The 288,358-nt window shown below is 45.0% G+C and overlaps 1 protein-coding gene across 1 annotated transcript; it reads left to right on the plus strand.

Moving 5' to 3' along the window:
- Positions 1-151,163: 151,163 nt before the first annotated feature.
- Positions 151,164-152,498, plus strand: LOC147960722 (uncharacterized). Its single transcript, XM_087533517.1, has one exon. It carries the CDS (start codon positions 151,164-151,166, stop codon positions 152,496-152,498), a length of 1,335 nt encoding a protein of 444 aa, XP_087389643.1.
- The last annotated feature ends 135,860 nt before the right edge of the window (positions 152,499-288,358 follow it).

Consider the following 288,358-nt stretch of genomic DNA (forward strand, 5'->3'; position numbering starts at 1 on the left):
ACATGCCTAAAGGCATAAAAAAAATCCATGCTTGCTACAAAAGACATAGTCAACACCTTAACAGGGTGATTTAATTAAGGACAAGTAAGGTGGAGTTATTAATCTTGGGAAGCTGTTTGGCGTCGTTTGCTTGCAAGATGGTGGCGCTCATAGCAGCCAAAAGATACCCACACAACCAAGAATTACCTTGTATATCTAGTGCCTGCTATAAAAAAATCTCAAGATGGAAGCTCACTGAAGGCACTCAATATTAAAATTTTATGACTTATGATGAAGTGGTCAGTGCAATCATCTATCCTTAATAACAGCGTACGGGGCTCCAACCCTCATCCACAGCCAAAAAAAATGAAGGTCTATCAGTTTCCGCCAACATGCCTAAAGGCATAAATTGTTCCATGCTTGCCACAAAATTAATAGTCAACACCTAAATAGGTAATTTCAGGAGAAGTAAGGAGAAGTTAAATGATCTATTTTGGGAAGATGTTTGGCCCCATTGGCTTGCAGGAGGTGCACTTAGAGCAGTCAAAAGACATATACACAACCAACAGTTACCTTGTATATCTAGCACCTACTATAAAAAATCTCAAGAAGGAATCTCACTAAAGCCACTCTCTATCCTACTCTATCACTGAGTATGAAGCGGCAAATGCATTCTATTTGTCCTTAATAACAATGTACTAGGCTCCACCCCTCCTCCACCAACTTCAAATATGTGTTTACATCTATTTCATAAAATCATTTGCACATAAAACCCTATAATATCAAAGTTGGTATTCATTTGTTTTTCCCAATGTTTTCGGGTATCCAGCAGGCTTTCACTTATATTATTCCGCCATTCCTTTATTAACTACTACATAGTCCCATCTACATCAAGTTCCTGCCTGTCTTAGATGATAGCATCAAACATGTCAATGTCCCTTAGAACTACCATTTTCCTTCCCTTGTAGATGGCTAAACCATCGTAGATGACTCCGAGCAACGAATATATCATCAAGTATACTAGAACTTTGACAAAAGACAAGAAATGCAAACATAGGGTTTAATTACAACAAAAAAGTACACCCATTTTATCATTGCTTCTAGCAAACCCCCTCTAACTTTATTTCAAGAGTGTGAATCACACCAATATGTGGAAATGGTAGGTGATGTCACTTGGGACAGAAATCATCTCTCTCGAGCACCACCCAAGGTTTTTTCAATATCATCACCCTAGGTTGAATTTAAAATAAACGATGAACTCAAAAATATGGAGAACATTTGGATGACAGAACAGGACGCGACCCGTATCATACGAGACAATTTAGATCTACTAAGAAATAATAGGCAAATTTTAGTTTGATGAATCTTCACCATTTTTTAGCATGATTCACTTCATGATTATACAATCAATCTTTTCCACACACTTAGTGTTGCCAATTAACCAACGTTCTCATATTTGTTTCATACATCATGACTATATGAGCTGAATTACTTTTTAATATTTCATGTTTTAAGAAATTTGAACTTTTAACTAACATCTCTAGAGGAATGTGTCTTCACTCTGAAATCCACCATTGGACCCAAAACATGTGTTGAGCTTGTTGGGATTGATAAGGGAAGCATGATTTGACTGGATTTGTTCAAGACACATCCAAAACAAACAAAGGTCTATCGGTTTCCTTAAACACGCCTAAAGGCATAAAAATGTTCCATTTTTGCTACAAAAGACATATTCAATGCCTTAATAGGTGATTTCAGGAGAAGTAAGGCGAAGTTATCTATCTTTGGAAGCTATTTGGCCCCACGTACTTGCAAGAGTGGCGGAGCTTAGAGCAGTCAGAAGACGCTAGAACAACAAAGAATTACCTTGTATATATAGTGTCTACTATCAAAAAATTCTCAAGATGGAAGCTCACTGAAGGCACTCACTATTTCGATCCTCTCATTGGTGATGAAGTGGTCAGTGCAGTCCATCTATCCTTAATAATAGCGTATGAGGCTCCAACCCTCCTCCTCCAACTTCAAATATGTGTTTTACTGCTATTTTCATGAACTCATTGGCACATAAAACTATATAATATCAAAGTTAGTATTCATGTGTTTTTCACATTTTTTTATTATCTCCTAGACTCCGACACATGTCATTCCTTTATTTTTTTTATTCACTACTACATTGCTCCTTCTACATCAAGTTCCTCTTTATCTTAGTTGATAGCATCAAAGCTATAACTTACAAACATGTCAATCTCCCTTGGAACACTAGTTTTTGTCCCCCGTAGAGGGCTAATCCATTGTAGATGACTCCAAGCGATGAATCTATCACCAAAATTTCTAAAGCTTTGACAAGAGACATGAAATGCAAACATAGGGTTTAATTCCCAAAAAAAGACATACACAAATTTTATCATATCTTCTAGCAAGCCCCCCACTAACTTCATTTCAAGAGTTTGAATCACACAAACATGTTAAAATGGTATGTGATGTCCGTTCGCTGAAAATCATGTCTTTCGAGCATCACCCAAGGGTTTTTCGATATCATCACCCTAGGTTGAATTTAAAATAAAGGATGAACTTAGAAATTTGGAGAACATTATGATGAAAGAATAGGACGCGGCCCATATGATACGATGTAACTAAGATCTACTCAAAAATACTAGCCCCACTGTCATTTCCATTCCCACCTTCCAAACTAGAACTAGATCGAAATCCTAGGGTTATTCCACCATCTGTCGCATTACACCCCCTTTATCTTACCCAATCTCGCATCTTGGCACAACAAAACAGTAAGTCATACATGCCGCGTCAGGGACCTGTGTATCTCCAAAAGTCGGTGGATAAGTAGTCAAAGATAGCTAATTGTTTTTGAGAAAATAATGAAATCAACGCGGTTGTATGTGAATATTTATGGAATTTGTCCAGAACATTCTACATGATTGTAGGGAGGAATAAACACTTGTTAAACAATGTTACGTACATTTCATGAAAATATGATAAAAAAATCTATAACAAACATAGGTGAAATACTTGTAATAGTCATGTGAAACCACTTTGGCTTGACAAATCAACATGTCTGTGCGCTGTTCATTATAAGATATACATGAGTTGTTATTTTTTGTAACTACACATGGACTTTATTATCACGTGGCAGCTATGACTTATCAATGCACTAGTATACACTATTCTAACTTGAGTTGCTTACTTGAGTTTATGGTATTTCCTATCATATGACATCTTAATTGTTGCAAAGAATTTGGTCATTGAGATATCAAGCCATATATGTTCCTTGGTGTAACAACACAAGATAAAACAAATTTTAGTTTGATGCCTCTTCACCAATTTATTAACATGCTTCACTAATCATGATTGTACAATCAATCTTTTCCACACACCTAGTGTTTTCAATTAACTAAGGTTCGCATATTTGTTTCATACATCAGGACTATATGAGCTAAATTACTTTTTCATATTTCAAGTTTTAAGGTCTCTGGGCTCTGAACTAACATCTTTAGAGGAATGTGTCATCACTTTGAACTCCACCATTCGACCAAAAAGTTCTGCTGAGGTTGTTGGGATTGGTAAGGTGATGCGGAGCATCCCAAGGTCATCCGCATGGACCTACCATCGTCTCATCAAGTGCCTACCGGACCCATGACTCGATCACGTGCAAGAGCCCTTGAAACCGAGGTGACATCTCTCCTCTCACAATTCCACTTCGATGCACATGAAGCATGGCTACTACCTCATATGGATACTTTGTTCATACTCAGGTACAATGGAGAAGCTAAGGAGCAACGACAAGAAGAAGAGGAAGATTGACGAGAAGACGAAGAAGAAGAAGGGCTGCAGGAAAAGTCCCAGCCACCGGACGACCGGCCGGGACCGGACGTCCGGCGCGTGAAGCGTCAGTCGAGCCCCAGAGAGCGGATGTCCGGTCCAGACCGGACGACCGGTGCCCCTGCACCCGAGGCCAATTAGCGGACGTCTGGCCCTGACCGAACGACCGGCGTGACCGCACCCAAGCCAACATCAGTGGAAGTCCGGAGCCTCCGGACGCCCGGCACCCCCATCACAGAACGGAACCAGCGGACGACCGAAGGACACCGGACATCCGACAGCTCCTAAGACACCGGACGACTGGTCCCCAGCGGACGTCCGGTACCCGTCTGCGCACAGTGTTCGGGCCCGAGGCCCATGTACCCCTTCACTTCGTCCCCTTTGCACTTAGACTATAAATAGACCCCCCATTCATCCTAGCTAGGGTTAGCATTGGTTTAGCTCATTTGAGAGATAGAGCATTGCTCATCCATATCGGATCTAGTCCACGAGAGAGACCGCGGCCCCTCTACGGAGAAGATCCACCTTGGATTCAAGACCCCTTTACGGGAAGATCCCCTTGTGGATTCAAGACCTCCTCACGGAGAAGAACCGGTTACCGTGTATCGTCCCTAGCTGTCCGTGGATTCGTGTATCGTTCTATGTACTCGAGGATCTAGCCCATGTGTGACTTATTCATGTCGGTGTAGTGATTTCCTCTTGTGTTTTCCTTCCGTTCATCCTCGTGTTCTTCGCGGTTTCCCCGGGATCCGCTCCTTTCGTGAAAGATCGGGCGATTAGGGTCTCTACTCTACATCATCTTGGTATCTAGAGCAAGGTTTATCACGATTTCGGAGCCCCCCTCTTTCTTTTCTAGCTTGATTTTGTTGTTTTTCGTCCTAATCCGAAAATCCCCACAAAAATAGCCCCAAAAATTTTTCTTGTGTTTTGTGAGTATTGATGATGTTTTTTGGTTTTGAACCGTGAATTTGTTGTGTTGCAAGTGGATCTAGCCTTCCCCCACCATCTCCACCTTGAAATCCCTCCCATATTCCTCCCAAGACCACCTCCCGGATCTGAAATTTCGCGTTGACCCCGACCACCGGACGACCGTCACTTCACCGGACGTCCGGCGACCCAGGAAGCACCGGACGTCCGACCTTACCGGACGACCGGCGACCGGACATTCGTCCATTTTCGGACGACCGCTCTTTCCACCACATCATCCGCTACACCACCACCGACTTTCCGCAAACTTTGCCAATATCCCAACCCACACCACCACCAAACAGCTACCTACTCCGACGATTTTGCTCGCACTTGGTTTTGAGAATTTGAGTTGCGGTACCGTAACCTTTTGTGTTTCGGCTATCTAGGTACGTTCGACATCGACATCACCGCCGCTCATTTTCGCCACGGACGCGTCATCAACAACGACCACTGTCAGTGTCAAAACCGGCGGATCTCGGGTGGGGGGTCCCGAACTGTGCATCTAGGCCGGATGGTAACAGGAGGTAGGGAACATGATTTTTTACCCAGGTTCGGGCCCTCTTGATGGAGGTAAAACCCTACGTCCTGCTTGATTAATATTGATGATATGGATAGTACAAGAGTAGATCTACCACGAGATCAAGGAGGCTAAACCCTAGAAGCTAGCCTATGGTATGATTGTTGTATATATTGTATATCTATTGACTAGCCTGGCCTCGGTTTATATAATGCATCGGAGGCCTAGGATAACAAGAGTCCTAGCCGAATACGCCGGTGGGGAGAAGTCCTTGTCTTGATCGCCAAGTCTTGTGGAATCTTCCTTGTATGCGGTAGCCGTCCGAACTGGCCCATGAGTATACGGCCACGGGGGTCCTCGGCCCAATCTAATAGATCGGGAGACGATGTGGTGAGTACCCCCTAGTCCAGGACACCGTCAGTAGCCCCCTGAACCGGTCTTCAAGTTAGGGACGCTCCTCGATTCTTCCGAACTGTTCTTCGTCTTCGGTTGTCGGTCTTGAAAACTGGTTCAACAAATCTTCTTTATCTTCGATCTTGAGGATCGCCAAAATGCATTCGACGAGTTTACACTTCAGGTATCCGAGGAGCCCCTTTAAGTTTCCGGCCTTTATCAATGCCTTGTTTATTTTTATGCCACACCTCGGGTTTGAAGTTGTTCCCGGGAGGCAGGGTCCTCTTGCGTCCGAGCTCCAACGCCGGACTGCATTCGAGGTATCTTTTGCAGCCGAGCACCAACGCCGGACCGCTTCCCAGCTCTAGCGCCGGAATGTATCCGAGCTCCAACGCCGAACTGTATATCCGAGCTCCAACGCTGAAATATATCCGAGCTCCAACGCCGGACTGTGTCCAGGCTCCAATGCCGGACTATATCCGAGGTGTCATATCACCTTGGTTCAAAAAATTTGAAGGAGTTTAGCCGAGCTTAATGCCGGAAATGCCCTCTATGGAGCCAGCCACTAGCGCGCCGAGCTTTATGCTGGACTGCTTCTGAGGTGGTGCACCACCCCGACTATGGGCCGATTTTTTGTCAATATTTTTTATTGGTGCAATTTATTCTCCGAGATATATAGCCAGTAGCCCTCAAGGTGTGTATCGGTGTAAAACCCGAGATGCACATGAAGGATGACATAAGACCGCTCATCCCAGTAGCCGCTAAGACTCAGGTTGATTTGCAAAATCGGCCTGAGGATCAAGTCCTAGCTCGGCAGAATACTTCGGGACACAAAAGCGGTGTGCTCAGTCCTCAAGACTCAGGTTGGGTGCGGCCGACCAACTTGAGGATCAAAATCTCCTCGGAAACTATATTGCACATAAAATTTTCTGCATTGGACAAGCAATGCAGTAGCCCCCGAGACACTGGTTGGGTGGCAACACCAGATCAGGAGATCGATGTGCCCCTTTAATATTTGTAAATAATAAGCCCGAAGCCCAGTAGCCCCCGAGCCTTAATGCGGTCACGGGTGGCCGAATTAAGGATCAATATCCATAGTAAAATCACAAATTATGTGTAATGACTCTATGTATCCAAGTACTTTACGTCGTTAATGCTCGGATCCGCATTGTACAAAACTTTGTTGACCGACCATCGGCTTCCACCTCCTTGGCCAGTAGCCGAGGAGTGTTTGTCCTACTTTATAAAGCCTTTATGAGGGCAAAGATTTATGACAAACAAGGCAATCTGGCCACACGATTTTACAAACAAAGGTACGCAGAGAGATATGTTATATTACTGTTTAACAGAAGAAATGTATTCCAAAGAAAATAGTCCCGCTATCAGTTCCTTTCTTTGGGTTGTCATGCTAAGCATGATCATGAAACCTCAGCTCGAATGTAAGAGCAAAATATCGAGGATTTAGTTTGGGAGGCCAGTTAATAGCCCCCGGTAGTGTTCGGCGACAGTCGAGGTCAAGCCGTAAACACTTCAGCCAATGTTATGAATGGCCCGTCATAGTCATCGGATCGCTGACCAGTTTACGCTTATTGTGACAGTCAGTTTTCGGCTTTCTCCACTAAGGTGCTTAACCATGTGAGCTGGAAGCACAATCGCAGTGGTTCTCCCTTTGCACGCCTAGCCGAACAAAACGGAACGTAGGAAGCAAGTGCAGGAGCTGGGCAACCCAACTATTGACCGAAGACACAATTCGAAACCGATGCATATATAGCAATATCTGAGAATGTTTTTGCCGAATCCCTAAAGGTGTCCGGCGTTGCACTGCGAGACTAATGCTGGAAAAGCACAAATAGTTTAAAAGTGCCAAAAAGCTTGGAAAACCAAGAAACGTCAGTAAAAACATGACGTCCGAACAAGATCAAGTGTTCGGTGCCAATCCGAAAATTGTTCTGAGAAAAAAGAAGTGCTTCTGTCGTCCTTTAACATGACACATCCTATCTCAAGACTTCGAGCGGGTCAGCCCACGGCTTCAACCTCCTATCCCGAGGGCGGAGTACTTCTCATTAGGCCAGTTTAGCAAACTAAACTCTAGCGGCTTTGAGAGAGAAATTAGGCTCCCCGGCTAGTGACCACACACTCGCGTCGAAAAAAGGAGTGATAAATAATAATAATAGAACTTTGCAACGACTGAGAAGAAGAACACTTATTATAAAACGGCTCAAATAAACTTAAGAGCCTCCAAGTGACTTGGGTAGAAGAATGATTGCATGTACCGAAGTACTTATATCATATCTATGTTCAACCGAACCTTAAACGCGTCTTAACCGACCGTCGGCTAGGGTGTCAAAACCGGCGGATCTCGGGTAGGGGGTCCCGAACTGTGCGTCTAGGCCGGATGGTAACAGGAGGCAGGGAACACGATGTTTTACCCAGATTCGGGCCCTCTTGATGGAGGTAAAACCCTACGTCCTGCTTGATTAATATTGATGATATGGGTAGTACAAGAATAGATCTACCACGATATCAAGGAGGCTAAACCCTATAAGCTAGCCTATGGTATGATTGTTGTATATATTGTATATCTATCGACTAGCCTGGCCTCAGTTTATATAATGCACCGGAGGCCTAGGATAACAAGAGTCCTAGCCGAATACGCCGGTGGGGAGAAGTCCTTGTCTTGATCGCCAAGTCTTGTGGAATATTCCTTGTATGCGGTAGCCGTCCGAACTGGCCCATGAGTATACGGCCACGAGGGTCCTCGGCCCAATCTAATAGATCGGGAGACGACGTGGTGAGTACCCCCTAGTCCAGGACACCGTCAACCACCTCGACTACGACTTGGTATTCGTGCCACCATTTTGACACCATACTGGAAGCAAGACCGGTAACCTCATATTGGTATTGGACATATCACTCTTGCCATTACATTGATAGCCATCATCGCCTTACTCATTTTGCGTTGCTTACCCATCGAGAGTAGCCATTGAGTATTGCCGGCAACGAGACTTGTGCACATTAGTGATCATACTTCCCATAGCATACATACATACATCATTGTTCCCTATATTGGTATCATCTCTTGTGTCACAAAGTTGTCAAAGCATACTCACTTGCTATCTTGGTGCTTCAAGCATTGCAAGAGAAAAGAGCTCAAACATCAAAGAGCCAACCAAGCTTTTAAGCAAAGAAGAAAGATAAGCAAAGAGCTTTTAAGCAAGAACCATAGCATCATACAACATTAAGATTGTCATACTGGATCATCTTGGATCATATCATAGCAACACCTTGCATAAAACATATTTGGGATAGAAGTCATTGCATTTTTGCTAAGTAGGTTGTGCACAAGTTCTTGTGTCCGCCTATCGTGCAATCGTGCTAGCGTCTCTCTAGTGTTGTGCAACAAGAGCATTTTTGTGGATTCCACATTTTGGCTCACCCTTGGTTGCATAACCCCACTTATCTTTTTGCGTGTGTGTTTCCGTGTACCGTATATGCTTGGTCTACTTGTTACATTGCATCTTGCGATTCTTCTCCAACATTATTGAATCTTGTTTACATTCACATTAAAAATTGTGCCACCATCCTAACCAAGCTCCACCATAAGCTTTTATTTGTGTAGGTGTGAGAAACCGACAAGAATTCGTACCAATTGGGCTATTTCCTTGTCCTACATTGGAGTGATCATCGATTCACTTTCAACTTTGGTCAAGGTACATTTGGTATTCGTTCTTCTCTTTGTACCACTCACATTTGTCTTGGAATGATGGATAGGCCAAGTACTTCTACCAACCCACTCTTCATGGAGCAAGACAACGACATGAACTCCTTTGTCACCAAGAGTCACCTCTTTGGTGCACAACGTGCTTTGCATCAAGAGCAACAAGCTATGAGTGAACGCATCGACAACCTTGCCGCCGACTTGCGACTTTCCGAGCAACGTACAAGGGACTACTTCGACCACAAGCTCGACGATCACAAGCAAGAGAATGACGCAAGGATGGACGAGATTCGCGCTTTTTTGCTCAACCGCTCTTCTTCCACTTCAAGAAGGAGCCGTTCAAGTCGCCATTCCAACTTTACCCTCTCCAGCTCAAGTACACCGACATCGAACACTCTTCGTCGAGCCGTGCGCACCGACCATCAAGCAAACCTCAATCCACTTCAGGACACCGACTCTCAAGAGCGCCGACGATGTCAAGCCGAAGAAGCCTTTGCGCTAGCTCGAGAATGACAACAACAACGCTAACATGAAGAGGAAGAACGCGCGCGTCTACACCAAAATGCACAAGATGCCGAGGCTCAACGTCAAGAACAACAACTCCGTGATGCTCAAGCACTTGAGGCGCAACAAGCTCTATGTGATGCGAGTCGAGCCGTTGCCGACCGAGGCCGACAAGCACGTGAACAAGAGGAAGAACTTCGCGAAGAACTTCATGAACGAAAATTTCAAGCTCGCCTGCATCGTCTAGTTCCCCCTCGAGCTCGACGCGCTCCTCCACAAGCTCGCCAAGACCATCAAGTTCATCAAGAGCATGAAAACAATGGGAATCCTCCGCGACAAGAGCAACACGAGGTTGGCAACCCTCCGCGTCAAGAGCACCACGAGTTGGACAATCATCTACAACATGGGCGTCATCATCCCCGACCCCAACACAATGAAGAGCAACGCTACGACAAGCTCAAGTTCACCATGCCCAAGTTCAACGGAAGCAACGATCCCGAAGAATACCTTTCATGGGCATTGAAAGTTGACAAGATCTTCCGTTTGCACAATTATGAAGAAGAGAAGAAGATCGCGATGGCATCCCTTGAGTTCCAAGACTATGTCCTCATTTGGTGGGAACAAATCATAGAGCGTCGCGAGGCAAGAGGCGAACCACCCATCACTACTTGGGCACAAATGAAGGATGTCATGAGAGCACGCTTCGTGCCTACCTACTACAACCGCGACCTCTTCAAGAAACTCCAACAACTCAAGCAAGGAACCAAGAGCGTTGAAGAATACTACAAGGAGATGGAGATTGCAATGATAAGAGCCAATGTGACGGAAGATGATGAGCAAACTATGGCATGTTTCGTGAATGGACTCAATCATCCTATCAAGAAGATCGTCGACTTCCAACCATACTCAAATCTCATCGAGCTAGTGCACCAAGCTACCAAAGCGGAACGCCAAGTGCAAGATGATTTCAAGTATGCCAAGTTCTCATCCAAGTCCTACGGCTTCTCCAATAACCAAGCTTCAACAACTCCAACACCGATTACAAGACCCTCTACTTCCAACATCGACAAGCTGACTTCCAAGAAAGCTTCGTCAGCTACAAGCCATCCTCCTACGAGCAACTTCAAGCCGAGAGCTTCATCATCATCTACCCCAACCGATGAGACCGTCAAGACGAGTTCATTCAAGTGTTTCACTTGTGGAGGCCGAGGCCACAAGTCCTATGAGTGCACCAACAAGCGCACCATGATCTTCAACAATGATGGCACTTATGATTCCATGAGCGAAGGAGAAATGGAAGCCCTTGAGCAAGTCGCCATGCACCGCCAATTGAACAATGAAGAAGAACAAGTCTTTTGTGATGAAGACTCAAGTCCCGCACTTGTTGTCTCCAAAGTCTTGACTCTCCAACATCACCAAGAAGAAGACCAAAGATGCACCATATTCCACACCAAGGCCGGCATCAATGGACGATCCGTCAAGGTCATCATCGATGGAGGGAGTTGTCACAATATCGCAAGTGAAGAACTTTGCTCCAAGCTCCAATTGCCCAAGACGAAGCATCCACATCCATACAAAGTGCAATGGCTTAGTGACTCCGACACTATCCAAGTCGAGCACCGAGTACAAGTCTCCATCAAAATTGGCGCCTACGAAGACACCTTGGAGTGCGACGTCATCCCAATGACCGTTTGCCATCTTCTCCTTGGACGGCCATGGCAATTCGATAGAGGAGTCGTCCACAATGGGCGTACAAACCACTATAGCTTCAAGATGCAAGGAAAGGAGTTTGTGTTACGACCTATGTCTCCAAGCCAAGTGATCGCCCATAAGCAAGCCACCCATTGTGGGGAGAATGGTGAGAGAGTGAGCCACCAAAAAGAGAGTGAGCGCCACAAGCCCAACTTGAGTGCCTCCACGATGAGCGAAAACAAGAACCTAGTTCTATTTGCCACCAAACGTGAGATGAGAGAAGTGTGTGAGAACCCATCTAGTGTCCTACACTACGTCCTTGTGTGCAAGGACAATACACCACAAACTAAAACTTCTCACACTCTTCCTCTAGTGTTGTATTCTCTTTTGTAGGAATTTCAAGATGTTTTCCCCGATGAGCTACCTCCGGGACTACCTCCACTACGAGGCATTGAGCACCGCATCGACCTCATCCCCGGAGCACCGCTTCTGAACAAAGCTCCATACCGCGTCAACCCCGAAGAAACCAAAGAAATCCAAAGGCAAGTAAAGCATCTCATAGACCATGGACATGTGCGTGAAAGTTTGAGCCCTTGTGCCGTACCGGTCATTCTTGTGCCAAAACGTGATGGTAGTTTTCGCATGTGCTCCGATTGTAGACCTATCAATGCTATCACCGTTCGTTATAGGTATCCCATTCCACGCCTAGATGATATGCTAGATGAGCTTAGTGGTGCCACTATATTTTCCAAAATTGATCTTAAGAGTGGTTACTATCAAATCCGCATACAAGAGGGTGATGAATGGAAAACCGCATTCAAAACCAAGTTTGGTTTGTATGAGTGGTTAGTCATGCCTATGGGTCTCTCGGAAGCACCGGGCACTTTTATGCGCCTTATGAATCATGTCTTTCGCCCTTACATTGGTATATTTGTTGTGGTTTACTTCGATGACATTCTTGTGTTTAGCAAATCTATCAAAGAGCATGTCACCCATGTCCGCACCATTTTGCAAACTCTTAGAAAAGAGCGTGTCTATGCTAATATGCAGAAATGCCTTTTTGGTGTTGATAAGCTCGTTTTCTTGGGTTTTGTTGTTTCTTCTAAGGGTGTTCATGTAGATGATTCCAAGATCAATGCTATTAATACTTGGCCGCAACCAACCAACTTGCATCAAGTGCGTAGTTTTCTTGGTCTTGCGAGTTTTTATTGTCGCTTTGTGAAGGATTTTAGCACCATTGCTTCGCCCTTGCATGCTTTGAGCAAGAAGAATGCGCCTTTCATTTGGGGACCATCCACAGATACTGCATTCAATGAGCTTAAGAATTTTCTTACTCATGCTCCCGTGCTTGCTTTACCCAACTTCGACAAGCCTTTTGAGATTCATGGCGATGCTAGCGGTAATGGCATAGGAGGTGTGTTAATGCAAGAGAAGCGCCCCATAGCTTACTTTAGTGAGAAACTTTCCGGAGCGCAACTCAACTATCCCATCTATGAGAAAGAGCTATATGCTTTAGTCCGCGTTTTACATGAATGGGAACATTACCTTCGTCCCCATGAGTTTATCATTCATACCTATCATGAGACTCTCAAGTATTTCAAGGGTCAAACTAAGTTGAACAAGCGTCATGCTAAATGGAGTGAATTCATTGAGTCTTTTCCCTATGTCATCAAGTACATCAAGGGTAAAGAAAACATCGTAGCGGATGCTCTTTCCCGCATATGCATGCTAGTCACCCAACTTGAGTTAGATGTCATTGGCTTCGAGCATATCAAAGAATTGTATGCGCATGATGAAACTTTTGCCACTCCTTATGCCAAGTGTTTGTCGAATACATCGTGGGAACACTATTACATCAAAGACGGCTATCTTATGAGAGCTAACAAACTTTAGATCCCCAAGTCGTCCCTTCATTTGTTGCTTTTACAGGAATCACATGGAGGAGGCTTAATGGGACATTTCGGACGAGACAAGACGTTCGCCACGCTCTCGAAGAGCTACTTTTGGCCAAAGATGTTTCGGGACGTCAATCGCTTCACCAACCGATGTTTGACATGCCGCAAAGCTAAGTCCAAAGCTCAATCTCATGGTCTCTATATGCCTCTACCGATTCCATACCAACAATGGGAAGACATTAGCATGGACTTTGTACTTGGTTTACCTAGAACTCGCAATGGGAAAGATTCCATATTTGTCGTTGTGGACCGTTTCTCAAACATGGCACATTTTATTCCTTGTCACAAGATAGACGATGGTTCACATGTTGCTAATATCTTTTGTAGGGAAATATTGCGTCTCCATGGTGTGCCAAAGACAATTGTCTCGGACCACGACATCAAGTTCCTTAGCTACTTTTGGAAGATCCTATGCGCCAAGCTCGGAATCAAGCTACTCTTCTCCACGGCGTACCATCCTCAAACCAACGGCCAAATGGAGGTGACAAACCACACACTCTCCGCTCTACTTCGAGTACTCATCAAGAAGAACATCAAGGAGTGGGAGGAGTGCCTACCTATCGCCGAGTTCGCCTACAACCGAGCAAGACACTCAACAACCGGCAAGTCTCCTTTCGAGGTCGTTTACGGATTCAACCCATTGTCACCATTGGACATTCTTCCTCTACCACTCCAAGAGCGCATCAATTTGGACGCAAGTGCACGTGTAACACATCTCAAGAAGATGCATGAAGATACAAGAAACACCATCGAGCGCCAAGTTCAACGCCTTGCGACCAAGCTCAACTTCAACAAGCAACCTATGGTCTTCAACATTGGTGATCGAGTGTGGCTACACCTTCGCAAGGACCGCTTCCCACAACAACGCAAATCCAAGCTTCGACCACGAGCGGATGGACCCTTCAAGGTGCTTGCATGCTACAACGACAACGCTTACAAGATCGACCTCCCGCGTGACAAGTACAACGTGAGCGACATCTTCAATGTCAAAGATCTCTCTCCCTTCCATGGTGATGAAGATTTTGATCCGAGGACAGATCTTCCCCAAGGGAGGGGAGATGATGCAGAGCATCCCAAGGTCATCCCCATGGACCTACCATCGTCTCATCAAGTGCCTACCGGTCCCATGATTCGATCACGTGCAAGAGCCCTTGAAACTGAGGTGACATCTCTCCTCTCACAATTCCACTTCGATGCACATGAAGCATGGCTACTACCTCATATGGATACTTTGTGCATACTCAGGTACAATGGAGAAGCTAAGGAGCAAGGACAAGAAGAAGAGGAAGATGGACAAGAAGACGGAGAAGAAGAAGGGCTGCAGGAAAAGTCCCAGCCACCGGACGACCGGCCGGGACCGGACGTCCGGCGCCTGAAGCGTCAGCCGAGCCCCAGCGAGCGGACGTTCGGTCCAGACCGGACGACCGGTGCCCCTGCACCCGAGGCCAATGAGCGGACGTCTGGCTCCGACTGGACGACCGGCGCGACCGCACTCGAGCCAACATCAGCGGAAGTCCGGAGCCTCCGGACGTCCGGCACCCCCATCACAGAACGGAACCAGCGGACGACCGGAGGATACCGGACGTCCGGCAGCTCCTGAGACACCGGACGACCGGTCCCCAGCGGACGTCCGGTACCCGTCTGCGCACAGTGTTCAGGCCCGAGGCCCATGTACCCCTTCACTTCGTCCCCTTTGCACTTAGACTATAAATAGACCCCCCATTCATCCTAGCTAGGGTTAGCATTGGTTTAGCTCATTTGAGAGATAGAGCATTGCTCATCCATATCGAATCTAGTCCATGAGAGAGACCGCAGCCCCTCTACGGAGAAGATCCACCTTGGATTCAAGACCCCTTTACGGGAAGATCCCCTTGTGGATTCAAGACCTCCTCACGGAGAAGAACCGGTTACCGTGTATCGTCCCTAGTTGTCCGTGGATTCGTGTATCGTTCTCTGTGCTCGAGGATCTAGCCCATGTGTGACTTATTCATGTCGGTTTAGTGATTTCCTCTTGTGTTTTCCTTCTGTTCATCCTCGTGTTCTTCGTGTTTTCCCCGGGATCCGCTCCTTTCGTGAAAGATCGGGTGATTAGGGTCTCTACCCTACATCATAAGGGAAGCATGGTTTAACAAGATTTGTTCAGGACACATCCAAATCAAACAAAGGTCTATCGGTTTCCCCAAACATGCATAAATTCATTAAAATTTTCCACGCTTGCTACAAAAGACATAGTCAACGCGTTAACATGTGATTTCAGGAGAACTAAGGCGAAGTTATCTATTCAGGGAAGCTGTTTGGCCCCGTTTTCCTGGAAGATGTGATGTTCATAGCAGCCAAAAGATGCCCGCACAACCAAGAATTGACTTGTATATCTAGTGCCTGCTATAAAAAATCTCAAGATGGAAGATCATCGAAGGCACTCAATATTTCTATCTATGACTGATGCAGAAGTGGTCAGTGCAATCCATCTATCCATGATAACAGTGTACGAGGCTCCAACCCTCACCCACCAACTTGAAATATGTGTTTTACATCAATTTTCATGACTCACTGGCACATAAAACTCTATAATATCAAAGTTAGTATTCATATGTTTTTTGCATTGTTTTTGAGTATCTCGTAGGCTCCGACTAATGTCATTCCATCATTTCTTTATTCACTACTACATTGTTCCTTCTACATCAAGTTCATCTTTCTCTTAGTTGATAGCATCAATGGTATAACTTACAAACATGTCAATCTCCCTCGGACCAACAATTTTCCTTCCCTGGTAGATGGCTAAACCATTGTCGATGACTCGAAGCGATGAATCTATCACGAAGGTGCAAACCTAGGGTTCAATTCCAACAAAAAGTAGGAACACACATTTTATCATTGATTCTATCACACCCCTCCAACTTCATTTCAAGAGTATGAATCACACAAATATGTGAAAATGGTAGGTGATGTCTCTTGCCCAAAAAACTTGTCTTTTGAGCATCACCCAAGGTTTTGTTTTCGATATCATCACCCTAGGTTAATTTTTTATAGGATGAACTCAGAAATATGGAGAACATTCGGATGAATGAATGGGACACAGCCCATATCATATGACACAACTGAGATCTACTACAAAATACTCGCTCCATTGTCGTTTCCATTTCCACCTTCCAAATTAAAACTAGATCAAAGTCCTATGCTTATTCCACCCACTGCCGCATTCCATCCTTGTCGTATGGCCCAATATTGCATTGGGACAACACAACAATAAGTCATACCAGCCGCATCGGGGATCCGAGCACCTTCCAAAGCCGGTGGATGACCCGACGTAGATAGCTAATTGTTATAGGAAAAAGTAATGAAACCACTTGGTTGTATGCTGATATTTATGGAATTTGCTCTAAACATTCTACATGATTGTAGCAACGAATAGACACTAGTTTAAGACATTACTACATCCCTTTCATGAAAATCGGATAGAAATCTATAATAAACAATAGTGAAATACTTGTAATACTCATGTGAAACCACGTCTTCTTGACAAACCTACATGTCTCTACTTTGTAACTATACATAGACATCTTATAAGGCAACAACAATGAATTATCCATACACTAGCATAACTTGAGTTGCTTACTGATACATCTCCATCGTATCTACTTTTCCAAACTCTTTTGCCCTTCTTTTGGACTCTAATTTGCATGATTTGAATGGAACTAACCCGGACTAATGCTGTTTTAAGCAGAATTGCCTTGGTATTATTTTTGTACAGAAATAAAAGTTCTCGGAATGACCCAAAAATTTATGGAGAATATTTTTGGAATATATAAAAAATATTGGCCAAATAATCAACCAGAGGGGACCCACCAGTAGTCCATAAGGGTGGAGGGTGCGCCCTACCCCCTGGGCTCCCCCTACCTTGTGGGTCCCCTGGACCTCCTCCGACCCTAACTCCAACTCTATATATTGACATCTGCAGAGAAAAAAAATGCAAGAGAAGGATTCATCGCGTTTTACGATATGGAGCTGGCTCCTCCTGTTCTTCATGGGGGCTGATCTGGAGTCCGTTCGGGGCTCCGGAGAGGGGGATCCATCGCCACCATCATCACCAACCTTCCCCCATCACCAATTTCATGATGCTCACCGACGTGCATGAGTAATTCCATCGTAGGCTTGCTGGACGTTGATGGGTTGGATGAGATTTATCATGTAATCGAGTTAGTTTTGTTAGGTTTTGATCCCTAGTATCCACTATGTTCTTAGATTGATGTTGCAATGACTTTGCTATGCTTAATGCTTGTCACTAGGGCCCGAGTGCCATGATTTCAGATATGAACCTATTATTTTTTTCATTAATATATTTGTGTTCTTGATCCGATCTTGCAAGTTGTAGGCACCTATTACGAGTTATGGTCTGCATACCCCAAGGTGACAACAATTGGGATTCTTTCTGGTGATTACCGTAGTTTGAGGAGTTCATGTATTCACTAAGTGGTAATGCTTTGTTTCGGTTATCATTAAAAGGAGGCCTTAATATCCCTTAGATTCAACTAGGACCCCACTGCCACGGGAGGGTAGGACAAAATATGTCATGCAAGTTCTTTTCCATAAGCACGTATGACTATATACGAAATACATGCCTACGTTATATTGATGAATTGGAGCTAGTTCTGTGTCACCCTAGGTTATAACTGTTGCATGATGCATGCCACCCGACATAATTATCCATCATTGATCCATTGCCTATGAGTTCTTTTCATATTGATCTTTGCTTCGTTACTTTTCCATTGCCATTGTCATAATTGCTACAAAACTGCTACTATTACTTTTGCCACCATTACCGTTACTTCCATACTACTTTGCTACTAAATACTTTGCTGCAGATATTAAGTCTTTCAGGTGTGGTTGAATTGAAAACTCAGCTGCTAATACTCGAGAATATTCCTTGGCTCCCCTTGTGTCCAATCAATAAATTTGGGTTGAATACTCTACCCTAGAAAACTGTTGCGATCCCCTATACTTGTGGGTTATCAAGACCTTTTTCTAGCACCGTTGCCGGGGGGCATAGCTCTATTCTCTGAGTCACTTGGGATTTATATCTGTTGATCACTATGAGGAATCTGAGAGACAACAAAACCAAGATCCACCCCTCTACTATGAGGGGAGGTAAGGAACTGCCATCTACCTGTGCACTTGATTCACATTCTGTTTTGAGTAAACTTGAGACAACTACACTTGCTATTGATTCTAATATGTTGATACGTCTCCATCGTATCTACTTCTCCAAACACTTTTGCCCTTGTTTTGGACTCTAACTTGCATGATTTGAATGGAACTAACCCGAACTGACGCTGTTTTCAGCAGAATTGCGATGGTGTTATTTTTGTGCAGAAATAAAAGTTCTCAGAATGACCTGAAAATCAACAGAGAATTATTTTGGAATATATAAAAAATACTAGAAGAAGAATCCACGTCAGGGGGGCCTCCACCTGTCCACGAGGGTGGGGAGCGCGTCCTACCCCCTGGGCGTGCCCCCTGCCTCGTGGGCCCCCTGACGCTCCACCGACCTCAACCTTGACTCAATATATTCACTTTCGGGGAGAAAAAATCAGAGAGAAGGATTCATCGTGTTTTACGATACGGAGCCGCCGCCAAGCCCTAAACTCTCCCGGGAGGGCTGATCTGGAGTCCGTTCGGGGCTACGGAGAGGGGAATCCGTCGCCATCATCATCATCAACCTTCCTCCATCACCAATTTCACGATGCGCATCGCCGTGCGTGAGTAATTCCATCGTAGGCTTGCTGGACGGTGACGGGTTGGATGAGATTTATCATGTAATAAAGTTAGTTTTGTTAGGGTTTGATCCCTAGTATCCACTATGTTCTGAGATTGATGTTGTTATGACTTTGCTATGCTTAATGCTTGTCACTAGGGCCCGAGTGCCATGATTTTAGATCTGAACCTATTATGTTCTCATCAATATATGAGAGTTCTTGATTCTATCTTGCAAGTCTATAGTGACCTACTATGTGTTATGATCAAGGAACCCCGAAGTGACAATAGTCGAGACCACTCCCGGTATTGACCGTAGTTTGAGGAGTTCATGTATTCACTATGTGTTAATGCTTTGGTCCGGCACTCTATTAAAAGGAGACCTTAATATCCCTTAGTTTCCATTAGGACCCCGCTGCCACGGGAGGGTAGGACAAAAGATGTCATGCAAGTTCTTTTCCATAAGCACGTATGACTATATTCGGAATACATGCCTATATTACATTGATGAAGTGGAGCTAGCTCTGTGTCACCCTAGGTTATGACTGTTACATGATCGATCGCATCCGGCATAATTCTCTATCACCGATCCAATGCCTACGAGCTTTTCATATATTGTTCTTCACTTATTTACTTTTCCGTTGCTACCGTTACAATCACTACAAAACCCAAAAAATATTACTTCTGGTACTATTACCTTTTGCTACCGTTACCACTACTGTCATATTACTTTGCTACTAAATACCTTGCTGCAAATATTAAGTTTCCAGGCGTGGTTGAATCGACAACTCAGCTGCTAATATTTGAGAATATTCTTTGGCTCCCCTTGTGTCGAATCAATAAATTTGGGTTGAATACTCTACCCTCGAAAACTGTTGTGATCCCCTATACTTGTGGGTTATCAAGAACATTTTCTAGCGCCATTTCCGGGGAGCATAGCTCTATTCTTTGAGTCACTTGGGATTTATATCTGCTTACCATTATGAAGAACTTGAAAGATCAAAGAACCAAGATCTATCCCTCAACTACGAGGGGAGGTAAGTGTTGGGGAACGTAGTAATTTCAAAAAATTTCCTACGCACACGCAAGATCATGGTGATGCATAGCAACAAGAGGGGGAGAGTGTGATCTACGTACCCTTGTAGATCGACAATGGAAGCGTTAACTTGGTTGATGTAGTCGTACGTCTTCACGGCCCGACCGATCAAGCACCGAAACTACGACACCTCCGAGTTCTAGCACACGTTCAGCTCGATGACGATCCCCGGACTCCGATCCAGCAAAGTTTCGGGGAAGAGTTCCGTCAGCACAACGACGTGGTGACGATCTTGATGTACTACTGTCACAGGGCTTCGCCTAAGCACCGCTACAATATTATCGAGGACTATTGTGGAAGGGGGCACCGCACACGGCTAAGAATATGATCACGTGGATCAACTTGTGTCTCTAGGGGTGCCCCTGCCTCCGTATATAAAGGCTCAAGGGAGGGGGGGCTGGCCGGCCAAGAGGAGGCGCGCCAGGAGGAGTCCTACTCCTTCTGGGAGTAGGACTCCCCCCCTTTCCTAGTTGGAATAGGATTCGCGGAGGGGGGAAAAGAGGAGAGAGAGGAGGAAGGGGGGCCGGCCCCCTCTCCTTGTCCTATTCGGACCAAGGGGGGGGGGGAGGGGCGCGCGACCCATCTATGGCCACCTCTCCTCTCTTCCACTAAGGCCCATTAAGGCCCATATACCTCCCGGGGGGTTCCGATAACCTCCCGGTAATCCGGTAAAATCCCGATTTCACCCGGAACATTTCCGATATCCAAACATAGGCTTCCAATATATCAATCTTTATGTCTTGACCATTTCGAGACTCCTCGTCATGTCCGTGATCACATCTGGGACTCCGAACAACCTTCGGTACATCAAAATGCCTAAACTCATAATATAACTGTCATCGTAACCTTAAGCATGCGAACCCTACGGGTTCGAGAACAATGTAGACATGACCGAGACACATCTCCGGTCAATAACCAATAGCGGAACCTAGATGCTCATATTGGCTCCTACATATTCTACGATGATCTTTTATCGGTCAGACCGCATAACAACATACGTTGTTCCCTTTGTCATCGGTATGTTACTTGCCCGAGATTCGATCGTTGGTATCCTATACCTAGTTCAATCTCGTTACCGGCAAGTCTCTTTACTCGTTCTGTAATTCATTATCCCGCAACTAACTCATTAGTTGCAATGCTTGCATGGCTTAGGTGATGTGCATTACCGAGAGGGCCCAGAGATACCTCTCCGACAATCGGAGTGACAAATCCTAATCTCGAAATACGCCAACCCAACATGTACCTTTGGAGACACCTGTAGAGCTCCTTTATAATCACCCAGTTACGTTGTGATGTTTTGTAGCACACAAAGTGTTCCTCTTGCAAACGGGAGTTGCATAATCTCATAGTCATAGGAACATGTATAAGTCATGAAGAAAGCAATAGCAACATACTAAACGATCGGGTGCTAAGCTAATGGAATGGGTCATGTCAATCAGATCATTCAACTAATGATGTGATCCCGTTAATCAAATAACAACTCTTTGTCCATGGTTAGGAAACATAACCATCTTTGATCAACGAGCTAGTCAAGTAGAGGCATACTAGTGACACTCTGTTTGTCTATGTATTCACACATGTATTATGTTTCCGGTTAATACAATTCTAGCATGAATAATAAACTTTTATCATGATATAAGGAAATAAATAATAACTTTATTATTGCCTCTAGGGCATATTTCCTCCAGTCTCCCACTTGCACTAGAGTCAATAATCTAGATTACACAGTAATGATTCTAACACCCATGGAGCCTTGGTGCTGATCATGTTTTGCTCGTGGAAGAGGCTTAGTCAACGGGTCTGCAACATTCAGATCCGTATGTATCTTGCAAATCTCTATGTCTCCCACCTGGACTAGATCCCGGATGGAATTGAAGCGTCTCTTGATGTGCTTGGTTCTCTTGTGAAATCTGGATTCCTTCGCCAAGGCAATTGCACCAGTATTGTCACAAAAGATTTTCATTGGACCCGATGCACTAGGTATGACACCTAGATCGGATATGAACTCCTTCATCCAGACTCCTTCATTCGCTGCTTCCGAAGCAGCTATGTATTCCGCTTCACACGTAGATCCCGCCACGATGCTCTGTTTAGAACTGCACCAACTGACAGCTCCACCGTTTGATGTAAACACGTATCCGGTTTGCGATTTAGAATCGTCCGGATCAGTGTCAAAGCTTGCATCAACGTAACCGTTTACGATGAGCTCTTTGTCACCTCCATATACGAGAAACATATCCTTAGTCCTTTTTAGGTACTTCAGGATGTTCTTGACCGCTATCCAGTGATCCACTCCTGGATTACTTTAGTACCTCCCTGCTAGACTTATAGCAAGGCACACATCAGGTCTGGTACACAACATTGCATACATGATAGAGCCTATGGCTGAAGCATAGGGAACATCTTTCATTTTCTCTCTATCTTCTGCAGTGGTCGGGCATTGAGTCTGACTCAATTTCAAACCTTGTAACACAGGCAAGAACACTTTCTTTGCTTGATCCATTTTGAACTTCTTCAAAATCTTGTCAAGGTATGTGCTTTGTGAAAGTCCAATTAAACGTCTTGATCTATCTCTATAGATCTTTATGCCTAATATGTAAGCAGCTTCACCAAGGTCTTTCATTGAAAAACTCTTATTCAAGTATCCCATTATGCTATCCAGAAATTCTATATCATTTCCAATCAGTAATATGTCATCCACATATAATATCAGAAATGCTACAGAGCTCCCACTCACTTTCTTGTAAATACAGGCTTCTCCAAAAGTCTGTATAAAACCAAATGCTTTGATCACACTATCAAAGCGTTTATTCCAACTCCGAGAGGCTTGCACCAGTCCATAAATGGATCGCTGGAGCTTGCACACTTTGTTAGCTCCCTTTGGATCGACAAAACCTTCCGGTTGCATCATATACAACTCTTCTTCCAGAAATCCATTCAGGAATGCAGTTTTGACATCCATCTGCCAAATTTCATAATCATAAAATGCGGCAATTGCTAACATGATTTGGACAGACTTAAGCATCGCTACGGGTGAGAAGGTCCCATCGTAGTCAACCCCTTGAACTTGCCGAAACCCTTTTACGACAAGTCGAGCTTTGTAGACAGTAATATTACCGTCGATGTCAGTCTTCTTCTTGAAGATCCATTTATTCTCAATTGCTTGCCGATCATTGGGCAAGTCAACCAAAGTCCACACTTTGTTCTCATACATGGATCCCATCTCAGATTTCATGGCTTCAAGCCATTTTGCGGAATCTGCGCTCACCATCGCTTCTTCATAGTTCGTAGGTTCTTCATAATCTAGTAGCATGACTTCCAGAACTGGATTACCGTACCACTCTGGCGCGAATCTCACTCTGGTTGATCTACGAGGTTCAGTAGTATCTTGTTATGAAGTTTCATGATCATTATCATTAGCTTCCTCACTAATTGGTGTAGGTGTCACGGAAATAGTTTTCTGTGATGCACTACTTTCCAATAAGGGAGCAGGTATAGTTACCTCGTCAAGTTCTACTTTTCTCCCACTCACTTCTTTCGAGAGAAAATCCTTCTCTAGAAAGTTTCTGAACTTAGCAACAAAAGTCTTGCCTTCGGATCTGTGATAGAAGGTGTATCCAATAATCTCCTTTGGATATCCTATGAAGACACATTTCTCCGATTTGGGTTCGAGCTTATCAGGTTGAAGCTATTTCACATAAGCATCGCAGCCCCAAACTTTCAGAAATGACAACTTTGGTTTCTTGCCAAACCATAGTTCATAAGGCGTCGTCTCAACGGATTTTGATGGTGCCCTATTTAACGTGAATGCGGCCGTCTCCAAAGTATAACCCCAAAACGATAGCGGTAAATCAGTAAGAGACATCATAGATCGCACCATATCTAGTAAAGTACGATTACGACGTTCGGACACACCATTACGTTGTGGTGTTCCGGGTGGCGTGAGTGGCGAAACTATTCCGCATTGTTTCAAATGTACACCAAACTCGTAACTCAAATATTCTCCTCCACGATCAGATCGTAGAAACTTTATTTTCTTGTTACGATGATTTTCAACTTCACTCTGAAATTCTTTGAACTTTTCAAATGTTTCAGACTTATGTTTCATTAAGTAGATATACCCATATCTGCTTAAGTCATCTGTGAAGGTGAGAAAATAACGATATCCGCCACGAGCTTCAGTATTCATCGGACCACATACATCTGTATGTATGATTTCCAACAAATCTGTTGCTCTCTCCATAGTACCGGAGAACGGCGTTTTAGTCATCTTGCCCATGAGGCACGGTTCGCAAGTACCAAGTGATTCATAATCAAGTGGTTCCAAAACTCCATCAGTATGGAGTTTCTTCATGCGCTTTACACCGATATGACCTAAACGGCAGTGCCACAAATAAGTTGCACTATCATTATCAACTCTGCATCTTTTGGCTTGAACATTATGAATATGTGTGTTACTACTATCGAGATTCAATAAGAATAGACCACTCTTCAAGGGTGCATGACCATAAAAGATATTACTCATATAAATAGAACAACCATTATTCTCTGATTTAAATGAATAACCGTCTAGCATCAAACAAGATCCAGATATAATGTTCATGCTTAACACTGGCACCAAATAACAATTATTTAGGTCTAATATTAATCCCGAAGGTAGATGTAGAGGTAGCGTGCCGACAGCGATCACATCGACCTTGGAACCGTTTTCCACGCGCATCGTGACCTCATCCTTAGCCAATCTTCGCTTAATTCGTAGTCCCTGTTTCGAGTTGCAAATATTAGCAACAGAACCAGTATCAAATACCCAGGTGCTACTACGAGCATTAGTAAGGTACACATCAATAACATGTATATCACATATACCTTTGTTCACCTTGCCATCCTTCTTATCCGCCAAATACTTGGGGCAGTTCCGCTTCCAGTGACCAGTCTGCTTGCAGTAGAAGCACTCAGTTTCAGGCTTAGGTCCAGACTTGGGTTTCTTCTCTTGAGCAGCAACTTGCTTGCTGTTCTTCTTGAAGTTCCCCTTCTTCTTCCCTTTGCCCTTTTTCTTGAAACTAGTGGTCTTGTTGACCATCAACACTTGATGCTCCTTTTTGATTTCTACCTCCGCAGCTTTCAGCATTGCGAAGAGCTCGGGAATAGTCTTATTCATCCCTTGCATATTATAGTTCATCACGAAGCTCTTGTAGCTTGGTGGCAGTGATTGGAGAATTCTGTCAATGATGCAATCATCTGGAAGATTAACTCCCATATGAATCAAGTGATTATTATACCCAGACATTTTGAGTATATGCTCACTGACAGAACTGTTCTCCTCCATCTTGCAGCTATAGAAATTATTGGAGACTTCATATCTCTCAATCCGGGCATTTGCTTGAAATATTAACTTCAACTCCTGGAACATCTCATATGCTCCATGACGTTCAAAACGTCGTTGAAGTCCCGGTTCTAAGCCGTAAAGCATGGCACACTGAACTATCGAGTAGTCATCAGCTTTGCTCTGCCAGACGTTCATAACATCTAGTGTTGCTCCAGCAGCAGGCCTGGCACCCAGCGGTGCTTCCAGGACGTAATTCTTCTGTGCAGCAATGAGGATAATCCTCAAGTTACAGACCCAGTCCGTGTAATTGCTACCATCATCTTTCAACTTTGCTTTCTCAAGGAACGCATTAAAATTCAACGGAACAACAGCACGGGCCATTTATCTACAATCATACATAAACAAGCAAGGTACTATCAGGTACTAAGTTCATGATAAATTTAGGTTCAATTAATCATATTACTTAAAGAACTCCCACTTAGATAGACATCCCTCTAATTCTCTAAGTGATTACGTGATCCAAATCAACTAAACCATGTTCGATCATCACGTGAGATGGAGTAGTTTCATTGGTGAACATCACTATGTTGATCATGTCTACTATATGATTCATGCTCGACCTTTTGGTCTCCGTGTTCCGAGGCCATATCTGTATATGCTTGGCTCGTCAAGTATAACCTGAGTATTCCGCGTGTGCAACTGTTTTGCACCCGTTGTATTTGAACGTAGAGCCTATCACACCCGATCATCACGTGGTGTCTCAGCACGAAGAACTTTCGCAATGGTGCATACTCAGGGAGAACACTTCTTGATAATTTAGTGAGAGATCATCTTATAATGCTACCGTCAATCAAAGCAAGATAAGATGCATAAAAGATAAACATCACATGCAATCAATATAAGTGATATGATATGGCCATCATCATCTTGTGCTTGTGATCTCCATCTCCGAAGCACCGTCATGATCACCATCATCACCGGCGTGACACCTTGATCTCCATCGTACCATTGTTGTCGTCTCGCCAATTTTATGCTTCCACGACTATCGCTACCGCTTAGTGATAAAGTAAAGCATTACAGCGCGATTGCATTGCATACAATAAAGCGACAACCATATGGCTCCTGCCAGTTGCCGATAACTCGGTTGCAAAACATGATCATCTCATACAATAAAATTTAGCATCATGTCTTGACCATATCACATCACAACATGCCCTGCAAAAACAAGTTAGACGTCCTCTACTTTGTTGTTGCATGTTTTATGTGGCTGCTACGGGCTTAAGCAAGAACCAATCTTACCTACGCATCAAAACCACAATGATAGTTTGTCAAGTTGGTGCTGTTTTAACCTTCACAAGGACCGGGCGTAGCCACACTCGGTTCAACTAAAGTTGGAGAAACTGTCACCCGCAAGCCACCTATGTGCAAAGCACGTCGGGAGAACCGGTCTCGCGTATGCGTACGCGTAATGTCAGTCCGGGCCGCTTCGTCCAACAATACCGCCGAACCAAAGTATGACATGCTGGTAAGCAGTATGACTTATATCGCCCACAACTCACTTGTGTTCTACTCGTGCATATAACATCAACATATAAAACCTAGGCTCGGATGCCACTGTTGGGGAACGTAGTAATTTCAAAAAAATTCCTACGCACACGCAAGATCATGGTGATGCATAGCAACGAGAGGGGGAGAGTGTGATCTACGTACCCTTGTAGATCGACAACGGAAGCGTTAACTTGGTTGATGTAGTCATACGTCTTCACGGCCCGACCGATCAAGAACCGAAACTACGGCACCTCCGAGTTCTAGCACACGTTCAGCTCGATGACGATCCCCGGACTCCGATCCAGCAAAGTGTCGGGGAAGAGTTCCGTCAGCACGACGGCGTGGTGACGATCTTGATGTACTACTGTCGCAGGGCTTCGCCTAAGCACCGCTACAATATTATCGAGGACTATGGTGGAAGGGGGCACCGCACACGGCTAAGAATATGATCACGTGGATCAACTTGTGTCTCTAGGGGTGCCCCTGCCTCCGTATATAAAGGCTCAAGGGAGGGGGGGCTGGCCGGCCAAGAGGAGGCGTGCCAGGAGGAGTCCTACTCCTTCTGGGAGTAGGACTCCCCCCCTTTCCTAGTTGGAATAGGATTCGCGGAGGGGGGAAAAGAGGAGAGAGAGGAGGAAGGGGGGCCGACCCCCTCTCCTTGTCCTATTCGAACCAAGGGGGGAGGGGCGCGCGGCCCATCTATGGCCACCTCTCCTCTCTTCCACTAAGGCCCATTAACGCCCATATACCTCCCGGGGGGTTCCGGTAACCTCCCGGTAATCCGGTAAAATCCCGATTTCACCCGGAACATTTCTGATATCCAAACATAGGCTTCCAATATATCAATCTTTATGTCTCGACCATTTCAAGACTCCTCGTCATGTCCGTGATCACATCCGGGACTCCGAACAACCTTCGGTACATCAAAATGCATAAACTCATAATATAACTGTCATCGTAACCTTAAGCGTGCGGACCCTACGGGTTCGAGAACAATGTAGACATGACCGAGACACGTCTCCAGTCAATAACCAATAGCGGAACCTGGATGCTCATATTGGCTCCTACATATTCTACGAAGATCTTTTATCGGTCAGACCACATAACAACATACGTTGTTCCCTTTGTCATCGGTATGTTACTTGCCCGAGATTCGATCATCGGTATCCTATACCTAGTTCAATCTTGTTACTGGCAAGTATCTTTACTCGTTCTGTAATACATCATCTCGCAACTAACTCATTAGTTGCAATGCTTGCAAGGCTTAAGTGATGTGCATTACCGAGAGGGCCCAGAGATACCTCTCCGATAATCAGAATGACAAATCCTAATCTCGAAATACGCCAACCCAACATGTACCTTTGGAGACACCTGTAGAACTCCTTTATAATCACCCAGTTACGTTGTGACGTTTGGTAGCACACAAAGTGTTCCTCTGGCAAACAGGAGTTGCATAATCTCATAGTCATAGGAACATGTATAAGTCATGAAGAAAGCAATAGCAACATACTAAACGATCGGGTGCTAAGCTAATGGAATGGGTCATGTCAATCAGATCATTCAACTAATGATGTGATCCCGTTAATCAAATAACAACTCTTTGTCCATGGTTAGGAAACATAACCATCTTTGATCAACGAGCTAGTCAAGTAGAGGCATACTAGTGACACTCTGTTTGTCTATGTATTCACACATGTATTATGTTTCCGGTTAATACAATTCTAGCATGAATAATAAACTTTTATCATGATATAAGGAAATAAATAATAACTTTATTATTGCCTCTAGGGCACATTTCCTTCAGTAAGGAACTGCCATCTAGCTCTGCACTTGATTCACCTTCTGTTATGAGTAAACTTGCGACACCTACACATGCCATTAATTCTGATATGTCACATGTTATTGATGATGCCACTTCTGCTATGCATGATACTTATGATGGAACTACTTCTATGCTTCATACTACTGTGCCACTTGGTGAATTTCTCGATGAACAACTTTCTACGGCTAGAGAGAATGAAATTATTGAAACAGATAATATTGATGAAAGTGATGATGAAGATTCTCCCCTAGATATGAATTGCCTATTGTTCCTGAGGGTTATGTTATGGATGAAGAAACTGCTAGAGACTTTCTTGCCTGCAATGATAGAAGTGATCTTAAGAAACTATTAGCTAAGCTGAAACAAAAATCTCTAAATGCTAGAATGAAATATGATCCTGCTTATGCTACTTCACCTATCTTTGTTACTGATAAGGATTATGATTTCTCTGTTGATCCTTAGTTAATTACTTTGGTTGAATCTGATCCTTTCTATGGCTATGAATATGAAACTGTTGTGGCACATCTTACTAAATTAAACGATATAGCTACCCTGTTCACTAATGATGAGAAAACTCGCTACTATTATATCCTTAAATTATTTCCATTCTCATTAAAGGGTGATGCTAAGATATGGTTTAATTCTCTTGATCCTGGTTGTGTGCATAGTCCCAGGATATGATTTACGACTTCTCTGCTAAATATTTCCCCGCTCATAAGAAACAAGCTGCTTTAAGGGAGATATATAATTTTGTGCAAATTGAAGAAGAGAGTCTCCCACAAGCTTGGGGAGGCTTCTCCAATTACTTAATGCTTTGCCTGATCACCCTCTCAAGAAAAATGAAATACTTGATATCTTTTATAATGGACTAATCGATGCTTCTAGAGATTACCTGGATAGTTGTGCTGGTTGTGTTTTCAGGGAAAGAACAATTGATCAAGCTGAAATTCTATTGAATAATATGTTGACCAATGAAAATAATTGGACACTTCCTGAACCAACTCCTAAGCCAACTCCAAAGAAAAGGGGTATTCTATTTCTCAGTCCTGAAGATATGCAAGAGGCAAAGAAATCTATGGAAGAAAAAGGTATTAAAGCTGAAGATGTTAAGAATTTACCTCCTATTGAAGAAATACATGGTCTTAATTTGCCGCCTGTTGAAGAAACACATGGTCTCAATAACCCGACATAGGTAGTAAAGGTAAATTCTCTTTATAGATATGATAAAGCTGAAATCCCTCTTACTAAGTTTGCTAGCCAATGTTTGGATGAATTTGATAACTTTATGGTTAAGCAAGAAGATTTTAATGCTTATGTTGGTAGACAATTGAAACAAAATTCTTACATGATTGAACACTTGATTGATTATATGGCTAATGTTAAAGGTGAACTTAAACTTATTAGTAAACATGCTTCTATGGTTACCACTCATGTAGAACAAGTACTTAAAGCTCAGAATGATTTGCTCAATGAATTGAATAGTAAAAATAATGACTTTGCTGTTAGAGTTGCAACTAGAGGAGGTAAAGAGGACTCATGAACCTTTGTATCCTGAGGGCTATCCTAAGAGAATTGAGCAAGATTCTCAGAGAACTAATATTGATGCACCTAGTCCTTCTAAAAGGAAGAAAAAGAAAAATGATAGGACTTTGCATGCTTCTAGTGAACCTGTTGTAGACACACCTGAGAATCCCAATGGTATTTCTATTTCTGATGCTGAAACACAATCTGGTAATGAACATGAACCTAGTGATAATGTTAATGATGATGTTCATGTTGATGCTCAACCTAGTAATGACAATGATGTAGAGATTGAACTTGCTGTTGATCTTGATAACCCACAATCAAAGAATCAACGTTATGATAAGAGAGACTTTGTTGCTAGGAAGAACCATGGGAACCCATTCCTTTTCCTCCTAAACCATCCAAGAAAAAGGATGATGAGGATTTTGAGCGCTTTGCTGAAATGATTAGACCTATCTTTTTGCGTATGCGTTTGACCGATATGCTTAAAATGAATCCTTATGCTAAATATATGAATGAAATTGTTACTAATAAAAGAAAGATACCGGAAGCTGAAATTTCCACCATGCTTGCTAATTATACTTTTAAGGGTGGAATACCAAAGAAACTTGGAGATCCAGGAGTACCAACTATACCATGCTCCATTAAAAGAAACTATGTTAATACTGCTTTATGTGATCTTGGAGCCGGTGTTAGTGTTATGCCTCTCTCTTTATACCGTAGACTTTATTTGAATAAGTTGACACCTACTGAAATATCTTTCAAAATGGCTGACAAATCAACTGCTATACCTGTCGGTATTTGTGAGGATATGCCTGTTGTAGTTGCAAACGTTACTATTTTAACGGACTTTGTTATTCTTGATATTCCCGAGGATGATAGTATGTCCATTATTCTTGGAAGACCCTTTCTGAATACTGTAGGGGCTGTTATTGATTGCACAAAAGGCAATGTCACTTTTCATGTTAATGGTAATGGGCATACGGTACACTTTCTGAGGAAACAACCTCAAGTCCACAGTATCATTTCTATTGGAAAAATTTCAACAATCACTATTGGAGGTTTTGAATTTCCTCTTCCTACTGTCAAGAAGAAATATGATATTCTTATTGTTGGGGACATGCATATCCCCGTTGAGGTAACCTAGCGTTATTCGAAAATTCTCCGGTTTTATGTTATTCGAAATGAGTTTGTTAACAAGACCTCATCAACCTTGTTAGTGGATTCCTTTTGATGAGCATGGGATGGATGAAGTTAGAAAACACAACTCTCTGTACCCTCTTTTTACTTTCTGTTATTTATATTAAATAAAGCAAAAATAGTAATTTCGGTCTGTTTTCTGAATTAGCAATGCAATAAAAAATACCCCTAAAATAAAAGTTCTCCAAATGCCCTGAAATTTAAATATGATTTTTTCTAGAATATTTGAGAATATCTGGCACTGAGAACACAGCAGGTGGAGCAAGCACCTGGCCACGAGGATGGAGGGCACGCCCCCCTGCCTCGTGGGCCCACGGTGGCTCCCCTCCACTTATTCCAGCTACCACACACTCCTTCTTCCTCCCAAAAACATCACTATCTAGCTCAAACCCGAGTCCAAGCTCATCTTGCTGCCATTTTCGATCTCCTTGCTCAAAGCTCCATTCACAAAACTGCTTTGGGGGATTGTTCTTTGGTATGTGACTCCTCCAATGATACAATTAGTTTTTGTTCTAGTGCTTTATTCATTGCATATTTTTGCTGCTAGGTGACCCTGTTCTTGATCTTGCATGTCAAATTTATGTGGTCAAAAGTAGTTTTGATGCATGATATTGCCTCTAGGCACTTGTAGGAGTAGTTTTTATCAATTTTGTTGAGTTTGGTTCACTTTTATTTTGAAGTTACTAAAAATTTCAGAAATTTTTCAGAGGAATAAATATGTTTAGGAAAATGTACCAAGGTGGTCCTTCGAGGAAGCAAGGACCCAGACTCGCAATACGCGATGCGGACGAGGAACCACCAAGGGATGCTCAAGTGCGGTCCTGTGAATGGTCGTCAGAGGACTTCATGGTTCGAGCGGGAATCAAGGAGGAATTTGAAGCTTATGTGCATAATGCTGATCTTGAGAGCTTCGAGGCAGATAAGTGTCGCCAGTACCTCTACTTAACCGATTCATTTGTGAGATGGTTTAAATTTTCATCATCACACAATTCTCAAACTGTCCTGTTCGATCTTTATGATAGATCTTATACCATGGACTTAGAAGATTTTAACACTACTTGTAAACCTCCACAGTGGGGTGATGTTAGTGAACCTCGCAAGTCTGAATTTAGAGATTTTCTTGCTAGTATAACTGTGGGGGAATCTAGGGATGTGACGCAATCTACCATAGGGTGCATTCATTTTCCTGCTATACATTATTTTGCTCTCTTCATAGGTAGATGCATTAATGGTAAAGATGAAGCATGTCACATGTGTGTGCCTGATCTTAGCATTCTTAGAAGCGCTGTTTTAGGAGATAAACATTATAATTTGGGAGCCATTGTTGCGCGCAGGTTGCATAATAATAGAATTAATGGGGATTTCTTTGGTGGAATTTATGCAACCTGTATAGCTAACTTTCTTGAGATACCCATACGTGGACATGATATTGAGTTGCCTCCTTCTTATTTAGATTATGAGGCTATCGTTCGTCATCAGTTTGTTGAGAGGAACGATCAGTTCCTCCAGTACCGACTAATCTTTGACAGATGACGCACCTATCACGTCGCTCTCCCTGCCCCCACTTTCTTTGACTCTCAGGCAAAGAGGAGATATGTTATAACTAGGGAGGAGGCGACCGAGTACGAGAGGAGGGCGGAGACAGCTCGCCTCCAAGCTGCAACTCATCAAGAAATTGCCGCTGCATCTCAGTACGACCCCAAGTACAACCTTGGATATCCGCCAGGCCAGCCGTGGCCATAGACCAACTTAGGCCAAAAGCCTAAGCTTGGGGGATTACGTATTTCTCACCGACATTACATTCATGTTCACACACTCATGCTAGTTGTCGGTGCTCGTACTTTTTCATTGTAATATCTATGTTAGTTTATTTCCCTTTTTATGCTTTCTTCTTGTGTTTGATAAACCTTAAGAAAAACAAAAAAATAGTTGTAGCTTTTTAGTTAGTTTACTTTCCATGCTTGTAGTAGTAGTAATTAAAAAGAAAACCCAAAAAGATTTTTCATTCTTCTTTTGCTTGTTGGGAGCTTTCCCGTGTAAATAGTTTTGTTTCTCTTCTTGTTCTTTGGGGATCGAGAGGAGAAGACCATAATAAAAATGTTGAGTGGCTCTCGTATGCATTGTTGTTGATCTAACAAAGAGCCAATATTACCTTGTCTTCTCTCTTGAATTGAATTCTTGCAGATTCCAGCTTAGTCCAATGCACGTGCACTATTATTATTATCCACACTATTCGGTCGTGCAAGTGAAAGGCAATAATAATGATTATATGATCAAATTATTGAGATGAGAAAAGCTGGTATGAACTCGACCTCTCTTGTTTTTGTACATATGATTAGTTCATCATTCCTGATTCAGCCTATTATGAATAAACATGTTTGCAATGACAATTAGAGATTGTAGTTGCTTATGCCATGCTTAATTAGCTAGGAGTTTATAATGGTTTACCTTGTGTGCCAACATGCTATTAAAATGGTTGTGATGTGGTATAATAGGGTGGTATCCTCTTTTGAACGATTTGAGTGGCTTGACTTGGCACATGTTCACGCATGTAGTTGAAACAAAATCAACATAGCCTCTAAGATATTTATGTTCATGGTGCATTATATCCTACTCATGCTTGCATTCGGTGTTGATTAATTTTAATGCATGTTCATGACTGTTGCCGCTCTCTAGCTGGTTGCTTCCTAGTCTTTTGCTAGCCTTCACCTGTACTAAGCGGGAATACTGCTTGTGCATCCAATTCCATAAACCCCAAAGTTGTTCCATATGAGTCCACCATACCTACCTATATACAGTATCTACCTGCCGTTCCAAGTAAATTTGAATGTGCCAAACTCTAAACCTTCAAATAAACATTCTGTTTTTTATGCTCGAATAGCTCATGTATCTACTAGGGCTATCTGTACCTTCCATGCTAGGCGGGTTATTCTCAAGAGGAGTGGACTCCGCTCCTCACTCACGAGAAAATGGCTGGTCACCGGGATGCCCAGTCCCATGCTTTATGCAAATCAAATCAAAATAACTGCAAACAAAACTCCGCCGGGACTCTTGTTAGTTGGAGGCATTTGTTGTTTCGAGCAAGCCATGGATTAATGCTTGTTGGTGGAGGGGGAGTATAAACTTTACCATTCTGTTTGGGAACCGCCTATAATGTGTGTAGCATGGAAGATATCGAGATCTCTCGGTTGTTATGTTGACAATGAAAGTATATCATTCAAAATATTATTCATATCTATTTCAAAACCGAGCTCTGGCACCTGTACAAATCCCTGCTTCCCTCTGTGAAGGGCCTATCTATTTACTTCTATGTTGAGTCATCATCCTCTTATTAAAAAGCACTAGTTGGAGAGCACCGCTGTCATTTGCATCCATTACTGTTAGTTTACATTGAGTATGACTTGACTGGATCTCTTTTACCATGAATTACAATGTCTAGTTAGTCCTTGATCTTTAAAGGCGCTCTGCATTTATGTTTTGCGGTCTCAGAAAGGGCTAGCGAGATACCATCTTGTTAGATCATATCATGATTGTTTTGAGAAAGTGTTGTCATCCTAGATTTATTATTATTGCTCGCTAGTTTCTTATGCCATTGACATGAGTAAACATGAGACCTAAATGCTATTGTGAATATGGTTAGTTCATAATCTTTGCTAAAACCTTGAATGCTGGCCTTACATATTTACAACAACAAGAGCAAACAGAGTTTGTAAAAGTTTTTCTTTATCACTTTCAGTTTATCAACTGAATTGCTTGAGGACAAGCAAAGGTTTAAGCTTGGGGGAGTTGATACGTCTCCATCGTATCTACTTTTCCAAACACTTTTGCCCTTGTTTTGGACTCTAACTTGCATGATTTGAATGGAACTAACCCGGACTGACGCTGTTTTTAGCAGAATTGCCATGGTGTTATTTTTGTGCAGAAATAAAAGTTCTCGGAATGACCTGAAAATCAACCGCGGTGCGTGAGTAATTCCATCGTAGGCCTTCTAGACGGTGATGGGTTGGATGAGATTTATCATGTAATCATGTTAGTTTTGTTAGGGTTTGATCCCTAGTATCCACTATGTTATGAGATTGATGTTGCTATGACTTTGCTATGCTTAATGCTTGTCACTAGGGCCCGAGTGCCATGATTTCATATCTGAACCTGTTATGTTTTCATCAATATATGAGAGTTCTTGATCCTATCTTGGAAGTCTATAGTCACCTAGTATGCGTTATGATCCGGCAACTCCGAAGTGACAATAGTCAGGACCACTCCCGGTGATGACCGTAGTTTGAGGAGTTAATGTATTCACTATGTGTTAATGCTTTGGTCCGGTACTCTATTAAAAGGAGGCCTTAATATCCCTTAGTTTCCATTAGGACCCCACTGCCACGGGAGGGTAGGACAAAAGATGTCATGCAAGTTCTTTTCCATAAGCACGTATGACTATATTCGGAATACATGGCTACCTTACATTGATGAACTGGAGCTAGTTCTGTGTCACCCTAGGTTATGACTGTTACATGATCGATCGCATCCGGCATAATTCTCTATCATCGATCCAATGCGTATGAGCTTTTCATATATTGTTCTTCGCTTATTTACTTTTCCGTTGCTACTATTACAATCACTACAAAACCCAAAAATATTACTTTTGCTACTGTTGCCATTTGCTACCATTACCACTACTATCATATTACTTTGCTACTAAATACCTTGCTGCAGATATTAAGTTTCCAGGTGTGGTTGAATTGACAACTCAGCTGCTAATACCTGAGAATATTCTTTGGCTCCCCTTGTGTCGAATCAATAAATTTGGGTTGAATACTCTACCCTCGAAAACTGTTGCGATCCCCTATACTTGTGGGTTATCATATGTCGCATGTTATTGATGATGCCACTTCTGTTATGCATGATGCTTATGATGATACCACTTCTTTGCTTGATAATACTGTGCCACTAGGTGAATTTCTTGATGACACTACAAAAAAAGACACATCCGTGACATTTTGGCCGAACGAATTTTTTTCCTGTCATACTTATGACACTTCTATGACGATAATTCTGACAAAACCCGGTATCATCATAGATGTGGTGGGGTCCTACTTCTATGACAAAAAATCATGACAGAAAATGGGCTTTTCGTCCTGGGCGGGCCGGAGACGCAGCTGCATGACATTCTTTGGGTCGTCCATGACGGAAAAAACCGTGGTAGAAGCGAGGGCGAGGAAAATATCGGGGGAGTTCCCGGTTACGGTGGGTGGTCGGGGCCGAGCGATGCACGTTTCTCTCGTACGTACGCGCATGTGTGCGAGGCGTTGCGCTCTAACTGAACCCGAGCGATTGCACAGCAGGCTACGCATTACTGAACCCGAGCGATCGATCGATGGCTGTTAACTGAACCCGATCGAGCGATTCCTTCGCTATTGCTGCTAACTGAAGCCGATCGATGCTGCCTCTAGATGAACAGTGAGCGTTGTTGGGGGGTTTGGATGAACAGTTCCCGGTGGGGTATGGATGAACAGGAACCCATGGTAGTAGAGGCCGTATCCGCTGGATGAACAGTACCCCGATCGATCGAGCCGGTGGATGAATAGTACCCCAATCGATTGAGCCGGTTGATGAACAGGACCCCATGGAGGGCTGGTTGAATAGTAGCCGGTGGAGGGCTGGATGAACAGTAGTCGGTGGAGGGCTGGATGAACAGTAGCCCGTGAGGGGTGGTTGAACAGGACCCCGTCGAGAGGGCTGGTTGAACAGTAGCCGATGGAGGCTGGATGAACAGGAGCCCGTGGATGAACAGTCGCAGGTGGAGGCTGGAGGAGGTCGACGGTGGATGAACAGTAGCCCGTGGAGGCTGGAGGAGGTCGACGGTGGAGATGAACAGTATCCTGTGGAGTCCCGTTTTGCGGTATGCCACACCCCTCCCGATGAACAGGACCCCATTTCGACTGTAGGAGGTCCAAGGGAAGTCTGTTTCCTCTGATTTGCGGTACGCCAGACCCCTCCCAATGAACAGGATCGCGTTTCCACCGAGGCCGGTCGAACACAAGGCCGTTTCCTCCGTTCTACGGTACGCCAGGCCTTGTTTCCATCGCCTGTTCCGTCCAAGCCGGTTGGCTCCCGATGAACAACACGCGTTCCGTTGCCTCCCGATGAACATGATGCATTCCATTGCCTCCGCATGAACACGAGGACAACGCAGTTATTCCGTTCCGACCCAGCCACAACAATGTACACGAGCCCTGGCCATACGTATGCGTGAGTAGGCGTTCGAGACTGCTACCTCTTTTAGCACTACATTGGTTTTCCCCGAAGAGGAAGGGATGATGCAGCAAAGTAGCGTAAGTATTTCCCTCAGTTTTTTGAGAACCAGGGTATCAATCCAGTAGGAGGCTACGCGTGAGTCCCTCGCACCTGCCCAAAACAAATAAATCCTCACAACCAACGCAAATAGGGGTTGTCAATCCCTATAGGACCACTTACGAGAGTGAGATATGATAGATATGATAAGATAATATTTTTGTATTTTTATGATAAAGATGCAAAGTAAAATAAAGGCAAAGTAAATAGCAAAGTAAATAACTAAGTAGTAGGAGATTGATATGATAAAGATAGACCCGGGGGCCATTGGTTTCATTAGTGGCTTCTCTCGAGAGCATAAGTATTCTACGGTGGGTGAACAAACTACTGTTGAGCAACTGACATAATTGAGCATAGTTATGAGAATATCTAGGTATGATCATGTATATAGGCATCACGTCCGAGACAAGTAGACCGACTCCTGCCTGCATCTAGTACTATTACTCCACTCATCGACCGCTATCCAGCATGCATCTAGAGTATTAAGTTAAAATTAGAGTAACACCTCAAGCAAGATGACATGATGTAGAGGGATAGACTCATGCAATATGAAGAAAACCCATCTTGTTATCCTCGATGGAAACAATACAATACGTGCCGTGCTGCCCTTACTGTCACCGGGAAAGGACACCGCAAGATTGAACCCAAAGCTAAGCACTTCTCCCATTGCAAGAAAGATCAATCTAGTAGACCAAACCAAACTGATAATTCGAAGAGACTTGCAAAGATAACCAATCATACATAAAAGAATTCAGAGAAGATTCAAATGTTATTCATAGATAGACTTGATCATAAACCCACAATTCATCGGTCTCAACAAACACACCGCAAAAAGAAGATTACATCGAATAGATCTCCACAAGAGAGGGGGAGAACATTGTATTGAGATCCAAAAAGAGAGAAGAAGCCATCTAGCTACTAACTATGGACCCGTAGGTCTGAGGTAAACTACTCACACTTCATCGGAAGGGCTATGGTGTTGATGTAGAAGCCCTCCGTGATCGATGCCCCCTCCGGCGGAGCTCCGGAATAGGTCCCAAGATGGGATCTCGTGAATACAGAAAGTTGCGGAGGTGGAATTAGGATTTTGGCTCTGTGTCTGATCATTTGGGGGTACGTGGGTATATATAGGAGGAAGAATTACGTCGGTAGAGCAACAGGGGGCCCACGAGGGTGGAGGGTGCGCCTGGGGGGGGGGGGGTAGGCGCGCCCCCCTACCTCGTGGCCTCCTGTTACATGTCTTGACGTAGGGTCCAAGTCTCCTGAGTTGTATTCGATGAGAAAATCACGTTCCCGAAGGTTTCATTCCATTTGGACTCCGTTTGATATTCCTTTTCTTTGAAACCCTAAAATAGGCAAAAAAACAGCAATTCTGGGCTGGGCCTCCGGTTAATAGGTTAGTCCCAAAAATAATATAAAAGTGGATAATAAAGCCCAATAATGTCCAAAACAGTAGATAATATAGCATGGAGCAATCAAAAATTATAGATACGTTGTAGACGTATCAGAGACCCCGCCCGGATGTACGTACGTGGCCGTATTTACTTTCTTGCACCCTGGCCGCTGTACATACATGTACATGCTACATGCGTGCCTCTACTACCACACATGCGCGCTTCTGCTACCACACGTGCGTGCCTCTACACCGACCAGTATGTACATACACGTTCGCGACCAGAATGACAACGCTACGTACGCTTCGACCGGGTGGGTCCCAACTGTCAGGCACTTCCTTGCGTGCGAAGATGTAGCTGGTGGGTCCCAGTAGATAGGGGGGCGAATCATTTTTTTGCCTGTAATATGGACGCACTTCCTTGCGTGTGAAGATGTAGCTGGTGGGTCCCAGCAGTCAGGGGAAACATTTTTTCGCAAAATATGGTGGCCCGTCCGGTGGGTCCCTGTTGTCAGGTGGAGGAATCATTATTTTGCGCGAAATAAGGAGGCACTTCCTTGCTGCGGCCGTGGACCCAGCTGTCAGCCTCTCCACGTATAGTACTCTTCCGGTGGAAGTCATTCCTTGACCACGTTGACCACATCGTGGCGAGTGAACCAGGATGGTGGACGATAGTGAGGCCTAGGAAGGGGACGAAGCGAAGCCGAGGAAAATGCGGCAGTAGATGCCCACGCGGAGAGGAGTACGAGGGTTCACTAGTTCGGCTGTGGTGTGAGGCTGCCGTCGCTGTAGGGCTTGGCCAGCAGTGGGAGTAGTAAGGGGCGGTGAGGCCTCCGCGGCATCACAGCCGGCCATGGGAAGCAGGAGCACGCGGCACGACCGGCGCTGGTTTGGGCGGCTAGAGCAACAAGACTAGAGGTTCAAGAAGCACTACCACCGTTGGATGGACATTGTACGGTCAGTGGAGCTAGAATCATTCATATTGACTAAGTTGACAAAGCCCTCCATCCCCGTCAACTTAGTAGGCCCACAAGTCAGCCTCCCACTATGGTGGGTCCCAGCTAGCAGGGGTATTCATTTTTTTTGTGTAATAAGGAGGCACTTCCTTGCGTGCGAAGATACACCTAGTGGGTCTGACCTATCAGCGGAGGGAACGTTTTTTTCGTGAAATACATAGGCCCTTCTAATGGGTCCCATCTGTCAGGTGGAGGAATCATTATTTTGCGCGTAATAAGGAGGCATTTCCTTGCGTGCACCCGTGGACCCAACTGTCAGCCTCTCCATGCACTGTCTACTTCCGATGGATGTCGTTCGTTGACCACGTTGACTACTCCGCGCCGAGCGCATCCAAAGTGGTGGACAACAGCGAGGCCCCGGACAGCAACGAGCCAGAGATGGGAAGATGCGGTAGTAGAGTCACAGACGAAGAGGTGTACGAGGGTTAACTGGTTCTGGTGCGGTGTGGTTTGGTAGTCGGTGGAGAAGAACATGAGGTGTCGAGGGGTGGAGGGATTTCCTGGCCAACGGTTTGGTAGCGCTTCATAACGAAGCGTGCTAAGCAGAGCTGCTAGCAGCAGGAGGCAGGAGCAGGTGGTCCCGACAGCACTGGAGGAAGAAGACGAGAGATTGAAGATGGATGCCGGTCGTTGGATATAAATCCAAGGGCTAACGATGTCAGAATCATTTGTTGACTAAGTTGACAACGACTTGCGTTGGCTTCGACCTATTGGCCCACATTTCAGCCTTAAAAAATGTGGCATGTATTCAACCCAAATTTTCAGAATTTACAATCAATTTGATCTCTTCTTTTAGAATTACAGTCCATTTGTTGGGCTGGGTGAACAAATAATGTAGCGTCCATGCGGCCCATTTATTTATCTCCTAAAAAATTACAGTCCATTTGCACTTTCTTGAAATACACGATTTTGCTGGGTTGATTCTAATTATAATGTTGGGTTGGGTGCAACAATTTTATCAATAGATAAATAGGGGCTGAGCATTTTGTTATAAATATATTTAAATAATAAGTGATTTATTATTACATTGGTCCTAAAATCTTACCAAGCTTTTGTACACAATCACCAGGATTTTCGTTGCCAAAAAATTGAGTATTTTATTGTTAAGAAATTATTTTTATAAGTTAATAAGATGTGGGATATTTGTTTCTTACATATGTAAGTATCTGTTAAATATATGATGACAATAACATAATATGTAATAACATATAAAATAATTTAAATATATATAATATAGTTAGAAGGGAAACAAAAGTTGGACCAGGCGTTCCTATTCTTATATAGAAAAATAGAACAGACCTCTGCGTTTTCTTCAAAAAAAATACATAAATTGGGATGTCGATGTTTTAGGAAAAATAAAACCTCGGATGGGGGGTCCATAGTCCGGTCGATACATGACAGCCCTCAAAAAATACAAACCGACATGTCGTGGGCTGTGCATGTTAAAAAAGAAAGCCTAGATGGGGCAGCCCAAAACCCAGCAGATACTTGCTGCCCCAGTGATAATAAATGATACTACCCGTCAGCTCCACAACTTCGTTGTGAATTTATCTCCTACGTTGAAGCACCTAAAAAAATGTAACCATGTTGACAAACCCGTGGGCCCCAACGTCAGTATAGCATTAGGTGGAAGTTTTTTTCGATGAGGCACTTGCTTGCGTACGGCCATAGACCTGGTGGGTCCCGACTGTCCGCCTCTCCACGTACAGTCCTCTCTAGATTCCTCTCGTTTTTTCAGCATGTTCACAATGGCGGACAGCGGCGCTGCGGCGAGCGCACAAAGGCACAGGAGGTGATCGGACCACCCAAGGCAGTGCCTTATTTGTAACGAAAGTCCTGAACTAGCCCAGTGGCCAAGTGACACTACCCGACAGCTGTTCCGCCCGGGTTTGATTCCAGCAGATGTAGGGAAATTTTGAAAATAGCATATCTTTTTGACTGTGCATCATATGAAGATGTGCTATGCATGAATATTGATCATCATGATGTTAACTGGCTAGTAGTTCCATTTTCGACCATGAATAAAACTTCCAACATGATGTTAACCCTGTTTGAAAAAGCCGTGTTAATATAAATGCTCTACCTCTGGAAGTTGCAGTTTCTTATCTGGAACTGAACTTGCAGTGTCTTATCTAAAACTGAAACATGCAGTTTCTTCTTTTGAGAATCACATTGTCTGCACTTTTATACTCCTATGAAACTATATTTTTTAAGTGCTAAAAATAGATCTCTAGAATTCATGAAATACATCATATGCTCAATACTGCAAATCTGAAATTCAAAAGACATTCATATATGAAAGTACTCTCAAAATACACAACACATAACACAATTCACAACCTGCAAATACTGACAACCCTAAGCTCCTCCTGACAATTCACAACCAGCCCGACTATTGGGCTGGGGGCAGTCCCCTCCTATTCCTCGGAGGCAGACAGCCGCCCCGTGAGATGATGTGAACGGCGAGGGAGAGGATGGCGGGGAAGCGTCATCGGGCCAACTGCTTTTCTCCTCTTATAGCTGGGTTCGGTCGACGAAGACTCCACCGGCTCGCTCTGGCATGACACCCTCACAAACGGCACCCTGTAGATGCTCGATCCTTCAATCTTTGATGGATGCTCCATCTGGGATCGATACTCCCACCACCGCTCCCTCACGATCGGATTCGGTGAATCTGTTTGCTCCATGGCCCAGAGAAGCAACTCTATGTACTCCCGCGCGACTCCCTTCGGGAGTATCACTGCCTTTTCGCTCCGTTGCAGATATTTGGCCATGTATGTCGCCGTCGCCGCTAGTTGGTCCTTGTTGTCAAACCAAGACTGTATCTCGCTAGCTTCATAGGGTCGACGTCCGCGATCCTCGCGTATCGGTTGTACTCCTCCGTCGATCTACTTCTCCACAACACCTTCACTCGCCGGCGGTGGTTTTTGAATGGAAGAGGAGAGGAGCAGCGCTACTTTTGGACTAGAACAGGAGAGGAGCGACGCTGCTTTTGGATCGGAACAGGAGAGGAGGGGCGGTGGTTTTGAAATGGAAGAGGAGAGGAGCGCCGCTGGATTTAGATTGGAACAAGAGAGGAGCGGTGGTGTTTTAAGAGGAGAGGAGCGGCACTGGTCTTGGAAGTATTTTTTTGTTTTGCGTATTTTGGGTCAAAGTTTGACCACGTACTGTATTTGACAAGCAAAATGTGAATGCATGTCACCAAAAATTGAACTGTTTGGTTCGTATCTGAATGTACTTTCAAATAATATTATTTTTGCAACGTATAACATATATTTTATTTATGAAAATCATGGTCAATTATGACCCAGAATAAAAGAGAGACTAGTTAATGTGGGGTCGCTTTCTTAATTGAAGGGTAAATTGATTTTGATTTTGATCCCGTCACAGCGCGCCGATCCTCTCATCCAAACCTAAATCGCTGCCGCACGCTCCTCTCCCTCTTCTCCATTGGAAAACCACCTCCTCTCCTCTCCATCATCTCCATTCCAACACCACCGTCTCACCTCTCCCTCTTCTCCATTGCAAAACCACCTCCTCTATCCTCGGACGAGGATCCCCTGACGTAGCCCATCCGGCCATTGAGACACTGACACATGGGTACCACCAAGCGTGGGGCCCACCTATCAGCGACCGAAAGGCAGGGAAACCTCTCCTCTCCATCATCTCCATTCCAAAACCACCGTCTCACCTCTCCCTCTTCTCCATTTCAAAACCACCCCCTCTCCTCTCCATCATCTCCATTCCAAAACCACCGTCTCGCCTCTCCCTCTTCTCTATTGCAAGACCATCGCCTCTCCTCCCATCTTCCAAAGCTAGCACCAGACCACTCAGAAGGACATCTATGGAGAGGATGCAACAGCGAATCAGGCAGATCGCCGGCGGCGACCAGGCAAAGTTAGCCAGGTTGAAGGAGATCCTTACTTGGTTTGACAATGAGTGGGAGATTTCCAGGACGGTGAGGGCCATATGGAAATGTATGCAAAAGAGCGAGACGGCGGCGATGTACTCCTCGACGACAGTCATGTCACAGTCCTTTGAGTTCATCGAGTATCTCCTCTGGGTGATGGAGCAGACATATTTGCCTGAGGCGAAAGTCAGGCGGAGGTGGTGGGCATACAGGTCGAAGGTCGAGCACCTAGAGGATAACGAATCGATCGAGTACAGTGTGCCGTTTGTGAGGGTGCAGAGCCAGCCGGAGCCACAGGAGTATTCGTTCTCCCACTGCAAGAGGAGGCCGGATGGCACGACGTTGCTTCCCCGCCATTCTCCACGGTTCCCTCGACGCTCTCCTCGTTTCAACGGCGTCGGTAGGGTTTAAGGTAAGCTTCGCACTAACCTAATCTTCCATCTGCTCATGCTTACAATCAGTGTGACAGCTAATAAAAATCATGCTTACAATCAGTCTCTGAGTACTACACCAATCACCCTAAAATAGCTCTGGACCTTTGGGTAAAGTTATGACACCGTGTACAAATAAATAAAAATAGATTGGTGCTTCTTTCAGAAAAGAGTACACCCTAGAAAACTGCCAATATAAGCTACTAGTATTTTTTGAAGTCTAAGCTACTAGTATTTGGTTAGAGGATTTGCTGCCGAGAAAGATCCATCCACAGTGAGCGCCACACATCCCACTGATGGTGGTGGATGCTAATGCTTAGATGGAGCAGGGTTGGTGTCGGTAATTTGTACTTGGCACCTCGCACTCTGCATATATGCCGGTTCCATTCGTACATTTGTGCAGTTCCACCAAAATGCAGCCGAATAACCCTGTTTGCATAGATAATGAAAAGACGTGATTACATTATAGTGGCACTAGTTGATGAAACATACAATAATAAATAGAGAAAATATTGCGATAGTATCATAGTATGTCATGCTGCGAGGGCGAGATGGGCCCTGCGTCGCCTCATACGGTACGCCTCATACTGGAAATCGACCCAAGTCTCCCCGATGCACCTTCTACCAGTGACGAACATCAGTGTACATCCATAGTACAAGGAGGGGCCTTGAGACATTCCAATCTCTATTTTTGTGCAGATCAACTAAAGTTAAGCACCCCAGTTTGCAGAAATGCTTAAACATTAACAATGGGACTAGTTGATGAAACATATACTAACAAAGAGAAGCACTTTCTTTATCTACATTGGAAATGAAATGATAGAGAGGACACTCGCTTTATTTTAACTGTATTATTACTTCATTTTATCAGGGGCACTAGGGTCGAGCAGGTGGCAAACAAGGTGTACCGTGCGTCGCAAGGATGGAGGCCGGGGGTGCTTAGACTGGGATGCTGAAGCTGGCTGTTTCAGTCCCTATCTTCCCCTCTGATGTTTCTGTGGTAGCATTTGGGTTGAATCTAAACTTGGTCGAGCTGGTGCTGCGCCCCCTACCTGCCTAGCTTATGTGGCGAACTTGTCTCCTGCTAGTACTCAGTCTGTTCTAGTAGTAGTTGCATAACTGACCGTTTACACTAAGATGTTGTTGGATAATGGTTCTCTATGGTTGGATTTCTTTAATGAAATCGGAGGAAACCCCCTATTTCGATATATATAAAAATTAGTGCCACTAGCGGTGCCAAAACATTGCCTCAAATTAATAGTGCCACTAGATTAAGGTGCAGAATAATAACATTACTGCTTTATCATGGCAGTGCCAAGACAGTAGCACAAGAGCAGACTCAACATGCAGGATCTTTGGCAAACAGTCAGACCAAAAAGTAACATACCCCGTGATAGGAACCATGTCTGCAGTCAACGCCATCGTAGAAGGGATGACACCAGTCACCAACATGGATGATTCAATTCATGGGACCTTTTGGTGCAGTTCACCTAAAATGAAGAAAGGTCCCATGAGCTAGCAGCTTCTTCTTCATTTTTTAAGAAAAGGGCTCCAGCCCCGGTTCCATTTCCATCAGAAAACGAAACCCACAGAGCTTCTTCTTCATTAGTTGCAATAAAATTGAGCAACATCAAGGTTGGTTGTGAAGCTCCTGGAATGTTCAACTATAATTTGGATATCATTTGTCCAGTTGAACTAAGATCAAGCGTGAAATGTATGTCTCTGTTTGCACAAAAAGGTGGAAAGGAGGGTGACAAACAAGTGATGAAACATACATCAAATGAAAAGAAGCACGTTCCTTATCTGAATGCCAATCCTACAAGGACAGTAGCAATTTCTAAAGCAGCAACATTGCTAGACATTAGTGTGGGCATTAGGATTAACTATGACAACCATTAAAGACGACATTACTTTAATGGTGCCATTGCTTCATTTTACCAGCAATATTGGTTTAACATGTACTTACTTTTAGCAGTGTGACTGCTACATTTTACTAGTGGCATTACATAAGAGTGGTTCGAGGCAACAAACATCAGAATAGGATATCTGGGTTGGTCCCGTTGTTGTTCGGTATAGCCACCTTATACTGTGTGATGCTAGCAAATCTAGCGATGGACTTACTCTGTTGACTTGTCCCCCAGTCCCAACTTTCTTTCCTTTTTCAACCAATAGATCGGGTTTATATTAAGTTTGCACTGCGTTTCCCTTTATTTCCCTATTAGACTTAGAGACCAGTTGGATAGCCAGTCTCTGCTACTTTTTGCCCCCATTATTTCCTCTTTCGACCAAGTCCTAGATTCAGGTAACAAATCTTCCCCACCCCCACCCCCTTTCTTCCTTGTTTGAACCAAGTAGTACTAGATTCGAGTGCATGAACTAGTTTTACCTCTTAACAATAAAAATTTAGGTGGCTTTCGAACAGCCGATCGATCCTAGTATCTACGAGGGGCCTAGGGAAATAGTAAAAGATACAAATGCAGCGATGTCAGGAGCTCGGGAAGTAGAGCAAGGCCGGTTTCGAAGGAAGTTATACCTGAGGGTCGCCGGGATGTCGCTAGGTGGGTGGCGGGAGGCCGGATCTGCACACACTACGGCAGCAAAGAAGAAGGGGTCGGAGGCCCTCCCTAGCTAGCGGTGCTTGGGAGAGAACGATAAGGCACGCTGATCGGGACGCGCCGGCAGTGGGCAAGAGCCGTCGCCGAGGACGACCGCGTGAACGTTGCACATTCTCACCTTCCCCGGCGGAGAGGATCCGGCTGGATCTGTGACCAGCGGTGAGCAGAGAGAGAGAGAGAGAGAGAGAGGCCACCGCTGTCGTGTTTAGATCTGGAGAGGACGAGACAATGTGAAGAGAGCAACACTAGCAAGCAAGCACGGAGGCTCCTGCCTATATATAGTGGAGTACTACTAGTTTTCTTTTGTCTACCGCAGCCGGCTTGACCTTGTCAATGACTGTCTTCATGTACGTGCCCCGGAGGCGCAGTTGTCCTCATTTTGATCCGAAGCACCAGATTATAACATGACAAGAAACCATAACCTCACTGCCCAAAGGAGACAAGATGAATCCCGATGGACAAACTAGATGAGGATCAAAGCTCAAATTAAAGATAAACTTGTAGAAAAGGGGTCCATTGATAGATGCCCTAATTAACATAGCCGGCTTGACATAGATGGAAGCTGAGTAGTCTTCGTGCATGTGGCCCCCATGACTAGCGCCTTGGAGGAACTCAGTTGTCGCTATTTAACCCTCGCAGTGATCCGAAGCACATGACACCTAATTTTGCGAGATGACAAGAAACCTTTTTTTAGATTTCTCACCAGAACTACAACCCTGTACAACACAGCCTGCACAATATGTAGACGATAGCCAATCCAGGCATGTCTGCTAGAGTGTGGTCACATGCATGGACGAACTGATCTTCCGTGTCATGTAGGGATCGTCCAGGCACCAACGCCGAGGCCTCCACCAACGTATGTACAACACTTCTCTAGTACTAACGCCGGGGAGTGTGCCTATGGTCGGTTCTCAATTGCGGTCCCACATGTGTATGCAAACGCAATATGACACGCGTTCCATTCGGAGAGCGGCGTGCCAGACCGACCGACCGTCTAGGGTGCGACGCGAACGCGACGGGCGTGCTATATACTGTACTCCGTAAATGTGTACCGCCATTTTCTTGAGGCTTTGCTCGATGGCGCAAGCCATGGATACAAAATTAGTATACTGTACTATTTAAAAGTCGAGGGCGGGGCTTTTCCCGCGCGGTAGACGGGGTAGTTCCGCCTAGTCGGTTCGACAGAGACGCGAGAAGATGAGGGAGTAGGCTGCTGCAAACGTAGGGCTGTGTGATTTGACAGCGAGTTACTGTTGGATAGGTGGGGTCCGGTGATTTGACTTGCCATTATCATTTTAACTACGGCGCTACGACCGACGTGAGTCTCCCAATTCCTGATCACCTCCATACAGGTGCCTCTCCCGATGCTCCACCATGTAGAGGCTGGCTCTTGCTTGAGAGCCCACTCCTCCACTTTTTCCTTGCCTCTTTCCCCCACATATGCAAAAATGCCATGTAAAGCGGGCTTATAGCCCACTATTTGTACTTGATCCTACAGGTGCTAAGCCTGCCACATAAGCATAAAATCTGATGTGGCAAGTTAATTAAGAAGAGAGAGACTAGTTTGGTGACCCCAGGAAGAAACGGTGCTAAGCACGTGTACCTAGATGAAGAAAACTTAGCAACAAAAAACTAAGCACCTATGCATTGGGGACTTGAGTTGCTAAGCCATTTAATGCCCATAGCACCTCATCTAAGCACCATTTCATTGAAAGAGGTCACTCCTTGGCAAATGCAATAAATACTACGAAGAAAGAGATAGAGAGAAGTAAACAAAAAAAATACTCTTATAGCCAACCTTATAGCTAACCTTGTTGTATGAGTGACTAAGTGATGACTATGTATGACATGCCAACATTAGATAGCCTAACACACCGTGTTAAATCTCCAAGGGTGCGACTGCGTGAGCGAGGCGACGGTCGTGGTAGGCGCGGCCATGATACGGGCTGCTGGCAGCCCTTGAATCTGAGATCAAACGGCCGCATGCTAAGTTGCTGAAAATTTGCAGAATAACCCTCCAGGATAGGATATTCACCCATAGGTCTAGAATCATGCCATGCAACCGTTCGATCTCAGATCCAAGGGCTGCCAGCAGCCCGTATCATGGGAGAATGGAAAGCTTCGTATCACCTGTAATTTTCCCGATGCTTGACATGACATCAAAAGCCATTTAATTGGGCGTCGATTAGACATGACATCTAATTGGGCCCCCATAGTACTGTGCATGAATCCATTTATCCACCAGGCAAGCCACTACCCTGACGTTCGCATGCGCCCCCCCCCACTCAGAATTTTTACAATTGATAAACCGCTCCTAGTCGTCCCGTCCTTTCACATTACGGTAGTTCCACTAATCCTAACCTTCCTCCCAAATCCATGGCGTCCCAAATCTCCAAGATTAGCGATGAGTACAAGGTTAGAACCATCACCCGACGATGAGTTCGACGTCATCTACACCTGTTCTTCCGCAACGGTGAAAGAATGCCTTGCTCGCTTCAAACGCATGTTCGAAAACTCAAATGATGAGTGGGTCACTGGGCTAGATGTTGAGTACACCACAATCCTGGGAAGCGAGAAGAATCTAAAGGAGGCAGAGAAGAAGAAGCCCGCTGTGATCCATCTGTCATGTTTGAATAATAATTGCCATGTTGTAAATATTTGCAGAATCTATGGACCCCCGAGACGAAGCAACAGAATCGGTGTTGGGGGACATAATCGCACAAGGAAGTGATGTCGTCATGTCGTTTCTCAACGAAACCGATGGTCTGGAAGGACAGGGTGAAGAAGCAGGCTATGATTATGATGGCTCCGGTGACCCAATGCCGGTGCAAGAAGGAGACCATGATGACGGCTCCGGTGACCCAATGCCGGTGCAAGAAGGAGACCGTGATGATGGCTTCGGTGACCGAACCGAGTTCGTCTAGGTATATATATTAGTTAAGCATGTGCGGACTAGCTAATTGATGCATTCATTGTTTTGGTATATGTACACATATTAATTAATTCTCGTCTTTCTTCTTTTTTCTAGCCCTTCGGATCAAGCACAACTTCGGTAAAGGGACGAGGCCCGAAGAAAAAGTTGCGCTCGGATGAAAAGTTTGAGATCACAGCAATCGCGCGCGATGGCATGCCGATTGAACCCATCCGGACAAAGGAAGCATTTGCTGCTCCGTGTGGGGTTCTTGTTAGGGACAAGATCCCGATCAGTATCCACCAATGGTTAAAGCCTAAGAATGAAGACCCTGAGGTGTCTTATGTCTCCGATATGCAAAAAGATGATCTTTGGACCATGCTGAAGGAAAATTTCACCCTATCGGCAGAGGAGGATCCGGAGAAGCCAGTTAAAGAGAAATTAATCAAGTCTCATGCTCTTAAGAAGATGGCAGAACTATTCAGGAGGTGGAATAATGAGCTGAAAACATCGTTTGTCGACGAAGACAAGACACCAGAATTCACTGGCCGGTATGAGAAGATCAGAGATCACTGTCCCGCATTTGTGGCCCACAAGACATCGGACAAGAGTAAGAAGATGTCAGTGACAAATAAGAAAAATGCTACAAAGAAGAAGCATCACCATCGCACGGGGTCAGGTGGCTACCTAAAAGCCCGACCGTTGTGGACCAAGGCTGAGAATGACCTAATTGATAAAGGGGTGGAACCAGAGACGAGGAACTGGCCAGACCGTTGCCGGACTTGGTTCTTTGGGGTTGGCGGATCCTTGGACCCTGTATCAGGGAAGTGCGTTTGGACGGACGAGCAACTAAGAATACCCGTCACGAGGCTTCAGGAGTATATCGAGGCAGCGCAGCAAGGGACGTTCGTTCCAGACATAGAGAACGACGAGCTCACAATGGCCCTCAGGAATCCTGAGCACCCTGGACGGAGACGAGGCACGCCAGGCTCCGTTTCATGGAAGGCCGGGTTTCCGGACACATGCAGTTACAAATGCCAGGAGAGGAGGAAGAAAGTTGAGCAGATCCAAATTTAGGCGCTGCACGCAAGGGTACAAGAGATAGAGCAACGAGAAGCAGATCGCAGCAAGTGACCCGCCGAAGCTTCCCCCGAAGCTACCCCGCCATCTCAGCGGAGAGGCAGCGTGGCTTCCACCGAGCTGCAGCAGCTGGAGCCTGTCTTCACGGCTCCTGCTAGCTACCCCGTGGACTTAATCACGGAGTCTCAAAATTGCCACCTTATGACGCAATGGAAGAATTTGAAAGTCAAGGCGGCTGTTGGCTTTGTTGCACCTCCTGAACCTGGCGCAACTTTTCACTGCCGGCTGATTCCAGAAGGATATGCTAGGGTGATGGTGGATGAAATAACAGACGGATTTGAGGACCTCAAGCTTGACCACCCTACTGGTGAAGGGGAGACTCGGCTGGGTTCTTCTATGAAGACTCCATGCCTATGGCGGAAGGAGCTCATCAACCTTCCGAACTAGACGCCTCCGCCTCCTCCTCCTCCTCCGGCGAGTCAGGGCACTCCGCCTCCTCCTCCGCCTCCTCCTCTGGCGAGTGATCAGGGCACCCAGCCTCCTTCTCCGGCGCGTGGCGGCACCCCGCCTCCTTCTCCGCTTGCGCCGGCGCGCCCGAACAGCCAGCCTCCTCCTTCTCCGCCTCGCCAGCAAGGGCAGAAGAGACCCGCCGCCGCTACGGCTGCTCCGGCGCGCTGTAGTCCTTCTCCTCCGCCTCGTAAGCAAGCACGAAAGAAGACAGCCGTAGCCGCTCCATCTACTCCGGCATCTAGCAGTACAGCCAGAGGCGGGAGGCAATACATATTCGGTCCACCTCTCAAGCCTCTAGTGAAGTTACCATACGAGAGGACCATGGAAGAAAATGCGAATATCATGGAAAAACAAGTGAAGGACTTCTTTGAAGGGGTGAAAGCAAAGAGACATCCACCTCCGGAGGAGAAGGTAGATCCGGTGAAAGCAAAGCGCACTATCGATGCCCTGAGGAAACCACCAAAGTCTCTGCTGAAAAACAACTATGAGTGCATTACTGCAAAGGTATATATCGAAGCGGAGCGGCCGTGAAGTACTATCAGTGATCGAAGGTTAGCAAAATGACGAGTTGGGAAAAAAATTGCCCAGCTCGGCGAACAAGCGGACCAATCGTGCCCCCCGCTCAAGGTGTCTAGTGATATCGTCGCTAATGATCCGAGGATGGTGCCCGGTTATAGCAATCTTGGAGATTACCTGCCCGACGATGTACATTATGATTTCTTGGAAGTGGAAGAACACAAATACCATTACGGGAAGCCTCTTGTCAAAGATGAAAAATCTCTAATAACGATGATGCGGAGATTCCATGATTGGTACATGAAAACCTGCAGAGAGTCTGGGGGACGAATACTTTGTATCTGAGAGTTAAAGAGGAGCACGACCTCGTTGGAATTGATTTGTTGACTGTTCCATTTGAGGAGTTTGTTGGGGATACACATAATAGGTAGGCCCACGAAGGGTCGAAATATCATAAAGCATGGGGTCCACACAACATGTGGGTCCAGATAAATTTTATACAGGCATACTATCCACTCGGCCAAGCAGCATACTATCCACTCGACCAAGCAGCATACCATCCACTTGACCGTACGACTCACTCGAATATACGAAGACCAGCATACAACAAAGCAGTCGGCATCATTCTCATAGTGAGGGCTTGGTAGTGGGCTGATATTATGACATTCATGCCCCACTTTGTAACATAGGAGGTGAGGGGGTGGCGCACTCTATATAAGCCACCCCCACCACTAGACGAGGGGGGCTTTTCTTCCACCTCTCTCTCTCTTTTCACCATTAGTCTCAGGACTTAGCTCAGGCATGGGATCCGTTCCCTTATCTCACACATTGTAATCTCCGGATACATACTCAGATAATACAAAGCCTCTCTGGAGCACAAGACGTAGGGCTGTTATCTCCACCGTGAGAGGCCCGAACTCGCTAAAACCATCGTGTTACCCATATGCATCTCGATAGATCATGCTCCGTTACCCTATACCTTATTATTATCGGAATCGTTCGCACGACAGTTGGCGCCCAATGTGGGGCCTGGCGTCTATCGGGCCATGATGCAAATGGTTTGTTATTCTTCTGTGTTTAATTTTCTTTGATATATCACATGTTGTTCATATCCACAGCGAGCTTCTGAAGCATCACAAAAAGGGGGTAAAGATACATCTTTTACTCGACACTGTGGGCATGCCGGATCGATCATGGATCAAGAGTAAGAAGAAGAGAGGGCATCAGGCGAGGAGGAAGACCGCCTCATCTTCCCCATGCCCGGACGCGGCATGCTGCAGCGACGCCCTTCGGAACGACCTCCTCTTCTTCTTGCATGAAGTCTCGATCGGCGATCTGGCTCCCGCATGAATGTTCGGTGAAGTCTACGTCCGCGGCAACCGCTCCATCGACTCCATCATCGTCGGCCTGCTCCTTCCTCCGATTGTCCGCTTGGCCATGGTCTCTGCGACCAACTGCCCGGCTTCCCGCACAGCAGGGCGCCGCATGGACGGTGCGCCCCGCACGGCACGGCACGACACGACGACACGACGCGTCACGCTACCCGCACAAGGCGAGTCCTCCTACAGGCATAGCGGCCCCGCCGTGGCTTCCGCGGAGGTGGCACTGGCCCGACGCGGTGCGGGTGTCAGGGTTGGCCGCACCCCCCATGCGTGGCGACTCCTCCCGCCGGCGTCTGCTACCCTGCTGCAACGTCCGCAGTCGGGGCGCAAGGCCATCTGGCAATAAACGGGCAGGGAGATAAATGGCCCGTGGAAGAAGGAAACTTCCTTCACATACACGAATGGTAACGCATCTTGCTTAATTACCGCTAGCTAACGCCTCCTGCATGCAGATTCTGGACGGGAGCAATTCCCTTTTTTAACGCGTTGGTTAGCCATGCAATCACATCTAATTACTAGGCATTTACTGCTAATTTTGATCCATTTTGGAGCAAGAGTCCGTCTCTCTGCTCGGCCTTGGTCTGCAGGTTAGACGCCCGCTGGATCCAGCCGCTTGCAAGCAGGATGGAGCCAACTGCCTCCAGCAAACGGATCAGCTCTCGTGCGCTCATGGGCACATCTACACCGAACATCACCAACACCTCTCAGCCCAGCACTCCGCGTCGGCCTGCGTAGCCAGCTCCACACCGACCGGATCGCCAGCCAGCTCTGGTTCCCTCGGACCAGCGGATGCACTTGAATGAGGCGTCAGCTCAGACGGCGCCTACTCGGTCGTGCAGCCCCGGGATCCACTTGGCCGGTTCACCTTTTTTTTCACTCGGCCAGCTAACGTCCAGAACATCATCGACATCAGCACTTGGCCGTGGGCCAGGCGTCCTCAAATTGGCCGGCGGCCTGGCTCCCCCGAGCAACAAAGCATGATGGCCGGCAGCGCTGCCGCTCCCTTCGGCGTGGACTGCCGGATGCAGTGCAGTTGTTGCACCCTTCCGCTTACCTCCGGGCACAAGCTATTCTTTCTGAGTTTCTTACTCTGTTTTTTTTGGCTCCACAGGCCCGACGCGGCAGAAATCCGGAGGATGGCCACGCCCCGAGCGCGCGGCGGCTCCTCCCTTTGCGAACTGGCGGCATCCGCTTCCATGGCGATGAACTCGAGGGAACAAGTCCCCAGCCACTCAGCACAGGATTGAGGACCTTATCCTCTCTGATCATTTTACAATTTAGCTCATAAATTACTCGACAATCGCTTAACAGTCCCTTTTCTGTTCAAACCTAGGTTTACTCGGACGGGACTTAAGTTCACGGGAACGCATGTTTGGATGAATTTGCTCGGATGGTTAACAGACCATTGCGGCAGTCGGACATAGACGTTTAGTTCCAGCAATCACTCGAATGGGCTAGTTCACTCTAACCGAACAGGATCACTGGCACTTAGCCGCCCGTGCGCCGCCACTCGGCCACCCTGCACGCGGTTACGAAGCCACTCACGTCATCATCAACTTTCCTGACTCAGAGTCTACTTCACTCGGACGCCCCGCGTCTCGCCACTCCGCGGGACGCGTCTACAACACTCAGACGTCCCACGCATCGTCACTCCGCGGGACACGTCTTCATCACTCGGCCGCCCCGCGCATCGTCACTCGGTTGGTCACCTCATCACCACTCGGCCGCTTCGCGCGTCGCCACTTGGTTGGTCACCTCATCACCACTCGGCCGCTCCGCGCGTTGCCACTCGGTTGGTCACCTCACCACCACTCGGCCGCTCCGCGCGTCGCCACTCGGTTGGTCACCTCATCACCACTCGGCCGCTCCACGCGTTGCCACTCGGTTGGTCACTTCATCACCACTCGGCCGTGCCGTGCATTGCCACTTGGTTGGTCACCTCATCACCACTAGGCCGCCCCGCGCATCGCCACTCGGTTGGTCACCTCATAACCACTCGGCCGCCCCGCGCGTCGCCACTCGGTTGGTCACCTCATAACCACTCGGCCGCCCCGCACGTCGCCACTCAGTTGGTCACCTCATAACCACTCGGCCGCCTCGCGCGTCGCCATCGGTTGGTCACCTCATCACCACTCAGCCGCCCCGCGCGTCGCCGTCGCCAAAATCCCCCAGTGGGTGACTTAGCTGCGAATCTGTTTCGCCTAAGTTCAAGAAATCCTACCGAGTGAAGAGCAAACCTTCCACTTGGGGGCTTAGCTGCAGTCCAAGGACTCGCCTAAGTTTGAAAAAATCCTATCGAGTGCAGAGCAAACCTCCCACTCGGGAGCTTAGCTGTAGTCCAAGGACTCGCCTAAGTTTGAAAAAATCCTACCGAGTGGAGAGCAAACCTCCCACTCGGGGGCTTAGCTGCAGTCCAGTACTCGCCTAAGTTTGAAAAAATCCTACCGAGTGGAGAGGAAACCTCCCACTCGGGGGCTTAGCTGCAGTCCAGTACTCGCCTAAGTTTGAAAAAATCCTACCGAGTGGAGAGCAAACCTCCCACTCGGGGGCTTAGCTGCAGTCTAGTACTCGCCTAAGTTTGAAAAAATCCTACCGAGTGGAGAGCAAACCTCCCACTCGGGGGCCTAGCTGCACTCGAGTACTCGCCTAAGTTTGAAAAAAAATCCTACCGAGTGGAGAGCAAACCTCCCACTCGGGGGCTTAGCTGTAGTCCAGTACTCGCCTATGTTTGAAAAAATCCTACCGAGTGGAGAGTAAACCTCCCACTCGGGGGCTTAGCTGCAGTCCAGTACTCGCCTAATTTTGAAAAAATCCTACCGAGTGGAGAGCAAACCTCCCACTCGGGGGCTCAGCTGCAGTCCAGTACTCGCCTAAGTTTGAAAAAATCCTACCTAGTGGAGAGCAAACCTCCCACTCGAGGGCTTAGCTGCAGTCCAGTACTCGCCTAAGTTTGAAAAAAATCCTACCGAGTGGAGAGCAAACCTCCCACTCGGGGGCTTAGCTGCAGTCCAATACTCGCCTAAGTTTGAAAAAAAATCCTACCGAGTGGAGAGCAAACCTCCCACTCGGGGGCTTAGCTGCAGTCCAGTACTCGCCTAAGTGTTTGAAATCCTATCGAGTGATGAGCAAGCCTCCCACTCGGAGGCTTAGCTGCAGTGCAAGGACTCGCCTAAGTAGCCAAAATCCGATTGAGACAAGAGCAAACCTCTAATTCAAGGAGCTACATCACAAGTATAATGTGCGCTCCATCCCTATCCGCAAGGACACCGAGACGAAGGTCGACTGTCACCATCGCCTCGTCACCACTCGGCCGCCCCGCGCGTCGCCACTCGGTTGGTCGCCTCATCACCACTCGGCCACTCGCGCGCCTACAGATAGCTAAGTCATTTTACATTCTGTTATTTCCGTCTTCCCGAGTATCCCGTAATTCACACATCACGTACGCTCGGCTGTTTATTTTCACATACTTGCTTAGTATTGGTTATGTGACTCCCGAGTTCAACTTCCATTTTTTTCGCACACATCATTCACGAACACCATGTGTCGTTCTTCATTTCGAGTTTGCATCGGTCCTCCGGGGCTGCAACTCAGTCGAAACACTAAACTTCCGTTTTATTTTAGCCAGTATTCCAACGAGTTCAGTAGGATCTCTCGCTTCGACAAGTTTGAGCGAATCCTTTGCTCCTTTAGACTCTTGCTGGTTAACCAGCAAGCCCCTTGCACGCCCAGCAGGTGTCTATGGGTGTTATTCACACAAATCATTTCGGCACACATCAAATTTCCTCAAGAAATTTTTTTGTTGACTTGTGCCATTTTTTACACAAGTTACGCGATCACTCGATGGCCCTATGCGCCAACTTCATCGCTGCTCAGACTCGGTCACCATACTGGTCCTAGCACAGCACAACACTGACCTTGTCGCTCTATTGGCTTCAAACACATCCGGCCAACCCCTTTGTGGAATCCTCTTCATCGATAATATAGACCTCGTCAGGCATGAGACAGATAAGTCCCTTTTATAATTAAACTTCACACGTCACTCTTTTTGCGAGTTTGCCTCTTTCGAGTATCACTTGGAAATTTCTCCTCATCCTTACCCGAGTCCGACTCGATGAATTACAAATTATCCATTCAACACTATATTTCCCGTATTCTGACATGTCCGTTGTTGAAGCCTGTAGTATGCCCGGGAGCTACGCCACACTCGGGGGCTGCAACTCATTTGGAATGACACTCTCCTGAGTGGTCGATTGCTTCATCACTAGTTAGATCCTTCACTTCAACAAGTGCATTCAACCCACACTTTGACAAGTTTTATAATCACCTAGACGCTCTGCGCGCCATCTTCATTCCTACTCAGACTCAGTTGTCACGCCGGTCTTGTTGCGTCGCATCCACACTACATCAACCTCGTCGCTACATTAACTTCGAAAGCATCTGGCCAACTCCTTCGAAGACAATTTCATCCACTTGGCTGGACACGTAGTCCTTCACTCGGCCACCTCACGTATCTTCACTCAGTCTTCCCGCACGTCGCCACTCGGTTGCGCACGTCTTCACCACTTGGCCGCTCCGCGCGTCGCCTCTCGGTTGTACATGCCTTCGTCACACGGCCGCCCCGCGCGCCACCACTTGGCTGGACACATAGTCCTTCACTCGGCCACCTCGCGCATCCTCACTCGGCCGCCCCGCGCATCGCCACTCGGTTGTGCACATCTTCACCACTCGGCCGCCCCGCGCGTTGCCACTCGGTTGTGCATGTCTTCACCACTCGACCGCCCCACGCGTCATCACTCGGTTGTACACATCATCGCCCCTTAGCCACCTCGCGCGTCACCATCAGTTGGACATGTCTTTACCTCTACACCCCCAACACGGGAATGACTAAGTTACTCATATGATCAAACCTCATATCACACTCTGTAGCAAGCTTACCTCTTTCGAGCATCATTCGGGGGCTACGCTCAGCCATTGGCCATGCTGACCTCATGGGTTACGCCCATTCGATCAACCCATTGATCACACCAGGAGTATCTTTCTGACCATACATGCTCGTTCCGCCGAAAATTTATAAGGGTAGGTACCGTTCACTCGAACGATCGTCCAAGTCATTTATTGAAGTCATCTTCAGGACTGCAAAAGGGTGAAACGATGGTCCTCTATGGATACACTTGGCCCTTATCCTAGGCTCCAAGGCGTCAGTTTCAAAAACTTGGACTCAGAGATGGCATGCACTGGTGTTCCCCCGGAATGATGAGTGGCATCTCTCCGGAGAGTCAGCCCACACACTAGCCTCGCCACTCGGGTTTCATCGCATGTCGATGTCAGACCACTAGTCTATCTCCTCTGGGAGACATACGAATGCCACCAAGTTTTTCCTTGCAGTCAACATACCAAGATTAGTTGGGAAGCACGTACACTCGGACAAATACCCCTTTCACACAAAATCTAACGGTCAATATAAGAAGTATTACTGGAACGACCACTCCCTAGAGTGTCCAGCTTTTTTCTACAGTCGGCAGTTTCAAAGCCGAGTTCATTCACTGTGCCGAGAGCACAAAGATTCACCTGCTTGACCAAGTTCCAGGCTGAATTTATTCCGTGCCGAGTGCACGAAGATCAGTCCGACTGACTCAGCTCCAGGCTGAGCTTATTTACCATGCCAAGCGTCTGAAGATGCATCCGATTCACTCAATTTCATCCTAAAAGATATTTACCGTGTCGACTGCATGGAGGTTTACCAGGAGACTTAAACCCTCTTCCCGACTCATCTAGTCCGACAGAGGCTCGGGGACTACACCCAGTGGGTGCACTCAGCATGCCCCCACTGGAAGAGAACTCAGAAAGAAACATTTTTCCTCGGTCAAAACCAGCTCCAGATCACTCAAGTATTACTCGACTTCCGAGTCGAGGAGAAACAAGCTAGACCAATACCATATTCTCAAGTACTACTCGACCTCTGAGCCGGAGAGGAACAAGTTTAATCGGTACTGGCCAAGAAGATTTTTACTTTTCTCAGACCCCTGCTGACTGCCCGCAGTCGACGGCGATCTCGGGGACTACACCCAGTGGGTGCAGTCAGCGTGCCCCCATTGGAGTAATCTCCACTCGGTACGACCTGACCAGTCCGAGTGATGAACAACAAACAAACAAGTTCTGAAGGCTCCCATCGGCTACCAAAAAAAATTGCTATAAGGTGAGTTTAATGCTCCTCTGTGGACCTGTCTTGAGCCTTCTCCTAGGACTCAAAGCGTGAAACTCATAAGTTTGGATCAAGAACCGACTCGTATTGACGTTCCTCCGGGATAAGAATGGCATCTCTCCAAGAGAACAGTCCATGCGCCAATCTTGTTGCCCGGATTTAATGACACATCCATACTCTGATCACAAGTTAACCTCTTCCGAGAGATGATCGAATATCACCAAGTTGCTCCTCGCGGGCACTTACCCCAGATCAGTCGGGAAGCACAGTACCAGAATCCATTGAGATTTTGTTCAAACCTTGGTTGTCTGAAAGCACGATGACAAGTACCAAGTATTTCCGTAATCACTCGAACCAAATTGTGTCTTTCACGAACTCGTTCTACAAAATCACAATCGATTCGGGGGCTAATGTTGGGGATACACATAATAGGTAGGCCCATGAATGGTCGAAATATCATAAAGCATGGGGTCCACACAACATGTGGGTCCAGAGAAATTTTATACAGGCATACTATCCACTCGGACAAGCCGCATACTATCCACTCGACCAAGCAGCATACCATCCACTCGGCCGTACGACTCACTCGGATATACGAAGACCAACATACAGCAAAGTGTAAGTGCATCTAGTGCCACCCCTAGTTGGTTTTGGAGTATTGACGGCAAACCTAGTTGAGGGACTAAAGTGTTTGTGAGAATTGCAGGATAACACAGGTAGAAGTCCCTCATGATTCGGTTTTACTACCAGAGGTGACCCCTAAAAATGTATGAAGACATTGAAGTCAAAGGTGGTATATGAAGATAATCACATTGAAGACTATGACAAGAGAAGACACGATATGAAGCCTATGGAGCTAGAAGACTTAGATCTTTCGTAGTTCTTTTTCTTTTGTGTTGAGTCATAGGAACCACCGTACTGTTAAGTGGGGTCTAAGAGAACCAGTCAGAATGACTGAAGTGATGCCTAAACCAAAAACCTATGTCTTCGAGTGAAGACAATGAGAGCGAATCTTGTCCAGAGTCAGACAAGTCAGCTTTGCTTGTAGCCCAGGTAAAGTTGTCGTGTGAGTTTGAAATCTGACCGTTGGGACACGTGTCAGTTCCTTAGTGACCCAGGGTCATTTCGGACAAATCAGGTCGGGTTGCCAAGTGGCTATAAATAGCCCACCCCCTACAACCATAAACGGTTGGCTGCTCAGATTGAAAGTACGGCTTTTGTCGTTTGAGAGCAACCCACCTCGAAGCCTTTGAGAGAGAATTCCTTGTGAGGATAAAGCCCTAACCACCCAGAGCTAGAGAGAATTGGGCATCACTTAAGTCTTCTTGTCTGTGTGATCTGAAGACTTATTACACTTGAGGACTGTGCATCCTCCAGCCGGTTAGGCGTCGCGTTCTGAGCATCCAAGAGACATTGTGGATTGCCGGTGAACGAAGTCTGCGAAGGTTTGGGAGTCTACCTTGAAGACTTACCAGAGTGATTGGGCGAGGTCTATGTGACCTTAGCTCAAGGAGAATACGGTGAGGACTGGGTGTCCTGACCTGCGTGTTCAGGACTGGGTGTCCGGGACTGTGTGTCCTAAGGTTTAAATACCTAGCCGCTCCAACCAGACATACAGTTGTCACAGCAACTGGAACTGGTCCAACAAATCATTGTCTTCAACGAGTCACTGGTTTCATCTTCACTTCACTTCACTTACTGTTACTCCTTGTGAAGTCATTGTATGTTTTCTCTATCATTTGTCTTCACTGAGTGACTGCGTGTTCTGTTTGGCTTCACAATATCTTCCTACCTGATCCTTACTACCTAGCTGCTATTAGTCTTTGTGCCTTCACTTCATTGAATACTTGACTATGGTTTGCCTAGTGTAGCCTACCTTCCGCTGCATGGTAATAGGTTTCATTTTATCATTTGTCTTCAAAACTCCCATGTTCTGAAGACTTTCATAAAAATCGCCTAGTCACCCCCCCCCTCCAGTCGATATAACGCACTTTCAATTGGTATCAGAGCAAGGTGCACCCTTGTTCTGTGTGATTCGGTATAACCACCTGGAGTTTTAGCTATGTCGACTGCAGGGATAATTAAAGTCTCCGCTGCGTGCCCCGTCTTCGATGGAACTAAATATCCCTACTGGAAGAATAATATGCGTATGCATCTTGAAGCCATTGACGTCGACCTATGGTATGTCGTCGAGAACGATGTTCCCAAGGCTGGAGAAGGTGTCACTCCTGCTGATGTCAAGAAATTCGTTCAACTGGACTCTACTGCCAAGAATATCATCTGTGGTCATCTGACCAAAGGACAGTATGGCCGTGTGAGTGCTTTGAAGACATCCAAGCTGGTCTGGGACTGGCTCTCCAAGGTCAATGAAGGTATCTCAACCCAGAGAGATCAGAGAATCAGTGTCCTTCGTAACCTCTTCAACCGCTTCAAGCGAAATGACAATGAGAATGTCCAGCACACATTTGACCGACTCACTGACATCACAAATGAGCTTCAAGCCCTCGGCGCCACTGAGATTACCAAACAAGAAGTCGTCAAGACGCTGCTGAGATCACTTGATAGTTCGTTTGACATCCTGGCCCTGATGATTCAAGAACGTCCTGATTTCAAGACACTCGATCCGTCTGACATACTTGAGAGGCTCAACACACATGAGTTTCAGCTTTCGGAGAAAAGAGAGATCTACGGTCCAAACTATGGGCAAACTCGTGCCTTGAAGGCAAAAGCTGTCTCCTCATCTGAAGAAGAATCTGACAGCAGTTCTGATGACCATGAAGACATTGGAAGGGAACTTGCTATGCTTGTCAAGAAGTTCCAAAAATTCACCAAGAAGAAAGGCTTCAGAAAGTCTTCCCGATCAAGTTCAAGGAATGATGAAGCTCCTACTCATGACTACAAGAAGAAAACATGTCACAAGTGCAAGAAACTTGGCCACTTCATCTTTGAGTGTCCACAGTGGGACAATGAGAACAAAAAGAAGAAGAAGAGCAAGGAATATGACTCTGACGACAAGAAGAAGAAGAAGAAATACTCAAAGTCTTCTTCCAAGTCTTCCTCAAAGTCTTCATCACACAAGAAGAGCTCATCTGGCAAGGCACGTGCGTTTGTTGGCAAGGAAATGGATTCAGAGGAGGAGTCTGCTTCTGAGGAGGCGGAGGTGGAGTCTGAGGAGGAATCCGACTCAGGCGTCGCAAGTCTGGCTACAGCATGCGTTGCCAAGTCCATCTTCAACACTAAATACAATGACCTCATCACCGACACCGATGCAAATGACAAGGACTACTCCACGTCTACCTACTGCTTCATGGCACGCGGTGCCAAGGTAAACACACGCACTACTCACTATCAAACATCCAGTGATGATGACTCTGATTGTGGTTCAAAACCTAGCTACAAAACACTTGCTAAAATTGCAACTGAACAACAGAAAGCTATGGAACATATTCAAAAACTGCTAGACAGAAGCGATGATCTGTTAGGTGCTGAAATGACTCGATCTGAATCCTTAATTGAAGACATAAAAAGTCTTCACGTTAAGTATCAGTAACTTGAAAGTCGTCATGAAACTCTCTCAACAACTCATGAAAAGCTTTCCCATGATTATCTTCAAAGGAAGCAAGATCTTGAGAAATTGAGAGCGTTTCATGAAGATCCTCAAATGGAAAACGAGTCACTTCGCGCCAAACAGATCAGTCCCGCTCGGGAAGGATTTGAACCACCATGTCTTAAATGCATTGAGCGTGATAATACTACTTCTTTTGCTGAATGTTCTACTGCTACTGCTGTTGCAATATCTTCAACTGTTGATGCGGTAACTAACCCCTCTGCTGAGGATACCACCGCTATTGCTGATGAGAATGCTATGTTGAAGACATTGCTTGAAACAGGGATGTACAAAAGTCTTCAATGGCATCAGACACTATGTGATGTCCTCAAAAAGCAGATTCTGAACCGAAACCCTAGGAAAGAGGGTTTTGGGTTCATAAGGAAAATGAATGCAGATGGCTCTAACTGGAAACTTGAGCAGTACCCCAAAGCCATGTGGGTTGCTGCAAAGGAACCTTCAGCAGATCCATCCAATCTAACTGGCTTCACTTGTGCTAACCCCATTATCATTGATGAATCCTTTGATGCAAACTATATACTGTTTAAGAATCAGAATGGTGAAGTGTTTGCCAGGTACATTGGTACTAACTGCAGGAATGGACGGCCTATGAAGAAGATCTGGGTTCCAAAAAGCTGTCTTGAAAATCTTCCTGTGAATGTCTTCATGACACCTCACTTGAAGAAGACAAACCTCAGACCAAAGGCTTCATACGGTCCAAAGGCTTCATACAAACAGAGGACTCACCTGAGTCGCACTAACGCAAATGTTTTGCAGGGAAACCATACTCTGGCATATGAATATGAGAGCCGTTCATCAAACCGCCATGTTCATAAGACCAAGAACTATTCTGCTTATTCTTATGAGTACTATTTTCCGCCTGCAAGACTGTTTGCTAAGGCATCAAAGCCAAAATTCTCAGATGCTGCACTTAGACTTATTGCTTCTAAGCCACCCTTGAAAATGTGGGTGGTTAAGAAGGCTTAACTCTCTTTTGCAGGGAAAGGTCTCCAGCAGAAAACCTAAATCGTCTGACGCTATTGCTGGGGACCTTAAACATCTTGTAGGGCGCAAGATCAAATGCCCAAATGGTCTTACTATGTACTTCAGACCTGAATCGCTTGCTAGTCTCCCTATTAGTCCTAACCTGGATCTAAGCTTTCATAACCCACTGGTTCGTCAAATGTTTTTGCTTCACAATGCTCTTGGTGAAGCCTATCCCCCTAACTGCACTGTAGGATACGACACCAGCGTCTTCAGAATGGATTATTGACAGTGGGTGTACAAATCACATGACTGGAAAAAGAAGTCTTCTTATGGACTCAACCTTACGTCCATCCGACAAGAGCCACATCACATTTGCTGACACTGGTAAAAGTAAGGTATTGGGTCTAGGTAGAGTTGCAATCTTAAGGGATCAACACATGGATAAAGTAATGCTTGTTGAATCCCTTGGCTTCAACTTAATGTATGTCTCAATGCTTTGCGATTTGAACATGATCGTAATGTTTGGAAAATATCGTTGCCTTGTACTAATGGAATCTGACAAGTCTCTAGTGTTTGAAGGGTATCGAAAAGATGATTTGTACGTGGTAGATTTCTCAGCAGGGCCACAACTTGCAGTATGTCTTCTAGCAAAGGCTTCGGAATGCTGGCTCTGGCATCGGAGGCTTGGACATGCTGGCATGAGGAACCTCCACACCCTTGCGAAGAAAAAGCATGTCATAGGCATCGAGGGCGTCAAGTTCAAGAAAGATCACTTATGCGGTGCCTGTGAAGCAGGGAAAATGACGAGGGCCAAACATCCCTCGAAGACAATCATGACTACTACTCAACCCTTCGAACTGCTTCACATGGATCTTTTCGGTCTCACTCATTACTCAACTCTAACTACTACTGCTTGCCTCTATGGCTTCGTTATTGTTGATGATTATTCTAGATATACTTGGGTGCACATAATCCTTTACAAGACTGAAGTGCAGGATGTCTTCAGACGCTTCGCCAATCGAGCTATGAACAATTTTGGCGCCAAGATAAAGCACATCAGAAGTGACAATGGCACTGAATTCAAGAACACTGGCCTTGATACATATCTTGATACCTTGGGCATCACACATGAATTCTCAGCCCCGTACACGCCACAGCAGAATGCCGTCGTCGAACACAAGAACAGAACACTAATTGAGATGGCCAGAACGATGCTAGATGAATACAAGACCCCAAGAAAATTCTGGCCCGAAGCCATTGATACTGCATGTCATACAATCAATCGTGTTTATCTTCACAAGCTACTGAACAAGACATCTTATGAGCTCCTTACTGGCAAAAAGCCAAATGTCAGTTACTTCAGAGTATTTGGCGCAAGGTGCTGGATCAAGGACCCACATCACACCTCAAAATTTGCACCAAAAGCACATGAGGGTTTTATGCTTGGATATGGAAAGGATTCGCACTCCTACAGTGTCTTCAATCTCTTTCATTACAAAGTGGTTGAAACAGTGGATGTGCGGTTCGATGAGACCAACGGCTCACAAAGAGAGCAGCTTCCAAGTGTGCTGGATGAAGTTCCATCCAGTGAATCAATAAAGCTAATGGGAACTGGAGAAATTATACCTTCCAAAGCTCATCCTGAAGAAGAACTTACCATTTCAGCACCTGATCAACATGAAGACAATGCTCAGCCTGAAGATATTCCTTCCAACAACGACAATGAACAGCAAGAGCAAAGTCTTTGCCCTGTACATCCTCCCGTTGCCAATGAAGTGCAGATTGAAAGAATAATTGATAGCATCAATGCACCTGGTCCACTCACTCGTTCAAGGGCAACTCAGCTAGCAAATTTCTGTGGGAACTTCGCATTCGTCTCAATATTAGAACCCAAGAAAGTTGAAGAAGCCTTCATGGAACTTGAATGGATTCAAGCTATGCAAGAAGAGCTTCAATAGTTTGAGCTGAATAATGTGTGGGAACTGGTTAAGCGTCCTGATCCACGGAAGCACAATATAATAGGCACCAAATGGATATACCGCAACAAGCAAGATGAGCATGGTCAAGTTGTCAAAAACAAAGCTCGTCTCGTTGCTCAAGGATATACTCAAGTGGAAGGCATTGACTTCGATGAAACATTTGCTCCTGTGGCTAGACTTGAAGCCATACGCATACTGCTGGCCTATGCAAATCATCATAACATACTTCTATATCAAATGGATGTGAAGAGTGCCTTTCTCAATGGCAAGATTGAAGAAGAAGTGTATGTTGTGCAACCGCCTGGCTTTGAAAATTAAAAACATCCTGACATGGTATACAAGCTCAACAAGGCACTTTATGGCCTCAAACAAGCCCCTAGGGCCTGGTATGACACACTCAAATACTTTCTGAAGAGCAAAGGCTTCATACCTGGTTCCCTAGATCCCACTCTTTTCACGAAGACATATGATGGTGAACTGTTTGTGTGCCAAATATATGTGGATCACATTATCTTCGGCTGCATCAATCAGAAGTACAGTGAAGAGTTTGGATATATGATGCAAGAGCAATATCAGATGTCCATGATGGGGGAGCTGAAGTTCTTCCTTGGTCTTCAAATACGACAACAATGCAATTGCATCTTCATATCTCAAGAAAAGTATCTCAAAGATTGCGTGAAGAAGTTCGGTATGCAAGACTGCAAAGGCTTCACAACACCAATGCCAGCCAAACATCATCTAAGTCCTGACGACAATGGTAAAGAGTTCGATCAAATGGTATACCGCTCCATGATTGGTTCTTTACTTTATCTATGTGCATCTAGGCCAGATATTATGCTTAGTGTTTGCATGTTTGCTCGATTTCAAGCGGCACCAAAGGAGTCGCATCACTTAGCTATGAAGCGAATTCTTCGATATTTGGCTCACACCCCAACTCTAGGATTATGGTATCCAAAGGGCTCAGAGTTTGATCTGGTTGGATTCTTGGATGCTGATTATGCTGGTGACAAAGTTGATCGCAAGTCTACATCAGGCACATGTCACTTTCTGGGACGATCACTTGTATGTTGGTCTTCAAAGAAGCAGAACTGTGTATCTCTCTCCACTGCTGAATCTGAATACATTGCAGCTGGATCTTGCTGCGCTCAGCTTCTGTGGATGAAGCAAACACTCAAGGACTATGGCATTCATCTGAAGCAAGTGCCACTTTACTGCGACAACGAAAGCGCCATCAAGATTGCTAACAACCCAGTTCAGCACTCGAAGACAAAACACATTGAAATTTGTCATCACTTTCTCAGAGATCATGTTGTGAAGGAAGACATTGATATCATACACGTCAACACTGAAGAGCAATTAGCAGATATCTTCACCAAGCCCTTGGATGAGAAGAGGTTTTGCAAGTTACGGTGTGAGCTAAATATCCTGGAATCCTCAAATGTCCTGTGATCAGGCACACATCCTAACCCTTATGCATATTGATGACTTAGATGTGCAACACACGAAGTGAAGTATATCTTCAATCAATGAAGACATACATTCTAAGTATGAATACATTAATGTGGAATTTGACTTCGGAGCGCCACGATAATTGTGCGCCGTGTCTGGGTCTAATACTTCCTATACGGTGGGTAACGCCACCACCAAACGCTCTATTTTGAAGTGTTTCACTCATGGCGTTACCTTGCAATGTCTTCACATTTGGTTTGGCTTCGAACTCAACATATTTTCATGATTATCTTCACTATGTTGATTATATATATATATGCTAGTGTTCTGTCCTCTACAACATTCACTTATAGCTATGTCTTCATGTTGAATCTTTTCAACTAAGTGAATGTGATCGGACCCCAACTTCTCTATGCTTTCTATCTCAAACTCTATCTCTCCAAGTCATATGCATTCTATTGAAACTGTCGAATGTCTTCTCTGCGTCCTTGTCAGCAGAAGATACCGAGACAACCATTAAGTCCGTTTTCAATGCTCATTCCTCCACATGAAATCCGGAGAAGTAGGAACGACCACCCGACAATCCAGGCGTGCGTGGGATGTGGAACAAACCCCAAAATTCCGCATACTGGCCACGTGTTCCTCAGATGCGAATCGCCAGGGGCACCTGTGTAATAGCACAGTGTCGCCCCTGTGCCTATAAATACGCACTCACAGCAGTAATTATCTCTTCTTCCACCCTCCCATGAACCCTAGCGCCACCGCTAGCTCTCGACGACGCCGGCGACGAAGCGCTTCGCTGCCGCAACCTCTCCGATGCCGTCTTCACGCCGACCGCGGACATCGTCCTCTCCGCCGTCGCCGTAGGTGTCCTCCGTCGCCAAGTTAGGGCACGGAAGAGTGAACTGCTCGGCCTCATCTCCCACTCCGTCTAGCGGTTCTCAGTGTGGTAAATAAAACTCCCTTTTGACAGCACCGTTGATCCTATTGATCTGTCACTTTCTACCACAAGCAGTTTCTGTTCACACAAGCTAAATCTCTCTCATACTGCATCTCATAACATGCCTAGTACATTCACTTGTGCTTCACAAAGTAGTTAGATTCCTCACTTGTACTGATCTGTGGATTCGTACAAATCTGGAACCAACTTCTTATCTATGAGTGAATGTCTTCGCATGATGAGGTCAATGTCTTCTAAACTGATTTATCTTCAAAATCTTCTGAGAATGCATATGACCTCTTCTCCTTCCCTCGCACCTTAATGCTGTCACAGGTACATGTCCGTGGGAGAATCCTTTGGTTCTCATAGTCTGCATTCATTTGCAGAATTCTTACAGCATCACATAAATTCTCCTGAAGCCAGTTCCTGTTGGTCCAGCAAGAGAAAGCCGTTGAAGCCTTTGAACATCTTGAAGCCTTTCAAGTTAAAGTTTATGGCTTCAGAGAAAGCAGCAAGGAAGGGGGGCAGACAACGTCGTGGCGGAACATCCAGAGATCTGCCTGATGAACTCGCAGAAATGTATAAGACAGATCCTGAAGAGGATTATAGTCAGCGCAAGACCCGAATCCAATGGATTCGACGATATTGGGCAGAACAATGGTTCAAATACCGCTTCACAACCCAAGAGTATGCTGAGAAAAGTGCCATCAAAAGACCATGGGGAGACATCTTATACAAGAACCTTCTACCCAAGTCCAGAGATGAAGCTATTGCCCAAAGCTTCTATCCATGCATGGTCCGTGGGCCACAGCCTGATGATGCACATCCGTCGTCACTACTCTGGTGTCGTGATGACAATCTGTTCAAGTGCAACTTCCAGTTTGCCCAAAACTCAGTGAAGCAGAACAAGAAGAAATTTGGGTTAGACTTCAACCCTGGTCCCTCAGCACCAAGGGCAGATGGCACACGAGAAGCAGAACCCAATGTCATCGGTCCGTATGCCAACCTTGAAGGCCTCATCACCTACATCTTGGTTCAAGGGACTGCAGTGAATGAGCCTGCAGCTGACACTGAGTCTGATGACGCGCCTGCAGTGCCGAAGCCAAAGTAGTTGAAGAAGCCAAAAGCTTCAAAGCCGGCCCCTTCACCAAAAATCTCAAAGGCGAAGCCATTGGCGACTGCACCTCCTGAAGACAGTGTGCAGTCTGAAGACTTATCACGTGTCTCAAGGCACTAGAAGGCCAAGATACCTCTGTCTCACACTGGCAAAGAGCTCACAGTTGCTGCCATTCTGCGCAACGACGACATTGATCTGTCAAGTGATGAAGATCTTGCAGATGACGCTCTTGAGCAACTCATCAAGAGCAAAGAAGAAGCAGAAATCTTCAATGATCTGCCTCTCTTTGATGTCACCATCATCCACAACTTCATTGACGAGTGGTTTGACACGCCAAACATCAGCTTTGAAGATCTGCAGCTACCCATTGAACTCAGTGTCGCCTTCCAAGGCGCCATTGCTTCAGAACTTGCTATTGCCCAGCGCATTGTTGAGCCGAAGCAGAAAATTGACTATAAAAAGGCTCAGTTCAAGAAGCATATGGCCAAGCTCAGCGTGCAAGAAGTGAAGAACTTCAAGACAATGATGCACGAGCTCAAGGAAGCCTTTGTGAAGAAGCGTGCAGAAGCTCAGGGTTCGCGTGAGCGCATGAAGACTCTGGCTGACAGATGTGTGCAAGCCTATAATGAGGCTGAGAAGCGCAAAGCACTTGGGCGTCCTGGCATCGACCCCAGGATGGCCGCAAAGAAGAAGAAGAAGCCTGCTACGGCTGAATCTGATGCACCAAGGCAAGAAGCAGTTCCGATTGTCTTCCCAACAAGAATGACTGGCTCGAAGCCAAAGAGCCGGTCAACAGCTTCAGAGCTCAAGAAGACAAGAACTGCTGAGGCTGAAGCCAGGAAGAGGAAACACTCTGAAGCCTCTCCTACTGCCCCCACCAAGAAAAAGAGAAAGACCAAGAAAGCTCGGGCTGCTCCCACAGAGCCCTTGATAGTTGAACCCATTTCTATGGTTCATCCTGACGCAGAACGTCAACTGACAGTTCATGAGCCTGCTTCCACAGAGGCTCCTGAAGCTGAAGACATTCCAGCAGCTGACCCCATTGCTGCTGAAGACATTGGTCATCATGACAATGTAGAAGATGATGCAGTCCTTCCTCAGTTAGAAAATAGCGAACTCATCAGCATTGGTCGTCCACTGACGCCAATTGCACAGGATGCTTCGGGCGGATCACCCACAAGAGGAAGAAGACTATGAGGCCCAGCCCACTCCAACTCCACAGGCGTCGACTGTGTTCCGCAGGCTTCGCAAAGGTCCAAGGCCTCAAGTCTCTGCTGAAGACATTCCGGCTGCATCAGCCGAGAAGAAGTACCACAAAATCCCACTCCCCTGCTCCACCAAGAAGCAGTTCTCCAGGAGAACGTGCCTGTGACCGACCCTTTAGCTAGTCAAGTGGAGGATGCAAATCTTGAGGCTGCCACAACCACTAATGAAGCTAATGTGGAGCCCTCCCCAGCAAAAGCTTCAGAAGACAGCGAAGCCACTGATCCCGCCACTTCTGTTCCTGAGTCTGCTGCCGGTCCCCAATTCAACTATCATGTTGAGCACAGGCCTTAGGTCCAGAAGCCAATCCCAAGACTGCCAAGGTTTCCAGGTCCTGCATCAGCACCTGGCTCCTTCAACATCAATGGCTTCAGGGCAGACAACACATTCTTCGATAGCTCCAGGAACCCCTACTCAAGGGAAAGGATATCATCTGATCGGTTCTGGAGCTATCCTCAGTGAAGCTACTACTCTTGCATTCTTTACAACCAAGGTCGCATCTTCCCACAGAAGCGCCTTGACGTTGAAGCTATAGCTGGCCTGCCCTATCTAGAAGAAGCGTTGGATTGCTTCAAGCAAGTGGGTCTGCTGCAGTTTGTTACTAATGAAGAGCATTGGAATGAAGAGCTGCTGCTACAATTCTATGCCACACTTCACATCAAAGGGTATAGCAGAGATCCGAAGACTTTGGTCCTGGAGTGGATGACTGGCAACGTTCATCACGAAGCCAATGCATTTGACATCATTGAGCTCACTGGCTTGCCCACTCCTAGCGATCTCTTCGAGCAAGGCTGTCAGCTGCATGCTGAAGCTATTGAGAGCATCTTTCAGCAGCCAGAACCTAATATGAGTCAAATGCTAAGCATGATGAAGCCATTGCCTCAAGATGCTATGTATCCCACAGAGTTCTTCGTTGAAGACCTTGAGTACCTGCCCAGAACCATCTATCACATCATCAGGCAAACTCTTTGGCCTATCAAAGGGCACTCTCCAAATGCCAAGCTTCAGGGTGCAATGAAGACTTTGGTCTTCTATATACTTCATGGCAAATGCTTCAATGCACAGGACTTCTTCATACACCAACTTGCTGCATCAGGCATTGATCTGTTTGGTTTGAAGTTCTACGCCCCTTGGGTCATGCGGCTGATCAAGCTACACTCCGCCATCTCTTATCAGCCCTCAGCCCGCAACCATCGGATCTTCTTGCCTGACATGGACATGTCTACTGAAGCCATATATTCTGAGCCTTCCAAGCAACCTCTAATTCTTCAGAATGCAGAACATCAGAGTTTTACTCAGAACGTTGAAGGCGTTGAAGCAGTTTCTCGGGTGTATCCTTTGGCTGGCACTACACGTGCACCACACCCTGCTTCAACTGAAGCCACTAACAGTGCCACTGCTTCAAGACCCAAGAAGCGCACTCGTGTTCTCAACGACCGAGAGCTTCTTGTGGCCCTACATCAGAAACAAGATAGGCATCATGACTAGCTGAAGCGTCAGATGAAAAGCCTCTTGGTGGATGTTAATCGCACTCAAAATCTTGCCACCAAGAATGCTTTCATTGCCCATGAAACCTGTCGCCGCACATGGAAAGGGCTAACGATGATGCTTTCTGAAGCTGATCTTCAAGAGGATGGCTTCACTGAGAGATTCAAGTTTGACTCCACACCTCCTCGAAGGGCTGTGCTGCTGGGAACTCCATCCCTTGAAGACCCTGAGTTCTCTTCCTCTGCTGCCACAGTCACTGCCAGAATTATTGAGGAAGAAGACGATGCTACTTCACCGCCACCTGCTTCAGCACCTCCAAGATCTTCTGCACCGCCAAACAACACCAACAACCCTTCTACTTCACCTACTCCTCATGGGAACGAGTAGAGGCTCTATGTCTTCAAACCTTTTTGGTCATTACTGACAAAAGGGGGAGAAGCATATGGGATTGATAGTCTTCAAACGGGTCCATATGAGCGGGACAAGCATATGAGATTTCAAGCGGGTCCATATGGGCGGGTGCCTTATATTTTGTTTCGCGCTTACAACTCTCATTTTTTGCTACATTTGGTTCTTATGAGTTGTAACACTTAAACTAGATGGTCGTCTACTACTTATTCGCCACCTTGTTTTGCGAAGATAAATTCCACATGTGCGACGATAAATTCCGCACTTAGCTCATTCTGCAGACGTCCATTTTCCATTATGCATGGCATTATCTTCATATACTTTCACATGCATAGTGGATTGTCATCATAAGTTGAAGTGGATCTCCACAAGTACCACCTGCCATGTGCATTTGCATTCCAAAAGCAAATTAACTTATATGCACATCTTCAGGGGGAGCCCTTGCAACTTATGAAGACAATTCTTTATCCTTCATAGTTTCAAAGATTATATTCCCCGTTGAAAACTTCAACTAGTTTGTCATCAATCACCAAAAAGGGGGAGATTGTAAGTGCATCTAGTGCCACCCCTAGTTAGTTTTGGAGTATTGACGACAAACCTAGTTGAGGGACTAATGTGTTTGTGAGAATTGCAGGATAACACAGGTAGAAGTCCCTCATGATTCGGTTTTACTACCAGAGATGACCCCTAAAAATGTATGAAGACATTGAAGTCAAAGGTGGTATATGAAGATATTCACATTGAAGACTATGACAAGAGAAGACACGATATGAAGCCTATGGAGCTCGAAGACTTAGATCTTTCGTAGTTCTTTTTCTTTTGTGTTGAGTCATAGGAACCACCGTACTGTTAAGTGGGGTCTAAGAGAACCAGTCAGAATGACTGAAGTGATGCCTAAACCAAAAACCTATGTCTTCGAGTGAAGACAATGGGAGCGAATCTTGTCCGGAGTCAGACAAGTCAGCTTTGCTTGTAGCCCAAGTAAAGTTGCCGTGTGAGTTTGAAATCTGACCATTGGGACACGTGTCAGTTCCTTAGTGACCCAGGGTCATTTCGGACAAATCAGGTCGGGTTGCCAAGTGGCTATAAATAGCCCACCCCCTACAACCATAAACGGTTGGCTGCTCAGATTGAAAGTACGGCTTTTGTCGTTCGAGAGCAACCCACCTCGAAGCCTTTGAGAGAGAATTGCTTGTGAGGATAAGGCCCTAACCACCCAGAGCCAGAGAGAATTGGGCATCACTTAATCTTCTTGTCTGTGTGATCTGAAGACTTATTACACTTGAGGACTGTGCATCCTCCAACCGGTTAGGCGTCGCATTCTGAGCATCCAAGAGACATTGTGGATTGCTGGTGAACGAAGTCTGTGAAGGTTTCGGAGACTACCTTGAAGACTTACCAGAGTGATTGGGCGAGGTCTATGTGACCTTAGCTCAAGGAGAATAAGGTGAGGACTGAGTGTCCTGAGCTGCGTGTTCAGGACTGGTTGTCCGGGACTGTGTGTCCTAAGGTTTAAATACCTAGCCGCTCCAACCAGACGTACAGTTGTCACAGCAACTGGAACTGGTCCAACAAATCATTGTCTTCAACGAGTCACTGGTTTCATCATCACTTCACTTTACTTACTGTTACTCCTTGTGAAGTCATTGTATGTTTGCTCTATCATTTGTCTTCACTGAGTGACTGGGTGTTCTGTTTGGCTTCACAATATCTTCCTACCTGATCCTTACTACCTAGCTGCTATTAGTCTTTGTGCCTTCACTTCATTGAATACTTGACTATGGTTTGCCTAGTGTAGCCTACCTTCCGCTGCATGGTAATAGGTTTCATTTTATCGTTTGTCTTCAAAACTCCCATGTTCTGAAGACTTTCATAAAAATCGCCTATTCACCCCCCCTCTAGTCGATATAACGCACTTTCACAAAGCAGTCGGCATCATTCTCATAGTGAGGGCTTGGTAGTGGGCTGGTATTATGACATTCATGCCCCACTTTGTAACATAGGAGGTGAGGGGGTGGCGCACTCTATATAAGCCACCCCCACCACTAGACGAGGGGGGCTTTTCTTCCACCTCTCTCTCTCTTTTCACCATTAGTCTCAGGACTTAGCTCAGGCATGGGATCCGTTCCCTTATTTCACACATTGTAATCTCCGGATAAATACTCAGATAATACAAAGCCTCTCCGGAGCACGAGACGTAGGGCTGTTATCTCCACCGTGAGAGGCCCGAACTCGCTAAAACCACCGTGTTACCCATATGCATCTCGATAGATCATGCTCCGTTACCCTATACCTTATTATTGTCGAAATCATTCCCACGACAGAGTTCTTTCAGTTTTTCAATCAAAAGGCTCTCGATAAATTAACGGTCACTTGCTACTGTCTGTAAGTACTACTTCTGTCATTAAGTCTCTATATATAGCTCAGCCCTTTCATTCCATGTATTAATAATTATCCTCACTATATTATGCAGATTGAAGTTCGTCGAGTGCGGAAAAGCAAAAATGTATGATATTGGGTTCATTAACACAAATCTCATAGATGAATTTCAGGTTAAAAAGAGCGCCAAAGATGCCGAGGCCAACTTGCTCAAATCATTGATAATAAATCAAAACAAATATAAAATACTCTTTCCTTACAACTTCAAGTGAGTGTTACTGTCTTGTGCATATTCTGTTTCCCTTATTACTTGAGCGAGGTTATAGTAATGTAATTGATGAGTTATGCATGCGTGCGCAGCTTCCACTATATTCTCTTGGAGATTAAGCTTGAGTAGGGACTAGTAACCGTTTTAGACTCGAGACGAAAAGATCCCGAGACCTATGCAGACATGACTAAAATTCTCAACAAGTAAGTTCAATCGATCATTATCGCACCATATCGGCAACTTTTTGTTCATTTCCTGATATCTCAAGTAATAATTATTTTCTTTGTCTTGCATGGTTTGGAAAAAGTTCACCGGAGAAGCTCCAGGACTGCCAAAGGAGCTACGATATACATACCCGAAAGTAAGTACTACTAGCTAGCTAGTTCCGCGCATCTCCCATTGATTCTAGCTACTTTCATCAATGCCATTTATAATGCTTCATTATTAGTCTGATTGACCTCTATTTCTCGTAAAGTGCTTGTGGCAGGAACAAGGGAATGATTACTGTGGATACTACGTGTGCGAGTTCATCTACAACGCGACTTGCAAAGATAAGCGGGGCTACTCTAAAAGACAATTTGATGTGCGTAAGCAATAATATTCAGAATTTCATTTTATTACACCATCATTTCTGTTGAGTTTCATTCATATATATGTATTAACCCCCGTCTTCAAATTAGACGTGGGAGATGCAGAATGAACTCCTACCAGAAGATCGCATGAAAGCAATTCAAGAGGAATTGGCGGGATTCTTTCTTGACCACGTCATCAATAAAGCCGGAGAATACCATGTGGAACTTGATTTCAGATGCTAGGGGATTGTAAGAGATCTTACATATTGTATATGTATGTAGCTAGTAGCGTCGGATAGATAATACGAAAACTTGTTGTTCGACCAATCTCTCGGAGAAGGAGAGGTCGATCACTTCTCTCGGTATGCATGACGAACTTCTGTCCTTAAAGGTTTCCTTCATTTTCTTAATAGCTAGCGTGTCGAGGGCCTCTCTATACATATAGTATGTAGCGTCGACCAAGCACGGAGATAAGAGAGGACACTTCTCTCTATTAATTAATTAGCTACCTAACATAATATATGAAACACCTTAATTAACCATACAAAACCCCCAAATCCTCCCCCCCTTTTAGAAAAAAAACAAAAAACCTAGCCCCTGAACAACTGACGCGTGGATGTCTTTTGGTCCCGGTTGGTGCCACCAACCGGGACCAAAGATCCTCCTGCCTGGACTCGCAGCATCGGCCACGTGGAGGCCCATCGGTCCCGGTTCGTGTAAGAACCGGGACTAAAGGCCTTGGGCTTTAATAACGACCCTTTAGTCCCGGTTCAAGAACCGGGACAAATGGGCCTTACGAACCGGGACAATAGGCCCTTTTTCTACTAGTGAACCATTAAATGTTGTAAAATGCTCGTGGCAACGCACGGGTATTCTGCTAGTTGAAATTAGTGGGGATCAACTTCTTAAGAATGTTAGATTTAACAAAACTTTTGGCGACCTTTGTATTGTATGTAAAAAATATTACAATTGGATTACTCATTCGGCTGTTTTTTGTGTGGATTCCATAACCTTAAAGGTGCCGAATGCATAAATAGATCACTCGTTGATCTTTGGTTTGAAATTGTCTATGCGATTCTTCCAGATTGTAGCATCGATTGTTTTTCCCTGTCAAAACAATCACCAGAATATACTTGTTCATCCATCAAGATCGTTTCTCATTTTTCTAGGCTAATAAGCGAATCAATTATAGGATTGACTCAATCCCACATTCTTATTGCCTTCACTTCTATGTTCCAATTTTGTCTCCTTCTCGATAAGTCGTTCAACTTCTTGTATACCATAGCCTTTTGCCTTCAAAATAAATGAAAGATAGTTGTCAATTGATGAGGCACGTATGAAGTTTTTATCCAGAATAAGTGAGCTTACTGAATAATAAAGACCAAACTTGATGATTCACGTGAGAAGAAGTTCGGCGTGGTTTCGTCGCTCGTCGAGCTGTGTGCCACATGAAGCAGTTGAGCATGGCTTTTTCGAAAGTATTTTTCCTTCAATAGAACAGAAAGAACAAACTTGATGATTAAGGCGAGAAGAAGTTAAGTGTGGTTTCGTCAGACATCAAGTAGCATCTCACGTGAAGCAGTTGGGTGTGGCTTTGTCGGGCGTCAAGCTGCACATCGCATGGTAGTTCTTGTTGGCTGTTAAGTGTGGTTTCATCGGACATCGAGTAGCACGTCACGTGAAGCAGTTGGGTGTGGCTTTGTCCGGTTTCAACTTGCACATCGTGGGTTTGTTTTTGCTGGTTGATAATTGTGAGGCATCGAGTTTCATCGCTCCAATAGACTTTGATTTGAGGGTTTCATTAAGGCTGCAGCCTCAGCCAGGAATTTTTGGTCCCCTCACCTTTGGCTGCCATCTTGGCGCTGTGAGGTGAGGGGACCTCACATCTTGAAGAGTTCTATATTGTTTGTCGTCATCTAGTGATCATCATATTTTATGAGAATTAATTTACTCTCATTTTTTTGGCGATGCCATGAAATTAGAGAGTTTATATTGGTGTGTCAACCTTTTTTTGTCGGTTTGATTCTTTCCGAAGTTGAAATCTTTCATCGATACCATGGTGAAGATACTATTGATCCGACGGCCTGCACTTCTAGGGGTTCATCTCTGCCCAAGTACGTTCAACGATCAAGACTTTCCATCTTTTTGGATGTGTGACTCAAGGTGCTTTCAAAAACCATCGTTGCTCCAGTCCAGTTGCAGCCTCTTTACCAAAGTCTTTAGAGTATTTCTTCTAGTAGAGATTGACACCGCGAAGAAGGTGTTTTCAAGATATTTCATTGTAATTCTTAGTCATAGCAGTTATTTTTTATTTTCTTAGATCTTAGATCCAAATCAGTGTACCTGTAATTGTTAAGAGCATGAATAAAATTACAGGTGTTTCTCAAAAAGAAAAGACTTCAATTTTTTTCTTGATGGCGTGTTTGAGTTGCACTTTTTGACTTATACTTCGTGCACGTGTGCTTGTGTGCTGAGCAGGATCTGTATATATGGGTTGTTATGGCCGCCAGGTAAAGCTATGATCGTAGCCCTTTTATTTGCATGTCGTCTAGTTTGAAATTGTGGGTGGTGTGGTTACATATCCTTGTGTTTTTATGATTGCATGGATGTCGAGTCGTATTCGTGGTTGCCAATGACTCTTTGATGGAAACCATGACTGTTTCCTTGTATACACTCCGGTCTATCCTTGTACTCTGGGTTATATCAGACAGATTTAATAGCAAGATATTTTTACGTGACATGTTGCACTGGTCACACATGTCAATATTGTATGTAAGTTTATATCCTATAAATTTCAGTCATTGATATAAAAAATGAACGACCACTATAATTTAATCTATGTGAATAGATGTAATCTCTTGTTTATCTTTTTTATTTAATAATAATATGTAATAGATAGATGTGCCTTCACTCCAAATTTCATCATTGAGCCCGAAATAAATCGTTGAGGTTGTTGGGAACGGAAGCATGCTTTGACTGGATTTGTTCTGGACACGACCAAAATAAACAAAGGTCTATTGGTTTCCGCCGACATGCCTAAAGTCATAAATTGTACTATATGCTTGCTACAAAATTAATAGTCAATTCCTAAATAGGTAATTTCAGGAGAAGTAAGGAGAAGTTAAACAATCTATTTTGGGAAGTTGTTTGGCCCCGTTTGCTTGCAAGAGGTGCACTTAGAGCAGTCGAAAGACATCTGCACAACCAAGAATTACCTTGTATATCTAGCGCCTACTATAAAAAAGATCTCAAGAAGGAATCTCACTAAAGGGACTCTCTATTTCTATTCTATCATTGAGTATGTAGCGGCAAGTGCATTCTATTTGTTCTCAATAACAACGTACTAGGCTCCACCCCTCCTCTACCAACTTCAAATATGTGTTTACATCTATTTTTATGAACTCGTTGGCACATAAAACTCTATAATATCAAAGTTGGTATATTTGTTTTTCACAATGTTTTCATGTACTCGGTAGGCTCTGACTTATATTATTTCGTCATTCCTTTATTAACTACTACATAGTCCCATCTACATAAAATTCCTGGTTGTCTTAGATGATAGCATCAAACATGTCAATATCCCTCGGAACTACCATTTTCCTTCCCTAGTAGATGGCTAAACCATCGTAGATAACTTCGAGATACGAATATATCATCAAGTATGCTTGAACTTTGACAAAAGACATGAAATGCAAACCTAGGGATTAATTCCAACAAAAGTAGGTACACACATTTTATCATTGCTTCTTGCAAACCCCCTCTAACTTTATTTCAAGCGTGTGAATCACACTAATATGTGAAAATGGTAGGTGATGTCTCTTGGGCCAAAAATCATCTCTCTCGAGCATCGCCCAAGGTTTTTTTGATATCATCACCCTAGGTTGAATTTCAAATAAACGATGAACTCCGAAATATGGAGAATATTTGAATGACAGAAAAGGACGCGACCCATACCATAAGAGACAATTGAGATCAAGTAAAAAATAATAGCCAAATTTTAGTTTGATGAATCTTCACCAATTTTTTTAGCATGATTCACTTCATGATTGTACAATCAACCTTTTCTACACACCTAGTGTTGCCAATTAACCAACATTCTCATATTTGTTTCATACATCACAACTATATTTGCTGAATTACTTTTTAGTATTTCATGTTTTAAGGTATTTGGCATTTTAACTAACATCTCTAGAGGAATGTGTCTTCACTCTGAAATCCACCATTGGACCAAAAACATTTGTTGATCTTGTTAGGATTGGTAAAGGGAAGCATGCCTTGATTGGATTTGTCAGGACACATCCAAAACAAACAAAGGTCTATCGGTTTCTGCAAACACGCCTAAAGGCATAAAAATGTTCCATTTTTGCTACAAAAGACATATTCAACGCCTTAACAGGTGATTTCAGGAGAAGTAATGCAAAGCTATCTATCTTTGGAAGCTGTTTGGCCCCACTTAGTTGCAAGATGGAGACGCTTGGAGCAGTCAAAAGACGCTTGCAGAACCAGGAATTACCTTGTATATTTAGTGCCTGCTATTAAAAAATCTCGGGATGGAAGCTCACTGAAGGCACTCACTATTTCGATCCTATCACTTATGATGAAGTGGTCAGTGCAATCCATCTATCCTTAATAATAACGTGCGAGGCTCCAACCCTCCTCCGCCAACTTCAAATATGTGTTTTACATCTATTTTCATGAACTCATTGGCACATAAAACTCTATAATATCAAAGTTAGTATTCATGTGTTTTTCACATTGTTTTTGAGTATCTCCTAGACTGCGACTCATGTCATTCCTTCATTTTTTTTATTCACTACTACATCGTTCCTTCTACATCAAGTTCCTCTTTGTCTTAGCTGATAGCATCAATGCTATACCTTACAAACATGTCAATCTCCCTAGGAACAATAAATTTTTGTCCCCCGTAGAGGGCTAAACCATTGTTGATGACTCCAAGCGACGAAACTATCACCAAATATACTAAAGCCTTGACAAGAGACATGAAATACAAACATATATAGGGTTTAATTCCAAAAAGACGTACACAAATTTTATCATATCTTCTAGCAAACCCCCACAAACTTCATTTCAAGAGTGTGAATCACACAAATATGTTTAAATGGTAGGTGATGTCTGTTGGCTAAAAATCATGTCTTTCGAGTATCACCCAAGGTTTTTTCGATATCGTCACCCTAGTTCGAATTTAAAATAAAGGATGAACTTAGAAATTTGGAGAACATTCAGATGATAGAATAGGACACGACCCATATGATACGAGATAACTGAGATCTACTAAAAAAATACTAACTCCATTGTTGGTTCCATTTCAACCTTCCAAACTAAAACTAGATCGAAATCCTAGGGTTATTCCACCATCTACCGCGTTCCATCCCCTTTGTCTGACCCAATCTCACATCTTGACACAACACAACGGTAAGTCATACGAGCTGCATTGGGACCCGAGCACCTCCAAAAGTCGGTGGATGGCCAGTCGGAGATAACTAATTGTTTTTGAAAAAAATAATGAAATCAACGCGGTTGTATGTGAATATTGATGGAATTTGTCCAGAACATTCTACATGATTGTAGCGAGGAATACACACTTGTTTAAAACATTGTTACTTCCATTTCAGGAAAATAGGATAAACATTCTGTAACAAACGTAGGTGGAATACATGTAATAGTCATGCGAAACCACTTCGGCTTGACAAGTCAACATGTCTCTGCGCGGTTCATTATAAGATATACATGTGTTCTTCTTCTTTGTAACTACACATGATTGTACAATCAACCTTTTCCACACACCTAGTGTTGCCAGTTAACTAACTTTCTCATATTTGTTTCATACATGACGACTATATGAGCTGGCTTGCTTTTTCATATTTCAAGTTTTAAGGTCTTTGCGCTCTGAACTAACATCTTTATAGGAATGTGTCTTCACGCTGAAATCCACCATTTGACCAAAAAGTTATGCTGAGGTTGTTGAGATTGGTAAAGGGAAGCGTGATTTGACAAAAGTTGTTCAGGACACATCCAAAACAAATAAAGGCCTATCGGTGTCCCCAAACATGCCTAAATGCATAAAAATGTTCCATGCATGCTACAAAAGACATAGAAAACGCCATAACATGTGATTTCAGGAGAAGTAAGGTGAAGTTATCTATTCTGGGAGGCTGTTTGGCCCCGATTGTTTGTAAGATGTGACGCTCATAGCAGCCAACATACGCCCGCACGACCAAGAATTACATTGTATATCTAGTGCCTGCTATAAAAAACTCAATATGGAAGATCACCGAAGGCACTCAATATTTCAATTCTATGACTGATGCAGAAGTGGTCAGTGCAATCCATCTATCCTTAATAACAGTGTACGAGGATCCAACCCTTATCCGCCAACTTCGAATATGTGTTTTACATATATTTTCATGACTCATTAGCACATAAAACTCTATGATATCAAAGTTAGTATTCATGTGTTTTTCGGATTGTTTTTTAGTATCTCGTTGGCTCTAACTCATGGCATTCCATCATTTCTTTATTGACTACTACATTGTTCCTTACTTCAAGTTCCTCTTTGTCTTAGTTCATAGCATCAATGCTATAACTTACAAACATGTCAATCTCCCTTGGACCAACAATTTTCCTTCCCTGGTAGACAGCTAAACCATCGTCGATGACTCCAAGCGACGAATCTATCACAAAGGTGCAAACCTAGGGTTTAATTCGAACAAAAATAGGTACACACAATTTATCATTGATTCTAGCAAACCCCATCTAACTTTATTTCAAGAATGTGAGTCACACAAATATGTGAAAATGGTAGGTGATGTCTCTTGGCCAAAAATCATGTCTTTCGAGCATCACCCAAGGTTTTTTATATCATCACCCTAGGTTGTTATTTTAAAGGATGGATTCGGAAAATGGAGAACATTTAGATGAATGAATGGGACACGACCCATATCATATGAGACAACTAAGATCTACTCACAAATACTCGCTCCATTGTCGTTTCCATTTCCACCTTCAAAATTAAAACTAGATCAAAATCCTATGCTTATTCCACCCTCCGCCGCACTCCATCCCCATCGTCTGGCCCAATCTTGCATTGGCACAACACAACGGTAAGTCATACCAGCTGCATCAGGGACCCAAGCGCCTTCCAAATCCGGTGGATGACCCGACTTAGATAGCTAATTGTTTTAGAAAACGTAATGTAACCACTTGGTTGCATGCGAATATTTATGGAATTTGCCCAAAACATTCTACATGATTGTAGCAAGGAATAGACACTTGTTTAAAACATTATTACATCCCTTTCATGAAAATTGGATAGAAATCTATAACAAACAAGAGTGAAATACTTGTAATGCTCATGTGAAACCATGTTTGCTTAATAAACCTACATGTCTCTGCTTTGTAACTATACATAAACATTTTATAAGGCAACAACAATGAATTATCCATACACTAGTATAACTTGAGTTGCTTACAAAATTTAATTGTATTTCCTATCATATGACATCTTAAATGTTGCTATTAATTTGGTGATTGAGATGAAGAGGAAAATATGTTGCCTGGTGTAATAACACAAGAGAAAAACTTTAGTTTGATGCTTCTTCAGTAATTTATTAGCATGATTCACAAATCATGATTGTATAGCCAACCTTTTCGCACACGAAGTGTTGCCAATTAACCGACAACCGCACATTTGTTTCATACATCACGGCTATATGAATTACTTTTATATATTTGAGGTTTTAAAGTCTTTGGGCTCCAACCTAACATCTTTAGAGGAACATGTCTTCACTCTCAAATCCATTATTGCAACAAAAACTTTTGTTCAGGTCTTTCGGATTGGTAAAGGGAAGCATAATTTAACTGGATTTGTTCAAGACACATGCAAAACAAACAAAGATCTATCGTTTTCCGCCAATATGCCAAAATGTATAAATTGTTCCATGCTTGCTTGAAAAGATGTAGCCAACGCATTAACAGGTGATTCCAAGAGAACTAAGGTGATTTAAATGATAGATTTTGGGAAGCTGTTTGGCCCTATTTGCTTGCAAGAAGGTGGCACTCAGAGCAGCCAAAAGACGTCCAACATCCAAGAATTACCTTGTATATCTAGTGCTTCTTAACAAAAATTCTCAAGAAGGAAGCTCACTAAAGGCACTCACTATTTTGATTCTATCGCTGTGAAGTGGCCAGTGCATTCTATCTGTTCTTAGTAACAACTTACTAGGTTCAACCCTTGCTCCGCCAACTTCGAACATGTGCTTTACCTCTATTTTCATGAACTCGGCTGCACATAAAAATCTATCATATGAAATTTGGTATTCATGTGTTTTTCGCAATGTTTTTGTGTATCTAGTAGGCTTCGACCCATGTCATTCCATCATTCATTTATTGAATACTACATAGTTCCATCTACATAAGGTTCCTCTTTGTCTTAATTAGCAAACAACATAAACGCAATGACTTACAAACAAGTCAATCTCCCTTGGAAAACCAATTTTACTTCCCTAGTAAATGATTTAACCATCGTAGATGACTCGAAGCGATGAATCTATCACCAAGTATAATAAAACTATGAAAAGTGACATGCAATGCCAACCTATGGTTTAATTCCAACAAAAAGAGGTGCACAAGTTTTATCACGGCTTCTAGCAAAGCCCCCTCTGATTTTATTTCAGGAGTGTGAATTAGAGAAATATGTGAAATGGTAGGTGATGTCTCTTGGCGAAAAATCATGTCTTTAGAGCATCACCCAAGGTTTTTTTAGAGATCATCATCCTAGGTTGTATTTTAAAAAAGGATGAACTAGGAAATATGGAGAACATTCGGATGACAGAATGCGATGCAACTCATATCATAGAAGACAACTGAGATCTACTCAAAAATACTCGCTCCATTGTTGTTCCCATTTCCACCTTCAAAATTAAAAGTAGATCGAAATCCTAGGGTTATTCCGTGCTCTTCCGCATTCCATCCACTTCATCTGACCCAATCTCACATCTTGGGACAACACAACGGTAATTAGTACTAGCCGCGTGGGGGTAACCGAGCTACTCCCAAAGCCGGTGGATGACACGGCGGAGATATCTAATTGCTTTTGGAAAAATAATGAAACTAATGTGGTTGTATGCGAATATTTATGGAATTTGTCCAGAACATTCTAAATGATTGTAGCGAGGAATAGACACTTGTTTAAAACATTGTTACATCCCTTTCGTGAAAATAGGATAACCACTCGGCCACCCCGCGCGTCGCCACTCGGTTGATCACCTCATAACCACTTGGCCGCCCCGCGCGTTGCCATCGGTTGGTCACCTCATCACCACTCGGCCGCCCCGCGCGTCGCCATCGCCAAAATCCCCCAGTGGGTGACTTAGCTGCGAATCTGTTTCGCCTAAGTTCAAGAAATCCTACCGAGTGAAGAGCAAACCTTCCACTTGGGGGCTTAGCTGCAGTCCAAGGACTCGCCTAAGTTTGAAAAAATCCTATCGAGTGGAGAGCAAACCTCCCACTCGGGAGCTTAGCTGCAATCCAAGGACTCGCCTAAGTTTGAAAAAATCCTACTGAGTGGAGAGCAAACCTCCCACTCGCGGGCTTAGCTGCAGTCCAGTACTTGCCTAAGTTTGAAAAAATCCTACCGAGTGGAGAGTAAACCTCCCACTCGGGGGCTTAGTTGCAGTCCAGTACTCGCCTAAGTTTGAAAAAATCCTACCGAGTGGAGAGCAAACCTCCCACTCGGGGGCTTAGCTGCAGTCCAGTACTCGCCTAAGTTTGAAAAAATCCTACCGAGTGGAGAGCAAACCTCCCACTCGGGGGCTTAACTGCAGTCCAGTACTCGCCTAAGTTTGAAAAAAAATCCTACCGAGTGGAGAGCAAACCTCCCACTCGGGGGCTTAGCTGTAGTCCAGTACTCGTCTATGTTTGAAAAAATCCTACCGAGTGGAGAGTAAACCTCCCACTCGGGGGCTTAGCTGCAGTCCAGTACTCGCCTAAGTTTGAAAAAATCCTATCGAGTGGAGAGAAAACCTCCCACTCGGGGGCTTAGCTGTAGTCCAGTACTCGCCTAAGTTTGAAAAAATCCTACCTAGTGGAGAGCAAACCTCCCACTCGGGGGCTTAGCTGCAGTCCAGTACTCGCCTAAGTTTGAAAAAAATCCTACCGAGTGGAGAGCAAACCTCCCACTCGGGGGCTTAGCTGCAGTCCAATACTCGCCTAAGTTTGAAAAAAAATCCTACCGAGTGGAGAGCAAACCTCCCACTCGGGGGCTTAGCTGCAGTCCAGTACTCGCCTAAGTGTTTGAAATCCTATCGAGTGATGAGCAAGCCTCCCACTCGGAGGCTTAGCTGCAGTCCAAGGACTCGCCTAAGTAGCCAAAATCCGATTGAGACAAGAGCAAACCTCTAATTCAAGGAGCTGCATCACAAGTATAATGTGCGCTCCATCCCTATCCGCAAGGACACCGAGACGAAGGTCGACTGTCACCATCGCCTCGTCACCACTCGGCCGCCCCGCGCGTCGCCACTCGGTTGGTCGCCTCATCACCACTCGGCCACTCGCGCGCCTTCAGATAGCTAAGTCATTTTACATTCTGTTATTTCCGTCTTCCCGAGTATCCCGTAATTCACACATCACGTACGCTCGGCTGTTTATTTTCACATACTTGCTTAGTACTGGTTATGTGACTCCCGAGTTCAACTTCCATTTTTTTCGCACACATCATTCACGAACACGATGTGTCGTTCTTCATTTCGAGTTTGCATCGGTCCTCTGGGGCTGCAACTCAGTCAAAACACTACACTTCCGTTTTATTTTAGCCAGTATTCCAACGAGTTCAGTAGGATCTCTCGCTTCGACAAGTTTGAACGAATCCTTCGCTCCTTTAGAGTCTTGCTGGTTAACCAGCAAGCCCCTTGCACTCCCAGCAGGTGTCTATGGGTGTTATTCACACAAATCATTTCGGCACACATCAAATTTCCTCAAGAAATTTTTTTGTTGACTTGTGCCATTTTTTACACAAGTTACGCGATCACTCGACGGCCCTATGCGCCAACTTCATCGCTGCTCAGACTCGGTCACCATACTGGTCCTAGCACAGCACAACACTGACCTTGTCGCTCTATTGGCTTCAAACACATCCGGCCAACCCCTTTGTGGAATCCTCTTCATCGATAATATAGACCTCGTCAGGCATGAGACAGATAAGTCCCTTTTATAATTAAACTTCACACGTCACTCTTTTTGCGAGTTTGCCTCTTTCGAGTATCACTCGGAAATTTCTCCTCATCCTTACCCGAGTCCGACTCGATGAATTACAAATTATCCATTCAACACTATATTTCCCGTATTCTGACATGTCCGTTGTTGAAGCCTGTAGTATGCTCGGGAGCTACGCCACACTCGGGGGTTGCAACTCATTTGGAATGACACTCTCCTGAGTGGTCGAGTGCTTCATCACTAGTTAGATCCTTCACTTCAACAAGTGCATTCAACCCACACTTTGACAAGTTTTATAATCACCCAGATGCTCTGCGCGCCATCTTCATTCCTACTCAGACTCAGTTGTCACGCCGGTCTTGTTGCGTCGCATCCACACTACATCAACCTCGTCGCTACATTAACTTCGAAAGCATCTGGCCAACTCCTTCGAAGACAATTTCATCCACTTGGCCGGACACGTAGTCCTTCACTCGGCCACCTCACATATCTTCACTCAGTCGTCCGCATGTCGCCACTCGGTTGCGCACGTCTTCACCACTTGGCCGCTCCGCGCGTCGCCTCTCGGTTGTACATGCCTTCGTCACACGGCCGCCCCGCGCGCCACCACTTGGCTGGACACATAGTCCTTCACTCGGCCACCTCGCACATCCTCACTCGGCCGCCCCGCGCGTCGCCACTCGGTTGTGCACATCTTCACCACTCGGCCGCCCCGCGCGTTGCCACTCGGTTGTGCATGTCTTCACCACTCGACCGCCCCACGCGTCATCACTCGGTTGTACACATCATCGCCCCTTAGCCACCTCGCGCGTCACCATCAGTTGGACATGTCTTTACCTCTACACCCCCAACATGGGAACGACTAAGTTACTCATATGATCAAACCTCATATCACACTCTGTAGCAAGCTTACCTCTTTCGAGCATCATTCGGGGGCTACGCTCAGCCATTGGCCATGCTGCCCTCAGGGTTACGCCCATTCGATCAACCCATTGATCACATCAGGAGTATCTTTCTGACCATACATGCTCGTTCCGCCGAAAATTTATAAGGGTAGGTACCGTTCACTCGGACGATCGTCCAAGTCATTTATTGAAGTCGTCTTCAGGACTGCAAAAGGGTGAAACGATGGTCCTCTATGGATACACTTGGCCCTTATCCTAGGCTCCAAGGCGTCAGTTTCACAAACTTGGACTCAGAGATGGCATGCACTGGTGTTCCGCCGGAATGATGAGTGGCATCTCTCCGGAGAGTCAGCCCACACACTAGCCTCGCCACTCGGGTTTCATGGCATGTCGATGTCAGACCACTAGTCTATCTCCTCTGGGAGACATACGAATGCCACCAAGTTTTTCCTTGGAGTCAACATACCCAGATTAGTCGAGAAGCACGTACACTCAGACAAATACCCCTTTCACGCAAAATCTAACGGTCAATATAAGAAGTATTACTGGAACGATCACTCCCTAGAGTGTCCAGCTTTTTTCTACAGTCGGCAGTTTCAAAGCCGAGTTCATTCACCGTGCCGAGAGCACGAAGATTCACCTGCTTGACCAAGTTCCAGGCTGAATTTATTCCGTGCCGAGTGCACGAAGATCAGTCCGACTGACTCAGCTCCAGGCTGAGCTTATTTACCATGTCAAGCGTCTGAAGATGCATCCGATTCACTCAATTTCATCCTAAAAGATATTTACCGTGTCGACTGCATGGAGGTTTACCAGGAGACTTAAACCCTCTGCCCGACTCATCTAGTCCGATAGAGGCTCGGGGACTACACCCAGTGGGTGCACTCAGCGTGCCCCCACTTGAAGAGAACTCAGAAAGAAACATTTTTGCTCGGTCAAGACCAGCTCTAGATCACTCAAGTATTACTCGACTTCCGAGTCGAGGAGAAACAAGCTAGACAAATACCATATTCTCAAGTACTACTCGACCTCTGAGCCGGAGAGGAACAAGTTCAATCGGTACCGGCCAAGAAGATTTTTACTTTTCTCAGACCCCTGCTGACTGCCCACAGTCGACGGCGGTCTTGGGGACTACACCCAGTGGGTGCACTCAGCGTGCCCCCACTGGAGTAATCTCCACTCGGTACGACCTGACCAGTCCGAGTGATGAACAACAAACAAACAAGTTCTAAAGGCTCCCATCGGCTACCAAAAAAAATTGCCATAAGGTGAGTTTAATGCTCCTCTGTGGACCTGTCTTGAGCCTTCTCCTAGGACTCAAAGCGTGAAACTCATAAGTTTGGATCAAGAACCGACTCGTATTGACGTTCCTCCGGGATAAGAATGGCATCTCTCCGAGAGAACAGTCCATGCGCCAATCTTGTTGCCCGTATTTAATGACACATCCATACTCTGCTCACAAGTTAACCTCTTCCGAGAGATGATCGAATGTCACCAAGTTGCTCCTCGCGAGCACTTACCCTAGATCAGTCGGGAAGCACAGTACCAGAATCCATTGAGATTTTGTTCAAAGCTTGGTTGTCTGAAAGCACGATGACAAGTACCAAGTATTTCCGTAATCACTCGGACCAAATTGTGTCTTTCACGAACTCGTTCTACAAAATCACAATCGATTCGGGGGCTAATGTTGGGGATACACATAATAGGTAGGCCCACGAATGGTCGAAATATCATAAAGCATGGGGTCCACACAACATGTGGGTCCAGATAAATTTTATACAGGCATACTATCCACTCGGACAAGCAGCATACTATCCACTCGACCAAGCAGCATACCATCCACTCGACGTACGACTCACTCGGATATACGAAGACCAGCATACAGCAAAGTGTAAGTGCATCTAGTGACACCCCTAGTTGGTTTTGGAGTATTGACGGCAAACCTAGTTGAGGGACTAATGTGTTTGTGAGAATTGCAGGATAACACAGGTAGAAGTCCCTCATGATTCGGTTTTACTACCAGAGATGACCCCTAAAAATGTATGAAGACATTGAAGTCAAAGGTGGTATATGAAGATATTCACATTGAAGACTATGACAAGAGAAGACACGATATGAAGCCTATGGAGCTCGAAGACTTAGATCTTTCGTAGTTCTTTTTCTTTTGTGTTGAGTCATAGGAACCACCGTATTGTTAAGTGGGGTCTAAGAGAACTAGTCAGAATGACTGAAGTGATGCCTAAACCAAAAACCTATGTCTTCGAGTGACGACAATGAGAGCGAATCTTGTCCAGAGTCAGACAAGTCAGCTTTGCTTGTAGCCCAAGTAAAGTTGTCGTGTGAGTTTGAAATCTGACCGTTGGGACACGTGTCAGTTCCTTAGTGACCCAGGGTCATTTCGGACAAATCAGGTCGGGTTGCCAAGTGGCTATAAATAGCCCACCCCCTACAACCATAAATGGTTGGCTGCTCAGATTGAAAGTACGGGTTTTGTCGTTTGAGAGCAACCCACCTCGAAGCCTTTGAGAGAGAATTCCTTGTGAGGATAAATCCCTAACCACCCAGAGCCAGAGAGAATTGGGCATCAGTTAAGTCTTCTTGTCTGTGTGATCTGAAGACTTATTACACTTGAGGACTGTGCATCCTCCAGCTGGTTAGGCGTCGCGTTCTGAGCATCCAAGAGACATTGTGGATTGCCGGTGAACGAAGTCTGTGAAGGTTTGGGAGTCTACCTTGAAGACTTACCAGAGTGATTGGGCGAGGTCTATGTGACCTTAGCTCAAGGAGAATACGGTGAGGACTGGGTGTCCTGAGCTGCGTGTTCGGGACTGGGTGTCCGGGACTGTGTGTCCTAAGGTTTAAATACCTAGCTGCTCCAACCAGACGTACAATTGTCACAGCAACTGGAACTGGTCCAACAAATCATTGTCTTCAACGAGTCACTGGTTTCATCTTCACTTCACTTTACTTACTGTTACTCCTTGTGAAGTCATTGTATGTTTGCTCTATCATTTGTCTTCACTGAGTGACTGCGTGTTCTATTTGGCTTCACAATATCTTCCTACCTGATCCTTACTACCTAGCTGCTATTAGTCTTTGTGCCTTCACTTCATTGAATACTTGACTATGGTTTGCCTAGTGTAGCCTACCTTCCGCTGCATGGTAATAGGTTTCATTTTATCGTTTGTCTTCAAAACTCCCATGTTCTGAAGACTTTCATAAAAATCGCCTATTCACCCCCCCTCTAGTCGATATAACGCACTTTCAATTGGTATCAGAGCAAGGTGCTCCCTTGTTCTGTGTGATTCGGTTTAACCACCTGGAGTTTTAGCTATGTCGACTGCAGGGATAATTAAAGTCTTCGCTGCGTGCCCCGTCTTCGATGGAACTGAATATCCCTACTGGAAGAATAAGATGCATATGCATCTTGAAGCCATTGACGTCGACCTATGGTATGTCGTCGAGAACGACGTTCCCAATGCTGGAGAAGGTGTCACTCCTGCTGATGTCAAGAAATTCGTTCAACTGGACTCTACTGCCAAGAATATCATCTGTGGTTATCTGACCAAAGGACAGTATGGCCGTGTGAGTGCTTTGAAGACATCCAAGCTGGTCTGGGACTGGCTCTCCAAGGTCAATGAAGGCATCTCAACCCAGAGAGATCAGAGAATCAGTGTCCTTCGTAACCTCTTCAACCGCTTCAAGCGAAATGACAATGAGAATGTCCAGCACACATTTGACCGACTCACTGACATCACAAATGAGCTTCAAGCCCTCGGCGCCACTGAGATTACCAAACACGAAGTCGTCAAGGCGCTGCTGAGATCACTTGATAGTTCGTTTGACATCCTGGCCCTGATGATTCAAGAACGTCCTGATTTCAAGACACTCGATCCGTCTGACATACTTGAGAGGCTCAACACACATGAGTTTCAGCTTTCGGAGAAAAGAGAGATCTACGGTCCAAACTATGGGCGAACTCGTGCCTTGAAGGCAAAAGCTGTCTCCTCATCTGAAGAAGAATCTGACAGCAGTTCTGATGACCATGAAGACATTGGAAGGGAACTTGCTATGCTTGTCAAGAAGTTCCAAAAATTCACCAAGAAGAAAGGCTTCAGAAAGTCTTCCCGATCAAGTTCAAGGAATGATGAAGCTCCTGCTCATGACTACAAGAAGAAAACATGTCACAAGTGCAAGAAACTTGGCCACTTCATCTCTGAGTGTCCACAGTGGGACAATGAGAACAAAAAGAAGAAGAAGAGCAAGGAATATGACTCTGATGACAAGAAGAAGAAGAAGAAATACTCAAAGTCTTCTTCCAAGTCTTCCTCAAAGTCTTCATCACACAAGAAGAGCTCATCTGGCAAGCCACGTGCGTTTGTTGGCAAGGAAATGGATTCAGAGGAGGAGTCTGCTTCTGAGGAGGCGGAGGTGGAGTCTGAGGAGCAATCCGACTCAGGCGTCGCAAGTCTGGCTACAGCATACGTTGCCAAGTCCATCTTCAACACTGAAGACAATGACCTCATCACCGACACCGATGCAAATGACAAGGACTACTCCGCGTCTACCTACTGCTTCATGGCACGCGGTGCCAAGGTAAACACACGCACTACTCACTATCAAACATCCAGTGACGATGACTCTGATTGTGGTTCAAAACCTAGCTACAAAACACTTGCTAAAATTCCAACTGAACAACAGAAAGCTATGGAACATATTCAAAAACTGTTAGACAGAAGCGATGATCTGTTAGGTGCTGAAATGACTCGATCTGAATCCTTAATTGAAGACATAAAAAGTCTTCACGTTAAGTATCAGGAACTTGAAAGTCGTCATGAAACTCTCTCAACAACTCATGAAAAGCTTTCCTATGATTATCTTCAAAGGAAGCAAGATCTTGAGAAAGTGAGACCGGTTCATGAAGATCCTCAAATGGAAAACGAGTCACTTCGCGCCAAACAGATCAGTCCCGCTCAGGAAGGATTTGAACCACCATGTCTTAAATGCATTGAGCGTGATAATACTACTTCTGTTGCTGAATGTTCTACTGCTACTGCTGTTGCAATATCTTCAACTGTTGATGCGGTAACTAACCCCTCTACTGAGGATACAACCGCTATTGCTGATGAGAAGGTTGAAGACATTGCTTGAAACAGGGATGTACAAAAGTCTTCAAGGGCATCAGACACTATGTGATGTCCTCAAAAAGCAGATTCTGAACCGAAACCCTAGGAAAGAGGGTTTTGGGTTCGTAAGGAAAATAAATGCAGATGGCTCTAACTGGAAACCTGAGCAGTACCCCAAAACCATGTGGGTTGCTGCAAAGGAACCTTCAGCAGATCCATCCAATCTAACTGGCTTCACTTGTGCTAACCCCATTATCATTGATGAATCCTTTGATGCAAACTATATACTGTTTAAGAATCAGAATGGTGAAGTGTTTGCCAGGTACATTGGTACTAACTGCAGGAATGGACGGCCTATGAAGAAGATCTGGGTTCCGAAAAGGTGTCTTGAAAATCTTCTTGTGAATGTCTTCATCACACCTCACTTGAAGAAGACAAACCTCAGACCAAAGGCTTCATACGGTCCAAAGGCTTCATACAAACAGAGGACTCACCTGAGTCGCACTAACGCAAATGTTTTGCAGGGAAACCATACTCTGGCACATGAATATGAGAGCGGTTCATCAAACCGCCATGTTCATAAGACCAAGAACTATTCTGCTTATTCTTATGAGTACTATTGTCCGCCTGCAAGACTGTTTGCTAAGGCTTCAAAGCCAAAATTCTCAGATGCTACACTTAGACTTATTGCTTCTAAGCCACCCTTGAAAATGTGGGTGGTTAAGAAGGCTTAACTCTCTTTTGCAGGGAAAGGTCTCCAGCAGAAAACCTAAATCGTCTGACGCTATTGCTGGGGACCTTAAACATCTTGTAGGGCGCAAGATCAAATGCCCAAATGGTCTTACTATGTACTTCGTACCTGAATCGCTTGCTACTCTCCCTATTAGTCCTAACCTGGATCTAAGCTTTCATAACCCACTGGTTCGTCAAATGTTTTTGCTTCACAATGCTCTTGGTGAAGCCTATCCCCCTAACTGCACTGTAGGATACGACACCAGCGTCTTCAGAATGGATTATTGACAGTGGGTGTACAAATCACATGACTGGCAAAAGAAGTCTTCTTATGGACTCAACCTTACGTCCATCTGACAAGATCCACATCACATTTGCTGACACTGGTAAAAGTAAGGTATTGGGTCTAGGTAGAGTTGCAATCTCAAGGGATCAACACATGGATAAAGTCATGCTTGTTGAATCCCTTGGCTTCAACTTAATGTCTGTCTCAATGCTTTGCGATTTGAACATGATCGTAATGTTTGGAAAATATCGTTGCCTTGTACTAATGGAATCTGACAAGTCTCTAGTGTTTGAAGGGTATCGAAAAGATGATTTGTACGTGGTAGATTTCTCAGCAGGGCCACAACTTGCAGTATGTCTTCTAGCAAAGGCTTCGGAATGCTGGCTCTGGCATCGGAGGCTTGGACATACTGGCATGAGGAACCTCCACACCCTTGCGAAGAAAAAGCATGTCATAGGCATCGAGGGCGTCAAGTTCAAGAAAGATCACTTATGCGGTGCCTGTGAAGCAGGGAAAATGACGAGGGCCAAACATCCCTCGAAGACAATCATGACTACTACTCAACCCTTCGAACTGCTTCACATGGATCTTTTCGGTCTCACTCATTACTCAACTCTAACTACTACTGCTTGCCTCTATGGCTTCGTTATTGTTGATGATTATTCTAGATATACTTGGGTGCACATAATCCTTTACAAGACTGAAGTGCAGGATGTCTTCAGACGCTTCGCCAATCGAGCTATGAACAATTTTGGCGCCAAGATAAAGCACATCAGAAGTGACAATGGCACTGAATTCAAGAACACTGGCCTTGATACATATCTTGATACCTTGGGCATCACACATGAATTCTCAGCCCCGTACACGCCACAGCAGAATGCCGTCGTCGAACGCAAGAACAGAACACTAATTGAGATGGCCAGAACGATGCTAGATGAATACAAGACCCCAAGAAAATTCTGGCCCGAAGCCATTGATACTGCATGTCATACAATCAATCGTGTTTATCTTCACAAGCTACTGAACAAGACATCTTATGAGCTCCTTACTGGCAAAAAGCCAAATGTCAGTTACTTCAGAGTATTTGGCGCAAGGTGCTGGATCAAGGACCCACATCACACCTCAAAATTTGCACCAAAAGCACATGAGGGTTTTATGCTTGGATATGGAAAGGATTCGCACTCCTACAGAGTCTTCAATCTCTTTCATTAAAAAGTGGTTGAAACAGTGGATGTGCGGTTCGATGAGACCAACAGCTCACAAAGAGAGCAGCTGCCAAGTGTGCTAGATGAAGTTCCATCCAGTGAATCAATCAAGCTAATGGGAACTGGAGAAATTATACCTTCCGAAGCTCATCCTAAAGAAGAACTTACCATTTCAGCACCTGATCAACATGAAGCCAATGCTCAGCCTGAAGATATTCCTTCCAACAACGACAATGAACAGCAAGAGCAAAGTCTTTGCCCTGTACATCCTCGCGTTGCCAATGAAGTGCAGATTGAAAGAATAATTGATAGCATCAATGCACCTGGTCCACTCACTCGTTCAAGGGCAACTCAGCTAGCAAATTTCTGTTGGAACTTCGCATTCGTCTCAATATTAGAACCCAAGAAAGTTGAAGAAGCCTTCACGGAACGTGAATGGATTCAAGCTATGCAAGAAGAGCTTCAACAGTTTGAGATGAATAATGTGTGGGAACTGGTTAAGCGTCCTGATCCACGGAAGCACAATATAATAGGCACCAAATGGATATACCGCAACAAGCAAGATGAGCATGGTCAAGTTGTCAGAAACAAAGCTCGTCTCGTTGCTCAAGGATATACTCAAGTGGAAGGCATTGACTCCGATGAAACATTTGCTCCTGTGGCTAGACTTGAAGCCATACGCATACTGCTAGCCTATGCAAATCATCATAACATACTTCTATATCAAATGGATGTGAAGAGTGCCTTTCTCAATGGCAAGATTGAAGAAGAAGTGTATGTTGCGCAACCGCCTGGCTTTGAAAATTCAAAACATCCTGACATGGTATACAAGCTCAACAAGGCACTGTATGGCCTCAAACAAGCCCCTAGGGCCTGGTATGACATACACAAATACTTTCTGAAGAGCAAAGGCTTCATACCTGGTTCCCTAGATCCCACTCTTTTCACGAAGACATATGATGGTGAACTGTTTGTGTGCCAAATATATGTGGATCACATTATCTTCGGCTGCATCAATCAGAAGTACAGTGAAGAGTTTGGATATATGATGCAAGAGCAATATCAGATGTCCATGATGGGGGAGCTGAAGTTCTTCCTTGGTCTTCAAATACGACAATAATGCAATTGCATCTTCATATCTCAGAGCCACCGGACGACCGGCCGGGATCGGACGTCCGACGCCTGAAGCGTCAGCCGAGCCCCAGATAGCGGAGGTCCGGTCCAGACCGGACGACCGGTTCCCCTGCACCCGAGGCCAATGAGCGGACGTCTGGCCCCGACCGGACGACCGGCGTGACCGCACCCGAGCCAACATCAGCCGAAGTCCGGAGCCTCCGGACGCCCGGCACCCCCATCACAGAACGGAACCAGCGGACGACGGAGGACACCGGACGTCCGGCAGCTCCTGAGACACCGGACGACCGATCCCCGGCGAACGTCCGGTACCCGTCTGCGCACAGTGTTCGGGCCCGAGGCCCATGTACCCCTTCACTTCGTCCCCTTTGCACTTAGACTATAAATAGACCCCCCATTCATCCTAGCTAGGGTTAGCATTGGTTTAGCTCATTTGAGAGATAGAGCATTGCTCATCCATATCAGATCTAGTCCACGAGAGAGACCGCGGCCCCTCTACGGAGAAGATCCACCTTGGATTCAAGACCCCTTTACGGGAAGATCCCCTTGTGGATTCAAGACCTCCTCACGGAGAAGAACCGGTTATCGTGTATCGTCCCTAGTTGTCCGTGGATTCGTGTATCATTCTATGTAGTCGAGGATCTAGCCCATGTGTGACTTATTCATGTCGGTTTTGGTGATTTCCTCTTGTGTTTTCCTTCCGTTCATCCTCGTGTTCTTCGTGGTTTCCCCGGGATCCGCTCCTTTCGTGAAATATCGGGCGATTAGGGTCTCTACCCTACATCATCTTTGTATCTAGAGCAAGGTTTATCACGATTTCGGAGCCCCCCTCTTTCTTTTCTAGCTTGATTTTGTTGTTTTTCGTCCTAATCCGAAAATCCCCACAAAAATAGCCCCAAAAATTTTTCTTGTGTTTTGTGAGTTTTGATGATGTTTTGTTGGTTTTGATCCATGAATTTGTTGTATTGCAAGTGGATCTAGCCTTCCCCCACCATCTCCACCTTGAAATCCCTCCCGTATTCTGCCCAAGACCGCCTCCCGGATCTGAAATTTCGCGTTGACCCCGACCACCGGACGACCGTCACTTCACCGGACGTCCGGCGACCCAGGAAGCACCGGACGTCCGACCTTACCGGACGACCGGCGACCGGACATCCGTCCATTTTCAGACGACCGCTCTTTCCACCACATCATCCGCTACACCACCACCGACTTTTCGCAAACTTTGCCAACATCCCAACCCACACCACCACCTAACCGCTACCTACTCCGACGATTTTGCTCGCACTTGGTTTTGAGAATTTGAGTTGCGGTACCGTATCCTTTTGTTTCGGCTATCTAGGTATGGTTCGACATCGACATCACCGCCGCTCATTTTTGGCACAGACGCATCATCAACAACGACCACCTCGACTACGACTTGGTATTCGTGCCACCATTCTGACACCATACCGGAAGCAAGACCGGTAACCTCATATTGGTATTGGACATATCACTCTTGCCATTACATTGATAGCCATCATCGCCTTACTCCTTTTGCGTTGCTTACCCATCGAGACTAGCCATTGAGTATTGCCGGCAACGAGACTTGTGCACATTAGTGATCATACTTCCCATAGCATACATACATACATCATTGTTCCCTGTATTGGTATCATCTCTTGTGTCACAAAGTTGTCAAAGCATACTCACTTGCTATCTTGGTTCGTCAAGCATTGCAAGAGAAAAGAGCTCAAACATCAAAGAGCCAACCAAGATTTTAAGCAAATAAGAAAGATAAGCAAAGAGCTGTTAAGCAAGAACCATAGCATCATACAACATTAAGATTGTCATACTCGATCATCTTGGATCATATCATAGCAACACCTTGCATAAAACATATTTGGGATAGAAGTCGTTGCATTTTTGCTAAGTAGGTTGTGCACAAGTTCTTGTATCCACCTATCATGCAATCGTGCTAGCGTCTCTCTAGTGTTGTGCAACAAGAGCATTTTTGTGGATTCCACATTTTGGCTCACCCTTGGTTGCACAACCCCACTTATCTTTTTGCGCGTGTGTTTCTGTGTACCGTATATGCTTGGTCTACTTGTTACATTGCATCTTGCGAATATTATCCAACATTATTGAATCTTGCTTACATTCACATTAAAAATTGTGCCACCATCCTAACCAAGCTCCACCATAAGCTTTTATTTGTGTAGGTGTGAGAAACCGACAAGAATTCGTACCAATTGGGCTATTTCCTTGTCCTACATTGGAGTGATCATCGATTCACTTTCAACTTCGGTCAAGGTACATTTGGTATTCGTTCTTCTCTTTCTACCACTCACATTTGTCTTGGAATGATGGATAGGCCAAGTACTTCTACCAACCCACTCTTCATGGAGTAAGACAACGACAAGAACTCCTTCGTCACCAAGAGTCACCTCTTTGGTGCACAACATGCTTTGCATTAAGAGCAACAAGCTATGAGTGAACGCATAGACAACCTTGCCGCCGACTTACGACTTTCCGAGCAACGTACAAGGGACTACTTCGACCACAAGCTCGACGATCACAAGCAAGAGAATGACGCAAGGATGGACGAGATTCGCGCTTTTTTGCTCAACCGCTCTTCTTCCACTTCAAGAAGGAGCCGTTCAAGTCGCCATTCCGACTTTACCCTCTCCGGCTCAAGTACACCGACATCGAACACTCTTCGTCGAGCCGCGCGCACCAACCATCAAGCAAACCTCAATCCACTTCGGGACACCGACTCTCAAGAGCACCGACGATGTCAAGCCGAAGAAGCCTTTGCGCTAGCTCGAGAACGACAACAACAACGCTAACATGAAGAGGAAGAATGCGCGCATCTACACCAAAATGCACAAGATGCCGAGGCTCAACTTCAAGAACAACAACTGCGTGACTCTCAAGCACTTGAGGTGCAACAAGCTCTACGTGATGCAAGTCGAGCCGTTGCCGACCGAGGCCGACAAGCACGTGAACAAGAGGAATCACTTCGCGAAGAACTTCACGAACGACGATTTCAAGATCGCCTGCATCGTCTAGTTCCCCCTCGAGCTCGACGTGCTCCTCCACAAGCTCGTCAAGACCATCAAGTTCATCAAGAGCATGAAAACAATGGGAATCCTCCGCGACAAGAGCAACACGAGGTTGACAACCCTCTGCGTCAAGAGCACCACGACTTGGACAATCATCTACAACATGGGCGTCATCATCCCCGACCCCAACACAATGAAGAGCAACACTACGACAAGCTCAAGTTCACCATGCCCAAGTTCAACGGAAGCAACGATCCCGAAGAATACCTTTCATGGGCATTGAAAGTTGACAAGATCTTCCGTTTGCACAATTATGAAGAAGAGAAGAAGATCGCGATGGCATCCCTTGAGTTCCAAGACTATGTCCTCATTTGGTGGGAACAAATCATAGAGCGTCGTGAGGCAAGAGGCGAACCACCCATCACTACTTGGGCACAAATGAAGGATGTCATGAGAGCACGCTTCGTGCCTACCTACTACAACCGTGACCTCTTCAAGAAACTCTAACAACTCAAGCAAGGAACCAAGAGCGTTGAAGAATACTACAAGGAGATGGAGATTGCAATGATAAGAGCCAATGTGACGGAAGATGATGAGCAAACTATGGCACGTTTCTTGAATGGACTCAATCATCCTATCAAGAAGATCGTCGACTTCCAACCATACTCAAATCTCATCGAGCTAGTGCACCAAGCTACCAAAGCGGAACGCCAAGTGCAAGATGATTTCAAGTATGCCAAGTTCTCATCCAAGTCCTACGGCTTCTCCAATAACCAAGCTTCAACAACTCCAACACCGATTACAAGACCCTCTACTTCCAACATAGACAAGCCGACTTCCAAGAAAGCTTCGTCAGCTACAAGCCATCCTCCTACGGGCAACTTCAAGCCGAGAGCTTCCTCATCATCTACCCCAACCGATGAGACCGTCAAGACGAGTTCCTTCAAGTGTTTCACTTGTGGAGGCCGAGGCCACAAGTCCTATGAGTGCACCAACAAGCGCACCATGATCTTCAACGACGATGGCACTTATGATTCAGCGAAGGAGAAATGGAAGCCCTTGAGCAAGTCGCCATGCACCGCCAAGTGAACAATGAAGAAGAACAAGTCTTTTGTGATGAAGACTCAAGTCCCGCACTTGTTGTCTCCAAAGTCTTGACTCTCCAACATCACCAAGAAGAAGACCAAAGATGCACCATATTCCACACCAAGGCCGACATCAATGGACGATCCGTCAAGGTCATCATCGATGGAGGGAGTTGTCACAATCTCACAGGTGAAGAACTTTGCTCCAATCTCCAATTGCCCAAGACGAAGCATCCACATCCATACAAAGTGCAATGGCTTAGTGACTCCGGCACTATCCAAGTCGAGCACCGAGTACAAGTCTCCTTTAAAATTGGCACCTACGGAGACACCTTGGAGTGCGACGTCATCCCAATGACCGTTTGCCATCTTCTCCTTGGACGGCCATGGAAATTCGATAGAGGAGTCATCCACAATGGGCGTAAAAACCACTATAGCTTCAAGATGCAAGGAGAGGACTTTGTGTTACGACCTATGTCTCCAAGCCAAGTGATCACCGATAAGCAAGCCACCCATTCTGGAGAGAATGGTGAGAGAGTGAGCCACCAAAAAGAGAGTGAGCACCACAAGCCCAAATGGAGTGCCTCCACGATGAGCGAAAACAAGAACCTAGTTCTATTTGCCACCAAACGTGAGATGAGAGAAGTGTGTGAGAACCCATCTAGTGTCCTACACTACGTCCTCGTGTGCAAGGACAATACACCACAAACTAAAACTTCTCACACTCTTCCTCTAGTGTTGTATTCTCTTTTGCAGGAATTTCAAGATGTTTTCCCCGATGAGCTACCTCCGGGACTACCTCCACTACGAGGCATTGAGCACTGCATCGACCTCATCACCGGAGCACCGCTTCCGAACAAAGCTCCATACCATGTTAAACCCGAAGAAACCAAAGAAATCCAAAAGAAAGTAAAGCATCTCATAGACCATGGACATGTGCATGAAAGTTTGAGCCCTTGTGCCGTACCGGTCATTCTTGTGCCAAAACATGATGGTAGTTTTCGCATGTGCTCCGATAGTAGCCCTATCAATGCTATCACCGTTCGTTATAGGTATCCCATTCCACGCCTAGATGATATGCTAGATGAGCTTAGTGGTGCCACTATATTTTCCAAAATTGATCTTAAGAGTGGTTACTATCAAATCCGCATACAAGAGGGTGATGAATGGAAAACCGCATTCAAAACCAATTTTGGTTTGTATGAGTGGTTAGTCATGCCTATGGGTCTCTCGGAAGCACCGGGCACTTTTATGCGCCTTATGAATCATGTCTTTCGCCCTTACATTGGTATATTTTTTGTGGTTTACTTCGATGACATTCTTGTGCTTAGCAAACCTATCAAAGAGCATGTCACCCATGTCCGCACCGTTTTGCAAACTCTTAGAAAAGAGCGTCTCTATGCTAATATGGAGAAATGCCTTTTGGTGTTGATAAGCTTGTTATCTTGGGTTTTGTTGTTTCTTCTAAGGGTGTTCATGTAGATGAGTCCAAGATCAATGCTATTAAGACTTGGCCGCAACCAACCAACTTGCATCAAGTGCGTAGTTTTCTTGGTCTTGCGGGTTTTTAATGTCGCTTTGTGAAGGATTTTAGCACCATTGCTTCGCCCTTGCATGCTTTGAGCAAGAAGAATGCGCCTTTCATTTGGGGACCATCCCAAGATACTGCATTCAATGAGCTTAAGAATTTGCTTACTCATGCTCCCGTGCTTGCTTTACCCAACTTCGACAAGCCTTTTGAGATTCATTGCGATGCTAGCGGTAATGGCATAGGAGGTGTGTTAATGCAAGAGAAGCGCCCCATAGCTTACTTTAGTGAGAAACTTTCCGGAGCGCAACTCAACTATCCCATCTATGACAAAGAGCTATATGCTTTAGTCCGCCTTTTACATGAATGGGAACATTACCTTCGTCCCCATGAGTTTATCATTCATACCTATCATGAGACTCTCAAGTATCTCAAGGGACAAACTAAGTTGAACAAGCGTCATGCTAAATGGAGTGAATTCATTGAGTCTTTTCCCTATGTCATCAAGTACATCAAGGGTAAAGAAAACATCGTAGCGGATGCTATTTCCCTCATATGCATGCTAGTCACCCAACTTGAGTTAGATGTCATTGGCTTCGAGCATATCAAAGAATTGTATGCGCATGATGAAACTTTTGCCACTCCTTGTGCCATGTGTTTGTCGAATACATCGTGGGAATGCTATTACATCAAAGACGACTATCTTATGAGAGCTAACAAACTTTAGATCCCCAAGTCATCCCTTCATTTGTTGCTTTTATAGGAATCACATGGAGGAGGCTTAATGGGACATTTCGGACAAGACAAGACGTTCGCCACGCTCTCGAAGAGCTACTTTTGGCTAAAGATGTTTCGGGACGTCAATCGCTTCACCAACCGATGTTCGACATGCCGCAAAGCTAAGTCCAAAGCTCAATCTCATGGTCTCTATATGCCTCTACCGATTCCATACCAACAATGGGAAGACATTAGCATGGACTTTGTACTTGGTTTGCCTAGAACTAGCAATGGGAAAGATTCCATATTTGTCGTTGTGGACCGTTTCTCAAAAATGGCACATTTTATTCCTTGTCACAAGATAGACGATGCTTCACATGTTGCTAATATCTTTTGTAGGGAAATATTGCGTCTCCATGGTGTGCCAAAGACAATTGTCTCGGACCGCGACATCAAGTTCCTTAGCTACTTTTGGAAGACCCTATGCGCCAAGCTCGGAATCAAGCTACTCTTCTCCACGGCGTACCATCCTCAAACCAACAGCCAAATGGAGGTGACAAACCGCACACTCTCCGCTCTACTTCGAGTACTCATCAAGAAGAACATCAAGGAGTGGGAGGAGTGCCTACCTATCGCTGAGTTCGCCTACAACCGAGCAAGACACTCAACAACCGGCAAGTCTCCTTTCGAGGTCGTTTACGGATTCAACCCATTGTCACCATTGGACATTCTTCCTCTACCACTCCAAGAGCGCATCAATTTGGACGCAAGTGCGCGTGTAACACATCTCAAGAATATGCATGAAGATACAAGAAACACCATCGAGCGCCAAGTTCAACGCCTTGCGACCAAGCTCAACTTCAACAAGCAACCTATGGTCTTCAACATTGGTGATCGAGTGTGGCTACACCTTCGCAAGGACCGCTTCCCACAACAACGCAAATCCAAGCTTCGACCACGAGCGGATGGACCCTTCAAGGTGCTTGCACGCTACAACGACAACGCTTACAAGATCGACCTCCCGCGCGACAAGTACAACGTGAGCGACATCTTCAACGTCAAAGATCTCTCTCCCTTCCATGGTGATGAAGATTTTCATCCGAGGACAGATCTTCCCCAAGGGAGGGGAGATGATGCGGAGCATCCCAAGGTCATCCCCATGGACCTACCATCGTCTCATCAAGTGCCTACCAGACCCATGATTCGATCACGTGCGAGAGCCCTAGAAACCGAGGTGACATCTCTCCTCTCACAATTCCACTTCGATGCACATGAAGCATGGCTACTACCTCATATGGATACTTTGTGCATACTCAGGTACAATGGAGAAGCTAAGGAGCAAGGACAAGAAGAAGAGGAAGATGGATGAGAAGACGGAGAAGAAGAAGGGCTGCAGGAAAAGTCCCAACTACCGGACGACCGGCCGGGACCGGACGTCCGACGCCTGAAGCGTCAGCCGAGCCCCAGCGAGCGGACGTCCGGTCCAGACCGGACGACCGGTGCCCCTGCACCCGAGGCCAATGAGCGGACGTCTGGCTCCGACCGGACGACCGGCGCGACCGCACTCGAGCCAACATCAGCGGAAGTCCGGAGCCTCCGGACGTCCGGCACCCCCATCACAGAACAGAACCAGCGGACGACCGGAGGACACCGGACGTCCGGCACCTCCTGAGACACCGGACGACCGGTCCCCAGCGGACGTCCGGTTCCCGTCTGCGCATAGTGTTCAGGCCCGAGGCCCATGTACCCCTTCACTTCGTCCCCTTTGCACTTAGACTATAAATAGACCCCCCATTCATCCTAGCTAGGGTTAGCATTGGTTTAGCTCATTTGAGAGATTGAGCATTGCTCATCCATATCGGATCTAGTCCACGAGAGAGACCGCGGCCCCTCTATGGAGAAGATCCACCTTGGATTCAAGACCCCTTTACAGGAAGATCCCCTTGTGGATTCAAGACCTCCTCACGGAGAAGAACCGGTTACCGTGTATCGTCCCTAGTTGTCCATGGATTCGTGTATCATTCTATGTACTCGAGGATCTAGCCCATGTGTGACTTATTCATGTTGGTTTAGTGATTTTCTCTTGTGTTTTCCTTCCGTTCATCCTCGTGTTCTTCGTGTTTTCCCCGGGATCCGCTCCTTTCGTGAAAGATCGGGCGATTAGGGTCTCTACCTTACATCATAAGGGAAGCATGGTTTAACAAGATTTGTTCAGGACACATCCAAATCAAACAAAGGTCTATCGGTTTCCCCAAACATGCATAAATTCATTAAAATTTTCCACGCTTGCTACAAAAGACATAGTCAACGCGTTAACATGTGATTTCAGGAGAACTAAGGCGAAGTTATCTATTCAGGGAAGCTGTTTGGCCCCGTTTGCCTGGAAGATGTGATGTTCACAGCAGCCAAAAGATGCCTGCACAACCAAGAATTGACTTGTATATCTAGTGCCTGCTATAAAAAATCTCAAGATGGAAGATCATTGAAGGCACTCAATATTTCTATCTATGACTGATGCAGAAGTGGTCACTGCAATCCATCTATCCATGATGACAGTGTAAGAGGCTCCAACCCTCATCCGCCAACTTCAAATATGTGTTTTACATCAATTTTCATGACTCACTGGCACATAAAACTCTATAATATCAAAGTTAGTATTCATATGTTTTTTGCATTGTTTTTGAGTATCTCGTAGGCTCCGACTAATGTCATTCCATCATTTCTTTATTCACTACTACATTGTTCCTTCTACATCAAGTTCATCTTTCTCTTAGTTGATAGCATCAATGGTATAACTTACAAACATGTCAATCTCCCTCGGACCAACAATTTTCCTTCCCTGGTAGATGGCTAAACCATTGTCGATGACTCGAAGCGATGAATCTATCACGAAGGTGCAAACCTAGGGTTCAATTCCAACAAAAAGTAGGAACACACATTTTATCATTGATTCTATCACACCCCTCCAACTTCATTTCAAGAGTATGAATCACACAAATATGTGAAAATGGTAGGCAATGTCTCTTGCCCAAAAAACTTGTCTTTTGAGCATCACCCAAGGTTTTATTTTCGATATCATCACCCTAGGTTAATTTTTTTACAGGATGAACTCAGAAATATGGAGAACATTCGGATGAATGAATGGGACACAACCCATATCATATGACACAACTGAGATCTACTACAAAATACTCGCTCCATTGTCGTTTCCATTTCCACCTTCCAAATTAAAACTAGATCAAAGTCCTATGCTTATTCCACCCACTGCCGCATTCCATCCTTGTCGTATGGCCCAATATTGCATTGGGACAACACAACAGTAAGTCATACCAGCCGCATCGGGGATCTGAGCACCTTCCAAAGCCGGTGGATGACCCGACGTAGATAGCTAATTGTTATAGAAAAAGTAATGAAACCACTTGGTTGTATGCTGATATTTATGGAATTTGCTCTGAAAATTCTACATGATTGTAGCAACGAATAGACACTAGTTTAAGACATTACTACATCCCTTTCATGAAAATCGGCTAGAAATCTATAATAAACAATAGTGAAATACTTGTAATACTCATGTGAAACCACGTCTGCTTGACAAACCTACATGTCTCTACTTTGTAACTATACATAGACATCTTATAAGGCAACAACAATGAATTATCCATACACTAGCATAACTTGATTTGCTTACTGATACATCTCCATCGTATCTACTTTTCCAAACTCTTTTGCCCTTCTTTTGGACTCTAATTTGCATGATTTGAATGGAACTAACCCGGACTAATGCTGTTTTAAGCAGAATTGCCTTGGTATTATTTTTGTACAGAAATAAAAGTTCTCGGAATGACCCGAAAATTTATGGAGAATATTTTTGGAATATATAAAAAATATTGGCCAAATAATCAACCAGAGGGGACCCACCAGGAGTCCACAAGGGTGGAGGGTGCGCCCTACCCCCTGGGCTCCCCCTACCTTGTGGGTCCCCTGGACCTCCTCCGACCCTAACAGCAACTCTATATATTGACATCTACAGAGAAAAAAAATCCGAGAGAAGGATTCATCGCGTTTTACGATATGGAGCTGGCTCCTCCTGTTCTTCATCGGGGGGGGGGCTGATCTGGAGTCCGTTCGGGGCTCCGGAGAGGGGGATCCATCGCCACCATCATCACCAACCTTCCCCCATCACCAATTTCATGATGCTCACCGACGTGCATGAGTAATTCCATCATAGGCTTGTTGGACGTTGATGGGATGGATGAGATTTATCATGTAATCAAGTTAGTTTTGTTAGGTTTTGATCCCTAGTATCCACTATGTTCTGAGATTGATGTTGCAATGACTTTGCTATGCTTAATGCTTGTCACTAGGGCCCGAGTGCCATGATTTCAGATATGAACCTATTATTTTTTTTCATTAATATATTTGTGTTCTTGATCCGATCTTGCAAGTTGTAGGCACCTATTACGAGTTATGGTCTGCATACCCCAAGGTGACAACAATTGGGATTCTTTCTGGTGATTACCGTAGTTTAAGGAGTTCATGTATTCACTAAGTGGTAATGCTTTGTTTCGGTTATCTATTAAAAGGAGGCCTTAATATCCCTTAGATTCCACTAGGACCCCACTGCCACGGGAGGGTAGGACAAAATATGTCATGCAAGTTCTTTTCCATAAGCACGTATGACTATATACGGAATACATGCCTACATTATATTGATGAATTGGAGCTAGTTCTGTGTCACCCTAGGTTATAACTGTTGCATGATGCATGCCACCCGACATAATTATCCATCATTGATCCATTGCCTATGAGTTCTTTTCATATTGATCTTTGCTTCATTACTTTTCCATTGCCACTGTTATAATTGCTACAAAACTGCTACTATTACTTTTGTCACCATTACCGTTACTTCCATACTACTTTGCTACTAAATACTTTGCTGCAGATATTAAGTCTTTCAGGTGTGGTTGAATTGAAAACTCAGCTGCTAATACTCGAGAATATTCCTTGGCTCCCCTTGTGTCCAATCAATAAATTTGGGTTGAATACTCTACCCTAGAAAACTGTTGCGATCCCCTATACTTGTGGGTTATCAAGACCTTTTTCTAGCACCGTTGCCGGGGGGCATAGCTCTATTCTCTGAGTCACTTGGGATTTATATCTGTTGACACTATGAGGAATCTGAGAGACAACAAAACCAAGATCCACCCCTCTACTACGAGGGGAGGTAAGGAACTACCATCTACCTGTGCACTTGATTCACATTCTGTTTTGAGTAAACTTGAGACAACTACACTTGCTATTGATTCTAATATGTTGATACGTCTCCATCGTATCTACTTCTCCAAACACTTTTGCCCTTGTTTTGGACTCTAACTTGCATGATTTGAATGGAACTAACCCGAACTGACGCTGTTTTCAGCAGAATTGCGATGGTGTTATTTTTGTGCAGAAATAAAAGTTCTCGGAATGACCTGAAAATCAACAGAGAATTATTTTGGAATATATAAAAAATACTAGAAGAAGAATCCACGTCAGGGGGGCATCCACCTGTCCACGAGGGTGGGGGGCGCGTCCTACCCCCTGGGCGCGCCCCCTGCCTCGTGGGCCCCCTGACACTCCACCGACCTCAACCTTGACTCAATATATTCACTTTCGGGGAGAAAAAATCAGAGAGAAGGATTCATCGTGTTTTACGATACGGAGCCGCCGCCAAGCCCTAAACTCTCCCGGGAGGGCTGATCTAGAGTCCGTTCGGGGCTACGGAGAGGGGAATCCGTCGCCATCGTCATCATCAACCTTCCTCCATCACCAATTTCATGATGCTCACCGCCGTGCGTGAGTAATTCCATCATAGGCTTGCTGGACGGTGACGGGTTGGATGAGATTTATCATGTAATCAAGTTAGTTTTGTTAGGGTTTGATCCCTAGTATCCACTATGTTCTGAGATTGATGTTGCTATGACTTTGCTATGCTTAATGCTTGTCACTAGGGCCCAAGTGCCATGATCTGGCACTCTATTAAAAGGAGACCTTAATATCCCTTAGTTTTCATTAGGACCCCGCTGCCACGGGAGGGTAGGACAAAAGATGTCATGCAAGTTCTTTTCCATAAGCACGTATGACTATATTCGGAATACATGCCTATATTACATTGATGAACTGGAGCTAGTTCTGTGTCACCCTAGGTTTTGACTGTTACATGATCGATCGCATCAGGCATAATTCTCTATCACCGATCCAATGCCTACGAGCTTTTCATATATTGTTCTTCGCTTATTTACTTTTCCGTTGCTACTGTTACAATCACTACAAAACCCAAAAAATATTACTTCTGCTACTGTTACCTTTTGCTATCGTTACCACTACTGTCATATTACTTTGCTACTAAATACCTTGCTGTAGATATTAAGTTTCCAGGCGTGGTTGAATTGACAACTCAGCTGCTAATATTTGAGAATATTCTTTGGCTCCCCTTGTGTCGAATCAATAAATTTGGGTTGAATACTCTACCCTCGAAAACTATTGTGATCCCCTATACTTGTGGGTTATCAAGAACATTTTCTAGCACCATTTCCGGGGAGCATAGCTCTATTTTTTGAGTCACTTGGGATTTATATCTGCTTATCATTATGAAGAACTTGAAAGATCAAAGAACCAAGATCTATCCCTCAACTACGAGGGGAGGTAAGGAACTGCCATCTAGCTCTGCACTTGATTCACCTTCTGTTATGAGTAAACTTGCGACACCTACACATGCCATTAATTCTGATATGTCGCACGTTATTGATGATGCCACTTCTGCTATGCATGATACTTATGATGAAACTACTTCTATGCTTCATAGTACTGTGCCACTTGGTGAATTTCTTGATGAACAACTTGCTACGGCTAGAGAGAATGAAATTATTGAAACAGATAATATTGATGAAAGTGATGATGAAGATTCTCCCCTAGATATGAATTGCCTGTTGTTCCTGAGGGTTATGTTATGGATGAAGAAACTGCTAGAGACTTTCTTGCCTGCAATGATAGAAGTGATCTTAAGAAACTATTAGCTAAGCTGAAACAAAAATCTCTAAATGCTAGAATGAAATATGATCCTGCTTATGCTACTTCACCTATCTTTGTTTCTGATAAGGATTATGATTTCTCTGTTGATCCTTAGTTAATTACTTTGGTTGAATCTGATCTTTCTATGGCTATGAATATGAAACTGTTGTGGCACATCTTACTAAATTAAACGATATAGCTACCCTATTCACTAATGATGAGAAAACTCGCTACTATTATATCCTTAAATTATTTCTGTTCTCATTAAAGGGTGATGCTAAGATATGTTTTAATTCTCTTGATCCTGGTTGTGTGCATAGTCCCAGGATATGATTTACGACTTCTCTGCTAAATATTTCCCCGCTCATAAGAAACAAGCTGCTTTAAGGGAGATATATAATTTTGTGCAAATTGAATAAGAGAGTCTCCCACAAGCTTGGGGGAGGCTTCTCCAATTACTTAATGCTTTGCCTGATCACCCTCTCAAGAAAAATGAAATACTTGATATCTTTTATAATGGACTAATCGATGCTTCTAGAGATTACCTGGATAGTTGTGCTGGTTGTGTTTTCAGGGAAAGAACAATTGATCAAGCTGAAATTCTATTGAATAATATGTTGACCAATGAAAATAATTGGACACTTCCTGAAGCAACTCCTGAGCCAACTCCGAAGAAAAGGGGTATTCTATTTCTCAGTCCTGAAGATATGCAAGAGGCAAAGAAATCTATGAAAGAAAAAGGTATTAAAGCTGAAGATGTTAAGAATTTACCTCCTATTGAAGAAATAAATGGTCTTAATTTGCCGCTTGTTGAAGAAACACATGGTCTCGATAACCCGACATAGGTAGTAAAGGTAAATTCTCTTTATAGATATGATAAAGCTGAAATCTCTCTTACTAAGTTTGCTAGCCAATGTTTGGATGAATTTGATAACTTTATGGTTAAGCAAGAAGATTTTAATGCTTATGTTGGTAGACAATTGAAACATAATGCTTACATGATTGAACACTTGATTGATTATATGGCTAATGTTAAAGGTGAACTTAAACTTATTAGTAAACATGCTTCTATGGTTACCACTCAAGTAGAACAAGTACTTAAAGCTCAGAATGATTTGCTCAATGAATTGAATAGTAAAAATAATGACTTTGCTGTTAGAGTTGCAACTAGAGGAGGTAAAGAGGACTCATGAACCTTTGTATCCTGAGGGCCATCCTAAGAGAATTGAGCAAGATTCTCAGAGAACTAATATTGATGCACCTAGTCCTTCTAAAAGGAAGAAAAAGAAAAATGATAGGACTTTGCATGCTTCTAGTGAACCTGTTGTAGACACACCTGAGAATCCCAATGGTATTTCTATTTCTGATGCTGAAACACAATCTGGTAATGAACATGAACCTAGTGATAATGTTAATGATGATGTTCATGTTGATGCTCAACCTAGTAATGACAATGATGTAGAGATTGAACTTGTTGTTGATCTTGATAACCCACAATCAAAGAATCAACATTATGATAAGAGAGACTTTGTTGCTAGGAAGAACCATGGGAACCCATTCCTTTTCCTCCTAAACCATCCAAGAAAAAGGATGATGAGGATTTTGAGCGCTTTGCTGAAATGATTAGACCTATCTTTTTGCGTATGCGTTTGACCGATATGCTTAAAATGAATCCTTATGCTAAATATATGAATGGAATTGTTACTAATAAAAGAAAGATACAGGAAGCTGAAATTTCCACCATGCTTGCTAATTATACTTTTAAGGGTGGAATACCAAAGAAACTTGGAGATCCGGGAGTACCAACTATACCATGCTCGATTAAAAGAAACTATGTTAAAACTGCTTTATGTGATCTTGGAGCCGGTGTTGTTGTTATGCCTCTCTCTTTATACCATAGACTTGATTTGAATAAGTTGACACCTACTGAAATATCTTTGCAAATGGCTGACAAATCAACTGCTATACCTGTCGGTATTTGTGAGGATATGCCTGTTGTAGTTGCAAACGTTACTATTTTAACGGACTTTGTTATTCTTGATATTCCTAAGGATGATAGTATGTCCATTATTCTTGGAAGACCCTTTCTGAATACTGCAGGGGCTGTTATTAATTGCACAAAAGGCAATGTCACTTTTCATGTTAATTGTAATGGGCATACGATACACTTTCCGAGGAAACAACCTCAAGTCCACAGTATCATTTCTATTGGAAAAATTTCAACAATCACTATTGGAGGTTTTGAATTTCCTCTTCCTACTGTCAAGAAGAAATATGATATTCTTATTGTTGGGGACATGCATATCCCCGTTGAGGTAACCTAGCGTTATTCGAAAATTCTCTGGTTTCATGTTATTCGAAATGAGTTTGTTAACAAGACCTGATCAACCTTGTTAGTGGATTCCTTTTGATGAGCATGGGATGGATGAAGTTAGAAAACACAACTCTCTGTACCCTCTTTTTACTTTCTGTTATTTATATTAAATAAAGCAAAAATAGTAATTTCGGTCTATTTTCTGAATTAGCAATGCAATAAAAAATACCCATAAAATAGAAGTTCTCCAAATGCCCTGAAATTTAAATATGATTTTTTCTAGAATATTTGAGAATATCTGGCACTGAGAACACAGCAGGGGGAGCAAGCACCTGGCCACGAGGGTGGAGGGCGCGCCCCCCTGCCTCGTGGGCCCACGGTGGCTCCCCTCCACTTATTCTAGCTACCACACACTCCTTCCTCCCAAAAACATCACTATCTAGCTCAAACCCGAGTCCAAGCTCATCTTGTTGCCATTTTCGATCTCCTTGCTCAAAGCTCCATTCACAAAACTGCTTTGGGGGATTGTTCTTTGGTATGTGACTCCTCCAATGATCAAATTAGTTTTTATTCTAGTGCTTTATTCATTGCATATTTTTGCTGCTAGGTGACCCTGTTCTTAATCTTGCATGTCAAATTTATGTGGTCAAAAGTAGTTTTGATGCATGATATTGCCTCTAGGCACTTGTAGGAGTAGTTGTTATCAATTTTGTTGAGTTTGGTTCACTTTTATTTTGAAGTTACTAAAAATTTCAGAAATTTTTCAGAGGAATAAATATGTTTAGGAAAATGTACCAAGGTGGTCCTTCAAGGAAGCAAGGACCCAGACTCGCAATACGCGATGCGGACGAGGAACCACCAAGGGATGCTCAAGTGCGGCCCTGTGAATGGCCGTCAGAGGACTTCATGGTTCGAGCGGGAATCAAGGAGGAATTTGAAGCTTATGTGCGTAATGCTGATCTTGAGAGCTTCGAGGCAGATAAGTGTCGCTAGTACCTCTACTTAACCGATTCATTTGTGAGAAGGTTTAAATTTTCATCATCACACAATTCTCAAACTATCCTGTTCGATCTTTATGATAGATCTGATGCCATGGACTTAGAAGATTTTAACACTGCTTGTAAACCTCCACAGTGGGGTGATGTTAGTGAACCTCGCAAGTCTGAATTTAGAGATTTTCTTGCTAGTATAACTGTGGGGGAATCTAGGGATGTGACGCAATCTACCATAGGGTGCATTCATTTTCCTGCTATACATTATTTTGCTCTCTTCATAGGTAGATGCATTAATGGTAAAGATGAAGCATGTCACATGTGTGTGCCTGATCTTAGCATTCTCAGAAGCGCTGTTTTAGGAGATAAACATTATAATTTGGGAGCCATTGTTGCGCGCAAGTTGCATAATAATAGAATTAATGGGGATTTCTTTGGTGGAATTTATGCAACCCGTATAGCTAACTTTCTTGAGATACCCATACGTGGACATGATATTGAGTTGCCTCCTTCTTATTTAGATTATGAGGCTATCGTTTGTCATCAGTTTGTTGATAGGAACGATGAGTTCCTCCAGTACCGACTAATCTTTGACAGGCGATGCACCTATCACGTCGCTCTCCCTGCCCCCACTTTCTTTGACTTTCAGGCAAAGAGGAGATATGTTATAACTAGGGAGGAGGCGACCAAGTACGAGAGGAGGGCGGAGACAGCTCGCCTCCAAGCTGCAACTCAACAGGAAATTGCCGCTGCATCTCAGTACGACCCCAAGTACAACTTTGGATATCCGCCAGGCCAGCCGTGGCCATAGACCAACTTAGGCCAAAATCCTAAGCTTGGGGGATTACGTATTTCTCACCGACATTACATTCATGTTCACACACTCATGCTAGTTGTCGGTGCTCATACTTTTTCATTGTAATATCTATGTTAGTTTATTTCCCTTTTTATGCTTTCTTCTTGTGTTTGATAAACCTTAAGAAAAACAAAAAAAATAGTTGTAGCTTTTTAGTTAGTTTACTTTCCATGCTTGTAGTAGTACTAGTAATTAAAAACAAAACCCAAAAAGATTTGTCGTTCTTCTTTTTCTTGTTGGGAGCTTTCCCGTGTAAATAGTTTTGTTTCTCTTCTTGTTCTTTTGGGGTCGAGAGGAGAAGACCATAATAAAAATGTTGAGTGGCTCTCGTATGCATTATTGTTGATCTACCAAAGAGCCAATATTACCTTGTCTTCTCTCTTGAATTGAATTCCTGCAGATTCCAGCTTAGTCCAATGCACGTGCACTATTATTATTATCCACACTATTCGGTCGTGCAAGTGAAAGGCAATAATAATGATTATATGATGAACTTATTGAGATGAGAAAAGCTGGTATGAACTTGACCTCTCTTGTTTTTGTACATATGATTAGTTCATCATTCCTGATTCAGCCTATTATGAATAAACATGTTTGCAATGACAATTAGAGATTGTAGTTGCTTCTGCCATGCTTAATTAGCTAGGAGTTTATAATGGTTTACCTTGCGTGCCAACATGCTATTAAAATGGTTGTGATGTGGTATGATAGGGTGGTATCCTCTTTTGAAAGATTCGAGCGGCTTGACTTGGCACATGTTCACGCATGTAGTTGAAACAAAATCAACATAGCCTCTAAGATATTTATGTTCATGGTGCATTATATCCTACTCATGCTTGCATTCGGTGTTGATTAATTTTAATGCATGTTCATGACTGTTGTCGCTCTCTAGCTGGTCGCTTCCCAATCTTTTGCAAGCCTTCACCTGTACTAAGCGGGAATACTGCTTGTGCATCCAATTCCATAAACCCCAAAGTTGTTCCATATGAGTCCACCATACCTACCTATATACAGTATCTACCTGCCGTTCCAAGTAAATTTGAATGTGCCAAACTCTAAACCTTCAAATAAACATTCTGTTTTGTATGCTCGAATAGCTCATGTATCTACTAGGGCTGTCTGTACCTTCCATGCTAGGGGGTTATTCTCAAGAGGAGTGGACTCCGCTCCTCACTCACGAGAAAATGGCTGGTCACCGGGATGCCCAGTCCCATGCTTTATGCAAATCAAATCAAAATAACTACAAACAAAACTCCACCGGGACTCTTGTTAGTTGGAGGCATTCGTTGTTTCGAGCAAGCCATGGATTGATGCTTGTTGGTGGAGGGGGAGTATAAACTTTACCATTCTGTTTGGGAACCGCCTATAATGTGTGTAGCAGGGAAGATATCGAGATCTCTTGGTTGTTATGTTGACAATGAAAGTATATCATTCAAAATATTATTCATATCTATTTCAAAACCGAGCTCTGGCACCTCTACAAATCCCTGCTTCCCTCTGCGAAGGGCCTATCTATTTACTTCTATGTTGAGTCATCATCCTCTTATTAAAAAGCACTAGTTGGAGAGCACCGCTGTCATTTGCATCCATTACTGTTAGTTTACATTGAGTATGACTTGACTAGATCTCTTTTACCATGAATTACAATGTCTAGTTAGTCCTTGATCTTTAAAGGCGCTCTGCATTTATGTTTTGCGGTCTCAGAAAGGGCTAGCGAGATACCATCTTGTTAGATCATATCATGATTGTTTTGAGAAAGCGTTGTCATCCTAGATTTATTATTATTGCTCGCTAGTTTCTTATGCCATTGACATGAGTAAACATGAGACCTAAATGTTATTGTGAATATGGTTAGTTCATAATCTTTGCTAAAACCTTGAATGCCGGCCTTACATATTTACAACAACAAGAGCAAACAGAGTTTGTAAAAGTTTTTCTTTATCACTTTCAGTTTATCAACTAAATTGCTTGAGGACAAGCAAAGGTTTAAGCTTGGGGGAGTTGATACGTCTCCATCGTATCTACTTTTCCAAACACTTTTGCCCTTGTTTTGGACTCTAACTTGCATGATTTGAATGGAACTAACCCGGACTGACGCTGTTTTCAGCAGAATTGCCATGGTGTTATTTTTGTGCAGAAATAAAAGTTCTCGGAATGACCTGAAAATCAACCGCGGTGCGTGAGTAATTCCATCTTAGGCTTGCTGGACGGTGATGGGTTGGATGAGATTTATCATGTAATCGAGTTAGTTTTGTTAGGGTTTGATCCCTAGTATCCACTATGTTATGAGATTGATGTTGCTATGACTTTGCTATGCTTAATGCTTGTCACTAGGGCCCAAGTGCCATGATTTCATATCTGAACCTGTTATGTTTTCATCAATATATGAGAGTACTTGATCCTACCTTGCAAGTCTATAGTCACCTAGTATGTGTTATTATCCGGCAACTCCGAAGTGACAATAGTCAGGACCACTCCCGGTGATGACCGTAGTTTGAGGAGTTAATGTATTCACTATGTGTTAATGCTTTGGTCCGGTACTCTATTAAAAGGAGGCCTTAATATCCCTTAGTTTCCATTAGGACCCCGCTGCCACGGGAGGGTAGGACAAAAGATGTCATGCAAGTTCTTTTCCATAAGCACGTATGACTATATTCGGAATACATGGCTACCTTACATTGATGAACTGGAGCTAGTTCTATGTCACCCTAGGTTATGACTGTTACATGATCGATCACATCCAGTATAATTCTCTATCATCGATCCAATGCGTATGAGCTTTTCATATATTGTTCTTCGCTTATTTACTTTTCCGTTGCTACTGTTACAATCACTACAAAACCCAAAAATATTACTTTTGCTACTGTTGCCTTTTGCTACCATTACCACTACTATCATATTACTTTGCTACTAAATACCTTGCTGCAGATATTAAGTTTCCAGGTGTGGTTGAACTGACAACTCAGCTGCTAATACTTGAGAATATTCTTTGGCTCCCCTTGTGTCGAATCAATAAATTTGGGTTGAATACTCTACCCTCGAAAACTGTTGTGATCCCCTATACTTGTGGGTTATCATATGTCGCATGTTATTGATGATGCCACTTCTGTTATGCATGATGCTTATGATGATACCACTTCTTTGCTTGATAATACTGTGCCACTAGGTGAATTTCTTGATGACACTACAAAAAAAGACACATCCGTGACATTTTGGCCAAACGAATTTTTTTCCTGTCATACTTATGACACTTCTATGACGATAATTCTGACAAAACTCGGTATCATTATAGATGTGGTGGGGTCCTACTTCTATGACAAAAAATCATGACAGAAAATGGGCTTTTCGTCCTGGGCGGGCCGGAGATGCAGCTGCATGACATTCTTTGGGTCGTCCATGACAGAAAAAACCATGTTAGAAGCGAGGCCGAGGAAAATATCGGGGGAGTAACCGGTTACGGTGGGTGGTCGGGGCCGAGCGATGCACGTTTCTCTCGTACGTACGCGTGTGTGTGCGAGGTGTTGCGCTCTAACTGAACCCGAGTGATTGCACAGCAGGCTACACATTACTGAACCCGAGCGATCGATCGATGGCTGTTAACTGAACCCGATCGAGCGATTCCTTCGCTATTGCTGCTAACTGAAGCCGATCGATGCTGCCTCTGGATGAACAGTGAGCGTTGTTGGGGGGTTTGGATGAACAGTTCCCGGTGGGGGTTGGATGAATAGGAACCCTTGGTAGTAGAGGCCGTTGCCGCTGGATGAACAGTACCCCGATCGATCGAGCTGGTGGATGAACAGTACCCCGATCAATTGAGCCGGTTGATGAACAGGACCCCGTGGAGGGATGGTTGAACAGTAGCCGGTGGAGGGATGGATGAATAGTAGTCGGTGGAGGGCTGGATGAACAGTAGCCCGTGAGGGGTGGTTGAACAGGACCCCGTTGAGAGGGCTGGTTGAACAGTAGCCGATGGAGGCTGGATGAACAGGAGCCCGTGGATGAACAGTCCCAGGTGGAGGCTGGAGGAGGTCGACGGTGGATGAACAGTAGCCCGTGGAGGCTGGAGGAGGTTGACGGTGGAGATGAACAGTATCCTGTGGAGTCCCGTTTTGCGGTACGCCACACCCCTCCCGTGAACAGGACCCCCCTTTCGACTGTAGCGCTCCAACACAAGTCCGTTTCCCCCGTTTTGCGGTATGCCACACCCCTCCAGATCAACAGGGCCCCGTTTCGACTATAGGAGGTCCAAGAGAAGTCTGTTTCCTCCGTTTTGCGATACGCCAGACCCCTCCCAATGAACAGGATCGCGTTTCCACCGTGGCTGGTCGAACACAAGGCCATTTCCTTCGTTCTGCGGTACGCCAGGCCTCGTTTCCATCACCTGTTCCGTCCAAGCCGGTTGGCTCCCGATGAACAACACGCGTTTCGTTGCCTCCCGATGAACAACACGCGTTCCGTTGCCTCCTGATGAACACGATGCATTCCATTGCCTCCCCATGAACACGACGACGACGTAGTTATTCCGTTCTGACCCAGCCACAACCATGTACACGAGCCCTGGCCATACGTATGCGTGAGTAGGCGTTCGAGACTGCTACCTCTTTTAGCACTACATTGGTTTTCCCCGAAGAGGAAGGGATGATGCAGCAAAGTAGCGTAAGTATTTCCCTCAGTTTTTTGAGAACCAGGGTATCAATCCAGTAGGAGGCTACGCGCGAGTCCCTCGCACCTGCACAAAACAAATAAATCCTCGCAACCAACGCAAATAGGGGTTGTCAATCCCTATAGGGCCACTTATGAGAGTGAGATATGATAGATATGATAAGATAATATTTTTGTATTTTTATAATAAAGATGCAAAGTAAAATAAAGGCAAAGTAAATAGCAAAGTAAATAACTAAGTAGTAGGAGATTGATATGATAAAGATAGACCTGGGGGCCATTGGTTTCACTAGTGGCTTCTCTCGAGAGCATAAGTATTATACGGTGGGTGAACAAACTACTGTTGAGCAACTGACATAATTGAGCATAGTTATGAGAATATCTAGGTATGATCATGTATATAGGCATCACGTCCGAGACAAGTAGACCGACTCCTGCCTGCATCTACTACTATTACTCCACTCATCGACCGCTATCCAGCATGCATCTAGAGTATTAAGTTAAAAATAGAGTAACACCTCAAGCAAGATGACATGATGTAGAGGGATGGACTCATGCAATATGAAGAAAACCCATCTTGTTATCCTCGACGGTAACAATACAATATGTGCCTTGCTGCCCTTACTGTCACCGGGAAAGGACACCGCAAGATTGAACCCAAAGCTAAGCACTTCTCCCATTGCAAGAAAGATCAATCTAGTAGGACAAACCAAACTGATAATTCGAAGAGACTTGCAAAGATAACCAATCATACATAAAAGAATTCAGAGAAGATTCAAATGTTATTCATAGATAGACTTGATCATAAACCCACAATTCATCGGTCTCAACAAACACACCGCAAAAAGAAGATTACATCGAATAGATCTCCACAAGAGCGGGGGAGAACATTGTATTGAGATCCAAAAAGAGAGAAGAAGCCATCTAGCTACTAACTATGGACCCGTAGGTCTGAGGTAAACTACTCACACTTCATCGGAAGGGGTATGGTGTTGATGTAGAAGCCCTCCGTGATCGATGCCCCCTCCGGCGGAGCTCCGGAACAGGTCCCAAGATGGGATCTCGTGAATACAGAAAGTTGCGGAGGTGGAATTAGGATTTTGGCTCTTTGTCTGATCGTTTGGGGGTACGTGGGTATATATAGGAGGAAGAATTACGTCGGTGGAGCAACAGGGGGCCCACGAGGGTGGAGGGCGCGCCTGGGGGGGGGGGGTAGGCGCGCCCCCCTACCTCGTGGCCTCCTATTACATGTCTTGACGTAGGGTCCAAGTCTCCTGAGTTGTATTCGATGAGAAAATCACGTTCCCGAAGGTTTCATTCCGTTTGGACTCCATTTGATATTCCTTTTCTTCGAAACCCTAAAACAAGCAAAAACCGACAATTCTGGGCTGGGCCTCCGGTTAATAGGTTAGTCCCAAAAATAATATAAAAGTGGATAATAAAGCCCAATAATGTCCAAAACAATAGATAATATAGCATGGTGCAATAAAAAATTATATATACGTTGGAGACGTATCAAGCATCCCCAAGCTTAATTCCTGCTCGCCCTCGAGTAGGTAAATGATAAAAACAGAATTTTTGATGCGGAGTGCTACTTGGCATAAATTTAATGTAATTCTTCTTAATTGTGGTATGAATATTCAGATCCGAAAGATTCAAGACAAAAGTTCATATTGACATAAAAACGATAATACTTCAAGCATACTAACAAAGTAATTATGTCTTCTCAAAATAACATGGCTAAAGAAAGTTATCCCTACAAAATCATATAGTCTGGCTATGCTCTATCTTCACCACACGAAATATTTAAATCATGCACAACCCCGATGACAAGCCAAGCAATTGTTTCATACTTTTGACATTCTCAAAGCTTTTTCAATCTTCACGAAATACATGAGCGTGAGCCATGGATATAGCACTATAGGTGGAATAGAATGGTGGTTGTGGAGAAGACAAAAAGGAGAAGATAGTCTCACATCAACTAGGCGTATCAACAGGCTATGGAGATGCCCATCAATAGATATCAATGTGAGTGAGTAGGGATTGCCATGCAACGGATGCACTAGAGCTATAAGTATATGAAAGATCAAAAATAAACTAAGTGGGTGTGCATCCAACTTGCTTGCTCATGAAGACCTAGAGCATTTTGAGGAAGCCCATCATTGGAATATACAAGCCAAGTTCTATAATGATAGATTCCCACTAGTATATGAAAGTGATAACATGAGAGACTCTCTACTATGAAGATCATGGTGCTACTTTGAAGCACAAGTGTGGTAAAAGGATAGTAACATTGTCCCTTCTCTCTTTTTCTCTCATTTTTTTCTTTTTGGGCCTTTTCTCTTTTGTTATGTCCTCTTTTTTTTCGTCCGGAGTCTCATCCCGACTTGTGGGGGAATCATAGTCTCCATCATCCTTTCCTCACTGGGACAATGCTCTAATAATGATGATCATCACACTTTTATTTTTCTTACAACTCAACAATTACAACTCGATACTTAGAACAAAATATGACTCTATACGAATGCCTCCGGTGGTGTACCGGGATATGCAATGATGCATGAGTGACAAGTATGAAAGAATTATGAACGGTGGCTTTGCCACAAATACTATGTCAACTACATGATCATGCTAAGCAATATGACAATCATGGAGTGTGTTAGAATAAACGGAACGGTGGAAAGTTGCATGGCAATATATCTCGGAATGGCTATGGAAATGCCATAATAGGTAGGTATGGTGGCTGTTTTGAGGAAGGTATGTGGTGGGTGTATGATACCGGCGAAAGGTGCGCGGTATTAGAGAGGCTAGCAAAGGTGGAAGGGTGAGAGTGCGTATAATCCATGGACTCAACATTAGTCATAAAGAACTCATATACTTATTGCAAAAATCTACAAGTTATCAAAGCAAAGTATTACGCATGTGCTCCTAGGGGGATAGATTGGTAGGAAAAGACCATTGCTCGTCCCTGACCGCCACTCATAAGGAAGGCAATAAAAAAATAAATCATGCTCCGACTTCATCACATAACGGTTCACCATACGTGTATGCTATGGGAATCACAAGCTTCAACACAAGTATTTCTCAAATTCACAACTACTCAACTAGCACAACTTTAATATCACCATCTCCATATCTCAAAACAATTATCAAGTATCAAACTTCTCATAGTATTCAACACACTCATAAGAAAGTTTTATTATTAATCTTGCATACCAAGCATATTAGGATTTTAAGAAAATTACCATGCTATTAAGACTCTCAAAATAATCTAAGTGAAGCATGAGAGATCAATAGTTTCTATAAAACAAATCCACTACCATGCTCTAAAAGATATAAGCGAAGTACTAGAGCAAAATTATATAACTCGAAAGATATAAGCGAAGCACATAGAGTATTCTAACAAATTACAAGTCATGTATGGCTCTCTCAAAATGTGTGTACAGCAAGGATGATTGTGGTAAACTGACAAGCAAAGACTCAAATCATACAAGACGCTCCAAGCAAAACACATATCATGTGGTAAATAAAAATATAGCTCCAAGTAAAGTTACTGATAGAAGTAGACGAAAGACGGGACGATGCCTTCTGGGGCATCCCCAAGCTTTGGCTTTTAGGTGTCCTTGTATTATCTTGGGGGTGCCATGGGCATCCCCAAGCTTAGGCTCTTGCCACTCCTTGTTCCATAATCCATCAAATCTTTATCCAAAACATGGAAACTTCACAACACAAAACTTAAAGTAGAAAATCTCGTGAGCTCCGTTAGCGAAAGAGAATAAAAGATCACTTCAAGGTACAGTAATGAAATCATTCTTTATTTATATGGGTGTTATAACTACTGTATTCCAACTTCTCTATGGTCCATAAACTATTTTACTAGCCATAGATTCATCAAAATAAGCAAACAACACACGAAAAGCAGAATCTGTCAAAAACAGAACAGTCTGTAGTAATCTGTAGCTAGCACAAGATCTGGAACCCCCAAAATTCTAAAATAAATTGCTGGACGTGAGGAATTTTTCTATTAATCATCTTCAAAAATAATTAACTAAATAACACTCTCCAAATAAAAATTACAGCAGTTCTCATGAGCGCTAAAGTTTCTGTTTTTACAGCAAGTTCAACAATACTTTCCCCAAGTCTTCCCAACGGTTCTACTTGGCACAAACAGTAATTAAACACAAAAAAACACAACCAAAACAGAGGCTAATAATTTATTTATTACTAAACAGGATCAAAAAGCAAGGAATAAAAATAAAATTGGGTTGCCTCCCAACAAGCGCTATCGTTTAACGCCCCTAGTTGGGCATAACAAGCAAGAATAGATCTAGGTATTGCCATCTTTGGTAGGCAATCCATAAGTGGCTCTCATAATAGATTCATAAGGTAATTTAATTTTCTTGCTAGGTAAGTGTTCCATGCCTTTCCTTAATGGAAATTGGAATCTAATATTTCCTTCCTTCGTATCAATAATTGCACCAATCGTTCTAAGGAAAGGTCTACCAAAAATAATAGGACATGAAGGATTGCAATCTATGTCAAGAACAATAAAATCTACGGGCACATAATTACTATCTGCAACAATAAGAACATCATTAATTCTTCCCATAGGTTTCTTAATAGTGGAATCCGCAAGGTCCAAGTTTAGAGAGCAATCATCAAAATCACGGAAACCTAACAAATCTCACAAAGTCTTTGGAATCGTGGAAACACTAGCACCCAAATCACATAAAGCATAGCATTCATGATCTTTAATTTTAATTTTAATATTTGGTTCCCACTCATCATAAAGTTTTCTAGGGATAGAAACTTCCAATTCATGTTTTTCTTCATAAGATTGCATCAAGGCATCAATGATATGTTTAGTAAATGCTTTATTTTGACTATAAGCGTGAGGAGAATTTAGCACGGATTGTAACAAGGAAATACAATCAATCAAAGAGCATTTTTCATAGTTAAATTCCTTGAAATCCATAATAGTGGGTTTACAAACATCTAGGGTGTTAATTTCTTCAATCCCACTTTTATTAAATTTAGCATCAAGATCAAAAGATTCAGAATTCTTGGAACACCTTCTAGGTAAAGGTGGATCATATTTAGTCCCATCATTATCAAGATTCATATTTCAAAACAAAGATTTAATAGGGGACACATCAATAACTTTTAGATCTTCATCATTATTTTCATAGGAACTAGAAGAACATGCTTTTATAATCTTTCTTAGCACTCATCCTAGCGGTTCTTTCTTTGCACTCATCAATGGAAATTCTCATGGCTTTTAGAGACTCATTGATATCATGCTTAGGTGGAAGAGACCTAAGTTTCAAAGAATCAACATCAAGAACAATTCTATCAACGTTCCTAGCCAAATCATCAATCTTAAGCAATTTTTCTTCAATCATAGCATTAAAATTCTTTTGCGAAGTAATAAATTCTTTAATATTAGAATCAAAATCAGAGGGCATCTTATTATAATTTCCATAAGAATTGTTGTAGGAATTACCATAATTATTAGAGGGATTACTAGGATAAGGCGTAGGATTGAAATTTCCTCTATACGCGTTGTTACCAAAATTGTTCCTACCAACAAAATCCACATCCGTAGATTCATTATTATTATCAATCAAACTAGAAAAGGGCTTATCATTAGGATCAGAAGAAACACTCTTATTAGCAAATAATTTCATAAGTTCATCCATCTTTCCACTCAAAACATTAATTTCTTCTATCACATGCACCTTTTTATTAGTAGATCTTTCAGTGTGTCATTGAGAATAATTTAACCATAATATTATCTAGGAGTTTAGTAGCTTCTCCTAAAGTGATTTCCATAAAAGTGCCTCCCGCGGCCGAATCTAAAAGATTTCTAGAAGCAAAATTCAATCCGGCATAAATTTTTTGAACAATCATCCACAAATTTAAACGATGAGTAGGGCAATTATGTATCATTAATTTCATTCTCTCCCAAGCTTGTGCAACATGTTGATGATCAAGTTGCTTAAAATTCATAATATCATTTCTAAGAGAGATGATCTTAGCGGTAGGAAAATACTTAGAGATAAAAGCATCTTTGCACTTATTCCATGAATCAATACTATTTTTAGGCAAAGAAGAAAACCAAGGTTTAGCACGATCTCTAAGCGAAAAAGGAAATAGCTTCAATTTAACAATATCATTATCCACATCTTTCTTCTTTTGCATGTCACACAAATCAACGAAGCTATTTAGATGGGTAGCGATATCTTCACTAGGAAGGACAGAGAACGGATCTTTCATAACAAGATTCAGCAAAGCAGCATTAATTTCACAAGATTCAGCATCGGTAAGAGGAGCAATCGGAGTGCTAATAAAATCATTGTTGTTGGTATTGGTGAAGTCACACAATATAGTATTATCTTGAGCCATCGCGACAAGCAAGCAAACTAACACGCAAGCAAAAAAAAGCAAGCGAACAAAAAGGAGGCAAATAGAGGGAGGATAGGGAGAGAGAGTGCAAATAAAACGGCAAGGGTGAAGTGGGGGGAGAGGAAAACGAGAGGCAAATGGCAAATAATGTAATGGGGAGATAAGGGTATGTGATGGGTACTTGGTATGTTGACTTTTGCGTAGACCTCCCCGACAACGGCGCCAGAAATCCTTCTTGCTACCTCTTTTAGCACTGCGTTGGTTTTCCTCGAAGAGGAAGGGATGATGCAGCAAAGTAGCGTAAGTATTTCCCTCAGTTTTTTCAGAACCAAGGTATCAATCCAGTAGGAGGCTACGCGCGAGTCCCTCGCACCTGCACAAAACAAATAAATCCTCGCAACCAATGCAAATAGGGGTTGTCAATCCCTATAGGGCCACTTACGAGAGTGAGATCTGATAGATATGATAAGATAATATTTTTGTATTTTTATGATAAAGATGCAAAGTAGAATAAAGGCAAAGTAAATAACTAAGTAGTAAGAGATTGATATGATAAAGATAGACCCGGGGGCCATTGGTTTCACTAGTGGCTCCTCTCGAGAGCATAAGTATTCTACGGTGGGTGAACAAATTACTGTTGAGCAACTGACAGAATTGAGCATAGTTATGAGAATATCTAGGTATGATCATGTATATAGGCATCATGTCTGAGACAACTAGACTGACTCCTGCCTGCATCTACTACTATTACTCCACTCATCGACCGCTATCCAGCATGCATCTAGAGTATTAAGTTAAAAACAGAGTAACGCCTTAAGCAAGATGACATGATGTAGAGGGATAGACTCATGCAATATGAAGAAAACCCCATCTTGTTATCCTCGATGGCAACAATACAATACGTGCCTTGCTGCCCTTACTATCATCGGAAAGGACACCACAAGATTGAACCCAAAGCTAAGCACTTCTCCCATTACAAGAAAGATCAATCTAGTAGGCCAAACCAAACTGATAAATCGAAGAGACTTGCAAAGATAACCAATCATACATAAAAGAATTCAGAGAAGATTCAAATGTTATTCATAGATAGACTTGATCATAAACCCACAATTCATCGGTCTCAACAAACACACCGCAAAAAGAAGATTACATCGAATAGATCTCCACAAGAGAGGGGGAGAACATTGTATTGAGATCCAAAAAGAGAGAAGAAGCCATCTAGCTACTAACTATGGACCCGTAGGTCTGAGGTAAACTACTCACACTTCATCGGAAGGGCTATGGTGTTGATGTAGAAGCCCTACATGATCGATGCCCCCTCCGGCGGAGCTCCGGAATAGGCCCCAAGATGGGATCTCGTGGATACAGAAAGTTGCGGCGGTGGAATTAGGGTTTTGGCTCCGTGTCTAATCGTTTGGGGGTATGTGGGTATATATAGGAGGAAGAAGTATGTCGGTGGAGCAACAGGGGGCCCACGAGGGTGGAGGGCGCGCCTGGGGGGGGTAGGCGCGTCCCCCTACCTCGTGGCCTCCTGTTACGTGTCTTGACGTAGGGTCCAAGTCTCCAGAGTTGTATTCGATGAGAAAATCACGTTCCCGAAGGTTTCATTCCGTTTGGACTCCGTTTGATATTCCTTTTCTTCGAAACCCTAAAATAGGCAAAAAAACAGCAATTCTGGGCTGGGCCTCCGGTTAATAGGTTAGTCCCAAAAATAATATAAAGGTGGATAATAAAGCCCAATAATGTCCAAAACAGTAGATAATATAGCATGGAGCAATCAAAAATTATAGATACGTTGTAGACGTATCAGAGACCCTGGCCGTATGTACGTACGTGGCCGTATTTACTTTCTTGCACCCTGGCCGCTATACGTACATGTACATGCTACATGCGCGCCTCTACTACCACACATGTGCGCTTCTACTACCACACGTGCGCGCCTCTACACCGACCAGTATGTACATACACGTTCGCGACCAGAATGACAACGCTACGTACGCTTCGACCGGGTGGGTCCCGACTGTCAGGCACTTCCTTGCGTGCGAAGATGTAGCTGGTGGGTCCCAGTAGATAGGGGGGGCGAATCATTTTTTTGCCTGTAATATGGACGCACTTCCTTGCGTGCGAAGATGTAGCTGGTGGGTCCCAGCAGTCAGGGGAAACATTTTTCCGTAAAATATGGTGGCCCGTCCGGTGGGTCCCTGTTGTCAGGTGGAGGAATCATTATTTTGCGCGAAATAAGGAGGCACTTCCTTGCTACGGCCGTGGACCCAGCTGTCAGCCTCTCCACGTACAGTACTCTTCCGATGGAAGTCGTTCCTTGACCACGTTGACCACGTCGCGGCGAGAGAACCGGGATGGTGGACGATAGTGAGGCCTAAGAAGGGGACGACGCGAAGCCGGGGAAAACGCGGCAGTAGATGCCCATGCGGAGAGGAGTACGAGGGTTCACTGGTTCGGCTGTGCTGTGAGGCTGCCGTCGCTGTAGGGCCTGGCCAGTGGTGGGAGTAGTAAGGGGCGGTGAGGCCTCCGCGGCATCACAGCCGGCCACGGGAAGCAGGAGCACGCGGCACGACCGGCGCTGGTTTGGGCGGCTGGAGCAACAAGACTAGAGGTTGAAGAAGCACTACCACCGTTGGATGGGCATTGTACGATCAGTGGAGCTAGAATCATTCATATTGACTAAGTTGACAAAGCCCTCCATCCCCGTCAACTTAGTAGGCCCACAAGTCAGCCTACCACTATGGTGGGTCCTAGCTAGCAGGGGTATTCATTTTTTTTGTGTAATAAGGAGGCACTTGCTTGCGTGTGAAGATACACCTAGTGGGTCCGACCTATCAGTGGAGGGAACGTTTTTTTCGTGAAATACAGAGGCCCTTCCGATGGGTCCCAGCTGTCAGGTGGAGGAATCATTATTTTGCGCGTAATAAGGAGGCATTTCCTTGCGTGCAGCCGTGGACCCAACTGTCAGCCTCTCCATGCACTGTCTACTTCCGATGGATGTCGTTCGTTGACCACGTTGACTACTCTGCGCCGAGCGCATCCAAGGTGGTGGACAACGGCGAGGCCCCGGACAGCAACGAGCCAGACATGGGAAGATGCGGGAGTAGAGTCGCAGACGAAGAGGTGTATGAGGGTTAACTGGTTCTGGTGCGGTGTGGTTTGGCAGTCGGTGGAGAAGAACATGAGGTGTCGAGGGGTGGAGGGATTTCCTGGCCAACGGTTTGGTAGCGCTTCATAGCGAAGCGTGCTAAGCAGAGCTACTAGCAGCAGGAGGCGGGAGCAGGTGGTCCCGACGGCGCTGGAGGAAGAAGACGAGAGATTGAAGATGGATCATTTGTTGACTAAGTTGACAACGACTTCCGTTGGCTTCGACCTATTGGCCCACATTTCAGCCTTAAAAAATGTGGCACGTATTCATCCCAAATTTTCAGAATTCACAATCAATTTGATCTCTTTTTTTAGAATTACAGTCCATTTGCTGGGCTGGGTGAACAAATAATGTAGCGTCCATGTGGCCCATTTATTTATCTCCTAAAAAATTACAGTCCATTTGCACTTTCTTGAAATACATGATTTTGCTGGGTTGATTCTAATTATAATGTTGGGTTGGGCGCAACAATTTTATCAGTAGATAAATAGGGGCTGAGCATTTTGTTATAAATATATTTAAATAATAAGTTATTTATTATTACATTGGTCCTAAAATCTTACCAAGCTTTTGTACACAATCACCAGGATTTTCGTTGCCAAAAAATTGAGTATTTTATTGTTAAGAAATTATTTTTATAAGTTAATAAGATGTGGGATATTTGTTTCTTACATATGTAAGTATCTGTTAAATATATGATGACAATAACATAATATGTAATAACATATAAAATAATTTAAATATATATAATATAGTTAGAAGGGAAACAAAAGTTGGACCAGGCGTTCCTATTCTTATATAGAAAAATAGAACAGACCTCTGTGTTTTCTTCAAAAAAATACATAAATTGGGATGCCGATGTTTTAGGAAAAATAAAACCTCGGATGGGAGGTCCATAGGCCGGTCGATACATGACAGCCCTCAAAAAATACAAACCGACATGTCGTGGGCTGCGCATGTTAAAAAAGAAAGCCTAGATGGGGCAGCCCAAAACCCAGCAGATACTTGCTGCCCCAGTGATAATAAATGATACTACCCGTCAGCTCCACAACTTCATTGTGAATTTATCTCCTACGTTGAAGCACCTAAAAAAATGTAACCATGTTGACAAACCCGTGGGCTCCAATGTCAGTATAGCATTAGGTGGAAGTTTTTTTCAATGAGGAACTTGCTTGCGTAGGGCCATAGACCTGGTGGGTCCCGACTGTCCGCCTCTCCACGTACAGTCCTCTCCAGATTCCTCTCGTTTGTTCGGCATGTTCACAATGGCAGACATCAGCGCTGCGGCGAGCGCACAAAGGCGCAGGAGGTGATCGGACCACCCAAGGCAGTGCCTTATTTGTAACGAAAGTACTGAACTAGCCCAGTGGCCAAGTGACACTACCCGACAGCTGTTCCGCCCGGGTTTGATTCTAGCAGATGTAGGGAAAATATCTCCAATTTTTTGCCTCTGCCATTATTGACATGTGGGTCCCCATTGTCATCTACGCACACCACGTCCAACACTTGCCAAAACTTCGTCCCTTGTTTTCTCTGTTTTTTGCACACTCGACGTTGTGTGGACATTTTGAAAATAGCATATCTTTTTGACTGTGCATCATATGAAGAGGTGCTATGCATGAATGTTGATCATCATGATGTTAACTGGCTAGTAGTTCCATTTTCGACCATGAATAAAACTTCCAACATGATGTTAACCCTGTTTGAAAAAGTCGTGTTAATATAAATGCTCTACCTCTGGAAGTTGTAGTTTCTTATCTGGAACTGAACTTGCAGTCTCTTATCTAAAACTGAAACTTGCAGTTTCTTCTTTTGAGAATCACATTGTCTGCACTTTTATACTCCTATGAAACTACATTTTTTAAGTGCTAAAAATAGATCTCTAGAATTCATGAAATACTTCATATGCTCAATACTGCAAATCTGAAATTCAAAATACATTCATATATGAAAGTACTCTCAAAATACACAACACAAAACACAATTCACAACCTGCAAATACTGACAACACTAAGCTCCTCCTGACAATTCACAACCGGCCCGACTATTGGGCTAGGGGCAGTCCCCTCCTATTCCTCGGAGGCAGACAGCCACGCCGTGAGATGATGTGAACGGCGAGGGAGAGGATGGCGGGGAAGCATCGTTGGGCTAACTGCTTTTCTCCTCTTGTAGCTGGGTTCGGTCGATGAAGACTCCACCGGCTCGCTCTGGCACGACACCCTCACAAACGGCACCCTGTAGATGCTCGATCCTTCAATCTCTGGTGGATGCTCCATCTGGGATCGATACTCCCACCACCGCTCCCTCACGATCGGATTCGGTGAATCTGTTTGCTCCATGGCCCAGAGAAGCAACTCTATGTACTCCCGCGCGACTCCCTTTGGGAGTATCACTGCCTTTTCGCTCCGTTGTAGATATTTGGCCATGTATGTTGCCGTCGCCGCTAGTTGGTCCTTGTTGTCAAACCAAGACTGTATCTCCAACATCCTAGCTAGCTTCATAGGGTCGACGTCTGCGATCCTCGCGTATCGGTTGTACTCCTCCATCGATCTACTTCTCCACAACACCTTCACTCGCCGACGGTGGTTTTTGAATGGAAGAGGAGAGGAGCAGCGCTAGTTTTGGACTAGAACGGGAGAGGAGCGACGCTGCTTTTGGATCGGAACAGGAGAGGAGGGGCGGTGGTTTTTCAATGGAAGAGGAGAGGAGCGCCGCTGGATTTAGATTGGAACAAGAGAGGAGCGGCACTGGTCTTGGAAGTATTTTTTTGTTTTGCGTATTTTGGGTCAAAGTTTGACCACATACTGTATTTGACAAGCAAAATATGAATGCATGTCACCAAAAATTGAACTGTTTGGTTCGTATCTGAATGTACTTTCAAATTATATTATTTTTGCAACGTATAACATATATTTTATTTGTGAAAATCATGGTCAATTATGATCCAGAATAAAAGAGAGACTAGTTAATGTGGGGTCGCTTTCTTAATTGAAGGGTAAATTGGTTTTGATTTTGATCTAGTCACAGCGCTCCGACCCTCTCATCCAAACCTAAATCGCTGCCGCACGCTCCTCTCCCTTTATCCATTGCAAAACCACCTCCTCTCCTCTCCATCATCTCCATTCCAACACCACTGTCTCACCTCTCCCTCTTCTCCATTGCAAAACCACCTCCTCTATCCTCGGACGAGGATCCCCTGACGTAGCCCATCCGGCCATTAAGACACTGGCACATGGGTACCACCAAGCGCGGGGCCCACCTGTCAGCGACCGAAAGGCAGGGAAACCTCTCCTCTCCATCATCTCCATTCCAAAACCACCGTCTCACCTCTCCCTCTTCTCCATTTCAAAACCACCCCCTCTCCTCTCCATCATCTCCATTCCAAAACCACCGTCTCGCCTCTCCCTCTTCTCTATTGCAAGACCATCGCCTCTCCTCCCATCTTCCAAAGCTAGCACCAGACCACTCAGAAGGACATCTATGGAGAGGATGCAGTAGCGAATCAGGCAGATCGCCGGCGGCGACCAGGAAAAGTTAGTCAGGTTGAAGGAGATCCTTACTTGGTTTGACAATGAGTGGGAGATTTCGAGGATGGTGAGGGCCATATGGAAATGTATGCAAAAGAGCGAGACGGCGGCGATGTACTCCTCGACGACAGTCACGCCACAGTCCTTTGAGTTCATCGAGTATCTCCTCTGGGCGATGGAGCAGACATATTTGCCCGAGGCGAAAGTCAGGCGGAGGTGGTGGGCGTACAGGTCGAAGGTTGAGCACCCAGAGGATAACGAATCGATCGAGTACAGTGTGCCGTTCGTGAGGGTGCAGAGCCAGCCGGAGCCACAGGAGTATTCATTCTCCCACTGCAAGAGGAGGCCGGATGGCACGATGTTGCTTCCCCGCCATTCTCCACGGTTCCCTCGACGCTCTCCTCATTTCAACAACGTCGGTAGGGTTTAAGGTAAGCTTCGCACTAACCTAATCTTCCATCTGCTCATGCTTACAATCAGTGTGACAGCTAATAAAAATCATGCTTACAATCAGTCTCCGAGTACTACACCAATCACCCTAAAATAGCTCTAGACCTTTGGGTCAAAGTTGTGACACCATGTACAAATAAAGAAAAATAGATTGGTGCTTCTTTCAGAAAAGAGTACACCCTAGAAAACTGCCAATATAAGCTACTAGTATTTTTTGAAGTCTAAGCTACTAGTATTTGGTTAGAGGATTTGCTGCCGAGAAAGATCCATCCACAGTGAGCGCCACACATCCCACTGATGGTGGTGGATGCTAATGCTTAGATGGAGCAGGGTTGGTGTCGGTAATTTGTACTTGGCACCTCGCACTCTGCATATATGCCGGTTCCATCCGTACATTTGTGCAGTTCCACCAAAATGCAGCCGAATAACCGTGTTTGCACAGATAATGAAAAGACGTGATTACATTATAGTGGCACTAGTTGATGAAACATACAATAATAAATAGAGAAAATATTGCGATAGTATCATAGTATGTCATGCTGCGAGGGCGAGATGGGCCCTGCGTCGCCTCATACGGTACGCCTCATACTGGAAATCGACCCAAGTCTCCCCGATGCACCTTCTACCAGTGACGAACATCGGTGTACATCCGTAGTACAAGGAGGGGCCTTGAGACATTCCAATCTCTATTTTTGTGCAGATCAACTAAAATTAAGCACCCCAGTTTGCAGAAATGCTTAAACATTAACAATGGGACTAGTTGATGAAACATATACTAACAAAGAGAAGCACTTTCTTTATCTACATTGGAAATGAAATGATAGAGAGGACACTCGCTTTATGTTAACTGTATTATTACTTCATTTTATCAGTGGCACTAGGGTCGAGCAGGTGGCAAACAAGGTGTACCGTGCATCGCAAGGATGGAGGCCGGGGGTGCTTAGACAGGGATGCTGAAGCTGGCTCTTTCAGTCCCTATCTTCCCCTCCGATGTTTCTGTGGTAGCGTTTGGGTTGAATCTAAACTTGGTCGAGCTGGTGCTGCGCCCCCTACCTGCCTAGCTTATGTGGCGAACTTGTCTCCTGCTAGTACTCAGTCCGTTCTAGTAGTAGTTGCATAACTGCGCGTTTACACTAAGATGTTGTTGGATAATGGTTCTCTATGGTTGGATTTCTTTAATGAAATCGGAGGAAACCCCCTATTTCGATATATATAAAAATTAGTGCCACTAGCGGTGCCAAAACATTGCCTCAAATTAATGGTGCCACTAGATTAAGGTGCAGAATAATAACACTACTGCTTTATCATGGCCGTGCCAAGACAGTAGCATAAGAGCAGACTCAACATGCAGGATCTTTGGCAAACAGTCAGACCAAAAAGGAACATACCCCGTGATAGGAACCATGTCTGCAGTCAACGCCATCGTAGAAGGGATGACACCAATCACCAACATGGATGATTTAATACATGGGACCTTTTGGTGCACTTCACCTAAAATGAAGCAATGTCCCATGAGCTAGCAGCTTCTTCTTCATTTTTTTAAGAAAAGGGCTCCAGCCCCAGTTCCATTTCCATCAGAAAACGAAACCCACAGAGCTTCTTCTTCATTAGTTGCAATAAAATTGAGCAACATCAAGGTTGGTTGTGAAGCTCCTGGAATGTTCAACTATAATTTGGATATCATTTATCCAGTTGAACTAAGATCAAGCGTGAAATGTATGTCTCTGTTTGCACAAAAAAGGTGGAAAGGAGGGTGAAAAACAAGTGATGAAACATACATCAAATGAAAAGAAGAACGTTCCTTATCTGAATGCCAATCCTACAAGGACAGTAGCAATTTCTAAAGCAGCAACATTGCTAGATATTAGTGTGGGCATTAGGATTAACTATGACAACCGTTAAATACGACATTACTTTAATGGTGCCATTGCTTCATTTTACCAGCAATATTGGTTTAACATGTACTTACTTTTAGCAGTGCGACTGCTACATTTTACCAGTGGCATTACATAAGAGTGGTTCGAGGCAACAAACATCAGAATAGGATATCTGGGTTGGTCCCATTTTTGTTCGGTATAGCCACCTTATACTGTGTGATGCTAGCAAATCTAGTGCTGGACTTACTCTGTTGACTTGTCCCCCAGTCCCAAATTTCTTTCCTTTTACAACCAATAGATCGGGTTTATATTAAGTTTGCACTGCGTTTCCCTTTATTTCCCTATTAGACCTAGAGACCAGTTGGATAGCCAGTCTCTGCTACTTTTTGCCCCCATTATTTCCTCTTTCGACCAAGTCCTAGATTCAGGTAACAAATCTTCCCCACCCCCACCCCCTTTCTTCCTTGTTTGAACCAAGTAGTACTAGATTCGAGTGCATGAACTAGTTTTACCTCTTAACAATAAAAATTTAGGTGGCTTTCGAACAGCCGATCGATCCTAGTATCTACGAGGGGCCTAGGGAAATAGTAAAAGATACAAATGCAGCGATGTCAGGAGCTCGGGAAGTAGATCAAGGCCGGTTTCGAAGGAAGTTATACCCGAGGATCGCCGGGATGTCGCTAGGTGGGCGGCGGGAGGCCGGATCTGCACACACTACGGCAGCGAGGAAGAAGGGGTCGGAGGCCCTCCCTAGCTAGCGGTGCTTGGGAGAGAACGACAAGGCACGTTGATCGGGACGCGCCGGCAGTGGGCAAGAGCCGTCGCCGAGGACGGCCGCGTGAACGTTGCACATTCTCACCTTCCCCGGCGGAGAGGATCCGGCTGGATCTGTGACCAGCGGTGAGCAGAGAGAGAGAGAGAGAGGCCACCGCTGTCGTGTTTAGATCTGGAGAGGATGAGACAATGTGAAGAGAGCAACACTAGCAAGCAAGCACGGAGGCTCCTGCCTATATATAGTGGAGTACTACTAGTTTTCTTTTGTCTACTGCAGCCGGCTTGACCTCGTCAATGACTGTCTTCATGTACGTGCCCCGGAGGCGTAGTTGTCCTCATTTTGATCCGAAGCACCAGATTATAACATGACAAGAAACCATAACCTCACTGCCCAAAGGAGACAACATGAATCCCGACGGAAAAACTAGATGAGGATCAAAGCTCAAATTAAAGATAAACTCGTAGAAAAGGGGTCCATTGATAGATGCCCTAATTAACATAGCCGGCTTGACATAGATGGAAGCCGAGTAGTCTTCATGCATGTGGCCCCCATGACTAGCGCATTGGAGGAACTCAGTTGTCGCTGTTTAACCCTCGTAGTGATCCGAAGCACATGACACCTAATTTTGCGAGATGACAAGAAACCTTTTTTTAGATTTCTCACCAGAACTACAACCCTATACAACACAGCCTGCACGATATGTAGACGATAGCCAATCCAGGCGTGTCTGCTGGAGTGTGGTCACATGCATGGACGAACTGATCTTCTGTGTCATGTAGGGATCGTCCAGGCACCAACGCCGAGGCCTCCACCAACGTATGTACAACACTTCTCTAGTACTATCGCCCGTCTCTCTCTCTTCTATTAACTCACCCGACTTGCGGGGCCGGGGAGTGTGCCTATGGTCGGTTCTCAATTGCGGTCCCACATGTGTATGCAAACGCAATATGACACGCGTTCCATTCGGAGAGCGGCGTGCCAGACCGACCGACCGTCTGGGGTGCGACGCGAACACGACGGGCGTGCTGTATACTGTACTCCGTAAATGTGTACCACCATTTTCTTGAGGCTTTGCTCCATGGCGCAATCCATGGATACAAAATTAGTATACCGTACTATTTAAAAGTCGAGGGCGGGGCTTTTCCCGCGCGGTAGGCGGGGTAGTTCCGCCTAGTCGGTTCGACAGAGACGCGAGAAGATCAGGGAGTAGGCTGCTGCAAACGTAGGGCTGTGTGATTTTACAGCGAGTTACTGTTGGATAGGTGGGGTCCGGTGATTTGACTTGCCATTATCATTTTAACTGCGGCGCTACGACCGACATGAGTCTCCCGATTCCTGATCACCTCCATACAGGTGCCTCTCCCGATGCTCCACCATGTAGAGGCTGGCTCTTGCTTGAGAGCCCACTCCTCCACTTTTTCCTTGCCTCTTTCCCCCACATGCAAAAATGCCATGTAAAGCGGGCTTATAGCCCACTATTTGTACTTGATCCTACAGGTGCTAAGCCTGCCACATAAGCATAAAGTCTAATGTGGCAAGTTAATTAAGAAGAGAGAGACTAGTTTGGTGACCCCAGGAAGAAACGGTGCTAAGCATGTGTACCTAGATGAAGAAAACATAGCAACAAAAAACTAAGCACCTATGCATTGGGGACTTGAGTTGCTAAGCCATTTAATGCCCATAGCACCTCATCTAAGCACCATTTCATTGAAAGAGGTCACTCCTTGGCAAATGCAATAAATACTACGAAGAAAGAGATAGAGAGAAGTAAACAAAAAAATACTCTTATAGCCAACCTTATAGCTGACCTTGTTGTATGAGTGACTAAGTGATGACTATGTATGACATGCCAACATTAGATAGCCTAACACACCATGTTAAATCTCCAAGGGCGCGACTGCGCGAGCGAGGCGACGGTCGTGGTAGGCGCGACCATGATACGGGCTGCTGGTAGCCCTTGAATCTGAGATCAAATGGTCGCATGCTAAGTTGCTGAAAATTTGCAGAATAACCCTCCAGGATAGGATATTCACCCATAGGTCTAGAATCATGCCATGCAACCGTTCAATCTTAGATCCAAGGGCTGCCAGCAGCCCGTATCATGGGAGAATGGAAAGCTTCGTATCACCTATAATTTTCCCGACGCTTGACATGACATCAAAAGCCATTTAATTGGGCGTCAATTAGACATGACATCTAATTGGGCCCCCATAGTACTGTGCATGAATCCATTTATCCACCAGGCAAGCCACTACCCTGACGTTCGCATGCCCCCCACACTCAACATTTTTACACTTGATAAACCGCTCCTAGTCGTCCCATCCTTTCACATTACGGTAGTTCCACTAATCCTAACCTTCCTCCCAAATCCATGGCGTCCCAAATCTCCAAGATCGGCGATGAGTACAAGGTTAGAACCATCACCCGGTGATGAGTTCGACGTCATCTACACCTGTTCTTCCGCAACGGTGAAAGAATGCCTTGCTCGCTTCAAACGCATGTTCGACAACTCAAATGATGAGTGGGTCACTGGGCTAGATGTTGAGTACACCACAATCCTGGGAAGCGAGAAGAATCTAAAGGAGGCAGAGAAGAAGAAGCCCGCCGTGATCCAGGTTTGCGTGCATGACTTATGCTTGGTCTACCACATATGCCATGCCGACGTTGAGTGCGAGGAATTTAAGAAGTTCCTCAAGGGCGGCCAAGTCAAATTCATTACTGTAGACTTTAGGAATGACAAGGAAATCCTGGGTGGGATAGGCCTTGTTGTAGGAAACCCCTTCGACCTCCAGAAGGAAGGGCTCGTGCCCTCCCGTGATCAGCCTTCAATGCTGACCCTGGCAGGAGCCATGGTTCATCCTTCGTACGGTAAACTGAAGAAACCTCCGCACATGTTTCATCCTGCATGGCAGTGAAATGTACTAGATATGGACCACATCCATTATGCTGCAATGGATGGCTACCTTTGTTTCAATATCTACAAGGGTTGGATGAAGAGCAAGAGCCAAGAGTGCGGTTCAAGCAAAGAAGTATCACCCAAGAGGAAGAGGGACAAGGATGAAGTTGAGGACGTGGACGAGGACTCCGAGTAAGGTGGCAGTGTCGTTGCTCATGGTGGTTCTAATGCAGTGTCTACCGGATTAGTTGCTTAGTTTAATTTCTGGTGTGCTTAGTTTTATTTGAGTGGTGTGTTGTGCTAAATCCCCAGCAGAACTGTGTTATGTTTATTCTCGTTACTTTAACTCTTTAGTACGTACATACTAGTATTTCTTACAGTTCATCTTTTAGTTGGTACAGTACTATGACTACCACTCGTTTCTTCACATTATATACGTACAATATATATGGCCAACATCATATAGCCAGTAGTTTAGTTGTCAAAAAAATTCAGGGGGCTTAGTTTTGTCAAAGAATTCCAGGGTTCTTAGTTTTATTTGACGGGTGTGTTGTGCTGGACACCATTATTGTGACTCAAATCTCTTTTGCCATGTTATAATGACATAAATACCGATGGGCCAACATGCCAGCTCTCCCTCTACCTCACTAAAGTAAAATAAAGTGTGGGGCCTACTTGATCCCAACAACGTTCTTATTTTCCTGTAAAATTGTTCGCTTGGTTACTCCTAACAAGCGGGGCCACACTTATCATTGCGAGAATCGGCTTATTTTTGTCAGGTGACTTGGTCAACGGGTTTGATGTGAAAATCACAATGTCTAATGGTATTTTTGAGCAAACATCTAACTTAACGATGGCATTTTTGAGATATCTAATTGCATTTTGAGCAGGCATCTCATGGATCGATGGCATTTTTGAGTAGTTGTAACTTCTAATGGCAAAACTAAGTATTGATACACAAACTAGTGGCATAAATAATAAGAACCCAAGAATTAAATAGGTACTAGTCGCCAACCCGTGCATTCGCACGGGCTAGCATGCAATACAGCTTTCTACGGTATGGGAATCTACAATAGTTTTTGTCTAATGGCTTGTCTCCTATAAAAGAAGTACAAACATACAGACAAACTAAAATTACAACTATTTAGTAATTACAAAAGATGATGATATGAAAAGGTCGCATGCATTTGAAGTATAATCATTACATAACTTTTGAAATATAATCTTCAACAATATAATATTAGCTATATACATTTTTTGCATAATGTATGAAATTATGATGATGTTATCAACGGTTACTTTCCATAATGCAAATACTAAATTGCAATTTTACTATGTATTTAAATATAATATATCAAAACATTTCTTGCTATTTTTGCTCAGATTTCTAATGTAAACTCCTGGACACAAATTTCTATTCTCATGGGAGACTTATCTTGTTCCATGTTTATTTTGACAGGTCTACACCCATATTTTAGTTATATTTTGAAATACTGAGGCTAATTAAGTTCACATTTGTACTTTTTATAGTATTAGAATTGTGAAAGCTAACATTTGATAGCTTGAAGTGATGTGTCGTTACATATTAACTTCTGTCTTGTCTGTCAAGTCTTAAAATAATCTAGTTAGTTTTTTTTCTTACATTTTTTTTTGATTTATAATTAATACTAAACATTAATAATTTTGAACTGGTATGCCTAGCTGGTGTTCTGATATGGTTAACTCAAGAAAACTTTCTCACAAAAGCGGTCAAATATATATAGTAATACACAATATACATTCGATATAATTCAATGAGATCACATCATATTCCGCTGGTAAATAGACTCCACATTGTTTTTTTCACCACTACAGATCCCACAGTATTCTTAAATATAGAACATTGTATTTTTTAAATCAGTGGTACTATCACTTGTTTTTGTATATTGAATATTGCACATTTGATAAGAGAAAATGAATTTTTAGTTGTATTTTATGCCAATCACTCAAATTTCTAAATTTTGTAGTTGTAAAAGAAAGTTACAGAATAAAATAAACATTCTCTCATGTGACGCCCCCGATTTAATCGTACACTAATCATACACGCAAACATGTACGATCAAGATCAGGGACTCACGGGAAGATATCACAACACAACTCTACAAATAAAAATAAGTCATACAAGCATCATATTACAAGCCAGGGGCCTCGGAGGCTCGAATACAAGAGCTCGATCATAGACGAGTCAGCGGAAGCATCAATATCTGAGTACAGACATAAGTTAAACAAGTTTGCCTTAAGAAGGCTAGCACAAACTGGGATACAGATCGAAAGAGGCGCAGGCCTCCTGCCTGGGATCCTCCTAAACTACTCCTGCTCGTCGTCAGCGGGCTGCATGTAGTAGTAGGCACCTCCAGTGTAGTAGGAGTCATCGTCGACGGTGGCGTCTGGATCCTGGGCTCCAACATCTGGTTGCGACAACCAGGTAGAAGGAATAGGGGGAAAAGAGGGAGAAAGCAACCGTGAGTACTCATCCAAAGTACTCGCAAGCAAGGAGCTATACTACATATGTATGCATTGGTATCAAATGGGATAAGGGTATCATATGTGGACTGAACTGCAGAAAGCCGGAATAAGGGGGGATAGCTAGTCCTCTCGAAGACTACGCTTCTGGCAGCCTCCGTCTTGCAGCATGTAGAAGAGATTAGACTGAAGTCCTCCAAGTAGCATCGCATAGCATAATCCTAACCGATGATCCTCCCCTCGTCGCCCTGTGAGAGAGCGACCATCGGTTGTATCTGGCACTTGGAAGGGTGTGTTTTATTAAGTATCTGGTTCTAGTTGTCATAAGGTCAAGGTACAACTCCAAGTCGTCCTGTTACCGAAGATCACGGCTATTCGAAAAGATTAACTTCCCTGCAGGGGTGCACCACATACCCCAACACGCTTGATCCCATTTGGCCGGACACACTTTCCTGGGTCATGCCCGGCCTCGGAAGATCAACACGTCGCAGCCCCACCTAGACCAACAGAGAGGTCAGCACGCCGGTCTAAACCTAAGCGCCCAGGGGTCTGGGCCCATCGCCCTTAGCACACCTGCACGTTGCGTGGGCGGCCGGAAGCAGACCTAGCCTAGTGGCGTTCCAGTCCAATCCGGCGCGCGCCGCTCCGTTGCTGACGTCACGAAGGCTTCGGCTGATACCACGACGCCGGGATACCCATAACTACTCCCACGTAGATGGTTAGTGCGTATAGACCAAATGGCCAGACTCAGATCAAATACCAAGATCTCGTTAAACGTGTTAAGTATCCGCGAACGCCGACCAGGGCCAGGCCCACCTCTCTCCTAGGTGGTCTGAACCTGCCCTGTCGCTCCACCTCAAAGTAACAGTCGGGGGCCGTCGGGAACCCAGGCCCACCTCTACCGGGATGGAGCCACCTGCCCCTTCAGCCCCCATCTCCGAACAGTATCACAGGTAATGTAACTGTGTAAAGTATATCGTATATGCCTGTGATCACCTCCCGAAGTGATCACGGCCCAGTAGTATAGCATGGCAGACGGACAAGAGTGTAGGGCCACTGATGGAACACTAGCATCCTATACTAAGCAGTAGGATAGCAGGTAATGGTAACAATAGTAGTAGCAAGGACAGGCTATGCATCAGGGTAGGAATAACGGAAAGCAGTAACATGCTACACTACTCTAATGCAAGCAGTATAGAGAAAAGAGTAGGCGATATCTGGTGATCAAAGGGGGGGCTTGCCTGGTTGCTCTCGCAAGAGAGAGTGGTCGTCAACACCGTAGTCGTACACACGGACATCGGCAGCGGTCTCGGAGTCTACCGGAAAGGAGTAACGGAGGGGGAACACAATAAATAACAAAGCAATCAAATGCAACACAAAGCAAGATGCGGCAATACGTTGTGCTAGGGGTGACCTAACGCGGTACGAGGTGGTACCGGTGAAGGGGGAAAACATCCGGGAAAATATCCCGGTGTTTCTTGTTTTCGGACAGACGAACCGGAGGGGGAAAGTTGCGTGTTCGCTATGCTAGGGATGCGTGGCGGATGAACGGGCTGCGTATTCGAATTCGTCTCATCGTTCTGAGCAACTTTCATGTACAAAGTATTTTCATCCGAGTTACGGATTAAAAGATATGATTTTCTAAAGATTTAAATCATTTTCTGATTTTAATTATATATTTAATTCCAACATTATCCAAAACAGTGAATGATGACGCAAGCATGACATCAGAGTGCTGTCAGCAGGTCAACTGGTCGGTTGACCAGTCAAATAGACAGGTGGGTCCAGTGGGACCCACATGTCATTGTCTGTTATCTAATTAACCAGGTTAATTAGTTTAGTTAAACAGCTTAGTTATGTTAATTAATGAAAGTTAATTAGGTGAAACTAGTTAATTAGGCTAATCTAATTAGGATTAATTAAGTTAATTAATTAATATTTTTATTTAGTTTTTTTTATCTTTTTTTTATTAAACATTTTCAGGGCGTGGGGCCCGTTCGTCAGTGGCACTAGGCCAACCCCGCGGGGCGGGTTAATTGGCGGAACCCCGGGGTCGGGAGCGAGGCGGGCGCCCGTGGAGGCCGCAGCCTGCCTAGGGCGGGGCGAGGCCGGCGGGGCGCCAGCAGCTGCCAGCAGCGGCGAGGGACGGCAGTGCAGGACGGCGACGAGCAAAGGCGCGAGCGGCAGGCGGGTAGCGAAGCGCGGTGCGCAACGACAGTGAGCGGCGCAGTAGCGGCGGGGTTCGCGTGGGGCCGCAGATGGCGGGAGGCGCGGCGCGAGCTGGCGGCCTCCGACGAGCAGCGAAGCACGGCCAGCCGTCGGGGATGCGATGGGCGCGCAGGCGCATCGCGCGCACAGCGCGGCCACGGAGGGGGAGGTCAGGGGCGGAGCTGCTCATGCTAGCGCACGGGGACGAACGGGAGGCGACGCCGGACAGAGAGGGAAGAGAGGAGAGGCGGGCCTCACGTTCGAGTAGAGACCAGGGGGGCGGCGAGGCTCGAGGAAGCCGTTGCGGAGGAGACCAGGGACGACCGACGGAGACGGGGAGGAGGTCCGGCGAGGGAGCGCTCCGACGAGGCCCAGGCGGGGCGGCGAGATCGATCCAGTCGGCGGAGCGATCGGCGCGAGGCGTGGCCGCGGATTCCGGCGGGCGTCGCGCGAGGGAGGGGAGGGGCGAGGAGTCAACGGGGGCGGGGGCGTGGCCGCCCCAATCCGATCGGGATTGGGGGAGTGGGGGGGGAGAGAGAGCGAGTGGGGGAGGGAGTGCGTGGAGTGGGCTAGGGTTTCGGTGTCCCAAGGGGTTAGTAGGTGAGGTGGGGGTGGGCCGGTCCAACCAGGCCGACTGGAATGGCCAGCTGGGCTGAGGCCCAGCGCGCGGGGGGAGGGGGGTTCCCTTTTATTTTATTTTATTTACAGTCTTACTTTGCTTTTCTTTTATTTATTCTTTTAGTTCTTATTTGTTTTATTTTAATTTCCAAAAATACAAAAGTGGCACCTAAAATAGTGTTACAATTTATGCCACTGCCACAAACCGTTTAGCATTGAAATAAAAATAGTTTTAAATTGTTTATTATTTTAAAGCATTTGAATAATTGTTTTATCACTATTTATTTACTATAGTGCATTTAAGCGCTTTATAAAAGTGTGGTTTCTCCACCAATATTACATATGATTTATTTGTCACATTTAGAACATTTTAGTTTTGACATTTGAAAAGCTTTTGTTATTTGTCTTTATTTTAAATTTGGATCGTTTTTGAACCATCGCGAGATTAACTACAGTGATAGTGGTGACATGGCATCATTAGGAGAGGGTTACTGTAGCTTAATTATCCGGGCGTCACATCTCACTTCGTATATTTATCCACAAAAATGATACAAATAGTCCTTAAATATTGAATATACTATTATAAATAAGAATAGGGCCTTTTATATTTGCATGATCTAAAAAGAGCATGGTCAACCATAAAAGATCATAAGTAGGAATGGCATACCATAGAAAATCGAAATGTGTTGTGTACAACCACATTGACCCAACATAGTGTCAGAACCTAAAGGATTTGAGATATCAGGACTAATTCAAAAGGGAATATATTTTTGTGAATAAGTAATGGATACGTCTGACTGACCATAAACTGAATTGGCACAAACTATATATCTTAAGATAGCATGCTGACATTATTTATATTGTTTAGGTTTCCACTATATGAAGGACAGAAATTGATTATCAAAAAACCATTTACTATATTTTTTGCGCAAAAAAACCATTTACTATATGGCTAGTCACTTTAAATGGTGGAAACAATGGATGGGAAATAGTATCAGACATTTATTGAGGATACCATTGGATAAGTATAGAAACATATGAGAGATCGGATCCCATTTTGTTATCCTACAATCTGCAAAACCATTTGAAACATAAGATGTCACCTTTAAGAATTGTAATTGTAGACAATTCGGTGAATCAAAGAGGCCTTATTTTAGAGGCTAGTTAGAGAGGCGCTCTTTTATTTATTTTTCTTTCTTTCCTTTTTTCCTCCCCGTTTGTAACATACTATCATTTTAATGAAAATATACCGTAGAACTATTGTTCTACGGTTTGTGGCTAAAAAGGCCCGTTTTTGTAAAAACATTTAGATGGATGAACCAATAATTTAGTAGACGCTCTAAACAGGAGCTCCAAGTTATTTTATTCATGGATCAAGCATCTCCTATCCCATATAAAGTGGTACTTGTCTGAGAGATACTATCGAGGTCCCTGACAACACTATCTATTAATATGACTCATCTTACTTACCTTGAGGGTTGCTGGGAATTAAGGCCACAAATTTTGTTTTGGCTCACCTTACATACCATCATGGTAACGCAGAATTAACGACAGACTCTCCTTTCTGATACTTCACCAAATGTCTGCGACATAAGATGTTAAACTGGATGCTACAGAACTAATCGAAAAATATCACAAAGAATCGAAAACTTAATGCACAACACACACTTACTTATGGATCAGACATGATATAGTGTCTATCATCACCTGCATGCATCCGTATTTTACAAACTATTGGGCTGCTATATTACAGAAATTTGTTTAGCTATTTGCATTCAGGCACTGGAATTGAATATCTCATATTAAGTTATTAACTCTTTTTACTACAGCTGCATGTGCATTCCTATTATTGTACAAATATATCTTCCAGCAACCATGTTAGGCCTTATTATAGCTATTGCGTTGTACACTTGTCATTATCTTAAGAATCCACCTATTGTTGAAAGATAGTCTGCTTTCATGTCACTCTAAACTAATCATGTTTTACTTCACTGCTTTTTCCTTTATTGGACACCATCTTCTCCATGTCTTTCGTAAATATGCTTGTTCCCAGGCTTTCTTCATCAGCATATACACCATGTGCGCATCCTCAAATGCTACAGAAACATCCGATGCAGGTGATGTTAATACGTAGATTTTAGAAACATCCTGCCTGGGGATTTTAAATTGAGGAAAACACATCAAATATTAGCATCAGGCTAGCAATCAACCAAAACATGGATATTCAGAGTCGCTGTTAGGTTAGATGTCTGGTGTCTAAGACCCCTTTGCCTAAACATGACACATGGTGCCATCTGGGTAGCTCTACTGGGTCGTAGTTTTGCCGAGTGCAGAAAATGGCAAAACTATGGTGCCACGTGGCATGGTCATTGACTCATCATTCGGTCTGTGTCATTTGTTTACCGAGTTACCCTTGTTGTGCACTGAGCGAAGTTTTTTGCAGTTGTCTACTGAGTGCCTGTAGAAAAGAACCCGACAAACTAAACATTGTCGGCATACGTCCAATATAGTCATGTTTTCCTAGTGCTGCCGTGTTTTTTTTGAACTTTGCCGAGTGCATTTGGCACTCAGAAAAATTGGGAATTCGAGTAGTTAGCATGTCCAGTGTCCTAATATATATTGTACATGCATAGAAATAAAAAAGACTTTGTTAATATACTTTAAAAATTACTCTTCGCAACATGTGCGGGCCAAATTGTATATATTATATCAACCGGATTTTGTTCAAATCTCTATTGATTGATAGAATTGTGAAGACCATTAAAATTTTATATCTATACATGAGTACCAAAACAAATCTTCACTGTCTCAAGAAAATGAGAACAAAAGTGAATTGGCTATCCAACGTAAAGGAAAATATGTATTAGAGGACAAAAAGAGGGAACAAATAGTTTTGAAAAGCCATAAGTTTTGACGTACATGTATTAAATCCAACAACTCAGCAGCCTTGTTATAATCATTTCTGAATTTATAAAGTTAGAAGAAATAAAATCGATAAGCTAAGAAATTATGCAGTTGGGAGTGCATTTATAGAAGTCTGAATAATGTGAATAATATAATGGCCGAAAGTAGCTAGAGCAACAGTGTTACATATCTCGGGGAAGTTCTTTTAACAATCTCAAAGGACAATTGGCGCAAAATAACCATAGGTATTTAGCCTCGTTGGCGAATTGGTCAAGAAATTAAGAAGACAAACTGAACATACACATGTTTTAGTTGAGCGAAATGTGTGGAAAATATGATGAAATAACTTATTTAAGTGAACATCATCAGATCAAGTGTACAATGGCGGGTAGGGGTGAGTGCATGCTATAGAAACTGAAACGCTACATACAGGTACTCTTAAGAGCATCCATGTTGGACTGTCTTCCATAGGTAATTGATAGAATTATGCTCCAGTGTACCTGCATATCTGTGCATAGCATAAATGTGAATTTTGAAGTGCATTGTTCAATAAGTGGAACTTACATATCAGAAGATACTTTATGTTGGAGCATCATATTGTTTTTATGGTGTTTCCAAATCAAGTGCCACAACTTTCAGACTGGAATTCCATTTGTGATTCATGGCAGGAATTAGATGGCATTTAGCAAAATGTGCACATGTGAAAAAGGGAAGACCCGATTGGACCTGAATTCATCTAGTGATAATAAATAGTATATGAAATCTGGAAGATAGTAATGATGGGTTACGTCATCCGTAGAAGCAGACCTGCAATTATTCTGATTTGAAGGAAAAACATCAAACACATGCTATCCAATTTCTAACTTAGTAATAAGATAAAACAAAACAGAGATGGTGTCATTTGGAAAATTACCAGTCATTGGCTTCAAACTGCAGTCAGTGCATCTACTCCTTGGATCCATAAACCATCGTGGCCTAGAAACTTTGAGAAAATTAATACTACAATTCAATGGGAACACACAATCAGAATGTTATATGTCTAACATAGCATGATTCTTTTAGTTGTTTTTGACAAATCATAGTGTTCATGCTTACCCTGTTGTTTTCCTCAGTGGATGGTCAATGTCTTTGCGAGATAATTGTTCTTCAAGATTACCTTCCCTCCATGGAACAGCATGGTCAACATCCACCATTTGCGACGGCACCAACCACAACAGGAGCTCCGTCCTTCTCCATATACCCCACCCCCTGCCCATCTTGATTGAGGGATTGAGAAAACTATGATTGGGGAAGCCAAATCACAGCAGAGAGTCAATGATAGGGTCAATTAGTGAGAAAATAGAGATCCACCCGTATTGGAAGGACTGGAATTGTACTTGGACGTGTCTTTTTCTACATATAAGGTACATGTTTCTTTTCTGTGCGCTACAGAAAGATTTTTTGTTTTGTTTTTTGAGGGATAGAGAACACTGATTTTATTTTGCCATCGCAATCATCAGCTTCAAGAACACACACGATAAAGGAGATTGAATCCCTAGACAACACTATTAAAGGTCACGATGAAAACAACTGAATCCGAACTGGAAAAAAGAAATTCAAAACAAATTAGTGTGAGGACTGAGAAGACGAACCTGAAAAGAATTGAATCCAGACCGGCAAAAAGAAATTGAAAATAAATCAGTGCAAGGACAGAAAATACGAACGTGATCTAGATGAGGAAAATAATTTTACTGTAATAAGCTCCATGAGCGCAGGAGATGCATGCCATAAATTCCTTGCTGCAATTTGGGAGAGACACGATCTGTTTCCATGTGGAGATGAGCGCAGAAGATCCATGCCCTAACGTCCTTGCTGCAAATTTGCAATTGGGAGAGACCCAGATCTGCTTGTGGAGAGGAAGAGAGATGGGAGTTTGAGGGAGAGAGAGAGAGACGTGAGAGATTTTGAGTGGGATCAATGATCAACTTGGTTGTTCCAATCTAAGAGAGACCTGGATCTCTTTCCCATGAGTATGAATAGAGACGTGAGAGATTGAGAGTGATAATATGGCTGCTTTAGAATTTATTTTTTACCGGGAACGGAAGAATCGGTGGATCTTGGTATTTTACGCGCATCTCTTTTAGTTTTTTTCCACAACTTGTATGAGTTAATCTAGACCGCAATAACATGGTCTCATTAGATGTACGCCTAATTTCTAATTAACATGAGAATTAATAGGTGTCTTTTTTCCTAGAGAGCAATAGATAGATTAGATCTACGCCGTAATAACTCGGTCCCATCAGATTAACGGCTTCTAGTTATTGATTAACGTGGGAATTTGTAGGGAGTCTAGGATTAGTATAGGTATAGGTATATAGGTATAGGTATAGGTATAGATATAGGTATAGGTATAGATAGATATAGATAGATAGATGCTAATTTCTTTAATATAATTTAGCACCCCATTTAAGCACGTACTAGCTTTTTTAATAGTACTATATGCATAATTTTCCGATGAGCGTTTTCTATATGTATCATCTTTTTTTCTTTAATTTCATCTTGTTAGTTTTGCTCCATGGCGCAATCCATCGATCCTACTACTGTACAAAAGTATACATTTTTTAAAAAGCTAGAGGGCGGGGCACTCTAGCTAGGTCGGTTTCAAGAGAGGTGAGGGCCTTTGTGATTTGACGGCTCATTACTGCTGTGAAGTGACCCCATGTGCCTTTGTAAATGATACTGTTAATACAACAAATCATCAAGGAATAAAGGAGAGATATGTCGTGCCCGCACGACGTCAGAAAAGGAGAGAGCATGTTGTTGTTTATAACACCCACCAGGCAGTTCAGGCGAACAAGTTTTATCATGGCAGTAAGATGATGACAAATAAATTTAAGGGGGAAACTTCAATCCGAACTGCACCAATGGATGATGTTGAGCCAGAGTTCAGAACACCATGTTGATACGTGATGAGTACAACAGGTGCGTGCGTTGGTTATTCAAAGTCAAGTCAATGTTACGTGAAGGAGTACTGGTTAGTTTTGGATTCTTGCGATCAGCTTGCCGGATCTTTTTAAATTAGTTAATTCCTAATTAGTAGAGATAGGAGAGAGAAAGTTCTTTTGTTTAAGTCGGTTTGGAAACCAACTCACAATAGAGTCGGGCTGAGCCCTTGTATCGTGTGCCTGCGTGGACCATATAAAAGGGAGGCGGTGCCTTGTGTAAGGGGTGGGTTTTATTTTGCTGTTAGTCACGGACAAGTCGGGGTATCTTCCCGTATGAGTTAATATCAGTTGAGAAGTTGATTACTTTGTGAATTCAGGCTAGCGGATTGGAGGCATCTAGCTCTAATTTGTTGCTGATCTTTCTAAAGATCGTCCACGTACTTCCTCTTATTGGGTGTGCGTGTTGTTTCTGTGGTGATTGCATCTACAAGATCGCGAGCGCCACGTTGTTTCGGGAGACACCGTACCGTGAAAGATTTGGGATAATTATTCGCGCCATTGTTTTTCTGTCAACGGTCGCATCAAGTGGTATTCAGAGCAAGGTTGATCACGGTACAATTTTTTTCCTGCTATTTGATTCAACTGTTTCAAGATGGTGAACTCGCAGCATGACAAATCTGATCATGAGGAGGTCGATGAGCTTCCGGAGGGTCTGGAGATAAGTGATGATTTGCGTATTCATCTGATGGCGATCAAGGGAGCCAATAAGAAGCTTGAGACAAGGGTTGAGGAATTGTCTGCAAATATTGTAGGCGTCGAGGACAGGTTGAACGAGCGTTTGACTGCCAGCGATCGACAACGCACTGATAGTCTACAGGTGGTGACTGAGAGTCTTAATCGGCTCACCGCGGCAGTTCAGCGCCTTCAGGCGAGAGATGTGGCACCCCGACAGTCCCGCTCACCACGACAACGTCGTGACCGCGACAACGACGATGATGGTGATTTTTCTGAGGATTCTGATGCCCATGGAGGCTTACCTCACCGACCACGGCATGATGTTGGGGCTCACCGCCATGTTGGGCGGCGCCGTGACCATGGCGGCAATGGTGCCAACGAGGATGATGGATTGGGTCGAATCAAGATAACCATACCTGAATTCTCGGGACGTTGTGCTGACCCGGATAAATATTTGGAGTGGGAGATGCGCGTAAATCAGATTTTTGACGGTCACAACTACTCCGAAGAGAAGAAGGTTCGTGTTGCATCTATGAAATTTACAGAGTATGCTCTTGTATGGTGGGATAATAAGAACCGTACTAATGAGGGACCAGCGACATGGGCTGACATGAAGCGAATCATGAGGGAACGTTTCGTGCCTGCTTACTACACTCGCCAGCTTCATAGTAGACTGCGTCGTCTAGTGCAAGGTACAAAATCAGTTGATGAGTACTATAAGGAGATGCAAGTTTTAATGATCCGTACAGCTGTGCGTGAGTCTGCGGAGGCGACCATGGTACGTTTCTTTGAGGTGTTAGAAGAAAAGATTCGTGACCGTGTTGATTTAATGCAATATAATGATATTCATGAGTTGCTTCATCAAGCGGAGCATGCTGAACGTTGGGTATTGGAGAAGCAAGCTTCAGAGACTCGTCCAACTTACAACAATGGGCGACGTGGTTCTTCTCCTATTGGTGGTGGGTTTAGTGCTAAACCGACTCCTTCTTATAAGTCGGGAAGCATTGAACAGAGCAAAGTGGCGACTGCGCTAAAGGAGGTTTCTCAGGTTTCATCTTGTGCGACGTCATCGCATCACCGTAATATTATTTGCCACAAGTGTGGAGGACGTGGACACATGAAGCATGAATGTTCCAATCAACGAAGGGTTTTACTTGTTGATGCGGAATATATTTCAGAATCTGAAGATGAGACGCCTAAGTTAGAGGATGGAATCGAAAGAGGTCATGGTGATACTATATTATGTTATCCTCAAGATGACCCTGATATGGAAAGTTTGCTAGCACATAAGGTCCAGCGAGATGACAAGACCATTGTTGAACAAGGACAGCGGCGGAGTATTTTTCAAACTGCATGTACCACCAAGGGAGAAGTCTGCAAACTAATAATTGATGGTGGCAGTGCTAGCAACATGATTAGCAAAGATGTGGTGGAGTCTCTTTTGTTACCAACATGGGAGCACCCAAGACCATACTATATGAAGTGGATAAATGATGTTGGCAAAGTGAAGGTAACTCATAGGGTGAAGGTTCCTTTTTCTATTGATGGCTACGTTGATAAGGTGGAATGTGACGTTATGCCACTGCATGTTTGTCACCTTATTTTGGGGCGTCCGTGGCAGCATGATGTTAACGCTCTTCATCATGGACGAAGAAATAAGTTCACCTTTATGCATAAGGGTGAGTTTTATGCTATTCTTCCTAAAGATGCAAAGGATATAAAGTGCAGCGTCGAAGTGTTCAAGAAAAGACCCGCAAAGTATAGATCGAAACCGAGGACGGTTTCACTTCAAGGGAGGGAGGATGATGTGACCCCATGTGCCTTTGCAAATGATACTGTTAATACAACAAATCATCAAGGAATAAAGGAGAGATATGTCGTGCCCGCACGACGTCAGAAAAGGAGAGAGCATGTTGTTGTTTATAACACCCACCAGGCAGTTCAGGCGAACAAGTTTTATCATGGAAGCAAGATGATGACAAATAAATTTAAGGGGGAAACTTCAATCCGAACTGCACCAACGGATGATGTTGAGCCAGAGTTCAGAACACCATGTTGATACGTGATGAGTACAATAGGTGCGTGCGTTGGTTATTCAAAGTCAAGTCAACGTTACGTGAAGGAGTACTGGTTAGTTTTGGATTCTTGCGATCAGCTTGCCGGATCTTTTTAAATTAGTTAATTCCTAATTAGTAGAGATAGGAGAGATAAAGTCCTTTTGTTTAAGTCGGTTTGGAAACCAACTCACAATAGAGTCGGGCTGAGCCCTTGTATCTTGTGCCTGCGTGCACCATATAAAAGGGAGGCTGTGCCTCGTGTAAGGGGTGGGTTTTATTTTGCTGTTAGTCACGGACAAGTCGGGGTATCTTCCCATACGAGTAAATATCAGTTGAGAAGTTGATTACTTTGTGAATTCAGGCTAGCAGATTGGAGGCATCTAGCTCTAATTTGTTGCTGATCTTTCTAAAGATCGTTCACGTACTTCCTATTATTGGGTGTGCGTGTTGTTTCTGTGGTGATTGCATCTACAAGATCGCGAGCGCCACGTTGTTTCGGGAGACACCGTACCGTGAAAGATTTGGGATAATTATTCGCGCCATTGTTTTTCTGTCAACGGTCGCATCATGCTGGAAGGCGGGGCCTTGTGATTTGACTGCTCGTATAAATGTGCCGATGACCTGAGGAGGAGCAAAGAACCGTGCGGTATACTCAAGTTTTTCACTGGAGTATGACGGAGGAGCATGAAACATGGCAGCCCAGTGCCATATCTCTACTCTCTACTCTTATTATATATTACTAGCAAGAGGCATTGTTCTATTGACGATAAAGAATGATCTAATTTGCTAGTCATCTCATTTTTATCATTATTCTATTCGTGCCTCGCAGAGAACGTGACACGTGCGGTGAAACACCCGAAGCAAAAGAAGAAACACAGGAGCAAAAGAAGAAGGAATATTATCACCCAAAAAAGGAAGACAAACACACAAGTCCGGGGCGCTGCTCTCACTACATGACGGGTTGCTGGCCTCGGAGTCGTAACTGCTTCTTCATCGCCTCCACGACCTCTATCTCCTTGCGCGTCTCCTCTGCCATCTTCTTCATTGTGTCCATGACGCGGGATTTCTCGACGCGAGCCTTCATCATCTGTTCCACGGCCGCATTACGTACCTTGACAGCAGCCGGATGCTGGATGCAGAGCTTCGCCAACTCCTCCTTCTGTTCCATGACGAGGGCCTGCAGCATGTTCATCGAGGAACTACTATTCTCATGCAGCTTCTTATAGCCGGTGTTCTCCCCCTTCAGCAGGTCGAGCTCGTGGCAGAGCTTCGCCTTATCCTCCTGAAGTTGTAGGATTTCGCCGGTCGCCTTCTTCTCCGAGGCAATGCTCTTCTTCAGCAGCATCACCAAGCCGGCCGTCAACTCCCCCTACTCATTGAGCTCAGCGGGCATGTCGTCGAGGCTCTCCTTCAGCAGCTCCACCAAGCCGTGGATGAACTCCTTCTGCTTATTGAGGTGCTTATTGAGCTGATCGAGCATGCCGTCGAAGGATAACGACTCCAGCGCTGCCAGCTCGGCATGTTCGCCTCCGTGGCTAGGGCACTCCTGGGAGCCGTCGCCTGCCCGTCAGAGATCTTTCGAGGTCTCTGCGTGGCAGCGAGCCCTCTTTTTTTCACAGCCTTGGTTGCCGCTCCCTTGTTACAAGTAGTTCTCGACCTAGAGCTCTGCACACTGGCCATGGCAAGGACGAACAAAGAAGGAGGACTTATGAGGAGGAAGGTAGAGTAATTTTTGGTTAGGTAGTTCCCCTTTTTAAAACCTAAGTACTAGAACTAGTACTAAAACCTGCATAGTGGGAACACGTTCAGGTTTGGTACGTGATACGTCTTCAACGTATCTATAATTTTTGATTGTTCCATGCTATTATATTATTTGTTTTGGATGTTTAATGGGATTTATTATACACTTTTATATTATTTTTGGGACTAACCTACTAACCCAAGGCCTAGTGCAAACTGCTGTTTTTTTGCCTATATCAGTGTTTCGCAGAAAAGGAATATCAAACTGAATCCAAATGTAACGAAACCTTCGGGAGAGTTATTTTTGGAACTAACATGATCCAGGGGACTTGGAGTAGACGTCAAGAAAGAAGCGAGGCGGCCACGAGGCAGGGAGGCGCGCTTGCCCCCTCGGAGCACCCCCACCCTCGTGGGCCCCTTGCAGCTCCACCGACCTACTTCTTCCACCTATATATATCCATATACCCCGAAAACATCCAGGAGCACCACGAAACCCTATTTCCACCACTGCAACCTTCTGTACCCAAGAGATCCCATCTTGGGGCCTTTTTCGGAGCTCCGCCGGAGGGGGAATCGATCATGGAGGGCTTCTACATCAACACCATAGCCTCTCCAATGATGTGTGATTAGTTTACCACAGACCTTCGGGTCCATAGTTATTAGCTAGATGGCTTCTTCTCTCTCTTTGGATCTCAATACAAAGTTCTCCTCGATCTTCTTGGAGATCTATTCGATGTAACTCTTTTTGCGGTGTGTTTGTCGAGATCCAATGAATTTTGGGTTTATGATCAAGTTTATCTATGAACAATATTTGATTCTTCTCTGAAATCTTTTTATGTATGATTGGTTATCTTTGCAAGTCTCTTCAAATTATCAGTTTGGTTTGGCCTACTAGATTGATCTTTCTTGCAATGGGAGAAGTGCTTAGCTTTGGGTTCAATCTTGCGGTGTCCTTTCCCAGTGCCAGCAGGGGCAGCAAGGCACGTATTGTATTATTGCCATCGATGATAAAAAGATGAGGTTTATATCATATTGTTTGAGTTTATCCCTCTACATCATGTCATCTTGCCTAATGCGTTACTCTCTTCTTATGAACTTAATACTCTAGATGCATGCTGGATAGCGGTCGATGTGTGGAGTAATAGTAGTAGATGCAGAATCGTTTCGGTCTACTTGTCGCGGACGTGATGCCTATATACATGATCATGCCTAGATAGTCTCATAATTATGCACTTTTCTATCAATTGCTCGACGGTAATTTGTTCACCCACCATAATACTTATGCTATCTTGAGAGAAGCCACTAGTGAAACCTGTGGCCCCCAGGTCTATCTTTTATCATATAAGTTTCCAATCTATTTTACTTTGCAATCTTTACTTTCAATCTATATCATAAAAATAACAGAAATATTTATCTTATTATATCTATCAGATCTCACTCTCGTAAGTGACCATGAAGGGATTGACAACCCCTTTTATCGCGTTGGTTGCGAGGTTCTTATTTTTTTGTGTAGGTACGAGGGACTTGCGTGTAGTCTCCTACTGGATTGATACCTTGGTTCTCAAAAACTGAGGGAAATACTTACGCTACTTTGCTGCATCACCCTTTCCTCTTTAAGGGAAAACCAATGCAGTGCTCAAGAGGTAGCAAGAAGGATTTCTGGCGCCGTTGCCAGGGAGATCTACGCACAAGTTAAGACATACCAAGTACCCATCACAAACTCTTATCCCTCGCATTACATTATTTTCCATTTGCCTCTCGTTTTCCTCTCCCCCACTGTTGGAGATATAACCATTAGGTATGACCCGCCCAGAAGGGGCTAGGTCATCCCTATGACAATTCATGAGAATGAAGCCCAAGATCATATGGAGGTTCATAGATAGGCTTAGTAGAGGGCCCGGACCCGAAGGCGGCTTAAGGCCCATGGATATAAACCACCATGTATGTAAACTTGTATTGTAAGGCATGTAAGAAAGATCACCGAGACGGATACGTTGTATAAGTCGGCCGGGACTTTGTAGCCCGTGGGGCATCAACCCGTATATATAAGGGGATGACCGAGCGGCGACTTAGGACAAGAAACAACAGATCGGGAGCCGGGTCAAGCGTATTCGCTCCCAGCTCATCGAAACCCTAGCAGTACCACCTACAACTGGACTAGGCTTTTACCTTCACCGTAAGGGGCCGAACCAGTATGAACTCCTCGTGTCCTTTGTCCTGATTAACCCCTTTAAGCTAACCACACCGCGATGGCTCCACTACTAAGTCCTCACACTAGGAAATCTGTCGTGACAATTCCATGACAGTTGGTGCCCACCGTGGGGCTATTGCATGATGGTTTCAAGTTCTTAGAGGGCAACTTCGAAGGGATCAAGGGATACGCTGTGGGTCGGATGACCAAGAGTCGTCGCGGCAAGCTCTACATCGACGACGTAGGCTGGGGCCCTGAGGCCGGCTCAATTGAGTACGGGTACCGGGTCCCCTTCGGTGGAATTCACGTCTTCATCAGCAAGATCGGCGAACCGGGCCTTGAGCCGGACATCTGCACCGACATCATCAAAATGGCTCAGCGTGCGAGACCCGCCCGGGTTCGGCCCGCCATGAATCGTGCCTTCGTGGGATTTATCCATGGAGTGGAATCTGAGGATAGATCGGTATCTGGCGGTCAGACCGTCGTTTAATCTGATGGCGAGTCATCCACCGGTGAGACCGAGTCATTGTACCAACTGCCAGACGGACGGCTTGGGGGCTGTTCCGATGGCGACAGTATTCCAGGCCCCTGTGAGCCGCCGAACCGGGTTGCAATCTTCATGGCCGGTACACAGCCCGTGCAGCACTCATCAACGGCGGCAGAGCTAATTTCCGGGTCAGCAGCGGCAGCGGCTGCCGGGACGGGAGGCCCTGAGCGCCCGCCGGCTCAGGTTTTAACCGACTTGCTGGACAAGCTGACAGCGCTGTTAATAGCGGTGGTTAACCCGGCGGATCAGGATCAGCATAATGCGGCGATCATGAAAGTGTGTGATGAGATAGCACAAGCCAAGGGGGGCTAAACACAGAAAATACCAGGATGGCCAAGGAGTGGGCCGCTTTAGATGCTCAGGCACAACGGATTCAGTCACAATCTTACCGACTCATGCTAGATCAGAATGCTTCCAATGAAGTCATGAGGAGGAGGCATCAGACTCGTTTGCCTTCGGTTTATGAGGCAAGGAATCTCTTTAACACGCCAGGAGCAGGAACCAGTAACCCGACAGTAGCAAACCGGGTCAAAGCACCTAGGACGGGTACGCCGGTTTAGCCGCGCACAATGGACCCGCCTCGTCAGAATAATAACCCGCCACAGCACATGCCGACGCCACCGGGTCATCATTCTAACCCTTTGGATAACATGATCGCTGCGGCGTCACGACTGGCGGCTCTTGCAGTTGATGGTGAGTCGCCAACCGCGGTCGAGACACAGAGAGCTAGAGAGCTTCTTCAAATAGCACTAACCGAGCAGCAGGCTTATTATTACAGTCGTGATAGGATTCATTCCACCTGTCGCCCGAGCCGAAGTAACAGTAGACATCTTGATGAGCCGGTGGTGTCAAGCAGTGGACGGAACCATAACCCGCCCCATGGATATAACCCGGTGGGCAGTGGCTGTCACACCCTAGCTATTTCATGCATTAGAGTGCTTGCATCATGTTTAAATTATCAGAAACTTGGAAATGGGGATGACAGAACCCCCAACACTCCCCTGATAACAACTAGGGTTTACTAAAAATATTTTCAATGAACCTGAAATGCCCTTCTAAAATGTTCATCATCTTTGCCTTGGTCCTAAACCTCTGACAAAAATGATGCACAAATTCCTAGGTCATCCTAAGGTCACTTGATTAAATCTTTAACTATTTGAATTTGGGAATTTAAATGCTAATAAATATTTTAAATGCTCAAATAATCATAAACTAAAATGTTCCATGTTAGATTTATTCCAACCAGTGGACATGTGAAGTTTGGTGATTTTTGAAAGTGCCTAGCTATTTTTAGAAATGCCACAAACCCGCAGAAATAAAATAAAACAGAATTAATTAAAAAGAGAGAGAGAGAGAGAGAGAGAGAGAAAGGCCAGAGGCCACTTACCTTGCTGGCCACCTGACGGCCACCTGACGGCCCAGCACTGCGCTGGCCCGTGCCAGCCAGCTGCTTCCTCCCGCCAGGCAGGCAGGCAGGAGGTGACGCCGGCGTGCAAGAGCTCGCCAACGCGCCACCTGCTTGCCGCCTCACCCCTGGACACCTGGGCGAGCTCCACGTTGCCGCCCCGACCCGGCAGACACCTCGCTCACTCCCCTGCTCCTCTCTCTCGCCCTCTCCTCGCCATGGCTGATGCTGCCGCGCCCGCGCCGCCATAGTTCTCGCAGCCACCGTTGTCCTCGCGCTGCCCCGTCGTGTCCCTGAGCTTCGCTGTCATCTGCTACGCCCCAAGCACTTGCACGCCCTACGCCATCTTCTTCAACCTCGCCTTCACCGAACGCTGCCGGAGATCCCCTTCACCATCACCGCCGCACCAGCTCGTCCCCGACCTCGCCGTCTGCTCTGCCGTGATCGCCGTGAGCTCAGCTACCTCCCCATCCTCTCCGTTTGCCTTCTCGGGCACTGAGGGAGTCCTGGATTAGGGGGTCCTCAGACAGCCGGACTATATACTTTGGCCGAACTGTCAGACTATGAAGATACAAGATTGAAGACTCCGTCCCGTGTCCGGGTGGGACTCTCCTTTGCATGGAAGGCAAGCTTCGCAATTCGGATATGTAGATCTCCTCCCTTGTAACTGACTCACTGTAACCCTAGACCCCTCCGGTGTCTATATAAACTGGAGGGTTTAGTCCATAGGACAACAACGATCATAATCATAGGCTAGCTTCTAGGGTTTAGCCTCTACGATCTCGTGGTAGATCACCTCTTGTAATACTCATATCATCAAAATCAATCAAGCAGGAAGTAGGGTATTACCTCCATCGAGAGGGCCCGGACCTGGGTAAACATTGTGTCCCCCACCTCCTATTACCATCAGCCTTAGATGCACAGTTCGGGACCCCCTACCCGAGATCTGCTGGTTTTGACACCGACATTGGTGCTTTCATTGAGAGTTCCACTGTGCCGTCACGATAAAGGCTTGATGGCTCCTTCGATCATCGGCAATGACGTGATCCAGGGTGAGGTTTTTCTCCCCGGATAGATCTTCGTATTCGGTGGCTTCGTACCGCGGGCCAACTCGCTTGGCCATCTGGAGCAGATCGAGAGCTACGCCCCTGGCCATCAGGTCAGGTTTGGAAGCTTGAACTATACTTCCGACATCCGCGGAGACTTGATCTTCGAGGATTTGAGCCCATGTCAGGTGCACCGCACAATCACGACAAGCATGACTTAGCTCTGTCGTCGGACGGTGTTCGGGAGATCACACCTGTGGCTACTCCGGCCCTCAATCCGGAACAGATCGTGCCTTCCGAGGGCAGGTGGATGGACCCCTCCACGGAGGCCGCACACTCATCGGCGATAGAGCCGAATAATGACTTCACCTCCTATGAGACCTGTGTCATCGGACCCTTAGATTCATCCCCGGCCACAGGCTCCGAACCACTTGCGTCCATGCCTATCGAATCTGATTGGGCACCGATCATGGAATTTACCTCCGCGGATATCTTTCAGCACTCGCCCTTGGGCGACGTGCTAAATTCATTGAGGTCTCTCTCCTTGTCAGGAGACCCTTGGCCGAACTATGTCCGGCTTGAGTGGGAAGAGGACGACGAAGAAATTCATTCCCCACCCACCACCCACTTAATAGCTACTGTCGACGACCTAACCGACATGCTTGATTTCGGCTTCGAAGACATTGACGGTATGGACGACGATACAGGAGAAGAACAGGAACCACCGCCCATAGGGCGCTGGACAGCCACCTCATCATATGATATATATATGGTGGACACCTCCAAATAAAGCGATGGCAATAAGGCAACGGAGGATAGTCCCCTCGAGAAGAAATCTAAGCACCCGCATCATCGGCGCTGCTCTAAGCCCCGCCATAGAAAAAGCAGCGATACTGGCACGAGAGACAATAACACTGTGGATAGTGCCGAAGACGAAGAAAATCCCCTCCAGCCAGGCTTCAAGCAGGAGGATGGGCAAGCTAGCCCTAAGGAACAGGCGACAGACGGAGAATCAGAGGATGACAATTGCATGCCCCTCTTCGAAGACGAGGTGAGCCTCGGCGATGAAGAATTCATTGTGCCCGAGGACCCCCTCGAGCAGGAGCGCTTCAAGCGCCGGCTTATAGCCACAGCAAAAAGCCTGAAGAAAAAGCAGCAACAACTTCAAGCTGATCAAGATCTGCTAGCGAACAGATGGACCGAGGTCCTGCAACCCGAGGAATACGAACTCGAGCGCCAAACCTAAAGTTACCCAAACCGCAGGTTGCTACCCCAACTCGAGGAGGAAGCATTAAAGCCTACACTACCAGCGTATGATGCGGCTGACCGGCCACCTCGTGGCCGAGACAAAGCGGCGTATCAGCCCGAAGTCCAGCCCGCACCCTGTCGCCAGTCAAACAAAAACACCAAGGCCCGGGGCTACACGCAGGACATGAGAGACGTATTGGAAAACAAAGCAGGACATACAGCATCGATCTACGGATCACGGGGGCGCGCCCCAATGCGTGACGACGACCGTCACGCCGGATATACTAAAAGAAAATCCGGCCGGGCCGAATACAACAGACAAGACTCGTATGAACTGCGTCGTGATATAGCCCGACACAGAGGTGCCGCACACCCCCTATGCTTCACCGACGAAGTAATGGATCACGAATTCCTAGAAGGGTTTAAACCCGTGAACATTGAATCATATGATGGTACAACAGACCCCGCGGTATGGATTGAAGATTTCCTCCTCCACATCCACATGGCCCGCGGTGACGATCTACATGCCATCAAGTACCTCCCACTAAAGCTCAAAGGGCCGGCTCGGCATTGGCTGAATAGCCTGCCGGCAAACTCCATTGGCAGTTGGGAGAACTTGGAAGACGCATTCCTTGACAACTTCCAGGGCACTTATGTGCGACCACCGGATGCCGATGACTTGAGTCACATAACCCAATAGCCTAGGGAGTCAGCCAGGAAATTCCGGACTCAGTTCCTAACTAAAAAGAACCAAATTGTCGACTGTCTGGATGTCGAGGCCTTAGAGGCATTTAAGCATAGCATCCGCGACGAGTGACTCGCCCGAAACCTCGGCCAAGAGAAGCCGAAGTCCATGGCAGTCCTCACGACACTCATGACCCGCTTTTGTGCGGGCGAGGACAGCTGGCTGGCTCGTAGCAACAACACATCAAGAAATCCTGGCAATTCAGATGCTAGAGATAGCAACGGCAAGCCACGTCGCAACAGACACAAGCGCCGCAACAACAGCGACAACGGTGAAGACACGACAGTCAATGCCGGATTCAGTGGCTCTAAATCCGGTCAGCGGAAAAAGCCGTTCAAAAGAAGCAATCTGGGCTCCTCCAGTTTGGACAGCATATTCGATCGCTCGTGTCAAATTCACGGCACCCCCGATAAACCAGCCAACCACACCAACAGAGAATGCTGGGTGTTCAAACAGGCCGGCAAGTTGAATTTCGAAAACAAGGAAAATGGGCTGCATAGCGACGACGAGGAGGAGCCCCGGCCGCTGAACATAGGAGGACAGAAGAAATTAACTCCCCAAGTGAAAACGGTGAACATGATATACGCAACCCATATTCCCAAGCGGGAACAAAAGCGTGCACTAAGGGACGTCTATGTGATGGGGCCAGTCGCCCCAAAGTTCAACCCATGCTCTTCTTGTCCGATCACTTTCGATCGCAGGGACGACCCTACCAGTATCTTTCATGGCAGTTCTGCCGCATTGGTCCTTGACCCCATCATTGACGGATTTCACCTCACTCGAGTCCTTATGGACGGTGGCAGTAGCTTGAACTTGCTCTATCAAGATACAGTCGCAAAATGGATATTGACCCCTCGAGGATCAAACCCACAAAAACCGCCTTTAAAGGTGTCATACCAGGTGTAGAGGCCTGTTGCATGGGATCAATCACACTGGAAGTGGTCTTCGGATCTCCGGAAAACTTCCGAAGCGAGGAGTTGATCTTCGATATCGTCCCCTTCTACAGTGGCTATCACGCACTGCTCGGACGAACCACATTCGCCAGATTTAATGCGGTACCGCATTATGCATACCTCAAGCTCAAAATGCCAGGACCTCGCGGGGTTATAACACTTAATGGAAACACAGAACGCTCGCTCCGTATGGAGGAGCACACTGGGGCCCTCGCATCAGAAGTACAAAGCAGCCTTCTGAGGCAAACCGCCAATTCGGCGATAAAGCCCCCGGACACCTTCAAGAGAGTCCAGAGTACCCTGCAACAGGATCACCCAGCACGTTCAGAGCTCGCCTAGCAATTCAGCCTCCGTCCTAGTCCCAGTCAAGTGGTGAAATTTGCGCCGTGTGTACATAATTACGCACTCAAGATACCATGGGCATAGGCGGAGGCACGGCTATGGCACCGCCCACAATGCGGCTCAACCGCCTCAGGATCCGTATATCTTTACCATTTTCTTCCTTTCAGGACCCTAATCTCTGAAGGCCCTCTCCGATAGCCTGATTATCGGACCCATCACGGGAAGGAAACACCAAGGAAGCAAGAAGCTTTGACGTACAAGGGAATCCCCAGGTGGTCTCTGATAACGATCGCTATACCTGTTTTACATACCCACACGGAGCTTGCCCTTGGATAGGACATGTCAAATAGTCCTATTTTTGCTTATTGCACTACTTGTAAACATACGCTTTGACATATCATTTAAATAACAATGTACAGCGTTAGCTTATTATTGCATTTCTTCATCTTTTTTCCCTGTCTGCTTATTTACGACAAATTGCACCCGTACATTATGGTACGTCCAGTACGCCAGGGGCATCAGTGTATCCCATAACATGGCAAGAAAAGTCCGAACACTTTCGACAGTGCGGCACCCCAAACTTATAGCATTATATGCATCAGCTCCGAATCATGTCTTTGGTCAATAGTTGGGTTTGCCCGGCTCCCATGTTTTGGTACCTTACGTTCCGCTATATCGGCTAAGGCAGCACTGGGAGAACTACTGCGATTGTGTCCCGGTTCTTCCGGACGAGCACCTCAGTAGAGAAAGCCGAAAACTGACTGTCATGATGCGGCGAGAGTGATGTCTACTACACAACCTTCTTCTTGTAGACGTTGTTGGGCCTCCAAGTGCAGAGGTTTGTAGGACAGTAGCAAATTTCCCTCAAGTGGATGACCTAAGGTTTATCAATCCATAGGAGGCGTAGGATGAAGATGGTCTCTCTCAAGCAACCGTGCAACCAAATAACAAAGAGTCTCTTGTGTCCCCAACACACCCAATACAATGGTAAATTGTATAGGTGCACTAGTTCGGTGAAGAGATGGTGATACAAGTGGTATATGGATGGTAGATAAAGGTATTTGTAATCTGAAATTATAAAAACAGCAAGGTAGCAAGTGATAAAAGTGAGCATAAACGCTATTGCAATGCGTTGAAACAAGGCCTAGGGTTCATACTTTTGCTAGTGTAAGTTGCCTCAACAATAATATCATAATTGGATCACATAACTATCCCTCAACATGCAACAAAGAGTCACTCCAAAGTCACTAATAGCGGAGAACGAACGAAGAGATTATGGTAGGGTACGAAACCACCTCAAAGTTATTCTTTCCAATCAATCCGTTGGGCTATTCCTATAAGTGTCACAAACAGCCCTAGAGTTCGTACTAGAATAACACCTTAAGACACAAATCAATCAAAACCCTAATGTCACCTAGATACTCCAATGTCACCTCAAGTATCCGTGGGTATGATTATACGATATGCATCACACAATCTCAGATTCATCTATTCAACCAACACAAAGGACCTCAAAGAGTGCCTCAAAGTTCTACCGGAGAATCACGACGAAAACGTGTGCCAACCCCTATGCATAGATTCATGGGCGGAACCCGCAAGTTGATCACCAAAACATACATCAAGTGAATCACGTGATATCCCATTGTCACCACAGATATCCACGGCAAGACATACATCAAGTGTTCTCAAGTCTTTAAAGACTCAATCCGATAAGATAACTCCAAAGGGGAAACTCAATTCATTACAAGAGAGTAGAGGGGGAAGAAACATCATAGGATCCAAATATAATAGCAAAGCTCGCGATATATCAAGATCGTGCCAAATCAAGAACACGAGAGAGAGAGAGAGAGAGAGAGAGATCAAACACATAGCTGCTGGTACATAGCCTCAGCCCCGAGGGAGAACTACTCCCTCCTCGTTATGGAGAGCACCGGGATGATGAAGATGGCCACCGGAGAAGGATTTCCCCCTCCGGCCGGGTGCCGGAATGGGTCTAGATTGGTTTTCGGTGGCTACGGAGGCTTCTGGCGGCTGAACTCCCGATCTATTGTGCGTTGTGGAAGTTTTAGGTTACATGGAGTTATATAGGCAGAAGAAGCACGTCAGGGGAGTCACGAGGGCCCCACGAGGCAGGGGGGCATGCCCCAGGGGGTGGGCATGCCCCTCCCCTCGTGAGCTCCTCCTTCCTTCCTTGACGTGGGGTCCAAGTCCATCGGGTGGCTTTCTTTCCAAAAATAACTTCTCTAGTTGATTTCGTTCCGTTTCGACTCCGTCTGATATTCCTTTTCTTCAAAACACTGAAATAGGCATAAAACAGCAAATCTGGGCTGGGTCTCCGGTTAATAAATTAGTCCCGAAAGTAATATAAAAGTGGATAATGAAGCCCAATATTTCCCAAAATAGTAGATAATATAGCATGGAGCAATCAAAAATTATAGATACGTTGGAGACGTATCAGGCATCCCCAAGCTTAATTCCTACTCGTCCTCGAGTAGGTAAATGATAAAAAGATAATTTTTGATGTGAAATGCTAGTTGGCATAATTTCAATGTAATTCTTCTTAATTGTGGTATGAATATTAAGATCCATAAGATTCAAGACAAAAGGTTAATATTGACATAAAAATAATAATACTTCAAGCATACTAACTAAGCAATCATGTCTTCTCAAAATAACATGGCCAAAGAAAGTTATCCCTACAAAATCATATAGTCTGGCTATGCTCTATCTTCACCACACAAAATATTTAAATCATGCACAATCCCGATGACAAGCCAAGCAATTGTTTCATACTTTTGATGTTCTAAAACTTTTTCAATATTCACGCAATACATGAGCGTGAGCCATGGACATAGCACTATAGGTGGAATAGAATGGTGGTTGTGGAGAAGACAAAAAGGGAGAAGATAGTCTCAGATCGACTAGGCATATCAACGGGCTATGGAGATGCCCATCAATAGATATCAATGTGAGTGAGTAGGGATTGCCATGCAACGGATGCACTAGAGCTATAAATTTATGAAAGCTCAACAAAAGAAACTAGTGGGTATGCATCCAACTTGCTTGCTCACGAAGACCTAGGGCATTTTGAGGAAGACCATCATTGGAATATACAAGCCAAGTTCTATAATGAAAAATTCCCACTAGTATATGAAAATGACAACATAGGAGACTCTCTATCATGAAGATCATGGTGCTACTTTGAAGCACAAGTGTGGTAAAAGGATAGTAGCATTGTCCCCCTTTTTTATTTGGCCTTTTTTTATTTGGCCTTTATTTGTTTATTTGGCCTTTCTCTTTTTATGGCCTTTCTCCCCCTTTTTTTGGAACAATGCTCTATTGAATGATGATCATCACACTTCTATTTATTTACAACTCAATGATACAGCTCGATACTAGAACAAAGTATGACTCTATATGAATGCCTCCGGTGGTGTACCGGGATATGCAATGAATCAAGAGTGACATGTATAAAAGAATTATGAACGGTGGCTTTGCCACAAATACTATGTCAGATACATGATCATGCTAAGCAATATGACAATGATAAAGCGTGTCATAATAAATGGAACGGTGTAAAGTTGCATGTAAATATATCTCGGAATGGCTATGGAAATGCCATAATAGGTAGGTATGGTGGCTGTTTTGAGGAAGGTATATGGTAGGTGTATGATACCGGCGAAAAGTGCGCGGTATTAGAGAGGCTAGCAAAGGTGGAAGGGTGAGAGTGCGTTTAATCCATGGACTCAACATTAGTCATAAAGAACTCATATACTTATTGCAAAAATCTAGTAGTTATCAAAGCAAAGTATTACACGCATGCTCCTAGGGGGATAGATTGGTAGGAAAAGACCATCGCTCGTCCCCAACCGCCACTCGTAAGGAAGACAATCAATAAATAATTCATGCTCCGACTTCATCACATAACGGTTCACCATACATGCATGCTACGGGAATCACAAACTTCAACACAAGTATTTCTCAAATTCACAACTACTCAACTAGCATGACTCTAATATTACCATCCTCATATCTCAAAACAATCATCAAGTATCAAACTTCTCTTAGTATTCAACACACTCATAAGAGAATTTTATTATTCTTGAATACCTAGCATATTAGGAATTTAAGCAAATTACCATGCTATTTAAGACTCTCAAATTAATCTAAGTGAAGCATAAAACTACCACCATGCTCTAAAAGATATAAGTGAAGCACTAGAGCAATTGACAAACTACTCCGAAGGATATAAGTGAGGATCAATGAGTAGTCGAATAATTATGAAACTATGTGAAGACTCTCTAACATTTAATAATTTCAGATCTTGGTATTCTATTCAAACAGAAAGCAAAGCAAAATAAAATTAAATCTAATAATAGCAAACATCATGTGAAGAAGCCAAAACTTAGGATCAACCGATACTAACCGATAGTTGTTGAAGAAGAAAGGTGGGATGCCAACCGGGGCATCCCCAAGCTTAGATGCTTGAGACTTCTTGAAATATTATCTTGGGATGCCTTGGGCATCCCCAATCTTGAGATTTTGTGTCTCCTTAATTCCTCTCATATCACGGTCTCCCTAAATCTCAAAAGCTTCATCCACACAAAACTCAACAAGGACTCGTGAGATAAGTTAGTATAAACCATTGCCAAAACCTTATCATACTCTACTATAGCAAATCACTAAAATTATTATTCAACATTGCATACTAAATGCCTCTGCATATTTAATAGTCATATCCTCAAATAGAATCATTAAAGAAGCAACCGTATGCAAACAATGCAAACATAACAGCAATCTGCCTAAACAGGATAGTCTGTAAAGAATGCTGCAACATCCATACTTCCCTCGCTCCAAAAATTATTAAATAAAATTACCACTGTAGTAAATTTATCAGATCTTAATATTAAAAAGGTTTCAACATTTTATCACATTCTGACTTTTCTAGGGAATTGTTGCAACAGCGGTAAACTTTTTGTTTTCAAACAGCAACATGAAGACTTGTAACATAGGCATAGTAAAGACTATCAATGCCACTTTTATTGAAATAAAAGATGAAAAACATTGTTCTAAATAACAGCAAGCAAATCCTAACAAAATAAATTGATGTTCCAAGCAAAACACATATCATGTGGTGAATAAAAATATAACTCCAAGTAAAGTTACCGATGAACAAAGACGAAAGAGGGGATGCCTTCCGGGGCATCCCCAAGATTAGGCTCTTGGTTGTCCTTGAATATTATCTTGGGGTGCCTTGGGAATCCACAAGATTAGGCTATTTCCACTCCTTATTCCATAGTCCATCGAATCCTTACCCAAAACTTGAAAACTTCACAACACAAAACTTAACAGAAAACTCGTAAGCTCCATTAGCGAAAGAAAACAAAAGACCACTTCAAGGTACTGTAATGAACTCATTATTTATTTATATGGGTGTTATACCTACTGTATTCCAACTTCTCTATGGATTATAAACTATTTTACTAGCCATAGATTCATCAAAATAAGCAAACAACACACGAAAAACAGAATCTGTCAAAAACAGAACAGTCTGTAGTAATCTGGATCAAACGTATACTTCTGGAACTCATAAAATTCTCAAATAAATTTCTGGACCTGAGGAATTTATATATTAATCATCTTAAAAAATAATTAACTAAATATCACTCTCCAAATAAAAATGGCAGCAATTATCGTGAGCGCTAAAGTTTCTGTTTTTGACAGCATGATCAACAAGACTTTCCCCAAGTCTTCCCAAAGGTTCTACTTGGCACAAACACTAATTAAAAGCATAAAGCCACATATAAACAGAGTCTAGATGAATTATTTATTACTAAACAGGAACAACAAACAAGGAACTAAAATAGGATTGGGTTGCCTCCCAACAAGCGCTATCGTTTGACGCCCCTAGCTAGGCATGATGATTTCAATGATGCTCACATAAAGGATAAGAATTGAAACATAAAGAGAGCATCATGAAGAATATGACTAGAACATTTAATTCTAACATCCTTCCTATGCATAGGGATTTTGTGAGCAAACAACTTGTGGGAACAAGAATCAACTTGCACAGGACAGTAAAACAAGCATAAATTCAAAACTTTAAGCACATAGAGAGGAAAGTTGATATTATTGCAACTCCTACAAGCATATATTCCTCCCTCATAATAATTTTCAGTAGAATCATGAATAAATTCTACAAAACCAGAACCTAAATAATTCTTTTCATGATCTACAAGCATAGAAAATTTACTACTCTCCACAAAAGCAAAATTCTTCTCATGAATAATAGTGGGAGTATCATAAGCGACTTGGATACTATAAATTGTTTCCACATTAAAAGAGTAATGTTCAGAGAAGGGGTAAACATAATCATGACAAGTTTTATAAATATAATCACTACTTTTTATAGCATAAGTATCATCACAATAATTATCCTAAGTAGGAGGCATGCTATCATCATTATAAACTTGCATATCAAAACTTGGGAGACTAAAAATATCATCATTATTAAACATAGCATCCCCAAGCTTGGGCCAAACATTAATTGCAGCAAATATATTCTCAAATATGTCACCATCATCAAACATAGCTTCCCCAAGCTTGGGCCTTTTCATATCATAAGCATAATCACTCTCATCATTAATAGTATAGATAGCACCGATAGTATAGCAATTATTATATTCTTCCAAGCAAGTGCCAAAAAGATTTTCAAGATCATAAGAAGTATCATTATCTTCCACAATTATTTTTTCATGAGGCACAATAGTAATAGGGGCAGCATTATTTGGGAGAGACATCTTTTTACCTCTCTTCCTTTTTCTTTTCTTCTTGTTCACCACATCATGTGTGGGTTCAATCCTCTTTTTGGAGCTCCTTATTAATGAGATTGGTTGAATAGGAGGCTCCTCCTCGTTACCTGATTCATCATAAGAAATAATAGGAGGATATTGGGAAGTCTCTTCCCTTTCATTAGTATTCTCTTGATCTTCTATTTGTTTTCTTTTCTTCATGTAATTGGCAATATAAGGATTTTCAATGCAATTCACCGCACAATACATATAAATCTTCTCTAGATCAAAATCAAGAAATTTATCACGATTAAACTTTGGAATACCCTCAGTTATACGTTTCATTTCCTCATACCCCAAAAGAAGACTAATCTCTTTATGATGCTCAAGGGTAATCAAATTATCACAATTTTTGGATACGATTCGGTCATGAAGCAATTTGCATTGGAGCTTTAAATGACCATGTTCATTGCAAAGTTCACAAGGGGCACGAAAAATACTGAATCTTTCAGCACATTCATCCAGCTCTTCTTGCAACAATTTGGTTTCTAAGTACTTATGCCTCTTGCAATATCTATCTTCCCTATTTGGTGTGTACTTGCAAACCCAGTCTACTCCACAAAAATTGACATGTTTATAGGAGGCATTTTCATCATAACTAGTGCAATCATCATTAGCATCATGGATATTCAAAGAATTCGTACTAACAACATTGTAATCATGCTCATCATTCAAATATTTAGTGCCAAACATTTTATAGATTTCTTGTTACTTGAGAACAATTTTCCTTTCCATCATACTTACGAAAGATATTAAAATGGTGAAGCGTATGAGACAAACTCAATTCCATTTTTTTATAGTTTTCTTTTATAAACTAAACTAGTGATAAAACAAGAAACTAAAAGACTCGATTGCAAGATCTAAAGATATACCTTCAAGCAATCACCTCCCCAGCAAAGGCGCCAGAAATGAGCTTGATGTCTACTACACAACCTTCTTCTTTTAGACGTGGTTGGGCCTCCAAGTGCAGAGGTTTGTAGGACAGTAGCAAATTTCCCTCAAGTGGATGACCTAAGGTTTATCAATCCGTAGGAGGCGTAGGATGAAGATGGTCTCTCTCAAGCAACCCTACAACCAAATAACAAAGAGTCTCTTGTGTCCCCAACACACCCAATACAATGGTAAATTGTATAGGTGCACTAGTTCGGCGAAGAGATGGTTATACAAGTGGTATATGGATGGTAGATAAAGGTATTTGTAATCTGAAATTATAAAAACAGCAAGGTAGCAAGTGATAAAAGTGAGCGTAAACGGTATTGCAATGCGTTGAAACAAGGCCTAGGGTTCATACTTTCGCTAGTGTAAGTTCCCTCAACAATAATATCATAATTGGATCTCATAACTATCCCTCAACATGCAACAAAGAGTCACTCCAAAGTCACTAATAGCGGAGAACGAACAAAGAGATTATGGTAGGGTACGAAACCACCTCAAAGTTATTCTTTCCAATCAATCTGTTGGGCTATTCCTATAAGTGTCACAAACAGCCCTAGAGTTCGTACTAGAATAACACCTTAAAACACAAATCAATCAAAACCCTAATGTCACCTAGATACTCCAATGTCACCTCAAGTATCCGTGGGTATGATTATACGATATGCATCACACAATCTCAGATTCATCTATTCAACCAACACAAAGGATCTCAAAGAGTGCCCCAAAGTTCTACCGGAGAATCACGACGAAAATGTGTGCCAACCCCTATGCATAGGTTCACGGGCGGAACCCGCAAGTTGATCACCAAAACATACATCAAGTGAATCACGTGATATCCCATTGTCACCACAGATATCCACGGCAAGACATACATCAAGTGTTCTCAAGTCTTTAAAGACTCAATCCGATAAGATAACTCCAAAGGGGAAACTCAATTCATTACAAGAGAGTAGAGGGGGGAAGAAACATCATAGGATCCAAATATAATAGCAAAGCTCGCGATACATCAAGATCATGCCAAATCAAGAACACAAGAGAGAGAGAGATCAAACACATAACTACTGGTACATACCCTCAGCCCCGAGGGAGAACTACTCCCTCCTCGTCATGGAGAGCACCGGGATGATGACGATGGCCACCGGAGAAGGATTGCCCCCTCCGGCAGGGTGCCGGAACGGGTCTAGATTGGTTTTCGGTGGCTACAGAGGCTTCTGGCGGCGGAACTCCCGATCTATTGTGCGTTGTGGAAGTTTTAGGGTACATGGAGTTATATAGGCAAAAGAAGCACGCCAGGGGAGCCACGAGGGCCCCACGAGGCATGGGGCGTGCCCCAGGGGGGTGGGCACGCCCCTTCCCTCGTGAGCTCCTCCTTCCTTCCTTGACGTGGGGTCCAAGTCCATCGGGTGGCTTTCGTTCCAAAAATAACTTCTCTAGTTGATTTCATTCTGTTTCGACTCTGTCTGATATTCCTTTTCTTCAAAACACTGAAATAGGCATAAAACAACAAATCTAGGTTGGGCCTCCGGTTAATAAGTTAGTCCCGAAAGTAATATAAAAGTGGATAATAAAGCCCAATATTTCCCAAAACAGTAGATCAATATAGCATGGAGCAATCAAAAACTATAGATACATTGGAGACGTATCAGAGAGCTGGTCGCTGTTCGAGAGGTCTCAAATCCTTAAAGATTTTTTCTGCTTCGGGCGAGGAATGGGCCTTGTCCGATTTAGGCATATATAGCGCCCCAAGTTTGGCCTTCCGAATACTAGGGGCTTCATCAAAATTTTAAATTGTAGACTTCTATGGCTAAGTGAGAGTGATAAAGCTGTATAGTCCGATTGCCTTGTTCGCTGCGCTAAACACCTCCTTAAAGGACCAATTTTTTTTATAAAGAGTGTTTAAGATTTATCCCGAACACCTCAGTACTAGTTACATGGGGGCAGAAGCCGACGACTGGCCAACTCTCAAATTTTATAAATAGCCGCGCAGAAGGTAATATTTTAAATCGACAAGCGTTATATAGCGCACATGAACTCGTTTTCATATTACAGGCTCACATGAGTACATTCATTCAAATATTACATCCTTAGCACATTCCTCCGCCACAAGGCGGGCACCCTTCAGGACACCGTCATGATAATTTTCGGGGTGGCGATGATCCTTGCCCTCCGCTGGCCCCTCCTTCACTAGCTATTCGGCATCCATCTTCGTCCAGTGCACTTTCGCACGGGCAAAGGCCCTGCGCGCACCTTCAATGCAGACGGACCACTTTATGACTTCAAACCGTGGGCAAGCATTCACAAGCCGCTTTACCAGGCTGAAGTAGCTGTCAGGCAGGGGCTCGCCAGGCCACATCCGAACTATGAGACCCTTCATGGCCAGTTCGGCCGCCTTGTGAAGCTTGACCAGTTGCTTCAGCTAGTCGCTCAAGGGAATCGGATGTTCGGTCCTAGCATATTGAGACCAGAACAACTTTTCCATCGAGCTCCCTTCCTCGGCCTGGTAGAACTCCGCGGCATCCGATACGCTGCGTGGTAGATCTGCGAACGCTCCTGGAGAGCTCTGAATTGTAGTAAGTAAAAGGAAAGTCTCCTTCACATTCTTGATTTGCGTAATGAATGCCTTACCCGCCGCTATCTTCTTGACCGCCTGAATCTCCTGGAGGGCCTTTTGGGCTTTGGCCTTGGCATTTTGTGCGTTCTCGAGGGCCTTCACAAGCTCGGACCCCTGCGTCTTAGAGTCACGCTCCAAGGACTCATATTTTTTGATGAAATCCTGGAGCTCTTGCTGAACCTCGCCGACTCGGGCCTCTTGCTTCTCACGCTCGATGCGCTCCTTGGCCGCTCTGTCTTCGGCCTCGGACAGCGCCTTCTTCAGGGCCGCCACTTCGGTCGTGGCCCCTAGCAAAATTCATGATGATCCTATGATCTAATGACCACTTTTTTCTTTATCAATATACAGACGGGGTATCACTTACCTTTGTTCTCTTCGAGCTGCCTCTTGGTAAGGCCGAGTGAGGGAGTCCTGGATTAGGGGGTGTCCGGATGGCAGGACTATACCTTCGGCCGGACTCCTGGACTATGAAGATACAAGATTGAAGACTTCGTCCCATGTCCGGAAGGGACTTTCCTTGGCGTGGAAGGCAAGCTTGGCGATACGGATATGTAGATCTCCTACCATTGTAACCGACTCTGTGTAACCCTAGCCCTCTCCGGTGTCTATATAAACCAGAGAGTTTTAGTCCGTAGGACGAACAACAATCATACCATAGACTAGCTTCTAGGGTTTAGCCTCTCTGATCTCGTGGTAGATCTACTCTTGTACTACCCATATCATCAATATTAATCAAGCAGGACGTAGGGTTTTACCTCCATCAAGAGGGCCCGAACCTGGGTAAAACATCGTGTCCCCTACCTCCTGTTACCATCTGACCTAGACGCACAGTTCGGGACCCCCTACCCGAGATCCGCCGGTTTTGACACCAACATTGGTGCTTTCATTGAGAGTTCCTCTATGTCGTAACTTTTAGGCCCGATGGCTTCTCCAATCATCAACAGTGATGCGATCCAGGGTGAGATTTTCTCCCCGGACAGATCTTCGTATTCGGCGGCTTTGCACTGCGGGCCAATTCGCTTGTCCATCTGGAGCAGATCGAAAGCTACGCCCCTGGCCATCAGGTCAGAGTTGGAAGTTTGAACTACACGGCCGACATCCGCAGAGACTCGATCTTCGACGGATTCGAGCCACAGCCGAGCGGGCTGCACCATCACGATGGGGATGATTTAGCTCTGCTGCCGAACAGTGCCCTGGAGGCCGCACCTGTGTCCGCTCCGACCGCTAGCTCGGAGCCGATCACACCAATCGAGGATAGGTGGTTAGACACCACCTCGGGGGCTGCAATCTCTACGGCGGTCGAGCCGAACACCTGCCCTATTCTCTGCAAAGCCCATGACTCCAAGGAGCCGGACTCCTCTCCAGACTCCGAGCCCTCCGCGCCCCGACCGATCGAACCCGATTGGGCGCCGATCATGGAGTTCACCGCCGCAGACACTTTCAACACTCACCCTTCGGCGATATTCTGAATTCACTAAAGTCTCTCTCTTTATCAGGAGAGCCCTGTTCGAACTATGGTCAACAAGGTTGGGATGCGGATGATGAAGAAATTCAAAGCCCACCCACCACCCACTTCGTAGCAACTGTCGATAATTTAAACGACGTGCTCGACTTCGACTCCGAAGACATCGACGGTATGGACGACGATGTAGGAGATGAACACGAACCAACGCCTATAAGGCACCGGACAGCCACCTCATCTCATGTTGTATACATGGTGGACACACCCAAAGGAAGCGACGATGAGGAACACAGGGATGCAACGAGGGATCGTTCACTCGAAAAGCAATCAAAGCGGCGACGTAAGCGCCGCTCCAAGCCCCGCCTCGACAGAGACAGCAGTCATACTGACCCAGCCATAGAGCAGGATGAGCCGGCGGACGACAAACATGCCTTCGAGCAAGCGTCCGAACAGGGAAACTTGGATAAACAAACCGAACACCCCGTCCCCGGCGAAAACAACAGTCCGGACAACCTTACGCCGGATAAACTCATGGAGCAGAAGACCCTCCACAAAAGGCTCATCGCCACTGCGCATAGCCTAGAAAAGCAGAAGCAGAAGCTCAAAACTGCGGAAGATGCATTCAGAATCAGATGGAGCAGAGTACGGAACACGGAAGACAAATATGCCGGTAGTCGCCGCACAAAAAGCTATCCAAAGCAAAAGCTGCTGCCTGAATTTGACGAGGAGGCCTTAGAGCCCCCGCAGTCAAAAAATAGGAAAGCCATCCGGTCGGATGGACGACTGCATGGCCAGCATGGAGCGATAAGCGGCGTCGCACACAAGCCGGCACACGGTCCACCAAAGGATCCACATCAAAAAGACGGCCCAGCCAGATCTATATACGGGCCAAGAAAGCAAGCTCTAGTAAGCAATGCAACACAACAAATATCCGAACATCACGGCACACCCAGATACAGGGGTGCCACACACCCCCTATGCTTCACCGATGAGGTGCTGGACCATGAATTTCCAGCGGGATTCAAGCCCGTAAACATAGAGGTGTATGACGTAACAACAGACCCTGGGGTCTGGATCGAGGATTATATCCTCCACATACACATGGCCAGAGGAGATGACCTCCACGCCATAAAATACTTACCCCTCAAGCTTAAAGGGCCAGCCCGGCATTGGCTCAAAAGCCTTCCCGAAAACACCGTTGGAAGTTGGGAAGAGCTTGAGGATGCTTTCCGGGCAAATTTTCAAGGGACCTATGTCCGCCCTCCGGATGCAGACGATCTCGGTCACATAACTCAACAGCCCGAAGAGTCAGCCCGGAAATTCTAGAACAGATTTCTTACTAAAAAGAATCAGATAGTCGACTGTCCGGACGCCGAAGCCCTAGCAGCTTTTAAGCACAACGTTTGAGACGAATGGCTCGCTAGACACCACGCCCAAGAAAAGCCAAGAACAATGGCCGCATTGACAAGCCTCAGGACCCGCTTTTGCGCAGGAGAGGACAGCTGGTTGGCAAGATGCAGCACCAGCGACCCAAGTACATCCGAAGTTAGGGATGGAAATGAAAAACCCTGACGCAGCAAGGACCAGCGCCGGAATAAGGGAAACAGCTTGAAGAGCACGACAGTCAACGCCGAATTCAAAAGCTCGCGGCAGAATCAGAGAAAGCCGCCCCTCAAGGATAACAGGGACGAGCTATCCAACTTAAAACAAAATCTTGGACAAGATATGTCAAATACACAATACTCCCGGGAAGCCTGCGAACCATACCCACAGAGATTGTTGGGTTTTCAAGCAAGCCGACAAGCTCAATGCCGAACACAAGGGGCTCGACACACCAAGTGAGGATGACGACGAACCCCACAAGCAGAGCACCAGGAAACAAAAGGATTTCCCACAAGAAGTCAAAACAGTAAACTTACTTCACGTGACGAACAGAACAGCGCCACAAGAAATACGCGCCATACGGCCTATCCCAAAGGAGTCTCGCCAATGATTGTTAAAACCAATCACCTTCGACCATCAGGATTACTCTAGAAGTATCCGGAACGCAGGCTGGACAGCCTTGGTATTTGATCCAATAATCGGCGGACTCCATTTTACAAATGTCCTGATGGACGGCGGCAGTGGTCCAAACCTGTTATACCAGGACACAATCCGCAACATGGGGATAGACCCAACAAAAATTCGCCATAGCAAAACCTCCTTTCAAGGGGTAATTCTAGGCCCGGATGCCCGTTGCATGGGCTCTCTCTGGTTATAAGTTATGTTCAGCTCCCCCGATAACTTCCGTTGCGAACGGCTAACTTTCCACATCGCCCCTGAGGCAGTCTTGGATTAGGGGGTGTTTGGATAGCCGGACTATTCCCTCAGCCGGACTCCTGGACTATGAAGATACAAGATTGAGGACTCCGTCCCGTGTCCGGAGGGGACTTTCCTTGGCGTGGAAGGCAAGCTTGGCGATACGGATATGAAGATCTCCTACCATCGTAACCGACTTTGTGTAACCCTAACCCTCTCCGGTGTCTATATAAACCAGAGGGTTTTAGTCCGTAGGACAACATACACATCAACAATCATACCATAGGCTAGCTTCTAGGGTTTAGCCTCTTCGATCTTGTGGTAGATCTACTCTTGTACTACCCATATCATCAATATTAATCAAGCAGCAAGTAGGGTTTTACCTCCATCGAGAGGGCCCGAACCTGGGTAAAACTTCATGTACCTTGCCTCCTGTTACCATCCGGCCTAGACGCACAGTTCGGGACCCCCTACCCGAGATCCGCCGGTTTTGACACCGACATTGGTGCTTTCATTGAGAGTTCCTCTGTGTCGTCGCCGTCAGGATCGATGGCTCCTACGATCATCAATAGCCATGCAGTCTAGGGTGAGACCTTCCTCCCCGGACAGATCTTCGTCTTCAGCGGCATCGCACTGCGGGCCAATTCACTTGGCCGTCTGGAGCAGATCGAAAGCTACGCCCCTTGCCGTCAGGTCAAATTTGGAAGTTTTAACTACACGGCTGACATCCGCGGGGACTTGATCCTCGACGGATTCGAGCCACTGCCGAGCGTGCCGCACTATCACGACGAGCATGATCTAGCTCTGCCGCTGAACAGTGCCCTCGAGGCCGCACCCGCATCGGCTCCGACCCTTAATTCGGAGCCAACTGCGCCGATCGAGGATGGGCGGTTGGACGCCACCTTGGGGGCTGCGACCCCAACGGCGATTGAGCCGAACACCAGCCCTGTACTCTGCGAGACTCGTGACTCCAAGGAGCCGGACTCCTCTCCGGACTCCGAACCATTCGCGCCTCTACCGATCGAATCCGATTGGGCATCGATCATGGAGTTTACTGCCGCGGACATCTTTCAGCACTTGCCCTTCGGCGATATTATGAAATCACTAAAGTCTCTCTCTTTATCAGGAGATCCCTGGCCGGACTACGGTCAGCGAGATTGGGATACGGACGATGAAGAAATTCAAAGCCCACCCACCACCCACTTTGTAGCCACCGTCGACGATTTAACCGACATGCTCGACCTCGACTCCGAAGACATCGACGGTATGGACGCCGATGAAGGAGACGATGAAGAACCATCGCCTATTGTACCCGGGAATGCCACCTCGTCATATGACGTATACATGGTGGACGCACCAAAAGATGACGACGAGGAGCGGAAGGACGCACCGAAGGCTTGTTCCCTCGAAAAGCAGTCAAAGCGGCGACGCAAGCGCTGCCCCAAATCCTGCCTCGACAGAAATAGCGATCACACAGACCCAGCGCTGGAGCAGGGCGAACCGCTGCCGGACAACGGCAATCCGGATAATCAAACCGAACAAACAAATCCTATCAAGGATAATGGTCCAGCTGACATAATGCCGGACAGGCACCCGGAGCAGCAGACTGCCCGTACAAGGCTTGTTGCCACCGCGAGGAGTCTGAAAAAGCATAAGCAAAGGCTCAAGGCCGCGCAAGACACACTCCAAATTAGATGGAGTAAAATACTCAACACAGCAGCAAGGTACGGCGACAATCGCCCCTACAAGAGCTACCCAAAGCGGAAGGTGCTAGCCGAATTCGATGAGGAGGCCTCAGACCCCCCACAACCAAATATCAAAGCAGCCACCTGCTCTGATAGACGACTCCTCTACCAACACAGAGCGACATACAACGCCGCTCACCATACAACACGCAACCAATGCGAGGGCTCGCACCCAAAGAATGGTGCAACAAGATCCATCTATGGACCACGCAAGCGCGCCCCAGCATACAATGCAACACAACAAACATCCGAACAACGCGGTACACCCAGCTGCAGGGGTGCCGCACACCCCCTATTTTTCACCGATGAGGTGCTGGACCACGAATTTCCAGAGGGATTCAAGCCCGTAAACATAGAGGCATACGACGGAACAACAGACCCTAGGGTCTGGATTGAGGACTACATCCTTCATATCCATATGGCTCGAGGAGATGATCTCCACGCCATCAAGTACCTACCCCTCAAGCTCAAAGGGCCAGCTCATCACTGGCTCAAAGGCCTCCCGGAAAGCTCCATTGGAAGTTGGGAAGAGCTCGAAGACGCCTTTCGGGAAAATTTTCAAGGGACTTATGCCCGAACCTGGGTAAAACTTCGTGTCCCTTGCCTCCTGTTACCATCCGGCCTAGACGCACAGTTCGGGACCCCCTACCCGAGATCCGCCGGTTTTGACACCGACAGCCCCATTCTCAAGTAGCTATCAAGCACTGCTGGGACGCGAAGCTTTTGCCCGCTTTAACGCAATACCGCATTATGCATCTCTTATGCTTAAGATGCCCGGTCCACGAGCCATCATCTCATTAAAGGGAAAACATTGATTGTTCCCCCCGCGTGGAGAACAGTGCGGCTGCCTTGACAGCCCCACAATAAAGCGGCTTCACCAGCCAAACCATCTAAACAGGTCGTCAAGACCACGGACACGGCTAGACGAGTCCGGCATAAACATACAATTGATAAAGGCTTAATAGTTGTATACCCCTGTACTAGGGGCTCCGCGCATATAAAACAAGAGACAATAAAGCTTAATTTTACCCATTCGATTCATAATTTTTTTATTTAGTATAACTCATGTTCGACGCGATCTTTCTTTAACTAAGTTCCTCTCTTTTACAGATGAACACCGTGCTACGCCCGTCCAGGATACGACACAACGGAGACACAGGCGCAGACGTGCAGCAGGGACCCGTTCCAAGGATTCTTTTCAGATTAAGACCCTGCGTAAACCTTTTTTACGGTCTCTTGTTGATACACATCCCCTGGTTTCTTGGTATAACCAAGGAGGAGGCAGGCGTTTTGGCATGTGGCCACGTTAGAGTTTTGCGCGTACCTGGACACTAGGGGCTTATTACTAAGGGCGTTATCCCGCCCGCCCTCATAAAGACCGAATACCTTAGGGAGTGTTCAGCATCGCGAGTTTGGCCTTATATGCATCAGCTCCGAATCATGTCTTTGGTCAAATGTTGGGTTTGCCCGGCTCCTGTGTTTTGCTGCCTTACGTTCCGCTCTATCGGCTAAGGCGGCACCAGGAGAACTACTGCGATTGTGCCCCGGTTCGGCCAGGCGAGCACCTTAGTAGAGAAAGCCGAAAACTGACTGTCATGATATAGCATGAGACTGGTCAGCCACTCGATGAAATACCGGAATCTTTAGGATTCCTCCGCATTAACGAAGGGCCGTTTTCTGGCCAGGCACATACGCGCCCCGAGTTCGGGCGAGCGCAGGCGCCACCAGGGGCTATATAAGTAGCCTCAATGTCAAACTCCTATGGCTAAGTGAAAGTGATAAAGCATCATAGTCCGATTTCCTAGTTCGCTGCGCTATCACCTCCTTTGTGGGACCAAGACGTTGGATCAAGTGTGAAAATGCGCCTTCTGCGAACACCCCTGCATTATGTGCGTGGGGGCTGAAGCCGATGACTGCCATCTTTTAGATTATATATACATATATGTTAAATGGCTGCACAGGAGGTATTATAATACTTGCAGGCACAAGTATAAAAAGCTTCTACAATTTATAAAAATATTGTTTTACAATAATACATGCTATTCGAATATAGTATCCTTCGAGCACTGCGTCTCTATTAAACGAGCGCCTTGCAGAACTTCCTGAAAATAGCGCTCGGCAGGTACTCGGCTTCCATCCGAGTCTGGGGATGCAACAGCGGTGGCTTCCATTTCCGCCCAGTATGTATTGACACGGGCAAGAGCCATTCGCGCACCCTCTATGCACATTGACCTCTTCATCGCATTGAAATAACTTTTCAGCTCTGGTCTCTCTGGCCACAGATGACTCATGACATACTTCATGGCGAGTCCGGACAACCTATTTAGCTCGGCCCATTCGGCCAAACAATCGGCTAATGACAGTGGACGCTCTGGATTGTGGAACTGCGACCAGAAGCTGCTAAATCTAGATAGGTGTCCGCCGTACTCCACATCTGGTCTAACGGAGCATGTTTAGGATCACAGAACTTCCTCCGCGGCATAAAGGGCTTTCCAGCCGCAATTTCTCCGGCCTGACGCAGCTCCTCCTTCACAGCTCTCATCGCAGAGCGAGCATCCTTGGTATCGGTAACAGCCTTCTTCAGGTCCGTCTGTTCCACCCGATCTTCTTTTTCAAGAAGCTTGCAATGGTCAGCAGCGTTCTTCAACTTCACGACCATCTCGGCCATTTCCTTCTTGCTTTGGCAGTAAGCAGCCTGTTCGGCTTTCATCTCTTCAATTGCCTTTCCAGCAGCTGCATCACTTTTCCTGGCTTGCTCCTTGGCTCGGGCAAGTTCCGCCCGAAGATTCTCCATGGCAGCATCACCATCTGCATCAAGCGCACACATTGTAAGATACTGGCTTAAAGCTCCTCTTACCAGGCGCCGCTGAAGGAATTACATACCTTGTGCCTCGTCAAGCCGCTTGTTGACAAGCGCGATGTCGGCATCTGCCACGTCAAGTTGCTGCTTTAGCTCGACAAATCCATCAGTCCGGCTGGCCACCGGACACTCCGCCACCTATGTATAAAGGCGGCATATTAGACCTGGGATTATGATCCTCTGTGCGCCATCACTTTTGACAACACACAGAGTCTCAGGGGCTACTATCTACATAGGGCGCATCTTATTTATGCGCAACTATCCAGAAAGGGCACATTATTTTGAGTACCTCAAAACCTATCAGTAAACTCCTGACGGCCTCGTGCATTCCGCTCTCTGCGGATGAAATCCTCTCAATCACCGTACCCATCAATGCACGGTGCTCTTCTGAGATAGATGCTCGCCCTAGTAGATCCTTCAGCTCCTCCGACTGCGCACCAGACGGCGCTGGACTCGTCTGATGGCCCTTTTCGAAGGCCGGACGTGGAGGGCTTTGGGGGGGTCATATGACTACCTTCCGGCCCCGCCAGATTCGGAGAAACCCTCCACGACGATACCTCAGGGTCGCCCGCTTCGCAAGCGGTACGGCAAGGGGAGGCGTTCCGCTCTCCATCATCTCCGAAAGAAGATCCCCCGAAGACGAGCTCTGCTGAGAGGGGCTAAGGTCCGAGCTACAAGGTAAATTTTCGATTAATTTTCTCAGATATAAAGTAGGGATTTCTCTCGTTTCTTAGAAAGAAAACTCCTCTCTACTTACGGCTCGGTGGAGGGTTGATCCCCTTGAGGGCATAATTCGGCCGAAGTATCCCCCAGCACAGGACCCTCTTGCGAAGATTTCTTGCCCCACTTTAAGGCCATGGTCTCCGGGTCTTCAGAGGCGGTCCTCTTCTTCCCCTGAGGAGAGGAATTTTCGATTCCTCCCTTCCGGACAACCTCCTTTCAGGAGGCTATAGCTCCCTTGTCCCCTCCCTCGCTTCCCTTTCAATGCACAACCTCCAACATCCTAACTAGCACGGGACCCGGTGTGGTCTCGGGGAGGGGGGCCGGACACCTGATTAGCTTTGCCTTCGCTATCCACTCCTGTTTAAAGGACAACTCTTTTAGGGGCAATTTTATGATAAATACACGGATAGCGAGTCCGGGCACAAGGCTACTTACTTGAGTATCCGGACGATTGTAGCTCAGACCTGCGTCCTTCGTAGAATCCGGACACACTACTTGTGGTCCGAAGAACAATTTGTACATCTCCATGGGCGTCATGCCAAGAAAATGTTCGAGAACTCATGGTCCCTCCGGGTTGAACTCCCACAGGCGGACGGGGCGATGTTTGCAGGGCAAAACTCGGCGAATTAACATAACCTGCGTCACCATGAGCAGACTGATGTCTCTTTCTAGGAGATCTCAGATGTGGCCCTGCAACAGGGGCACGTCCTTTGCCGGGCCGCAGTCTAGCCCCGTATTGACCCATGACGCCAGTCGTGGCAGGGGACCCGAGCGAAAGGCAGGTGGCGCCACCCACTTAGGGGCCCTAGGAGCGGTAATATAAAACCACTCTCGCTGCCATAAGCTGGACTCCTCTTGAAAAGAGCCCTCAGGCCATGGAGTACCAGCATTCTTGCTTATAAAAGCACCTCCGCACTCCGCATGCCGTCCCCCGATCATCTTCGGCTCTACTTTGAAGGTCTTGAGCCATAGTCCGAAGTAAGGAGTGATACGGAGGAAGGCCTCTCACACAATGATGAATGAGGAAATATGGAGGATGGACTCTGGGGCTAAGTCGTGAAATTCCAGCCCATAATAATACATGAGCCCCCTCACGAAGGGATCCGTCGGGAAGCCTAGCCCCCGAAGGAAGTGAGACATGAACACCACACTCTCACTGGGTTTGGGAGTGGGAATGACCTGCCCTTGAGCAGGCAGCCAATGCGAGATTTCGCTGATCAAGAACCTGGCCTCTCTCAACTTCAGCACGTCCTCCTCCGCGACGGAGGAAGGCATCCATCGGCCTCGAAGGTCGGAACCGGACATTGTCGAAGGTCCGAAGCGCTTGAAATCTAGAGCCTTGGGTGTTGGAACTCGAGGCGAAGGGCGAAATCGTTTGAGATTGAAAGAAAGGAGTAAGGCCTTGGTCTCTTTATAAGAGGTTGAATACCAAGGGCCTTCCCCATGACCGTTTGGGACTCGCCTTTGATCGAGAAAATATACCAACGGGTACGGTTGGGTTACCCACGCCCGTGTTGATGAGAATCCCGGAATAAGGGGACACGATCTCTGCTTTAACAAGACGTGCCAAGGAAACCACCTCGCTAAACGCACTAAGGTGGGACGATAAAACGATTCGAATAAAGACTTGGCCATGGTGTGATGTCACGCCACGGAATACGTCAGCAGATTAGATTTGTGTAAATATTATTCTCTCTATGGAAACTTATTTTGCAGAGCCGGACACTACCTTTGTGTTCAAAATCTTCTATGAAGTACTTGGAGGAGGAACCCGCCTTACAATGCCGAAGACAATCTGCGCGCCAGACTCGTCGTCATTGAAGCCTGGTTCAGGGGCTACTGAGGGAGTCCTGGATTAGGGGGTGTCCGGATAGCCGAACTATACCTTCGGCCGGACTCCTGGACTATGAAGATACATGATTGAAGACTTCATCCCGTGTCCGGAAGGGACTTTCCTTGGTGTGGAAGGCAAGCTTGGTGATACGGATATGTAGATCTCCTACCATTGTAACTGACTCTGTGTAACCCTAGCCCTCTCCGGTGTCTATATAAACCGGAGTGTTTTAGTTCGTAGGATGAACAACAATCATACCATAGGCTAGCTTCTAGGGTTTAGCCTCTCTGATCTCGTGGTAGATCTACTCTTGTACTACCCATATCATCAATATTAATCAAGCAGGACGTAGGGTTTTACCTCCATCAAGAGGGCCCGAACCTGGGTAAAACATCGTGTCCCCTGCCTCCTGTTACCATCCGACCTAGATGCACAGTTCGGGACCCCCTACTCGAGATCCACCGGTTTTGACACCGACACCGAGCTCTTCCTCGGACCGCTCAAGGTCCCGCTTCAGTCCGGAGACCTCCGCAGTACGAGCGGCAGCGGCCAGCAGCGAAGCCTGCTTATTGACATAGACATCTTCTGATTAGACTCCTATGGTTGTTATTTGATCCTCTGTTCGGCCTTTCTTTGCAAACACCAAACAAAGCATCAGGGGCTACTGTCTATGCTGTGATATTTTCTCATAATTTGATTACTTACCTCAAAGCCGGTTAGGAGGCTGGCACGGGCTTCGGTCAATCCGCTTTTGGCGGACCGAACCTTCTCGACCACCGCACTCATGATGGTGCGGTGCTCTTTGTCAATGGAAGCGCCGCGAAGCGCTTCCAGCAAGTTGTACGAGGCCTCTGGTTGGACAAAGGCCATCGGCACAGATGGCTCGCCCCCTTAGCGAGGGGTCGCCTGACAGAATCCGGAACCACTGGAGGTTCCGGCGCAGTATCCGGCTGGGGGCCAAACTTGCTGCGGCCCCCATCATTAGAACCCATGGGAGTCTTACCCCCCATGCGCCCGACATCTGGGATGTTGCCTTGGGGCGCCTCCAGAATTATCCCCTTGGTCCGGTGCCCTCTGAGACAACACCTCGATGTCGTCTGTGTGCCGGGGGGAGGTGGCTGTCGGGAGTGAATCGCTGTTCATCTCCGACTGGCCCAAAGACCCATCCGAAGAGGATACGTTGATGTGGACTTTGGATGGACTACACGATCATGTTTGACATGATAAGAAGCAATAAAACAAAACATACCAGAACTATTATAGTATCCGAATACTTACGACTTCGCCAGGGGCTTGTCCCTGGGCAACCACTCCTCGTTGCTGTAAGCGGCTGTTGTGGAGTGGTCCGGAAGGAGGGTCCTTCCCTTCTTGGACCCTTCGGCCTCCCCAGATGGGGCAGCCCTCCTTTTCTTGTTGGCGAACTTTGCTCTTCCGCCTCCTTGTTTTCGTGTGAGGAGTGCGCCTCGGTGTTTTTGGACGATGAGTCCGATAGAACCTTGCGCCGAAGACCCTTCCTAGTCCCCGCGGCCTTCTTCTCCGGTGCCTCATAGGGCGTCGGAACCAACATCTCCGTTAAGAGAGTCTTTGCTGGATCTTCGGGCAGTGGGGCCGGGCAATCGATCCGCTCCGCTGTAGCTACCCAATCCCGTTAAAATGGCATGGAGGCTCAGATCCTTCACATGATTATACATGGGAAAGGAACATCTTGTGAAAAATAAAGAGCTTACCGGATTGGCAGGGCGCTTTGCGCTGAGTCCGCAGTCCTCGGTAAGGGGTTGGCAGGAACATCTTGTGATGTTGGGCATTTTGCCCACCATGGCGCCTCTGCACTCCTCTTGCTGCCCGACCACCACCTTCGGTTTCATGTTGAGGTCTTTAGCCACAGGCCGAAGTGGGGCTTGATGCAGAGGAAGGCCTCGCACACGATGATAAACGCCGAGATGTTGAGGATGAAATTGGGGGCCAGATCATGGAAGTCCAGCCCATAGTAGAACATGAGCCCGCGGAAAAATGGGTGGAGGGGAAATCCCAGTCCGCAGACGAAGTGGGTGAGGAATACAACCCTCTCATGGGGTTCTGGAGTAGGGACAATCTGCCCTGCGTCTGGGAGCCGGTGCGCGATGTCTGCGGCCAGGTATCTGGCTTCCCGGAGCTTCATAATGTCCTCCTCCGTAATGGAGGAGACCATCCACTTGCCTCCCGCTCCGGACATGTTTGGAATGGCTTTGCGAAGAAGATGAGAACTTGGGTGCTGGAGCTCGAGTGCATGAGAATGGACGGGCAGGGAAAGAAGGAGGCACGGGTGAAAAAGAGGAATCCTTGTCCCTTTATGAAGGCGGTACAAACTGTGCGCCTCCCCACTTGCCCCATGAACTCGCTTATTCCCCAAGCTCCGCGATTGATGGCACAGTTGGGTTACCCACACCCGTATTGATGAGAATGCCGTGATAAGGGGAACAAGATCTTTGCTTTGACAAGACGTGCCCAATAAAACCGCCTCGCAACACGTGAAGTGGCAAGCAGGAAAAGACGGTTCGTAATGACCGGACCACGGCAGGATGTCACGTTATGAAAAGTTGTCAGCAGATTAGATTTTATTGGAATAATGTACTCTCTATGGTGGTATGTGGAATTTTTTTTACAGAGCCGGACACAATCCTCGTGTTCAAAATCTTTTGTGGAGTATTCGGAGAAGGAACCCGCCTTGCAATGCCGAAGACAATCTGCGCGTCAGACTCATCGTCATTGATGCCTGGTTCAGGGGCTACTAAGGGAGTCCTGGATTTGGGGGTCCTCGGATAGCCAGACTATATACTTTGGCCGGACTGTCGGACTATGAAGATACAAGATTGAAGACTCCATCCCGTGTCCGGGTGGGTCTCTCCTTTGCGTGGAAGGCAAGCCTGGCAATTCGGATATGTAGATCTCCTCCCTTGTAACAGACTCTGTGTAACCCTAGACCTCTCCGATGTCTATATAAACCGGAGGGTTTAGTCCGTAGGACAACAACAATCATAATCATAGGCTAGTTTCTAGGGTTTAGCCTCTATGATCTCATGGTAGATCAACTCTTGTAATACTCATATCATCAAGATCAATCAAGCAGGAAGTAGGGTATTACCTCCATCGAGAGGGCCCGAACCTGGGTAAACATTATGTCCCCCGCCTCCTGTTACCATCAGCCTTAGACGCACAGTTCGGGACCCCCTACCCGAGATCCGCCAGTTTTGACACCGACAAGCACCGCAGTGACCGCACCAAGCTCGGCTGCACCAGCCGCCGCCACCGCACGTCGCCGTCGTGGCCACAACCACGTTGCCTCGAAACCGGGCACACTATCGTCTTCACCGCACTCGCGGGAACCCGTAGCACCGCTCCACGCTCCTCGCCGTGCCTCCTAGAGACGAGTTCGAGCTCATCCGAGCTCCGGCCTCCGCTACGCTCGTCGGCGGCGTTATTTCCGGCGACCACGAACCCAACCACTAGCATCACTCGACGCGGCTTGCTCCCAGCTACGCGTAGGTGGCCTCCGCCCTCCATTTGGTCGTTGGAGTGCAAATCCCGCACTGCCCCACCGCGTTTGGCCTCGCCGGCGGCTAAACGTCGGCGAGTTTGACCCTGCTGACCAAGCTTGACTACGGGTGGGCCCAGTTTGACCCCCTGGGTTTATGACAGGTGGGACCCGCCTGCTAATTAAATTATGTTTAAGACTAACTGAAAATTAGTTGAACTAATGACACTAACACGTGGGACCTGGACCGTCCCTGTTGACTGCGGACGTCACCTTGACGCAATGCTGACGCAGTAATTCAATTACTGGATTTATTCTTATATAGGAAATTCCAGAAAATGTTCTAAACTTCAAAAATTCATAGAAATTAATCTGTAACTCCAAATGCAAAGATTTATATATGAAAAATGATCAGAAAAATCCAATCTATCCATCTGTAATGGTTTCATGCATGTCAGAACATTTTAACCTTGCTATTTGAGTGAAACAAGATAATGCACTAATATGACTTCATGTCATGAGCTTATATTTGAATCTTTGATTCAAATGGACTCAAACCAACCTGTTTAGAATGCATTAGCCATAACACAACCATATTGCCATGTCATAGCATGTTATTGTTGCATATTGCCATGTGATGATTGTGTTCCATTGTGTCTTTCGTGGTAGGTTCTGCCTCCGAGGATACCTTCGATTATCCGACTGAAGGGCAGTACCCTACTACCACTCCATCAGGCAAGCAATCCCATTGATCATATCGATACAATCCCATGTTCTCGCTCCTGCTCTCATTTACTGCATTTAAGACAACAACATTTCAAACTGTTGTGTGTTGCGGTAGTTGAACCATTTCCTCTGCATGACCTGTCATTCCCATAGTAACTAGATGAAACCCACTAGCATGCGTAGGAGTTGATTGAGCCAAGTCTGTGTTTCCTACCTTGCTATGCCTGCTATGCTTAGAGTTCTGTCAAGTCTGGTTCATCTAGGTGATGGGCTAGAGTGAAATGAATATGTTGGTAATGTGAGTGATGTGTTGAACACGATTTGGTAAAGGTATCGATGACAGGCCATGTAGGAGTACATGGTGGGTTGTTTCATTGGAACCGTCCTTAAGCACCGAGATCTGTATGTGTGATTTAAGAACCAGTTACAACCATGCATTGGGATCCTTAATTGACCCTCTCGGCTTCTTAACCACCCTAGTCCTCTGTCCAGGAGTTGCAACTAGTTTCTGGTGTTTGTAGGATATGTGTTGGCGGCCGTGCGTAGTCCTGACCCTAGGGGTGGGCTATGATGCGGTAGATACACCATGGCACGGTGTACCGAGTCGCCCATTTGGTGTCTCGGGAACCCTGTACACATCGTTCGGGGCCGTATGTGGAAACCTCGGCCGGACTCCCTGCGGATGGACCCTAGATAGGCGATAAACCTGGACTAGGGTCTTGAGTGTTTGGTAGGCCGTGGTCGACACCCTCGTTGGGCTTCCGCTTGAAGGTTGCCGAGTACATATCGTGTTAACGACGATAAGTGGTGAGAGCATGTATGAAGAGGTACACCCCTGCAGGGTTAACATCATCTATTTGATAGCCGCGTCCGCGGTAAAGGACTACTTGGTTGCCTATACAGTTCATAGACAAGTAAATGGATACTTCTAAAAGCCTCAAGACAAGTGTGAGTGCCGTGGATGGCCCTTACGTAGGATGACGGGGGAGGGTCCATGGTAGTGTATTGTTGTGGTGAGTAGTGGACTCGTGTGCGCAAAACATTTACAAATTGTTGTCTAGTAGGATAACTTAGCCAAGAGTCAAAGTTGGCTTGCTGCAATAACCCCACTATCCTTCTTGAGAATGTTGCATGTATAGTAGGATCTGTTGTAAGACTTGCTGAGTACCTTTGTACTCATGTTTGCTTCATTACTGTTGCAGAAGAGAACACCGCCCCCTCCGATGGTTTCTATGTAGATCTCGACGTTGATGAGTGACTTGCCACCCAGGTGGTGATCCCGAGCCGTGAAGGGCCTTGTAGATAGACATGCTTCGTCAAGCCTTCTTGCTTTCTAGTTGTCTGTACCCAGACAAGTTTGCTTCCGCATGTGCTTGTATGTTTGCATGACTTGAGTGTCGGGTCGTGTGACCCCTACCTGTATGAACATATTATGTAAGGCTCTCTGGAGCCTTCTGAATAAAGTACTTTGAGTTGTAGAGTTTTGTTGTGATGCCATGTTGTATTTACACATATCGAGCATATTGTGTGTATGTTTGAAATGCTTGGTATGTGTGGGATCCGACAATCTAGTTTTTTATCCTTGGTAGCCTCTCTTATGGGGAAATGTAGTCTTGTGCTTCCATGAGCCATAGTAGTCCGCTACAGCCCAGTTCACCAGAGTCCTGCTAGCCCGGCACTATTGCTCCGGAACACTTGACTGGCCGGCATGTGATTCACTTCGTTCCTGTGTCTGTCCCTTCGGGGAAATGTCACGCGGAGACATCCAGAGTCCTATTAGCCTGCTACAACCCGGGTTTCTGGAGTCCTATTAGCCCAGTTGCTACAGCCCGCATTCATACGCCGTTTGCCACTTTGGTTTCACGACTAGTCATGTCGGCCCAGGTTCTCTGTCATATGGATGCTAGCGACACTATCATATACGTGAGCCAAAAGGCGCAAACAGTCCCGGGCCATGGTAAGGCGACAACCATGGGAATACCGTGCGTGAGGCCGCAAAGTGATATGAGGTGTTATAGGCTAGATCAGTGTGACTTGGAATCGGGGTCCTGACAGCATTGGCATCAGAGCCGGACTGCCTGTAGGTTCGTTAAGCCAAATTGGTCGATGTCGAGTCTGGAAATGCTTTAGTTATATGTAGGGGAATTGATTGTGGAAGGGAACGTAAGGCTCTTTTTACTACTTTACCTTATTCCCTCTTATCTGAGTCATCCTCTTCTCTTTATACGTGGGTTAAGGACTAGGATCTCATCTTCTATCAGGTTCACGTGTTACTAATCCGTAGAATCTTTGGATTGTTGGTTCCAGGCCTCAGTTCAGTTTCTACTACTTTTAGTATGTTGTCAGTTAAACCAGAACCTTGATATGATGTTGTTGAGTGGTTTTGCCAACTGTTGTGAATGTCTCAAATCTTTTCTGAGCATTTACAGCAGTTATGCTGTCCAATTTCTCCTAGAAAATTCTAATGCCTTCGCATTATTTTGCACTTTCAGATGGCCACCCACACCCAGAATCAAGTGGTTCATTTGACTCGATGCCTCGATGTACCTGGTCACACGGCCATGCTAGTCCGTGTGATGACCAAGATGGGCTATCGATGGTATCCTGAATATACCATTGAGGAGCAATATCAAGATTTCAACCAGAGCCAATATCTTTGCACAGTCAGGATATACCCTTCCAATCCTGGAGCTACTGAATCCCTCCATTGTTCATATGGACTTGGGATTACCATCGAGATGTCCGTGCAGGATGCAGCTTACTCGATGATGACCATCATGCGAGCTAGACATCCTTTGCTTCGGAACACTGAGTTCCGCTATATGCCAGCATCACTTCCTAGTGAAGAAGGTTACTACCAGGCTCTCTACGATGACTCCTCCCATGAGGATTCGCTACTCCGCACCACCACAGAGATGCTTGAGGACAAGGACTGTCGTGGTTTTGTCACGGCAGATGTCCTCGTGAAAGGACTTAGTCATGGAGCCATCGCAATGGGTTAGCTTGAAGGGGTTAAAGCGGACACAAGGACGCAAGAGTGCATCCTAGAGAGAACATCACTATGGATGAAATCATGACCTGTTTAGAAATAAATGTGATAAACAGAAATCAGATCCCAGTGTATAATAGAAGAAAAACAATTGATCTAGCTGCTGCCTGCTATTGACAGTTCCTTCTCCACATGATGCAAGAAGAAACATCATTAAATCTGGAACTGAAACGTGGAGCACCAGTGGAATATTATGATCACATCACGTCATCACATGACATCCATGATCGGGAATGAAACGTGGAGCACCCAGTCTAGCACCAATCTAGCTTCTTCTCAGTCTTGTTTGTATATGGGAGAAATAGGAGCAACAATGAGGGTGAACATACAACCAGAAAAACAGATGGATATTGTCTCACGCTGTGAAGGTGCTGCCCTGCTTTACGGTGCAGTATGATGCATCATGCTAATTCCGACCATGCATTCATGCATTACGGTGGACAATTATGTGGTAGAGGATTAATGTACCAATCTCCATCACTTGTGCATGCGAGGCTGATGTTCTGTAGATGGCCTATTTCTAACATCCTGGGTGGTGAATTGGAGGACACGGGCAGGACACGCCGCGGACTGGTCTGCAGTGGGGGATCAATGGATCAATCTCCATCACTTGGATGCTAGAGCCTAGTATATTATACATGGTTGGCTGCTAATATCGGGGGCGGTGAATCAGCGGATACAGAAGGGACTCACATGAGAGCTCCATATTTAAGCGCTAGGAAGTCGACGGCGGCGACAAATCAGAGAACCCAGGAGTGGTGAATCAGAGGACACCGGCGGGACTCGCGGTAAACCGTTCTACAGTGGAGGATCAATGGATCAATCTCCATCACTTGTACGTGAGAGTCTGGTGCATTCTGCATGGCCGGCTGCTAACATGGACGAAGGTGAATTGAAGGATACCGATGGGATCCATGAGAGAGATCCATATTTCAGCTCTAGGAAGTCGACAACGGCGACAAATCAGATGGGGCGACAGATCAGATGGCATGGCATGCAGAGAAAGATTATTGCTTAAGTTTTAGTAAGGTAAAGATCGTAAAAGTCAATCCTGAACCATAAGACATCAATCTGGCTCATGGAGAAGGCTGAGACCTGTACAGAGTAGGCAATCAATCAAAGGGCTATTAACATCTATGAAAGATACATGGTTGCTTAAAGAAAAACATACATAATCTTTCTTGACATTGCCGAGACCAGTTTGATCAATATGTGTATGTAGTGTGGTATCAAGCGAATTGTACCATGAGACTCCCCTTGCACAAATCAGTGTTTGATTTATTAGTAAAATTAAGGGATTATGAAGAAAGCCTTACCTGGCCGGGGGCCATGCAGGGCACTCGATCTTGATGAGCTACACTGAGCCACGGTGTAGACTTGCTCCTACGTGATGCCGACAAAGACACCGGTGCTGGTACTGGCACCCCCTCGAGCGATGAATACACCGGTGCTGGTACTGGTGCCCCTTCAAGCTTCGTGAAGGTAATGCCCAGCTCATCTTGAAGTCGTCGGCATCGGAGTTGCAGCTCATGAGCCGTTGGGCTGGATTCATTGCCATGCCGCCGCCACAGAAGACATGACGGGAGATTGCAGGAGGTATGCGGTTGTCGGGTAGGAACACCGTGAGATTAGGCGAGATGACAATTAGATTAGTTTTTTTTTCCTTTTTTTCTGAAGGGGACGGTTAGAGCTTATGAGTAGATAGAGTTTTTTTTGAAGAGATAGATTGCTTTATTTACGGGAGGGGAGGAAGAATCGGTAGATTAATATAGTGTTTTTTCTCAACTGAACAAACTTTCAAGCGAGAATCATATGGCCAGATCTACACCGTAATAACTCGGCCCCATCAGATTAACGGTTCATAATTACCGATTAACATGGTAATTTTTAGGGAGTCACAAATTAGTATAGGTATAGACTAGTTCGGCCCCTTCAATGAAGGTAAAAGCCTACTTCTAGTTGTGATGGAATTGATGGGGTTTCGATGAGTAGGGAGCAAACAAGCTTCGCCTAAGTCTCGAGTTGTTGTCTGTTGTCCTTGAACCGCCGCCGTGTCGTCCCTTATATACACGGGTGACGCCCGTTGGTTCACAGAGTCCGAATACCGGCTCATAGATGTGTCCGGTTTGGTCTCTACTTATTCCTAACTTACAATACAAGTTACATACCAACGCCGGTTTACGCCTACAGGCCTTAAACCGATCATGGGCTTTAAGCCCTCATCTACCTTCATGGGCTTTAACATACTTAACTACTGATGAAGTTAACCCGGCCCAGATAGGCCGGTTTACGCCCAGTAGTAATATCCCCAACATTAGGCCCCATATTGATTTGAACAGGTTCATGTCAATCCTTTAGCAAAAAACTTCCTCTTCAACATCTTCTTGTAGTTTGTTGAACTGCCGTGATGTCATCTTCTCTGGTCGTTGTAAACCGGCGTGACGTCACCTGTTATAAAGAAACTTATCCATGATACCTTTTTTGTTTAATAGGTCTGCGACAATTAAGGCGACAGCTTCGTTTCCAAACCCACGGTCCCTTGATTTTCGCGCCTGACACATGTCCCTTGCCTTATAAATAGGACTGAAGGGTCATTTATTTTTCCCCTTCATGCCCTTCTGCTTCGTCTTCCCCGCATCGTCCAGCTTCGGAGTTCTGCTGCCATCGACGACCTCTGCTCCAACCTTGGCCGCTGCATCACCTTGATTGTATCAAAGCATCGCAGCGACCTTCTGTTTCTTCCTCGGCTCTGGTGAGTTTTTCACCTTTTCCTCCGTAGATCCGTTCTAGGGTTTCCAAGTTCTTCAGTGTTCATCGTCTGCTTTGTACTCATATGATAGATTTTAGATGAACCTGTGAACCTTTGCTCTGTGTAGCGGTAATTTTTAGCATCCTCCTTCACTTACATGCCTCAAGACCATAGATCTACCTGTATCTCTGCCCATTGATTCGGTACTGTTCTTTTTTGAACCTTGAATATTTTCCTTCTTTTCTGAACTTGCTTCAGATCCGTCGCTGTATAGAAATCTTGTGAAATCTGTTTCTGTACACATAACTATCTGCAATCTCAACTGTTTCAATGCTTAGATCCGGCGGTTTAACTTGTTGTAGAAAATTTTTAACAAACCGGTATATACCATTAGTCCCCTTGTTGAACCGCCAGATGCTGTTGCTTCATAAAACTCCGTTTTAGATAGAGCTGTCTCCGATTTACCATTGTACATACAAGTGTACTTTAATCAATGCATTCTTGAACCGGAATCACCTATCTTGTAGATTTCATCATGGCCAAGCAAGTATATGAGTGCAACTGGGTTCCTTCTCGCGTCACAGAGACTCAACTGAACAATTTAGTCCTGATCGGCGCTTTAGGCAGCAAAAACACCATCCATTGGAGGGTCCCTAGCAAAGAATGCCCTCCCACACCTCAAGAAGGAGAGGTTGTCGTTTTCGTAGACCACTTGGCCCGGGGCTTTAAACCGCCCAGTTCTAAATTTTACCGGGACGTTTTGGCTGATTTTCAACTCCGCCCTCAAGACACTGGCCCCAACTCTGTTACAAACATGTGTCACTTCCAAGTGCTCTGTGAGGTGTTCTTTCAAGAGGAGCCCACAGTTGAGTTCTTCAGAGATTGCTTCCATCTAAACCGTCGTACTGAGTTTACTGATGGTTCCAATACAGAATTGGGTGGTGTGGCGATTCAGAAAAGGAAAGAGGTCACATACCCTCACGCCAAACTGCACAGCCACCCCAAAGAGTGGAATCAAACATGGTTCTATTGCAAAGACACCTCCCCTGCTGGTGAAAATCCTTTGCCTGGCTTTCATCCGGAGCGACTTAGCAATACACACCCCTTTCCGCAAAGGTTGACTGCCAAGGAGAGAAGCAAATACGCTCCTCAACTGTCCAAGCTCAGAGCCTTCATGGCTAATGGTTTAACAGGGGTTGATCTCGCTCGCTGTTGGATATCGTGGAGCATACTGCCCATTAGTCACCGCTCCGGTTTGATGTGCGAGTATACTTGCAGTGTTGATGACCCACTGTGACATGCTAACATCCAGCTCACCGAAGAAGAAATCACAGAGGCTGTGAATAAAATGCTGAATGAACCGGAACACGTCTGTGCTTGAACCGGCCTGCTTCCCTTCTGTGCCACCAACAAACCGCCAGCTGTAAGAGCTTGATTCTTCTTTTTACTGAACCTGTTATTAATATATCTGGTCATTGTTTAATATCAATGTCTGTTTAAACAGGGCAATGATCTGTTTTGGAGCAAGAAGCTTTCCCAGGAGAAGCTAGAAAAAACAGACAAACCGGAACGACCAATCCGGCCAAAGACTAAAGTCGTGAAGCGGCCTGCTCATAAGAAGAGAACCACTGCATCTTCTGATCCGACCCCTGATGATGATGTGGGTAATCCGGACCTTGAGGTAGAGCTTGACTCACTTGGCTTACTTTTCATGCACCTTATTGATGATGATATTTGTCAGGATGATGCCGGAGCCAGCCATGCCGATGCTGCAGAGGTAATTACTCTCTCTTCCGATTCAGACCCTTTGCCTTCACTAAAAACCCGTCAGGCAAACCGGAAGGTTAAATTTTCTCATCCTATTGCTTACTTGGATCCCAAATTTCTTATGAAGACCCAACAGCACGAAGCTCTCCGCACAACCCGGCACAGCGGCCAAGTAGTTACCTCCGCCGGTTTACCGAATAGTCCGGTTCGAAAACGCCGTTCAGAGGTCTGTAATTTGCTTGTCAGTGCTTGTCCTAAAGCGGGCTGTTTTCATCAACCTCTTAATCCATCTGACTCTGATTATCAGGTTACTTCCCACTCATCCTCTGGCGAGTCATCGGCTACTCAGCTGCCACCGCTCAAAACGGTGCTTGGGTAAGCTATACTTATCATAATATTTCTGCTACATCACCTTGTAACATATGTTGTATTTGACCGAGCCTAGGCCGAGCAAGAAGGCTCGCCTAGATAAAGCGGCCGAGGAGGACACCGTCCCTGAACCGGGAAAAACACAAGATCTTGAAGCGGCTATTCATGAAGATATACCCAATGATCCACATAGCAGGATGACGATTTTATTGCTGAAGAAAGGCCTAATGATGCCTCAGGCCCTGTCAACCAGCCCACAAGCCCCATCCGGTTTGGGAGATCCACCAGTCCATCCCAGCCTGTTGACAAACCGACTGTGCCAGTGCAAACCGGTGATGCTAAGGATGATGAAGTTGTAATTACTGGTATTGGCCGTACAGAGCCCAGCAATCCTGTTGCTTTATCTAAGCATACCGCCAAAGAAGAATTTGCTGCCATGGGCAAAGGCAAGTGGAATGTTGACTTAGTGACCTATGCTGCTCTGAATGCCCAAGATCTTCATGCTGGCTATCTGAACCGGCTGTATACCAGCCATGATTATGAAGCTGGTCTAGTGAATATGATGAAAGAGAAATTTGAGGTAACTTCCATGTGCTTTTCCCTGTTTGGACATTTCAATCTTGTTAATTCTCCTAGCCCCCAAGGGCCGGTTTAGAATCTTCTTTCAAACCGGGACTTGCAAACATAAATCTCCATACTTTGGAATTCGCTGGTGTAGCCCCCAAGGGCCGGTTCAACTTAGCGTAGTTAAACCGGGACTTTAAGTAATTGTCATCTTTATTTGAGCAAATAGCCATTAGCCCCCAAGTGCCAAGTTGAATACTTGTATTGATCTTGGGACTTTAGAATCTATTGAAAGATTAAGATCAAATATACATTAGCCCCCAAGGGCTAAGCGCATAACTTGTTATGTGGTTGGTACTTCAATTGTTGTACTGCTTGCGGAATCATATATCTGTCTGTATGCAGGCTGAGCTGAAGACAAAGGAAAACCAAGTCGCCGATCTCCAAGAAAATCTGAAGTGCCAACAAGCTGAAACCTCCAAAGCAAAAGAGGAATTAACAAGCGCTTTAAGCGCCATGGAACAGCTTAAGGAGGGCTTCAAGAAGAAGTGGGCTGATTGGGCCACTGAAAAATCCGCTTTAACCAAATGAGCAGAAGATGCCGAGGCTGCACTGAAACCGGTGGTGGACGTACTGACCAGCATAAAGCGGCAAGTGCATGCCATGACCGCTGCTATCTTTGGTAAGCTGGTTTGATTTCTGGATTGATTCGGCCGTCCTATAGAGCTGCCGGTTTGTTAACCCTTTATAATATTTCAGGGACACGCATTGGTCACTTGGGGTCAGATGTGCGGAAGAAATTGAAAGCCGCCTACACCTTGACCGAACAACTGTACACTAGTGCACAGCGGATCATCTCTACTGCATCCCACAACAATCCGGCGCCCACTTTGATTCAGGACACTCTGAAGAGACTGTCGATGCTTCCTGCCCGGGTTGAGGAGCTAAAGAAATCTGCTGCTCGAACCGGCGCGATCAATGCCTTAAACCGGGCAAAAGCTTGGGTGCCGGACTTTGATCCTGTTGAAGCGGCTCAGGGCTATCCCAGCTTGAAGGAAGATGGGTCAGAGTTTAGTGAAGCGGATCTGCGAGCAATAAACCGGGAGGTGCGTCCGCTAGCTTGTCAATTGGTTGAAGAAGCAGACTTATCTCATTATCAAGCCCAATATGACAACCAAAACAAGCGAGTAGTTGCACCCATTCCTGAAGCGGAAAACCTTATCCCGCCAATCCGTAAGCATACTTACGCTCCCAATATTGAACCGTCGTTGCTGATCCATGATGAAGCTGTCTTTCAAGCATTAATGGGAATCGACTGTACAACTGTTGATTTCTAGCCGCTGGGTAGAGAAGTTGAAGTTGAAGCGGCGCGGGATGACCCACAACCATCAGGCCAGGCTGGTGACCAAGCTTGAACTAGAAGCCGGTTTAAACTGCTTCTCCTTTGCGAAAAAACAATGATCTTATTTTGGGCACCGTGTTGCCTTGTAATAGGCTAGCCGATACTCTTGATTTTGATATGCCTTCGTGCATAATTACTGCAATTTGTTCTTCCTTTGGGTGATGAACTTTCCAAAGTATTTTCTGCAATACAAAAAATCTTAAAGTGCCATTGCGTTTGTACCGTCAGGTGGAGTATGATGTCTGCATATATGAAATCAAAATATCTGAAATTTAAGCATATGATCAAATCTTTGGGATATATAATACCTGCCATCGTTGGGCATGAAGTTGGCTTGGCCAATCTTGAAGTGGAGGTTTATAAACCCACACTGTTGGAGGAGATAGTAGCTCCTGTATATATATAATGCCGGTTTACCATGTAAACCGCGCCGGGTTATAATAAAACACTGCGTTACTCCGTAATAGGATGTTAATAAAAAAATCAAACCGGGCAAATAGTCTCCGGATTAAAAATGGACCGTGTTCCGTCAATTGATAGTTTGAACCAGTTTAAAACTTTGTCGGTTTAAAAAACGCAACAAAAAGAAAGAAATATCTATCAAAGAAAATTGTGAAGCAAAGGCAATGATAAAACCGTTTGCAAAAAGAGGCTTATTTGAGCCGATCAGATGGTGTTACCATGGTCGGACACGACCAAGCTCCCGATAGGTGTAGCTATGGTTCAAGTCAGCCAGGTCCCCAAATGAAACCGTGGCATTTCTGCCGATCAAGAGGCGTAGCAATGGTTCGGGTTCGACCAAGCCCCCAAGTGATTCTGTAGCCTTAGGCCGATCAAGAGGCGTGACTGGTTCAGACTTGACCATGTCCCCAAGTGATCTGGTGGCTTTCGCCTATCAAAAGGTGTTGCATTGGTTCGGATACGACCAAGCCCCCAAGTGATATTACATGATGCTTTGAAAAGCTAACTCAAGGGGTAAACAGGAGGCCGCTTTAGAACAACTCCGTGTAACCACGCATGATGTAAAAGAACAGATACCCCACTTTAGCTGAGGTTCCGGTTTATTATATTAATCATAATATATACATCGTCGTAGTATGTACATAAGTAGAGTGAATGGCTCAGGTATAGTAAGGCCGAAGATGAGCTATGTTCCACAGCCTATTGGTCTCCCCCTCTGATGTATGTGAGTCTTTATGCTCTCGAATATCGATCAGATAGTATGACCCGTTATGCAGATTCTTGCTGACCACGAAAGGCCCCTCCCAAGGTGGGGATAGCTTATGCATATCAGTCTGATCTTGGACGAGTCGAAGCACCAAATCTCCCTCTTGAAAGGTTCTGGTTCTAACTCGGCGACTGTGATAATGACGAAGATCCTGTTGGTAAATCGCCGAGCGAGCAGCTGCTATGTCACGCTCTTCATCCAACCGGTCCAAAGCATCTTGCGGTGCTGTCTCGTTTTCCGCTTCAACATAAGCCGCCACACGAGGTGAGTCATGACGGATATCACTTGGGAGAACCGCCTCCGCTCCGTAGACCATGAAGAACGGCGTGTATCCTGTTGATCTGTTGGGTGTAGTATTGATGCTCCATAACACAGATGGTAACTCTTCTACCCAACAACCCGGTGTTTTCTGTAAAGGAACCATAAGACGGGGCTTGATGCCTCTCAAGATCTCTTGATTAGCCCTTTCTTCTTGACCATTGGACTGTGGGTGTGCCACTGATGAAACATCAAGCCGGATGTGCTCCCGTTCGCAGAACTCCTTCATGGCACCCTTGGACAAATTGGTACCATTATCTATGATGATACTGTGTGGAAAGCCAAACCGGAAAATCACCTTTTTGATCAACTGAACCGCCGTGGCCGCATCACACTTGCTAACAGGTTCTGCCTCCACCCACTTTGTAAACTTGTCAACCGCCACCAGGAGGTGGGTCTTCTTATCTTTGGACCTTTTGAAAGGCCCAACCATATCCAGCCCCCAAGTCGCAAACGGCCAAGTAATTGGAATCATTCTCAATTCTTGAGCCGGCACATGAGCACGTCTTGAAAACTTTTGGCAACCGTCACATCGTCTGACCAGATCCTCCGCATCAGCATGAGCAGTTAACCAATAGAAGCCATGGCGAAACGCTTTAGCCACCAAAGATTTGGAACCGGCATGGTGACCACAATCTCCTTCGTGGATCTCATGCAAAATTTCACAGCCTTCTTCAGGAGACACACAGCGTTGAAACGCCCCTGATACACTGCAATGATGCAACTCGCCATTGGCAATAGTCATGGACTTGGACCGTCGGATTATCTGTCGGGCCAGAGTCTCATCCTCTGGTAACTTGCCCCGGTTCATGTACGCCAAGTAAGGAAGCGTCCAATCCGGAATGACATGAAGAGCTGCCACCAATTGAGCCTCCGGATCAGGAATAACCAAATCCGCTTCACCAGGGAGCTTGACCGACGGGTTGTGCAGCACATCCAGAAAAACATTGGGCGGGACCGGTTTGCGCTGAGAGCCCAGCCGGCTTAAAGTGTCCGCCTCTTCATTCTTCCATCGGTCCGCGTGGTCCACCTGATAGCCTTTAAAGTGACCTGCAACAATATCCACCTCACGACGATATGCTGCCATGAGTGGGTCCTTGGAATCCCAAGTGCCAGATACTTGTTGAGCCACGAGGTCCAAGTCACCGAAGCACTTAACTCGAATTAGATTCATCTCCTTAGCCATCCGGAGACCATGGAGCAAGGCTTCATACTCAGCTGCATTGTTAGTACAAGGGAACATTAAGCGGAGAACGTAACAAAACTTATCACCTCGTGGGGAAGTTAATACGACTCCAGCCCCCGAGCCTTCCAATTTCCTGGATCCGTCAAAATGGATGGTCCAATATGTGTGATCTGGCTTTTCTTCAGGTACTTGCAGTTCCGTCCAATCATTGATAAAATCAACAAGTGCTTGAGACTTAACCGCCATCCGAGGCACATACTTCAACCCGTGCGGCCCAAGCTCTATAGCCCACTTGGCAATCCGGCCAGTCGCTCCCCGGTTCTGGATGATATCCCCCAAGGGAGCAGAGCTGACCACCGTAATGGGGTGCCCTTGGAAGTATTGCTTAAGCTTCCGGCTTGCCATAAAAACTCCGTATACCAGCTTCTGCCAATGCGGATACCTTTGGTTGGACTCAATGAGTACCTCGCTGATATAATAAACTGGATGTTGAACTGGATGCTCCTTGCCTGCCTCTTTTTGCTCCACCACAATAGCCACACTGACCGCACGAGCATTAGCAGCAACATATACCAGTAATGGCTCCTTGTCCATGGGAGCGGCGAGCACAGGCGGATTATCCAATTGCTGCTTTAAGTCCTCAAATGCTTCATTAGCAGCAGAACTCCATACGAATTGATCCGTCTTCTTCAACATCTGATACAAAGGGATTGCCTTCTCACCAAGGCGGCTGATAAACCGGCTTAACGCTGCAATCCGGCCTGCCAGGCGTTGAACATCATTGATACACTTCGGTTTAGCTAGGGAGGTAATGGCTGTGATCTTCTCCGGATTAGCCTCGATTCCCTTGTTGGACACCAGAAAACCCAATAACTTGCCAGCCGGTACACCAAAGACACACTTGGCTGGATTAAGCATCATCTTGTACGTCCTTAGGTTATCGAAGGCTTCCTTCAAGTCGTCAACCAGAGTCTCCTTCTCCCTTGACTTAACCATGATATCATCCACGTAAGCGTGTACATTACAACCAATCTGCTTGTGAAGACAATTTTGTACACACCGTTGATAAGTTGCCTGGGCACTCTTGAGCCCAAAGGGCATAGACACATAGCAGAAGGCTCCAAAGGGAGTTATGAATGTTGTCTTCTCCTGGTCCTTAACTTCCATTTTGATCTGATGATAGCCAGAATATGCATCCAAAAAACTCAAACGCTCACAACCCGCCGTATCATCAATAATTTGATCGATACGGGGGAGGGCAAAAGGATCTGCTGGACAAGCCTTATTAAGATCTGTGTAATCCACACACATGTGCCAGGTGCCAATTTTCTTAAGGACCAGCACCGGATTGGCAAGCCACTCAGGGTGGAAAACTTCAATAATAAAGCCAGCTGCTAAAAGCCTGGCTACCTCTTCTCCAATCGCCTTGCGTCTTTCTTCGTTAAACCGGCGGAGGAACTGTTTCACCGGTTTGTATTTGGGATCCACATTAAGGGTGTGCTCAGCGAGTTGCCTCGGTACACCTGGCATGTCAGAGGGCTTCCATGCAAAAATGTCCCGATTCTCACGGATGAACTTGATGAGCGCGCTTTCCTATTTCGGATCCAAGTTGGTACTGATGCTGAACTGCTTGGACGAATCGCCAGACACGAAGTCAACAAGTTTAGTTTCAGCTGCCGATTTGAACTTCAAGGACGGATCATGCTCCGTAGTTGGCTTCTTTAATGGAGTCATGTCTGCCGGATCAACATTGTCCTTATAATACTTCAGCTCCTCGGTGGCACAAACCGACTCTGCGTAGGCCACATCTCCTTCCTCGCACTGCAAAGTGATTTTGCGGCTTCCGTGGACCGTTATTGTCCCCTTGTGACCCGGCATCTTGAGCTGCAAATACACATAATAGGGCCGTGCCACAAACTTGGCGTAGGCCGGTCGCCCAAACAAGGCGTGATATGGACTTTGGATTTTCACCACTTCAAACGTCAATGTTTCCGACCTGGAATCATCATCATCTCCAAAGGCCACTTCCAGAGCTATCTTACCAACATGATATGCTGACTTGCCAGGTACCACACCATGGAACACCGTATTGGATGGTTTGAGATTTTTATCTGTTAGTCCCATACGACGGAAAGTCTCATAGTACAAGATATTAATGCTGCTCCCTCCATCCATGAGCACCTTGGTGAACTTGTAACCTCCCACCTGAGGCGCCACTACCAGAGCCAACTAACCCGGATTATCAACCTGGGGATGGTGATCCTCTCTGCTCCATATGATTGGCTGTTCAGACCAGCGTAGATAACGGGGCACGGCCGGTTCAACAAAGTTGACTGCCCGCCTCTAAACCTTCCGGTCTCGCTTATCCAAGCTAGTGGTGAAGACATGGTACAACCCACTAGTCAACTCTGTTGAACCGACCGTGCCCCGTTATCTACGCTGGTCTCGCTTATCCAAGCTAGTGGTGAAGACATGCTACAACCCACTATTCAACTGCTTCGGGTTGCTCTAGTAACCCGACTGTTGCTGCTGCTGGTTGTAACCACCCTGGTTATTTTGATTCTTTTGATTGTTATGTCCGCCCGGATTACCATTAAATCCTAAACCGGAATTTCCTCCACCGTAACTTGGCCCGGATCCTGAGCCACCACCGGAGCCGTGATCATACCGGAAAGCATTAGAATTCTTGAACTCCTGCATAATGAAGCAATCCTTCCAAAGGTGGTTTGCTGGCACCTCCTTCGTCCCATGCTTTGGACAGGGCTAGTTCAATAGATAATTTAAGCAGTCCGGGTTAGGGTTAGGCGCTCCACCACGATTTGGTGGTTTACCCTTGCGTCGCTGACCCTTGTCCTGCGTGTTGGTATTAGCCACGAAGTCTATGCTGCCATCTGCTTTATGCTTGCCTCCGCTACCGTTACCTGCCGAGTGATGCTGCTAACCTTTGGAGTTGTTCTTCCTCTTTCCCTTCCCTGCCTTGTCATCATCACATTCAGGATCCTTGGTACTATCAGAGTCAGCATACTTTACCAAAGCAGCCATGAGGGTCCCCATGTCAGTGCAATGGCGCTTCATCCGTCCCAACTTCAGCTTTAGGGGCCCAAACCGGCAGTTGCCTTCTAGGGTTAGGACTGTAGTGTCAGCATTGATGCGGTCTGATGAATGCAACACTTGTGAGACCCGGCGCACCCAATGAGTCGTTGATTCTCCTTCCTCCTGGACGCAGGCAGCTAAGTCCACTATCGACATAGGCTGCTTACATGTATCCTTGAAGTTACTGATAAACCGGGCTCGTAATTGGCCCCATGAACTGATAGAACTAGCCACCAACCCGTGCATTCGCACGGGCTAGCATAACATATAATTTTTTTACTCGGTATGTCTATCTACAATAGTTCTATGATATGTGGCTTGCGTCATCTAAAGGTATAAAAATTCATGACAATTGTAAATTTACAACCATAAATATTTGGTATTTATAAACATTACGCTACTAGCTCTAATTTAGTGCAGTTAACCTTCAAAACACTTTAATAGAATTAATAGTTAATTCAAACACTTTTCCCAAAGTTGTATTCTAGTTAAACACCTATCAGGTTACACATTTTAAAAATATTTTGAAATTCTTAAACAAATCATGTTCTCATTTCTTCTTCACGAGGATTATAATTAAGAGAGCCGAAGTTTCACATATGTACATGCATGTTAAATTGTGCCTTGTTTATCTAAGGTTAAAATTAATCTTAGTAGGAATCTTAGTTCATATAAAGTTAAGTTTTTAGTTATCTTTAACAGTAAATATACCTGAATAGAAATCGGTATGTATGGAGGTGTGAGACGGTTCAAATCAAGAATTCTTTCTAATAAAAGGTGTCAAATATAGTAATACACAAAATATGGTTCTAAAAAAATAATGAGAGACACCACAGTATTGTGCTCGCAAAGAGGACTCCACAACATTCTTCTATATAGAAAATGCATGATTATTCCACAATATTTCTAGCCCATATATAGCCTTGCTTGCTCGAAATTAGATCGGCATTATTACCATATATATGGTAATATTCTTGTTGTCGCAAGCACACTGCATGGTATACGAAATAGGACACGCCATATGATCAGTTCTCTGGCTCTGGCGTTGCTGCGTGGCACGTCAACCCAAACCGAGTTTGGGGTCTGACTCCCCATGCTGCCAATCTATTGTAGTTCCTGAAATCCATTTTGACCTTGTTCTGTTGCTGCTTGCCATTGGCCGGATACGTGCCTCCCTGCCTAAAGTACAACAAAGCTATAACCATCATAGTTGGACAAAGATCAAGGGTTAGCATCAAGTTATCAATCAAACAACACACGTGCACATTTTAGAACCATCATGGACAGGAACATATCAAAGATTGGCTTGATGCTACCAATCATCTAATCAACCAAAAATAAATCTACTAAAAGTCGAAGAATCCTATCTCAGTCTATGTACTACTCCACAATACCCACCTCTCCCCATTATAAAGATCATCAACCTGAAGAATTCTCTATCAATCTACTCCATGACACATAGTCTCTTCCCTATTAAAGATCATACCTGAAAAGATTTGCATTGAGTTGAATCCCAGAAGAGAACAACACTATTAGAGGGCATGACGTTGTAGGAAAACCAAAGTGGCAAAGAGTTTTTCCCTAATTTGTACATACGCAATGTATTCATACCTGTGTAAACGATTATTCTTTTCCGCTGAGGCTGTATAAATGGCTATTTGATGAGGCTAGTCAAACTAACTAATGGGTGTGCTCATTTGCTTATGTATGTACCCAGGAGAGAGACAATTTCAGGCTATTTGCTTATGTATTAGAGCAGTCAATTCATAATCGATCTGTCTAAGAAAACCATAGTCAATCTTAGTTTCTAGATGAATTAAATAATAATTAATACTTACATATATATATATGGTAATATTCTTGTTCTCCTGGCATACACCGTCCCAAGCGCACTGCACTGGATACGGACAGGACACACGATGTGATCGGCTTTCTGACTCCGGCACTACTGCGTAGCGTGTCAACTCGAACCGAGTTTGGGGTGTGACTCCCCATGCTGCCAATCCATTATAGTTCCTGAAATCCGCTCTCACCTTGTTTCGTTGCTGCTCGTGGTTGGCCGGTTATGTGCCTCCCTGCCTGCAGTACAACAAAGCTATATGAGAGATTAGATTGTAGATTTGGGTCGTGCTTTTTGATTTATGATTGCAGCACGCTGATTTATCTTGATGTCAAGGACAACAATAAGGCACTCATAGATGCAAAGGAAAATAATTTTGATCGATAACCTTAATGAGCAAGCAGGGATCCATCAACTGCTAACCTCCTTGATTCAGATTGAGTTTGGGAGCATCGAAACCCATGTCAACCAACACGCTGATGACCACCTTATGTCGCTTAAATGATCAACCAATCTAATCCTTGGCCAAAATTTTCTGTGATTCAACCAAAAATAATAATGGATTAAAAGTCCAATGACCCTATCTTAGTGTCTGTACTACTCCATTGTCCACCTCTCCCCATTAAAAAGACCATCAACCTGAAGATTTCCCTATCGATCTGCTGCACGACACATAGTCTCTTCCTTATTAAAGATTATACATGAAAAGATTTGCATCCTGGAGAGAACATCACTATGGATGAAATCATGACCTGTTTAGAAATAAATGTGATAAATAGAAATCAGATCCCAGTGTATAATAGAAGAAAAACAATTGATCTAGCTGCTGCCTGCTATTGACAGTTCCTTCTCCACATGATGCAAGAAGAAACATCATTAAATCTGGAACTGAAACGTGGAGCACTAGTGGAATATCGTGATCACATCACATCATCACATGACATCCATGATCGGGAATGAAACGTGGAGCACCCAGTCTAGCACCAATCTAGCTTCTTATCAGTCTTGTTTGTATATGGGAGCAATAGGAGCAACAATGAGGGTGAACATACAGCCAGACAAACACATGGATATTGTCTCACGCTGTGAAGGTGCTGCCCTACTTTGCAGTATGATGCATCATGCTAATTCTGACCATGCATTCATGCATTACGGTGGACAATTATGTGGTAGAGGATTAATGTACCAATCTCCATCACTTGTGCATGTGAGGCTGATGTTCTGCAGAGCACTAGTAGAAAACAGGGCTTTGGTCCAGGCCGGGACAGCCCATTAGTCCCGGTTCAGTCTAGAACCGGGACCAATGTGGGCATTGGTCCTGGTTCATGAGCCCAGGGGGCCGACCGGGCCACGTGGGCCATTGGTCCCGGTTCATCTGGACCTTTTGGTCCCAGTTGGTGGGATGAACCGGGACCAATGGGCCTCGCTCCTGGCCCACCACCATTGGTCCCGGTTGGTGGCTTGAACCGGGACCAAAGGCTCCCCTTTAGTCCCGGCTCATGTCACCAACCGGGACCAATGAGGTGCCTATATATACCCCCTCGCGCAAGAGCAGAGCACAGTGCTCTGTTTTTTTCTGGCCGAGGGGGAGAGGGCTTTGTGGTGCTCTAGCTCACCTCCTATGCACATGAGGTGTTCGATGGAATGCCCGAGCCACACTACTTAAGCTTTCTCCTCTCGAAGCTCGACCTCCAAGCTCCATTTTCCTCGAGATTTGTCTAGATTTAGCGGTCCGTCACGCCCCGTCCCCGTCTTCACCGCCGTCGATCACCCGCGCCGATCTCATCACCGACACCACCGTGGTGAGTGTCTTGTTCTTATCTTCTTTCTAAAAGGAAAAATATTCTTACTTGTATGTTTAGATAGATACTTGTATCATTTTCTTACATTTATTATTGCATCTTATATAGTGTGATGGTTTTGGTATCCGCCCCCGTCGGCCCTCGTCCTGTCTATGATTCGGATGTGGTATGTATATTATCTATATAACTATTGGTTCATTTATTGTTTATGAAAATTATGCCGACCAACGTGACATAGATTTTATTTATCTAGGATGTATGTGAATCGGAAATGCCAACCGACCCTATTGTCGAGAGGTTAAATTTAGTTGAAGAAGAAAACAATTTGTTGAAGGAAAAAATAAAAAAAATTGAGGAGGAGAAGATGATATTGGAGTTGCATGTTGCGGATGTCGTCAATGATCACAAGATCAAGATGGATGCAATGCGCTTGAAGATTAGAAAGATTAGAAAATATGCCATTCATACCGAGGCTTGGTATCATTATGCCGTTGGATCAATTGTTACCTTGGTTGCGATTATGATCGCATTTGTTTTCGCATTGAAATGTTTTACATAGTTTCAATGTATGGTTTAATTAATTAGATGCTCTGGAGAGCTATATGTTGTTAGATGAGAACTATGTATGCACTTTGGTTTTAATATGATGATGAACTTCTATTAATTTGGACACTTAATTATATATAATGCACGCAGATGAACCGGCAATGGATGTACGGTGACATACACACCCGCGAGTACATTAAGGGCGTGCATGAGTTTCTCGGTGCGGCTGAGGCAAACAAGCAGAATGGTTTTATGTGTTGTCCATGCACTGAATGTGGGAATACGAGGTCTTACTCTAACCGGAAAAACTTTCACTCCCACCTGCTTTACAAGGGTTTCATGCCACACTATAATGTTTGGACGAGGCACGAAGAAATAGGGGTTATGATGGAAGACGGCGAAGAAGAAGACTACGATGACAACTATGTGCCCCCTGAATATGGTGATGCTGCAACAGGGGGAGTTGGTGAAGATCAAGAGGAACCAGATGATGTGCCCAATGATGCTGCAACGGGTGAAGCTGCTGAAGATCAAGAGGAACCAGACGATGTGCCCGATGATGATGATCTCCGCCGGGTCATTGTCGATGCAAGGACGCAATGCATTAGTCAAAAGGAGAAGCTGAAGTTCGATCGCATGTTAGAGGATCACAAAAAAGGGTTATACCCCAATTGCGAAGATGGTAACACAAAGCTCGGTACCGTATTGGAATTGCTGCAGTGGAAGGCAGAGAATGCTGTGGCTGACAAAGGATTTGAGAAGCTACTGAAAATATTGAAGAAGAAGCTTCCAAAGGATAACGAATTGCCCGACAGTACATACGCAGCAAAGAAGGTCGTATGCCCTCTAGGATTGGAGGTGGAGAAGATACATGCATGCCCTAATGACTGCATCCTCTACCGCGGTGCATACAAGGATCTGAACGCATGCCCGGTATGCGGTGCATTGCGGTATAAGGTCAGACGAGATGACCCTGGTGATGTTGACGGCAAGCCCCCCAGGAAGAGGGTTCCTGCGAAGGTGATGTGGTATGCTCCTATAATACCACGGTTGAAACATCTGTTCAAAAATGAAGAGCATGCCAAGTTGATGCGATGGCACAGTGAGAACCGAAAGAAAGATGGGAAGTTGAGAGCACCCGCTGACGGGTCGCAGTGGAGAAAAATCGAGAGAAAGTACTGGGATGACTTTGCAAAGGACCCAGGAATGTATGGTTTGCTTTAAGCGCGGATGGCATTAATCCTTTCGGGAAGCAGAGCAGCAATCACAGCACCTGGCCCGTGACTCTATGTATGTATAACCTTCCTCCTTGGATGTGCATGAAGCGGAAGTTCATTATGATGCCAGTTCTCATCCAAGGCCCTAAGCAACCCGGCAACAAAATTGATGTGTACCTAAGGCTATTATTTGAAGAACTTTTACAGCTGTGGAACGAAAACGGTGTACGTACGTGGGATGAGCACAGACAGGTGTAATTTAACCTTAAGGCATTGCTATTCATGACCATCACCGATTGGCCCACTCTCAGTAACCTTTCAGGACAGACAAACAAAGGATACCACGCATGCACGCACTGTTTAGATGACACTGAAAGTATATACCTGGACAAATGCAGGAAGAATGTGTACCTGGGCCATCGTCGATTTCTTCCGACCAACCATCAATGTCCAAAGAAAGGCAAGCATTTCAAAGGCGAGGTAGATCACCGGAAGAAGCCCGCCATGCGCACCGGTGATCATGTGCTTGCTATGGTCAATGATTTACACTACGTAATCTTTGGAAAGGGTCCCGGTGGACTAGCTGTTCTGAATGACGCTGAGGGACACACACCCATGTGGAAGAAGAAATCTATATTTTGGGACCTACCCTACTGGAAAGACCTAGAGGTCTGGTTCTCAATCGACGTGATGCACGTGACGAAGAACCTTTGCGTGAACCTGCTAGGCTTCTTGGGCGTGTATGGGAAGACAAAAGATACAACTGAGACATGGGAGGACCTGCAACGTTTGCACGAAAAAGATGGCATGCCTCCGAAGCAGTATAAAGGTCCTGCCAGCTACGCTCTTACGAAAGAAGAGAAAGAAATCTTCTTTGAATGCCTGCTCAGTATGAAGGTCATGACTGGCTTCTCGTCGAATATAAAGGGAATAATAAATATGCTAGAGAAAAAGTTTCAGAACCTAAATTCTCATGACTGCCACGTGATTATGACGCAACTGCTTCCGGTTGCATTGAGGGGGCTTCTACCGGAAAACGTCCGATTAGCCATTGTGAAGCTATGTGCATTCCTCAATGCAATCTCTCAGAAGGTGATTGATCCAGAAATCGTACCAAGGCTAAGGAGTGATGTGGCGCAATGTCTTGTCAGTTTCGAGCTGGTGTTCCCACCATCCTTCTTCAATATCATGACGCACATCCTAGTTCATCTAGTCGACGAGATTGTCATCCTAGGGCCCGTATTTCTACACAATATGTTCCCCTTTGAGAGGTTCATGGGAGTCCTAAAGAAATATGTCCGTAATCGCGCTAGGCCAGAAGTAAGCATCTCCATGGGCCATCAAACAGAGGATGTTATCGGGTTTTGTGTTGACTTCATTCCTGGCCTTAACAAGATAGGTCTCCCTAAATCGCGGTATGAGGGGAGACTGACTGGAAAAGGCACTCTTGGAAGAGACTCAATAATATGCCGGGACGGATATTCTTGGTCTCAAGCACACTACACAGTTCTACACAACTCTACCTTGGTGACCCCGTATGTCGATGAACACAAGAACAGTCTGCGCTCCAAACACCCGGAGCAGTGCGACGACTGGATTACATGTGAACACATAGTTCTTTCAGGAAAAAGGGACATCCTGGGAGTGGACGGCAAGACAGACATGTTTGAAGATTATGAAAAGTTTCATGAAATTCCTCCCTTCAATGTCAAGGCTGACCCAAGCATCGTGATAAACAATGAAGATTATCCATGGTTATGGTGCAATAAGCAAATGACACAAGCGAAGAAAAAGTGAAGACTTTCTCCCGCAACTTTGTAACACACGAACATGCTACCATTGTCTGTTTTGTACATGCACATGCTATGTGGGTGAAATTATGATACCATCCCAACTTTCAACTTTTTCAAAGTTCATTTGAAATTCTTTCATGTCTTATGGTTCGGCCCTCGTAATACCATGACCATTAGTCCCTGGACCATGCCAACTTTCAACTTTCAACTTTCTAAAACTAATGGCACTAACAGAAACTTTCAGCTTTCATCTATTCTCATTTTTTTAGTAAGTTAATCACAAACTTGTGATTCAAACAATTTTCAAAGAATTCGAATTTTAACTATTCAAATTTGGAAACTAATGGCACTAACAGAAAGTTTATAATTTTTCTAAAACTAATGGCACTAACAGAAAGTTTATAATTTTGCTAACCTAAAAGCAAACAGAATTAAAAATTAAAGCAAAAAACAAAAGAAAATAAATAATGCAAAAAACAAATCAAAAAAGGAAAAAACTATTTTTATAGTAAAGTTAATCACAAAATAAAATAAATAAAGCAACAAAGAAAACAAAAAAACTAAAAAAGTGTTTTCAAATTTGAAAACTAATGGCACTAACAGAAAGTTTATAATTTTGCTAACCTAAAAGCAAACAGAATTGAAAATTAAAGCAAAAAACAAAAGAAAATAAATAATGCAAAAAACAAATCAAAAAACAGGAAAAACTATTTTTATAGTAAAGTTAATCACAAAATAAAATAAATAAAGCAACAAAAAAAACTAACAAAGTGTTTTCAAATTTTAATCTAATGGCACTAACACAAAGTTTATAATTTTTGTAAAACTAATGGCACTAACAGAAAGTTTATAATTTTGCTAACCTAAAAGCAAACAAAATTAAAAATTAAAGCAAAAAACAAAATAAAATAAATAATGCAAAAAACAAATCAAAAAACAGGAAAAAACTATTTTTATAGTAAAGTTAATCACAAAATAAAATAAATAAAGAAACAAAGAAAACAAAAAAACTACAAAATTATTTTCAAATTTGAAAACTAATGGCATTAACAAAAAGTTCATAATTTTTCTAAAACTAATGGCACTAACAGAAAGTTTATAATTTTTCTAAAACTAATGGCACTAACAGAAAGTTTATAATTTTGCTAACCTAAAAGCAAACAGAATTAAAAATTAAAGCAAAAAACAAAAGAAAATAAATAATGCAAAAAACAAATCAAAAAAGGAAAAAACTATTTTTATAGTAAAGTTAATCACAAAATAAAATAAATAAAGCAACAAAGAAAACAAAAAAACTAAAAAAGTGTTTTCAAATTTGAAAACTAATGGCACTAATAGAAAGTTTATAATTTTTCTAAAACTAATGGCACTAACAGAAAGTTTATAATTTTGCTAACCTAAAAGCAAACAGAATTGAAAATTAAATCCCAAAACAAAAGAAAATAAATAATGCAAAAAACAAATCAAAAAAACAGGAAAAACTATTTTTATAATAAAGTTAATCACAAAATAGAATAAATTAAGCAACAAAGAAAACAAAAAAACTAAAAAAGTGTTTTCAAATTTGAAAACTAATGGCACTAATAGAAAGTTTATAATTTTGCTAAACTAAAAGCAAACAGAATTAAAAATTAAAGCAAAAAAACAAAAGAAAATAAATAATGCAAAAAACAAATCAAAAAAACAGGAAAAAACTATTTTTATAGTAAAGTTAGTCACAAAAAAAAGCAACAAAGAAAAAAAACTAAAAAAGTGTTTTCAAATTTGAAAACTAATGGCACTAACAGAAAGTTTATAATTTTTGTAAAACTAATGGCACTAACCGAAAGTTTATAATTTTGCTAACCTAAAAGCAAACAGAATTAAAAATTAAAGCAAAAAACAAAATGAAATAAATAATGCAAAAAAAAATCAAAAAAACAGGAAAAAACTATTTTTATAGTAAAGTTAATCACAAAATAAGATAAATAAAGCAACAAAAAAACAAAAACATTATTTTCAAATTTGAAAACTAATGGCATTAACAAAAAGTTTATAATTTTTCTAAAACTAAAAGCATAAAGAATTAAAAAATAAAGCAAAAAACAAAAGAAAATAAATAAAGCAACAAAAAAACAAAAAAATGCCACCTACTGGGCCACCACGGCCTGAATACGACTAGAAACCCTACCATGGGCCAGGATTCAGGCCCGCAGCGGGCCCAGTAGGCCCACAGGCATTGCAGTGACAGATTAGGCCCGAAAGCCTACAGTTGAGAGGAGCTCGGGAGGGTGGGTGCAGCAGCGCTTATAAACCACACCCGACCCCTCTCAACTAGCGAGGTGGGACTAAACTTTTGGGCGCGGGGCAGCACAAGGCCATTGGTCCCGATTGGTGGCACCAACCGGGACCAAAGGCCGCCGCTTCCCGCCCTATGGGCTGCTGAAAATTGGCATTTGGTCCCGGTTGGTGCCACCAACCGGGACCAAAGGGGGGCATTGGTCACGGTTCGTGCCACGAACCGGGACCATTGCTCTGGGTATATAAGGTAGCACTTGTGAAAATTTCGCCAACCCCTCCCATTCGCCCCCAGGCCATTCGTCGTTGTCGTCGCCGCCCCGAGCCCGTCGTTGCCCGCTCCCCGTCGCCGTCGCCCCGCGCCGCCGCAGGCCTTGTCCCCGTTGCTGCTTGCGCCGTCGCCGGCCTCCTCCTCGTCGCTGCGTGCGCCATCTCTGGCCCCCTCCCCGTCGCCCCGCGCCGCGTCACCGGCCTCCCCCGTGCCGTCGCCGGCCTCCTCCCCGTCCCCGGCCTCCTCCCCGTCGCGCCTCCAGTGAGCTCCCCCCTTCCCATCAATCCCTGTCGCTCTGACCATCGCCGCCGAGAGGCTGATATGTATGGCTATGTATGTATGTATGTATGTATGTATGTATGGCTATGTATGTATGTATATGCTCATATGTATGTATGTATGTATGTATATGCTCTCTGTATATGGATTTGGCTATGTATATGCTCTCTGTATATGCTCATATGTATGTATGTTCATATAGCATTTTTCTATATATGAATTATTATTTTGTTCATGGATATATGCTAAAGAAAATGAGGGGGGTGATAGATAATGATGAGGGGTCGAGAGTGGGACGAGAGGTCGAGAGGTGGCGAGGGGAGAAAAAAAATGTTATCAGGGATGAGGGTCATCGAGGGGTCGAGAGAGGGACGAGGGGTCGAGAGAACTAAATAAGAAGAAGAAGAGGACAGGAAGAAGAGGAGAAATAAATAAGAAGAAGAAAAAAGAAGAAAAAGAAGAGGAGAAGAAGAAAGGAATAGTGGAGAAGAAGAGAATATAGAATATGTTCTATTTTTTATTCTTCTCCACTATTCCTTTCTTCTTCTCCTCTTTTTTTTCTTCTTTTTTTCTTCGATCTTCTCCTCTAGCTATTCCTTTCTTCTTCTCCTCTTTCTTCTTCTTCTTCTTCTTCTTCTGCTTAATTTTTATCGGGAACGAGGGTGTCGAGGATCGCCGAGGGGTCGAGGGTCGGGAACTAGGGTAGAGGGTCAAGGGTCGTTAAGGGGTCAAGGGTCGAGGGTTTCAGGGTCGAGGGTTCTATAGGGTCGAGGGTCAATGTTTCCAGGGTCGTCTAGGGGTCGAGGGTTCCAGGGTCGTCGAGGGTTCGAGGGGTTGAGGATCGCCGAGGGGTTGAGAGAGGTTTCCTAGTGTCAAAGTATTGAAGAAATCCATGGCTTATCATTAGCCAGAAGTAACCAGGGCATGACGAAGTCCTCCAAAATTATTTTGGAATGGTGTCCCGGATAGGATAATTTGCCTTCTTGTATGAATTTCAGCAAATGCCTTCCAAATAATGATATTTGGAAGGTTCTTGCTGAACTTTGTACCAAAAAGAGAATTATCCTATCTAGGACTCTGTTCCAAAATAACTTTGAAGAGCTTCGTACCATCATGCACATGTTACTTTCGCCTAATGATGAAGACATGGTTTTGTTGAATCCTTTGACACTAGGCAACCTCCCGACCCCTCGGCGATGCTCTCGAACATGAGAGGAAGAAGAGGATAAAAAAAGAAGAGGAACAAGAAAAAAAAGAGGAGAAGAAAGAATAGAGGAGTTCTTCTCCTCTATTCTTTCTTCTCCTCTTTTTTTTCTTCTTCTTCCTCTTTTTTTTATCGGGAACGAGGGTCGTCGAGGGACATAGATGTAGTGTCGTCGTTGTCGATATATACCCCCTCCCGATAGCTTACTATGATTAGGTAGCTAGTTCTACGTTTGGCACTAATATATCCATCTGTCATGTTTGAATAATAATTGCCATGTTGTAAATATTTGTAGAAACTATGGACACCGCCCTAGACGAAGCAAAAGAAGCGTTGTTGAGGGACATAATCGCAGAAGGAAGTGACGCCGTCTCGTTGTTTCTCAACGAAACCGATGGTCTGGAAGGAGAGGGTGAACAAGCTGGCCACGGTGACCTAATGCCGGTGCAAGAAGAAGAACATGAGGACGACTCCGGTGACCCAATGCCGGTGCAAGAACGAGACCGTGATGACGGCTCCGGTGACCGAACCGAGTCCGGCCAGGTATATATATTAGTTAAGCCTGTGCTGACTAGCTGATTGATGCATTCATTGTTTTGGTATGTACACATATTAATTAAGTCTTTGTTCTTTTTTCTAGCCCTCCGGATCGAGCACAACTTCGGTAAAGAGACGAGGCACGAAGAAAAAGTTGAGCTCGGATGAAAAGTTTGAGATCATAGCAATCGCGCCCGACGGCCAACCGGTTGAACCCCTCCGGACAAAGAGCGCATTTGTTGCTCAGTGCGGGGTTCTGGTTAGGGACAAGATCCCGATAAGCATCCAGCAATGGTTTAAGCCGGCTACAGAAGACCCTGAGGTGTATTATGTCAATGATATGCAGAAAAATGATCTTTGGACTGAGCTGAAGTCAAATTTCACCCTACCGCCAGAGGATAATCCAGAGAACCCAGTTAAAGAGAAATTAATCAAGTCTTTTGCTCTTAAGAGGATGGCAGAACTATTCAGGAGGTGGAAGAAAGAGATAATAAGTTTGTCGAAAATAATGAGACACCAGAATTCAAGGGCAGATATCAGAAGATCAGAGATCACTGGCCCGCATTTGTGGCCCACAAGACATCAGAAAAGAGTAAGAAGATGTCGGTGACAAACAAGCAAAAGGCTCCGAAGAAGATGCTTCACCATCGCATGGGGTCAGGTGGCTACCTCGTAGCTCGGCCTAAGTGGGCCAAGACTGGGAATGATATGGTTGATAAAGGGATCGAACCAGAGACAATTAGCTGGCCAGACCGTTGCCGGACTTGGTTCTTCTGGGCTGGCAGAACCTTGGACCCTGGAACAGGGAAGTGCATTTGGACGAATGATCAAATGGACATACCAGTCAGGAAGCTTAAGTAGTATATCGAAGCAGCGCAGCAAGGGAAGTTCTTTCCAGACAGAGAGAACGACGAGCTCACAATGGCCCTCGGGAATCCTGAGCACCCTGGACGGACACGAGGCACGCCAGGCTCGATTCCGTGGAAGGTTGGGTTTCCGGACGCAGGCGGTTACAAATCCCATGAGAGGAGGAAAAAAGTGCAGTGGACCCAAATGCAGGCGCTGCAAGCAAGGGTAGACGCGATAGAGGAACGAGAAGCAAATCACAGCAAACGTACTGCCGAAGCCTCCCCCGAAGCTACCCCGCCTTCTTAGCACAGAAGCAGCGTGGCTTCCACTGAGCTGCTTCAGCCGGAGCATGCCTTGATGGCTCCTGCCAGCTATCCCATGGATGCTATCACGGAGTCTCAAAATTGCCACCTTATGACGCAATGGATGAATTTGAAGGTCAAGGCGGCTGTTGGCTCTGTTTATCCTACTGAACCCGGCACAACTTTTCACTGCCGGCCGATTCCAGAAGGATATGCTAGGGTGATGGTGGATGAAATAACGGAGGGATTTGAGGACCTCCAGCTTGACCACCCTACCGGTGAAGGGGAGACCCGGCTGGGGTCTGCTCTGAAGACTCCATTCCTATGGCGGAAGGAGCTCATCAACCTTCCGAACTGGATGCCTCCTCCTCCTCCTCCTCCTCCGGCGAGTCAGGGCACTCCGCCTCCTCCACCGCCTCCTCCTCCGGCGAGTGACGATCAGGGCCCTCGGCTGGCTCCTTCTCCGGCGCGTGGCGGCACTCCGCCTCCTTCTCCGCCTGTGCCGACGCGCCCGAGCAGCGAGCTTCCTCCTTCTCCGCCTCGTCAGCAAGGGCGGAAGAGACCTGCCGCCGCTCCAGCTGCTCCGGCGCGTCGTAGTCCTTCTCCTCCGCCTTGTAAGCAAGTAAAGAAGACAACCGCTCCGTCTGCTCGGTCGGCGTCTAGCAGTACAACCAGAGGCGGGAGGACATACAAATTCGGTCCTTCTCTGAAGACTCCAGAGAAGTTACCATATGAGAGGACCCCGGAGGAGAACCGAGATCACGCGAACCGAAGTGGATGACTGGTTTCAAGGGTTGAGAGCAAAGAGACATCCACCTCCGGAGGAGAAGGTAGATCCGGTGAAAGTGAAGCGCACTCTGGCTGCCCTGGCAAAACCACCCAAGTCTCTGCCAAAAGGCAACTATGAGCGCATTATTGCAAAGACATGGGCCGAAGCGGAGCGGTCGGGAAGTACAGTCAGTGATCAAAGGCTGAAAGAACGACGAGCAGCTGGGAAACAAATTGCCCAGCTCGGTGAACAAGCGAAGCAATCGTGCCCCCATCTCAAGGTGCCTAGTGACATCGTCGACCCGAGGATGGTGCCCGGTTATGGCAATGTTGACGATTACCTGCCCGATGATGTACATTATGATACCATGGAGGTGCAGATACACAGATACGAGTACGGGAAGCCTCTCGTCAAAGATGAAAAATCTTTAACAATGATGATGCGAAGATTACATGATTGGTACTTGAAAATCTGCAGAGAGTCTGGGGGGAGGAGTACTTTGTATGCGAGAGTTAAACCGGAGCATGACCTCGTTGGAATTGAACTGTTAAATATTCCATTTGAGGAGTTCTATCAGTTTTTCAATCAATTGGCCCTCGATAAAACAACGATCACCTGCTACTGTTTGTAAGTACTACTACTTCTGTCATTAAGTCTCTCTGTATAGCTCATCTCTTTCATTGCATGTATTTATAATTATCCTCACTATATTATGCAGAATGAAGATCGCCGAATTGAAGAAAAGACAAATCGGTGATATTGGGTTCGTTAACACATATATCATAGATGCAACTGAGGTTCAACATCGTCCCGGAGATACCGAGGCCAACTTGCTACGATCATTCAAAAAAATGAAAACAAAGATATAATACTCTTTCCTTACAACTTCAAGTGAGTGTTACTGTCTTGTGCATATTCGGTTTCCCTTATATATTAGTCCAGGTTATAGTAATGTAATTGATGAGTTATGCATGCCTGTGTAGTTTCCACTATATTCTCCTAGATATTAGGCTTGAGCAGGGAGTAGTAACCGTCTTGGTCTCTAAACGAAAAGATCCCCAGGAGTATGCGGACATGACTGAAATCCTCAAGAAGTAAGTTAAATCGATCATTATCCACCATATCAGCAACTTTGTTCATTTCCTGATATCAAGTAATTGTTTTCTTTGTCCGGTAGGGTTTGGAGAAAATTCACCAGAACAGTTCCGGGACTGCCGAAGGAGCTGGAATTTAGACACCCGAAAGTAAGTACTATAGTAGCATGTTCCGCGCATCTCCTAGTGATTCAAGCGCTAGTTTCATCAATACCAGTTAGCATTCTTGCTTATCAGTTTGATTGACCTCTATTTCTTGTAAAGTGGTTGTGGCAGGAAAAAGGGAATGATTTCTGTGAATACTACGTCTGCGAGTCCATCCGCCACACGACCTGTGAGCGGGGCGGGTACTCTGACGAACAATATGAAGTACGTAAATAACAACATTCACAATTTTATTTTATTACCATCATTTGTATTGAGTTTCATTCATTCATATATATATATGTATTAACCCCCTTCTTCAAATTAGATGTTTCGGAAGCGGGATGAACTCCTAGCACCAGCTCGCATGCGAGCAATTCAAGAGGAATTGGCGGCATTCTTTCTTGACCAAGTGATCGCTGAAGACGGAGAATACTATGTGGACCATGAGTACATATGATTATATTTGTAAGAGATAATTATTGTATATATGTAGCCGGTAGTGTCAGATAGATATACGAGAACTTGTTGTTCGACCAATCTCTCGGAGAAGGAGAGGTGGTCGATATCACTTCTCTCTGTATGCATATATGTTCATGACGATCTTCTGTTTCCTTCATTTTCTTACTAGCTAACTAGCATGTCTAGTCCTCTCTATACGTATATATAGTACGTAGCGTCGACCAAGCACGGACGTAAGAGAGGACACTTCTCTCCATTAATTATAGCTAGCTAACACAATATATGAAACACCTAAATTAACCCCCCAAAACCCCCAAACCCCCCCCCCTTCAAAAAAAAACAAAAACCCCAGCCACAGAAATGCTGACGCGTGGATGCCTATTGGTCCCGGTTGGTGCCACCAATCGGGACCAAAGGGTCTCGTGCCTGGGCTCTGCGCACTGCCCACATGGAGGCCCATTAGTCCCGGTTCTGGATTTAACCGGGAATAAAGGTACAGGGCATTAGTACCGACACTTTAGTCCCGGTTCAGGAACCGGGACTAAAGGCCCTTACGAACCGGGACTATAGGCCCTTTTTCTACCAGTGAGATGGCCTATTTCTAACATCCTGGGTGGTGAATCGGAGGACACGGGCAGGACACGCCTCGGACCGGTCTGCAGTGGGGGATCAATGGATCAATCTCCATCACTTGGACGCTAGAGCCTGGTGTATTATACATGGTTGGATGCTAATATCGGGGGCGGTGAATCAGCGGATACAGAAGGGACTCACAGGGGAGCTCCATATTTAAGCGCTAGGAAGTCGACGACGGCGACAAATCAGAGAGCCCGGGAGTGTTGAATCAGAGGACACCGGCGGGACTCGCGGTAAACCGTTCTACAGTGGAGGATCAATGGATCAATCTCCATCACTTGTACGTGAGAGTCTGGTGCATTCTGCATGGACGGCTGCTAACATGGACGAAGGTGAATTGAAGGATACCGACGGGATCCATGAGAGAGATCCATATTTCAGCGCTAGGAAGTCGACAATGGCGACAAATCAGATGGGGCGACAAATCAGATGGCACGGCATGCAGGGAAAGATTATTGCTTAAGTTCTAGTAAGGTAAAGATCGTAAAAGTCAATCCTGAACCATAAGACATCAATCTTGCTCGTGGAGAAGGCTGAGACCTGTACAGAGTAGGCAATTAATCAAAGGGCTATTAACATCTATGAAAGATACACGATTGCTTAAAGAAAAACATACATAATCTTTCTTGACATTGCCGAGACCAGTTTGATCAATATGTGTATGTAGTGTGGTATCAAGAGAATTGTACCATGAGACTCCCCTTGCACAAATCAGTGTTTGATTTATTAGTAAAATTAAGGGATTATGAAGAAAGCCTTACCTGGCCGGGGGCCATGTAGGGCACTCGATCTTGATGAGCTACACTGAGCCACGGTGTAGACTTGCTCCTACGTGATGTCGACGAAGACACCGGTGCTGGTACTGGCACCCCCTCGAGCGACGAATACACCGGTGCTGGTACTGGCGCCCCTTGAAGCTGCGTGAAGGCAATGCCCCAGCTCATCTTGAAGTCGTCGGCCTCGGAGTTGCAGGTCATGAGCCGTTGGGCTGGATTCATTGCCATGCCGCCGCCACAGAAGACATGACGGGAGATTGCAGGAGGTATGCGGTTGTCGGGTAGGAACACCGTGAGATTAGGCGAGATGACAATTAGATTAGTTTTTTTCCTTTTTTCTAAAGGGGACGGTTAGAGCTTATAAGTAGATAGAGTTTTTTTTTGAAGAGATAGATTGCTTTATTTACGGGAGGGGAGGAAGAATCGGTAGATTAATATAGTGTTTTTTCTCAACTGAACAAACTTTCAAGCGAGAATCATATGGCCAGATCTACACCGTAATAACTCGGCCCCATCAGATTAACGGTTCATAATTACTGATTAACATGGTAATTTTTAGGGAGTCACAAATTAGTATAGGTATAGATGATAGATAGATAGATAGATTGGCCGGTAAGCTTTTTAACAAAGTGCGGGCCGTTCCTTCAAGCATCATAGTGAAGTACTTTGCACATGCCGCATCATCCACATCAAGCATCTCCATGGCCATCTCATAGCTTTGCACCCATGTCTCTGGGGGTTGATCCGCCGTGTAATTCGGTACCTTGCGCAGGCCCTTGAAATCCTTGGGCAGGCGCACATTGCGTAAAGTGGGGACAAGGCAAGGCACCCCCAAAGAACTAGAAGTAACACCAGGTTCAACCGAGATGGTTGGACGAACCGGCGTAAGCTGCCGAGCCTGATACTGTGCGGCTAACTCGGCCTCCCTGCGCGCTCGGGCCTGGTCCACCACTTCCTGAGCGTTATCAGCACCACCCGCCGGGTTGTTGCCGCGGGGTGCTCCACGTCGTTCATTACTTGACACCGCCGGTTCATCCATATGCCTGCTATAGCTCCATCTTGGACGAGGGGTCGAGTGGATCCGGTCGCGGCTGTACGAGTATGCTTCCTGTTGGACCAAAGCTGTCCTAAGAAGCTCCTTGACCCGTCGTGTCTCTACCGCCTGCGGCGAGTCACCTTCAATTGGAATGGCCTCCAGCCATGCAGCAGCGGCAACGGGATTGTCCATCGGGTTGGAGTAGTGACCCGGAGGTGTTGAAGCCGCCTGAGGTATAACAGTGTTTTGACGAGGCGGATTCATCAGATGGGGCTGAACCGGCGCGCCGGTCCCAGGAGCTTCCACCCCGTTTCCCTCCAGCGGATTACTGGTTCCTGCTCCTGGGGTGTTGAAAAGGTCTCTGGCCTCGAAAACCAAAGGCAAACGGGATCGGTACTTCCTCTTCATGACTTCATGTGACGCGTTCTGGTCCAACATGAGCCTGTAGGCTTGTGCGTCTAAAGCGGCCCGCTCTGCGGTCATCCTGGCGTTCTCATCTGCCAAGTCCGCCTTGGCCTAGGTGAACTGTTCCTTCACCTTTGCAATCTCTGCGTCGTGGACTTCTTGATCCGCCGGGTTAGCTTCTGCCATAAGCACAGCCATTGCATCAAATAGATCTGATAGAACTTGAGCCGGCGGGCGTGCAGAGCTTCCTGCCCCGGCAGCTGTCGCCGCTACTGAACCGGAGGTTATTGGCGCAGCGGTTCAAGAATGAAGCGCTACTTGTGTGCCGGCCATGAATATTCCAACTCAGTTGGGTAGATCAGAGGGGTCCGGAATACTGTCGCCATCAGAACAGCCCCCAATCCGGCCATCTTGTAGCTGATAAAGAGATTCGGTTTCTCCGGTTGATGACTCATCGCCGGAATAAACGACGGTCTCGCCGTGAGACTCCGATCCATCCTCACAACTTCCTCCATGGATGACTCCCACGAAGCCACGCTTCACGGCCAGTTTGACCCGGGCGGATCGCGCACGCTGAGCCGTTTCGATGAGGTCGGTGCAGATGTCCGGCTCAGGGCCTGGTTCACCGATCTTGCCGATGAAAACGTGTATGCCACCAAAGGGGATCCAGTACCCGTACTCAACTGAGCCGGCCTCGGGGCCCTAGCCTGCATCATCGATGTAGAGCTTGCCGCGACGACTCTTAGTCATCCGGCCCACAACGTAGCCCTCGAGTCCTTCAAAGCGGCCCTCCAAGAACTTGAAACCATCGTGCGATAGCCCCACGGTGGGCGCCAACTGTCATGGTTTTGTCATGGCAGATGTCCTCGTGAAAGGACTTAGTCATGGAGCCATCGCAACGGGTTAGCTTGAAGGGGTTAAAGCGGACACAAGGACGCAAGAGAGTTTATACTAGTTTGGCCCCTTCAATGAAGGTAAAAGCCTACGTCTAGTTGTGATGGAATTGATGGGGTTTCGATGACTAGGGAGCAAACAAGCTTTGCCTATGTCTCGAGTTGTTGTCTGTTGTCCTTGAACCGCCACCGGGTCGTCCCCTTATATACACGGGTTACGCCCGTCGGTTCACAGAGTCCCAATACCGGCTCATAGATGTGTCCAGTTTGGTCTCTACTTATTCCTAACTTACAATACAAGTTACATACCAACGCCGGTTTACGGCTACAGGCCTTAAACCGATCATGGGCTTTACGCCCTCATCTACCTTCATGGGCTTTAACATACTTAACTACTGATGAAGTTAACCCGGCCCAGATAGGCCAGTTTATGCCCAGTAGTAATGTCCCCAACAAGGACCGTGAGAATCGTGTCTTGCGTATGGAGCTTTTCAACAATCGAGCTGATCACTGGGCCACTCTGACACGGTTTGCACCTGCCGTGCAGGCTGGGTATATGGACATGAGGGATTTGTACCCCGTGCGGTCTGGTCTGCCGGATCGTATGGACTGGCGTGATGTAGGAGGCATCACCCCTCCCCGTGGGTCCCGTCTGCCACCGTTTGTTGGACCAAGGCCACATCCGATTCCTTATGGACCGCAAGCTCCACAGAACTGACTGTTTCCAGATGGTCATGTTCAGCTCCCAGGATATGGTGGTAATCTCTATGAAGATTACTACAGAGACATCTGAGTTGGTAGTTGGTAGTAGTTTCACTAGTATTGTAACAGTTGTATTTCCACAGTCCTGCGTGTCTGGTGGAATATGACTTAGTGTGTACTGAATTTCGGAGGTGTTGAAAAATAATGTATTGCAGCTTGGAATGCCTCTGATGAGTTGTAATGTTCCCCACTGTAGTTGTACTTGAGCCTGGGCTTGTGCTAAACTACGTATGGTGTGTATGACCATTGGTATATATATGTGGCAGTTTCTGTATTACCATCTCGTATGGATGAACATCTCTACATTCTGTGTCATCCATTACATTCTGCATTCTTATGCCACAGTTTTGCCATCCTTTTCTAAACCGTTGTTTTGTTTTCCTAGGAAGGTGAACACCCGAAGCACCCCTGCTGTTCAGGAGCAGGGTGAGGCCATTGGAGCTAGGGATGGGAATCTGCCCCATCCACCTTCCTTGGCTGAAGTCATGTTGGAGGGAGAAAGGAATAAACGCGAGACCAACTGGTTGTTAGAACGCATCGAGCAGAATACTGCACGTTCCCAGAGGAATGACTTGGTGTCTCTCAATTATTTCATCAAGCTCACTCCACCAACCTTCCATCATTCTGTCGAGCCTCTCGATGTAGATGATTGGCTTCACAGCATTACCCATAAGCTATGTTCTGCACGCGTAGCTGAAGCTTACAAAGTCAGTTACGCTACTTATTGCCTCGAGGGCCCTGCTAGCTTTTGGTGGGAAAACTATGGAGCTATGCGCCCAGCCGGCCAAGTTACCTCTTGGGATGACTCCAGCGTGGCTTTCCATGAACACCGCATTTCGGAGGGTCTTATGGATCGCAAGAGACGGGAATTCTGTAACTTCACCCAAGGCAGACTGACCATGGATGCCTACAGCCGTGAGTTTGGGAACTTGGCACGTTATGCACCTGAGGAAGTGTCCACTGACGCCAAGAAGTAGGCGAGGTTCCTGAAGGGACTTAGCTCCGAGCTTCGCCGTGACCTCCGTTTGCACGAGTGCACCTCCTTCCAGAAGCTTTTGAACAAATCCATCAATGCTGAGACCGGTCAGACAGAATTTGAGGCTACACGTAAGCATTCCCGTGATTTTGGTTCTTCATCCGACTCTGGTTCTCAGAAGCGCCTGGTGTGGATTCCAAACACAGCTCTGCCACCCAGGTTCACTCCGAGGCCATCCTATGAGGCGCCTCGGCCAACCCAGCAGTATACACCGCCTAAGACTTATGGTGGACCGGCCGTCAATGCTGCTCCGCGCACCAACACTGTGACATGCTTCAAGTGCGGATAGCCGGGTCACTACAGTCGAGAGTGTCCCCAGAACAACAACGCCAACCAGTCTAGAAACTCCGTTGGCCCTGGTAAGCCAGCGGGAAATGTGTATTATGCCAAGCCAGCCACCACTACATGTGGCCATGTTAACTATGTCTCAGCAGAGGAGGCTCATGATGATCCTAACGTCGTTCTTGGTACGCTCTTGTTAACTGCTATCCGGCATCTGTTCTTTTTGATACTGGAGCATCTCATTCATTCATATCTGAGAGTTATGCTCGGTTGCATAACACCACATTTTGTGACATGCCCACTCCCATGGTAATTCAAACTCCGGGTTCCAAATGGCAAACTTCTAGAGTAAGTCATGGGAATGAAATTCTTGTCGACATACTTGTCTTCCTTGCATCCTTAATAGCCCTCAAGTCCTTGGACATAAATATCATCTTAGGTATGGACTGGATGTCAGCCCATTATGCTAAGATTGATTGTGCCACTAGAACTGTTCAACTTACTCACTCATCAGGCAAGACAGTCAATGTCTTTACCCGAGTGGCCAAGCGTCAGCTCTACTCCCTAAATGCCAACCCTCTTCCAGACCTTGAAGATATTCCGGTAGTCCGTGACTTCCCGAATGTCTTTCCAGAAGAATTGCCAGGTGTTCCACCTGACAGGGATGTCGAGTTCATGATAGACCTTGTACCAGGAACTGTTCCAATCTCTAGAAGACCTTATAAGATGGCACCCCTGGAACTAGTTGAGCTTAAGAAACAACTCGATGAGTCCTTGAAAAAGGGTTTCATCCATCCTAGTTCTTCTCCATGGGCTTGCCCCGTCCTCTTCGTGAAGAAGAAGGATGGTACGGATCAGATGGTTGTAGATTATCGACCCATCAACTTGGTCACCATAAAGAACAAGTATCCGCTCCCTAGGATCAACGATCTGTATGATCAGCTCGCTGGATCCTCAATCTTCTCCAAAACGGATTTGAGGTTGGGCTACCATCAAATCAAAATCAAAAACGGGGACATGCCCAAAACGGCCTTTGTTACTCGTTATGGCCATTAAGAGTACACCGTCATGTCCTTCGGTTTAACCAATGCCCCAGCCACTTTCTCTCGGTTAATGAACTCAATCTTCATGGAGTATTTGGATAAATTCATTGTGGTATACCTCGATGATATACTCATCTGCTCCAAGAATGAGGAAGAACATGCCGAACATCTAAGGCTAGTATTGACGACACTTCGAGAGCATCGCCTTTATGCCAAATTCTCCAAATGTGAACTTTGGTTGCCAGAAGTGACCTACCTAGGCCATGTAATCTATGGTAAGGGTATTGCTGTCAATCCCGAGCGAGTTCAAGCTATCCTTGATTGGACTCCACCTAAAACGGTCAAGCAAGTTTGGAGTTTCCTTGGCTTAGCGAGCTACTGTCGCCGCTTTGTCAAGAATTTCTCTAAGGTTGCTAAACCTCTAACTGAACTCCTCAAGAAAGATAAAAAGTTCGAGTGGACCCCACAGTGCGAGTTCAGCTTTCAGGAACTGAAAAGACACCTGACATCTGCTCCCGTACTGGTACCACCAGATTTCTCCAAGGACTTTATTATCTATTGCGACGCCTCACGACAAGGACTAGGTTACATACTCATGCAAGATTGTCAGGTAATTGCCTATGCTTCACGACAGTTACACCCACACGAGGAAAACTATCCCACACATGCTCTGGAGCTTGCAGCTGTAGTCCATGCACTCAAAACTTGGCGACATTACCTTCTCGGTAATCATTGCGAGATCTTCACAGATCACCAAATTCTTAAATATGTTTTCACGCAACCGGATTTGAATCTCAGGCAAAGACGTTGGGTCGAGTTGATCTCAGATTACGACTTAGGGATAACTTACACCTCGGGAAAAGCCAATGTTATGGCTGATGCACTAAGTCGTAAATCCTATTGTAACAACCTGATATTACAACAAATTCAACCACTTCTCCATGAGGAATTTCGGAAGCTTAATCTTCACTTTGTTCCTCAAGTATTCCTAACTACCTTGGTGGCGAAACCGACCCTTATGGATCAGATCATAACCGCGCATCGGTATGACAAGGGGATATCTCGGATCAAGCAGAACATTGCTAGCGGAGCTGCTAAATGTTTCTCTATGAACGATCAAGGTGTTGTCTTCTTTGACAACCGCCTAGTGGTTCCCAAGAAACAGCAACTACGACAACTGATCCTTAAGGAAGCTCATGATTCTCCTCTCACCATTCATCCCGGTAGTACTAAAATGTATCAAGACCTACGCCAGAGGTTTTGGTGGACTAGGATGAAGAGAGAAATTGCTCAATATATTGCAAATTGCGACGTCTGTCGTCGTGTTAAAGCAGAGCATCAAGGGCCTGCTGGCACCCTTCAGCCTTTAGCTATTCCTGAATGGAAATGGGATAAAATCGGTATGGATTTCATCACCGGGTTTCCCAGGACCAAGAAAGGGAATAATGCTATTTTTGTTGTCATCGATCGTCTTTCCAAAGTAGCCCACTTCCTACCTGTTCGGGAGAGTATAACCGCTAGCTAGCTAGCCGACCTGTATATCTCTCGAATAGTGTCTCTTCATGGTGTTCCATTGGATATTAACTCAGACCGTGGAAGTCTCTTCACTTCTAGATTTTGGGAAAGTTTCCAAAATGCTATGGGGACTCATCTCTCCTTTAGCACCGCCTTCCACCCTCAATCAAGTGGTCAAATAGAACGCGTCAAACAAATTCTAGAAGATATGCTCCGAGCTTCTGTTATCTCATTCGGAATGGATTGGGAGAAATGCCTTCCCTTTGCCGAATTTGCTTATAACCATAGCTATCAATCTAGCTTGGGTAAAGCTCCTTTTGAAGTTCTCTATGGACGAAGGTGTCGAATGCCTCTTAACTGATCAGAAACCGGGGAAAGACAATTCTTTGGCCCAGATATGATCCAGGAAGCATAAGAGCAAGTTCGCATTGTTCGTGAAAAGTTGAAAACAACCCAATCACGTCAAAAGAGCCAATATGATCGTAAACATAAGGCCATGACTTTTGAAGTCAACGAGAAGGCTTACCTTCGGGTTACCCCTCTAAAGGGAACCCATCGATTTGGTATCAAAGGCAAATTGGCTCCTCATTACATTGGTCCCTTTCACATTCTTGCCAAACGAGGAGAAGTTGCCTACCGATTGGAACTACCTCCGCATCTTTCCATAGTTCATGATGTCTTCCACGTCTCTCAACTAAGGCGTTGCTTCTCGAATCCTATCCGTGGAGTGGACCACGAAACGCTTGATCTCCAAGATAATCTCACATACTAGAATATCCCATTCGTATCCTTGATCAAGCCGAGCGTACCACTCGACGCCATAACATCAAGTTTCTCAAGGTTCAATGGTCACACCATTCTGAGAAAGAAGCCACTTGGGAAAGGGAGGATCGTCTTCGACTTGAGTACCCCACCTTCTTCCCGCCGGACCCTAAATCTCAGGACGAGATTCTTTTGATTGGGGGTGAGTTGTAACACCCTAGCTAGTTCATGCATTAGAGTGCTTGCATCATGTCTAAATTATCAGAAACTTGGAAATGGGGATGAAAGAACCCCCAGCAACCCCTGATAACAACTACGGTTTACTAAAAATATTTTCAATGAACCTGAAATGCCCATCTAAAATGTTCATCATCTTTGCCTTGGTCCTAAACCTCTGACAAAAATGATGCACAAATTCCTAGGTCATCCTAAGGTCACTGGATAAAATCTTTAACTATTTGAATTTGGGAATTTAAATGCTCAAATAATCCTAAACTAAAATGTTCCATGTTGGATTTATTCCAACTAGTGGCCATGTGAAGTTTGTTGATTTTTGAAAGTGCCTAGCTATTTTTAGAAATTCCACAAACCTACAGAAATAAAACAAAATAGAATTAATTAAAGAGAAAGAGAGAGAGAGAGAGAGAGAGAGAGAAAGGCTAGAGGCACTTACCTGGCCGGCCCACCTGGCGGCCCAGCACTGTGCTGGCCCATGCCAGCCAGCTGCTTCCTCCCGCCAGGCAGGCAGGCAGGAGGTCACGCCGGCGCGCGAGAGCTCGCCACCGCGCCACCTGCTTGCCGCGTCGCCCCTGGACACCTGGGCGAGCTCCACGTTGCCGCCATGACCCCCGCAGACACCTCGCGCACTCACCTGCTCCTCTCTCCCACCCTCTCCTCGCCATGGCCGACGCTGCCGCGCCCGCGCCGCCGTAGTTCTCGCAGCCACCGTCGTCCTCGCGCCGCCCCATCATGTCCCTGAGCTTCGCCATCATCCGCTACACCGAGCTAGCCGAGCCCCGAGCGCTCGCACGCCCTTCGCCGTCTTCTTCAACCTCGCCTTCACCGAACACCGCCGGAGATCCCCTTCGTCGTCACCGCCGCATCAGCTCATCCCCGACCTCACCATCTGCTCCGCCGTGATTGCCGTGAGCTCAGCTACCTCCCCATCCTCTTCGTTTGCCTTCTCGAGCACCGCAGCGACCGCACCAAGCTCGGCCGCACCCGCCGCAGCCATCGCACGTCGCCGTCGTGGCCACATCCACGTTGGCTCGAAACCGAGCACGCCATCGTCTTCACCACACTCGCAGGAGCCCGTAGCACCGCTCCACGCTCCTCGCCGTTCCTCCTTGCGATGAGTTCGAGCTCGTCTGAGCTTTGGTTGCTGCCACGCTCATCGCCGTCATCGTTTCCGGCGACCACGAGCCCAACCACTAGCACCACTCGACGCGGCTTGCTCCCAGCTACGCGTAGGTGGCCTCCGCCGTCCATTTGGTCGTCGTAGTGCAAATCCCGCACTGCCCCACCGTGTTTGGCCTCCCCGGCAGCTAAACGCCAGCGAGTTTGACCCCACTGACCAAGTTTGACTCCGGGTGGGCCCAGTTTGATCCCCTTGGGTCTATGATAGCTGGGACCCGCCTGCTAATTAAATTAGGTTTAAGACTAACTAAAAATTAGTTAAACTAATGATGCTGACACTGGGACCCACTGGTCAGGTTTGACCTGGTCCGTCCCCGTTGACTGCTGACGTCACCATGACGCAATGCTAACGCAGTAATTCAATTACTAGATTTATTCCCATACAGGAAGTTCCAGAAAATGTTCTAAATTCAAAAATTCATAGAAATTAATCTGTAACTCCAAGTGCAAAGATTTATATATGAAAAATGATTAGAAAAATCCAATCTTTCCATCTGTAATAGTTTCATGCATGTCAAAACATTTAAACCTTGCTGTTTAAGTGAAGCAAGCTAATGTACTAATATGACTTCATGTCATGAGCTTATATTTGAATCTTTGATTCAAATGGACTCAAACCAACCTGTTTAGAATGCATTAGCCATAACACAACCATATTGCCATGTCATAGCATGTATCATATTGTTGCATATTGCCATGTGATGATTGTGTTCAGTTGTGTCTTTCGTGGTAGGTTCTGCCTCCGAGGATACCTTCGATTATCCGACTGAAGGGCAGTACCCTACTACCACTCCATCAGGCAAGCAATCTCATTGATCATATCGATACAATCCCATGTTCTCGCTCCTACTCTCATTTACTGCATTTAAGACAACAACGTTTCAAACTACTGTGTGTTGTGGTAGTTGAACTATTTCCTCTGCATGACCTGTCATTGCCACAGTAACTAGATGAAACCCACTAGCATGTGTAGGAGTTGATTGAGCCATGTCTGTGTTTCCTACCTTGCTATGCCTGCTATGCTTAGAGTTGTGTCAGGTCTGGTTCATCTGGGTGATGGGCTAGAGTGAAATGAATATGTTGGTAATGTGAGTGATGTGTTGAACACGATTTGGGAAAGGTATCGACGAGAGGCCATGTAGGAGTACATGGTGGGTTGTTTCATTGGAACCGTCCTTAAGCACCGAGATCTGTATGTGTGATTTAAGAACCAGTTACTACCATGCATTGGGATCCTTAATTGACCCTCTCGGCTTCTTAACCACCCTAGTCCTCTGTCCAGGAGTTGCAACTAGTTTCTGGTGTTTGTAGGATATGTGTTGGCGGCCGTGCGTACCGCTGACCCTAGGGGTGGGCTATGATGCGGTAGATACACCGTGGCATGGTGTACCGAGTCGCCCGCTTGGTGTCTCGGGAACCCTCTATACATCGTTCGGGGACGTATGTGGAAACCTCGGCTGGACTCCCTACGGATGGAACCTAGATAGGCGAAAAACCTGGACTAGGGACTTGAGTGTTTATGTAGGCCGTGGCCGACACCCTCGTTGGGCTTCCGCTTGAAGGTTGCTGAGTACATATTGTGTAAACGATGATAAGTGGTGAGAGCATGTATGAAGAGGTACATCCCTGCAGGGTTAACATCATCTATTCGAATAGCCGCGTCCGTGGTAAAGGACTACTTGGTTGCCTATACAGTTCATGGACAAGTAAATGGATACTTCTAAAAGCCTCAAGACAAGTGTGAGTGTCGTGGATGGCCTTTACGTAGGATGACGGAGGAGGGTCCATGGTAGTGTATTGTTGTGGTGAGTAGTGGACTCGTGTGCGCAAAACATTTACAAATTGTTGTCTAGTAGGATAGCTTAGCCATGAGTCAAAGCTGGCTTGCTGCAATAACCCCACTATCCTTCTTGAGAATGTCGCATGTGTAGTAGGATCTGTTGTAAGACTTGCCGAGTACCTTTGTACTCATGTTTGCTTAATTACTATTCCAGAAGAGAACACCGCCCCCTCCGATGGTTTCTATGTAGATCTCGACGTTGATGAGTGACTTGCCACCCAGTTGGTGATCCCGAGCCGTGAAGGGCCTTGTAGATAGACATGCTTTGTCAAGCCTTCTTGCTTTCTAGTTGTCTGTACCCAAACCAGTTTGCTTCCGCATGTGCTTGTATGTTTGTATGACTTGAGTGTCGGGTCGTGTGACCCCTACCTGTATGAACATATTATGTAAGGCTCTTTGGAGCCTTCTGAATAAAGTACTTTGAGTTGTAGAGTTTTCTTGTGATGCCATGTTGTATTTACACATATCGAGCATATTGTGTGTATGTTTGAAATGCTTGGTATGTGTGGGATCCAACAATCCAGTTGTTTATCCTTGGTAGCCTCTCTTATGGGGAAATTTAGTCTTGTGCTTCCATGAGCCATAGTAGTCCGCTACAGCCCAGTTCACCAGAGTCCTGCTAGCCCGGCACTACTGCTCCGGAACACTTGACTGGCCAGCATGTGATTCACTTCGTTCCTGTGTCTGTCCCTTCGGGGAAATGTCACGCGGAGACATCCAGAGTCCTATTAGCCTGCTACAGCCTGGGTTTCCGGAGTCCTATTAGCCCAGTTGCTACAGCCCGGATTCATACGCTGTTGACCGACATGCTCGAGGTTGATTCATGTATGCCTGTCCCTGTAAGTTAGTGCCACTTTGGGTTCACGACTAGTCATGTCGGCCCGGTCCCGGGCCAGGGTAATGCGACACCCGTGGGAATACCGTGCGTGAAGGCACAAAGTGAAATGAGGTGTTACAGGCTAGATCAGTGCGACTTGGAATTGGGGTCATGACAGCATTGGCATTAGAGCCGGACTGCCTGTAGGTTCGTTAAGCCAAACTGGTCGATGTCGAGTCTAGAAATGCTTTAGTTATATGTAGGGGAATTGATTGTGGGAGGGAACGTAAGGCTCTTTTTACTCCTTTACTGTAGCGACCTGACCTCAAATGGTCAAGTCTCTGTGCTTCAGTGTCATCCCTGGATCGGTAATGCTGACACACACAGTAATCGAGGATTTATAACAGAGTAGCAATCACACACTTATTACATCGAATGTCCCCAAAGAGAACTTATTACAATAAATATAGCTTAAGGCCATCTAATACAATAACAGCGGAAGGCTTGGAAGATAAAGTGAGTTCATCAATTCCAACGTCATAGCTGAGCTGCACGGCAACGACCTAACGAACCTTACTCCTTGTCTGAAAAGTCTGCAACATAATACGTTGCAGCCCGAAAACGGGCCAGCACATGGAATATGCTGGCAAAGTAACACAGTAGAGCAAGAATAATGCTATCACTACATGCATATTTGGCTGGTGGAAAGCTCTATGGTTATAGTTTTTTGAAAAGCAAATTTTTCCCTACAACAAAGGAATAGATTTTATTTAACAATCATGGTAGTTGAAACATCATTGAGAAGGTTCCTCCAACTCAATCCTAATTAATGTAATTATCAACCCAACAATATTAATTTAAGAGTGATGAGATACTTCAGATACTCCAAGTACTAGATACTCAAGGTGTCCATAACCGGGGATATGGCTAACCATGATTAGTTTGTACACTTTGCAGAGGTTTGCGCACTTTTACCCACAAGACTCGATCGCCTCCGTTGAATTTCTCGCACTACATGGTGTTTGAGAAACGGATGACCAAGACACAGTCTTTCAGAAACATTAACTCTCTACTCCGGGCAGACCATACCAAACCTACAACCCACTACCTGCTGATCCACCTCTTCAAGAGCTTCACGTAACTTACTCAACTATGCTAGAGCCCATAATAGCTTGTGGCTGCACACGGAAGTTTCTAGCATGAATAATCTTAGTTCCCTTTGAGCCTGGGTGGCGGTCCATAGGAAGATCACACGGGTACTCCGGGATTTTCAAAAATACAGGTAACACGGGGTCCACTAGGTGCCTCAATCCACCCAGATGTGTATTTAAGTTGCCACCTTAAGTTGAACCATTAATTAACAATCTCACATCTGTCATGGATTTCACTCACCCAAACCACGTCTACGAGCATAGCATAGCAATATAAGCAATAGGTAGAAGTAACTCCCAAGGGTTTGAATGTAACAGGGCAATAGGTTCTACCTCATCAACTACTTCCCAACCCACATGTTAATGCCATCCTAACCATGCAATGTTTGAGGATTGGAACTAATGCATAAAAACTGGGTGATAAAGGGGTATGATCAAAGTGTTACTTGCCTTGGTGACGATCCGCGAAACCTAGGGACTCCAAATAACACGCTTCGTACTCCGCTAATTCTATCGCAAACGAACAATAGCATACATAAGCAATCAAGAAAAGAAACATGGGTAAAACTCAAATAAGAAGATCTAACCAGAAAGTTCAACTTAAGAACTCCGCTTTGCAAAAAGAATCAAATCAAACGAAGCAACGAAACTCAAACGGCGAAGGAAACAAGATCCGTTTACTAATCTGGACCTAGGTAAAATTTTACAGTAGCAAAATCTTGTTCAAGTTGGTTAAACGGAAATAGGGTCTCGAGATGAAGATCTAGGCGCTTAAATCGCCTGATTCCGACAAACGAGCGAAAAGATAAACTAGAACGAAAATCGGATAAGAAATAATAGCGAAAAAATCCGATTAAAGAAAACTGACGAACAGGCTAATGAACGAGCGTTCGCTGTCTGCGGCTAAACGGTGAAAACCGTTTGTAAAAACGAACGTACGAACGAACGTCCGCTAAATAACTAAACCAAAAAAACCAATCTACTAAAAAATAAAACCGCGGTTTCTAAAGAAAAACCGATCGGTTTTTCCGTCGAAAACCGACGGCGGCGGCGGCGGTTACCAGCAGCGGCAGAACGACGGTGGCGGCGTGCGGCTCCGGCGGGGTTGGGCGGCTGCGGGGCGGCGGCGGCGCGCGGCTCGGGCGGCTAGGGTTTCGGGCGGGGGTGCGGGGTGGGCTGAGGGGCGGCTCCCCCGGCTTATAAGGTTGGCTGGGCCGAGAGTCCTAGACGGACACGGCCCGGTTAGCTCGGTTCGCTTTTTTTAAACAATTTGGATGTGCAGAAAAAGAAAGAAAAGAAATACTAAACGGACTCCAAAATTCCTGAAATAAATTTTCCCCATCCTCTAAAAATAAGCTGGACAACGTGAACATTTATTTGGGCCTAAAATGCAATTTTGAAAAACGCATATTTTTTCTAATTCAAATAAAATAGCAATAAAACTCTGGAAAAAAAACTTATTTGATTTTAATATTAAATCTTTGATATTTCTTTATTTTGAGTAAGTCATTTTATGCTCTCTCTTTTATGTTTTTATAAAAGAAATATTTCGGAGAAATAAAATTAAAATCAAGCGATCCTCTTTTCATAATTCGAGAAAAGCTCAAATATGAAAATAACGAAATCCCCATCTCTCTCCGTGGGTCCTTAGTTGCTTAGAATTTCTAGGATCAACCAAAATGAAGTAAAATATGATATGCAATCATGATCTAATGCATAACATACCAAATTGAAAATTTGGGATGTTACAAACCTACCCCCCTGAAGATGAATCTCGCCCTCGAGATTCGGGTTGGCTAGAAAATAGGTGTGGGTGGTCTTTGCGAAGGTCATCCTCTCGTTCCCAGGTGGCTTCATCCTCGGTATGGTGGATCCATTGAACTTTGCAAAACTTAATAACCTTGCTGCGGGTGACTCGACTGGCAAACTCCAAAATCTTGACTGGTTTCTCCTCATAAGTCAAATCATTGTCCAACTGAATCGCCTCCAAGGGTATGGTATCTCTTAGCGGTATATCGGCCATCTCAACATGGCTCTTCTTTAACCGGGAAACGTGAAACACATCGTGAACTCCTGACAGTCCTTCAGGTAACTCCAACTTGTAGGCAACTTCTCCCATCCATTCCAAAACACAATACGGTCCTACGAATCTCGGGGCTAACTTTCCCTTAAATCCAAAATGTTTCACTCCTCGCAAAGGTGATACTCGCAGATATGCTCTATCTCCAATTTCATAGGTTACCTCCTTGCATTTCGAATCTGCATAACTCTTCTGTATGGACTGAGCTATCTTTAGTGCATCTCGAATCAGTTTAACTTTCTCCTCAGTCTCTTTGATCAAGTCTGGTCCAAACAATTGTCGGTCTCCAACTTCATCCCACATTAACGGTGTTCTGCACCTTCGTCCATACAGGGCTTCAAACGGTGCCATCTTCAAACTGGCTTAGTAACTATTTTTGTATGAGAACTCTGCGTAAGGCAAATTGTCATCCCAACTAGATCCATAATCTAGCGCACAGGCTCTCAACATGTCCTCCAGAATCTGATTGACTCTCTCGGTCTGTCCATCCGTCTGTGGGTGAAATACTGTACTGAACTCCAATCTTGTTCCCAAAGTCTGGTACAGCTGATGCCAAAACTTTGAGGTAAACTGTGTCCCTCTATCTGATACGATGGTCCTCGGAACTCCATGCAGACATACGATCCTGGTCATATATATCTTGGCCAACTTTGCACTCGTATAAGTTGTTTTCACTGGGATAAAGTGTGCCACTTTGGTCAAGCGATCAACTACTACCCATATAGAATCATAACCTGATTTGGTGCTGGGCAATCCGATGATAAAATCCATGCCAAGTTTATCCCACTTCCATTCGGGTATCGGCATAGGCTGTAGCAATCCTGCTGGCTTTTGATGCTCTGCCTTCACTCTCTGACATACATGACATATGGCTACATACTCGGCGATATCCTTCTTCATCCCTGTCCACTAGAAACGTTCTTTCAAATCCAAATACATCTTGGTGTTTCCGGGGTGTATCGAGTATGGTGAGTCATGAGCCTCCTGTAGTATTAATTTCTTGATCTCTGTGTTATTGGGCACGTAAACCCGGTCCTCAAACCATAAGGTGTCATGCTCATCCTCATGAAAACCTTTGGCCTTTCCTTCGCTCATTTTCTCTTTTATCTCGGCAATCTCTTTGTCATCCTTCTGAGCTTCTCGAATCTTTCCTAACAATGTAGGATGAACCTCCATTGTTGCAACAAAACCTCTAGGAAAAATCTCTAAACGTAGTTCCTGGAGATCCTCTGCTAACTCCTTCGGCAATCCCGTGCTCTCTAGGGTAATAGCATAACTCTTCCGTCTCAAAGCGTCTGCGACGACATTGGCCGTTCCTGGATGATAGTGCAGCTTCATGTCATAATCCTTTATAAGCTCCAACCATCTTCTCTGCCTAAGGTTCAGTTCCTTCTGGATGAAGATGTACTTCAAACTCTTATGATCCATGTACACATCACAATGGTTTCCAATAAGGTAATGCCTCCACGTCTTCAACGCATGCACTACGGCTGCTAACTCCAAATCATGCGTGGCATAATTCAACTCGTGCGGTTTCAGTTGTCGCGAGGCATATGAAACAACTCTTCCGTCCTGCATAAGCACACTTGCAAGTCCTAATCGAGAGGCGTCGCAATACACTTGGAAATCCTTACGTATATGTGGCAGTGTCAGCACCGGGGCTGTAGTCAAACGTTTCTTCAGCTCCTGGAAAATTGCCTCACAATCTTCTGTCCATGTAAACTTGGTATTCTTCTTCAAAAATTCTGTCATTGGCTTCGCGATCTTGGAAAAATTCTCAATGAATCTCCGATAGTATCCCGCCAGTCGAAGAAAACTGCGGATCTCGCTAACTGAAGTGGGTGCCAACCATTCAGTGACTGACTGAACCTTGGTGGGATCTAGTGCTATACCTTCTCCTGATATAACATGTCCAAGGAATCCGACTTCCTTCAACCAAAACTCGCATTTGCTAAACTTGGCGTACAACTGATGTTCCCTGAGTTTCTCGAGAACTAAATGCAAATGCTCCTTGTGTTCCTCTTCATTCTTCGAATATACCATTATATCATCAATGAACACCACAACAAACTTATCCAAATATTCCATGAACACCTTGTTCATCATGCTCATGAAATAGGCAGGGGCGTTAGTCAGTCCAAACGACATGACCGTATATTCGTATAGCCCGTACCGTGTGGTGAATGTTGTCTTTGGTATATCCCTCTCCCGTATCCTCAGCTGGTGATATCCTGATCGTAGATCGATCTTCGAAAACACCTTAGCTCCTTGCAGCTGGTCAAACAGATCATTGATCATCGGCAATGGGTACTTGTTCCTGATCGTCACTTCATTCAAGGCTCGATAATCAACAACCATTCTTAGGGACTTATCCTTCTTCTCAATCAGAAGCACTGGGGCTCCCCACGGTGATGAACTCCGTCGAATGTAACCTTTCTCCAATAACTCCTTGATCTGTTTCTTAATCTCCTCTAGATCATTCACAGGCATCCGATAGGGTCTCTTGGATATTGGCCCTGTGCCTGGCAATAGCTCTATCAAAAACTCGATATCTCGATCTGGTGGCATGCCTGGTAACTCCTCTGGAAAAACATTCGGGTAATCCTTTACCACAGGCACTTCCTCCTAAACAACTCCCGTGAGGGTATTTACTTGGCTACTTCTGGGTGAATGCCTAGATATATACTTGATCCTTTTTCCCTCCGGGGTGGTGAGACAAATTGACTTACTAACACAGTCAATGCTTCCTCCATACTTTGACATCCAGTCCATTCCTAATATAACATCCAATCCTTGTGACTCCAAGATAATTAGGTCAGACGGAAAAACATGGTTGCCAATGGTTATAGGTATCTGGTCGCACCATCGACTAGCCATATACTCTGCTCCAGGTGAACTTACTGACAGAGGGGTCCTAAGGGTTTGGGTCGGTAGTTTAAACTTATCCATGAATTCCCTTGATATGTATGAATGCGATGCACCAGTATCGAAAAAACAAGAGCGGTAAATGACTTAACGAAAAACTTACCTATAACCGCGTCTGGCTGCTCTTCAACCTCCTCCACGTTAACGTGGTTCACTTGTCCTTTGTTGAATGGATTGGGCTTCTTCACAGCGCTCCCGTTTCTGTTTCCATTCTTCCCTTCAGGGCACTCCGTGGCATAGTGTCCAGTCTTCCCACACTTGTAACAAGTAACGTGGCTTAGGTTTCTCTTGGTGGGTGTGGCTGGATTGGGGCGGTTCTGATTATTGCTTGCTCCATTCCCATTCCCATTCCTTGGGCCAGTATGATTATGGTTACTTCCTCCATTATGGGTGTGGCCTCCATGGTTATGAACAAGTCCTCCTGAATTCGGGGTTAGGCGAGGCTTTTCCTGAGCTCCTGAGTTATAACTCCCTTGTCCATACTTCCTCTTACGGCTCTCAATCTGCTGCTGCTTCCCTTCAATCATAAGAGCCTTATCTACCAACTCATGGTAGTTGGTGAATGTTGCCACCATCAACTTCATGCTCATCTCATCATTCATCCCTTCCATAAACTTCTCCTGCTTTGCGGCATCTGTGGCCACATCTTCAGGGGCATTGCGAGATAACTTGCTAAACTCATCCGTGTACTGTGCCACAGTACGGTTCCCCTGGCGTAAGTTGCGAAATTCACGCTTCTTCATACTCATTGCTCCAATTGAGACATGGGCTGTACGGAAAGCTTGCTGAAACTGGTCCCATGTCACCGTGGCTATAGGGTAGGTGACAGTGTAATTCTCCCACCATGAGGCTGCTGGTCCATCCAACTGATGTGCAGCAAAACGCACCTTCTCAGCATCAGTACATCCTGCAGTGGTTAACTTCCTTCCAATCCTGTGGAGCCAATCATCTGCTACTATAGGGTCGGTGCTACTGGAAAACACCGGCGGCTGCAACCTCAGAAAATGGGCTAAGTTGTCAACTGCTGGTGGTGGTGGTGGTGGAATGTTGTTGCCTTGGTTCTGAACTAACAACTGCATTAGGGTATTCTGTTGCTCAATCAACTGAGTGAGCTCCGGTGGGAAATCAAATCTAGGGTCACGTCTCGGAGGCATCTGATGGGTTTAGAGGGGAGAGATTAGAATAGAATGAGGTCTAATGAGAAAGCACTACCCATATGCACATGAGACAAACACAATCATTTCACTCAATCAATCAAGCAAGGCATAGAATCGGTCTAGAACTATCGCAAAACTGCTCGGGCTACTCTATTTACATGGCGGAGTACTACTACTGATGCGGTGGTCTACTAAAAATATTCCTCAGTTGAAGAATCCATGATATCTGCTGCCGCTTCGTCTTCAAAGTCACCATCGCTAAGATTGGAGTCGGTGTCGTCGATGATGATGTAGTCCTCCGGGCGAATCTCCTTGGGTTCTTTGTCTTCTTCTCCTGGTGCGGGGTCTCCCAAGAATACTCCTAGCTTCCTTTCCAGATCGTCATTCTTCTCCACTAGTACATGATTTCCTCCTCATAATCTTCACGTGTAGCCTTGAGTTCTTCCTCCAGTTCCGTGATCCCTGTCATCACGTTCTTCAGATCTATCATTCCTGCGCACATCTGATTCTCCTGGCGTCGAATGTGTTGGTTTAGTTCCTGGATGAAAGATGCAATTGATCTATCCTTGCTGGTGTTGATCATCTCCCATTGCTCATCTCGGCGCCCACAAATCTGGTAGATAGTATCCTTAAGCTCCTTTTGGTAAACTTCTCCAATGTGTCCCATGGTGATGTGAGCTGCCATACTTTTTCCTAGACTCCAGGTTGGTGCATCAAAGGAAAACTCTATGGGTTTAGTCACTGGCGTGAAGGTTCTTCCTAGAACTTGAACTTGAATCATCCATCGCTCCTTTCTAGTAAAGTGGCATTGTAGGTCCCGGTGAAGTTTGGTATTCCTATGTTCAGGTACCTAGTGACTTCCATCAAGTGTCTTCCAAAAGGTGCTTCTTCATCCGGTTGTGCAAACTTGTTCCTTGGATCTGCCATCCTAAAGAGTAGAAAATGGAGAGGATTCAAAAATGAGAAGAGAATAGTGATCTATGGATTTTAGCTTAGTGGTCGTGTCCTACACTCAGCATGTGCTCTGATACCATCTTGTAGCGACCCGACCTCAAACGGTCAAGTCTCTGTGCTTCAGTGTCATCCCTGGATCGGTAATGCTGACACACACAATACTCGAGGATTTATAACAGAGTAGCAATCACACACTTACTACATTGAATGTCTCCAAAGAGAACTTATTACAATAAATATGGCTTAAGGCCATCTAATACGATAACAGCGGAAGGCTTGGAAGATAAAGTGAGTCCATCAACTCCAATGGCATAGCTGAGCTGCACGACAACGACCTAACGAACCTTACTCCTCGTCTGAAAAGTCTGCAACATAATACGTTGTAGCCCGAAAATGGGTCAGCACATGGAATATGCTGGCAAAGTAACACAGTAGAGCAAGAATAATGCTATCACTACATGCATATTTGGCTGGTCGAAAGCTCTATGGTTACAGTTTTTGCGAAAAGCCAATTTTTCCCTACAACAAAGGAATAGATTTTATTTAACTATCATGGTAGTTGAAACATCATTGAGAAGGTTCCTCCAACTCAATCCCAATTAAATTAATTATCAGCCCAACAATATTAATTTAAGAGTGATGAGATACTTAAGATACTCCAAGTACTAGATACTCAAGATGTCCATAACCGGGGACATGACTAACCATGATTAGTTTGTACACTCTGCAAAGGTTTGCGCACTTTTCCCCACAAGACTCGATCGCCTCCATTGAATTTCTCACACTACATGGTGTTTGAGAAACGAATGACCGAGACACAGTCTTTCAGAAACATTAACTCTCTACTCCGGGCAGACCATACCAAACCTACAACCCACTACCTGCTGATCCACCTCTTCAAGAGCTTCACGTAACTTACTCAACTATGATAGAGCCCATAATAGCTTGTGGCTGCACACGGAAGTTTCTAGCAGGAATAATCTCAGTTCCCTTTGAGCCTGGGTGGCGGTCCATAGGAAGATCACACGGGTAGTCCGAGATTTCCAAAAATACAGGCAACACTGGGTACTCCAGGTGCCTCAATCCACCAGATGTGTATTTAAGTTGCCACCTTAAGTTGAACCATTAATTAACAATCTCACATCTGTCATGGATTTCACTCACCCAAACCGCGTCTACGAGCATGGCATAGCAATATAAGCAATACGTAGAAGTAACTCCCAAGGGTTTGAATGTAATAGGGCAATAGGTTCTACCTCATCAACTACTTCCCAACCCACATGTTAATGCCATCCTAACCATGCAATGTTTGTCGATTGGAACTAATGCATAAAAACTGGGTGATAAAGGGGTATGATCAAAGTGTTACTTGCCTTGCTGACGATCCACGAAATCTAGGGACTCCAAATAACACGCTTCACACTCCGGGAATTCTATCGTAAATAAGCAATAGCATACATAAGCAATCAAGCAAAGAAACACGGGTAAAACTCAAATAAGAAGATCTAACCAAAAAGTTCAACTTAAGAACTCCGATTTGCAAAAAGAATCAAATCGAACGGAGCAACGAAACTCAAACGGCGAAAGAAACAAGATCTGTTTACTAATCTGGACCTAGGTAAAATTTTACAGTAGAAAAATCTTGTTCAAGTTGGTTAAATGGAAAGAGGGTCTCGAGACGAAGAACTAGGCGCTTGAATCTCCTGATTCCGGCAAACGAGCGAAAAGATAAACTAGAACGAAAATCGGATCAGAAATCTCGATCAGAAATAATCGCGGAAAAATCCGATTAAAGAAAACTGACGAACAGGCTAATGTAAGAGAGTTCGCTGTCTGCGGCTAAAAGGTGAAAACCATTTGTAAAAACGAACGTACGGATGAACGTCCGCTAAATAACTAAATCAAAAAAAAACAATCTACTAAAAAAACCGTGGGTTCTAAAGAAAAACCGATTGGTTTTTCCGTAGAAAACCGACGGCGGCGGCGGTTACCGGCAGCGGCAGAACGGCGGCGGGCACCGTGCGGCTCCAGCGGGGTCAGGCGGCTGCGCCGGCGGGGCGCGACTCTGGCGGGCTAGGCGGCTGCGGGGCGGTGGCGGCGCGCGGCTCGGGCGGCTAGGGTTTTGGGCGGGGGTGTAGGGTGGGCTGAGGGCCGGCTCCCCCGGCATATAAGGCCGGCCGGGCCAAGAGTCCTAGACGGACACGGCCCGGTTAGGTCGGTTCGCGTTTATATAAAACAATTCGGACGTGCTCCCGTCCTCTAAAAATACTAAACGGACTCCAAATATCCCGGTTAGGTCGGTTAGAAATACTAAACGGACTCCAAAAATCCCGAAATAAATTTTCCCCGTCCTCTAAAAATTAGCCGGACAAGGTGAACATTTATTGGGGCTAAAATGCAATTTTGAAAAACGCATATTTTTGCTAATTCAAATAAAATAGAAATAAAACTCCGGAAAAAACTTATTTGATTTTAATATTAAATCTCAGGTATTTCTTTATTTTGAGGAAGTCATTTTATCTTCTCTCTTTTATGTTTTTATAAAAGAAATATTTCAGAGAAATAAAATTAAAATCAAGCGATCCTCTTTTCATAATTCGAGATCCCCAACTCTCTCCGTGGGTCCTTGAGTTGCTTAGAATTTCTAGGATCAACCAAAATGCAGTAAAATACGATATGTAATGATGATCTAATGCATAACATACCAAATTGAAAATTTGGATGTTACATTTACCTTATGCCCTCTGACCTGAGTCGTCCTCTTCTCTTTCTACGCGAGTGAAGGACTAGGATCTCATCTTCTATCAGGTTCACGTGTTACTAATCCGTAGAATCTTAGGATTGTTGGTTCCAGGCCTCAGTTCAGTTTCTACTACTTTTAGTATGTTGTCAGTTAAACCAGAACCTTGATATGATGTTGTTGAGTGGTTTTGCCAACTGTTGTGAATGTCTCAAATCTTTTTCTGAGAATTTACAGCCGTTATGCTGTCCGATTTCTCCTAGAAAATTCTAATGCCTTTGCATTATTTTGTGCTTTTAGATGGCCACCCGCACCCAGAATCAGGTGGTTCGTTTGACTCGATGCCTCGATGTACCTGGTCACACGGCCATGCTAGTCCGTGTGATGACCGAGGCGGGCTATCGATGGTATCCTGAATATACCATTGAGGAGCAATATCGAGATTTCAACCAAAGCCAATATCTTTGCACAGTCAGGATATACCCTTCCTACCCTGGAGCTACTGAATCCCTCCACTGTTCATATGGACTTGGGATTACCGTCGAGATGTCCGTGCAGGACGCAGCTTACTCGATGATGACCATCATGCGAGCTAGACTTCCTTTACTTCGGAACACTGAGTTTCGCCATATGCGAGCATCACTTCCTGGTGCAGAAGGTTACTACCAGGCTCTCTATGCTGACTCCTCCCATGAGGATTCGCTACTTCGCACCACCACAAAGATGCTTGAGGACAAGAACCGTGAGAATCGTGCCTTGCGTATGGAGCTTTTCAACAATCAAGCTGATCACTGGGCCACTCCGACACGGTTTGCACCTACCGTGCAGGCTGGGTATATGGACATGAGGGATTTGTACCCCGTGCGGTCTGGTCTGCCAGATCATATGGACTGGTGTGATGTAGGAGGCATCACCCCTCCCCGTGGGCCCCGTCTGCCACCGTTTGTTGGACCAAGGCCACACCCGAGTCCTTATGGATCGCAAACTCCACAGAACCGACTCTTTCCAGATGGTCTTGTTCAGCTCCCAGGATACGGTGGTAATCTCTATGAAGATTACTACGGAGACATCTGAGTTGGTAGTTGGTAGTAGTTTCACTAGTATTGTAACAGTTGTATTTCCATAGTCCTGCGCGTCTGGTGGAATATGACTTAGTGTGTACTGAATTCCGGAGGTGTAGAAAAATAATGTATAGGAGCTTGGAATGCCTCTGATGAGTTGTAATGTTCCTCACCGTAGTTGTACATGAGCCTGGGCTTGTACTAAACTATGTATGGTGTGTATGACCGATGGTATATATATATGGCAGTTTCTGTATTACCATGTCATACGGATGAACATCTCTGCATTCTGTGTCATCCATTACATTCTGCATTCTTATGCCATGGTTTTGCCATCCTTGTCTAAACCGTTGTTTTGTTTTCCTAGGATGATGAACACCCGAAGCACCCCTGCTGTTCAGGAGCAGGGTGAAGCCAGTGTAGCTAGGGATGGGAATCTGCCCAATCCACCTTCCTTGGCTGAAGTCATGTTGGTGGCAGAAAGGAATAAACGCGAGACCAACCGGTTGTTAGAACGCATCAAGCAGAACACTACACGTTCCCAGAGGAACGACTTGGTGTCTCTCAATGATTTCATCAAGCTAACTCCACCAACCTTCCATCATTCTGTCGAGCCTCACAATGCGGATGATTGGCTTCACAGCATTACCCATAAGCTACATTCTGCACGCGTAGCCGAAGCTGACAAAGTCACTTACGCTGCTTATCGCCTTGAGGGCCCTGCTAGCTTTTGGTGGGAAAACTATGGAGCTATGCGCCCAGCCGGCCAGGTTACCACTTGGGATGAATCCAGCACGGCTTTTCGTGAACACCACATTCCAGAGGGTCTAATGGATCGCAAGAGACAGGAATTCTGTAACTTCACCCAAGGCAGACTGACCGTGGATGCCTACAGCCGTGAGTTTGGGCAATTGGCACGTTATGCACCTGAGGAAGTGTCCACTGACGCCAAGAAGCAGGTGAGGTTCCGGAAGGGACTTAGCTCCGAGCTTCGCCGTGACCTCCGTTTGCACAAGTGCACCTCCTTCCAGAAGCTTGTGAACAAAGCCATCAGTGCTGAGATCGGTCAGACTAACTTTGAGGCTACACATAAGCATTCCCATGATTTTGGTTCTTCATCCGACTCAGGTTCTCAGAAGCGCCGGGTGTGGATTCCAAGCACAGCTCTGCCACCCAGGTTCACTCCGAGGCCATCCAATGAGGCGCCTCGGCCAACCCAGCACTATACACTGCCTAAGGCTTATGGTGGACCGGCCGCCAATGCTGCTCCGTGCACAAAAACTATGACATGCTTCAATGTAGAGAGCCGGGTAACTACAGTCGAGAGTGTCCCTAGAACAACAACCCCAACTAGTCTGGAAAGTCCGTTGGCCATGGTAAGCCAGCGGGAAAGGTGTATTATGTCAAGCCAGCCACCACTTCACGTGGCCATGTTAACTATGTCTCACCAGAGGAGGCTCATGATGATCCTAACGTCGTTCTTGGTACGCTTCTTGTTAACTGCCATCCGGCATCTGTTCTTTTCGATACTGGAGCATCTCATTCATTCATATCTGAGAGTTATGCTCAGTTGCATAACACCACATTTTGTGACATGCCCACTCCCATGGTAATTCAAACTCCGGGTTCCAAATGGCAAACTTCTAGAGTAAGCCATGGGATGAAATTCTTGTCGACATACTTGTCTTCCTTGCATCCTTAATAGCCCTCAAGTCCTCGGACATAAATATCATCTTAGGTATGGACTGGATGTCAGCCCATTATGCTAAGATTGATTGCGCCACTAGAACTGTTCAACTTACTCACCCATCGAGCAAGACAGTCAATGTCTTAACCCAAGTGGCCAAGCGTCAGCTCTACTCCCTAAATGCCACCCCTCTTCCAGACCTTGAATATATTCCGGTAGTCCGTGACTTCCCGGATGTCTTTCCAGAAGAATTGCCAGGTGTTTCACCTGACAGGGATGTCGAGTTCGTGATAGACCTTGTACCAGGAACCGTTCCAATCTCTAGAAGACCTTATAAGATGGCACCCCTAGAACTAGCTGAGCTTAAGAAACAACTCAATGAGTTCTTGAAAAAGGGTTTCATCCGTCCTAGTTCTTCTCCATGGGCTTGCCCCGTCCTCTTCGTCAAGAAGAAGGATGGTACGGATCGAATGGTTGTAGATTATCGACCCGTCAACTTGGTCAGCATAAAGAACAAGTATCCGCTCCCCAGGATCAATGATCTGTATGATCAGCTCACTGGATCCTCAGTCTTCTCAAAAATGGATTTGAGGTTGGGCTACCATCAAATCAAAATAAAAAACGGGGACATCCCCAAAATGGCCTTTGTTACTCGATATGGACAATACGAGTACACCGTCATGTCCTTTGGTTTAACCAATGCCCCAGCCACTTTCTCTTGGTTAATGAACTCAATCTTCATAGAGTATTTGAATAAATTCGTCATGGTATACCTCGATGGTATACTCATCTGCTCCAAGAATGAGGAAGAACATGCCGAACATCTAAGGCTAGTATTGACGATACTTCGAGAGCATCGCCTCTATGCCAAATTCTCCAAATGTGAATTTTGGTTGCCAGAAGTGACCTACCTAGGCCATGTAATCTCAGGTAAGGGTATTGCTGTCAATCCTGAGCGAGTTAAAGCTGTCCTTGATTGGACTCCACCTGAAACGGTCAAGCAAGTTCGGAGTTTCCTTGGCTTAGCGAGCTACTGTCGCCGCTTTGTCAAGAATTTCTCTAAGGTTGCTAAACCTCTAACTGAACTCCTCAAGAAAGATATAATGTTCGAGTGGACCCCACAGTGCGAGTTCAGCTTTCAAGAACTGAAAAGATGCCTGACATCTGCTCCCGTACTGGTACCGCCAGATTTCTCCAAGGACTTTATTATCTATTGCGATGCCTCGTGACAAGGACTAGGTTGCATACTCATGCAAGATCGTCAGGTAATTGCCTATGCTTCACGACAGTTACACCCTCACGAGGAAAAGTATCCCACACATGATCTGGAGCTTGCAGCTGTAGTCCATGCACTCAAAACTTGGCGACATTACCTTATCGGTAATCGTTGCGAGATCTTCATCAATCACCAAAGTCTATTGAATCTCAGGCAAAGACGTTGGGTCGAGTTGATCTCAGATTATGACTTAGGGATAACTTACACCCCGGGAAAAGCCAATGTTATGGCTGATGCACTAAGTCGTAAATCCTATTGTAACAACCTACTGTTACAACAAAGTCAACCACTTCTCCATGAGGAATTTTGGAAGTTTAAGATTCACATTGTTCCTCAAGGATTCCTATCTACCTTGGTGGCGAAACCGACCCTTATGGATCAGATCATAACCGCCTAGCGGTATGACAAGGGGATATCTCGGATCAAGCAGAACATTGCTAGCGGAGCTGCTAAATGTTTCTTTGTGAACGATCAAGGTGTTATCTTCTTTGAGAACCGCCTAGTGGTTCCCAAGAAACAGCAACTACGGCAACTAATCCTTAAGGAATTGAAGCTCATGATTCTCATCTCACCATTCATCCCGGTAGTACTAAAATGTATCAAGACCTACGCCAGAGGTTTTGGTGGACTAGGATGAAGAGAGAAATCGCTCAAACTGCTGTGTGCTGCGGTAGTTGAACCATTTACTCTGCATGACCTGTCATTTCCATAGTAACTAGATGAAACCCACTAGCATGTGTAGGAGTTGATTGAGCCATGTCTGTGTTTCCTACCTTGGTATGCCTGCTATTCTTAGAGTTGTGTCAGGTCTGGTTCATTTGGGTGATGGGCTAGAGTGAAATGAATATGTTGGTAATGTGAGTGATGTCTTGAACACGATTTGGTAAAGGTATCGATGAGAGGCCATGTAGGAGTACATGGTTGTTGTTTCATTGGAGCCGTCCTTAAGCACCGAGATCTGTATGTGTGATTTAAGAACCAGTTACTACCATGCATTGGGATCCTTAATTGACCATCTCGGCTTCTTAACCGCCCTAGTCCTCTGTCCAGGAGTTGCAACTAGTTTCTGGTGTTTGTAGGATATGTGTTGGTGGCCGTGCGTAGCGCTGACCCTAGGGGTGGGCTATGATGCGGTAGATACACCGTGGCACGGTGTACCGAGTCGCCCGTTTGGTGTCTCGGGAACCCTGTACACATCGTTTGGGGCCGTATGCGGAAACCTCGGCCGGACTCCCTGCGGATGGAACAGATGTTAATCTTGAACAGATGTTAAATCAGCCCTGCCCAAGACATGGTACGCGAGAAAGACCATCCGGGCACCTTTGGAAAGATTGTCACATTATGAAAGAGTACAAGAATTCCAATCTTTTTCATGACAGTCATGGGCCAGGTGGCGGTTCTGGATTCGGCTCTCATGGTTCGGGTTATGGCGGTGGCGGTTCTAATTCTGGATTCCATGGAAATCAAGGTAATCACAGCAACCAGGGTGGTTACAACCAGCGGAATAATCAGGGGGGTCAACAGCAGCAGTCTGGTTATCAAAGCAACCTAAAGCAGTTGAATAGTGAACAATATCATGTCTTCACCACTAGCTTATGTAAGCGTGACCAGAAGCTTCATAAGAGAGCAGTCAATGGCGTTGAGCCGGCGGTTCCCTGTTACTTGCGCTGGTCTGAGCAGCCCATCGTGTGGATTCGGGAAGATCACGCGCCCCGCGTTGATAATCCGAGTCATTTGGCTTTGGTGGTCGCACCTCAGGTCGGAGGGTATACGATTACCAAGTACTCATGGACAGAGGGAGCAGCATCAATATCCTTTATTATGAAACTTTCCGTCGCATGGGATTGACTGATAAAAATCTTAAGCCATCAAACACTGTTTTCCATGGCGTGGTGCGTGGTAAGTCAGCACATCCAGTTGGTAAGATAGCTCTGGAAGTTGTTTTTGGAGATGATCATGACTCTAGGTCAGAGACGTTGACCTTTGAAGTGGTCAAGATCCACATCCCATATCATGCTCTGTTTGGACGGCCGACTTATGCCAAGTTCATGGCGCGACCGTGTTATGTATATCTGCAGCTCAAGATGTCGGTTCACAAGGGAACCATTACAATGCATGGGAGCCATAAGATAGCTCTGGAATGTGAAGAAGGGGATGCGGCTTATGCTAAGTCAGTTTGTGCAATGGAAGAGTTAAAATTTTATAAGGACAATGTTGACCCGACAGATATGACATCTTTGAAACAACCAACCACAGAGCATGATCCAATTTTAAAGTATAAATCAGCAGATGATACCAAGATGGTTGATTTTGTTCCTGGCGACTCATCCAAGCAGTTCAACATCAGTGCTAATCTGGATCCGAAATAGGAAAGCGCGCTCATCGAGTTCATCCTTGAGAACCGGGATATCTTTGCATGGAAGCCTTCAGACATGTCGGGTGTATCGAGAGAACTCGCTGAACACACTCTTAATATCGATCCAAAGTTTAAGCCGGTCAGACAGTTTCTCCGCCGTTTTAATGAGGAGAGACGGAAGGCCATCGGAGAGGAAGTAGCCCGGCTCTTGGCAGCTGGGTTTATCTTTGAAGTTTTCCATCCTAAGTGGTTGGCTAACCCGATGCTGGTACTTAAGAAGAACGGCACTTGGCGTATGTGTGTGGACTACACGGATTTAAACAAGGCTTGTCCGGATGATCCTTTTGCTCTCCCTCGTATTGATCAGATTATTGATGCTACAACGAGTTGTGAGCATTTGAGTTTTTTGGATACTTATTCTGGTTATCATCAGATCAAGATGGCAGTTAAGGACCAGGAGAAGAAAATTTTCATAACTCCCTTTGGAGCCTTCTGCTATGTGTTTATGCCTTTTGGGCTCAGGAGTGCCCATGCGACTTATCAGAGATGTGTGCAAAATTTCCTTCATAACCAAATTGGGCGTAATGTTCATGCTTATGTGGATGATACTTTGGTGAAATCCAGAGAGAAAGAGACATTGATAGATGATTTGAAGGAAACCTGTGATAATCTCCGGGTTTACAAGATGATGCTTAACCTGGCCAAGTGTGTTTTTGGTGTGCCGGCAGGCAAGCTCCTGGGTTTTTTGGTGTCTAACAGAGGAATTGAAGCTAATCTGGAGAAGATCAAAGCCATCACTTCTCTAGCTAACCCGAGATGTGTCAATGATGTGCAACGTCTGGCGGGTCGTATTGCGGCTTTAAGCCGGTTCATAAGCCGGTTAGGAGAGAAGGCCATCCCTCTGTATCAGATGATGAAAAAGACAGATAATTTTATCTGGAGTGATGCCGCTAATGCAGCGTTTGAGGACTTAAATAAATAGCTCGCTGAGCCACCCGTGCTTGCTGCCCCTATTGTTAAGGAGCCTTTGTTGTTATATGTGGCTGCTAATAGCCGGGCTGTCAGTGTAGCCATTGTGGTAGAAAGGAAGGAGGTAGGCAAAGAACATCCGGTTCAAAGGCCGGTTTACTATACCAGTGAGGTGCTTATTGAGTCCAAGCAGAGATATCCGCACTAGCAGAAGCTTGTATATGGGGTGTTCTTGGCCAGCCGGAAGCTTAAACATTATTTTCTGGGTCATCCCATCATTGTGGTTAGCTCTGCTCCTTTGGGAGATATCATCCAAAATAGGGAAGCGACTGGCCGGCTTGGTAAGTGGGCTATTGAACTTGGACCTCACGTGTTAAAATATGTGCCTCACACGGCTATCAAGTCTCAGGCGCTGGTGGATTTCATCAATGATTGGACAGAGCTGTAGATGCCTGAGGAAAAGCCAGATAACACGTAGTGGACTAGTCACTTTGATGGTCCAGGCAGTAGGAGGGCTCGGGGGCTGGAGTCGTGCTTGCTTCCCCTCGAGGTGATAAATTTTGTTATGTTCTCCGTTTGATGTTTCCTTGCACTAATAATGCAGCTGAGTATGAGGCCTTGCTTCATGGTCTTCGGATGGCTAAGGATATGAACTTAAGCCGGGTTAGGTGCTTCGGCGACTCAGACGTGGTGGCTCAGCAAGTCTCTGGTACTTGGGATTCTAAGGATCCACTCATGGCAGCTTATCGGCGAGAGGTGGACGTTATTGCTGGTCACTTAAAGGGTTATCAAGTCAAGCACGTTGATCGGAGGAAAAAAGAAGCGGCAGATGCTTTAAGCCGGTTGGGTTCTCAATGTAAGACGGTGTCGCCTAATGTTTTTCTTGATGTTTTGCATAACCCGTCGGTCAGATTACCTACAGAGGAGGATTTGGCTATCCCTGACCCGGAGGCTTAGTTGGTGGTGGCTCTTCATTTAATTCCGGATTAGACAGTTCCTTATTTCGCTTATATGACCTGGGGTGAGTTACCTGAGGATGAAACTTTAGCCAGACAGATAACCCAGCGGTCTAAGTCAATGCCAATTGTTAATTGAGAGTTACATCATCGCAGTGTCACAGGAGTATTTCAACGCCGTGTTTCTCCATAGGAGGGCTGTGAGATCCTGCGTGAGATTCATGAAGGATACTGTGGTCATCATGCCGGTTCAAAATCTCTCGTGGCTAAAGCTTTTCATCATGGATTTTATTGGTTAACAGCTCACGCTGATGCGGAAGACCTGGTTAGAAGCTGTGATGGATGTCAGAAATTTTCACGACGAGCTTAAGAATTAAGGATGATTCCAATTACTTGGCCATTTGCAGTTTGGGGGCTTGATATGGTTGTACCTTTCAAAAGATCCAAGGATAAGAAAACCCACCTTTTGGTGGCAGTTGATAAGTTCACTAAGTGGGTAGAGGCAGAGCCAGTCAGTAAGTGTGACGCAGCAATGGCGATTCAATTCATGAAGAAGGTGATTTTCCGTTTTGGCTTTCCACACAACATCATAACAGACAATGGCACTAATCTCTCCAAAGGTGCTATGGAAGAATTTTGTTAACGAGAACACATCCGGCTTGATGTGTCATCAGTAGCTCACCCCCAATCTAATGGTCAACCAAGAGAGCCAATTAAGAGATCTTGAAAGGCATCAAGCCCCGGCTTATGGTTCCCCTGCAGAGAACGCCGGGTTGTTGGGTGGAGGAGTTACCTTCCATGTTACGGAGCATCAATACCACTCCTAACAGATCTATGGGTTACACGCCTTTATTCATGGTTTACGAAGCAAAAGCGGTTCTCCCTAGTGACATCCGTCATGACTCACCTCGTGTGGCGTCTTACGTTGAAGATCACAATGAAAAAGCACGCCAGGAAGCACTTGACCTATTGGATGAGGAGCGTGACATTGCGGCGGCTCGTTCAGCGATCTACCAGCAAGATCTACGCTGTTACCATAGCCGCCGGGTTAAAACCTGAACTCTCCAAGAAGGCGATCTGGTGCTCCGGCTTATCCAGGATTAGACTGATATGCACAAGTTATCCCCACCTTGGGAAGGACCCTTTGTGGTTAGCAAGAATCTGAACAACAGGTCACATTACCTTATCGATGTTCGAGACCACAGGAACTCACGCACGTCGGAGGAAGAGACCCGCCGGCCATGGAATATTGCTAATCCTCGGTCTTACTACACTTGAGCCACTAGCTGTTCCTATGTACATATTTTGACAATGTATATATTATGATCGATATAATAAAGCCGACATCCATGCTAAAGCCGGGCCTCTGTCATTTTTCCTCTTTAAATAATGAGTTTTTGGTCACATGGGGGCTTCTGCTTTATACAACAAAGTTATGATTACCTTTTGATCTGGCTTATAAGCCACATAAAAAAACATGGGGGCTTGCTACCTAGGTTACATGGACCAAAGAGAGTCTGTTGCAAAAGCACAACTCAAACACAGGTACCCCTTAAGCATAGCTCAAAATATTGCTTGAGGGCTCTTTTGTTCTAAAGAACAAAGAGTCTGTAACCTTGTGATAGGCTATAAAAGCCAGGCTTGGAAGCCAGGTGTATTCACCTAAAACCCCGGGTTATCCTGCCTTTTTAAGAAAGTCACTCCGCCCAGGTAATCCTAGAAAGACCCGCCGAACGTTTGACAAATCAATCTTATGCAGACTCTGAACTTGTCAAAGTTAAAATGACGATTGGTTAATGTGAGGTCCATCTTATAAGGTTTGTAAAAGGGTTTAACTCAGTGGCCTGACAGCCCATGAAAAGCCTCGTTTTGGGCCTGGCAGCCCATGAAAAGCCTCGCTTCTTGTTTGTTTTTATTCAACATATTCTTTCTTTTTGAGGTTTATTTGATAAGATTTCTAAAGCTTGATTGTAAATCACCAGTGTTTATTAACCCGGCTTGGTTTTTGACTATAAGTCGCCAGTATGAAATAGAGATAAAATCCAGTGTTTATTAACCCGGCCTGGTCTTTGACTATAAGTCGCCAATATGAAATAAAGATAATATACGATGTTTATTTACCCGGTCCGGTTTTGTTCATAAGCCGGCAATCTCTGACAATTACCAGTGTCCAAAATCTTGGGTTATCGCCCTTACTGCACTGGCTTGATAAACCAACATGTGTGATCAAATATCACAGGAACAAATTCAAAATTGATAATATCACAAAGCATATATGGCATATCTTCGCATGGCGGATAAATAGTGTCATGAACAGCACAATATGCACGATGGCATAGCAGAACAAGAATTTTAAAGGTAGCCTATTACAAGGCGCTTGGTGCCAAAAAGGATGATTGTTTTTAAGTATCGCAATGAGCAGATGATAAACCGGCCCCGGTTCATGAATCTTGGCCTTGCTGACTTGAAGGTTGCGACTCATCCCTTGTCGGTTCGTCTTCCTCCTCCATCGTCTTGAAGTGGGGTTTGGACCAGTCAAAGCCACGCCAAGGTGACGAATTCAGCTTTGTCGTCAACCAGATCAGGCAGATCAATATCAGGGGCGAAAGTGTGCTTACGAATGGGTGGAATTAAATCCATCACTTTATATGAAGGAGTCGGCATCTTCTGGTTATCTGCATCGTAACCCGGCTGATACTTGGTGAGGTTGGTCTCTTCGGCAATGATTGTTTCATGAGGGCGAATCTCTTTGACACAGGCAGCAAAGTCTTGTTGGTCAAAAGGGGTTCCATCTTCCTTGAGACTAGGATACCCGCTGGCTACGTCTGCCGGGTCTAATTCCGGTACCCAGGCTTTGGCACGGCTCAAGGTTGTCACACCTCTGGCTCTAGCACAAGATCGCTTGATTTCATGGAACCTGGTGGGCAAGATGGACAGTTTCTTCAAGACACCACTTCACAGATTTGGTCCTTGATTTGCTGGGGAGATAGTGGCAAGAGTCCGCTAAACTCTAGTGTATAATTGCTCAACAAGCGTGTAAACCGCCTTGAGCTTCACCAGTGTATCTCGGCTCAGATTGCTGCTCCTGGCACCTGAAACAAAATTGCAAAGATTGGTTAAGAGGCGACTTACAGTGCCGACTTACAGTATGAGGACAAATACTTATTCTAGATAAATAACAAGGTGAATTACCAAAGATTGCAGAAACCATCTGAGACACGCGGTTCTTTAAACTGGTGAGTTCAGTGGTAACTTCTTCCAGAGACACCTCTGCTTTTTCAGCACGCTGAATCAGGGCAGTCTTTTCCTTGGCCCAAGCCTCTTTGTCTGCAATAAAGCTAGTCTTCAATTTTTCATCTTCAGACACACTAAATTGAATTTTTGATTCAACCTTTTTGGTCTCAGTCTCCTGAGCCGCCAGCCGGGTCTTGGCCTCGTTTAATTTAGTTTCCAATTCAGCGGTAGCAGCCTGCATACAACATAAGTCCGTTAAGTTTCATGGCGGATTACAATAATACAAAGTCCCAAGTGCTTTGCCAGCAACAACACTTGGCACTTGGGGGCTAATGTCTGTCAACGCAATTTTTTAAAGGAATCGACTCTTTCTAAAAGTCCCAAGTGCTTTGCAAGCAATAACACTTGGCACTTGGTGGCTAATGCATATTGCTTGTTTTCTTGCTAAGGATGACCCAGGTGTGCTATTGACAGTCCCAGCTGACTCATGAGGGATATGCAGTTAAGTTTTGTTCTTTTACATAATGATTAATAGGAGCGACTCATTCATACTGATTAAGACGACCCTTGGGGACTACAAATACAAAGTTATGCTATCATATGCATCTGTTATAAGTTTTTAAACCAGACTCGGAGGGAGTCTAGGGTAGAAGCTCGTTAATATTTTAAGTTTACAGATTATTCAAGTTTATCATAATCAGAAGACTTGGGGCTGACAGGATATAGATTATAAGCCGGATGATGTACCTCATACTTCTGCTGCATTTGCTTAACCATTTCAATCTCCAAGTCACGGCCGGAATGCACTTGACTGACATAGCCAGATAAAACTTCACTAATACTCAGGTGAGCATAGTGGGAGACATCAAACCTCACTTTCTGTCTTTCCATGACTTCTTGTTTGGCAGAGTGTCTCGCTAGTACAGTTGTGTTCCCCGGTTCAATGAATCTGGTGCCAGTGATTAAGACGTCATCACCATGAGTCTCTGGCGGGTTAGCTGAGCTTGATGGTTCAATACTTGACGGGTCAACAACGGTTTCATCAACAGACGGCTCAGGTATTTTAGGTTGAGCATTGGGAGCAGGATCTTCTGGTTGGTCAGGATGTTCTGGTACAACGGTTGTTTGGTCCGGTTCAGTGGCTTTCGGACCCTCGGCCGGCTTTGACACCTTTGCTTTATTTTTGGGCTTTGCTTGACCGCTAAAAGAGTTTGGACAAAGTCAGTATAATGGTAAAGATATAAAGGTACAGAAGAAAGATGTTTATTATTACCCAGGGGCAGTCTTGAAAGCCGATAGCTGAGTCTGCGATGAGTCGCCAGATGAGGAACGGGAAATCTCCTACAAGTATGGAATCAAAATTGAGTGATTAATGAAAGTAACTCGCTGGTAAATACAAGGGTTAAGATTAAAAAGAACCTCATTTTGGCATTTCCGAGGAGTGTTCGGTAAGCCGGAGGATAAATCGTCATCTCCACCAGTCCGGATCTGGCGGCGGCTCTCATGTTGCTACCATTTTAAGAGAAAATGAGGATCTAAATAAGCCAAGGGGTGTGAAAACCTTACTTTCTGAGTTACCCGCCGAAGTTTCTGCCTTCATAAAGGTTCTGAGTCGGAGGAAATAGTAGTTACCTCTTCTTCGACTGCTTGTCTGGCTCCCATGTCATCCTGACAATAGTCAGTGTCAATAAGGTTGTTAAAAAACAAACCAAGAGAGTCAAGGGCTAGCTCCAACTTAGAGGCATCATCCAGCTTCAGCAGTTCAGAGGCGCTGGGTTTCTTCCTAGACCTCCTGATGGTCTTTTTGGCGGCTCTCGCAGTAGCCTTAGCCTTTTGAGCAGCCTCATGGTCACATTTGGCCTTCCAGAAGTCAGATTTAGCCTGTGGAAGCATAACATATTGGAGTTCATTTAATGTTTAAGTGTTGAAGGAGAAAGAAATCAAAAAATTTACCTCTGGCGTTGGGTTAAGCTCGCAGAAAGGATTCAAACCGACTTTGCTGCAGTCTTCATATTTACTATTTACAAGTGTGGTCACCATCTCAACGATGCCCTCTTCAGTCAGTCGTAGAGAGCTATGGCGTAAGGGATCATCTGTTCGTCCAGTATAGTTACACATCAAGCCGGATCGGCGGCTTAAGGGGATGATTCGCCATGTGACCCAGCAACGGATTAAGTCGACTCTGGTTAAGCCATTCCCCAGCAAGGCTTGAACTTTTCAGATTGTAGGGAGAAGTTTCTTGCGTTCGGCGATGGTAAGTTTATCAGGAAGTTGGTACTTTGAATCAAGGCGCGCAGGTCGATAACCCGGCAAAGGATTCTCATCAGACGGAGAGATATCTTTGCAGTAGAACCATGTTTGGTTCCAGTCTTTAGGATGGCTTGGCAGAGCTACTTGAGGGAAGATGGCATGTCATCTGTGTTGAATTGAAATCCCGCCAAGCTCCAAGCTGGGCCCATTTGTGAACTCATTATGCCGGTTCAAGTAGAAATACTCTTTGAAAAGCTCAACACTAGGATCTTCTTGAAGTTTGATATTGCATTGGGTCCAATGTCTTGCGGATGGAGTTTGAAGAAGTGTAGGATATCTCTGAAGAATTTAGAGCCGGGTGGCGAGAAACCCCGGTTCATATGATAATTAAATACGATAACTTCACCATCCTTAGGCTAAGGTTTCTCTTCGCCTGGGTCAGGAACATGGTAATGCATCACATTTTTATCTGGCAAATATCCAACGGTGATGAAATCCTTCAAGGTGTCCTCACTGACTATGGAGGGAACCCAGTTGCAGGTCATGATTGTTTTGGGCGGCATGGTGAAAGGACAACCTAAAAGACAAGAAAGAATTTGCTGGCTCCAGATGATTGTTAAAATTGCGAGTTAACAAGTACAGTGCATGTTCAGAATGGTGGCTTAAGCAAGGGCTAATGATATATGAAGTAACGATAAGCCGACAGAGTAAGCCGCCATGATTAAAGACATTCAATATCTACCAAGGCTATAATTTGCTAAGTGTTGGGTCAAACAGGTTTTGTAGATTGAGGTTACAACTTTGAATCTACCGCTGTTCAGAAAAAGTAAATAAATTTGAAATCTACAGACGTGACAGTGGAAAAGCAGAGGTGCCATAGAGGAGATCTATCATGGTGGGGATATATTCTAGTGTAAAAAACAAATGCTAAAACTACTACCGCACAAGATTCATATGGTTTTTTGATCTAACCCATGGAACTAAACAAGGAGAAAGAAGGGCGACAAGGAACGCTGACGAACACCGGCGAACACCGACAAAACCTAATGACAGATCTATAACGAAGGAAAGAAGGCTTACTGATGCTGTTAGGACAGCGGAGTGGCGCCGCAGTTTTCTGGTCTATTCAGGGCGATGCAGCGGTCGGAGTTGAGGTTGGAAACGGAGGTCGACAGCGGCGAGGCTCGTGCGGGTCGATGTGTTGCGAGGAGGAAGAAAGGAGAAGGAGAAGAATGGAAGATAACTCTATGGTTCTATTTATAAGGAAACAGAAAAACAGGCAGGCGCGAAAGACGAGGAGGCCAAATGATGGTAATCCAGCTAATTGGACGCCTCAATTTTCAGAAAGACATTAAGATAAAGATCCGTTAAAGATGACGTCGTGGCAGGTTTCCGAAATTCTTGGAGATGACGTCATGGCGAGTTATAAGGTTTTCGTAGCAGATGTGGAAGGATTTTTCGAAGTCTTGAAGATTGACATGAACAAGTTCAAATCAACCTGGGACCTAATGTTGGAGATATAAGTATTAGGTATAACCCACCCAGGAGGGGCCTCGTCATCCCTATGACGATTCATGACAATGAAGCCCAAGATCATATGGCGGTTCATAGATAGGCTTAGTAGAGGGCCCAGACCCGAAGGCGGCTTAAGGCCCATGGATATAAGCCGCCATGTATGTAAACTTGTATTCTAAGGCATGTAAGAAAGGTCACCGAGCCGGATACGTTGTATAAGCCGGCCGGGACTCTGTACACCACAGGGCGTTAACCTGTGTATATAAGGGGACGACCTAGCAGTAGCTTAGGACAAGAAACAACAGATGGATCTTGCCGGGTCAAGCGTATTCACTCCCAGCTCATCGAAACCCTAGCAATACCACCTACAACTGGACTAGGCTTTTACCTTCACCGTAAGGGGCTGAACCAGTATAAAGTCCTCGTGTCCTTTGTCCCGATTAACCCCTTTAAGCCAACCTCATCAATATGGCTCCACTACTAAGTCCTCACACTAGGACATCTGCCGTGACAATTCCACGACACGCACTTCACCCTTGCCGTTTTATTCACCCTCTTTTTCCATTCGCCTCTTTTTCGCTCGCTTCTTGTGTGCTTGTGTGTTGTCTTGTTTGCCGCGATGGCTTTACCAAAAAGTGTTGATCCTCACCTTAGAAGGTTGGAAGAAATTGAAAACAATGTTAGAAGTTTTATGTCCTTGCAGTTTGAGCATAATAATTTCTTCAAAAATGAGCTTAAAGAACAAAAAGGTTTTATTGGGTACATGAATAAAGAGCTCGATGATATGTCTAAAGAATTTTATGGTCTGAAATCTTAGTTAGCTCATCTTGAAAACTTAATAGCCCAAATTTCGGATAAGCAGGCCATCTTAGTTAATAAGATGGCCGCCAAACCGGATGAATTTGATGATAAGGTTGAAGATCTAAAAGTGATTGATGTGTCTCCTATTAAATGTTTGTTTCGTAATATGAATCTTAATAATGATGGGACTAGAGATGAGTCAACTTTAGTTAAAAGGCGTCCCAATGATTTGGAGTTTTTAGATCTTGATGCAAAAATTGGTAAAAGTGGGATTGGAGAGGTCAAAACTTTACATAGCAATGAGCCCACTATTTTGGATTTCAAGGAATTTAATTATGGTAATTTCTCTTTAATAGATTGTGTTTCCTTGTTTCAATCCGTGCTAAATTCTCCGCATGCTTATAGTCAAAATAAAGCTTTTACCAAACATATCGTTGATGATTTAATGCAATCTTATGAAGAAAAGCTTGAATTACAAGTTTCTATCCCTAGAAAACTTCATGATGAGTGGGAACCTACTATTAAAATTAAACTTAGAGATCATGAATGCTATGCTTTATGTGATTTGGGTGCTAGCGTTTCCACGATTCCAAAAACTTTGTGTGATGTGTTAGGTTTCCATGAATTTGATGATTGTTCTTTAAACTTGCATTTTGCGGATTCCATTATTAAGAAACCTATGGGAAGGATTAATGATGTTCTTATTGTTGTAAATAGGAATTATGTGCCCATATATTTCATTGTTCTTGACATTGATTGCAATCGTACATGTCCCATTATTCTTGGTAGACCTTTCCTTAGAACGATCGGTGCAATTATTGATATGAAAGAAGGGAATATTAGATTCCAATTTCCGTTAAGGAAAGGCATGGAACACTTTCTTAGAAAGAAAAATAAATTACCTTATGAATCTATTATGAGATCCACCTATGAATTGCATACCAAAGATGATAATACCTAGATCTATTCTTGCTTTTATGCCTAGCTAGGGGCGTTAAACGATAGCGCTTGTTGGGAGGCAACCCAATTTTATTTTTGTTCCTTGCTTTTTGGTTCTGTTTAGTAATAAATAATTCATCTAGCCTCTGTTTAGATGTGGTTTTATCCTTTTAGTTAGTGTAAAAAACAGAAACTTTAGTGCTCATGAGATTTTCTGCCAGTTTTTTACTGGAGAGTGCGATTAGGTTGATTATTTTTGCAGATGATTAATAGGAAAATTCCTAATGTCCAACAATTTATTTCAGAATTTTTGGGGTTACAGAAGTATTCGAAACCTATAGATTACTACAGACTGTTCTCTTTTTGACAGGTTCTGTTTTTTCGTGTGTGGTTTGCTTATTTCGATGAACACAGTAGGTTTAACACCAATATAAATAAAGAATGATTTCATTACAGTACCTTAAGTGGCGGTTTGTTTTTTATACTAACGGAGCTCATGAGATTTTCTGTTGAGTTTTGTGTTGTGAAGTTTTCAAGTTTTGTGGAAAGATTTGATGGATTATGGAACAAGGAGTGGCAAGAGCCTAAGCTTGGGGATGCCCAAGGCACCCCAAGGTAAAATTTAAGGAAAACCAAACGCCTAAGCTTGGGGATGCCCTGGAAGGCATACCCTCTTTCGTCTTCTTCCATCGGTAAGTTTATTTGAGGCTATATTTTTATTTACCACATGATATGTGTTTTGCTTGGAGCATCTTGTAGGATTTGAGTCTTTGCTTTTTAGTTTACCACAATCATCCTTGATGTACACACCTTTTGGGAGAGACACGCATGAATTGGAATTTATTAGAATACTCTATGTGCTTCACTTATATCTTTTGAGCTAGATAATTTTGCTCTAGTGCTTCACTTATATCTTTTAGAGCACGGTGGTGGTTTTATTTTATAGAAATTATTGATCTCTCACGCTTCACTTATATTATTTTGGGAGTCCTTTAGAAATGCATGGTAATTTGCTTTGGTTATAAAATTAGTCCTAATATGATAGGCATCCAGGATGGGTATAATAAAAACTATCATAAAAAGTGCATTGAATACTATGAGAAGTTCCATACTTGATAATTGTTTTGAGATATGAGGATGGTGCTATTAAAGATGTGCTAGTTGAGTAGTTGTGAATTTGAGAAATACTTGTGTTGAAGATTGCAAGTCCCGTAGAATGCACGTATGGTAACCGTTGTGTAACAAATTTGAAACATGAGGTGTTCTTTGATTTTCTTCCTTATGAGTGGCAGTCAGGGACGAGCGATGGTATTTTCCTACCAATCTATCCCCCTAGGAGCATGCGCATAATGCTTGGTTTTTGATGACTTCTAGATTTTTGCAATAAGTATGTGAGTTCTTTATGACTAATGTTGAGTCCATGGAATATATGCACTCTCACCTTTCCTTCATTGCTAGCCTCTTCCGTACCACACATTGCCCTTTCTCACCTTGAGAGTTGGTGCAAACTTTGCCGGTGCATCCAAACACCGTGATATGATATGCTCTATCACACATAAACCTCCTTATATCTTCCTCAAAACAGCCACCATACCTACCTATTATGGCATTTCCATAGACATTCTGAGATATATTGCCATGCAACTTCCTAGCATTTCATTCATGACATGCTTCATCATTGTCATATTGCTTTGCATGAATTTAACGAAAGGCCACCATGCATAATTTATGATACATGTCACTCTTGATTCATTGCCCTTCCCGGTACACCGCTGGAGGCATTCATATAGAGTCATATTTTGTTCTAGTATCGAGTTGTAATCATTGAGTTGTAAATAAATAGAAGTGTGATGATCATCATTGATAGATCATTGTCCCAAAAAAGGCCAAAAAAATAAAAAAAAAATAAAAAGGGACAATGCTACTATCCTATTTTTCCACACTTGTGCTTCAAAGTAGCACCATGATATTTATGATAGAGAGTCACTTGTTTTGTCACTTTCATATACTACTGGGAATTTTCATTATAGAAAAGAGTCTTGATGAACCACAAGTATAGGGTATTTATCGCAGTCCTTTCGATAAGTAAGTGTGTCGAACCCAACAAGGAGCAGAAGGAAATGATAAGCAGTTTTCAGTAAGGTATTCTCTGCAAGCACTGAAATTATCGGTAACAGATAGTTTTGTGATAAGGTAATTTGTAATGTGTAACAAGTAATAAAAGTAAATAAGGTGCAGCAAGATGGCCCAATCCTTTTTGTAGAAAATGAGAAGCATGGAAAAACTCTTATATAAAGGAAAGCGCTCCCGAGGACACATGAGAATTATCGTCAAGCTAGTTTTCATCATGCTCATATGATTCGCGTTCGGTACTTTGATAATTTGATATGTGGGTGGACCGGTGCCTGGGTACTACCCTTCATTGGAAAAGCATCCCACTTATGATTAACCCCCTATTGCAAGCATCCACAACTACAAAAGAAGTATTAAGGTAAACCTAACCATAACATGAAACATATGGATCCAAATCAGCCCCTTACGAAGCAACGCATAAACTAGGGTTTAAGCTTCTGTCACTCTAGCAACCCATCATCTACTTATTACTTCCCAATGCCTTCCACTAGGCCAAAACAATGGTGAAGTGTCATCTAGTCGATTTTCACATGACACCACAAGAGGAGAGACAACATAAATCTCATCAAAATATCGAACGAATACCAAATTCACATAACTACTTATAGCAGGACTTCTCCCATGTCCTCAGGAACAAACATAAAGACTCACAAATCATGTCCATGTTCATAATTAGAGGGGTATTAATATGCATAAAGGATCTGAACATATGATCTTCCACCGAATAAACTAACTAGCATCAACTACAAAGAGTAATCAACACTACTAGCAACCCACATGCACCAATCTGAGGCTTTGGGGCAAAGATTGGATACAAGAGATGAAGTAGGGTTTGAGATGAGATGGTGTTGGTGAATATGTTGATGGAGATTGACCCCCTCCCAATGAGAGGATCGATGGTGATGACGATGGTGATGATTTCCCCCTCCCAGAGGGAAGTTTGCCCGGCAGAACAGCTCCGCCGGAGCACTCGATTGGTTCCGCCAAGGTTCCGCCTCGTGGCGGCGGAGTTTCGTCCCGTGAGCTAGCTTATGATTTTTTTTCTCGACGAAAGACTCCATATAGCCAAAGATGGGCATCAGAGGCCTGCCAGGGGCCCACGAGGCAGGGGGCGCGCCCCCCACCCTCGTGGATGGTGGGTGGCCCCCCTCTGGTACTTCTTTCACACAATATATTTTATATATACTGAAACATGCTCCCGTGAAGTTTCAGGACTTTTGGAGTTGTGAAGAATAGGTCTCTACTATTTGCTCCTTTTCCAGCCCAGAATTTCAGCTACCGGCATTCCCCCTCTTCATGTAAACCTTGTAAAATAAGTGAGAATAGGCATAAGTATTGTGATATAATGTGTAATAACAGCCCATAATGCAATAAATATCTATATGAAAACATGATGTAAAATGGACGTATCAACTCCCCCATGCTTAGACCTGACTTGTCCTCAAGCGAAAGCCGATATCGAAAAATATGTCCACATGTTTAGAGTATTGGTGTCGATGAAATAAAATACGGACATGAGGGCATCATTGTCATTATTATAACAGCAACATATATATATATATATATGTATATATATTTTCATATTGTCTCTTATGCTAAAGTAACAATTCATTCACAGTATCAAGTATGAATCATGTCGTGGGTTTGTCACGGCAGATGTCCTCATGAAAGGACTTAGTCGTGGAGCCATCGCAACGGGTTAGCTTGAAGGGGTTAAAGCGCACACAAGGACGCAAGAGAGTTTATACTAGTTAGGCCCCTTCAATGAAGGTAAAAGCCTACGTCTAGTTGTGATGGAATTGATGGGGTTTCGATGACTAGGGAGCAAACAAGCTTCGCCTAACTCTTGAGTTATTGTCTGTTGTCCCTGAACCGCCACCGGGTCGTCCCCTTATATACACGGGTGGCGCCCGTCGGTTCACAGAGTCCCAATACCGGCTCATAGATGTGTCCGGTTTGGTCTCTACTTATTCCTAACTTACAATACAAGTTACATACCAACACCGGTTTACGGCTACAGGCCTTAAACCGATCATGGGCTTTAAGCCCTCATCTACCTTCATGGGCTTTAACATACTTAACTACTGATGAAGTTAACCCGGCCCAGATAGGCCGGTTTACGCCCAGTAGTAATATCCCCAACATTAGGCCCCAGATTGATTTGAACAGGTTCATGTCAATCCTTTAGCAAAAAACTTCCTCTTCAACATCTTCTTGTAGTTTGTTGAACCGCCGTGACGTCACCTGTTATAAAGAAACTTATCCATGATACCTTTTTTGTCTAATAGGTCTGCGACAATTAAGGCGACAACTTCATTTCCAAACCCACGGTCCCTTGATTTTCGCGCCTGACACATGTCCCTTGCCTTATAAATAGGACTGAAGGGTCATTTCTTTTTCCCTTCATGCCCTTCTGCTTCGTCTTCCCCGCGTCGTCCAGCTTCGGAGTTCTGCCGCCGTCGACGACCTCCGCTCCAACCTTGGCTGCTGCATCACCCTGATTGTATCAGAGCATCGCAGTGACCTTCTATTTCTTCCTCGGCTCCGGTGAGTTTTTCACCTTTTCCTCCGTAGATCCGTTCTAGGGTTTCCAAGTTCTTCAGTGTTCATCGTCTGCTTCGTACTCATATGATAGATTTTAGATGAACCTGTGAACCTTTGCTCTGTGTAGTGGTAGTTTTTAGCATCCGCCTTCACTTACATGCCTCAAGATCATTGATCTACCTGTATCTCTGCCCATTGATTTGGTACTGTTCTTTTTTGAACCTTGAATATTTTCCTTCTTTTCTGAACATGCTTCAGATCCGTCGCTGTATAGAAATCTTATGAAATCTGTTTCTGTACACTTATCCATCATTAGTCCCCTTGTTGAACCGCTAGACATTGTTGCTTCATAAAACTCTGTTTTAGATAGAGCTGTCTCCGGTTTACCATTGTACATACCAGTGTACTTTAATCAATGCATTCTTGAACCGGAATCACCTATCTTGTAGATTTCATCATGGCCAAGCAAGTATATGAGTGCAACTGGGTTCCTTCTCGCGTCACAAAGACTCAACTGAACAATTTAGTCCTGATTGGCGCTTTAGGCAGCAAAAACACCATCCATTGGAGGGTCCCTGGCAAAGAATGCCCTCCCACACCTCAAGAAGGAGAGGTTGTCATTTTCGTAGACCACTTAGCCCGGGGCTTTAAACCGCCCGGTTCTAAATTTTACCGGGATGTTTTGGCCGATTTTCAACTCCGCCCTCAAGACACTGGCCCCAACTCTGTTACAAACATGTGTCACTTCCAAGTGCTATGTGATGTGTTCTTTCAAGAGGAGCCCACGGTTGAGTTGTTCAGAGATTGCTTCCATCTAAACCGCCGTACTGAGTTTACTGACGGTTCCAATACGGAATATGGTGGTGTGGCGATTCAGAAAAGGAAAGAGGTCACATACCCTCACGCCAAACTGCACAGCCACCCCAAAGAGTGGAATCAAACATGGTTCTATTGCAAAGACACCTCCCCTGCTGGTGAAAATCCTTTTCCTGGCTTTCATCCGGAGCGGCTTAGCAATACACACCCCTTTCCGCAAAGGTTGACTGCCAAGGAGAGAAGCAAATACGCTCCTCAATTGTCCAAGCTCAGAGCCTTCATGGCTAATGGTTTAACATGGGTTCATCTCGCTCTTTGTTGGATATCGTGGAGCATACTGCCCCTTAGTCAGCGCTCTGGTTTGATGTGCGAGTATATTGGCAGTGTTGATGACCCACTGCGACATGCTAACATCCAGCTCACCGACGAAGAAATCACAGAGGTTGTGAATAAAATGCTGAATGAACCGGAACACGTCTGTGCTCGAACCGGCCTGCTTCCCTTCTGTGCCACCAACAAACCGCCAGCTGTAAGAGCTTGATTTTTCTTTTTACTGAACCTGTTATTGATATATCTGGTCATTATTTAATATCAATGTCTGTTTAAATAGGGCAATGATCCGTTTTGGAGCAAGAAGCTTTCCCAGGAGAAGCCAGAAAAAACAGACAAACCGGAACGACCAACCCGGTCAAAGACTAAATTCATGACGCGGCCTGGTCATAAGAAGAGAACCACTCCATCTTCTGATCCGGCCCCTGATGATGATGTGGGTAATCCGGACCTTGAGGTAGAGCTTGACTCACTTGTCTTACTTTTCATGCGCCTTATTGATGATGATATTTGTCAGGATGATGCCGAAGCCAGCCATACTGATGCTGCAGAGGTAATTACTCTCTCTTCCGATTCAGACCCTTTGCCTTCACTAAAAATCCGTCAGGCAAACCGGAAGGTTAAATTTTCTCATCCTCTTGCTTATTTGGATCCCAAATTTCTTATGAAGACCCAACAGCACGAAGCTCGCCGCACAACCCGGCACAGCGGCCAGGTAGTTACCTCCGCCAGTTTACCGAACAGTCCGGTTCGGAAATGCCGTTCAGAGGTCTCTAATTTGCTTGTCAGTGCTTGTCCTAAAGCGGGCTGTTTTCATCAACCTCTTAATCCATCTGACTCCGATTATCAGGTTACTTCCCACTCATCCTCTGGCGAGTCATCGGCTACTCAGGTGCCACCGCTCAAAATGGTGCTTGGGTAAGCTATACTTATCATAATATTTCTAGTACATCACCTTGTAACATATGTTGTATTTGACTTTGTTATTCCTTTCAGGGCCAAGCCTAGGCCGAGCAAGAAGGCTCGCCTGGATAAAGCGGCCGAGGAGGACACCGTCCCTGAACCGGGCAAAACACAAGATCTTGAAGCGGCTATTCATGAAGATATACCCAATGATCCACCACAGCAGGATGACGATTTTATTGCTGAAGACCTATTGATGCCTCAGGCCCTGTCAACCAGCCCACAAGCCCCATCCGGTTTGGGAGATCCACCAGTCCATCCCAGCCTGCTGACAAACCGACTATGCCAGTGCAAACCGGTGATGCTAAGGATGATGAATTAAGCATACCGCCAAAGAAGAATTTGCTGCCATTGGCAAAGGCATGTGGAATGTTGACTTGGTGACCTATGCTGCTCTGAATGCCCAAGATCTTCATGCTGGCTATCTGAACCGGCTGTATACCAGCCGTGATTATGAAGCTGGTCCAGTGAATATGATGAAAGAGAAATTTGAGGTAACTTCCATGTGCTTTTCCCTGTTTGGACATTTCAATCTTGTTAATCCTCCTAGCCCCCAAGGGCCGGTCTAGAATCTTCTTTCAAACCGGGACTTGCAAACATAAATCTCCATACTTTGGAATTCGCTGATGTAGCCCCCAAGGGCCGGTTCAACTTAGCATAGTTAAACCGGGACTTTAAGTAATTGTCATCTTTATTTGAGCAAATAGCCATTAGCCCCCAAGTGCCAAGTTGAATACTTGTATTGATCTTGGGACTTTAGAATCTATTGAAAGATTAAGATCAAATATACATTAGCCCCCAAGGGCCAAGCGCATAACTTGTTATGTGGTTGGTACTTGAATTGTTGTACTGGTTGCGGAATCATATATCTGTCTGTATGCAGGATGAGCTGAAGACAAAGGAAAACCAAGTCGCCGATCTCCAAGAAAATCTGAAGTGCCAACAAGCTGAAACCTCCAAAGCAAAAGAGGAATTAACCAGCGCTTTAAGTGCCATGGAACAGCTTAAGGAGGGCTTCAAGAAGAAGCGGGCAGATTGGTCCACTGAAAAATCCACTTTAACCAAACGAGCAGAAGATGCCGAGGCTGCACTGAAACCGGGGGTGGACGAACTGACCAGCATAAAGCGGCAAGTGCATGCCATGACCGCTGCTATCTTTGGTAAGCTGGTTTGATTTCTGGATTGATTCGGCCGTCTTATAGAGCTACCGGTTTGTTAACCCTTCGTAATATTTTCGGGACACGCATTGGTCACTTGGGGTCAGATGTGCGGAAAAAATTGAAAGCCGCCTACACCTTGACTGAACAACTGTACATTGGTGCACAGCGGATCATCTCTGCTGCATCCCACAACAATCCGGCGCCCACTTTGATTCAGGACACTCTGAAGAAACTGTCGATGCTTCCTGCCCAGGTTGAAGAGCTGAAGAAATCTGCTGCTCGAACCGGCGCGGTCAACGCCTTAATCCGGGCAAAAGCTTGGGTGCCGGACTTTGATCCTGTTGACGCGGCTCAGGGCTATCCTAGCTTGAAGGACGATGGGTCAGAGTTTAGTGAAGCGGATCTGCGAGCAATAAACCGGGAGGTGCGTCCGCTAGCTTGTCAATTGGTTGAAGAAGCAGACTTGTCTGATTATCATGCCCAATATGACAACCAAAACAAGCGAGTAGTTGCACCTATTCCTGAAGCGGAAAACCTTATCTCGCCAATCCGTAAGCATACTTACGCTCCCGATATTGAACCGTCGTTGCTAATCCATGATGAAGCTGTCTTTCAAGCATTAATGGGAATCGACTGGACAACTGTTGATTTCCAGTCGCAGGGTAGAGAAGTTGAAGTTGAAGCCGTGCGGGATGACCCACAACCATCAGGCCAGGCTGGTGACCAAGCTTGAACCGGAAGCCGGTTTAAACTGTTTCTCCTTTGCGAAAAAAAGAATGATCTTATTTTGGGCACCGTGTTGCCTTGTAATAGGCTAGCCGATACTCTTGATTTTGATATGCCTTCGTGCATAATTACTTCAATTTGTTCTTCCTTTGGGTGATGAACTTTCCAAAGTATTTTCTGCAATACAAAAAATCTTAAAGTGCCACCGCGGTTGTACCGTCAGGTGGAGTATGATGTCTGCATATATGAAATCAAAATATCTAAAATTTAAGCATATGATCAAATCTTTGGGATACATAATACCTGCCATCGTTGGGCATGAAGTTGGCTTGGCCAATCTTGAAGCGGAGGTTTATAAACCCACACTGTTGGAGGAGATAGTAGCTCCTGTATATATATAATGCCGGTTTACCATGTAAACCGTGCCGGGTTATAATAAAACACCGCGTTACTCCGTAATAGGATTTAATAAAAAAATCAAACCGGGCAAATAGTCTCCGGATTAAAAATGGACCGTGTTCCGTCAATTGACGGTTTGAACCGGTTTAAAACTTTGTCGGTTTAAAAAACGCAACAAAAAGAAAGAAATATCTATCAAAGAAAATTGTGAAGCAAAGGCAATGATAAACCCTTTGCAAAAAGAGGCTTATTTGAGACGATCAGATGGTGTTACCATGGTCGGACACGACCAAGCTCCCGATAGGTGTAGCTATGGTTCAAGTTAGCCAGGTCCCCAAATGAAACCGTGGCATTTATGCCGATCAAGAGGCGTGGCATTGGTTCAGGTTTGACCAAGCCGCCAAGTGATTCTGTAGCCTTAGGCCGATCAAGAGGCGTGACTGGTTCAGACTTGACCATGTCCCCAAGTGATCTGGTGGCTTTCGCCTATCGAAAGGTGTTGCATTGGTTCGGATACGACCAAGCCCCCAAGTGATCTGGTGGCTTTCGCCTATCAAAAGGTGTTGCATTGGTTCGGATACGACCAAGCCCCCAAGTCATATTACATGATGCGTTGAAAAGCTAACTCAAGGGGTAAACCGGAGTCCGCTTTAGAACAACTCCGTGTAACCACACATGATGTAAAAGAACAGATACCCTACTTTAGCTGAGGTTCTGGTTTATTATATTAATCATAATATATACATCGTCGTAATATGTACATAAGTAGAGCCAATGGCTCAGGTATAGTAAGGCCGAAGATGAGCTATGTTCCACGGCCTGTTGGTCTCCTCCTCTGATGTACGTGAGTCTTTATGCTCTCGAATATCGATCAGATAGTATGACCCATTGTGCAGATTCTTGCTGACCACGAAAGGCCCCTCCCAAGGTGGGGATAACTTATGCATATCAGTCTGATCTTGGATGAGCCGAAGCACCAAATCTCCCTCTTGAAAGGTTCTGGTTCTAACTCGGCGACTGTGATAACAACGAAGATCTTGTTGGTAAATCACCGAGCGAGCAGCTACTACGTCACGCTCTTCATCCAACCGGTCCAAAGCATCTCGCCGTGCTGTCTCGTTGTCCGCTTCAACATAAGCCGCCACACGAGGTGAGTCATGATGGATATCACTTGGGAGAACCGCCTCCGCTCCGTAGACCATGAAGAACGGCGTGTATCCTGTTGATTTGTTGGGTGTAGTATTGATGCTCCATAACACAAATGGTAACTCTTCTACCCAACAACCCGGTGTTCTCTGTAAAGGAACCATAAGCCGGGGCTTGATGCCTCTCAAGATCTCTTGATTAGCCCTTTCTGCTTGACCATTGGACTGTGGGTGTGCCACTGATGAAATGTCAAGCCGGATGTGCTCCCGTTTGCAGAACTCCTTCATGGCACCCTTGGAAAAATTGGTACCATTATCTGTCATGATACTGTGTGGAAAGCCAAACTAGAAAATCACTTTTTTGATGAACTGAACCGCCGTGGCCGCATCACACTTGCTAACAGGTTCTGCCTCCACCCACTTTGTAAACTTGTCAACCGCCACCAGGAGGTGGGTCTTCTTATCTTTGGACCTTTTGAAAGGCCCAACCATATCCAGCCCCCAAGTCGCAAACGGCCAAGTAATTGGAATCATTCTCAATTCTTGAGCTGGCACATGAGCACATCTTGAAAACTTTTGGCAACCGTCACATTGTCTGACCAGATCCTCCGCATCAGCATGAGCACTTAACTAATAGAAGCCATGGCGGAATGCTTTAGCCACCAAAGATTTTGAACCGGCGTGGTGACCACAATCTCCTTCGTGGATCTCACGCAAAATTTCACAGCCTTCTTCAGGAGACACACAACGTTGAAACGCCCCTGATACACTACAATGATGCAACTTGCCATTGACAATAGTCATGGACTTGGACCGTCGGATTATCTGTCGGGCCAGAGTATCATCCTCTGGTAACTCGCCCCGGTTCATGTACGCCAGGTAAGGAAGCGTCCAATCCGGAATGACATGACGAGCTGCCACCAATTGAGCCTCCGGGTCAGGAATAGCCAAACCCGCTTCACCAGGGAGCTTGACCGACGGGTTGTGCAGCACATCCAGAAAAACATTTGGTGGGACCGGTTTGCGCTGAGAGCCCAGCCGGCTTAAAGCGTCCGCCACTTCATTCTTCCGTCGGTCCACGTGGTCTACCTGATAGCCTTTAAAGTGACCTGCAACAATATCCACCTCACGATGATATGCTGTCATGAGTGGGTCCTTGGAATCCCAAGTGCCAAATACTTGTTGAGCCACAAGGTCCGAGTCACCGAAGCACTTAACTCAACTTAGATTCATCTCCTTAGCCATCCGGAGACCATGGAGCAAGGCTTCATACTCAGCTGCATTGTTAGTACAAGGGAACATTAAGCGGAGAACGTAACAAAACTTATCACCTCGTGGGGAAGTTAATACGACTCCAGCCCCCGGGCCTTCCAATTGCCTGGATCCGTCAAAATGGATGGTCCAATGTGTGATCCGGCTTTTCTTCAGGTGCTTGCAGTTCCGTCCAATCATTGATAAAATCAACAAGTGCTTGAGACTTAACCGCCGTCTGAGGCACATACTTCAACCCGTGTGGCCCAAGATCTATAGCCCACTTGGCAATCCGGCCAGTCGCTTCCCGGTTCTGGATGATATCCCCCAAGGGAGCAGAGCTGACCACCGTAATGGGGTGCCCTTGGAAGTATTGCTTAAGCTTCTGGCTTGTCATAAAAACTCCGTATACCAGCTTCTGCCAGTGCGGATACCTTTGCTTGGACTCAATGAGTACCTCACTAATATAATAAACCGGACGTTGAACCGGATGCTCCTTGACTGCCTCTTTTCGCTCCACCACAATAGCCACACTGACCGCATGAGCATTAGCAGCAACATATAGCAGTAACGGCTCCTTGTCCATGGGAGCGGCGAGCACAGGTGGATTAGCCAATTGCCGCTTTAAGTCCTCAAATGCTTCATCAGCAGCAGAACTCCAGACGAATTGATCCGTCTTCTTCAACATCTGATACAAAGGGATTGCCTTCTCACCAAGGCGGCTGATAAACCGGCTTAACGCTACAATCCTGCCTGCCAAGCGTTGAACATCATTGATACACTTCAGTTTAGCTAGGGAGGTAATGGCTGTGATCTTCTCCGGATTAGCCTCGATTCCCCTGTTGGACACCAGAAAACCCAATAACTTGCCGTCTTCTCCTGGTCCTTAACTGCCATTTTGGTCTGATGATAGCCAAAATATGCATCCAAAAACTCAAACGCTCACAACCCGCCGTAGCATTAATAATTTGATCAATACGGGGGAGGGTAAAAGGATCTGCTGGACAAGCCTTATTAAGATTTGTGTAATCCACACACATGCGCCAGGTGCCATTTTTCTTAAGGACCAGCACCAGATTGGCAAGCCACTCAGGGTGGAAAACTTCAATAATAAAGCCAGCGGCTAAAAGCCTGGCTACCTCTTCTCCAATCGCCTTGCGTCTTTCTTCGTTAAACCGGCGGAGGAACTGTTTCACCGGTTTGTATTTAGGATCCACATTAAGGGTGTGCTCAGCGAGTTGCCTCGGTACACCTGGCATGTCAGAGGGATTCCATGCAAAAATGTCCCGATTCTCATGGATGAACTCGATGAGCGCGCTTTCCTATTTCGGATCCAAGTTGGTACTGATGCTGAACTGCTTGGACGAATTGCCAGGCACGAAGTCAACAAGTTTAGTTTCAGCTGCTGATTTGAACTTCAGGGCCGGATCATGCTCCTCAGTTGGCTTCTTTAATGGAGTCATGTCTGCCGGATCAACATTGTCCTTATAATACTTCAGCTCCTCGGTGGCACAAACCGACTCTGCGTAGGCCGCATCTCCTTCCTTGCACTCCAAAGCGATTTTGCGGCTTCCGTGGACCGTTATTGTCCCCTTGTGACCCGGCATCTTGAGCTGCAAATACACATAACAGGGTCGTGCCATAAACTTGGCGTAGGCCAGTCGCCCAAACAGGGCGTGATATGGACTTTGGATTTTCACCACTTCAAACGTCAATGTTTCTGACCTGGAATCATGATCATCTCCAAAGGCCACTTCCAGAGCTATCTTACCTACAGGATATGCTGACTTGCCAGGTACCACACCATGGAACACCGTATTAGACGGTTTGAGATTTTTAACTGTTAGTCCCATACGACGGAAGGTCTCATAGTACAAGATATTAATGCTGCTCCCTCCATCCATGAGCACCTTGGTGAACTTGTAACCTCCCACCTGAGGCGCCACCACCAGAGCCAACTGACCCGGATTATCAACCTGGGGAGGGTGATCCTCTCTGCTCCATATGATTGGCTGTTCAGACTAGCGTAGATAATGGGGCACGGCCGGTTCAACAGAGTTGACTGCCCGCCCCTGAACCTTCCGGTCTCGCTTGTCCAAGCTAGTGGTGAAGACATGGTACTGCCCACTATTCAACTGCTTCGGGTTGCTCTGGTAACCCGACTGTTGCTGCTTCTGGTTGTAACCACCCTGGTTATTTTGATTATTTTGATTGTTATGTCCGCCCGGATTACCATTAAATCCTGAACCGGAATTTCCTCCACCATAACCCAGCCCCGATCCTGAGCCACCGCCGGAGCCGTGATCATACCGGAAAGCATTAGAATTCTTGAACTCCTGCATAATGAAGCAATCCTTCCAAAGGTTGTTTGCTGTCACCTCCTTCGTCCCATGCTTTGGACAGGGCTGGTTCAATAGATAATTTAAGCGGTCCGGGTTAGGGTTAGGCGCTCCACCACGATTCGGCGTTTTACCCTTGCGTTGCTGACCCTTGTCCTGCGCGTTGGTATTAGCCACAAAGTCCATGCTGACATCCTCTTTACGCTTGCCTCCGCTACCGTTACCTGCCGAGTGATGCTGCTGACCTTTGGACTTGTTGTTCCTCTTTCCCTTCCCTGCCTTGTCATCATCAGATTCGGGATCCTTGGTACTATCAGAGTCAGCATACTTTACCAAAGCAGCCATGAGGGTCCCCATGTCAGTGCAATGGCGCTTCATCCGTCCCAACTTCAGCTTTAGGGGCCCAAACCGACAGTTGCCTTCTAGGGTTAGGACTGCAGTGTCAGTGTTGATGCGGTCTGATGAATGCAACACTTGTGAGACCCGGCGCACCCTATGAGTCATTGATTCTCCTTCCTCCTGGACGCAGGCAGCTAAGTCCACTATCGACATAGGCTGCTTACATGTATCCTTGAAGTTACTGATAAACCGGGCTCGTAATTGGGCCCATGAACTGATAGAATTGGCCGGTAAGCTTTTTAACCAAGTGCGGGCCGTTCCTTCAAGCATCATAGTGAAGTACTTCGCACATGCCGCATCATCCACATCAAGCATCTCCATGGCCATCTCATAGCTTTCCACCCATGTCTCTGGGGGTTGATCCGCCGTGTAATTCGGTACCTTGCGCGGGCCCTTGAAATCCTTGGGCAGGCACACATTGTGTAAAGCGGGGACAAGGAAAGGCACCCCCAAAGAACTAGAAGTAACACCAGGTTCAACCGAGATGGTTGGACGAACCGGCGTAAGCTGCTGAGCCTGATACTGTGCGGCTAACCCGGCCTCCCTGCGCGCTCAGGCCCGGTCCACCACTTCCTGAGCGTTATCAGCACCACCCGCCGGGTTGTTGCCACGGGGTGCTCCACGTCAGTCATTACTTGACACCACCGGTTTATCCATATGCCTGCTATAGCTCCGGCTTGGACGAGGGGTCGAGTGGATCTGGTCGCGGCTGTACGAGTATGCTTCCTGTTGGACCAAAGCTGTCCTAAGAGGCTCCTTGACCCGTCGTGTCTCTACCACCTGCGGCGAGTCACCTTCAATCGGAATGGCCTCCAGCCGTGCAGCAGCGGCAACGAGATTGTTCATCGGGTTGGAGTAGTGACCCGGAGGTGTTGAAGCCGCCTGAGGTATAACAGTGTTTTGACGAGGCAGATTCATCAAACGGGGCTGAACCAGCGCGCCGGTCCCAGGAGCTTCCGCCCGGTTTCCCTCCAGCGGATTACTGGTTCCTGCTCCTGGGGTGTTGAAAAGGTCTCTGGACTTGAAAACCGAAGGCAAACGGGATCGGTACTTCCTCTTCATGACTTCATGTGACGCGTTCTGGTCCAACATGAGCCTGTAGGCTTGTGCGTCTAAAGCGGCCCGCTCTGTGGTCATCCTGGCATTCTCATCTGCCAAGTCCGCCTTGGCCAGGGTGATCTGTTCCTTCACCTTTGCAATATCCGCGTCGTGGACTTCTTGATCCGCCGGGTGAGCTTCTGCCATAAGCACAGCCAATGCATCAAATAGATTTGATAGAACTTGAGCCGGCGGGCGTGCAGAGCTTCCTGCCTCGGCAGCTGTCGCCGCTACTGAACCGGAGGTTATTGGCGAAGCGGTCGAAGAATGAAGCGCTGCTTGTGTGCTGGCCATGAATATTCCAACTCGGTTGGGTGGATCAGAGGGGTCTGGAATACTGTCGCCATCGGAACAGCCCCCAATCCGGCCATCTTGTAGCTGATATAGAGACTCGGTTTCTCCGGTTGATGAATCATCGCCGGAATAAACGACGGTCTCGCCGTGAGACTCCGATCCATCCTCACAACTTCCTCCATGGATGACTCCCACGAAGGCACGCTTCACGGCCGGTTTGACCCGGGCGGATCGTGCATGCTGAGCCGTTTCGACGAGGTCGGTTCACCTATCTTGCCGATGAAAACGTGTATGCCACCAAAGGGGATCTGGTACCCGTACTCAACTGAGCCGGCCTTGGGGCCCCAGCCTGCATCATCGATGTAGAGCTTGCCGCGACGACTCTTAGTCATCCGGCCCACAACGTAGCCCTCGAGTCCTTCAAAGCGGCCCTCCAAGAACTTGAAACCATCGTGCTATAGCCCCACGGTGGGCGCCAACTGTCGTGGTTTTGTCACGGCAGATGTCCTCGTGAAAGGACTTAGTCGTGGAGCCATCACAATGGGTTAGCTTGAAGGGGTTAAAGCGGACACAAGGACGCAAGAGAGTTTATACTAGTTCGGCCCCTTCAATGAAGGTAAAAGCCTATGTCTAGTTGTGATGGAATTGATGGGGTTTCGATGACTAGGGAGCAAACAAGCTTCGCCTAAGTCTCGAGTTGTTGTCTGTTGTCCTTGAACCGCCGCCGGGTCGTCCCCTTATATACACGGGTGACGCCCGTCAGTTCACAGAGTCCCAATACCGGCTCATAGATGTGTCCGTTTTGGTCTCTACTTATTCCTAACTTACAATACAAGTTACATACCAACGCCGGCTTACGGCTACACGCCTTAAACCGATCATGGGCTTTAAGCCCTCATCTACCTTCATGGGCTTTAACATACTTAACTACTGATGAAGTTAACCCGTCCCAGATAGGCCGGTTTACGCCCAGTAGTAATATCCCCAACAAATCATAAACTTCATTGAAAACTAACAAACTATAATCTCAGTCATTGAAGCAATTTCAATTTATCATAACATCGGAAAGAGTCAATATAAGAGCTTTTCAGCAAGTCCACATACTCAACTATCATTTAGGGCCAGTTCCTTTGGGCGATTCTACCAGAATCGCCCCCCTCCCCAGCTTCTCCCAGAATCGCCACTCCATATGTTTTTTACAATCCTAGATAATTAGACCTTAACTAGATAGGATTGTAAAAAAGTTATGGAGTGGTGATTCTGGGAGAAGCTGGGGAGGGGGGCGATTCTGGGAGAATCGCTGAAAAGAACTGGACCTTAGTCTTTCACAATTGCTAACACTCACGCAATATTTATGGGTATGAAGTTTTAATCGGACACAGAGAAAGATAGGGGCTTATAGTATTACCTCCCAACCTTTTACCTCAAGGGTAATGTCAACAATAATAGTTCATGAAAACTCACATCCAATTGGCTATATATATATATGGATCTTTCCAACACATTGTACTTTCCAAAGGATAAAATGTGAAAAAGGAAAGGTGAAGATCACCATGACTCTTATGTGAAGTAATAGGCAAGAATAAAAGATAGGCCCTTCACAGAGGGAAGCAGAGGTTGAACTGTGCTTTTATGGTTGGATGCACAAAATCTTAATGCGAAAGAACGTCACTTTATATTGCCACTTATGATATGGACCTTTATTATGCAGTTCGTCGCTTTTATTTCTTCCACATCACAATATTGTATAAAGCTTATTTTCTCCACACTAATAAATCATACATATTTAGAGAGCAATTTTTTATTGCTTGCAACGATGACAACTTACTTGAAGGATCTTACTCAATCCATAGGTAGATATGGTGGACTCTCATGGCAAAACTAAGTTTAAGGATATTTAGAAGCACAAGTAGTATCTCTACTTGGTGCAAAGAATTTGGCTAGCATGAGAGGGAAAGGCAAGCTCAACATGTTGGATGATCCATGACAATATAATTTATTTCAGATGTAAGAAAACATAACCCATTATGTTGTCTTCCTTGTCCAACGTCAACTCTTTAACATGTCATATTTTAATGAGTGCTCACAATCATAAAAGACGTCCAAGATAGTATATTTATATGTGAAAACCTCTCTTTCTTTATTACTTCCTATCAATTGCAGCGATGACCAAAACTATGTTTGTCAACTCTCAACAACTTTTACTCATCATACTCTTTATATGTGATGTCATTACTCTCCATAAGATCCATATGATCTCTTTATTTCTTTTTATTATTTCTCTTTTATTTTATTCCCTCAAGATCATAGCAAGATAATCAAGCCCTTGACTCAACACTAATCTTTATTATATATAGCTCACGGAATCGATTACATATTAGGATCATAAAGCAAAACTCAAGACTAGATCATACTAAAACTTTATTCTACTAGATCAAGATATTACCAAAAGGGTCGAACTAGGAAAAATGGTAAAGATAAAAGTGTGATGATGATACGATACCGGGGCACTCCCCCAAGCTTTGCAGTTGCCAAGGGGAGTGCCCATACCCATGTGTTATATCTCTTTCTTTGGGGGTGGTGATGTGATATTCTTGGCGATGATGCCCCTCAGGATATGATTCTCTTCCTCGAGATTGTTGACTTGCTGCTTGAGGTCCATTATTTCCTTACGGAGCTTGCCCATGATGGCTAAAGCTCCTTTCACCCAAGGATGTTGCATAGCAGTGGGAGAACAGGTAACACTCTTTTTCATATTTTGATAAGAAAGAAACCTAACATTGGAATGGATGACCGAGTTTGGAATAGTTGAGATCTGTAGTTCTCCCATTGTGAATCCAGCTCGGAAACGAGAAGTAACTTCTTCATCCTCCTCGATGGCATCTATCCTTTTCAAGTCGGCCTCCATCTCTTCCTCAGTTGATGGCCCAAAGTGGTTAGCATAGTTGTTTGCTCTTGGCCCCGGTGTCGGATGAGACACCCGACTCTCCCCAACTGACTCTTGAGAAGACATCTTGCTCTAAATCTGCAGCATAGACAACTCGAAACAAAAACAGAGGATGTTTGTGTGGTATGGTGGTCAAAACCTTCGAGAAATTATATAATGAATTTTTACCGACCAAAAGAAGTATCGTGCAAGAAAACAGACTCCGGAGAGCACACGAGGTGCCAACGAGGCAGGGGGCGCGCCCTCCACCCTCATGGACGCCTCGTGTCCTTCCAGGACTACTTCTGATTTTCCTATTTTCTTAAATATTCAAAAACGGAAAAAATGCTATTAGAACTGTTTGGAGTCGGTTTACTTACCGTACCACATACCTATTCCTTTTTGGATTCTGAAACGTTCTGGAAAGTGTCCCTTATCTATTCCTCCGGAGTTACAGTTTCAATAGCATTAGTTTCAACATTTATAGGATTACCTGAGATATAATGTTTGATTCTTTGACCGTTCACCACCCTCAGACTAGTGCCTTCGAAGTTGTTGATTTTTATGGCACCAGAATGATAGACCTCGTCGATAACGTAAGGACCTTCCCATTTAGAGAGGAGTTTTCCTACAAAAAATCTTAAATTAGAGTTTTATAACAATACATAATCACCTACATTAAACTCACGTTTTTGTATCCTTTTGTCATGCCATCTTTTAACTTTTTCCTTAAACAGTTTGGCATTCTCGTAGGCCTGGGTTCTCCATTCATCAAGTGAGCTAATGTCAAAAGTCTCTTCTCACCGGCAAGTTTGAAATCATAATTGAGCTCTTTAATGCCCAATAGGCCTTATGTTCTAGTTCAAGAGGTAAGTGAAATGCTTTTCCATAAACCATCTTGTATGGAGACATACCCATAGGATTTTTATATGCAGTTCAATAAGCCCATAATGCATCATCAAGTTTCTTGGACCAATTCTTTCTAGATCTATTAATAGTCTTTTGCAAAATTAATTTAAGCTCTCTATTACTCAATTCTACTTGACCACTAGACTGTGGATGATAAGGAGATGCAATTCTATGATTAACATCATACTTAGCAAGCATTTTACAAAAAGAACCATGAATAAAATGTGAACCACCATCAGTCATTAAGTATCTAGGGACTCCAAACCTCGGAAAAATAACTTCTATAAGCATCTTAATAGAGGTGTTATGATCAGCACTACTAGTTGGAATAGCTTCTACCCACTTAGTAACGTAATCAACAACAACTAAAATATGTGTATACCCATTAGAGGAAGGAAAAGGTCCCATATAATCAAAGCCCCAAACATCAAATGGTTCAATAACAAGTGAATAATTCATAGGCATTTCTTGACATCTACTAATATTACCAATTCTTTGACATTCATCACAAGACAAGACAAAATTACGGGCATCCTTGAAGAGAGCAGGCCAATAAAAACCGGATTGAAGTACCTTATGTGCAGTTCTATCTCCAGCGTGGTGTCCTCCATAAGCCTCGGAGTGACACTTGCATAGGATCTATTTCTGTTCATGCTGAGGTATACAACATATAATAACACCATCTACTCCTTCTTTATAAAGGTGTGGGTCATCCTAGAAGTAATGTCTTCAATCATAGAAAAACTTTTTCTTTTGTTGGTATGTGAAACTAGGTGGTATAAATTTACCAACAATATAATTAGCATAATCAGCATACCAAGGAGCAGTATGAGAAGCATTTATGACAGCTAGTTGTTCATTAGGAAAGCTATCATCAATAGGTAGTGGGTCATCAAGAACATTCTCTAACCTAGACAAGTTGTCTGCAACGGGGTTCTCAGCTCCCTTTCTATCAATAATATGCAAATCAAATTCTTGTAGAAAGAGAACCCATCTAATAAGTTTAGGTTTAGCATCTTTCTTTTCCATAAGATATCTAATAGCAGCATGATCAGTGTGAATAGTTACCTTAGAATCAACAATATAAGGTCTGAACTTATCACAAGCAAATACAACTGCTAGAAATTCTTTTTCAGTAGTAGCATAATATTTTTGAGCACTGTCTAGAGTTTTCCTAGCATATTGGATAACATTTAATTTCTTATCAACTATTTGTCCTAGAATAGCCCCTACAGCATAATCACTAGCATCACACATGATTTCAAATGTCAAATTCCAATCAGGAGGCTAAATAATAGGTGCAGAAATCAGAGCTTTCTTAAGTATTTCAAATGCTTCTACACAATCATCATCAAAGACAAAATGAACATCTTTTTGTAAGAGATTAGTCAGAGGCCTAGAAATTTTATGTAGCGACCAGACCTCAAACGGTCCAATCTCTGTGCTCAGGTGTCATCCCTGGATCAGTAATGTTGACACCACATAGTACTTGAAGGATTTATAACAGAGTAGCAATCACACACTTATTACATCGAGAGTCTCAAAAGAGAACTTATTACAATGAATATGGCTTAAGGCCATCTAATAACGATAACAGCGGAAGGCTTGGAAGATAAGTGAGTCCATCAACTCCAACGGCATCACTGAGTATAGAACCACGACCTAAAACTCCTTAATCATCGTCTGAAAAGTCTGCAACATTAATGTTGCAGCCCGAAACGGGTTAGCACATGGAATATGCTGGCAAAGTAACACATAGAGAGTAATGGAATGAAACAAGCTATTCTATATGCATATTTGGCTGGTGGAAAGCTCTATGGTTACAGTTTTGCGTAAAGCCAATTTTTCCCTACTGCAAAGGAATAAATTTTATTTAACTATCATGGTAGTTGTTAAACATTGAGAAGGGTTGACAGCATTCTCAATCCCAATTAAGCATCACCATTAAACAAAACCCAAAAAAATTAATTTTTGAGTAACATGTTGAGATTCACATGATAATCCAGGTACTAGATACTCAAGATGTCCATAACCAGGGACACGGCTAACTATGATTAGTTTATACACTCTGTAGAGGTTTGCGCACTTTTCCCCACAAGACTCGATCTCCTCCATTGGTTTTCTCGCACTGCATGGTGTTTGAGAAATGGATGACCGAGACATAGTCTTTCGGAAGCGCTAGCACCTTACGAACGGGTAGACCGTACCAACCTACATCCCCTACATCTGCTAGTCTACCACTGTAAGAGTTCGCATGACTTAGTCAACTATGCTAGAGCCCATAGTAGCTTGTGGCTGCACACGGAAGTTTCTAGTATGAATAATCTCATGATCCCTTTGAGCCTGGGTGGCGGTCCAAAAGAAAAACAGGCAATCGCTGGAATATCCAGGTGCCTCAATCCACCCAGATGTGTATGTAAGTTGCCACCTTAAGTAAACCATTAATTAACATCTCACATCTGTCATGGATACACTCACCCAATCCACGTCTACTAGCATAGAATGGCATAATAAGCAAACGTGGAAGTAACTCCCAAAGGTTTGATAATAACAGGTAATAGGCACTACCTCAACTACTTCCCAAACCCACAATTTAATTAGATCCTAATCATGCAATGTGTGAGGATTTATCTAATGCAATAAAACTGGGTAGAGGGTAAAACATGATCAAAGTGTTACTTGCCTTGCCGATGATCCGGGAAACCTATCAATTCAAAGTAGCAAGCGGCGCGCTTAGGGTACTCTATCGCAAAAAAACAAGCATACAATAAGTACTCAACTAATGCACAGGTAAAACTCGAACAAGAGAACTAACCAGAAAGTTCAACTTAAGAACTCCGATTGGCAAAAAGAATCAAACGAACGAAGCAATGGAAGACAAACGACAGAAGAAAAAGGCTTTGTTTACTATTCTGGATCTACGGAAAATTTTTACAGTGGCAAAAACTTGTTTGAGTTGGTTAAACGGAAAGAGGGTTTCGAGACGAAACTCCAGGCGCTTGAATCGCATGATTCCGATAAACGAGCGAAAAGTTAGACTAAAACGAAAATCGGATCAAAAATCACGATCAGAAAAATCACGGATTTAATCCGAGAAAAAGAAAAACGATGAACGTTCGTTAAAACGAACGAACGGACGAATAAATAAACTAGAAAACCGATCTATTTAAAAAAACAAACTAAAAAAAACCAAACAAAACCGTCGAAAAACAGAACGGTTTTTTGAGAAAAATCGGAGGCGGAAAAAAAACTACCTCCGGCGACTCCGGCGAACGGCGGCGGCGGTCCGGCGCTCCGGCGGCGGCGGCGGGGCGGCGGGCAGCAGCGGCGGCGGCGCGGGGGGGCGGCCGGCTAGGGTTAGGGTTTTAGGGTGGGGGTGTGGCTGGGCTTGGCCGGGGGCCTCGGGGTGCTTATAAGAGGCCCGGCCAGGAGGAGTCCTGGCCGGTTATGGCCCAAGGTCGGTTCGGACTTTTTTTTAAATAATTACACTCAGAAAAAAAACAAAAGAAATACTAAACAGACTCAAGCCGCATAGGATGAACATTTATTTGGGGCCTAAATGGAATTTTGAAAAATGCGCATTTTTTCTAAATTCAAATAAAATAGCAATAAAACCAAAATAAAATCTTATTTGATTTTTATTAAATCCTCAATATTTCTTTATTTTTGGAAAGTCATTTTATTCCCTCTCTCATATTTTTGTAATAGAAATAATTGAAGATAAAATAAATAAAATCAAACGATCCTATTTTCAAAATTTGAGACAACTCAAATATGAAAATAAAGAAATCCCCAACTCTCTCCGAGGGTCCTTGAGTTGCGTGAACTTTCTAGGATCAACCAAAATGCAATAAATATGATATGCAATGATGATCTAGTGTATAACATTCCAAATTGAAAATTTGGGATGTTACATTTTAAAGAAGTCCTTAATGAACCTCCTATAAAATCCAGCATGACCAAGGAAACTTCTTATACCTTTGATGTCCTTAGGACACGCCATCTTTTCAATAGCATCAACCTTAGCTTTATCAACCTCAATACCTCTTTCAGAAATTTTATTCCCCAAGATAATACCTTCATTAACCATAAAGTGGCACTTCTCCCAATTCAAGACAAGATTAGTTTCTTCACATCTCTGCAAAACTCGATCAAGGTTGCAGGTACATTCAAGACAAGATTAGTTTCTTCACTTCTCCCAATTCAAAATTTTATGCCCCAAGCAATCATCAAAAGAAGTTCCATAAACAGAGAAATCATCCATGAAAACCTCAACAATCTTTTCACAAAAGTCAGAGAATATAACAGTCATACATGTTTGAAAGGTAGCAGGTGCATTACATAAATCAAAAGGCATATGTCTATAAGAAAAGATACCAAAAGGGCAAGTAAAAGTTGTCTTTTCTTGATCCTCTTTTGACACATGTATTTGAGAGAAACCAGAATAACCATCTAGAAAGCAAAAATGTGTATGTTTGGATAATCTTTCTAGCATTTGATCAATAAAAGGTAATGGGTAATGATCCTTTTTAGTAGCTTTATTTAATTTGCGGAAATCAATTACCATTCGATAACCTGTAACAATTCTTTGGGGGATCAATTCATCTTTATCATTAGGAACAACGGTAATTCCTCCCTTCTTAGGGACACAATGGACATGACTTACCCACTGACTATCAGCAATGGGATAAATTATACCTGCCTCCAGAAGCTTTAGTATTTCTTTTCTTACCACTTCTTTCATCTTAGGATTGAACCGTCGTTGGTGATCAACAACCAGTTTCGCATCTTTCTCCAATCTTATTTTGTGCTGGCATAGAGTGGGACTAATGCCCTTAAGATCATCAAGAGTATATCCAATAGCAGCACGGTGCTTCTTCAGAGTTTTCAATAATTTCTTTTCTTCACGCTCTGAAATGTTAGCACTAATAATAACATGGTATATCTCTTTCTCATCAAGATAAGCATATTTAATAGTATCAGGCAATGGTTTAAGCTCAAACATGGGATCACCCTTGGGTGGAGGAGGATCCCCTAGGATTTCAACAGGCAAGTTGTGTTTCAAAATAGGTCCCTGTTTAAAGAATACTTCATCTATTTCCCTTCTTTCATTCATAAACATATCATTTTCATGGTCTAGCAAATATTGTTCTAAAGGGTCACTAGGAGGCACGACACTAGAAGGAAGACCAATAATTTCATCTTTACTAGGCAATTCTTTATCATGGGGTTGTCTATGAAATTTAGCAAAGTTAAATTCATGGGACATATCCCCTAAACCAACAGAAACAATATCCTTATTGCAGTCTATCTTAGCATTAACAATTTTCAAGAAGGGTCTACCAAATATAATGGGACAAAAGTTATCTTGTGGGTAACCAAGAAAAAGAAAATCAGCAGGATATTTAACTTTCCCACACAAGACTTCAACATCTCTAACAATCCCAACTGGTGAAATGGTGTATCTATTGGCAAGTTTAATTGTAACATCATTTTTCTCTATCTCAGCAGGTGCAATATCACGCATAATTTCTTTATATAAGGAATGAGGTATTGCACTTGCACTGGCACCCATATCACGTAAGCCATGATAGCAATAATCTCCTATCTTAACAGAAATAACAGGCATGTCTACAACAGGTCTATGTTTATTTTTAGTATCGGGCCTAGCAATTCTAGCAGCTTCATCACAGAAGTAGATAACATGCCCATCAATATTATCCAAGAGATCTTTAACCATAGCAACACTAGGTTCAACTTTAATTTACTCAGAGGGTGTAGGTGTTCTTGTATTACTCTTACGAACCACAGTTGAAGCTTTAGCATGATGCTTTATTCTAATAGGGAAAGGTGGTTTCTCAATATAAGCAATAGGAACAACAAAATCATTATAAGTGATAGTCTTTTCTTCAACTTTAATAGGTGCAAATACTTTTACTTCAATGGGAGGATTATATTTAAACCACTTCTCCTTAGGGAGATCAACATGTGTAGCAAAGGATTCACAGAAAGAAGCTACTATCTCAGAGTCAAGTCCACATTTAGTGCTAAATTCATGGAAAGCATCGGTATCCATAAAATATTTAACACAATCAAACTTAGGCATCATACCTGACTCCTTACCTTCGTCGAGATCCCAATCTTCAGAGTTGCATTTAATTCTTTCCAATAAATCCCATTTGAATTCAATAGTCTTCATCATAAAGGAGCCAGTACAAGAAGTATCGAGCATGGAGCGATTATCGAGAGAAAGCCAAGCATAATTTTTTTAATAATAATTTCTCTTGAGAGCTCATGATTGGGGCATGAATATAACATTGACTTAAGCCTCCCCCAAGCTTGAGCGATGCTTTATCCTTCACGAGGCCAAAAATTATATATATAATTACAATCATGATGAACAAGATGCATAGGATAAAACTTCTGATGAAATTCCACTTTCAATCGGTTGTAGTTCCATGATCCCATATCATCACATAGCCTAAACCATGTCAATGCCTTTCCTTTCAAAGATAAAGGGAATACCTTCTTCTTGATAACATCCTCGGGCATACCTGCAAGCTTAAATAATCCACAAACTTCATCCACATAGATTAGGCGCAAATCGGGATGTAGTGTTCCATCTCCTGTAAAAGGATTAGCTAGCAGTTTCTCTATCATACCCGAAGGAATTTCAAAGTAAACATGTTCAGTAGGTTCATTAGGTTGAGGAGAAACTCTTTGCTGTACTGGTCGGGGTGAAGATACCCCGAACAAGCCCCTTAAAGGATTACTTTCCATAGTAACAAGTGACAGTAAATTTCAGCACACTATATAAATTTTTCCTTACCAAATTCCACCTACCAAAGGCGCTTCACTCCCCGGCAACGGCGCCAGAAAAGAGTCTTGATCACCCACAAGTATAGGGTATCTATCGTAGTCCTTTCGATAAGTAAGAGTGTCGAACCCAACGAGGAGCAGAAGGAAATGATAAGCAGTTTTCAGTAAGGTATTCTCTGGAAGCACTGAAATTATCAGTAATAGATAGTTTTGTGATAAGGTAATTTGTAACGGGTAACAAGTAATAAAAGTAAATAAGGTGCAGCAAGATGGCCCAATTCTTTTTGTAGCAAAGGAAAAGCCTGGACAAACTCTTATATGAAGGAAAGTGCTCCCGAGGACACATGGGAATTATCGTCAAGCTAGTTTTCATCACGCTCATATGATTCGCGTTCGGTACTTTGATAATTTGATATGTGGGTGGGCCGGTGTTTGGGTACTGCCCTTCGTTGGACAAGCATTCCACTTATGATAAACCCCTATTGCAAGCATCCACAACTACAAAAGAAGTATTAAGGTAAACCTAACCATAGCATGAAACATATGGATCCAAATCAGCCCCTTACGAAGCAACGCATAAACTAGGGTCTAAGCTTCTGTCACTCTAGCAACCCATCATCTACTTATTACTTCCCATTGCCTTCCCCTAGGCCCAAACAATGGTGAAGTGTCATGTAGTCAACGTTCACATGACACCACTAGAGGAGAGACAACATGCATCTCATCAAAATATCGAACGAATACCAAATTCACATGACTACTTATAGCAAGACTTCTCCCATGTCCTCAGGAACAAATGTAAGTACACACAAATCATGTTCATGTTCATAATAAGAGGGGTATTAATATGCATAAAGGATCTGAACATATGATCTTCCACCGAATAAACCAACTAGCATCAACTACAAAGAGTAATCAACACTACTAGCAACCCATAGGTACCAATCTGAGGCTTTGGGACAAAGATTGGATACAAGATATGAACTAGGGTTTGAGATGAGATGGTGCTGGCGAAGATGTTGATGGAGATTGACCCCCTCCCGATGAGAGGATCGATGGTGATGATTTCCCCCTCCCGGAGGGAAGTTTCCCCGGCAAAACAGCTCCACCTGAGCCCTAGATTGGTTCCGCCTCGTGGCGGCGGAGTTTCGTCCCGTGAGCTAGCTTATGAAATTTTTCTCAATGAAAGACTCCATATAGCCAAAGATGGGCATCATAGGGCTGCCAGGGGGCCCATGAGGCAGGGGGCGCGCCCTCCACCCTCGTGGATGGTGGGTGGCCCCCTCTGGTACTTATTTCGCTCAATATTTTTTTATATATTCTAAAATGTGCTCCCGTGAAGTTTCAAGACTTTTGGAGTTGTGCAGAATAGGTCTCTAATATTTGATCCTTTTCCAGCCTAGAATTCCAGCTGCCGGCATTCCCCCTCTTCATGTAAACCTTGTAAAAAAAGATA

Source organism: Triticum urartu, chromosome 7A (assembly GCF_056163025.1).
Source record: "Triticum urartu cultivar PI428250 chromosome 7A, HENAU_Tu73, whole genome shotgun sequence".
Classification (NCBI taxonomy): Eukaryota; Viridiplantae; Streptophyta; class Magnoliopsida; order Poales; family Poaceae; genus Triticum; species Triticum urartu.

Excerpts from the sequence above, each read along its gene's own strand:
- LOC147960722 (XM_087533517.1), top strand. The coding sequence starts at position 151,164 with ATGCAAGTTTTAATGATCCGTACAGCTGTGCGTGAGTCTGCGGAGGCG.